The sequence below is a fragment of the Pagrus pagrus genome (genome assembly GCF_965226575.1).
Source record: "Pagrus pagrus genome assembly, chromosome: 12".
NCBI classification, from domain to species: Eukaryota; Metazoa; Chordata; class Actinopteri; order Spariformes; family Sparidae; genus Pagrus; species Pagrus pagrus.
The window spans coordinates 26556652-26763880 of record NC_140196.1 but is presented as its reverse complement, the minus strand read 5'-3'; the positions used below and the strand labels follow the sequence as shown (position 1 = coordinate 26763880).

At 40.2% G+C, this 207229-nt stretch overlaps 13 protein-coding genes, 1 long non-coding RNA gene and 1 pseudogene across 24 annotated transcripts in view; 10 read left to right on the top strand and 5 right to left on the bottom strand.

Moving 5' to 3' along the window:
* LOC311266765 (choline transporter-like protein 5-A) overlaps positions 1 to 11483 on the top strand; it is a gene marked incomplete at both ends in the record, with an annotated part of 24415 nt that extends 12932 nt beyond the window's left edge. The window contains 11 exons of the mRNA XM_084369297.1: positions 424 to 523; positions 2035 to 2127; positions 2360 to 2447; positions 3431 to 3699; positions 3806 to 3900; positions 3987 to 4090; positions 4696 to 4769; positions 8202 to 8272; positions 8414 to 8502; positions 9407 to 9491; positions 11386 to 11483. Of these exons, the coding sequence (XP_084225423.1) occupies positions 424 to 523; positions 2035 to 2127; positions 2360 to 2447; positions 3431 to 3699; positions 3806 to 3900; positions 3987 to 4090; positions 4696 to 4769; positions 8202 to 8272; positions 8414 to 8502; positions 9407 to 9491; positions 11386 to 11483 (1166 nt within the window). The remainder of the gene's footprint in view (positions 1 to 423; positions 524 to 2034; positions 2128 to 2359; positions 2448 to 3430; positions 3700 to 3805; positions 3901 to 3986; positions 4091 to 4695; positions 4770 to 8201; positions 8273 to 8413; positions 8503 to 9406; positions 9492 to 11385) is intronic.
* Positions 11484 to 23448: 11965 nt separating this feature from the next.
* LOC311267192 (uncharacterized protein) lies at positions 23449 to 24158 on the top strand. The gene is made up of 3 exons (XM_084370092.1): positions 23449 to 23660; positions 23753 to 23845; positions 24008 to 24158. Exons 1-3 carry the CDS (start codon positions 23484 to 23486, stop codon positions 24056 to 24058), a joined length of 321 nt encoding a protein of 106 aa, XP_084226218.1. The 5' UTR covers positions 23449 to 23483; the 3' UTR covers positions 24059 to 24158.
* Positions 24159 to 29043: 4885 nt separating this feature from the next.
* LOC311266783 (uncharacterized protein) lies at positions 29044 to 34367 on the bottom strand. The gene is made up of 2 exons (XM_084369320.1): positions 34285 to 34367; positions 29044 to 31420 (listed from the first exon to the last, which is right to left on the bottom strand). Exons 1-2 carry the CDS (start codon positions 34337 to 34339, stop codon positions 29058 to 29060), a joined length of 2418 nt encoding a protein of 805 aa, XP_084225446.1. The 5' UTR covers positions 34340 to 34367; the 3' UTR covers positions 29044 to 29057.
* Positions 34368 to 41470: 7103 nt separating this feature from the next.
* Positions 41471 to 46415, bottom strand: cryz (crystallin, zeta (quinone reductase)). Its single transcript, XM_084368992.1, has 8 exons — positions 46206 to 46415; positions 45120 to 45272; positions 44491 to 44654; positions 43498 to 43549; positions 43242 to 43391; positions 42971 to 43072; positions 42584 to 42679; positions 41471 to 42073 (listed from the first exon to the last, which is right to left on the bottom strand). The coding sequence occupies exons 1-8, from the start codon at positions 46311 to 46313 to the stop codon at positions 41912 to 41914; spliced, it is 987 nt and encodes a 328-aa protein (XP_084225118.1). The 5' UTR covers positions 46314 to 46415; the 3' UTR covers positions 41471 to 41911.
* A 1552-nt stretch (positions 46416 to 47967) lies between these two features.
* Positions 47968 to 57589, top strand: dars2 (aspartyl-tRNA synthetase 2, mitochondrial). The gene is made up of 17 exons (XM_084368694.1): positions 47968 to 48488; positions 49257 to 49356; positions 49736 to 49802; positions 50032 to 50133; positions 50529 to 50624; positions 50731 to 50854; positions 51118 to 51164; positions 51460 to 51566; positions 53325 to 53394; positions 53777 to 53956; positions 54135 to 54242; positions 54417 to 54479; positions 55420 to 55572; positions 55876 to 56094; positions 56213 to 56323; positions 56419 to 56494; positions 57100 to 57589. The coding sequence occupies exons 1-17, from the start codon at positions 48314 to 48316 to the stop codon at positions 57288 to 57290; spliced, it is 1989 nt and encodes a 662-aa protein (XP_084224820.1). The 5' UTR covers positions 47968 to 48313; the 3' UTR covers positions 57291 to 57589.
* Positions 57590 to 59005: 1416 nt separating this feature from the next.
* Positions 59006 to 69169, top strand: bpnt2 (3'(2'), 5'-bisphosphate nucleotidase 2). The gene is made up of 8 exons (XM_084369056.1): positions 59006 to 59692; positions 60328 to 60400; positions 61214 to 61360; positions 61600 to 61756; positions 62811 to 62906; positions 65674 to 65835; positions 66282 to 66416; positions 66688 to 69169. The coding sequence occupies exons 1-8, from the start codon at positions 59574 to 59576 to the stop codon at positions 66828 to 66830; spliced, it is 1032 nt and encodes a 343-aa protein (XP_084225182.1). The 5' UTR covers positions 59006 to 59573; the 3' UTR covers positions 66831 to 69169.
* A 2078-nt stretch (positions 69170 to 71247) lies between these two features.
* ankrd45 (ankyrin repeat domain 45) lies at positions 71248 to 74998 on the bottom strand. Of its 2 annotated transcripts, none has more exons than XM_084368935.1 (5): positions 74719 to 74998; positions 73619 to 73786; positions 73442 to 73527; positions 72134 to 72272; positions 71248 to 71898 (listed from the first exon to the last, which is right to left on the bottom strand). In XM_084368935.1, the coding sequence occupies exons 1-5, from the start codon at positions 74951 to 74953 to the stop codon at positions 71870 to 71872; spliced, it is 657 nt and encodes a 218-aa protein (XP_084225061.1). In that variant the 5' UTR covers positions 74954 to 74998; the 3' UTR covers positions 71248 to 71869. The 2 variants fall into 2 exon arrangements, with proteins under 2 accessions (XP_084225061.1, XP_084225060.1); XM_084368934.1 differs by having other exon boundaries at positions 71248 to 71901; positions 74719 to 74997.
* A 5233-nt stretch (positions 74999 to 80231) lies between these two features.
* On the top strand, positions 80232 to 87202 carry trnau1apb (tRNA selenocysteine 1 associated protein 1b). Of its 2 annotated transcripts, none has more exons than XM_084368493.1 (9): positions 80232 to 80399; positions 81380 to 81477; positions 81821 to 81920; positions 82786 to 82838; positions 83904 to 84032; positions 84516 to 84632; positions 84972 to 85272; positions 85355 to 85397; positions 86081 to 87202. In XM_084368493.1, the coding sequence occupies exons 1-9, from the start codon at positions 80364 to 80366 to the stop codon at positions 86215 to 86217; spliced, it is 1014 nt and encodes a 337-aa protein (XP_084224619.1). In that variant the 5' UTR covers positions 80232 to 80363; the 3' UTR covers positions 86218 to 87202. The 2 variants fall into 2 exon arrangements, with proteins under 2 accessions (XP_084224619.1, XP_084224618.1); XM_084368492.1 differs by having other exon boundaries at positions 85352 to 85397.
* Positions 87203 to 87301: 99 nt separating this feature from the next.
* Positions 87302 to 91326, bottom strand: fitm1l (fat storage inducing transmembrane protein 1, like). Its single transcript, XM_084369449.1, has 2 exons — positions 90309 to 91326; positions 87302 to 89232 (listed from the first exon to the last, which is right to left on the bottom strand). Exons 1-2 carry the CDS (start codon positions 90485 to 90487, stop codon positions 88554 to 88556), a joined length of 858 nt encoding a protein of 285 aa, XP_084225575.1. The 5' UTR covers positions 90488 to 91326; the 3' UTR covers positions 87302 to 88553.
* Positions 91327 to 106118: 14792 nt separating this feature from the next.
* On the bottom strand, positions 106119 to 205464 carry LOC311266627. Of its 8 annotated transcripts, XR_014623746.1 has the most exons (19): positions 205178 to 205464; positions 202787 to 202882; positions 189850 to 189936; positions 189504 to 189580; positions 177767 to 177909; positions 167760 to 167846; positions 167412 to 167488; positions 163632 to 163718; positions 163284 to 163360; positions 152124 to 152231; positions 151861 to 152003; positions 145920 to 146027; positions 145491 to 145623; positions 142822 to 142996; positions 131848 to 131990; positions 127350 to 127491; positions 127026 to 127125; positions 111834 to 111976; positions 106267 to 106355 (listed from the first exon to the last, which is right to left on the bottom strand). It is a non-coding gene; the product is annotated as an uncharacterized lncRNA (long non-coding RNA). The 8 variants fall into 8 exon arrangements; XR_014623747.1 differs by lacking the exon at positions 202787 to 202882; XR_014623748.1 differs by lacking the exon at positions 202787 to 202882 and having other exon boundaries at positions 145491 to 145618.
* Positions 106160 to 119475, top strand: myh7l (myosin heavy chain 7-like; the record flags this gene model as incomplete). Its single annotated transcript, XM_084369054.1, has 37 exons — positions 106160 to 106378; positions 107116 to 107259; positions 107598 to 107754; positions 107861 to 107888; positions 107976 to 108081; positions 108388 to 108480; positions 108579 to 108642; positions 108760 to 108858; positions 109065 to 109168; positions 110252 to 110390; positions 110486 to 110604; positions 110727 to 110876; positions 110961 to 111131; positions 111218 to 111527; positions 111615 to 111694; positions 111792 to 111997; positions 112394 to 112517; positions 112591 to 112727; positions 112822 to 113077; positions 113156 to 113398; positions 113485 to 113661; positions 113760 to 113905; positions 114002 to 114092; positions 114180 to 114569; positions 114902 to 115028; positions 115120 to 115238; positions 115332 to 115528; positions 116637 to 116820; positions 117035 to 117200; positions 117297 to 117421; positions 117543 to 117851; positions 117942 to 118145; positions 118246 to 118542; positions 118641 to 118745; positions 118834 to 118929; positions 119007 to 119141; positions 119383 to 119475. The coding sequence occupies 37 exons, from the start codon at positions 106160 to 106162 to the stop codon at positions 119401 to 119403; spliced, it is 5838 nt and encodes a 1945-aa protein (XP_084225180.1). The 3' UTR covers positions 119404 to 119475.
* LOC311266626 (myosin-7-like) lies at positions 127305 to 142985 on the top strand (the record flags this gene model as incomplete). Its single annotated transcript, XM_084369057.1, has 37 exons — positions 127305 to 127505; positions 127765 to 127908; positions 128050 to 128206; positions 128296 to 128323; positions 128796 to 128901; positions 129008 to 129100; positions 129174 to 129237; positions 129315 to 129413; positions 129523 to 129626; positions 130103 to 130241; positions 130364 to 130482; positions 130600 to 130749; positions 130892 to 131062; positions 131149 to 131458; positions 131592 to 131662; positions 131806 to 132011; positions 132098 to 132221; positions 132873 to 133009; positions 133104 to 133359; positions 133480 to 133722; positions 133810 to 133986; positions 136555 to 136700; positions 136819 to 136909; positions 137011 to 137400; positions 137497 to 137623; positions 137738 to 137856; positions 137941 to 138137; positions 138368 to 138551; positions 138805 to 138970; positions 139055 to 139179; positions 139262 to 139570; positions 139660 to 139863; positions 140014 to 140310; positions 140872 to 140976; positions 141090 to 141185; positions 141620 to 141754; positions 142901 to 142985. The coding sequence occupies 37 exons, from the start codon at positions 127305 to 127307 to the stop codon at positions 142919 to 142921; spliced, it is 5811 nt and encodes a 1936-aa protein (XP_084225183.1). The 3' UTR covers positions 142922 to 142985.
* On the top strand, positions 148582 to 159843 carry LOC311266624 (myosin-7-like). Its single transcript, XM_084369055.1, has 36 exons — positions 148582 to 148674; positions 148804 to 148960; positions 149057 to 149084; positions 149168 to 149276; positions 149409 to 149501; positions 149586 to 149649; positions 149737 to 149835; positions 149950 to 150053; positions 150134 to 150272; positions 150401 to 150519; positions 150610 to 150759; positions 150854 to 151024; positions 151138 to 151447; positions 151578 to 151648; positions 151819 to 152024; positions 152519 to 152642; positions 152947 to 153083; positions 153256 to 153511; positions 153648 to 153890; positions 153978 to 154154; positions 154303 to 154448; positions 154532 to 154622; positions 154717 to 155106; positions 155218 to 155344; positions 155421 to 155539; positions 155626 to 155822; positions 156942 to 157125; positions 157213 to 157378; positions 157465 to 157589; positions 157675 to 157983; positions 158073 to 158276; positions 158370 to 158666; positions 158779 to 158883; positions 159083 to 159178; positions 159284 to 159418; positions 159710 to 159843. Exons 1-36 carry the CDS (start codon positions 148597 to 148599, stop codon positions 159728 to 159730), a joined length of 5547 nt encoding a protein of 1848 aa, XP_084225181.1. The 5' UTR covers positions 148582 to 148596; the 3' UTR covers positions 159731 to 159843.
* LOC311266622 (myosin-7-like) lies at positions 171525 to 185762 on the top strand. Its single transcript, XM_084369053.1, has 41 exons — positions 171525 to 171548; positions 171639 to 171675; positions 172513 to 172575; positions 172671 to 172702; positions 174142 to 174350; positions 174439 to 174582; positions 174712 to 174868; positions 174965 to 174992; positions 175076 to 175184; positions 175317 to 175409; positions 175494 to 175557; positions 175645 to 175743; positions 175858 to 175961; positions 176042 to 176180; positions 176307 to 176425; positions 176516 to 176665; positions 176760 to 176930; positions 177044 to 177353; positions 177484 to 177554; positions 177725 to 177930; positions 178424 to 178547; positions 178850 to 178986; positions 179164 to 179419; positions 179558 to 179800; positions 179888 to 180064; positions 180223 to 180368; positions 180452 to 180542; positions 180637 to 181026; positions 181138 to 181264; positions 181341 to 181459; positions 181546 to 181742; positions 182862 to 183045; positions 183133 to 183298; positions 183385 to 183509; positions 183595 to 183903; positions 183992 to 184195; positions 184289 to 184585; positions 184698 to 184802; positions 185002 to 185097; positions 185203 to 185337; positions 185629 to 185762. Exons 5-41 carry the CDS (start codon positions 174150 to 174152, stop codon positions 185647 to 185649), a joined length of 5814 nt encoding a protein of 1937 aa, XP_084225179.1. The 5' UTR covers positions 171525 to 171548; positions 171639 to 171675; positions 172513 to 172575; positions 172671 to 172702; positions 174142 to 174149; the 3' UTR covers positions 185650 to 185762.
* Positions 191730 to 196052, top strand: LOC311266009 (myosin-6-like; annotated as a pseudogene). Its single transcript has 9 exons — positions 191730 to 191733; positions 193379 to 193574; positions 193663 to 193806; positions 193893 to 194049; positions 194150 to 194177; positions 194717 to 194879; positions 194992 to 195177; positions 195401 to 195496; positions 195993 to 196052. The product of its transcript is annotated as a myosin-6-like (transcript).
* Positions 205465 to 207229: the final 1765 nt, after the last annotated feature.

The window sequence follows — 207229 nt, the reverse complement described above, 5'->3', positions numbered from 1 at the left end:
TGGAAATTCTCACAGGAAATCATGAGAATCCAGATTGTTACTTTTAGATGTTTAGTGCCGTGTTCTTCAGTTCAGATCTCTGTAACATTTAAAAAGTTAAGACCAACATCATATCACACAGTTACTGTTTCTAAGAAGATCAGTCTTGTTTTAATGAAGTCAATTTATCATTTCAGTCATCTGATTATTTTACATCAGCTTCAGACTGTTCAGAAGATGTGCTAGTTATGAATCCTTTACGAAGCAGCACTTGTCAGACTATTGTTTAACAGTCTGCTTTATTCATACATCATGCCGCAGTTGTCATTTTCAGTTCCAGTGCGAGAAGTCAATCAGATAATGTTTTTGAGAGTATGCTTAATGTACGCAACAATCTTGGCCGTGAAAATATATATGACATAAAGTCTTGTTTGTGTTTGTCAGTGGTGTCTCTGGCAGTGACAGAAGTTTCCATCCTGTTGATGCTGATCTTCTTGAGGAGAAGAGTCCGAGTGGCTATCGCTCTGCTCAGAGAGGCCAGCAAGTATGAAATTGCAAGAATTAGATATGTGAATGTCTTTCAAATGATGGGATTTTAAAAACAAACAAACACTTTACTGTACAGTAGACCATATTCACACGGCGGCCATTTTACTCTGATGTTGCGCTCAGGGTGGGAAGCTCAAATGCTTTTATCGAATGATGTTGTTGTACTGCTGCGCTCCGGGGTGCAAGAAGTATAGAGAATCTAATAAATCATCATCAATTCATCGCTTTACGATTGATCAGCAGCTGAAAAGATGCTGGATAGAGAAATTGGGAGGAACAGGCCACATTTCAAGGTATTTCAACTCATTTTCAAGAAAACTCCATGGCTCTCTCTTTTAAATGATTAGCAGGGCTTTACTCAGGCTGTGTACAAGTCCTTAAAAAGTTTTAAAATTATTTATTTTATTTTGTTATCAATGTTAGGCCTTCAAAGTCATTAACTGATAGTGATAGTGTTAAATTTGAATTTGTGAGGTCTTAATTGCATTCATTCATCTATTTTTTAAATAGAAAAATATTTTTGTCAGTTTTTTGACAGTTTAACATCTGTATGTGTAGAATATGTCAGACATGAAGAGAATACCTTCTCTCCCTCGCTCCCTCTTGTTCCCCCTCCGGCTTTCTTGCTCTTTCAGCGGGGTAAAGGAAAATCACCTCATCATATTTATGGATAATTATCAAAGTCAAACTCCATGTAAACAGAGAGGGCAGACAGCTGGCACGCGGCCTGTGTGAACACAAACACATGGGTGGATCTTTGGGGCAGATCACTGATCATCGATCAGTTGGGTGTTTGGTGGGTGTTTGGTGGAAGATAACTATGACCAGTTTGTCTTGTATGGTATGGCATTTCTGAAAACAGATTAATGTTGGTTTAGGGAAGATTATGCCATCACACTCAATAATATAGTACAACATTATTCTCTTGATGAACAGCATTTGAGCTGAGCGTAACATCACAGGAAAATAAAAACAATAAAAGAATCCATCCGGATTACCTCTATAGCCTGTAACTCTACTGTACATAGTGATAGTAATATATATGTATCACTGTCATACATATGTATCACTATGATGTAGTACTATATTTGTCACATATGTCTGTATCATTATGTCAATGATATTTATTTCTGGCCTAAATAATTCAAGTGTAATAATTCAATTGTTTTACACATTCATAGTGTTTTTTTTGTTGTTGTTGTTGTTGGCAGTTGTATCAGCTAACACCTGTATTACACTGAAAGTGCTTTACAACACTTCACACACACATTCATACACTGATGAAAGAGGCTGTCATGCGAGGTGCCGCCCTGCTTGTCAGGAGCAATTGTGCGCTTCAGTTTCTTGCTCAAGGACACTTCGACATGCGATTATCCAGCGATTCGATAAGCAGCCGACCTGCTCTACCTTCTGAGCTACAGCTGCCACTTCACTGATTGAACTACCCACAATGCAACACAGCCCAAGAGTTGTTTTCCAGGCCTGATGATTTCTCTGTTGTTGCAGAGCCATCGGTCACATGATGTCCACGCTATTCTTTCCAGTCATCACATTTCTCTTGTTGACTGTTTGCATCTCCTACTGGCTGATGACTGCTATGTATCCTTCAGAGTGGTCACAGGCAGCAACAGGAAGAACAGAAAGACACTTCAGTGTTTTATGTTGACTTTTTGTAGTTCAGAGCTGAGAGATTCATTGAAGAGGTCACACTGATGTCAAAATTATTATTTCTAAAACTCTTCAGTGTCCACAGTAGAGCAGATTGATTTTCTATTTCATTAGCTCTCAAAGCAGCTTGTAAGATGTGTCTTTAACCAGCACTGTGAATCAGTCACCTAGCATCCTCAGGTAATCCCATCTACAAAGTCGTGTCGCCTGATGTGAGCTGCCCCTATGCAAACAGTACTTGCAAACCTGAGGTACAGTACATTATCTTCAATCTGATTTCTTTTTCTGTATTGGAGGTTTTAAAACTAAAAAGCCAAACTGCATTTGTTCCAAAATCCCACCTGACCACTGTGACAGACTAGTTTCTTTGCACATGAAACATGTTGAAGCTGTGTTACTTTACAGTTGGAGCTAGAACATTGGAATAGTTAATATCAATGTCTGGTTTCTCCAAAGGGAAAAAAATACCGTTGCAAACAACATATAGTGTATGTCCATGTATGTCTCACACATACATGCTTATTGTGCTTATAGATGTGATGTACATGTAAGTCACAATGTATACTGTGTGGCGTAGTCAGCAAATGTGAGCGCTAACTAGGCTAACTAGATAACAGCAGCTAGGTACAGACGGCAGCAGTTAGCAATTACCTTGTTTAGCAACAAGTGAACTTTTTATTTTTTCTTGAGATACTAAATCACTTTGGTACTTATTTCCTATCATCAAAATGGCCTTATAATATTTAACGCCTTCTTTAAGGGGCAATCTAAAATATGGCAAGACTCTTAGTTCAAATGTATGCAAGCGGCAAGTTTGCTATTTACGTCAGTACATAAAGAGAATATACACACAGGATGTCACGAAAGGAAATATTTTCTGTACTGTACTGTACACCTGCTAAAATAAAATCTCTCCTTTTTTACACAGCTAAGACGAGCTTAACTCTGTTAACTCATTATGAGTCACACTTCATCAGACTGAACAGAAATATAATAAAACTCAACAAAACAGTCTGACTCTGTTTCCACAATCAAACAGGTTTGGTCCAAATAAATAATAAATTATGACGGTGTCATGCCAGTCTTATGCGGATCTCTTCAAATAAAGTGTTGGACATAACCAATTTATATAAAAATGTAAACATACTGTATTCAAACATTGCATATATTGTACAAACCTACTTCAGGACAGAGTAAATAACTCTCCTTTGTTCTCCCCCTCAATGTCTGTCAGACCTTTAACAGAACCAACATCTCCAAATTAGCGCTGTGTCAGGGTTCTCAGTGTCTCTTTGCCTTCTACGGTGGGGAGACATCTTTCCACCGCTACCTCTTCCTGCTACAGCTGTCCAACCTCCTGGTCTTCCTCTGGCTGGTCAACTTCAGCTTAGCCCTGGAGCAGTGCACCCTGGCTGGGACATTTGCTAGCTACTATTGGGCCAAGAGGAAGCCTCAGGATATCCCATCATGTCCACTCTTTTCATCATTCAGCAGGGCTATCAGGTTAGGACATGCTCAGAACTCATGTTTCAAAGTGTGCGCACACATGTACAGTTGGTCCTGTTTGATCCTTCTTCCAAAGTTAATAATGTAATTCATCTGTCCTCAGGTATCACACAGGGTCTTTGGCATTTGGAGCTCTAATTCTTTCAGTTGTTCAACTGGTCCGGATCATACTGGAATACCTGGAACAGAAACTAAAAGGTTTACACACACACACACACTTCCTCAATACTATTACAATTGCTACCATTATCACTATACTGATCTTGTATGTGTTTATCATGTAGGTGTTGACAACAGCCTGTCCAGGTTCATCATGCACTGTCTGAAATGCTGTTTCTGGTGTTTGGAGAAATTACTACGCTACATGAACCATAATGCTTACATCATGGTGAGTTGATTAAAGTGGTGCTTCTTAGTATGAGCATAATTACAATAAGTACATTTGTCACAAGAAAGAAACAACAACATATTGCTAAGATATGAAAAAATATAAACAATTGTCAAGCCCTCATATGAGCATAGTAGCTGCTATTTATCAAGGATACTGTAAGTACATAGGCTGAGTGCTATGATTTAAGTGCTAAGGGTAAGAACATAGAGGGGGAGGGAGTCATGCTATGCAGGGTCGAGGTGAAGTCTGAACAAGTGATGCTTGAGTCTTTTGTGGAAGATGGCGAGTGACTCTGCTGTCCTGACATTGGTCGGGAGTTCGTTCCACCACACAGGCGCCAGAACAGAGAAGAGTCGCGGCTTCGCTGAGCGACCTTTGTTTGCTCTCAACCGGCCAACTGATGTAGTGGAGCGAAGTGCTCGTGCTGGGTTGTGTGGTCTGACCAGTGTTTGGAGGTAGATGGGTGCAGTACCATCGTCTTGAACCCAAGGAAGTTTTACATTAGGGAGGGCTCAGAAACAAACAGTAGCTTTCCACTGTTCATCGTATCAGCAACAAGCTTCTGTTGTTGTGAGAGCTGTGTTGTTTCTCTTCTCCACCAGGTGGCGATCTACGGTAAAAACTTCTGTACCTCAGCCAGAGAAGCCTTCTTCCTTGTGATGAGGAATGTAGTCAGGTAAGGAGACTCTGTTCAGGTGTCCACTAATTCTCTCTGAGAAAAAGGCTCTGTTTTCCCAGTTTATTATCATTATTATCATTATTTTTGTTTGATTATGATAATTACAGTAATCACCTGTGAACACACATCCCCTGTTTGAATGACAGAGATTAATAAGCTAGTCAAGGCAAGTTACCCTGTGTTAACTAACACAGAATAAACTGAAATGTGCTTCATTTGGAAGCAATTCGTGATGTGATTGACTTTAGCCTACTGATTGCATTAGTTGTGCACTATTAGATAATAATTTCTCATTTTGGTTTGCACTAACTGGGCAATTTTCATACTTATAATAACAATACACTGCCCACACTGTTTATAATTACACTGTTTATATTCGTACATATTATGTTTAAACAATTCTATTTCTATTTCTGCTCTAGCTCTTTTTCTTACCTTTTTATTATATTGTTTATTTTTTACTATTATTATTGCTTATTGTTATATTCAACTGTCCTTTGGCTGCGGTGACACACACATTTCCCTGTTTGCGGCACTAATAAAGGAAATTCTGATTCTGAATCCCCTGCTTCACCGCTCCCCCGCATCTGAAGTGAACCTATCCCCCGCCCCCTCCCTCTTCCCCTTCCTTCACAACCTCTGTATATGAGACTTTCTCAGCAGCAGCAGACACACCTTTACAAAACAGAGAGCGCACAGGCGCCCACTCCCCACATGGCAACAAGACATCATTGACTTGATGTGTAAATGAGCAATACAAAAACCAGAGGAAATGAATGCAAACAAATTTAAGGATGCCGGTACGGTACGGCACTGGGGGCGATCAGAGCCCAGAGGCGGCTGCTACTGAGCCGGTTACTGTGGGCGACTGTCCGTCCTTTTTTTTTTTTGCGGGTGCTCAAGCTGCCCCTCCACAAATGCTGCCCTGGTTGGCTGCCCATATGAGGAACCAGGTTTGGTCAGGATGTCGTGCTGGACGAGGCTGGTGCGGCCTAGGTCGGTGGGCCCAGTGGAGAAAACGTCACTGTACGACTCTAGTAGTTCAGCTGGCCTCCAGTGGTCCTCTTAGGGCAGGTTTGCATAGCTCTCGGCATACAGCGCCTGCAGGTGGTTGGGGACAGGAACATAGGCTACATGAACATGATCAGGTGCTGCTGTGACTTTGGTGGGGTGGGACTCCACCTTTGCTGTTTTGGAGGACGCTGGCCACAGCCCCCTCTCTCAGTGTGACCGGCGTGGCACCGGGGTTGAACACTCTGATGGGGATGCCAGACTGCCGTGCCTGCACAACGACACAGGACGTGGTGTCTTTTAATGAAGCTCTTGGCGGGGCTTAGCATAAGTTCTCCAGCAGCAGTGGAATGGAGGTGGCCAGGCACTATGTACTCACGTCCCAGCTCCAACGCCATCCTGCGTGCCGCCTTGACAAAGTGCATCTCAGGTTCTGAGCTGGCAATGAAGCGGGGCATCACCTCTCCGAAAAGGGTTATTTTCCGACGGCCATAATCCAAACAGTCCTGTGCCTGCAGCAGGAAAGGGTGCCCCAGGATAATGTCTGTACTTTCGGCTGTATCGGCCATGATAAAGTTAACATTGGTAACATAGTTTCCGATGACTACTGGGACAGTTAATTCTCCCAAGACCACCAGGTCTTCTGGCCCGACGCCCTGCAGGACCTCTGCCAGCGACAGCTGAATGGAGGGTCTGGTCTTGGAAGCAAAAGTCTTATAACGATGGAGGGAGAGCACATTTCTCCGTGCCCCAGAGTCTACATAAATTGTCACTTGAACACACATTTCCTCCTCCTCTTAACTTCTAGCACTCACAACCACTGTATCTGGGGCCTGTGCTGGGGCTAGTGCGACATTCACTGCAGATTGTTTGGGCCAACGGGGGGAGGGGCAATTTCTCTGAAAATGTCCAATGCCTGCACAGTTGTGGCAAACAACCTGTCCCAAGTCTCTTTTCTTAGGGCTGTCGGTTTACTCGGGTCGCCACTGATGGAGAGGTTTTGGCGCCCCCTCTGGTGTGTCAGTATGCCTCATGGCCACTCTCTCTGGCTCCCCATAACATAGCAGGTTATCATTTTCATGTACCGTAGCTGCTCTGGTTCTCCGTTCAGTAGCACTGGCTGCCCCTGACCGCATCAGCTGTGTGACTGTCTGTGCGACCTTTCTGGGGGTTTCATACCTGCTGGCTATGTTGTAGGCTCTGGCCAGGGTATGTGGCTTTTCCTCCAGTGCATGCAGGCTTTCACCTGGCTTTCTGGTTCTTTGTCTCAGTTCAATGCCGATGGCTGCAGCATGCTCCAAGCACGGCCCGTAGGCGGCCTCTTTCTCCTCCACAAAGCGCTGATAATAATAGATGAGGTGAGGGGCTAGCTAGCAGAGGAACGCAGTCATAACTCAGGGCCTGTACTCCATGATTTGGGGTTATGTGCTGGGGCATAAATGGGGTGAATAGTGACACAGTGTGTGGGGCAAAGGAGGAAAAATAGTTACTGTTCATTTGGGTGAAGGGATTAATTAATTGGCCAGTGGTGGAGAGAGCAGCTGCCGTAGGTAATGGCATGGCGGACGTATAATTGACCCGTGGGGACGTTGCAAACTCAACACAGGACTCCTTTTGCTGCACTGTCGGCGGAGTGAAGGGGTTAGTAGATCCTGAGGGCGGCGGGGTGAGTGGCCATCCTGTGTCCAGCGGCGGTGGTAATGTGGAGACCGCTGCTCCACTAGCTGCCTGTGTCAGCTCCATGCTAACCACTAAGGGGTTGATGCTGTATCTGTTCACGTCAGCCATGAAAGTCTCTGTTGTGTCTGTCACAAATGGATTTGTGCTGATATTTGGGTTAATTACTTCCCTTTTCTTTTGCCTTTTCCGAGCACGGCGCCATCTTCTCTCGCGCCCCCTGCGGCTGCCAAGCGCCATCATTTTCTCTGCAGATTTCTTTTTTTCTTCGCTGAATAATGAATGTCTCTTGCTCGCAAAAGAATCCCGGATGAGCCGCCAGTGTTAACTAACCAGCTTGCAGAGCCCGAACCGTAGTAAGGGGTCTCTGGTTTGATGCAGCAAAACACAAAACAAAACCCGGGACCTCGTCTGAACGAGGGAACAGCGCTCTATTTTCAACTCTGCAGGATCTCATGACACGGCACAGTACATGTGGATGCAGCTCCTCACAACACAACGTGTACGCACTCAACTCGCAGTCACTCTATTGCACCACACAGAGAGACACACATACACACAGCGCACTAACGTCACATACCCCCTATGTCACAAGCACACACACACAAACACACGCACACACAGCTCCACATACACAACAAGTCATACACTTAAGGCTCAGCCTGTAACACGCCAGCTGTGACTTCTCGCAGCTCACTGGAACTCTGTTCTGAACCTACCTGTGTTACTGACTGTCTGCAGGGTTGCAGTTCTGGACAGGGTGACCGACTTTCTGTTGTTTCTGGGAAAAGTGCTAATAGCAGGAGGAGTTGGTAAGTGACAATGTCAGGTAGACATCTTCCGCTGGTCGAGCCACTGTGAATGTGTCAATGTTATAGTGAGTATAGAGACCAGCGAACACATAGACACCGGCACAGTGTGTCAACGTGTGTGTGTGCATGTTTGTGTTTCAGGTGTGGTTGCATTCTTCTTCTTTACCAGCAAGATCCCCTTTATCCAGGAGGAAGTGCCCAATCTCAACTACTACTGGGTCCCCCTACTGGTCAGAGACACAAACACACACATAAACACTGTAAACGCATGCATATACATTATGGAAAACTTTTGGCCCCACTGTGCAGTTTTCCCATTAAACAATAATCATTTGAGCAATGCAACCACAATTGCTCAGACATTGTTTAATTGCAGAACCTACAGGATCTGACAACACAAACCCAGATCTAAAGATTGAATGGGGATAACACACTCCTCAGTCTTCATATTATCCATCTTTGGCCAGGGGTCATAAATAATATATTAAGAAGCTGAAGAAGGCATAAAAATACAGAAATGTAAATGATATCTTTAACTCAACGACAAGTCATTCTCTTTGCTCCCCTCCATATCAGGACTCGCACGCCAGAATTTTGCCGTTTTATTTGACTCAGATGCACACATAAAAAAGGATGTCATTTTTGTCATTCTGTGATCTGGAGAAGGTTGTCCATGCATTTATTTCATCTCACCTTGACTACTGTACAGTTACTCCCTGTATACATGTCTCAAAAATCCCTCCATTCCCTCCAACAAAATGCTGCAGCTTGACTTTTTAGTAGAGACCCACGTAGCTTGCCCTGCATGTGCTTGTGGAGCTTCTAAACTGTGAGCATGTACTCCAATATTCATAATCTGCAGTTCATTTCTCACCTCAAAAGTTCTCAGAAGTGAATTTCATGATGAAATGTCATACATAAGTAAAGTAATAATATTAAAAAAAAGAAAAAAAAACTTCCTGTTGATGGCCTCTTTCTATGCTGCATTCTGCTTCTCGCTTGAATTGAAAATAATTCGGGGATATTTGTAAATACAGATGAATTCCTTGTTGAGAAAAGTACGTCTTAGGTTTCTATCTGTAAAGTTTTGCAGTCCTGCTTTAGTTTTTCCAACCTGTGTGTTTTTCACATTAGACGGTGGTGATAGGTGCCTACCTGATCGCTCATGGCTTCTTCAACGTCTATGCCATATGTGTTGATACACTCTTCCTCTGCTTCTGTAAGTACGACCGGATTGATTGTGCAATGGGGGGCACTACTCTGTACTGACAACATACTAATTAAACTAAACAAATTTAAATTACCAGCGTCCACTTGTTATAATGGCAACAGTCCATTATTATGTTTGTATTTTAAAAATTTAATTTGTTTGTAAGTAAAAATACATTAGACTACGGATGCCTTCACGTCAAAGAATTGAGGGAGAAAAGCTTGTACTGAGTAAGAATGACAGTTATTCTTAACATACAGCATACGTGAGGTTCTGTACATTAAGTCTTTGAATCTGGTTGATGCAATGTCTGTCAGATATCAGCCCCTCTCAAGGCAAGGCAAGTTTATTTGTGTAGCACAATTCAGACACAAGGCAACTCAAAGTGCTCTCACAGTCATAACTGTCGGATACTCTATCTAGTATAAGGGTCATTCCATATCAACTTACCTCGGGCCTCCCAGTTCATGTCATGTTTTTTCTTGAAAAATGTCATGTTGAAACCTCAATTAACTTCATGAGACCTTGCAAAATCCTATAGCTGTACTGTTAATTATGAGTGTTTGGCCCAAGAATGATTATTTAATTATTTTTTTTATGTAAAAGTGTTAATATTAATTGCATATATATATATACACCGATCAGGCATAACATTATGACCACCTGCCTAATATTGAGAAGGTTCCCCTTGTGCAGCCAAAACAGCTCTGACCTGTCAAGACATGGACTTAAGACCTCTGAGGGTGTCCTGTGGTGTCTGGCACCAGGGCGTTTTATAGTGGATCCTCTGGGTCCTGTATGTTGGGGGGTGGGGCCTCCATGGATCAGACCTGCTCCAGCACGTCTTACAGATGCTCGATCAGATTGGGATCTGGGGAATTTGGAGGCCGGTCAACACCTTGGACCCTTTATTGTGTTCCTCGAGCTGTTCCTGAGCAGTGTTTGCGGTGTGTCAGGGCACATTGTCCTGCTGGGGGGCCACTGCCATCGGGTAGTGTTGTTGTGATGAGGGGGTGTACTTGGTCCACAACAGTGTTTGGATGGGTGGTGGGTGTCAAGTGGCATGAATGCCAGCATCCAAGGTTTCCCAGCAGAACATCGCATTGTGATGAGATGGTCAATGTTATTCACGTCACCTGGCTGATCTGTGTATATATATATATATATATATATATATATATATATATATATATATATACACATATAGAGTTGGCATGGAATGACCCAAAATCTTCAGAATGCAAAGTGATCCAGTGATGATTTTAGGCACTTCCAGAGAGAACATTACTCAGAGTACCATCAACATGATTGTTAAGTCCTTGGAACACTCACACTCCCCTCTCTCCATTCATATACTCATTTACCATGTAGAAACTGGGGACATACAGCCAATAAAAGACAGTTTCAACCTGTTAAAATGTTCATTAATACCGTTTAGCACCACCGAGTACAGATTAGCATTTGTCTTTATTAATCCTGAAAATGACAATTGGTTTAAACGGGTTAACTCAAGGTACAATTGTTACAGCTTTGGATAAATTCATCCATCCAATAGCATGTACTGATTTTTCTTTTCTATATATTACTGATTTTGTTTCAGACAGGTCAAAACTCTGTTACAGCAAGTCTCAAATTACAGAAAAAACTGATAGTGGCTCACTATCAGATCTCTTTTGCATGTGGATGTTTAACATCACTAACTAACCTCTTTTGTCTTTTTGTCTCTACTTTATTCAAAACCACCCTGCTTCCCATCCTCTCATCGTTATTTGACCTTTGTGCTCAAACGCGACTCCCTCCACCTCTGTCATACCTATTTATTCACCCATTTTTCATTCGTCCACACCTGCTTCTCCTCCCATACTTCCCCTTTATCCATCCATCCATTCAATGGTCCAACTAGGTGACGACTTGGAGAGGAATGATGGTAGTTCAGAAAAACCTTTCCTCATGTCCCCAGAGCTGCACAGAATTCTGGGAAAATCCAGTCAGGTGCATTGATATCCTGTTATCCAGTCCACCGCATCAGCCATTCCTTTCAGTCCTTTTCTTCTCCTCCTGGATCCCTCTGAAGTGGCAACCCACCACACCAATGCAGAAACTTACTGAAATGATGGATTAAGTTTTTGACATGGAGCCAATGTCGGTCTGACGGGGTCCTTTAAAATTGAAATAAGAAGCAGCCTGAAGCTCAAAGTGAGGACACAAGAAGATTCACTGTGTGAAAAAAACCTCCTTTGTACTATTAATGATACCTTTTAATGTGTCGCATGTTTTGGTTGAATGATCAGAAAAATTAAAGTGTGTCAAAAACCAGGTGAGCTGTAACGGACACACAGGAGGTGAAGGCTCTGATAGGTTTCTTTTGTTGCCAATGTTAAGCAATTGAGCTATTAAGAAAGAAATAGCTTCGTGATCATCTCACGATCTGCAGGGAGAGTTTGAATGAGGGAATCTAGCAGAAAAAAAAACGCACTGATCATCTATTATAAAGAATATAAATGATATATGATAGGGGTGTTATGGTACTGTATTTGTCCCATATTGTGAAAGCATATGTACGTGTACTCCACACTCTAATCCAGGAAATGTCAGTAATGCACCTAAAAGCTGTTCTCCAAATGAGAACAGCTTCTCAATGCCAAAGCAGCTGAGGACAAAGAAGAAGACACAATAAATGAAGACAAAGAAGAAGATACTGTCATGTGCTACGCACACAGGCGACAGCTGTGGTAGAGGCCCCGCCCACCACCTGCTTTCAAATCAGCTGTGAAGGACAGTTATAGGGTGTGTGCTGGATCGGGCAGACATGCAGGTCACTGGAGTGAGGAAAAAATAAATAAGTAAATAAAACAGTCCTACAACGTGTTCCTGCTGTTTTTAATCAGCCTCAGCCCTGCATAGACATGGTGTTCACTGTTGCACTAACAAACAAAAATGAAGCAGCTTTTAGTTTTCATGCTCTGGTCTGCTGAAGCCGTCAGCTCATTTACATCATTACTGCTAACTGTGGCTTTCCAATTAAGTTAGATACATAACTTCTACAATCTGTAATTATGTATTTGCTTGTTTTTTAAATATGATTTTGAACATTTCTAATGTCTAAACTCGTTAACAGTTAACAAACTGTAACTGCACTACTGTCTGTTTAAAATAAATGAGAAGAAACCTCGCCTTATGCATTCGGGGTCTTTTGTTACTTCTTCCCCACAAACCCTGACCTCTGTGTTCTGTTAAACCCCTAATATATTATCTAAATCATCTGATTCTGATAAATGATAAAATATGCATCACATGCTTCCCAGGCCTTTACAATTTTCTGTTTCCCCCAATTTTGTTCCATGAAAAAGGTGAAATATCAAAATTTTCCACTTTGTTGATTAGAAATATCACTACAGTCAGTTATTTGTTATTTGTGTTTTTTAAATTACATACTTAAATAACATACATACATGCTACAAGGAAGGTGAGTAGTCTCACACACACACACACACACACACACACACACTTTTGACAACTATGTTTTTCTACAACATAAAATACATCATTACATTTCCCACAATTTCATCATAAAGCACATACGACTTAAAAAAACAACGGTTGCAAACAAGTGGCTAAATGAGACTACAGAAATTGTCACGCACAAAAACATCATCACACCGAACACAGAGACTCATCTACTCACCAGTCCATGTTTACAGGCGGACTTCAATTACAAAATATTCCAACTTGCAGATTTATCAGAAAACGTAGTACAGCAGCAGGAGAGAGTGAATTTACTTTTTGCTCATTCAAATACACCACAATACAATCAGGCAAACGGTTACACCCTGCCTTTCCGAAACCCCGCTGTTCCAAAAATAGACTTCCATTCTTCGTAATGGCATGGTTTCCCATTTTTTCTAAAGACCCCGCTATTCCGAAAAGGAACCCCTGACCCTAACCCTAACCCTAACCCTATTGGGAAGTAATTGGAAGTTGAAAGTCGGATTCGGAACAGCGGTGTTTCGGAGTGGGGTTGTTTCGGAATGGAGGGGTTTCCCATTTTTTCTAAAGACCCCGCTATTCCGAAAAAGAACCCCTGACCCTAACCCTAACCCTATTGGGAAGTAATTGGAAGTTGAAAGTCAGATTCGGAACAGCGGTGTTTCGCAATGGAGGTGTTTCGGAATGAAAGGCCGTCCCCGAGGCAAACATTTCTTAACTCCTCCAACAGAATTAACTCTCGCAGAAAATTAAAGTCATGTCTAGTAATTTATTTACGCTGTGAAAATCACAAAAGTGGTGTTCATTTGTGAAGATTATCTTAACTGAACAAAATGTGCAAGTATCATAAACTTTGACAATGTTGAAAATCCGATTCAAAAATCTCATAGGCTTTTTGTTGAGGGAACCATGGCAATGCTAACTTCCGGGTTAGCCTTAAAAAATACATCATCGCTACACCACTCTATTGCAGGTAACAGGAGGAACCTGCTCTCTGCACGTTCACGAGCAGACGGGACCGCCTCTTTATGGAGTTCTCTGTCCTGATTGGATAAATCAAGGGAATCAACATAATTGCATTTTGGGTATTTCTGGGGCTAATCTGCTGTTATTGTTTTACAGCTGCTGGTTGTTTACATATGGAGCTAATTTTGGTGACACTGCAGATTTCTGACAGTAAATTATGTAAATAAGGAGGGTAGAAATCGCAGTGAACAAATAAAGGGTGAAAAGCATAGTATGGACTAACTATGTGTCGGCTATTCACTCATATGCTCAGTATCTCCAAAACACGTGTTTACACTCTTTATGTTATTAGGTGAGGCACATTTAGAAAATCTTTTTGTGGCTGTGTTGTGTGGCCGGGACTCATTAGGTTACCTGAGATGAGACGGACTTTTTCATCATTTGGGCAGCAGACCCTTACCACACAGAGTTACGCCAGGTTCAGACAGGACGCCGAAGCACTGCGATTAGCTGCGAAGCGCCGAGGAGCAGAGCCATATTCATTTCGGCAATTGTTAACCAATTGTGTCGTTCACATAGACCATACTCTTTATAATAAATGTGTAACATTATGAGTTAATAAATACCTGTCCAGCACTTTGTGCGTGCAGGCCTTCATGTCTCCCCCCGCCCACACTCTTGCCAGCTGACAAACCTATAATTGAAACAGACACGTAAACATATTAGGGGTGAAGAGGTGAGAACATGGCGTAGATAGAGAAAACCGAGTACAACTAGTGGGGTCCAGTGGTTTGCTGCCCTGAAGAACATTGTCAATTTTAACAATAAATGCATTAATCTGGAGTACTCTTGAGAAAATTGAAAGATTTGTTTAACTTAAATATTAATTATTTCCCCACACAGTGGCTCTCATTTATCAAATGAACATACGGCAGAAAACTGTGCGTATGACCATTTCCACGCAAGCTTCGGCATTTATCAATTTTAAATTACAATGTGCTATAATTAGTTTGTACTCTAAATTGATGTTTAACTCTACTCCTGCTGTCGTTTAGCCACCAGTATTTATTACACAGCTTTGTTGAAGACTCAATTCTGATTGGTCAATTACGGCATTCTATGGTCTGTTATTTCTGAATAACAGACCGTATGGACATACTCTGGAGTCCAATCATATAAATCCGGAGAAAGAATTCCTGTGGCAAAAAAACTGTTTTAAATCATTTTTAAATCAATTAAATCAATATTTGGTGTCAAATTATTGATTTCTTTTCTTTATCCTGCATCACCCTGTCAGGGTTAATTTCGCAATAATGACCGGCTCCCTGTATATTATTTATATTATTTATTATTTACTTAAAGGTATAGCTGGTAATCCTGTTCAGAAACACTTTTTGTTATACTGGGTGAAATGGTCTTCCCATCCTGAGAGTAGTCCATACATAATGTGTTCAGAAAAAGGAACAAAATAAATCAGACCTCTGTGGCAGCTGCAGGCCTGTAAAAACTCTGACCAATCCCTCCCTCTCGGTCCGAGTTGAAAGAACCAATCAGATGCCTTCATGTCTCGTCCTGCCTGCACCCCCCTCTGTCCCCCCCTCCTCCCTGCGTGCACTCATCACGTGTCACGTGTTGCCGGATATATTCAGCACACTGCATATGGAGTTAGCAGGAGAGCCACACTCCAGGTCAGAAGGTGGTGGTAATGCACACCTAACAGTTGTTTGCCAACAGCCATAAAACAGCAGAAGAAGAAGAGTTTGCACAGTTAGCAGGAGATAACAATGGCAGAGAAAATGCAGCCAAAAGTAGCACTTCCAGAAGTGATGCAGAGGTTGCTGTCTTTCTGTTGGACAGGTAATTATTTGTTTTGCTTCGGGGTGATTTGTTATTTTCATGAAATATGTAACATTAGCCACCTTAGCATTGGGCTAATACAAGCTATAAAAGTAGCTAGCGGCTCTCCTCTGCCCTGCTGACGGACTGTCTGATGCGCGTTCAAGTTTGTGGGGGCGGGGCTTTGGACGGAGCACTGACGGGAGGGGGAGAAGGGGGTGGAGCTAAGACGAGGTGCCACTTTCAAATCTTGCTTGCTCTCCAACATTACCAACTATACCTTTAAAGGATTAACCCCCCTCATTTTACCCAGCAACTCGGGACTGTCTTGGTCCTAAAGAGCTGCAGAGACGAACTTAAACTTAAACTGTACATTTACTACACAACTTAACTGTTGATTTCTTCTCTGCTCTGTCACCAACACCTGTATGCTCTGAGCTCAGCCACATCACTCTCTCGTTCCATCACACACTCTCTATGCTCTTAAAGGAGCCACTGCTCTTATAACGCCATGTTTCCATCCAAGCACTTTCATAAGACATTTCTAACAATGGACTAGAATTTCCTTGACTATGGAATCTAACGATTATGCAAAATTATCATGGTCAGCTCAAACAATTGCAATCAGGCTATCATTTTGACAGGCCTAATTTCAACTTTGTCCAGGTTTGTAACAGGAAAAAAAACATTTTCCTCTCTCTTGTACTTGGGTAACTTAGGAGAAGTACTTGGTGAAGCCGGAGTATAACAGGGCTTTTCAACAGAGGCTGACGGAAAAACAGCCTTGTGAGTCAGCACATACTGGTCAGCTAGTACAGCAGCAGGAGAGAGTGAATTTTGCTCATTGAAATACACCACAATACGATCAGGCAAACATTTCTTAAACTCCTTGTACTTATCAAATAAAAGTCCCTTTTCCCTGACAAACTCGACATAAGTCTGATTGTGGACTTTCTTATGATTCCTGAATTTCTGCCTGCATGCTTCAGGGACCAATTCATATGAGCGTAAGATTGCGGATTTAACAGCGTCATATTGTAGGCTGTCCTCCATGGGGAGAGCAGCTACAGCTTCTTGGGCTTTCCCATGAATATTGCAGTGCAATAACAGAGGCCAGACTTCAGGCGGCCGCTCAAATTCACCAAAATAGGAATCAACTTCAGTCTCACGAAATATTGGTACTAAAGCAAGGTGATTGCTAACGTCAAATGCACTACTTAGTAAATGGGTGGGAAGAAAAGATGTATCCGTGGCATCAGCGGATGTGCTCGGCGCACGATGAGCCTTCCTCTGGGACTCAAACTCCAGCTGATGCAGTCTTACGGCTTTGTCCGCCTCAATTTCCAGCCTTTTAATCTCCAGCTGTAACTGCTTGTCTGTTTTGTGCTTTTTCCTGGGCTTCCATTTGGAGACGAGCAAGGCACGCTTTTAGCCGAGCCCTGTCTCTGGACCCACTGCTGGCCGAGGAAAGGGGATCAAAGCGAATCAACGTAAACAGAGTTTTCATCCGCTCGCAGTGGCGGATCTAGGATTTTCCTAAGTAAGGGGCCATTAAGGGGCCGCATTTCTCATAGAGGGGCCAAGTATTTGTACACATACATCAGTCCCATTTATGATAAGATGTAAATATATCTCATCACAAACACAATTGTATGAAAAAAACTAACAGGAAAACTGAATATCAGACAAATATAATCTCTTTATTTTTTATTTTTTGCTTTAACATGCATAGTATACTATAAATCAAATCAAATCAAATTTTATTTGTATAGCCCAAATTCACAAATCACAGTTTGCCTCAGAGGGCTTTACAATCTGTACAGAGACGACACCCTCTGTCCTTCGACCCTCGATTCGAGTGAGGAAAAACTTGCCCCAAAAAAGGCCCTTTTAACAGGGAAAAAATGCGGAAGAAACCTCAGGGAGAGCCACAGAGGAGGGATCCCTCTCCCAGGACGGACAGACGTGCAATAGATGTCGCATGTACAGAGCAGATCAACGAGATCACAATGTATTCAATTATAAGCGATGGTTGACAGGAGTGAAAGTACACAAAGATGTATTACAGCAATAATGATGAAATGCACATGGAAATGTGATTACTAGTGATAACAGTAGTAATGATCAATGGCAAGGATGGTATGTAGCAATGCAGTACGATAATAGTAGTGGAACGTATGTAACAGAGATGTGACTAATATTAGCGACAGTAGTGGTGGGTGTCAGGCAGGGTCATGGCAGTAGGTGCATCCACGATCAGGCAGGGCCATAGCAGTAGGCGCATCCACGATCAGGCAGGGCCATAGCAGTGGGCGCATCCACGATCAGGCAGGGCCATAGCAGTGGGCGCATCCACGATCCACGACCCGGGCGCGGCCAGGATCCAAGGGAGCCTGTAGGACTAGAAAGCACAAGGACTCCGGGGAAGAAGCAAGTCAGTGACATGCAGAGATGGGGCATGTATGCAGGCATAATGTATACAGATGGAGAGGAGAGGAGAGGGGAGGAGAGAGAAGCTCAGTGTGTCATTGTCCCCCGGACTAGGCCTATAGCAGCATAACTAAGAGCTCGTCCAGGACAGGCCTGGGCCTGTCCTGGACCAGCCCTAACTATAAGCTCTATCGAAGAGGAAGGTCTTAAGTCTACTCTTAAAGGTAGAGAGGGTGTCCGCCTCCCGGACCAAAACAGGAAGATGGTTCCACAGAAGAGGAGCTTGATAACTGAAGGCTCTGGCTCCCATTCTACTTTTGGAGACTTTAGGAACTACAAGTAATCCTGCGTTCTGGGAGCGTAATGCTCTAGTTGGGTGATAGGGTAATATGAGCTCCTGGAGATATGATGGTGCCTGACCATTAACAGCTTTGTAAGTGAGGAGAAGGATTTTAAACTCTATTCTTGATTTTACAGGGAGCCAGTGCAGAGAGGCCAGTACAGGAGTAATATGATCTCTTTTCTTAGTTCCTGTCAGTACACGTGCTGCAGCATTCTGGACCAGCTGGAGACTCTTTAGAGACTTGTTAGGGCAGCCTGATAATAGAGAATTACAATAGTCCAGTCTGGAAGTAACAAATGCATGGACTAGCTTTTCTGCGTCTTTTTGAGACAGGATGGGCCTGATTTTTGCAATGTTACGTAGATGAAAAAATGCAGACCTTGAAATTTGTTTTATGTGGGAGTTGAAGGACATATCTTGATCAAAGATAACTCCCAGATTCCTGACGGTGGTGCTGGAGGCCAAGTTAATGCCATCCAAACTCGCTATATCATTAGATAATGCATCTCTAAGGTGTTTAGGACCAAGTACTATAACTTCGGTTTTATCTGAGTTTAACAGCAGAAAATTGCAGGTCATCCAGGTCTTAATGTCCTTGAGACATGTATGGAGTTTAGTAAGCTGATTAGTTTCATTTGGCTTTATTGATAGGTATAACTGTGTATCATCTGCATAACAATGAAAGTTTATGGAGTGTTTCCGAATTATATTTCCTAGAGGGAGCATATATAAGGTGAATAGTATGGGTCCAAGCACGGAGCCTTGAGGAACACCATGACTAACCTTGGTATACAGGGATGACTCATCATTAACATGTACAAACTGAAATCGATCCGATAAATAGGACTTAAACCAGTTTAATGCGGGTCCTTTAATGCCAATTAAGTGTTCCAGTCTCTGTAGTAGAATGTGATGATCAATGGTATCAAATGCAGCACTAAGATCTAGTAAGACCAGGACAGAGACAAGTCCTTTGTCAGAAGCGATTAGGAGGTCATTTGTAACTTTCACCAGTGCCGTCTCTGTGATATGATGTGCTCTAAAACCTGATTGAAAATCCTCATATAAACTATTTTTATGAAGAAAGTCACCTAGCTGGTTGGCGACTGCTTTCTCAAGGATCTTGGAGAGGAAAGGGAGGTTGGATATAGGTCTATAGTTGGCTAAAGTTTCTGGATCAAGATTAGGCTTTTTAAGGAGCGGTCTAATTACAGCTAGTTTAAAGGATTGTGGTACGTATCCTGTTAATAGAGACAGGTTGATCATTTCTAGTAAAGATGTGCAGCTTCAAACCTGAGAGTACTAAACCATGTAAAACTCATGTTCAAGCTTTGTGTGCTTTCGCTGTACCTGCTCCACCTGGATTTAACGATGCTTATTGGAAGTTCTTAAGTGTTGTGAATCAAGACAAGATTGCAGTTGCTATTAAAGAAGACCGCTGCATTCTTGAGTATGGTTACAGACTGTTCAAGAAGAACGAGAGGATAGTCAGTCAACACCAGTGTATTCGGCAAAAACTGAGAGAGCTTGGCAGGCTGGTATTGGAAGAAAGAAAAGTTACACATGTGAAGACCATCCAAGAGCTGATAAAACCTGCGTAGTACGGTCAGATTGTCAGTGCTACAAAGAGCCTATCTGGATTCAGTGAGCAAACTGGCAAATACCAATGTCGGTCTCTTGCTTGCAAGGTTGGACACAGCTTGCATTCTCTGGCCATGTTTATCAAGTCCGAAGGCCTGAAAAAGAAGGATAAACAAGCTACTTAAGATGCTGATGAGTTTGCGCAGCTTTATCAAGAAAGTTGGAGATTTGACATTGCAAGCCAAGCATTAACTCAACTTGACCAGACCATGCTCCTCAACTGTTACTGTTTCACACAAGATATCCAAAAGCTTCATTGTCATCTAGCTGAGAAATAGCAGCAACATTTGAATGATCTGCAAGAACACCCGTCACCATCAAACTGGAAGGAGCTTGCAAAAGTGACCCTGACACAAGTTGTACTGTTTAACTGCCGGAGAGGAGGGGAAGTGTCCAGGATGCTTCTGTCTGCGTACCTATCAAAGGACACATCAGACACACATGGTGACGTTAGCTTGGCCCTTACGCCGCTTGAACAGAAGCTGTGCAAACATTTTTTAAGGATTACAATCGTAGGAAAGAGAGGAAGAAAGGTTCCAGTTCTTTTAACCCCACTCATGAGAGAGTCACTTGATGCTCTAACCGAGGAGATAGAAGAATGTGGGGTGATCTGTGAAAATGGATATCTCTTTGCATTACCACACTCTGTCCATTACATAAGGGCTTCTGAATGCATAAGGCAGTTTGTGAAAGAATGTGATCACGTCAAAAATCCTAAAGCATTAACATCAACAAAACTGAGGAAACATATCGCCACAGAACTCGATCAGTTGGCAGACTTCCTCGGGCATAATATTGCTGTCCACCGAAAGCACTACCGCCTTCCGGAGGGTACCCTCCAGTTGGCCAAAATCAGCAAAGTGCTCCTGGCAATGGAACAGGGACGCCTATGAGAATACAAAGGAAAGAGTCTGGATGAAATTCAAGTTGACATGAATGGTACAAAGTCTTATTATATTTTAAAGGTGCAATATATGACAGTCTTCAGCGTTCAGTAAATGACTAAAACTGGATTTTTTAAAGTGATAGAATTGTATGCAGGTAATTTGTTTAAAATTTTAACCTTCTTTAAATTCAGTAAGACCATACATATGCAAAAAATAGTGTCACACACATACTGCACACACAAACAGACGAAGAGGGCAAGTTTTATAGTTTTGTATTGTATTTTGATTGTATCTACTCAGTTGTAGTTAAAACAATATGATCAGTCCAGCAGTTTTCTGCAGTATTTTTGTATACTCTTGATTGGCAGATTGCTCACAGTGTCAGCTTTCCAACTCAATAATATAACATCAATTAACATTTTAGAGACCATTGGCATGGAGGGGCCTTCAGAAGAGGGCATTGAAGGTATGTGATGATTGTTTTTAAATTGGTTATAAACTATCTGTCATTGGTCACAAAGATTTATGAGCTTTGCATTTGTATTTTGTTTGCACCATTAAAAGCCTGCAGATTTCCCTGATTCACTATTTCCTGACATTATGTGAAGACAAGGACACAAAATATAGTACATTGTCTCCAGGTGATGCACTACCATTGGGGGTGCAAGTCTGGTTCAGCAAGACAGGGGTCTGGGATTGTAATCTACTCTATGATACACTTTATTGTCAAAGTACAGTAACAATATTACATTTCTCTGGTGTGAGCTGGGTTTTACAGATGAATGACAGTTCAAAGATTCAGGACAGGACAAAATCATTTTAGAATATTGCAGGGAAAAGTTGCAGCAGTGTGAAAATGTCATTTGCAGAGCATCTGAAGCTGTTGCAAATTCTTTATAGATCTGTCTTGGCAAATCTCCAAGTGCAGCTTCAGAAATTATGAATGTCACCATGTTTCTTTTGCCAATTAAGAGAGACAGCACAGAACATGACAGGTGGTGATGTTAATTATGTTATGGATAAATAATAATAATGATAGGTAATCATTGTTGCGGCAATCCGCCTGGAGCGCGACAGCGGGTGCGCGCGCACACGCGACAGCGGACGCGCGCGCACGTGACGCCGGGTGCGCTGCTTCAACAGTTGAGAACGATTGGACTAATTAGCAGCGCACCCGATCTCAGAACAATAGGAGACACTCAGTCATTCAGTTGTGATGAAACGGAGCTGAGGCAGCAGACACATTCACAGCAGAGGAAGGTAAAAAGATCACAGCAACACCGCCAAACGCATGGGAAAAAGGGCTCAAAAAAAGGCTACCGGTAAGCTCACAGCTCATTGATATCTGTATTTGAGCAAATTTAAGTATAGTGCCTGTCAATGTTAAATTAAATTCAACATTGATTGTTTGGTATGTGTTTGAATGTTAATAATCATCATTGGCAAAATATTATTTTGACATTTAATTTGTGCTTATTTCAGTTCTTTATCATTTATTATGTAACATGAAATGGTCTACTTAATTTGTAAAGAAAATAAAGAGCCAATTAGTTTGTTTAAACCCTTATTTTGAAAACTGATAAATTAAAGGATAAATCGACTGGTATTTAAGTATAGAAAATTTTGCTTTATTAAATTACCATGTAAAAAGATTTAATTTATGTATTTAAAAATGAGTTCATTTAATTAGCAAATGTTCTAAAAAGTAGAACTAAGTTCTGTTTAAATTCACACTTACCTTACTTACCTGGAAATGTGTTAAAATGTTCTTACCTTGTTAAAGCCATGCTGAATTTATTCACATTTGTTATTCTTTTTGTGTTTAAAGGTTTTTCACCTTCTTCATTACCTTCTTCATTACCAACGTGCTTGTCACTGGCTAAATAAACCAGGGAGAGTGAAATCCTGTGTCAGAGTCCTTCCTTTTTCAAGTGTGGGAAGCCAGGCGTTAAAATACACTTGACAATCATTATATATGCTATGTTGGACTCTAGGCCAAATCTCACAAGACTGCGGCCACATATGGTAGGGCCAAGCTGGTCCTTACCAAAGCCTGAGTACACCTGGCTAACAGACTTTGCAAAGCTGCGGCCCTTACCGCCAGGCTACAGCCCTGAGGTTACCACACTTTTCTTTAACTCTGCTGGTGGGGAGCTGGAAAAACTGGGGGACATGGTGACAGACATCTGGCACAAGGCTGGTGTGCCGGATGTCACCATCACGCTGGTCAGATCAAGGCTGTCAACTCTGGTAAATTCACGTGACACCTTTTTTACTTTTTGTCGGATTGGGGTTGGGGTAGGTGCTGAGTTCTTCTTTCCCTGTCCTAGGCCCAGAGACGTCTGGAACCTTCTCAAAGGAGCCAAGTCACCAGGGCCATGTGCCACAGCACCTCGACCTCCGACAATTGTTATGTCAGAGAGGAGAGCGTGTCTGAGGCACATGCCTGCAGCTGAGCCCAAGGCAAAAAGAAAGTCAAAAAGGATGCGTATGGCGACCAGCAGTGACTCTGATGAGCCTCCACCTGCCACCGCACCTCATCCTGGACGTCCACCTGCCACCGTACCTGTGGAGAAAGTCCCAGATGTGGTAAGCACTCTAGACTTACAAATCCAGATTTATGAGGGACCCATTCATCATTTTTGCGTATTCCATTTAATTTTTCTCTTTTTTAACAATAGAAAAGCAGGACATCAATCTGGACACATGACCTAAAAAATGGCATCAGAAAAGCATTTGCCAATGTCTGGCAGGAGGTGATCACCAAGGACATGGTAAATATTGTGGTATTTACTATGAAAAACATGTTGTGGAAATTATTCATGTAATTAAGATGGATTCTGTTTAACCTTTAAATTGCTGCAATTCTGAGCCAGGATGATGAGCTTTTGAAGAAGTGTGCACTCCTTAATTTGAAAATGAAAAACGTCTCCAAGTTGATTGCAGAGCTCCAGACTGAAGACTCCAGGGAGACTGAAGACATCTGATGTTTTATATTTGTTATTTGTATTGTTATAAAAATAACTAAATTGTTCATTGTTCTAAAAAGCAATATATGTTGATAATGTTAAATGTATTGTTGCTTGTTTGAAAGGGTGTATTTCTTATCATATTTTTGCTAATAAATACTAAATAAATGTTCAAAAGGAAATCTGTTGTTTCATTTCATTTAGTAAAAAGTAAATACAGAATATATAGGGGGGAACATTTCTCTCTTAACATTACGGTTTTTCACAGGAGAAGTTCATGAGGCTTCTGCCCAACCTCCGAGTGTCAGCTTTCCTCCTTGTCAACACAACACCAGAGAACCAGTGGGAGAGGTCTGTGTCCTTTTTAAATACGGCTTTGAAACTTGTATCTACGGACTCCTCAGGTCCGAGTGGCGGGCAAGTTCCCCAGAGGGTTAAGCTTAGGGAGTCTGAGTGAAAGGCAGCCGCCCTAGAACATAGCATGGGACTGTATTGGTGGAGGCTGCTTGGGGGCTAAGTGACAGAAGCCAAAGTCCATAAATACAAGTTTCAAGGCCGTAATTATAAGGACTTTTCTGTCCTTCTTGAGTAGCAGGTCTGACAAACAGCGTGGGGCCCCAGAGCACAGCCTGGGCATGGGGACCTTGCAAGAGACTGCTTGGGAGCTGTGGACTAAAGTTCATAAATACAAGTGTCAAAGCCGTAATTATAAGGACCGCTATATCCTTTGTGAGTAGCGGTTGTGAGTGATGTGTACATGGAGTTACCCGGGAATGCAGCACTCTCTGTGGAATAAATGTCTCCACATCCACCCCCTCAATCCCTGGAAGTTTAGCCCGGGAGTGGAGCACTCTCTGTGAGATAAATGTCTCCACATCCACCCCCTCAATCCCTGGAAGTTTAGCCCGGGAATGGAGCACTCTATGTGGGATAAATGTCTCCACATCCACCCCCTCAATCCCTGGAAGTTTAGCCCGGGAATGGAGCACTCTCTGTGAGATAAATGTCTCCACATCCACCCCCTCAATCCCTGGAAGTTTAGCCCGGGAATGGAGCACTCTCTGTGAGATAAATGTCTCCACATCCACCCCCTCAATCCCTGGAAGTTTAGCCCGGGAATGGAGCACTCTATGTGGGATAAATGTCTCCACATCCACCCCCTCAATCCCTGGAAGTTTAGCCCGGGAATGAAGCACTCTCTGTGGGATAAATGTCTCCACATCCACCCTCTCAATCCCTGGAAGTTTAGCCTGGGAATGGAGAACTCTTTGTGGGATAAATGTCTCCACATCCACCCCCTCAATCCCTGGAAGTTTAGCCCAGTTGTAACGGTGAGCTCAGGGGCAGGCAGTTGGCCTACTATACCTGTCCCCTCTAGTTTCCCTGCAAGTACGGGCAATCATGTCTGAGGTGCCTGCTACACCCACATTCCCAACAGCCCCCTCCTGCTCCTCTGAAACCACGATGGTTGCCCAGCTAGGTGCCACACTACCCCTGAGGCCCCCATCTGGGTTTTCAGTGGGCCTGGGGGGATTTTGTCCTTTTGGAGCTGATTGCATGGTTTTAACCAGGGATTGAAGAGACCGCACCTCCTGTCTCAACTCCTCAACCATCCCCACCAACAATCCCATCTGCTCATCACTGCTAGACTTTGCCACCGACACGCCCATCACTTTGGCCTCCGGAATCACCTGAGTCTGCTCCGGGTTTCTCAGCAACTCCATTTCAGAGGAAATTTCAATGGCCTCCTCAAGTGTTTTGGGTTTAGCACCCCGCAAGCTGACCTGAAAATCTCCTGAAGCAAAGTGTAGGATAAACTGATCCCTTGCCAACATATCACGGGTGCAGTCATCAGCTGTGGGGTACGCTCTAGTGGCCAACCTCCTCAAAGCATTCCCAAACTCCCTAGCAGTCTCATTGGGCTGCCGGCAACGGGCAGTAAAGCTAGCCCTGCTCCAGTCATTGCTATCACACGGCTCAAAACATCGTGTCATGGCTGATTTCAATAATGCATAGTTGTTCTTAGCCTCCCTGGGCAACCCACTGTACATGTCCCTAGCCAGACCTGCGAGCAAAAGAGACATGAACCTAAGTTTAAGTGCCTCATCCCAATGATTCACCTCAGCTGCCAAATCAAACTGTTCCGACCAATCTGACCACTCAAGACCCACTCCCGTAAACGTATCCGGCATGAAGACTGGACGGGGCTTTGGGCCAACAACTGAATGCATATGGTGGGTCACATGGTGCCCGCCACTAGTAGATGGGCCATCCTCAGTATTGTTCCCATTACTCCACACCTGTGGCAACTGATTACTTTCTGTCTGACATCTTAAAGGGCTACACTCTATCAAGTTTTAATTTTGGAAGATACAAGATCCCACCGCTGCCACCAGTGTAAACCTTGTTTCTGACTTGAGAAATGTAGAAAGCCCGTACACAGAATATTTCTACTGTGTACACATTTAAGGAGGAGGATACCCAAAAGGTACAGATAGTAGTAATCTTTATTAACACCAATTTATAAATTACAGCAAATAGCTTAGCATGCAAGTATGGGACACAGTGTGAGTCATATAGCCTACTCCACTGGTGCCACTCATGGGCCGGAAACAGGTGTATGGCCACTGCCAACATAGACCACACCACATGGGAAATACACCCTCTCAGGGCACTGCAAATACTGCACGGCAAAACCCACTGGAAACCCCACAGGGCACAACACACAAAACTGCACTTCAACCAAACTTACTCCCCACTTCACACACGTGATAGGGACACACATGCTGTGGCACCTCTGAGAATCTGTCTACCTTCCCCCAGCTGCCCTTCCCACCTCGGTACTGAGGCTACGCTGCTTTATTAAAATGTCTAACATTTAACATAAATCACACACAGACAAAACAACTCCAAATGGATAAATCTAATTTAAAACCACTTAACTTTCCTGGGGTCCGAGACCCTCTCCCGGGGTCTGAGCCTTAGCGCCGGCCGGCTTCAGTCGGAGTCTGTTGTGGGGCGACCGCCGGTCCAGCGCAGTGAGGCGTCTCCACGTGCAGCAGAAGAGCCTCGCCACCAAGCTGGAGAGCGGACAAAGGCACTCCTAAATTTCCCCGCTGACACTGCCTCAGCCCTGCCTCACGCTGGAACCTCGCCCTAAACCCGCTGCCTATCTTCGCCGCCGGCAGCCCTAAACGGCATGCGAACGGCCACCACCCCCCGATACTGAGTGCACAACCCCGTGCTTCCACCTCGTAACGCTCACCAAGCTCCGCTCCCCAGAGATGCCAGCACCCACTCACTCTCTTCCTTTTCAATCCTCCTATTCCTCCAAAACACTCCCCTCCACAGGTGCACTCACTCCCTCAATCTCCCCAGCCCACAGGGTCATTCACTGCAGTACATATGCACATATAAAATACAATTTATTTTGATGTAATGATGGTTAAACCATGTTTGACAACTGATATTTTAATTTCTCATGATTATATTGGAGCTTAGCTGAAAAGGCCATCATGCAGTTTACTTTCTGTCTTATTCTGTTGACTTTAATGCAGTTGCCCACAATGGCTAAATACATCACAGACCTTGCTGTGTCCCTTAATGGAGCGGAGGAGGAAGAGTTCCCAAAATGCTTCAAGAAAATCAATGTTATTCAAATGCAGGGCCAGGAGGAGATTCCATCCACCTTTGATACAAATGTGTTATCAAAAACACAATCACCAGGTTTCAGACTACATTCAACCATGACATGGCTCTTGGATTGGCCAAGGCAGATTACACAATGGTTGATAAAAACCTCAGTGCTGGAGGAGGAATGCCACTAATGAAGATGAGTTTGACATCGTTCAGGACCAGGAGTACAAGTAAGTGAGTGTTTTCAAGAGTGACATTCTTGGACAAAGATTTTCTAAAAATGTTCTTTTCCAAGTTGGATATAAGTGAATACTAGATGTATCCAGTACAATAATACAGGTGAAAAAAAGGGGAAAATTGAGAAAAGTACCTGGTACCAAAAGTTCTTCAAGTCAAGTGAAGTCGAGCTCCGTCAATCGTGCAGACATGCTATTAGTGGAACATTTAGCAGTTTAAGACACAGCTATTTCTGTCAGGAGTTGGTAAAGACCGGAAGAGAGCTAAACAAGAGTGAATATTTGACTTACATTTACTGAGTAACCAAAAACTTCAAATGATTTTTCCAAAAATGTTTTCCCTTATTTTTATTTAACCTTTACTTAACCAGGAAATCGACTCAGTGAGATTAAAAATCTCCTTTTCAAGAGAGTATTGTAAAGTAGGCCACTTTGTGTAATATGGATTTGTATTAGAAACCTGCTGGATTGCTTATGGCCAAAACAACATTCATCCTGTTTTTAAGTTTGCTCTGCAACAAGAAATAACAAGACTTCTGAGCAATGTGCTCTCAACTCTTAGTTAGCGGAACTACAGATATCATGACATGAAATACTTTCTCTGTTATCTCATTAAATGAAAGTAAGGAGACAAAACTGATTTGACAACGGTTCATTGATGTTTAAAATACTACATATAGCCCTTTATACAGTAAGGATGAGTCATTGTCTAATAGATCATAGATAACCAAACTGCCTGTAGGCAGTATTTAGAGGCCAGCATTGTGACCAGTGAAACCCAACACACTGCTAACAGTCTACCTGGTGCCAAAACCAAAACTCAATCCAGCAGTGACATATAGAAGCCCCAACTACTTGCTACAAACAACAAAGAGGTCCAAGTCACTGATGTTTTACATCAGCTAACAATTACAGAATAAATTGTCCTTTTGGCTGGTTTCCAGATTTTTTGTCAACTGCTGTTAGGTCAACGATGAACTTTAAAACAGAAAAGCAAACAAACAAAGAAAAGCAGCAGCGTTTTTTTTTTCAGTGTTTTTAATTATAAAAATAAAACACGCACACAAAAGAAAGAAAAGGAAGTGCTTCTTTTAACCACCAGTCCATAACATTCATGTACCTTCTAAAAACTACAATATTAACAGTTAGCGTATTTTGCGCTCCAGCGCGGTGGGTGGCCGGCTGGATGTCTTCTCAGGAAGCACCAGCCTCAGCTTCCTCCTTGGGGAAGATCCTCCTTGCTCTGACAGGGACTCTTGCTGCAGCAGCGCAGCAGTTGCAACTGCGTCACCTGCGGAGGATACACTTTGTATAGACATACTGGGTGCACCTGATACAGACACATCTGCTGCCTGCATGCTGTCTCCTGATACCCCTGTTGCAAGTCCTTCAGTCAGAGCCACAACCTCAGCTGATACATTGACTGTCGAGCCAGCAGGTACATGTACAGTTTCTGTCTGACTGTTACTGTTTGACAGATTCTCCACAGTGGGCTCTGGTGTGGGAGCCTGAGGTGTAACCCCATTGAAACCATCTGCATTTGGAGGTGCTTGAGAAGGGAGAGAAAGGCTCTCCTTGGTCTGGGGTGTTTGAGATTCAGGAGGCAGCTGATGTACTCCTTGAGGGCCTGGTCCCTGGGTTGGATCAGACTGTAGTCTTGCTATCAGAGGAGGGTTGTATTGAGGCTGCTTGCTCTGTGAGAGGGGCTGCCCAGGTGCAAGATTAACAGCTGGGTTTTCTGTTAAGCTCGAGGCTAGTCCTGGAGGCTGGGAGGTATGTAGAGCAGAGGTAATTAAATTTGAAGGGATAGCATGTACAGTGCTAGCTAGAATAGAGGTAGAAGGAGAAATTATGCCCATCCCAGGTTGCCTGCTGGGGTTGTCTGGAGCACCACTTGGAGCCATGTTGGGCCCACTGAATGCTATGCTAGGAGGCACGGAATTAGCTGGATAGTTGGGGAACAGTGCATTAGATTCTGGGGCCATGGTGTTGAGCAAAAAGTTCCTTCCTTGAAGAGAGAGGTTGCTGCCAGTCAGTTTTGAGCCTGCTAAACCATGCAGGGGGAGGTTGGGAGGCTGCAAGGATAGCTTAGCACTCCCCAGAACCAATCCAGCTCCCTGATACTGAATAGGCCCACCTTGCAAGTTTTGTCCCTGTCCGGTGGCAATAGCAGAGGCTGACTGGTCAACAGTATTGGTGGTATTACCAAGTCCGGCGTTCTCTGGGTGTTTAGTCTCACCCTTGTCACCTTCTGTGCCTTTCTTACCGCCTTTTCCTTTTTTGGAAGTCCTTGTACTTTCCTGACTTTCTTCTTCTCTGTCTTCTTCATTTTCTTCCTCACTATCCTCAGCTGATATTTTAGTCTTGGTGGATTTCCTCATTTTCTCTCTGCTACCCTTTGTTTTCTTAACAGACTTCCCTTTCCTCTCTCCCCTTTCTTTTCCATCCTGCCTTTTATCTTTACTCTTCTTTGAGCTGCTTTTCTCTGAGTAGCCCTGCTCAGTTTTCCTCTTAGGATGGACTTTGCTTTTTCTTAGCGGGTTCAAGTTAAGTTTAACTTTCAGTAATCGGCTTGACTGGTCTTTAGCTTTGTGTGTTCTCACTCTCTCTTTCTCCATGTCTCTGCCTCTGCCTTGATCTTTTCCTTGCTCCAGGGTTCTCGTACTCTCCAGATCAAATGTTACATTTCTTGTTTCTCTTCTCAAGTCTGTGTTCCTCACCATGTTATATTGGTTGTGGTTAACATTCCTATCCATGTCAACCTGTCTGAACTGAGGAGGGAGTCCATCAAACAGGGATGAGTCTCTCATGCTGGTGTTAATCCTACCTTGTCTCATTTTCTGCTCTGGTGCTCTGTATGTCCTGTGGCAGCTCTCGCAGTGTAAAGTCTCACGTCCATTGCTCTTAACTTCCAAGTCAGTCCTGTAGCTCTCTTCAATCTCTCCATAAGCAGCCAACGTTTCTGGTCTTTGACTGATGGTTTCTTTCCGTGGATGAGAGAAAGAGTTGTTGTTGCTATGAGAGAGAAGCTTGTTGGGAAAGTCCCTGCCAAAGAATTCCTGCTGAGTCCCAAGCCTCCTCCTTTCTTCCTCTGTCATCATCCTCACTCCCCTCATCCCTATTTCCTCCTCTTCCTCCATCCCTCCACTTATCCTGTTGTTCCACCTCATTGGGTTTGGCCCCATCCTTCTCTGTCCATTGGTGCTACAGTCCGGACACCAGACATGGATGCCATTTTCATCAGCTCTGGACCTAAACTGTCGACCATGGCCATCTGTCCTTACATCCAACGTCATGTATTCCTTGTTCCAAGGCTGGCTGCTATTTGCTTGCAAGAAGAGGTCCTTTCTGTTGTCACTAACATCTATGTGATTGTGATGGTGATTTGCCATTGTGCTGCTTCCCTCTTCTTCCTCTTCCTTTTTCTGTCTTTTACTTTCTTTCAGTTTCTTCCTAAGAGACACTTGATAGATGATCAGGACGACCAGAAGGGTCAAGCAAATCCCACCTGAAGCACAGAAGGAGGGGTAGGATTTGAACAAGTGATGTATTAATGGGTATTCACACTGACCTTAAAATTCTACCTTTAAGTGCTGTGTAGTATTTTTCACATTACAAATAAATTAAGATCATCCAGTTCAATGAATCTGGAATATTTCTCTCATGGCAAACAAAACATTCTGTGGTCAAACTCACACAAGTACTGTGAGTTTGACCACAGTACTTGTGGTGTGAACACAGCACCAATGTCAAATCAGCATTTTTGTTAAGGTCATTTTGCTTCAATTCATTTCATTATTAATGTAATTGTAGCAATTAGAAGATTTGTCCATAACAGCTAAGTAAATCCCCAGAAATACTGCAACATTGATATTGTGTCCCAACATCTAAATCCACAGCATTACCCTACAAGACTAAGCAACCAATATGTCTACATGTATACTTCACTTTCTGACTAGGCTACTTCTGATCTGACCATGCTCTAATGTCAACCTGTTGCCTTACAATATATTCTTGTTTTATTGGTGCAATGTGAAATAACACAACATGTTACATAAATTAGACAATAACATAGCAAAATATAGGCTTCAGACAACAAGAGAAAATAACATGTATATCATGACAGTCTTGAGTTCCAATGATTTCCACAATTCTCATTTTTCTGTGATGGAATGAGAGGAACACATACTACTTTGTAACCACAAAACATTCATTTATTTGTTATAGGTCTTCTGAAAATGTGACCAAATCTGCTGCTTCCTCAAAAATATAGTAACTTAGTAACAGTAACTTGAACGATCAATTTTGGTGATTGTAGAGTTGTAAGTTGTGTGACTCAAATTTTCTTTGTATCATGGCCTCTTAACTTCATCTGAGTGATTCTGATTGACAACATCCATTAGACTCAGCGACAAACCCTACAATGGGTAAGTCTAAGGAGCTCAGCATTGATCTGAAAGATCACATTATTGATTTGAACAAGTCAGGAAAGTCACTTGGAGCCATTTCAAAGCAGTTACAGGTCCCAAGATCAACTGTACAAACAATTGTTTGAAAGTATAAAGTGCATGGCACAGTTGTGTCACTGCCACGATCAGAAAACACAAACTATCACCTGCTGCTGAGAGAAAACTGTTCAGGATGGTCAAGAGTCAACTAAAAACCACCAAAAAGCAGGTCTGCAATGAATTAGAAGCTGCTGGAAGACAGGTGTCAGAGTCCACAGTCAGGTGTGTTTTACATCAACATGAGCTGAGAGGCTGCTGTGTTAGAAAGAAGCCCTTGATCCAGACGCAGCACCTTAAAGCTCCACTGAACTTTGCTGCTGATCACATGGACAAAGAAAAAACCTTCTGGAGGAAAACTCTGTGGTCAGATGAAACAAAAAAATAGTTGTTTTGCCACAATGAGCAGCAATATGTTTGGAGGAGAGAAGGTGAGGCCTTTAACCCCAAGAACACTAAACCTACTGTCGAGCATGGTGCTGGTAGTATTATGCTATGAGGCTGTTTTGCTGCCAGTGGATCTGCTGCTCTAAAGAAAGTAGATGGAATAATGAAGAAGGAGGATTATCTTAAAATCATCAGCAGAAGATTGGCTCTTGGGTGCAGTTGGGTGTTCCAACAGGACAATGATCCAAAACACGCTTCAAAGTGGTAAAGGAATGGGTCAATCAGGCTTGAATTGAGGTTTCGAGAACATGTGGACTGTGCTGAAGAAACAAGTCTGTGCCAGGAAGCCAACAAATTTAGTTGAACTTACTGTATGTATATTTTTGATCCAGCAGATTTGGTCACATTTTCAGAAGACCTAGGATAAATTCATTATTGAACCAAACTTCATGTTTTTGTATATATATATACAGTATATATATATATATATATATATATATATATATATATATATATATATATATATGTATATATATATATATATATATATATATATATATGTATATATATATATACTTTTGGTTTTTGGTTCAAACTTTGTGTTTGTATTGTCTATTCTTCCTTTCTACACTTGAAGCTGGGGAAGTTTACTGCTGTAGGCCTATGGGTGTACAGTTAAATGTTTGTTGGTTTGAAAGACTGATGTTAATGATGAGATAATTGTTATGGCTCCAGCCATATTTTGCACTGTGTTGTGCTTTTAAATTGTGTGTTCAGGTTCCAAGCTGAGTGAGAGCTCCTATCTCCCTCCAAAGATGATATCCACGCATCAGATCCCGCACCGCATTGGCCAAGAACAAGTGACGTGGCAGCTGGGGATTGGCTGGTACTGGAGAGCGGAGATATGTAAACTGCCGAGGATCGCTACCAGCGAACAGCATCCTCCTCACTCGTACCTCGTAACTTTTGTGCTTGATAAATTAGTATCTTTTGAGAACTAGAGAGTGTTAAGCTAAGTGCTAGAGTGCTCTGTGTTTGTTTCCAGAGCAAGCCTGTTTAAAATTAGACAAGAAGCAGTAGGGGTGAGCTGCCTTTTCTTTACTCCCTGTTTTTCTCCTGTTTTTGGTTAGGTTAGGGAGCTAGGTTTACTAAATGTCTTTTTGTTCCTTTTCATTCATAGGGTTTAGTTAGATTACAGGTCAGAAGTTTAGACTGGGTTTTTGTTTTTTATTTTGGCCTGAGCTCACCCTGAACAGAGACTTCACCACTGTATACATGTTGCCACTCACACTCTGTATAGTTGCAAATACACTCTTCAGTCATTCGTTTTATGTCGCGCTTTGGCAACCCTAGGCCGAGCGTAACAACAATATTGCTTTAAGTGTTTTAAATCTTATTGTGTTCAACTTTGTCTGAATAATCCACTAGTGACACCCTGGCACAGCACAACATAAACCATTTTGTTGTGTACCACTCTCACCAATAAAGCAGGTGACTGCTGTGATGGCCAGATCTCGGGCATACAGTTGCGGCATCACGCTGCCTCTTGCCTCTATCTGCACTGTAATGTTCTGATTCGATGGGACACAGTTGGCCTCAGTCAGCTCCAGCACTGTGGTTACCGCCGGGTTGTCAGCGCTCGCACACACCATCCTACGACCATTATAGATGGTCTGAGAACAGCAGGGGGAAAGATGTTAGTCTTAATTCAACCAGTCTTGTGCTATTTATTTTTGTCCTTAAAACAACTAAAGAATATCTGTTCTGTAATTCACCCATGGTTTTCCAAATGTTTTAAGTGCGGTTCTACTAACTTTTGTGTAACTTTTAATAAAACAAATGACAGACTCTTGGAACAAGCTGGACTAGTAAACTGTTATGAAGACATTATCATTTAATTCAAAGTCTACCTTGAGTATAATTACCTCAAATTACTTATTGTATCCATATCATCAAACAGAATGCAAGTGAAGCTGCTCTGGAAATGTGAACAGGTTGAAGAAGAAATCCTTCACCTTGTCCGGTTGTTGCATGAAGGTGGACAGGAAGGCAGCCAGCTCCAGCAGCTGACAGGAACAGTTCCATAAGTTGCGGTCCAGGTTGAGGTTTGTCAGCCAGTTGAGATAGGAAAAAGCCTCAGCAGGAGCAGAACTCAGATGGTTTCTGGACAGATCTAGACTCTGCAGGCTCATCAACCCACTGAAGCTAAGATCATAAGACAAGGACATACTGTACACATGACATCAGAGATTACTGAAACTCTTTTCAGAAAGAAATAGAAATATAAAGGTCATAAGAAAGAAATATATAATATTCTACAAATGCAAAAATATTATAAGAAAAATGTATTGACCTGTTTCTATCGAGATGGTCTATCAAGTTATCTGACAGATCCAGACTCTCCAGATGTTTGAGATCATTCAGAGAGAAGGAATCCAAACTGGTGAGCAGGTTTCCCTCCAGTTTCAGGCTCCGCAGGGCCCTGCTACCTTTAAGCCAGCTACCTCGGATCTACACATCAACAAAGAGAATCATGTCGGAGGAAAAAGTTCGGACTTCATGCACGTCTACAGAGTACTCGAAGCTATAATACACATGTAGTTTTTCACAATACAAAATAAGATCTGTGAAAAAAGTCCAAAATGGAAAATCTACTGTTTTGTTTTTCAATCACTGTAACTGTTAATAAATAATCTCTCAAAGAATTGTGTCTATTTCAAATATTTTCCCAGATATATTTCTTATATGGTAGGATGCCCACCATGCAGATGAGGTTGTGGCCTAGGGCGAGGACTTTTAGCTGGGTTAGATTGGTCAGAGCTCCCCCTTGTAGGGCTTGGCTGGTCAGGAGGTTGTGGTCCAGCAGTAAGGTGTGGAGGAAGGGCAGGGTTCTGAAGGACTGTTCACTCAGCACTGAGATATGGTTGTGACTCAGACCTTTAAGACAGATAGACATATGTATATATCATTGTTGCAACATTTTAAATGCAAAATGTGTCATTTCTGCCACTAGGGGTGTATGGCACACCGGGCGGAGCGGTGGGCTGAGCTGCTGCTTAGCTGCTCCGAGCCAGCCAGCACTTGAGGAGAGAGTCTGGTGCAGAGCCAGACCTTCTGGAGGAATAAATACCCAGAGTCACATTACATTCTGCTGTGATCCAGAGCTCTTCACTAACGGGAGGTGATCCTTAAGATTACTTTTACATTTTTGGGATTAAAAGATGGACTTATCTTCTATCCTGTTTATCAACGTAACTGCAGCAATGATCTGTGGAGGTGATTGTGTTAATGTACTGTAATGTTGACTGCTAACGGGAGCTGGAGGGGAAATGTTACCTCATGATTATTACTTTACAGAGAGGAGAGGGGAAGAGAAGAGAGAGAACCAGAGTCTCTGTTGAGTGCTGAAATCTAAATTTTGACCTGAATTTAAACACACTGACACACACACAATGTTTGTGCTGCTGCTTGCTAGCTTACAGCTAATGTATAGCAAAGTAATCTAGCTTTTGGGGCCAATAAGCATTCGAGCGAGTAACGTGAACAAACACAAATGATCCACCAAAACTTCCTCTGTTCATGACGAACACGCAATTTAACAACCGCCATCGCTGATGAATCTATCTGACGTCACTCAGGTAAAAATGTTCATGTTATGTTTAGTCCCGCTCGCTGACTTCATTCCTCTGATTCTATCCTGGAAGTTACAGCCACGGGTGACCTAATGAAACGCATTGTTAGCCTGAGTAAACTTGTGGATATCTCTTGGTTTGAACAGTGTTGGAAACATTTAAGATAATTTAAGTACACAACTCAACAAAATAAATAACAAAAGTCTATTTGTTCTTAGACATTTTACTAAATCCAAATCAGCCTTGGTGTAGAATTCAACCCCTTAGTGGGTGTATCGAAAAAGACGGTGTGGCAAACAGATACCTTTTTGCTATTGGCCTCTTCTTAAAGAGAATAACACGCAACAATCACGCATGTACAAACACACATACAAACAAAGGTACTGACTGACCTATAACTGTAATGTTGCTGAGATCAGAGAGTGAGGCAGGCTGGACTGCGGAGATGGAGCCCTCTGTTAGCAGCAAAGCCTGGGTGGTGCCTGGAGCATCTGGTCTCACACACACACACACACACACACACACACACACACACGCACGCACACACACACACAGTACAGTCCTCTGAGCACATGAGGTCTACTAACTGTTACCTTTACCTCTACTTTTCTCAGTAGATAATGCAGTAACTTAAGAAGTTACTTTTTAATGGCAGTTATATTGTAACATGCGTGTGCACGTGTGTGTGTGTGTGTGTGTGTGTGTGTGTGTGTGTGTGTGTGAGTGTGTTACCAATAATGTGAGCCAGTCTGTTACAGATGACAGCCTCTTCAGAACAAACCACACAGGAAGCAGGGCATGATGGGACAGGGGACATACGCTGGGCTCTGATGACTGACAGCACCAAAATCAGCAAGATACCTGCAGACAGATAGACATTTTATATTGGAAAAATATTGATGCCTGATGTATTATTTTATTAACCTACAGTCTCTCTCTATGGTTCTAACATCCAGTAACTGAAGAAAGACTACAATTAATTTCAATGATGGTCTTATTTGTTTATGCTAGATATCCATTGTGTATAGTACTTACTGGTCATGTTGTGTTACAGCAGAGGAAACATGGCGATGAGGGAGTATCTCTTCAACAGGGCTGTAACCCGATACAGCTGCGTCACTGTCGTGATCATCATCTGTTTGTCCAATTAAAACATATATTATATCTTTGAAAATACACTCTAATTATCTGTCTCATCTCTTCAGTTCCAAACTGAACTCTTCTTCACCTCTTGAGCCCCATCAAAGACCTGTGTTCTTGGACCAAAGTTTGTGAACCTCTCGATAAACATCAGTCAGCAAGTTATGTTATGATTGTTCACTGTTTGTTCTGAGTTTAGAACAGTGATAAATGTGTTGGCAATGAACTGTGTCTGTCTGTCTGTCTGTGTGTGTGTGTGTGTGTGTGTGTGTGTGTGTGTGTGTGTGTGTGTGTGTGTGTGTGTGTGTGGTATCATTAGGGGAGGTGGAGGTCCCCAGAGGATGCTGACTGATGGACGACAGCAAGACACTGTAGCGGGGTCAAGCCTATCATGTTTCTGCAGAAGCTCTTCTCCTAGTGGACTTTCATGAGCAGTTTATATTCTTTTGTGTATTTTGGTCATTTACATTGCTTTGAGATCATTTTGAGCCTTGTTGCTTCTCTTTTTCTTTCTCTCATTTCTTTCCATGAGATTTTGCCTTGGCCTGTGCCTGGCAGGCCCTTCAGCAATCATAATATATGTTTCTCATAATACATGCTTACAATGTATTTTGTTTTTTGATTGTCCATACTAGGGGTGTCACAATATTGCAATATGCACAATAACGCGATCTTAAAAATGAAATATTGACATTGTGTTAATAATACACACTGTATGATAATATAGTGTGAATAATCCAGCAAAGATGTTTGGCCTTGTGCATCTTTTGTTAATGAGTTCATCTGTTTGTATTTTCAGTAACTGAGCAGTTGATAGTAATTGTTCTTTTTGCACACATTTTTTTTTTTTTTTTTACAGTTTGTGTTACCTAGTTAGGGTTAGACTCTCTCTCCACCTCCCACTTTGAGGGTACTTTATTTACCAAAAAAAAGAGACAAAAAGATAGATTTGATTGCTAGCATCCATCCTTCCATCCAGGATCGGGCCACGGTGGCAGCAGGCTCGATAGGGTGTTCCAAACATCCCTTTCCCCAGCAACACTTTCCAGCTCAACACTTTCCAGCTCCTTCCAGCTGGGGGATCCCAGGCATTCCCAGGCCAGATGAGATATGGAATCTCTCCAGCAAGTTCTGGGTCTGCCCTGGGGTCTCCTCCCAGTTGGATGTGCCCAGAAAGCCTCCAAAGGGAGGCGCTCAGGAGGCATCCTGTTTAGATGCCCAAACCACCTCAACTGGCTTCTTTCGTCACAAAGGAGCAGTGGCTCTACTCTGAGCTCCCGCCAAAAAGCAGAGCTCATCACCCCATCTCTGAAGCTGAGCCTAGCCACCCTATGGAGGGAACTCATTTCGGCCACTTGTATCCATGATTTTGTTCTTTCGATCACTACACACAGCTTTTGACCATAGGTGAGGGTTGGAACAGAGGTGGACTGGTGGATCCAAAGCTTTGCCTTTTGGCTCGGCTCCTTCTTCACCATGATGGATGCAGTACTGCTGACGCCACACCGCAATCACATTGCCCAAACGTATCGATTGTTGGTACTGCTCCACCTCCTGCACAGGTCCCCGCCCTCGCTTGATAGACATTGCTAACTTTTTTTTTTTTTTCAAATTTCTATGGATAACGTGATAATATCATGATTGTGAATGTGTTTGGCTGTTACAATTGTCAGGAAGACAGGAACACAACTTCATTGCTTGGTTACAAGTTAGCCAAAAGCACTTGATAAACCTATAGTATGTCAGTGTCTGTATTTTAGTTTTTCTGCCTCATAGGAGTCAACAATACTGCAGTGACAGATTTGGTAGTGTTGACTGCCATCCTTGGTTTATTTATTTATTTCACATTTCTTCATCACTTTCAAGATTTGAGAGGGGGTTTTTGTCTTATTCTTCTCCATATTTCTCGTCTTTGGCCCAATCCAAAAGTATTCCCTCACCCTATGAATCTGGTTCATTGCAGCCTACTGCTGTCCCCAGCATCACCTCATTTTCTTGCTTCATCCTGCAAGTTTGTGACTGGACAGTTATTTTTTGTAATAGAGGAGAAAATATACCCACAGCTGATTGGCATTCACCATAGAGAGCACTAAACTTGTTTTTTCCCTGCAATGTCACTGATTTGCTTAATGCTTTCTGCCTGGCTTTAGTTTTCTGAACATCCTTACACCTCTACCCGAACAAAACAAATAGCTTTTAGAGATAATTAAAGAACCCATTACAAACTGCTTACCTCTTGAACAGAACCCAAAGACCCACCCCTGCAGACGATTGGTACGCTCAGATATTAATCCACAAGAATGATCTGTAGTTTACTGCTTACTGTTGGTCGGAGCTGCATCATTTACTGGTTGCTATAGGGCTGTAGCAGGTACTGTGTAAATGTTTGTCTAGCTTATGTTACCTGGCCCTCCATGGAGCATGCTCAGTAGAGCTGGCTGTCACCTGAGAGGCACAGATGTCGTTTCTGACTCAGTTTCCTGAGTCAGAAACAAGCCATTCACTATATTCCTTCACTTTAACTCTTTATCCCCAAATGTCATTATAGTTTAACAGGACTGCCACGGAAAAAAACAAACATCAAAACACATATTTTATATGAATCTGTTTCATTTTCATTCATAATTTACAGCTAGTAAAAATGTATTCAATTATTTTGCTTTCTTGGTTTTTAATGGGCACAAATCACATTTAGGAGTCTCAAAATATAAAGCATATTTAGTAGTAATAATTACTTACTAAAAGGCATGATGGTATTTTTATTGGTAATCCTTTATAATATTAAGGGTGAGTGTCTTACAGTGTAATACATTTTTGGAATTTACTTTAGGAATATCAGGAATTTAATTCCATGCAAACAGCCCCACTGCGAATGCTACCAGCACCATGCTTGACAGTAGGTTTGGTATTATTTGGGTTAAAGGCCTCACCTTCTCCGCTCCAAACACATTGCTGCTCATTGTGGCAAATCAACTCCATTTTTGTTTCATCTGACCAGAGTTTTCCTCCAGAAGGTTGTGTCTGGATCAAGGGCTTCTTTCGAACACAGCAGCCTCTCAGCTGACGTTGATGTAAAACACACCTGACTGTGGACTCTGTCACCTGTCTTCCAGCAGCTTCTAATTCATTGCAGACCTGCTTTTTGGTGGTTTTTAGTGGACTCTTGAACATCCTGACCTGTTTTCTCTCAGCAGCAGTTGATAGTTTGTGTTTTCTGATCGTGGCAGTGACACAACTGTGCCATGCACTTTATACTTACAGTTACGTACAGTTGATCTTGGGACCTGTAACTGCTTTGAAATGGCTCCAAGTGACTGTCCTGACTTGTTCAAATCAATAATGAGCTCTTTCAGATCAATGCTGAGCTCCTTAGACTTTCCCACTGTAGTGTTTGTGGCTGGGTCTAATGGCTGTATCAAACAAGTCCTGTTAAAATGGGCCCAGAAAAGTCACCAGCTGTTATCAACCAGAATCACTCAGAAGAAGTTTAGATGCTACAAAGAACATTTGATTCACACAACTGTCTATATCACCAAAATTGGTCATTCAGTTTATTGCATGTATAGGCCTACTTTTAACCCAGCAGATTTGGTCGCATTTTTAGAAGACTCATAATAAATTAATATTTGAAATAAATGCTTTACATATGTTTTTGTGACAAAGTAGTTTGTGTTCCACTCATTCAATCACAGAAAAATGAGTTGTAGAAATCATTGGAACTCAAGCCTGCCTTATGTTCTACAAGTGTATGTAACATTTTCACCATGACTGTACCTGCTCAGCACCAAACGGCAGAAAGACATAACCAGATACAATTTTTTGCTTGTCTAGATTACAAACAATGCAAAGACTAAACTTTGCATTTATAACAAACAGATGCAAATCCACCCCAAGGCAAGGCAAGGCAAGTTTATTTGTATCACACAATTCAGACACAAGGCAACTCAAAGTGCTTTAGTCATGCCGGGCGATACAAATTCATGTTATTCGTGTTGGAAACTTTCAACTTTAAGCCACTGCTTCGCTGCTCCGAGCTGACCAGGAGAGAGTTGGCTGCAGAGCCAGACCTTCTGTAAGAATAAACACCCAGAGTCACATCGGATTCTGCTCTGACCCGCAGCCGTTTACTAACAGTAGGAAAGTTATTTCGTTTATTTAAATTTCTGGAATTAAAAAGAGTGAGTTTTATGTTTTTTATGCCTTCATTTACTACAGCGAAAATATTCAAGATCATTTTCAGTAATCATTTCAGCTTAATGTGTCCATGTTAACCATTGTTTGATTGTTGCAAAAAGTCCTACATGATGACCTTTGACCTGTGATATGATCACATCTTCACATGGTCAGAACCATCTTCCCAGCTGCTCCAGGACACTCAATGATGTCATGGTGGGCCTGGGCAGCCTTGTCAAGTGGGAACTGGGAACCGACGACTGGATTCAGCCAACCAGATTCCATCCCTGCGTAGAGCAGCGCTGCACACTCCTTCTGCTCCTCCTGAGAGAATACAGCAAGAGATGTGCATTTATTTTAAATAACTGGAACATTGTATCATGATTTGTTTTTCTTGGCTCCATGTCAGAGGTTTTTTGCTCCTAATTATTTTTGTTTATGATGTGATTACTGTGAGCATTGGCAGGGTCTTTCTTCAGGCGATATATGGAACAACCAACACAACCCTTATTCTTCTCAGTCACATAGAGCTTTGGTGCATGAAGTGGTCGCATGTGTATCATCAAGACTGTGAAGGCTTTTAAAAATAAGAATAGGAAATAGGAATTGTTTTTCATAATACATTGTATTGTTTGTTTTTGATGTCTCTGGGCCCCCGTTCATAAGCTACAGATAGCTTCTGGGGTTATCCTTTTTACAAGATCATGTCTACTGTATATTATGAATTGAAATTGTGTTTTGGATTTTAAAATGATTTGTAAAATAAAACTAACCTTGAACCTTGAAGAAAAATCTAAACACTGTGTGAATGTAAAACATGGCTTATGTTTGTACCGGTGCACTGAAGAAGAGGATCACTCCCACGACGCTGCTCTCTTTAGCCATGATGTCTCTGGGGTTGATCTCTATAGGGCCTCTACTGCCAACGATCTACAAAGAAAGACAGATGAAGGAGGAGTATATTAAAGTCTCCAGGTATTAGCTACACTGGGATACAACTACTGCATGGAACTATAAGATTTAAAGCAACAATTTAAGAGACAAAGTGTAATATTGTTAGTTAGTAGTACAGCACAGTGATTGGTTACTGCACTGCAGAGCAATAGAAATCTGGGGCCATATTCACATTATATTCAGAAGTTAAAAATAGCTGTTTATTGTCTGAGTTAGACTCCTAAGAAGTAATTCACAAAGCATTTGAATGTTAAAGGTCTTACTGACCGCAACACGTCCTCCATAAGCCAACATCTGGAGGTCTTTACTGAGGTTGACATTTGACAGCATCTCCACTATCACATCTATGCCCTTGCCCTCTGTGGCTTCCTGGAAAAACACATACACACATTGACACAGTCCATGTCTTTATAACCACATCTAAAACCAGAAATAAGAACGAAGGAATAAAGATGTTTAAATTCTTGGTGAGTGTCATCCAGAACTTCCTCTCCACCTGCTGCTCCTGTGGCATGTGTGTGGGATCGTGTGTGTATACCATGATTTTGTCTGTGTAGTCCTTTTCTCTGTGATTAAAAGCCAGGTGAGCTCCACTTTGGAGAACCAGCTTCATTCCCTCTGGTGTCCCTGCCGTCCCCAACACTTTGAGACCCAGAGCACGGGATAACTGGCACGCTGCCACACCAACCTAAACACACACAGACACATGAGATGCAGATGTGGGTGCCATTACATTTTTAATGTAATTACAAATAAAGAAGAAAGACAGAAAAAGGGGAAAAAAAGAAGTCTACCCCTCCACTGGCTCCATGGATGAGGACGGTCTCTCCAGCCTTGATGTGGGCTCTGCAACACACAACACATCAGTTAAAACACGATTTAGTCATAAGATCTATGATTATCTGTGTGTTGTGTTGTTTTATATTATTCCTTATTCTAAACAAAATCTCATGAAAACATTGAAACCAAAAATGTGTTAGTCGGTCTCTTATTACTTCAAGACTTCCCTTCTAAGCCCAGAGACCTTTTACATTTATTTATTTTTTTTTTCACAAAAAGGTTCAGTTATTCCCTAAATACCCATAGTACTTTGAAAAAGTTTATTTTTTTCTGTGATTGTCCCTGCTGTCTATACCGCGCTTAAAGAAATCCCTTCCCAAAGTGATTTTGATGTAAGTGATGGAGGATAATTTTCCCCAGTCCTCCTGGAAATGCATTCTTAAGTTGAGCTGAAAATAATAAGAGGCTTCAGCAGTCTGATTTAAACAAACTGAGTCGGGATCTTCCAATGTTTACATATTTTTAGTAGAAAATTGTCACTTGCTACTATTAAGTTTCAAGAACAATTGTATGTCTGCCTCTAAGAGCTAGCTGAATGGATTCTGCTTGTTCTTGTCACTTTGCTTTTTTACACTAAATCTATGATCACCAAACTGATTGTTCAAGTTACTGTATGTATATTTTTGAGATGACACTTTCAGAGGACCTATACTAAATTCAGATTTGAACCAAACTTTATGAATGTTTTTTGTGACAATGTTGTAGGTGTTCCTCTCATTCCATCACACAAAAATAAGAGCTGTTGAAATCATTGGAAGTGAAGACTGCAACGATATACATCTTCTTTACAAGAGTATGTAAACTTTTGACCGCGACTGTACATCTAAAAAAAAGTGCAAATAAAAGAATGCAGTCTCTGACCCAGATTCAGACCTGTGACACCTTCTCCACCACCATGGTGGTTCCTGAATCAAGTTAACCAAATGGTGGCAGTGTTGGGATCTTACTTGTGAACCAAAGCTCTGAAGGCGGTGAAGTAGGGGATCCCTAATGCTGCACCCTGGGTGTAGTCTAAGGCATCGGGTAGTTTGTGGACACAGTCATCAGCTGCTACAGTGTACTCTGCATAACCGCCACTGACTGTGGCTGTGGTGAACACACGGTCACCTGCCTGGAAAACACACACAGAATTACTTACACATTGAATCAATTACTAACATACAGCAGTCTCCACTAGTTTACTTGACAAGGCAGTTTCTACCATTGTTCCCTTGGGTTAGGGTTATCATATTTTTAAGTTCTTTTGTATCAAATTAATCCAGTAATAGTTGTCAGTACATCCGTGGGAACAGTGCAAACAGGAACTGATAATACCTAATTCAACATACTTTTAATTGTGCCTAATTACCAAAATGTAAAGTAAACATAGGCTTAAAAAGCAAATCTCATAGCCCATAGCATAACTCACTATTGGGTCTCTCAAACGCAACATTACATCCCCAGAAGCATTACTGGAGCTGTAGTTTCAAAACTTAAGTAAGACCATTCATCTGATCCAAGAGTAATTGATTACAATCAACTGTAAATATGTGTTTGGTCTCTCAGCAGCATGAAATCCAATGTTTATCAGTCTGACCTTTACTACAGTGACTCCCTCTCCAATAGTTTCCACCACTCCAGCTACGTCTGTGCCTGGTGTGTACGGCAGGGTGGGCTTACGGGCATATGTACCAGCCCGGATGTAGGTTTCCACAGGGTTCACTCCACAGGCATGGACACGTATCAACACCTACAACAGAGAGAGACGTAGACACAGCTTTGAAAGCTATCATAATAACTTACAGACGCATACATATGCAAAAGATCTTATGGGGATATGAGATGGAGATACTCTGGATGACATTACTCTGGCCTCCACAGTAAGGAACCTGGGAGTTATCTTTGATAGGATTTGTCATTCATATCTCAATTATTAAAGCTGTTATCACTGTTTTGGTTTCTGCACCTGTCCCACTGTTTCTTCTCTCTCCCTCTCCCTCTCTTAGCCTGAGGTGACTGCCCACCATTGAGTACAGTTCTGCTCGAGGTCTCTGCCTGTTAAAAGGCAGTTTTTTCTCGCCACTGTCAACAAGTGCTTGCTCATGGGGGAAATGTTGGGTCTTTGTAAATACATCCATCAAGGAGTATGGTCTAGACCTGCTCAATTTGGGAAGTGTCAGGAGATTAATTTTGTTATGAATTGGCGCTATACAAATAAAGATTGATTGATAAGAGATTAAACAAACAAAAAAAAAAATACCACAGCCTGAGGCTGAGCACAACTGAAAACATTTTTATTAAGTTCAATTGCTCATTTTTATAATCCTTATAAATGATATGTTGTATTTGTTGCTTATTCGTGTTCCTGACATGCACTCATCTGGCTGCGTTGTCACTTTGTGGGCTATGCATCCGAAGACAAGTGTAAACTTCTGACTTTAAAGTGTATTCATACAGGTGCACATGGCTGATTGTCAAGGTTAACAAGTGACGCACTGTTCATGTGGCCTAAAGCACGTGACCACTGACACCCGGAAGTTCTGCAGCAAACTTGCTCAGCTTTAAAGTGAAGCATGATTGTACATGTAAAGTGACAGCTGTTGGTGTTCAGTGTGCGATCAACTTCATCAACTTTAAATGACGTCCCACTCTCTTGTGCATTAGTGTGGACTGTCTGTCTCACCTGTCTGTGTCCAGGCTGCGGGACAGGCACATCTGAGCACAGTCTGAGCACTGACGGTCCTCCAAACTCACCTACTCTGACGGCTCTCATCAGCCTGCTGCCCGACATGTCTGCACACACGGGCCGATAAAGTCTCACGACCTGTCTCAGATACAGAGCCACAACAATCAACACTGCTGCTCTCTCTGCTTTTTCGCGCTTCACAGGCGGTTGGCAAACAACGAACTGGTGCATTACCGCCACCTACTGGGTTGGAGTGTGAATCAGAAGGTCTGGTATGTGTAATGTTAGAAAGAAAGAAAGAAAGAAAGAAAGAAAGAAAGAAAGAAAGAAAGAAAGAAAGAAAGAAAAGGAAACCTATATTCTCTCAGTTCTGTTGGTGACTCTGAGGCACTGAAGGATCTGATAACACTCACTTCTTGAGTTCTGTTGCAGAGTAGAGTCTATGAGGTCAAAGTGTACTTTTATTTTCCGGAGGTTTTGAGTCGTTTGCCTTCTCTCTTCCTCATATGTCAGAAAGTGCACCACTACATGCTCTACTGTTTCTCCTTGGCCACAGTAATCACTATTCTCACTATCTATTTTGTATATTGAACTGTTCAGTCCAGTGTGTCCCAGTCTAAGTCTGAATATGACGGGCTCATCTTTCCTGTTCCTTCCTGTACACCTCATTACTCCTACTACTTCCTTCCCACTGTGTTACTAATAACATCAACAATGGTTGTCACAGGAAGTCCTGACTTTTACTTCTAAAAGTTTTATAAAGTGTGATGGAGTGAAACTAAAGCTGTCTGATAAGGTTGAAATCATTATGACACTAGATTAAAACAGTGTTTTTTCATCTCCATATATATCGAGATATAACAAATGTAGGTAGAGTCACGTGAAATATTCAAACCTATGTTTAAAGAAATGATTTGTGTTACATTTAAAACTCTTTGTATGTGTTACACAAAACTTCAGCAGCTAACTTTGTTATTTTATAACTTGCCGGTATCTCAGCTTGCTTAGTATAATTCATTTGGACAATGGAGATTTGTAGGGGATAACACTTTAGAGCTGCAACAATTAGTCTATCAATCAATTAGTCGGCTGAAAGAAAATTATTATTATTACCAGTAACAATGTTGATAATCCCTTTTCAGTCATTTGTCGAGCAAAAATGTCAAACATTTCATTCCAGCCTCTGAAATGTGAAGATCAGCTGCTTTGCTTTCTCATTTATGACAGTAAATGAAGAGTCTTTGAATTTGGACTGTTGTTTGGACAAAAGAAGTCATTTAAAACGTAACTTTGAGCTCTGGGTTATTGTGATGAGCATTTTACACTTTTTTTTTTTACTCTATAGACCAAACAATTAAGTCATCAAATTAATAGATAATAAAAATAATAGTTAGTTGCAGCCCTAAACGCACAATTACTACAATTCCAGTTATCATCTGGCCATGTCTTAATTGTGTATCTTCTGCAGGTCCCGGCAGTCTGCACCTTTCCTCCCATCTCTGTTTGATAATGCTCTTTATTTCTGTCTTGTTGAAGCTAACTGTTAAATCACTGTTATGTCTTTTTGTAGCATTCTTTGCAATCTTATCTGTCATCTCATGTCAGCTGGGATCCATAAAGATATTACTGCACTGCACTGTCCATCTACTGCTCCTTAACGGTTAAAGCGAATCAGCGCCACCTGCTGGAACAGAAACCTACTGTCAACTGATTGTCGATTTAAATCGATTGTGTTGCAGATCGAGTACTTTGGCCTGAAGACAACCTGACGTAACATCCGTATCGTCGTCCTCTGCCCGACGTAATGGACTTGTGCACGTCTGGGTCAGCGTTGACTTTAAGTGTAATGTAACATCCACATGAGCAGAGAGTCGTGTAGCCGCTCAGGACGACCGACAAGGCGGAAGTAAGAAGAGAGGACGGTCTGTCATCCAACAGTGTGTCAGTCCTCTGATGGTGATAATGGTGTCACCTACACACTGTTTATGTTAGTCTTCTCCGTGTCAGAGGAGCTCCCATGTGCTTCATTCAAACAGCGACAGACAGAGAGTGCACATGAAGACATAAGGTTACATCAGCCCGGTGTCTCACTGTGTTGACAGAAAATGGCATCGAGAAGCAGATATGTGCTGCAGAGAGTGTTGGGTGGACTCAGAGCTCCCACTGTGCGCTACCAGAGCTCAGTGCTGAGCTCCTGTCAGAGACGCCTCCTGTGGAAGCCTCAGGTCAGACCCCTGAGCTGCTCACACACACTCTGCCATCCTGACTCTACCACCACAGGTACTGTAAAGGTCACCAGCTCTCTGATTGATCATGTGACTGAATGTTAGCTTAGAATTCACTGATTGTGCCTTTGGACAGTGACTCCCATCAGGGTCCAGGGTGTGCACAAGTAAAAATGAATGTATTTCCTTGAAGTTTGCCCAAGAAGTCCTGGAAGAGAATCATTATTCATTTGTTTTAACCTTTGTTCAGTAGTGTATTCACAGTACATTTACAACCATCAGCTCCATGTATCACAGTTTGATTTGCAGTAATGATAAGGGCTCATTATGAACAACATAACTGTTTCACTGTGTTACTAATAACATTAACAATGGTTGTCACAGGAAGTCCTGACTTTTATTTCTCATAGTTTTATAAAGTGTGATGTAGTGAAACTAAAGCTGTCTGATGAGGTTGAAATCATTATGACACTAGATTAGAACAGTGTTTTTTCATCTCCATGCATATCGAGATATAACAAATGTATCATGAAATATTCAAACCTATGTTTAAAGAAATGATTTTTGTTACACAAAACTTTAACAGCTAACTTTGATATTTTATAACTTGCCGGTATCTCAGCTTGCTTAGAATAATTCATTTGGACAATGGACATTTGTAGGGGATAACACTTTAGAGCTGCAACAATCAATCATTTTTCAGTCAAAAATGTCAAACATTTCATTCCAGCCTCTGAAATGTGAAGATCAGCTGCTTTTCTTTGTCAATTACTACAATTCCAGTTATCATCTGGCCATAATCCTTATTCTGTATGTTTTCCAGGTCCCAGCAGTCTGTCATTCAGGAGTCACACCTGTGGTGAACTGACGTTACATCATTTGGGAGAGAAAGTCACCTTGTGTGGCTGGGTCCAATACCTCAGGTATGATACTCTTACTGCTGTGTACACACTGAGAACAATAATTACATTTGACATATCAAAGTAAGTATCTAAAGCTATGTTACATATTGACCTCCACAGCTGTTGTCTCCTGATAGCAATGAGAGGTCACAGTTACCAGACTAGAGTCTACAGCCCTGCAGCTGTGTTAGGCTGGATGTAGACACAGCAGTTTAATTTACACATCATGTGAACTCTTTTATTTCTCTCTTCAATGACACGATTCAACAAGTGATGAGACGAGAAATGTGGAGTTACATTTACTGTGTCTGGTTTTTCGGGAAGCGGAGCTCCAGAACTACCACAGTTGGTTGTTTTGCTCCCATTGGGCCTCTTATAGAACTGTCTCTGTCTGCAACAGGCAGGACCTGTTTGTCATCCTGCGAGATTTCAGCGGCTTGACACAAATTCTAATTCCTCAGGAAGAGGTAAGAATGAAGACATATCAAATACTATAATAACCATTACAACGAATAGTAAAGACAGTAATGATGATAGTGATATGTCTTAATGATGATGAGAGGGAATTTACTAAAGTAAACATGAGGAAAACAAGGACTGAAGGCTGTGCCTCAGTTCTATTTGTTAAGATACAGTAGATGGTAAATTCAGCAGCTGTGTTTTATTTTAATTTAACAGATTTCTTTCTGTTTTAAGTCTGCCAGTAATCTGAAAGCAGGGCTGTGTAATCTCACAGTCGAGTCCGTCATCAAGGTAACAGGAACAGTCGTACGACGACCAGCGGGACAGGAGAACAAGGTTTGTGTGTAATATTAGATTGTGACTGCCTGTCAAAAGCCATTTAAAAGTGCTGTAGATCAAATACAACATATCATTGATTCCTTGGAAGAAAAAGTGCTGTACACACACCAGGAGTCAAACCTGGGCCACCTGGGTGAAAAGCAGGCATCCTAACCACTAGACCATATGGGAATAAACAGAGGAACAAGTTTCAGCAATTTCTCCAGCAAACATCTGTAATTATTTGAAAGCTCTAATCGTTGAATTCTTATGATAATTTCAAAGTTTCCCCAGTTTCAAATCACCGTCTGCAGCAATGTAAAGCTGAAGTTAAAGGGTATCTTGAGAGACCTTTCTTGCAGTAGTCATTTCGAGTGCTCCATGTTCTCATTCTGCTGTGTCCATACCAACAGGCGATTGCAACAGGAGAAATAGAAATCCTGGCCGAGGGTGTGGAGGTTTTCAACCTGTGCCAGAAGTTGCCTTTTGAAATTAAAGACTTTGTCAGAGTAAGAAGAAATGTAATGTTACATGCATGCGCACTATTGTACAAATGCTCAAGCAAATAATATTGTTGTTAATAATTCTGAATCATTTTGTTGTTTGATTGTACAGAAATCTGAAACTTTGCGGATGCAGTATCGCTACCTGGACCTGAGGTCAACTCAGATGCAGAAGAACCTCAGACTGAGGTCTCAGCTGGTGATGAAGATGAGAGAATACCTATGCAATGTGCACGGTACGGATCAATTCCTCTGTTCAGTTAATCTTTTGCAGGAGTGGCTGACTGGTGATCGTCCAGAGCTGAGAAACACTTCAGCTATCACACACAGACTGTCATATTCACACTTCCATGCATACTGACCCTGTTGAGTCAGAGGAAATTAAGGAAAACAATGCAAACACGACACAAACGGTACAGAAAACATTTTGAATAAAGGTCTGTATTGATGAAGCGTGACTTAACTCACCTGTTTCTGTTTTGTTCTTTCATCTTTGTAGGATTTGTCGATGTGGAAACTCCTACCTTGTTTAAAAGAACACCAGGGGTAAGAAGGTCATTTATCTGTGAATGTTTTCATCTTTCAAAGAATTTATCTCCAAGGTGCTGAATTACCAGTTTGAGAAAGATATTGTCAAATATACCAAATCAACCACACTAGATGTAGTCTCTGTCTCACTCTGAAGGTCACACTGTAAGAGTTGATGTCATTCTTGTAAAATGGTGGTGACCTAAATTGGGCACAACACATATGATATCTAATATTATCCAAGAAAGATTCTAATGTAGTAGTCAGGACAGACATGTATAGTGCCATGACTTTGTTCATTCTTGTGTTTCAGGGAGCTCAAGAGTTTGTGGTTCCGACCAGAGAGCCGGGCAGGTTTTACTCTCTGCCTCAGAGTCCACAGCAATTTAAACAGCTCCTGATGGTGGCTGGTATAGACAGGTGGGGATAAGCTGGAGCAGAGGAATAGTATGTTTTTACATCAGTGCTCTGACATGACAATTACACTGTTATAGGAAGACCAGTGCCTGATTCTGTGTGTATTGTGTGTGTATTTGATGATTGAACATTCATATAACTCATCACACATTAATAAATGTGTGTCTTTGTTGTAAGTGAAAGGAGTTTAAGGAGTTGGTGTTAAATCTGCACACACTAATATACAGTGCAAACCTCTGGGACTCCATCTAACTAGTCTTAAAAAAACGTATCAAATGACAATGTGAAAACAATGTGACAGTGTAGTGATTATCATCTTATCAGTTTCATCTTCAGTGTTTAGCTGTCTGTTCCTCAACGTTACTGTTTTGGTTCACTTTGATTGCTCTTAGTGTGGTGTTCAGCCACAGCAGGCAGCTGTGTTCAGAGAACACTGCACACTACCTGCTCAGCACCGAACACCAGACAGACACAGTTAGAGATTAGCTTGTAAACATAGTGGAGCATTTGGTGACTAACGAGCCAGGTATTTTTACTTCAGGAGGAAATCGGAGCTGAAAGAGATTGAATATTGGACTTCTACTCAATAAGTGGACATAAACATGAGACATCTCGCTTCTTTTTCATCTGTTAGGGGGGTGCACATGCACAGCACCAGTCAGGCAGCTGACTATGTTAAGACCCCACTGAAGCCACAAACAGCCATACGTTCTTTATTATCTTAAGTTCAGTCTCTCCTTTACACTCAGGGTCGACTGTGTTTTATTGCTTCTAAATTCAACTTTTTATTTTGAAGAGGAAAAAATGGTAAATTGCATAAATAATGTCACTTTAAGTAAAAGTGTTACGACCACAGTGTAAAAATACTCAAACTAAAAGTCCTTACTTACAGAAGTACTATCAGCAAAATGTGCTTTATATCAAAATAGTATAAAAAGTAAAAGTATTCATGGTACAGAATGACTCCTTTATACATGTTATATTGATATAATATGGTCTGTAAGAGTTCTTTTCATTAAAGATGAATCTGTAGATTAGTTTAGTGATTAATCATTCAGACTCTTAAATTATCACAAAACTGAACAATGAAAGATTTTCCACTACAAAGACACTGAATGTATAAGAGGTTGGAACCAGAGGTTTCTGTTGATCCATTAATGTTATTATTGATGCTTGAATGTGTAAGCAGCATTTTAATGTGAGCATTTTAGTGTCTTGTTGTGTTTAACCTACATTTAGCATGTGAATTCTTACTCTGAAATGTAGTAAAGTATAAAGTAGCATAAATGGAAATACTCAGGTACAAGAACAAATACGTCAAATTTGCACTATAGTACTCGAGTAAATGTAATTAAATAACTTTAAGCCACTGACGATACAATTAATAGTCTTTGTCAGTGCCCAGTCAGTACCAGAAACCTGATCTGTTCTAACCCTAACCAATCCCCAACCCCCTCACACATGCATAGAACGGATAGGGTTTCCAATAGATATGGCACTGGCAGTCAGTAACCAGGAGCTACTGTAACTACCATCATGCATAAAAATTCAGAAGAAAGAATAGATGTAGACGACTGGCAGATTAGAGTGAGGAGTTATTTTGGACGTAGCCTTTATCTTTGGATATGTTCACACTGCAGCTGACCCCTACCTGAGACAGGTCCAATGTTATGTTGATTATTCACCACACTTCAGCCAGTAGCCAAGAAGCATGTCATGGTCATGAGCCTTTGTCTTTGTCCATTGTTGTCATTGATGCAGGTACTTCCAGATGGCCCGATGCTACCGAGATGAAGGCTCCAAACCAGACCGGCAGCCCGAGTTCACCCAGGTAAGACAGAGGTTGGATAGGACAAAAATGCACTAATGCACAGCATTTTATTTACCACACAGTCTGCCCTAAAGACTGTCATACTTTTCCCTTTGTTATCAGTGGTGAATTAATCAAATCTGCTCAAAGAATTGAACCACTTTTCTGACAGTAGGTAAATATTTGTTCCCATAGTCCCATTCACCTACAGACAGCAGAACTTGTCTGGACACCATTTTTCAATATAAAGTAATTTGATGATTTTATATTCTGTTCCTTTGGCCTAGGTGCTGATTTATTTGATTTGTCTTGTTTTAACCAGTTCACCTTTGTCCTGGTGTTTACATAGATTTAACTAGTTGGTCTACAGCCCTGATCTTTGTCCTCTCATCATCTCCTCCAGGTAGACATAGAAATGTCTTTTGTGGACGCGGCAGGTATCATGTCCTTGGTGGAGGGTTTGTTACAGTACTCCTGGCCGGCAGAGAAAGGTCCCATCGAGGTTCCTTTCCGAACCATGACATATGAAGAGGCCATGAGGGACTACGGTGTGGACAAGCCTGATACCAGGTTCAGTATGAAGGTGGGTGATTGTGGGTTACTGGAAGAAAACCTGGAGCAGCACAATGATTATGACCCAAACTGTTGACTCAAAACTACAAAATCAGTACTGTTAGAGGCAAAACATGTTATCGTCTTGTTATCATCTCTGTCCTTCTTCTTATCTGTCTGTCTGTCTGTCTGTCTGTCTGTCTGTCCAGCTTATCGACCTCAGTGAGCTATTCCTATCCACAGACATTGACTTCCTCAGATCAGCTCTCAGTCAACCAGAAGGCTCCATTCAAGCCATCAATGTCACCAGTGCAGCAGTAAGAACAAAGAAATCCATCATAACAGACTGACCATACATGAACATGTACAACTTAATATTAATTCAAACAAAACTGTGGTTGATAAGTGACATTTGACATCCTCAATTGTTGTTAACCCCTCCAGAGCTGTTTGCCTGTCTCAAATAAGATTCTCTGTCTGTTTAACTACAGAAAGTATTCACTGGGAAAGATTTGGAAAAACTGAAACAAACAGCTAAGACTTGTTTTGGCCAGGTGGGTTTGTCTTTGCTCTTTATCTTTATCCTAACTTTCACGTCTTGTATTGTCTTGTAACTGTAAAATGAAGTTGACATTTCATGATATGTCAGTTTCTTGTTGTTTTGTACTATATATTTGTATTGGAATTGGTACGTGTAATGCAATCCAATGTAGTAGTCCTTCACAAGAAGACATTCCGAAGCTTTCAAAGTCAAATTGCCTGAACATATGGCTTTAAACCATACATATTTCTCCATAATAATGAATATTCATGACTTAATAAGCATCTGTCAAAGTCACTAAACATCTTCAGGTGTCATTTATTAAGACTTCAACACCCAAAAACTATTTTTATCTGCTTGATTGTGTATGTGTAGAATTTATTGGCAGTGACCAAACAAAACAACAGCTCCAAATGCCGAAAACCAAATGCAATGATGGTGGTGGTGGTAGTGATGGTGGCACTAAATGAAGTGAGAGGATCACCAAACATTGTTACATTCATTATGGGGAGAGCAAGGGCCAAATTTCATAGCAGTCCATCCAGTAGTTTAGCCCAGAATACAAATGTAAACCTCATGGTGGCACAAGATATTACAAGGAACATCTACAGGGAAAAAGGAATGTCTATGCAAATCCATCCTGTAGTTACTGAAGTCTTTCTGTCTGGACCAAAGTGGACAGAACTGATATTGCTGTCCTTAGAGCCATGTGTTCATCTTCAGTCATCTTGTACATGAAGGTGATATGCAAAATTTCAACAGTCAGATACCACAACCACAAGCTACCATGTCAAAACCTCTATAGAGAGGAACCAACACCTCTCTGACACAGCAGAAACAAACACTTTAGAAGCATCACTGAGGTTGACTGCAAGAGTGAATTTTATGCAGAATTGTTTTGCAGTATTTTTTTCATTGTGCCTTTTGTCTTCGTGTGGATGCTTTGACTCCAGGAGGTCAGCACGGTGTTGGTCAAACAAGACGGGACACTGAAGTCTCCTCTGAAGAAGCTGCTCTCTGTCTCAGCCACAGAGGAGCTGCTGCAGAGGACTGGAGCCAAACCAGGAGACCTGCTGCTGGTGGCAGCCGGTTCCCTCCACACTGTGGTAAGAGACTCACTCACACAAAGCTTTGATTAGGTTAGACTGATGAAGGGAAAAGTAACACAATATAGCAAGCAAAGCAAACATCATCTCATTGACACTTTTACCTGTGTATTTGTGTAATTATACAGTGAGTTTAGCAGTTTTCACTGACTTGTTAAGTGTACCGAGACTTTCTGGATCACATGCATGTTAAATAAACCGAAATTGAAGTTGAAAGTGAAAATATTATGTGGATATACTGTATGTAAACTCTCTTCTGTCTCTCCACCCTACCCTTTTACTACACCCATGCTTTGCTCTCAGCGCCCATTGCTGGGTCATCTTCGCCTACAGTGTGCAGAGCTCCTGGAGTTTCATGGCATTTCAGTCCGCAACCCTTCAGCATTTCACTTCCTGTGGGTTGTGGACTTCCCTCTGTTCTTGCCCAGTGAACAGGAGCCGGGGCAGCTGGAGTCTGCCCATCATCCGTTTACTGCTCCTCTGCCAGAGGACACACAGTTGTTATACACAGAGCCACACAAGGTAGTTGCATACATTTGCTCAAAATCAGTTCTATTCTGTCCTTTTTTTAATTCATTTTTTGGATATTTAGAAATAATCATACATCATGTGAGATCCTTAAGTGTTGCATCATTCCCAGGTACGTGGTCAGCACTATGACCTGGTGTTGAATGGTTGTGAGATTGGAGGAGGCTCCATCCGCATCCACAAGGCCTCAGAACAGCTTCATGTTTTAAAGAATATCCTCAAGGTCAGTCATTGTTTATTTTGCCAGTGTGCAGCCTACCTTTGGAAATGGATTGAATCAATTACCAGTCATAACTGTTCTTGATACGTGTTCTGCAGGAGGATCCCAATCTTCTCTCTCACCTGCTGGAGGCGCTAGACTCAGGTGCACCACCACATGGAGGCATTGCTCTCGGTGAGGTTAACTCTGCACAGTATGCTTTAGCTATCAATAAAGCAACATACAGCAGTTTTTACACATTTATACAAAGCTGTAACAGTTTGCAGTCAGGAACCAGACCGCTCCTCCACTCAGCTGCACGTGGACTGTCACTGCTGCTTCAGCAGGTTTCAGCTCCCAGTTTTACAGATCATTATTATTCAGCATCAAAATGAAGCACCAGTGTTGGCAGTGTAAGCTAGCTCCCTGCAGGGACCTCAGAGAAAGACTTTTTTGTTTTATCTCAACAGAGTTGTGAGCAGCTAGATGGTTGATTCAGAGTGACTTTGACATTGTTGTCACACAAGCCAACATTTGCTAACTGGCTAAATATGGTAGTAGTTGAGGAGCTTGCTAGCTTAACACACAGAGGTTGTGTGACATCCCATATGAGTGTACTGCAACTTACATGGAAAACTGGAATTTGATATCAGGTTTAAAGTGGGAGTGTTGCATTAAACAAAGCATACAAAAAACTACATGATATGTGTAACACTCACTACTAAAACAAAAAACAATTCATGATCTAAAAGGTGAAAATGGTGATAAAGTCATCTAATAACTCCTCCATCCTCTTCTAGGTTTGGACCGGCTGGTCTCCATCATGGTTGGAGCTCCCAGCATCCGTGACGTCATTGCCTTCCCCAAGTCCTCCCGGGGCAACGACCTCATGAGCTGTGCCCCCAGCCTGGTGTCTGAGGAGGAGCTGAAGTCTTACCATATCTCTGTTAAATGGCCAGCAGAGTGTGGAGGACATGAAGAGGGGAAGTAAAGAGGCAAAGGCATCAGAGGAAGGAGTGAAGTTTTCCCAGGTCTCTGTAACCCACACAACAGAGGGAAGAGTGTGAGGACGAGGAGACGGAGATGAGCAGACGATCAACGGGCGGTGTAGAGACTGAAGCCTATAAAGATGTCTGCCAGCTGGCAGCAGATATGAGGAGGAGGAGAGAAAATGTGGAGGAGGCGATGTTGTGGCTGCATCTTAGAACGGGAACGTTGAATGAAAGAGAAAAAGGAAGATGCCTTTAGTATGGAAATCTTAAGCACTGGCTGTTTCAACAGAGAAGAAAAGACTCACTGATGACAAACAACACTTCAGGTTTATAGATACTGAATCTCTGTTATGATTCTGGTTCCTCCCAGAGCAGTCCTTCAAATAATCCTCTTATAGAAACGTATCTGCAAATGATTGATGATGAACAATTTTCTCAATTCAGAATGAAACTCATTTTCCGGACTCTACTGACTCTAAAGAGCTGCTTATCTTGTACTGGTGTGTGTTATATAATGTTCTGAATGTTGGTTTAGACTGTGTTCAACCTTGATATAAAACAGTTTTAAAAAAAGCTTGCGTGTGTTCCAAATATGTTCCATTTTAAACAACTTAAACCACACTGGAGGGTACGGTCACAAATACAACCACTGGGAGCTGTATTCTGATGTCTGATGTCCATGACTCACCTGTACTGTTGTACTGTTGTAGTGTTGTAGTCATGCAGCTACAGACTGGTGACAGACAAAATACCAATATAAAGTGACTCGATAACAGTTTCAAAAACAGCTTCATTAACAAACCAAATCTTTTGCTTCTCCACTTATTTATTCAGGGGAAAATTAACTCAGTACATTTATTCACTGAATTACACATTTGAGGTACTTGTACTCAAATTCAATGTACTTGAACTTTACTACATCTCAGAGGCAAATACTGAACCTTTTACTCCACGACATTTCTGTGTTCCTTAATGGGTTGAGGGTTAAAACTAAACAAACTATTTGAAAACATCTGGAAGAGACATCGTCACAAAGATGAAAACAGCTGTTTTTCTGACGCCATGAAAACTTGAAACAAGGTTCTCACTGGACATGATGTTACAAACATATGATGCCATCTTAGAATATGATGCATTGCTGTAGATGGAACTACCCAACAGTATAAAGTAGTTGTAATGAGCTCAACCTTAAACATCTACAGCAATAACATGCAGCACACATTAATGCAGCAGTAATATCCATCTGAAACGTCAGATACAACAGTAAAACACTGACAGGGACAATTTTACTGCACACTAAGTAGTTGCTAATAATACTTAAATACTTGAGTAATGCTTCTTCCACTACTGCATGTATTTAACTTGGCTATGTGAAATGAGGAATGCTTTTTGGTACAGCGTGGGGAAAACATTCTGTCCCAAACACTGCTGCATTTATTGAACAGACACAAAAAGCTGAAGTTGCAGTGTGTGTGTCATTTCTTTATGCATAACAGATCATGTTAACAGAGACTGATGTGTATTCCACTGATCTGCTCAGGGTCTTGCCCCCTGATCTGTGGGAGCGCCCCTGTCTCTGAACAGGAAGTAAACACAGCGCTGATGGCGGTCGGGGAGGCTGCAGACGGGAAAGAACGACATTAAAGTGCAATAAATATAGACTTGTGTATATCACCCAAAAATTTTTTATCAGAAACAAAAAATATAGCAATTACGCTATTACAAAGAGCTTCCGTGGAAAACTATGCGTCTTTACAGTGATGACGACGCCGGTGATAACCCGGAAGAGAAGTGGCCACCCTGTGACCTCTGCTATGTACGTAAGGAAAGATGACTGAACAGAGGTGCGATTGTTCGACGCCAGTGAACACTTGGCTCGCTTCGACGAGTTAACAGCGACAATAAGGAACATGCTCGAGCTGTCCGACTGACGGACTGTCGGTAGAAACGGGAACGACGGACGGTCACTCGCTGAATTTCATCAGACAGACGTCGGGACGATGCTAAACGTCTTGACTACCGATCGAAATTAGCCAGTGTGTTCCTGCTCCGACAGCTTCAGGTTGTCCTCCTCTCCGTCGCTCTTCACTACATGACAGTCGACGTATCGGAGAAGTGAACACCAGGTGTAGAGCAGCTGCTGAGCTGGAACCCTTCGGCGGCTGACAGCCACGTCAGCTAACGCTAGCTCATATCTTCTGACCCATATCTCTCCACAGTACACCGTTCTCTGCGTTTGGTTTGTGTACCAACTAAAACCTAAAGCATATTTGTCTGCGACGATGGCCCCGATGGGTATCCGGCTGTCACCGCTCGGTGTGGCGGTGTTCTGCCTCCTTGGTGTCGGTGTCATCTACCACCTGTATGCAGGGGTCATCTCCAGCCGCCTGGCTGCTTTCAGGTGATGATGATGTGATCTGTGACATGATGTACATGATGTATGGTGACATTATCACAGTGCGCACAGTCAGTGTATGTGCAGGTGCAGGGCTGGTTACCTTTAACAAGTCCAGCTCAGTGTTAATGACGCTGAAGATAGTGATTATAATGGCCTGATAGAAGGCTCGATTATTCCTGTTACCTCTGGCATGAGTGACGTAAACACAGTACATGCTGATACTGTAGGTAATGATCTGTGTAGGTGTTGCAGGTGAGGATGTTGCTATAGGCTCATATTACATTATATGCATTCAGATGTAAATGAGCCTACCTTTGGTGTTTGGTCGACTGTTTACTGTATATCTGTGTGCAGTGACATGTAGCTGGCTCTGAGGGCTCCTTATTGAACCTCAGTGTTTTCTTTTTTAAATGAAGTGATGCAGCACAAACCAAAATGGAGTAATTATAGGAACGACATTATGGATGACAAAAAGACGGTGTAAACAATGGAGACGACAAGACAAATAAACACACAAGCAGAGATAAATGGCACATTGCTTTGTATGTTGAGGGTGTTTTTATGGCAGTGTGTTTCATCAGGGAGTCGGTGAAGTTCTCACACTAACACGTTCTTGTTGTGTCTCTTCTTCTCTGCAGACAGAGAAGAACAGTGGATCTGAGGGACCTGCTGGCTGTCTCAGTGGAGGCTGCAGTACTGGGTGGTCGTGAGGTAAAAACATTTCTTTTTTCACAACAAATGTTAAGTAGGCTTTTGTAGTGTAGACATTTACCTAAGAAACACTATCAAGTAATCCACTGTTAACAGCCTGTAATAGCTTGCTGAGTTTGTTTTCCCTTGTTTGATGAGGGTTTAAAAATGGAAGTATATTACAATAATGAAGTAAAGTACAATTTTCCTGCAGCTCCAGTCAGCAGTCAACATTACAGTACATAAACACCTGACAATAGAGGGGTTGATAAACAGGAGTGAAAATAACTTGGCACCCGACTCTCTAAATCAACAAAGTTTGGTTTCATAATTAATCAATTGTTTAGTCTACAAATTGTGAAAAAAATCTATAAATGCTCACAATTTCCCAGAGCCCAAAGTGAAGTCCTCAAATTGCTTCTGTTCTCCAGCCAACAGTCAAAAACCCTAATTAAGTCCCATAAATGACAAAGAAAATCAGCAAATCCTTACTTTTCAGAAGCTGGAACCATAATGTTTGATTTTTTCACCTGATAACATGACTGAAAGGATTAATGCAGCATCAAAATAGCTGTAAATTCATTTTCTTTTGATCGACTAATCAATTCAACAATTTATCATTTCTGCTCTAGCCTGTAACAAAGATATAATTTGACTCCATACTTTTAAAGTTATTAACCAGTGTTGTGTTGTGGAGTTTACTTAAAGTGAGCTATCACTTAGCTATGCTAACTATGACTTTATAGTCTCTAAAGAAACCACATGTGTAGCTCTCACCTGGAGCCCTTAAACTCTCTCAGCATGTGAGATGTGAGCTGTGTTGTTTCTCCCTAGGTGAAGGCAGTGCGTGATGGAAATAACCTGAAGGAGAAGTCGAAGGGCAAGACAAAGGAGGGAGCCAGTGAGCCTCTGACTATGGGCGACCTGCAGTCTCATAGAAAGATGTTTAACCTCATCAAGAACACCTTCCCTGATGTCACGGTGAGCACGACCACAGTAACTGTTGTATAAGCTTCTAATATTTTCAACAGCGCATCTTTCTTGCAGTGTTCTTGCTCTTTGTCTGGTAGAGGAAGAATGGAGGAACTCAATCATGCCCAGTCCCACTAATCTCAGACAGTTAAATCACTAGAAAGGAAAGACAGAAAGCAGGTTTGCAATATGCTTTCACGTACCGTTGAAACTTAAAATAAACCTGAGGTACATGTGTTGGTTTTCAGGTGCACAGTGAGGAACATGACAACATGGTCGACAACATAGCCTGGACCCGGAACATTCCTGCTGACATACTGGATAAGATTGAGGGGGGCAAGGATGTTCCTGCTGAGAGCATCACTGTGTGGATTGATCCTCTGGATGCTACACAGGAATATACAGGTGTGCACATTCATGAAGTCAGTCATTTTGGGCGACATAATGGTCAATAAAATGTCCACTCGTGGGACTCGAAGTGAAGTGTACGTTGTTAAGTCTAACATTACGTTTTAAAAGAAGCTTAAATGGATATAAAAGGTTTGGTGGCTAAACTTGTTTGCCTAAGTTAAGTTTGTGTATGTTTGTTCTTCCATTATCTATGTAAAGTTCACTGAACTTGCACAGCCCCTCGCAGCTACGCCCTCTTAACAGTCATCCAGTTAATCTAAAATAGCCGGGAGCTTTCTATTAGAGATCCTGTTTACTCTGTCAGCCACCGATAGGACGTCTATATTCAGCCAGTTAAATTTGTAAATGCAAATGTTTCCTGTTAGGCACAGCAACATCTGCAGCACATGCTTGGCACCACAGTTTAGAAAACATAAACGTTCATCAGTATGGATGCTCACATGCTTATCATTATTGTCATAGTTATAGTTATCTTGCTTGGTGTCCATGGTCCTTAACACTGCATATTCTTGCCAGACACTGAGCTTTTACTAAATGGTCGCCTGAGTTTATGAAATTCACTTTTGATGTTTATTACAGTAATGTATAAAAACTCAGTGTGTATGGGATAAACAGAGCTTTTGCCAAACAATTATAACCACGATTTGGTTGCTTTGAAACAACTCTCAATGTTTTTGTCTTCTACTTGTATTAAAAAGCTAGTTGAAACACAGAACACACATATTTTAACAAGAACAAGACTGATTTCTTTGTTAATAGATGAGCCACGGTAGTTTAAGATGAAGGTAATTACAGCTCAAATAGTCCATGGTAACCTATACAGTTGTGTTATTAGTAGTATCCTTTTTTGGCTAATCATGCTGGTGCTGGTCTGTGGTCCTGTCCTGAAGTATTTACTGATCTCTGTATCTTCTGTTGTCTCCACTGCTCTCCTCTATTTATTCATTGTTACACCCTTTCCCGCCCATATCCTGTCACCTTTGTTTTTACCCTCCCTCCCTCCCTCCATCCTTATGTGCTTTATCTGCTCATCTTTCTCTATCCTTAGAGAATCTGGTGAAGTATGTGACCACAATGGTATGTGTGGCTATAGATGGTAAACCAGTCATCGGGGTGATCCACCAGCCATTTACTGGGTTTTCTGGTGAGTGTGTGCCTCCACATTTTTAACTTTACATGGTTAGACTCTTGATTGTGACTTACAAGATATGTTTGTTTGTTTTTAAATTAATAATGTGACCCTTTTCTCTTTTGTAAAAATCACGTAACATCAACTTAGTTCAAGAGTTTTGTATTTTGTAGAACACTTCATGAGAAGAGATTTGAAGTTTACAGTGATGTTGATAGGTACACGTCCTGCATCTCTGATGCATTAAAACCCAAAACGACACAGTAAACTCACTACTCATGCATCCAGGTGATGCTCCATATTTTTCCTCTGATAATACTACATTGTGAACAACAAATCTGTATTAATTATAAAAGGAAACTTGCAAGACAGAAAAAAAATCAGCTGGTCACCATTTCCTACCATTTGCGCACTGTGTGCGTATCTCAAACATCGTGACATGGTACTTTCTGCTGCAACAAAACCAATCCATGACTCACAGATTTCAACAATCAAAACTACATACGTGCTATTGGTGAGTAAACTAACAGGGCTACTGTCAAGAATAATCAGCTCTTATCGATTTTGTATTTTCTCGTGAAGATGATGATGGATGATGCTTTGCCGTTCAGGAGACGAGACAAGTGTATCAGGATGATGTGTATATAATAATAACATTGATCATCTCATCACAATGCGATGTTCTGCTGGGAAACCTTGGGTGCTGGCATTCATGTGAATGCCACTTGATATGCACCACCCATCGAAACACTGTAGTGGACCAAGTACAGCCCCTCATCACAACAACACTCTCCGATGGCAGTGGCCCCCCAGCAGGACAATGTGCCCTGACACACCGCAAACACTGCTCAGGAACAGCTCGAGGAACACAATAAAGGGTCCAAGGTGTTGACCGGGCCTCCAAATTCCCCAGATCCCAATCTGATCGAGCATCTGTAAGACGTGCTGGAGCAGGTCTGATCCATGGAGGCCCCACCCCCCAACATACAGGACCCAGAGGATCCACTATAAAACGCCCTGGTGCCAGACACCACAGGACACCCTCAGAGGTCTTAAGTCCATGTCTTGACAGGTCAGAGCTGTTTTGGCTGCACAAGGGGAACCTTCACAATATTAGGCAGGTGGTCATAATGTTATGCCTGATCGGTGTATTGCTATGTATGTATATACAGTCCCCTCCAAAACTATTGGAACAGCAAGGCCAGTTCCTTTATTTTTGCTGTACACTGAAAACATTTTTGTTTGACACCAAAAGATGAATACGAGACAAGAGATCAGTATGTCAGCATCCATTTCCAGGTATTTACATCTAGATCTGTTAGAAGATAGCACCCTTTGTTTGGACCGGACAGGTGTTTTTTCCTGTCCAGATGTGTCCTATTACATTGATAATTCAAACAATAAATAGCGCTGAATGTCTACTATCATTGCAGCCTTTGCAGACTGCATTTATAGTTAAAAGGTGTAACCAACATGAAGACCAGAGAGCTGTCTATGAGAGAAGAGCAAGCAATTTTGAAGCTGAGAGAAAATGGAAAATCCATCAGAGTTGTTGCACAAACATTGGCCATAACCAGTCCAACCATTTGGACTGTCCTGAAGAAGAAAGAAACCACCGGCGTACTGAGCAACAGATGTCGAATTGGTAGATGAAGGAAAACATCAGCAGTTGATGACAAAACATTGTGAGAGCTGTAAAGAAAAACCCTAAAACAACTGTCAGTGACATCAACAACCTCCAGAGGGCAGGAGCGAAGGTGTCACAATCCACCATTCGCAGGACACTTCGGGAACAAAAGTACAGAGGCTACACCAGAAGATGCAAACCACTCATTAGCAATAAGAAGAGGAAGGCCAGATTGGAATTAGTCAAAAAGTACAGAGACGAGGCTCAAAAGTTCTGGGACAAAGTTTTATGGACTGATGAGACAAAGATGAACCTTTACCAAAGTGATGGAGAGAGACTGTGGAGAAAGAAAGGATCTGCTCATGATCCCAAACACACAAGCTCATCTGTGAAACAAGGTGGAGGTAATATCATGGCTTCTTCTGGGACAGGCTCATTGATCTTCATTGATGATGCAACACACGATGGCAGCAGAAGTCTACAGAAACATGCACGTTATGACCCTCAGTCCGCCCCGTAGCTTGTGAAATCAGGAAGCGATGCAGCAGTCATGTTGTGGATGGCAGCAGAAACAAACCTCCTTGAGCAGAAATGGATAAAGAAAAGGGTCTTTTGAATGGCAAGTTCAGCTTCTAAGCCCAGCCAGATGTTCTCTGACGAGAGCAAAGTTATTTGCATTTACTGTCGATGTCGAGTTATTACCGGAGTACACAGAGTCTCAAATACCACTCGCTGGCCAAGCACAGGGTTGATGCAGAGAGCCCTCTTTCCCCTCGCTAATCGGTGGCTACAGCTTGCAGGCCGGTTAACGTTGTTAATTGACCTTTACAAGTGTAAAGTTGGACACTACATTGTTTAAGTATTACTATAGAATGTTATATTCAGGCCAGTATGCCCATCTGTTGTTGCTCGTTGGGCTTGAGTTTGCCTTGAGCAAGCTGTACATTTAAGGTTACTCAGGAGAATATTTTGGACAGTATTTGTCATTGTCTTGGAACGTTGCAATAATAATAAACATACACTGTGTGATAACAGTGCAAGATCCATGTCTCTCTTGTTATTTTGCAATATAGGATGACAAGTCCCAGGGGGAAGAAACTGTAACATGTGCTTTCTTCTCTTTGTCTCTCTGTCTCCCTTTCATCTCTCCCCCAGCCTGGGCATTTGTAGGTCAGGGGTCAAATATGCACCGTCGCTCGTCCTACAGTGTCAACCCTCCAAAGGTGATTGTGTCACGTTCTCACTCTGGAAAAGTGAAAAGTTACATACAGGATGCCTTTGGAAACAGCACCACAGTAATAGAGGCAGGAGGAGCAGGTGAGTGGAGAATTCTTTGACATCTGTATGTTACATATAAAAGTATAGCATGGTGCAGATGAAGCTCAAAGCAAACTGTTAGCTATTGTAACTGTGAATTTGATTGATTGTCAGCCTTTGATTTTTTTGCCAGATGAATGAATGTTCATACATTCGTATAATGAACTTCCCACACAGTTCTCCACTGTGGATCACTAAGGCTGGATTACACCAACTAGGATTATCTGTTAAACCTGATTAAATCATGGTTACAGTTTAAACTGTCTTACACCGAACTGAAATCTGACAATTAAGAAAGATTCAATTTAAACCTCACTTAAACCTCAGTTTAGTTTTTACTCTTAACCTAGTTTACCTTTAAGTTCCAATTGTGATCCAGTGTTAACTTTAAACTTACACTTGTGGAGGTGTAACTCTCTCTCTCTCTCTCTCTCTCTCTCTCTCAGGATATAAGGTCATGGCACTTTTGGAGATGCCTTCAACTGAAGCAGGTTCTGTAGACCAGGCTGATGTTTACATCCACATCACCTTTATTAAGAAATGGGACATCTGCGCTGGTGCGGCTATACTGACTGCACTGGGTAATGTAACAACTATTATTCTTCTGTCTGGTTTCCTCTTCAGTTTCAAAATCTATTCAGATTTTCCTGTTGGTCAGGTTTTAAATCAGGTTTTAAATCAGGTTTTAAACCTGGTTGTGGATAAGACACATGAACTGATAGGCAGGTTAGCAATCATACCATACTAAGGTTTGTTTTGACATTTTAATGAATGTGTCATTATAATCTCTGAAATGAATATTTAATGGCTGTTGTGGACTACACAAATGACATGTAATCACAATGATTGTAGGAGGCCAAATGACAACCCTGAAAGGAGAGGACATAGACTACAGTGGAGAAGCACTCAACAAAGGAGGTCTGGTGGCCAGCATTGGTGTGGAGCATAAGGCCCTTCTGGAGAGACTACCAAACTGGGACCCCGACAAGCACTGAGAAACACAAAAACAGAGCCATTGATTTGGTCAGGTTGTGGTAAAGGCATAACGTGGTGGCTATTTTCTGTGGTGGCTATTTTCTATAACTAAGAGTGGGCTGCAAATGTAACCAGGCCTGTACGGTTTAGTCATGGTGGGACACCAAACATCTACCAATCAGATGGATATGAACCAACATAGCTGCCGATGGAATCTGCAATGGTTGACACGATGGCTCTGAACACACACTCCCTGACATGCACACATACATGCAGCTGGGAGAAACAATGCATCATGCATACACACAAACACATGCTCGCAGTGAACACTGGACAACAGTTGCCCTGCCAGAGTCCCATCACCTTCAGAGGACAACAGGATGACTCTAATGTGAAATGTTAAACCGAGGAGCACAATGCTGAGTGACTCACATAAATGTCTTTTCATCATGTTACGTCCCGTCTTCATCACATGATATTCCAGCGATAACACAACAGTAAAGAACAACTGTATTCCAGACATGTACGGTACCAATGTTCAATTCAACATCACTTAGGTGGCGGTTTCACTAACTGAGCAAATCATTATTAGGGACTGGAGAGTAACAATGAGCCACAGTGACCTAAAAAATTAGTGTAATGTGGGTCTACTGATAACTGGATTCATCAGCCAGCACCATCATACCACAACAGTTCACTGTCTTAGAATGAGCTGCTGCTTCAAAGTTGTCATCTGAGGTGACGCAAAGACCATGAAAACTATCACCTATTCTAGATCATTACAGTGAAAGAAAGACGTTTTTTAATCCTCCACCACAAATTTCATGTTAGTTGACGTTTTAGACTAATTAACTTCTAAAGGTAAACTGCTAAATTTGTCCAAATTAGTACAACAAATTGTGTTTGTGTACTCGTTATTTCCCAAATCATGGCAAAGCCCTGAAGGGATCAGATTTACAAATTTTGCTAAACTGTGTTCCAGCCAAATAGACAGAAACTAATTTTTTATCAGTGAAATCAAAATGAAATGGTCATAAGGAAGAATGGGGGAAAGTCTTAAATCTTATCACCTTTTGTCTGAGACAGATTTTTGGCTGATTCAACCTACAATCAGGTATGGGTGTGTTTCAAGTGGTTATATGCAAACATAGCACAATGTGATAGCTGCAAGGTGTGTCAGTCAGGGTTTGCAATGGCTTCAAGTTGGTCTTTATCTTCCTCAACATTCTGTAAATAGATAAAAATGAGTTGAACTGAACTGAAGTCACACAATTCTCTCTCTATTACAAACTGTGTTGGTTAGACTGTTGCATTGTGAAACCAGACTTGAGACTAGACGGTGGTATGGTCTCTCCTCTGCTGAGAACAATGTACAAAAACAAGTCCCATCTGATGTGTGCAGTCTCATTCATGACTCTTAAAGTGATCATCCTGCCAAATGGGCATAACAGAAGAACAGCATTTGTGTTTCAGTAGTTTTGTGTCACCGAGAATTATATTGAAGTTTAAAAAACTAGACCATGGAAACCCACTCGAGCTGGACTGGTACATTTTTTCTTTTACAAACCATTTCTGCTATTGAATATTGTACTGTGCACTGTTCAAATTGATTGATGCAAACCCAGGTAGTAATCATGTTTCGTTGAAGACTGGACTGTACACTGTGTTTGAGTACACATGTTTTTGCATGGTTTTGTGTTTTGATCCTCCAACACATCTCGCCCTACTGAAAACCTCTGTTTCTGCAGACTACTGTCGGTCTTTCTGTACTGTCTGCTATAAGTGTGTCAGTCGCTTTAAACTGACACTTCTACATTCAACATTTGTATTGTGTGTTCAACAACAAACACTGATGTGAGTAACGTCAGACTTTTTGCTGTGAAACCATGTCAAATGATGAAAATAAAACCCACCAGCAAAATGAGACCTGAACACCTGTTAAATGTTCAGTTTTTCTCTGCAGCCTTTGTATAATCGATAACCTTGTATAGATGAAAATGTGTGCGGATGTTTTGGGGTAATTGTTCATCCAACATGTAATGATGTTTACAGACTGAAGATGCAGTTTGAAGGCCTGATCTGGATGGTGTGGTTATGACATTAAGCCAGTGCTCTTGGGTCTTAGGCCTCCATGTGGCAAACTTCAGTCATATGATTTGAGTGCCTTTGATCTTGACAAGATAACATTCTCCTAGGATGACGGTGCACACTCAGCATAATTTCTATAGATGTTGCTATGGGAACGATCGTTAATATGCAGGGGAAATGCTGAAATTTAAATGTTATAACAGTGATATGGAAATAACATGGGTACTCTTGTTTTGTTTAGGATGGACATATAAATACTGTACCCCCCTTACTCGTGGATTTTGCTCCTTGTGTACACTATGACGGAAAATTTAATGTGAGTTTGAGTATGAGGTAATGATTAAATTTAGATATTGTTTCATTTGGTTGCGATCCACTCCCTCCTCTCATGTCGCCACATGAACATGGAGTGGTGATCGCCAGACACAGCAGCCAACAGGAGGATCCAGATCTTTGCGGCAAGCCCTTTTAACATTTAATAGCTAGCCTGGATATGTATTGCAAATATCCGTAATTCAATTCTTCCTCGTCAATAAGAACATTTCAGATATTACATTACATTACAATTACATTCTTCCTATCCACAAATGTAATTTCAGATATCCATAATGTCATTCTTGCTCAGACTAATGTCACTTTTGCCATTTATGTGTATGTATGGCAAGCCTTTATAACATTTATTAACTAAATAATGAATGAATTATATATCAACAACAGAATTTGACTAGTCATTTAATACATAGTGACCAGTCAAAATGTGTAGCTATTAAATGTTAAAAGGGCTTGCCATAGTGTATGGGGTTTCTCATTGCAGATATCCACAATTCATTTGCAGATACATGCAATGTGAATTATGGATATTGGATTGGTCTAGGCAGTTAGTCACATGATCAGTGAGGAAGGTTGATCAGTAACATGATTGGTCTAGATAACCATAGGACAGACTATGCTGGTAGGTAAATTGTCACATGATCAGTATGAGCTGGTTGGTAGTCTCATAATTAGGCAGTTAAAATCTAAAAACTAAGCATGTTTAGCAGGAAGGAAAAAAAATCCCAAACTGTAAGCAAGATAATAGAAAAATATACATCTTCAAACTTCTGAATATTGCAATACATTCAGAAACGCATCACTTAGTCATTTCTCAAATGCCTAAAATAACTTCTTCAGGCAGTTGTGGTAGAAATGTGCTGTATATTGCAAATGTTTTGTCTCCCAACACACTTGAGGACCTGCGACAAAGCTTGGATGGTTTGAGGACACCAATCACTGGTTCTGGAGTAACGTTAACTGAAAATGTATGGTTTTAATTCTTTAGGTTCAGTTTTCACTAGTCAAAACTATATTACAGATATCTCTATTGTTTTAACTAGTCAAAATGACATCATAGATAGCTTGAATAAAAATGTTGACCTGTCAATGTATAAACAACTAAAGACCTTGTTGATATCTGTGATCTTAATTCAGGATATTCAGATTTAGTTAATAAATGTTAAAAAGACCTGCCATACAGACAGGACTGCCTCTTTATGGAGTTCTCTGTCCTGATTGGATTGGTGGGTAGAGATACCAGAGGGAGCCAGATATTGACAAGGAAGAATATTTATATATATACATATACAGAATTTTAAAAAATGATATTCCTGGTTTTGTGGAATCAATTCTTATCCTTTCTTTTATCAAACTGTCCATTTTGAGTCCAACGATGTTATAAGAATGCAATGTTAAATCAGTGGAGTACTCTTAATACATAGATGTGAATATATGTGGCAAACCTGGCAGGCATAACCACAGATTAGTCAGATTGTATAAGGTGGCACCATGTGTTCACACCTGAAAACTGTTTTTCAGAAAGTGTAATTAATACCAGCTTAAACCTCAAGCATGTATCAGCACAGTGGAGTCAAGATGCATCTCCTAACAGTGGCTGTAGCGAGCGAAACTTGATGACTTATGGTGACAACAAAACTAGATTTATAGCCCCTCATTGAGAGCATGAATTGTTACTTGAGAGAATCTTGCCAAATTTTATTTTAGCAGCTGTGTGATGTGTTGGAAATGATGTTGACCACATTCTTCAGTTTCAGATATGACTTGGTCCAGGACTCTGTAAGCATGTAACCAGTATCCACAAGACTGGCATGCTGTTGGAATTTGAAATCTGAAACCTGTTGGGGATTTTGTCCATCTTCTCACAATTCTGAGTTTTTTATATTGTTGTGTTGTCTGCATGCTTATGATACTTGATAAATTAACCCTTTTAGAGAAGCCAAAGTAGGCTTCAGTTATTTTCAGTTCTGTTCAGAAATGACAAAAGAAGTTGAATTGCAGTAAAGCAAATCAATGATACAACCTCCCCAAAATTCCTTTAAATTCCAGGTTGTAAGGCAACAAAATAGAAAGAATGCCAAGGGGGGTGAATACTTCCGCAAGCCACTATGTCTCCTTGAGTCTTCAGTTGAAATGACTTCATAAGGTACATTTTAAATCCAATGGGTGGAGCATGAAATGAAAATAGTGCCTTAATTAAGTACTGGTTGCATATGAACCTCATGACAGGAGAAGCACATGAAGGAAACTGTTTTTCAGTCCCAGTTATACTAACTGACTGTTTCCCACTATGACAACTCTTCAAACTCCCTCAGCAGATTCTCTATACAAATTCAGGCTGGCAACACAGTTTAGCTTCCAGCCTATGGTATATTTTGAATCCTTCATCCTCACCCCGCTTTTTAAGTATTTATGCTCCTTCAGATGCTGCTTCAAATAAATTAAGACTAGCAATTCAGTTTAGTGTCAGCTTTTCAACAAACCTTGACAAATTCTACATTTTTCATACACAACTGGTATTATTCAACCTTTGAAACTAGCAATAAAGTTTAGCATCAGCTTTTCAACATCCGGCATTCATACTGCAATTTCTTCAGAAGGTGCGTTCTTTGATTTCCAAATGAAGATCCATTTCCAAACATTAAACACAGGGTTCGACAGGTACCTCAGCTGCTGCAAACACAAATACAACAGTTAATCCATTAATGACAAAAAAACGATTATCAAAACATGCAATTACATACTTAATACATCATACTGAGATGGTAAAACATTAAGGATAGGCTTAATCCTATCCCCCATAATAACTATAATTTCAGATGGTTCCTACATTAGGGGGACATATGCTTGTGTTCAGAAAAGAACTCTAAAAATCTCACTGCTGAACAATCATATTAGTAATTACACTGAGCTGTCAGCTTGCTGAGAATGGGCTGAAGAGTTTCCTCCATGTCTTTCTGTTGAGCCGTGAAGTCTGAGGCTGTTGAGTTTTTGACACTCTGAATCCAGTCTGACTTGGCAGAACAAACACGTGTGTAGATGTTCTGTGCAGAAGAGACCAGAAACACATGGTAAAGAAATGCACTTGAGTCAATGTATCTTTATCTGCATCAATATAAGAGAACTGAGAGCTTGTCTAATAGTCCAGATGATATGCGACAATTTGAGGTTCACTTTTTCATAAAAGCATGAAACTTGGCACAGGTGTATAGTTTGGGGCCCTGAACATTTTCAGAGATGGAGCCATTGCAAAAACACCATCTGGTGGCCATGGCGGCCATTTTCCACCATAACTGTATTATTTATTTTGCCATATTTCGCCTGAACCAAACATGACAACATTGTGTGTGTGTGTGTGTGTGTGTGTGTGTGTGTGTGTGTGTGTGTGTGTGTGTGCTGTTTTGAGTACTTTGCCAGGTGATGTCTGTCTGTGAACATATTTTATCAATGTGATAGCACCATAACTGTGCAAGATGTAGTCATGAAACTTTACAGGTGTGTAGTTGAGATCAAAATGAAGGACGAGTTTGAAGATGGGTGTGGTTTGACCAATGATTACTGAGTAGTCATGTAATAATGTTGTAATGACTATTGAGTACTCATGGGTCAACATGTTAATGATGGTCTCTAGTTTCCTTCTCACAGTGTAACAAAATTCACTGTTACCTCTTCATCTGAACAATTTAGTATATAGTATCATTGTAATCATTGACCATTCAATCCTTCACCATCCTTCACCTTCTCTGTGTTATCATGTTCGGTTCAGGAGATATGATGTTATGATGTTATATATTTAGTTATGGCAGAAAGTTAAATGGCTGCCACATGACATTTTTACAATTGCTCCATATCTGAAAATGTTCAGGGCCCCAAACTGTACAACCGCACAAAGTTTAATGCTTCTACTGTTAACTGTTAATCTGAACAATTTATGATGTTGTATATGACATCGCTGTAATCTCTGACCACAAAACCTTTCCATCTGAACATTTTCAGCACCCCAAACTGTACAACTGTATCAAGTTTAATGCTTTTATGAAAAAGCTCTAGAAATGTTTTGTGGACTGCGAAACGTCACCTGACTCCATCAGCATGGCAGTGAGTAGATACCTGAAGACTGAATTTTCATTTTTGGGTGAACTGTTCCTTTTTTTAAATCATCTTTAACTTGTGGCAAAAAATTGTCGAATCCTGATGTAAAGAAATATGTTACCCTTTCCTCATTTGTGAAATTCCTCTCTGGGTCAGAAAGACATTCTTTTACAAAGGCAACATACGACATCAGGGACTGTTTGGCTTCTGCACAGAGATAAAACACACATACAGGTTAAAAAATCAGATACATTTTTACTTATCAAAGGTTGCCAAAGACAATGTCATAACATCACACCTGCCAGGAGGAAACAATCAGTGCAGTCTGTCTTGGAGTATCTCCTGGCCAGGTCTACAGGTCTCTCCCCTCTGAAGGTCTTGGTCTTTGGGTCAGCTCCCAGTTCAAGCAGAGTCTTCACGGTCTCCAGGTGGCCCCAACAAGCAGCAAGGTGCAGTGATGAATAACCTGCGGAATAACGAACATTAAACTGAGGCCAGGTACACATGGAAATTTGACATATATATACATTTGATATATATATATACATATATATATGTGTGTGTGTACACATACACATACATATAGACGTTAAAAACCCTTTCTAGTCCTACAACCTTTGTCTAAACTTATCTTTAGGCTTTACTATTGAAAAAGAGAACTCAACTACCCACCACCAGCGTCCATGAGACCCATCTCAGTAAATCAAAGAACAAAAACAAGAGTAAAACAAACAAAATAACTGCAAACATTGAAACAATCCAAGAGCAAAACTCTGCAAGTCCATCTCCTATCTTTACAATGTATTATTTTTAAAGAGCCTTTTACATTTGATAAGTGTCCCACATGTTTGCATTTCTTCAGTCTTCCATAATTTAACTTTAGTTGTGATGCATCAGTCCTTAGTGATTGTTTTTTGAACATACAGGTTCCCCTAAATTCATACTTACTTTTTTACAATGGAAACAACTCTTCGATACCGTGAAGCTATTGGTGATTTATTACTCTGTACGCTATTTGAACAGTTTTAAAGTCAACCATCTCTTTAAATGTGTGTAGGCCTATTAGTTGAGTAAATACAGGGTTGGCTGGTTCTCTGCAAGTGTTTTTATTTAGGATGGAGATTGGATCTGTGTTTGTTTAATGAGTTTTCCCACACTTCCACACAGTAATTCCTATATGAGAGTATTAAAGAACAAATAAATGTAGTGGAGTTAGGAGTACAATATTTGCCTTTGGAGTGGAAGTAGGCCACTAAGTCGCAGACACAACAATAACCTCAAAATAGTACTTAATTACATTGCTTCGTTACATTCCATAACTGATTACTGACCTAATGGCCATCGTCAAACGCATTTACGTGACAGTTTCAGTTCATTGAGCCCACACTGCTCACTCACCCCTGACTGTCTGCACGTCCACCTGGGCTCCGTGTCCGACCAGCTCTCGGAGGATGTCGCTCCTGTCCAACATGCAGGCAGTTAACAGGGCATTTCTCCCTGCCTCGTCCCTCAGTCCGAACACATCTTTGTCCTGCGACTCCTCTGCGAAACCTTCACGTTCAAAACGCGAAATAATGCCTTCCAAGTCCCCACTGAGCACACAATCAAAGATTTCTCTCTGTATTGATGTCATTTTGCGTCCTGTCCGACACTGGAATTTACCGTTGCCATGGTTACAAGACTACGCGACTCGCCTGTGGGGAGCAAGGCAGAAGTAATCGATCTATGCACCGTGAAGTCGATCAACCAATAGGCAAAAGGCTGACCCCATGACACACTTTAAATGACAGCCACCTCTTTTGCAATATCAAGTAGACATGCATGAAGGTGAAAATAAGTCAAGTGAAAAGTCACAAGTCAAAATTATGAAATAGTCAGAATGATGTGCTAAAAATCATCATGTCATAATTATGAGATAAAAAAGTCATACATATGAGATCAAAACTGGAATGATACAATTAAAAAATCCTTTATGTCATTTTATGACTTTTCATATTACATACTTTTGACTTTTATTCTCACAATTATGATTTTTAGCTCACATTTATGGCATTGTGTCCATAATTTCATCATTGTATGTCATAACTATGACTCTATTCTCATTATTTTTGACTTTTTATCTCATAATTCTGACGTACCTTGGAAATATATCCTATATATATTTTATCAAGGATAATTTTTCATCAAACTTTGACAGAAATGGCCTCCCATATTTATTCACTATGTGGCAAAAAAGAGATTGAACTGACTAAAAAAAAACAAAATAAAAAAAAAAAAACATCACAGTCCAAGCCACATTGTTTCTCAAAGCCAAAATCCAGAATAGAGAGGCTCAGTGAATGTGGTCTGGACCCTGTGGAGGTGAGTCGTGGTGCCAGAGAGGCTGTGAAAAGACAAAGCACCTGAACCATGATCCAGGTAAACACCTCACCTGGAGAAATAAGGACATCAACAACACAGCACATCCGGACAGATACCGGTAGTATATCTCATCACAGCAACAGAGTCAGTCATCAGAAACAACAAGCTGGCAGACACAGAGGCAGAACAGCTACGGGTGAAGTATCAGCTGCTCTTGCTAATGCAAAAGCACCCCCCTCCAACCTCACCGCTGAGGAAAGGAAGGCTCTGGCATCACTCACACAAGACACAAGAACATCACCATCTCACCAGCAGACAAAGGGAGATGCACTGCAGTGCTAAACAGTCACCAATGTGCTTGGTGATACTAACACCTATGAGACTCTGAGGCGAGATCCTACCAGTATCTACAAAAAGAAGGTTATAGAATATCTGCAAAAACTGGAAAAGGACAAAGCTATTAACAGGGCATTATATTGCCGACTGTACCCCAGGGAAGCCATCCCATGTATCTATGGACTCCCCAAGATACACAAGGAAGGAGCACCACTCAGACCCATCAGCAGCAGCATCAACTCAGTTACCTATAACATATCCAAGCGCCTAGCCAGTATCCTAGCTCCTTTGCGAGGTTACAGTCAATACTACATCAAAAACTCACTCCAGTACAGTGAAGGCTTCTACAGACAGAAGCACGGCTGTGCCATGGGCTCACCTGTGGCCCCAACAGTGGCCAACCTCTACATGGGAGAAGTTGAGAGTTGAGCCCTGATTACCTTGACAGGAACTGCTCCTAGCCACTGGTTCAGTAAGGTGGACGAAACCTGGGTCAAAATCAGAGCAAGGGAAGTGGAAGCCTTCACAGAATATATAAATGCTGTGGACAATAACATCAAGTTCACACAGGGAGATGTCAGAGGAGACAGTCTGCCCTTCTTGGACTGTGCAGTACACATTGAAGAAGACAGAAGCCTCTACATTGCGGTGAACAGAAAACCTACACACACAGATCAATACTTGCTGTTCGACTCTTATCACCACTGGAGCACAAGCTGGGGGTCATCAGAACCCTAAACCATCGGGCTGGGACCGTGCCACTAGGTCAGAGGGGAAGGAGAAGGAACAGAAGCACATCGGGGGAGCACTTAAAACCTGTGGCTACCCAAACTGGACCTTTGTCAAAACCTCTACAAGATCCAGAGCAGACAGAGAGGGGGAGACGAGAAAAAAGGAACAACATTGTCATTGTGGCTGGAACATCTGAGACATTCAGAAGGATCTTCAATAAACATCATATCCCAGTTCACTTCAGACCTACCAACACACTGAGGCAGAAACTTGTCCATCCTAAGGACAAAACACCCAGGCATAAACAGAGTGATGTAGTTTATGCTGTTAAATGCAGCCAGGAATGCACAGATTTGTACATGGGGAGACAAAACAACCTCTCCATAAACGAATGACGCAACACAGGAGGGCCAACTCCACAGACCAAGACTCTGCTGTCCACTTACATCTGAAGGAGAAAAATCATTCCTTTGAGGACGACAATGTAAACATCTTGTCCAGAGAAGACAGATGGTTTGAAAGAGGAGTAAAAGAATCCATCTATGTCAAACTGGAACAACCGTCTTTGAACAGAGGAGGTGGCTTAAGACATTACTTATCACCCACCTACAATGCAGTACTGAGTTCCCTCCCCAGACAGCTTAACAACCATTCACACCTGGGCTCACCTAGCCCTAGCAACCCACATGAAGGCCGGTTGGGTCAACGACCCACAAGTGGCCCTAACGACTCTGAAACTCAGAGCTCACACGTGTCCTTAACGACTGTAACGACACAGCATTAGAATGACCTGGATGACTGAGAACCTTCATCAACATCATATTCTAAAGGACTGAGGCTCTGAGATGGAAGTAGAAGTATAGTGATGTGAATGTATAATCAGTGCTGTTCCATTCTAATGCCAGTGACTTGTCATCAAAACCAAATCTGCATTCATGTATGGTCTACTCTGCTAAAAATCTTGTACGCAACAGCTATATGAATGCTCCTGCCCCGCGTCACCTCACAGTTGCAATTTCCAGTGCGATGTGATCTTCTGATTCACTTCTTTTCCCAATGAGACAGATCAACTCATTGAAAATCTCCTCACTGTACCTCACAGCTTCTTCAGCAGAAAGCTTGATAGCATCCACCCTCTGCTGAAGCACAATGACCCCTCTCTCTCTCTGTCCAGGATTCTCTATTGGCTTTTTTTGCTGACTGACCCCAAGGTCTGCCTGCCTCTCAACCTTTTCTTTTGCTGCAGAGACTGTGTCATGGCCTTTATGATTATCCATGGAGTAGAGATAGTGATGATCAGTGCTGGGACCTCACCACATGAAGGCCTAACAATAGAGTGGCCTGCCTGAAAAACCAAAGCCTAACATGCGGCCACCATGCACTGACAAAGCCTGAAATCAAAGGAATAGTGTGGCAAACCCCAGTGGTCCAGAAAGTCACACCTGAAGGCCTGCATGCCTGATACACTCTTGCAGACCTACGTAATGCATTGCTGGAAGCACTAATTTTCACCTATGAAACGCAGCACGTTTGAATTTTGCTTTCACCTAGACCACAGTCTTCAACCTTGCTGGACGAACCAAAGACTGCTTCATGTTCACCAAACATGTTTTGCATCCAGAGGAGACGCTGTGCAACCCAGCCTATCCAATCACTGTAAAACATTGTGATTGCTGTTTACCTTTTCTTTGTGCTCATCACAATCACTCAATCACATCAAGACATTACATTTTATGACACTGTGGTGGCATCAGCGCTCCTTTATGCAGTGGTCTGCTGGGGAGGTAGCAGCACGGACAGGGACAGGAAGAGAGTAAACAAACCGGTTAGGAGGGCAGCTCTGTCCTGGACTGTCCACTGGATTCCATAGAGGTGTTGGGTGAGAGGAGGATGTTAGCCAAGCTGACGTCAATCATGGACAACTCCTCTCACCCGCTGCACCAGACTGTGGAAGCCTTGAGCAGCTCTTTCAGCAGCAGACTTTTATACCCACTGTGTAAGAAGGAGCACTACTGCAGATCATTCATCAATTACCCTCAAGCACTACCTGAACAATCATTTTCCACTCACTTGTTTGTTTTTTGTAAATATTACATTATATTAATATTTATTTTCTATTTAACTTTATGTGTTTTTGTCTGACTCTTTCCTGAATTGTTGCATCTTGAGCTGTTGTAACAACTGAATTTCCACATTGTGGGATAAATAAAGTCTATGTAAGACTGAGGTTAAGTAAAAATGAATGAATATCTGCGTAGTACCTCCACTGCTGACGAATCAAATATAATTAGTCTGGAAAATCAACCAAACTCACCATCAATCAAGCTCACCAATTTTGAACAACCTTTTGTATCAATAAAACAGCATTAAACTTCACATCCCAGATGAATACAGGACTCACACATTTACATCATATTATTATAGCAATACATTTGCAACAGCTTATCCAACAGTTCAGTATTGGGAATGCATAGTTCCTGGAATACATGCACTTAAAATCAATCATTCAATCAAAATTTGAAAGAAATCTAACACAACCCAGTCCAATAGACAAAATTCTTAATTACTCAGAATCAAAGAAAATCTTCTCAAGAATATATATATTGGATGAGGGAGGAAGAACACAAGACCGCCTGCAGAGTGGGAGAGTATATTATTATTATCATTATTATTACTTATTATCACTTTAGTTTTCAATATATGATCATTTTACAGTTAATTTTACATATAGCATTATGAAATGAACTGTTAGTGATGGCGATGTAATGATAATAATATTATAGCAGTTAATGGTATAATTAAAGCTATTTAAAAATTAAAAATAGTATCATTGTTATTATTATTAAAATTATTACAGCTACTTTCTCTATTATTATTATTATTATTATTATTATTATTAGTAGTAGTAGTAGTAGTAGTATTATCATTATTATTATAGTAAAAGTATAGCAGTGGGAAGAAGAAAGAACAGGAAGATGTTTTTACAGAATTCAAAGGAAAGTAGGTGTGATGAGAAGAAGTTATATCAAGACTACATTTTGGTCATACTCAGTAGCACTTTATTTAAAGTTAAGAAACATAATTCAGGAAGATGTGAATTTTGTGACCAAGAGCAGACAATGGAACATGTTACACTCAACTGTACAAAATATGACGCTGAGAGAAGGGAATGTACACAGAACCTTAAAGCTATGAAGTTGAGTTTTGAATGAATGAGACATTTTACAAAGAAGTTCAGGTGAGAAATGTTATCAAGCCTTGCTACAGTATCTAAGGAGCGCGAACTTAATGAAGTGAATATAACCTAATTGTATTAATTAATTAATTTATTGAATTAATTATTGTTGTATTATTATTAATATTTTCTTTTCATTATCAGAATGACTAAATGTAAAGTAGATTCCCGATCCAGACGCCACCAGTAGGTGGCGGTAAATGCACAAAAATGTTGTTTGCCAGCCGCAATAACAAACCAAGAAGAAGAAGAACCCGGATTGCATGGACGTAGCTCGGACGTATGGAGAACTTTTAACGTCGCAAAATTAGGCTTTTTGCACCCCACATCAGACACCAGCGGATCCCTCCAAAGTTTAATCTCTGCGCCAAACGCCAAGATGTTTAACAGACAGACGAGCCTGTGGATGGGTGATGTAAGTTTGAAGTCTCTTTCTTTCAGTGTGGGAACGTTAGCTTAGCTTAGCTCAGCTACGCACGCTGGTTGCTAGCTCGGTTACGTAAAGTTAGCCCGGATAAGTGACCCCTATCATAAAAGGTTAGGCTGAACTCTGTTGTAAGGTACTTCGTTGGTACAGCTTGGCCTAACGCCTTTCATTAACACCAATACTATCCAAACCAGTTACTAGTCCTGCTTGAAAAGGAAGTCAACATGTCCCTGCAGTGTGGAGATGTTGATTTCATTTTCAGGTAGGACTTGGCACCTGCCCACAGTCCCAGAACTACTAGTAACTGACCATGGTGTTACTGTGCCAGCCAACTAGCCTGACCTGAACCCTATAGAGGATCTATGGGCTTTTGTCAAGAGGAAGATAAGAGACAGCAGATCCAACAATACAGAAGAGCTGGAGGCCGCTTCCATCACACCTCAGCAGTGAACAGGCTGACCGCCTCCATGCCACAGCGCACTGATGCAGTCATTCGTGCAAAAGAGTTCCGATCAAGTGTTGAGTGCATACATGAACGTACTTTTCAGAAAGTCGATATTTCTCTATTGGAAATCCTTTTTCTAATTGGTGTTAGGTGATATTCTAATATTTTGTGATACTGGATCTTTATGAGCTGTAATCATCAAGATTAAAACAAAAAGGCTTGAAATATTTCACTTTATTTGTAATGAATCTAGATTATATGAAGATTTGACTTTTTGAATTAAATTATGGGAAAAAAATGAATTTTTTGGTTGTGCACCAAGCACACCAAAAACACTGGAGCTTGTGGTGTAGCCGCCAGTGTTGGAAAGGACCCTGGACCACGCTCGTTTTGGCCTCATTTATACATATGTGACAGTTTTGACATTATAAAGTTGCACACAATCTTCTGTGCTGTTATGAAGTTTTGTTTTTGATTCAAATTGAACCTGATGCATTTAAAAATTCTTTTCACCTGTGTTTAGTTGGACCCATACATGGATGAGAACTTCATCAAGCAGGCCTTTAGTGCTATGGGAGAATCACCGTTTGGAGTCAAGATCATCACTCACAGAATAACAGGGTGGGTACAGAGCACCTCATGCCATACAGCAGTCTTTGTGCTAAATCCTTGAATACAACTGATAGAATAGAAGATGTGCTTGTAGGTTTTCTAGCATAAACACCTGTAGTAGAGGTGGACAGCTTTGACAAGTGTTGACTCACCTCCACTGGAAACAGCTGCAGGAAACCAGGAAAGTGGTTACGCCAAGTGTTGTTTGAAGACTAGGCTATTGCTTACCTTTGACCAAAATGTGACAGCAGGTTTGCTGGCTTTTATAATGTGAATGTAATTACTGTTACATTGCTCTTACAGAGTGCGTTCTCTCTCTATGTGTCCCTAACATTTGTCTCCTCTTGTGCAGCGGCTCAGCAGGATACTGCTTTGTGGAGCTGGCAGATGAAGCAAGTGTTGACCGCTGTGTCCAAAGACTCAACGGAAAACTAGTTCCTGGATCAAACCCGGTCAGTTCTATGGTGAAATTGCAAAATACTTCTTCATATATCTTTTATACAATCCTTTCTGCAATACATAACTATTGTTTCTCCATGAATATATTATTTATTATTGACAATTTAATACCGCCTTCCTTTTTTTCCCAGTATTAGAGTTATGCTGTCAAGCAGTTTTTAATTGTTGATTTCACTGTGGATAGTGGAGCTCAACTAGTCTTGGTCCTCCTTTGTAACCAAAAGTGTTGAGTGTTTATAAGTTAATATAATACCAGGTTATCCTTTCTCTCTGTTAACACACCACATTCTTGATACATAAGTTAAATGTGGCAAAAATGTTGGATTTGCTGTTTGTGTCACTTTGGCTGCCACTATACTGCTACATCAGTTTAATCAAGACGATTACAAAGAAACAATAACAAATAGCAGTTACAGATACGATTAAGGTACTCGATACTCTATATTCTATATTGGCTGTAGTGACAGCAAGTCTACTTGATGTGAAACAAAAAATCCAGCCAGCTTGAACATTTCCATAGTGTGTAAAGCTGTGAGCCCAAACTGCTTGCTGATGAATTTGAAATGCTGCTGGCCATGTGAGCTGGCCAAGCTGCTGGGCTCCCCTGTCCACCAGCCTGTACCTGCTGCTGGAGGCTGCTTGTACATGAGTGTACTTTGTTTGAAGCTGTTGAATAGAGTCTCTGGTAGGAACTAACTGAGGAATGGGCTAAAGGCTGGTCTGGGTGGTGGAGGTATGTAAACCCAAATAACAACCATAATTAACTCCACTCTTTATTTCCAGCAATATCAGTGCTATACTACACGTCTTTGCTTTTTGATGTTGGCTGAGTGTGTGTGTTTTCTCTCCCCTGTGCAGCCCCGGAAGTTTAAACTAAACTATGCCACCTATGGCAAACGGCCAGAGGCAGGGTAAGATATGAATCGCATTTCCATTTTGCATGTTATGGTTAGTCAGAATAAACCTTATGTCTTCAACCAGCAATGGGATTAAAGTAAATGAAATGAACCCTTACTCAAGTACTTTTCCCCTGAAATGTTGTTTCAATTTTTATTTAATTTTTGAAAATTAAAGATCAGGTGAGATTATTTTACAGTACAGATTTAGTTTGTTTCTAACATCAGTTTGACTTAGTCTTTGTGTGTAAACGTGGAATGGTGATGTGTGAATCAGCTCAGATGTGCTGCGAAACTACATATACGCAAATATTATCCACCTGCCATTCACCCAAACAAATAATTTTCACTGATTAAGATACCTAAATTTCACTCCACCTCAGCTGGTCCCTCTAGGCTATATTGCCTTTTAAATTATATTGAGCAGTGCAAGCTTTCCTGGTGATGTCTCAAGTGTGTGTTGTATTGATGTACGAGTGTCTTCTTTAATGATTAGAGAGGCTGCTTTCAGTAATTTCCACGGTCATAGAAATGAACCTGCACCAAATATCATGACACATTTCAGCAGCAAAACAAAAGGTGTAGTTATACAGGACAGAGGAAACAAAATGTAACTTTATAAATATTTTTAGATGGCTCTGGTTGAGCTCAGGATTTAACAGAAGGAAGGCTACTTAACTCATAACTGTACAAACCTGAAGTGTGTGTGTGTGTGTGTGTGTGTGTGTGTGTGTGTGTGTGTGTGTGTGTGTGTGTGTGTGTGTGTGTGTGTGTGTGTGTGTGTGTGTGTGTGTGTGTGTAAGTGAGTAACCTTTTGGATGTGTAGAAGAAAACAGAACATTAATTAACATTAACCTTAATCCTAACCATTGTGCAATTCTGTAAGGAGTTTTAAACAATCAGCGAATATAAGATAAACCTATCATTTCTGCCGGGGGTACTAAGAGTAAGATGTGAGAATGGTTGTATAAAGCCTTTTGTTCTCCAGGGAGCTGTGTGAAATCTGCATAAATGTCGTAGTGATGTAATTTTCTTACCACAGCTCCTTAGTTATTTGACCAGATGTTTTACTTGTCTTAGGCCAGAGTTCTCAGTGTTTGTGGGTGACTTGGCCTCTGAGGTGGACGACTTCCAACTGCACCAAGTTTTCAAGAAGTACCTCTCCTGCAAGGGAGCCAAAGTGGTCACTGACCAGTACGGATACTCCAGGTATGTCAGCTCTTAGAGGTGGACCGGACAGCCATTTGGATTCACAAATGTTAACATCAGGAGATTTCTTGAACTACATATTATTTGTTAATTTTCTTGGTGTATAATATACTAGCTTGAATATTATTGTAAGAAATATACAATAATATAAAGATGTGCCCTTGTTTCTGTGGTGTAATGATTGTTTAGATGGCAGTGCTGTGGACGTTGACCAGCAGTACAACTTCATCTATTTTCGAAAAAGGCTGAAGAAATGTTTTCTTAACGTCGTATGCTAAAACTATTGTTTTCCCCATATAGGCTAAGCAAGAGCAACTCACAATTCAAGTGATGCTACCTCATGTTAAAAGTAAAACAACAAGTTTCAGTTCTACCATAATAATACCCATTATATTCTGTTTCTCATTATAAGTGGCTATTAATTGCCAAGTATGGAGTGTTTGGTGGTGTGGAGAGGACGTCTAACTGCTGTTTGACTTGCAGAGGTTATGGCTTCGTCAAGTTTGGGGAGGAGAGTGAGCAGAAGAAGGCGATTGAGGAGTGCCAGGGCACGATGCTGGGAGGGAAGCCGCTCAGGCTCAGTATTGCTGTGGCAAAAAGGTAAGATGCTGACAAGGAAACATGATGGAAAAAGTATAAAATACTAAGTGAAAAGTACGTCAGAATTGTACTTGAGAATAGTGTATGGAGTCATTGAAGTCTCAGATACTGTAATACTGCATGGGGGATCTCCAGTGAAAAGCCATCTATAAGTAATTCTTTAATTCCATGTTATTCTATTGTGTTTATTTTTTTATGTTCTTATCCATCTTGCACATTTTAAATCTATTTACATTTAATTTTGGTACATAGTTTAAAACTTTAAAACTTGAAAGTTTGAAAAAAACAATTTGCTGGATTAGATGAGCTTCAAACATTGTTGGCTTACTTGTTTTGCAGCCAGAAGATGAGCAACTACCATGGGAGCCAGGGCCAGAATTACAGCAGCTATAACCAGTCCCAGTCCAACTACTACAGCAGCAATAGCAGCGGGGGTCAGGGGGGTTACTACTCTCAGTGGGGCGGCTATGACCAGTACAGCGGCTACAACAGCGGCTACAACAGCAGCTACAACAGTGGCTACAACAGTGGTTACAACTATAACTATGGGCCCTATGGATACCCCCCACCAGGCCATGTGATGCCACCTCCTCCCATGGGGATGCCACCCATGACCACAGACATGTCAGGAGCTGCCGAGGTAAAAGTTTTTCATACACGAGAAACAAGTATATTTTCCATTTAAGAAATTATTCACATTGTTTAATGTCTTTTCCCAGCAGAGCCATGAGGAGTCTGCGGGTTTGGAGGAGGACAATGCAGAAGGTAAGAACCCCCACCCACCCATTATTTTATTTTTTTTACCTTGAAAATATTCTTTTGTGTTCCATTATTAGCATTTTGTCATGATGTGCTGTTAGCCCGTCACTAGGCACATTCTTGTGTTGCCATTTTGGATCCTTTAAACCACATTTTTCACCTGTAAGGCTCTGACTTGGTTTGGAATCATACATTTACCATAACCGGTCTTTTATAAGGAGTGGTACCTCCATAGCTATGTAAAATGTAGGGCTTTTCCATTGGCACTTCTGGCCGCACCCAGTCAAACCATGCCGCGTTGAATTGTACTTCCATTACGCCGGTCTCACCCATAATGCTGCCTTTGAGTTGGGTCCAAGAGCAGCCAACTACCTCCAAGAGTGTTGCAGTGAGATCAGATGGGCTTTGTCATAATTCAGGGACGAACAGTAGCATCTTCTTTTTATTCTGTCCATAATGAAACAAACTGTTATAGGAGTGCAATGCTAGACCAGTGGACTGCTTTAGAAGGGCTACTTGAGATTTGTCTGGTGCCACAAAAGGGTCCTGGCCATTACTTTCCTACACTGTCCAGTCTTGTCCAGTATTGTTGATGTTTTTTTCTTAAGCCCTTGGCCTTTGTTTGAATTCACAGATAAATATCACATTGTGAATGTGTACATATAATTGCTTGGTGTTTTTTTTTACAGAAGCCATCCCTGAATGTGACGTGGATCAGTGGAACAAAGATTTTATGCAGCGCAGCGAGGAGCTGTATGACGCCATGATGAGCTGTAGCTGGGAACCCCTGAACTCTGTTAACTCCCCCATCCCCTTCCTCTCTTGATAATTCCTACTTTTCTGATCCCTCCCCAAACCTTAAATATTTCATTTTGTATGATTTTGTGCCCCTCACAAATCTGCCATGATCTAACACCACATTGACGCCTTCAAAGGGCCAGCTTCAGTTCACCTCTCACTGCTTATGTAACTGAAGGCTGAGAGTACATTATGATGTACTCTTTCTCAAATTCACACAAATATTCACTTAATATTAATGTTTACCATGTTGGTAATATTAAAAAACAATGTAATCAGTGAAGTTGCTGTTCAGTGCATACCATTGACTCCTCTATGAAGTTTAGGGGTGAAGTGCTGAAGCAGTCTTCTCTGCTGGTGACTGGCACATAGTAGCTATAGGAAAGTTAATGGCGTGGCAATATTTAAATATTAATGATGTCACTGAGTCCACTGTCATTTACATTTGTTGGTCCATATTGAAATGGTGACACCAGCAAAGCCAACGTGGTTCATTGAATATGGCCCTGACTTTTAAAGAAGATTGTCTTTGGAAGACAAAAGCTGAAACTATGCCTTAACTGTTACTGGCCATGTACTTCCTGTCAATCTTGGATAGTCATTAGAATAATTTTGTATATACAGGCTATCAGTCTTTGTGCTCTGGTTATTTTTTTTAAAGAATGGATTTTCCTCCATTTTTTCTTTTTTTGATAGATTTAATGAAATTTTCTGATTAGAGGTGAAAGTATGGAAGATGATACCGAGTTGACTGAGCTGCAATCTACCACAAATGTAATTGATTACTGCTTTCCAGACAGAAGCTTCATGTTTTTCTATGTAATAGATGAATGGTACAACCTCTGAATACCTTTTGAGCGCTGTGAAACTGCATGTAATAACTGTGAGGTTGACAGCTGATTTGCTGTATCAGATGATCAGACAACATTTATCCTCTATTGTATGATGGCTAATCTTTTGTAAATATTTTCTGTCTGGAGACGTTTTATCAATAAATTGAAATTTAGGAGGAATTGCTGTCCTCTGTCTTCTTTCTTCACAGGTAAGTGAAGTGTGAAAGTTTCTCGTGGGTTTGTTAGACACTGTCAGCATTTTAGTCATTAAATGTTGGCTCGGCACTTTTTTATTAAGACATATGTTAATTTGTTATGAATACAGCATGAGTCAGACACAAATACCTACACAACCTTTTCTCCATTATTTGCGCCTCAATGGCAAAACTAAAGGCACAATTTACATGCTTCTAAATGTGTCACAAAGTCAGATTTGTTGGGATGCTAATCATGAACTGCAACAGCCCTTGTTCACATCTGACCTGTTACATTCCGTCTTTCTTTGACCTAACTGTTTTCTGTCAACTGTCACTATCTTAAGAGACTAAGAAGATTTCTAACATCAGCAGGATAATCTATTGATTAGCAGGTGCCAGTATGTTTACCATGCTCACCATCTCAGGGTTCTAATTAACATAGTTAACATGCTAACATACTGTATGATAATTAGCACCAAGTACAACTGACAGGATTATGACCAAATACCTGCAAGTCTAATGGAATTCCCAAGTATTAAGTACTAATGAAATTTTAACATGCAAAGCTAACATTATCACTACCCACAGCTGTACTTTGTGTTAGTGCTAATATGTAAGTATGCTAAGAAGCTAAAGTAAAATGAACTTACATAAACGCAACCTTCTGTGTCTATGCACAGCCTCACAGCTGTTAGCATGGCTGTACAGTCTTGTTTACCTCTGTATACTCACACAGTGTAAAAGCTGACACAAGAAACAGATGGAGAATACGTAACCAGAAGATCAGTGCAATCTACAGAATCTTTTTTATGCAACAATTGGATGAAAATTGATGAGACATGCTATGAAAACCAGGATGCAATGAAAGTTAATTGAGTTTGAAGTTTGCAGTCTTAGAACACTAGTGACAAAGATACATCTGAACAACAGAGAAATTGTGTAACCAAATCATCGACCGATGTCTTTATATTTTCTCTGTTAAAAAGTCACATACGAATCAAATCATGTCGGTTACTTGTTTTTCTCTGTGCTGTAAACAAAATGGGAGCTATAGGTTCAGTTAAGTCTCTGAAACATTTCCAGCCTGAATCTTATTAGCAACCACTGGCCCTTTCCTGGATTCCTGGCTTGTGGAGACTCCCCCGTCAGCCACTGTGACAGTGATGATGTCACAGAAAACTACAGCATATGTTTGCTTTATTGGCACGCATTAGAAAAAGGCGTGTTTGATGCACAAGATTTCTTGCTGTTAGGACAAACATGGACAGAACAGAATCTTAAGCCAAACAACCACGAGCTATTGATTTAATGAATCTTTGTGTCTTCTTTCTCAGTTAATCGCAGTGATCGTGGTTGAGTTTTGCATCCTCTGCTTCATTACTGCTGGTCTTGGTGTTGAGCAGTCCCTGTCCAGGCCTCCCGGGGCAGCACCAGCTGGGCCCCAGGCGGTACCAGCCCTGGTACAGCCCCCTCCAGCTCAGACACCCCAGAGCGCCCCCTAGCAGCTGCGTGGGGAACTGAGGGAAGTAAGCTAAGAGACAGAGCAGCAGAAAGATCCAGAGTCCAAGCAGGAGGAAACAGAACAGGAAAAGGATCCTCAGAGGGGCATCTGATATCCCGCCCAGGCTCAGATAAGGGCCAAACACTGCTGTTTCCTCAGCCAACAGCAAGCAGCAGAGACAGAGGAGGAAGACATCTTCTGAGACTTCATACCCCCTCCACACCATCCCAGCTTTGAGGCACATGGACTTACTCTCTCCTTCTCGCAGCACCAACATAGGCTGCCCATTAGCAACATCTGGGCTGGCGAGTAAAGGCTCGTAGCAGCTTCCCGTGGTGTTCTCCAGAAGGTACAGGAGTTTACAGAAACCAAACCACAGCCCGCCAGCCACCCCGAGCCGGGAGAGGTGACGGACGGAGAGAGACAGGGATCGGCGGATGGAGAAAGAGAGGAGGAAGACGAAGGAGCCAGCAAAGATGCAGGTCCAGCCCCAACCAGAGCGCAGGAACATCCTGGAAGAAGGAGACGAGTCGTGTAAAGTGGAGGAAGTGATTCATTCATTGATTAGATCAATTCAGTGTTGTCATCTAGGTGTAGTAATTAAACAACAGGACATCACTGACCTATTACTGACAAATTAATGTCAGAATATAAAAGTCAAAGCTCTTGAGAAGACCCTCTACTGGCTCCTATCAGAACATATCAAACAACACCAGTAGACCAATGTTATGTTCACAACTTTGTAGTTTGTTTGATATCATCAGTGGAAGTCTTGAATAATTTCCTGAAAGTATGAAAGTAAGGTCTATTCATTTCTGGTTCATGTTACTAACTGCCAAAACAACATACTATGCAAATTAGTATGGAACTGGGACACAGCTAGAGGGTAAGGCACATCTGCACGCTGACGAGTTTCTCTACATAATAAGTAATGTATTCAGCTTGGTAAGTAGATATTTCTTTAAGGGACCTAAATCCATGTAAAATAATTATTAGCTTGATTTTAATGCTAGCTAACTAAAACTGCATAAAACATTCAAACATGACAAACGTCGTTCAGGGAGCAAGCACTGATTTGCCTTTGATTTGGGGTTTTTGCTGGGGATCTCTGAAAATATGTCTACGAGTGAAGTGTGTAGTGTGAACTCGGCATTATAAACACAGGAAGGGTCAACTGTTTCACTGGGATGGAACCGCATGCATTCAACAACATCAAGCGGCCAGACTGGTTACCAACACAAAGAACAGAGAGCTTGGATTACAACACTCCACTTGATCTTTACACAGCAAATAGTTTGCTGCTATATTCATTTTCAAAAGCTCATATGTAGACCCTTTAAACTTGTTCTTAAATGTATTTAGTAGGAGAAATATGCTGCCTCAGCTTTGAACAACTCAATCAAATCATCTTCTAATTTCCAAGTTCTTTTCTTTTGCTCAGTGTCATTTGAACAGTAACACAGTCAGGGTGCAAGCATGCATTGTAGGCCTGCTGTGTTAGATGGAGGCAAATGCATTATTGCACATTGGTACAATTCTACTACTTGGTCAAAGATATCAAATGAAAGTAAAGAGGAAGCAGACTCACCTGTAGAGGAAGTGGGTTCTCTTGGCAAAGACGCTGTGCTGGGAGACCCAGAAGCTCAGTGCAGGGCCAAACATCACCACTGCTGACAGCCACAGGTGGAAGTGCTGCCGGAACACTGTGTTACCCAGGAGCCGGGCGGCCAGGTCCGTCAGGACCACTAACAACGTGTTGAGGAACATCTGGCCCTGCAACCAAACCTCCTGACTGGATCTCACCTTGATGTTTCTCTATGAAAATGGAGTACTGCTGGCTCTGAATGCAGCAGTAAGTTTGTGTAGATTATGCACCTCAGACTAATCAGCTGTTCAATGTGACATGGCTGTAATCCTGTCTAGAATGCACTTAACACCCTAGCTGAATATTGTGAATCACCTTAGAATACACCAGTCTGTACAAACCAAACAATATTTTTCAAAGGTTGTTCGGATCCTTTGGTGTTCTGATGGAAGATTAATCCAGATCCAGAAATCTAAAGATGCTGTTTGCGTAGTCCAAAAAGTCCACTGATGTTAGCTGCTAGCATCCATTCATACTGTAGAGTGTACTCCGTAACATGAATGAAATGACAGCTGGCCCCTCGCAGGCCACAGATATGTGCACACTGAAATCCAACCGTGAAAATCTTCAGTCTTCAGGAACTTAACTTTTATGCCAGTAGCTACAGCGTTTTCCTTTTTTCACACTTTCAACTGAAGGCTTAAACAATGCAACCAGACCACATAACTGTTGCTTGGCTTGTTTTTCTTGCAGCTGCAGCAATGCAAGTTGAGTTTCAGCACTTTCAGACCTTGTAGAGCAGGTTTCCAATTTGTCTCCTTCCCGTTTTCCTTCTTTGTGCAGTGATTGTCAAATGGCTATCTCTTGATCACTTCTGCAGAAATGAATTCCACTCAGCAATAGCAACTGCTGTGTCACTCCGAGAGACGTCAAAGAGTTGTAGCTTCAGAATTTCTCCATTGATCGAACTATCACGACTGTAACTGTAGCCTCTCTGCTCTTCTCTGTCAGTGACACCCTCTCCAACACACACAGACACACACACACACGGACCCATAAAAATACAGAGAATGTTCTCCCCTGTCATATGCCTCCTGGGCCTTGAAGGTGTCACATTGCTCCTACTGAGATGACTGAAGGGTACAGAAAGGTTGAACCAGTGACACCAAACCCTTGGTGTTAACATGAACCATAAGGCTTCTGACTAATGTAGCCTTAATTGCCAACAGAGTAAGTTGTGCAGCGTCAACAGAACCAGTGTCACAGAAAAGTCATGAATAAAGTGTCAACAATGACGTGAGATTGGATCTAACGTATTGTAGTGTGTGTATGGAGGTTTGCGTTCATGTGTATTAATAGCAGTAACCTTTGTACTGTATCTGGGCTGAGACTCAGCTGCTGCAGCTGTCTGTCTCTGTCAATCAATACATGGTAATACGCACATACGCACACACACACACACACACACACACACACACACACACAGCCCATATCTACTGTCCTTTCTCTTCTCTTTCACATATCACCCAGTTTTATATAGTTTCTTGAACTGACTGTGACTGAGGCAATCCCAAAGATTAACCATGTGGTCAATTATACAAATGACCTTTCAACCCATATATTCATTTTTCATTATCTGAGCATGTCAAACCTTGACAATACAATACAGTAGGTGTTTCCTTTTCGCCACAGTTAAGTTTATGTTGTTGGGGGTTTAACGCAACAAAAAAACAAAATGGCTGATTGAAGAGAACTGCAACATGGCTCATCACATGTTTCTTTAGCCCCATTCTCACTGCCGTTTGCACGCAGGGATCCTGCGCCAATTCTCCGCCTCCTCCTCTGTGTGAAAGTCTCAGATGGGGCGAGGGGTGAAATTTCACTGCGCCTCTGATGCGCCTCTGGAGGTAGTATCAGAGGTAGTATCAGAGGGAGTATCAGAGGCGCAGTATTGGCGAACCGAACCAGTGTGAATGGATAAGCCAGCGGCGCGGAGCGGGGGCGTGTTGATCCAACAGTCTGATAACTAAACAGATCCTTCACTCAACAAAATAAAGAGAAATGTCCCACAAAGCTATGTTACAGGACCAAACAACAGTAATGTAGTAACTGGTAGTGTCTAGTGGAAAACAATACTGCAGTTATACGTGGAGAAGTGTCTGTCATCCTGTCTGTCCAACCAACTCTTCGTCCCCCAGAAAACAGCCTCCCTCCCCACGACTGAGAGAGTCAGACAGCGTCCTGTTGACTGATGGCGATTATGTAATTATGTATTTTAGAGCAAAAAAACTAAACTTTGTCACTTTCCAGGATGCATGGTGGGTCAGGATCTCAATCACAACGCATTATAACTGCATCCATATGATTATAAACAGTCAGCTGGTACACACATTACACACTGGTTCGTCTTTACGCCGGAGCTGCTTGGCACTGTGCGAACAACCAACGGCGGAGAATTAGCCAACCACCGCTGTGGCGATAATGCGGCGACTCTGTGTGAAAAGGGCTTTTGATAGAAACATGTGGCCATGAGAGAAACAAAGAAACAATGCTCACACCAAGTGCTCACTGATATCACACATAGGTGTGATATGGTCCAGGTTAGGGTGACCAGATCCCAATAAGCCAATGTGGGACAAAGGGTATGTCTGTGTGGGACAATGTGGGACACATCACCAATGTATGAACGTAGTCTGAAATTTTTATATATTGTCTATCTACCTCTAAAAAATAAACATTTCTATTCTGCCTGGTAGCTCATAACATCTATGCTTTACCTTCTGGTTGATTCAGTAGCACACAATAGACTATACAGGTTACAGTTAAGACCTGTATTTACCATGTGAAGGACTTAACAATAAGCAGCCCTGTTTATATTTTAGAAGCATCTGAAGCCACTGAAAAAATGGCATGTGTGTTTCTGTCACGTTGTGGGGGAACCACTGGTGTTTGTAATTGTCTCAAACAACTCGGAGGCAGGTGCAAGCACATCTGGAACTACAGCTGCTGATTTTGTTCGACCACATGACATTTTTTTTGCAATCTCCGAGTCTGGGAAAATGACGGGTGCTAGCTTACAACCACAGTTTGCTGAGCTGTATGATTGGGAGCATAACTGTATGGTAGAGCTAATTACTATATAATGTGATCCGTATACACAGAGATTACATTAACACTCAAACAGTGAATAGATCAAAGTACATCCAACACATGTGCTTACATTAACCAATGTTTAACAGTCCTGTGCTTGGACGTGCTATGCTTCACTGTCTGCTATCTAGGCCCACTTCAACGTTACTAGTCTTTAAAGAAAAGGTGCAGATGGCTCCTTGACTGCTGAGCCAAGCACGAGAACGTTGTACCCCGGCTGGGGTTGCTCGGGGTTGCTCGGGGTTACCAGACCAGCAAGCAGAGAGCCACACACACAGCTAAAGACTGCAGCTCCTGCCTTGGGCCCATTTGAGGCATAGCCAAAAGTGCAGTTAGAGTTCTTTTTTTCTGAAGTAATTAATCTGTTTTATTTCTTTTGTATTTTCATATTTTTGGGAAAATTGTTTTATTTAGTGTTGCTTGTTTGTTTTTCTTAATTTTGGCCTATTTTCACTGTAAATAACAGCACGGGACTCCACTGCTGTAAATAAAATACACTTCGACTGCTGAACCTTGCCTGTGACTCCATTCCCATGTGTCTGGCTACTCGGCCAACCCTTACAGTGCCACTATCCCTTCTTATATCTCTTATTATAACCTTCTTCTTTCCCTTGTTGTACTGTATTTCTGGAATGTCTGAGCTGAACTGTCCTGTCTGTCAGTTTCTGTTTTGAATCTGCCTGTCATCCCTCCTGAAATACAGGTTGACCTGGTTTAAAGTGTTAAGTGTCTCCCTTCTTACTTTCCAACTGCATTCAGAAAGGCTGAACAGCAAAAGACAACATATTATCCACTAACCACTACATTTGTTACATCACCTGTAATTAAAATGCCAGAGAAAATGAGGCAATCTTTCTACATTCTTTGGAAACATCTCACAATACATTCCAATTTCCAATACAATAATATATACAGGCTGGATGATCAACACTGGGTTTAATCACCTCCATTCTGTCACAGTGTCAACTGCAACTGTTCATTATAGTTCCATTATTGCAGTTGCCAGGGGGGTGTGTCGACAGTAGCTTAATTTCTTGGGAAAAAAGGGGGGGAAAAAAGAAACATTATTAATGTGATTGACAAATCAAATATTGAGTCAGCTTTAACACCCAAACCTTATGTGCTGGGATTCAGAATATGTGAAAAGTTAGCCAGCAAGCGCAGAAGTCTAAATAATTAGTTCGATAAAATGAGTAATTAGCAGCTTAAAGTAATGGTTAGGCATATGAAATGGAAATGCAGAAAATCAAAAGTAATGGATGAATGGTTGAGATACTTAGCTAACAGTAAAAGATAAATGTTTGAAACAGATAGCTAAAACTAATGGATAAACTGTTGAAAGTGTTAGCTAAAAGTAGGCTAATGGATTAACTGTTGAAATTGTTAGCCAAAAGTACACTAATGGATAAACTGTTGAATTTGTTAGCTAAAAGTAGGCTAAATCAATTGTTGAGATAGCTCAAATTAAAAAACATATTGTTGAAATAGCCAAGATAGCTAAGTAATAGATTAACTGTTGACATTGTTGGCTAAATAAAAAAGGTGAAAGGTTGAGTGGTAGTTATGAAGAAAGTATGAAAAGCTAAAAGTAAAGGATATATATATAGGCTATAGGGGAGAACGGGGTAACATGAACCTTTTACATTTGATTATTTTAATGAAAAATAAAAGTATATTAGCTTCAAATAGTAGTTATATACCTCATGTTGTTGTGTACCCATGGAAAGTAAACCTAGTTATCTAGTTATTATGGTATTAGAACAATAACCCATCAAAAAAAAAAAAATGTCCAATGGCTCAACTTGCCCCAAGGTAGGGGTAAAATGAGTCTAGGCATGGGGTAACTTGAGCCATGTAGGCATGAATAGTACTGTTTGATATAAAAATGAGACAAAATCAAACAATTCTGATACAACTTTAAACTTTATTAATGCCATAAATTAAACAAAAGCAAAAATTCTCTTACTTTAATGTAAAATCATGTTTGTGTCCCGTTATTCAATGTTAACCAAACATTTTTCAGTAACTGTGATCTTTGTGTTCGCTACAGAAAGACTACATATGCTTTTGGTATATGCATAACATGTTTGTGTGTGACTTAACTTGAACATTAGTCAGCAATTTGGCATTTATGACAACAACATGGTAACACATGTATCAGTGATTAAACATCAACATTAACTTGTAACAATGACAGGCAGAATATGTGTGTTTTTCGTGTGTGCATGCATGGGTGTCAGTCCATATGTATTTAAGTGTAAGTGTAGTGTCTGTATGCATTGAACGATTTCTGACCACTTTTTGGTGTGGCTCAGATTTAGGGTTACTGACTCAACTTGCCCCCCTCCCAGTGGCTCATTTTACCCCACAACATCCATTTTGTTAAAACTTGACATTGTTTTGTAGCTTATACTGACATAAATCAACATGTAATAATGTCCAGAACATATCTGTTTTGATTAAGATACAAGACTCATAACTTTAAAGACATGGTGAATTTACTTTGAATGACAACAATTCTTTTTTGCTTACTACTCTCTCCATGTGCTTGAATCCAACATTGCTTCACTAATGTGAACTACACTTCCTTAATTGGTGGTCACATGATGACTTTTTTTTTACGGTTACCTAGATACAGGAGGTGGCTCATCTTACCCAGTGGGTCGTCTTACCCTGTTCTCCCCTAATAGCTAAATTTGGGGAAGTAGTTAAACTAGCTACAATTAATTGTTAAATAAATTAAAATGAAGTAGCTTTATAGATAGATAGTCAAAATAGCTTCTGCTAGTTCAAGTCTTGGTAGTGCATATGCAGACTTGACCAAACCAACCTAAACACTGACAATTCATAATTTAATGAAAAATCTATGTAATATCCATCCATCAATTTGAATCTGATTCGGTTACAAACAAGTTATACCTATAACTTCTTCACAATAAAAGCCACTCGTTATTATGTCATTTTAAAGCTTTTATTATGAAGCAACAGTACAGGAAACGTGCTTTCACCAGCAGTAACTAAAGACTCCTGAAACAGCTAAAAGCGAACACAGCTTAACACTGACGTTAACATATGTATTTCTCTCAGGTTTCCTGCACAGACACGAGTTGAGTATCGATTTGCAACACACACTTGCCTGAGGGGGAGACGGATGCTTGTTATCTAGGCTGCCATGGTTCAATCTGATGGTAAACTAGTTTTCTGCCACACAGAAATTATGTTATCAACTTCATTTTTACAGATCTGAACAAAGATAAAATGAAGTGGTTCTCATATTGTATCCGTCTTTATTACAACATCTCCAAGAGCACAACTAATGTCTTAACTAACATACTGTGGCACTGCCTACCACCATTACATTTGTGTTGCTGACATCTACAGGAATTAGAGAGAAGTTCGGTTGGCTGCTACCAACCAAATGTAAAATGTCACCAAATCAGACACATGGCATTGGAAGCAATCTGTTTGCTGTTTATAATAAAGACACATTACAACCTTTCAAAATATGATAGAAAACTCAAGAGGAGAGACAGATGCTGAGTAGATTTGGAGGCAAGATAGAGACGAAGCCTTGATAAGCTTTAGGGGTCTAAAAATACTCACTTATACTTCATTAGTGGTGTTATCTGGGGTTACATGTGTAATGTGCATCCGAAGTGATTCATCATCTTTAAATCCACTCATAGACTTTAGATCAGTCAAACATAATGTGAAGACAGATTTATTTATTATATCTGCCCCCCCTCAGTTGAAACACTGAATAAGACAGATATAAGAATCGTTCTTCCTGCTAAATCCTTTCATGTATTTATGAATTAACACTGCCACTGTGTGGTTCATCTGTGACATTGAAATTTACTCTGAGATGGCCGATGGCTTACAGTCAACAAAAGTTTCATGTGATGTGTAATGGCGTATATGAAGTCATTTATTGCCACCTGGAAAAATTCCTGTGTGCTCACATGGTGATTGTTGTTTTGTAGTATTTACACAAGTTGCCAGTGTGATAATCGGTGCGTACACACACACACACACACACACACACACACACACACACACACACACACACACACACACACAGACAGAGCTAACTTTAGCATCAGTATTGCTGTCCAAACACCATGTAACCATGGTGTGCCCTGACAAGTGTGTGCTACTTTTAGCTTTGTATGTCAGTTTGGTCATCAAACACACCTTTAGTCACAACAAAGCATGCACAACCATGTTTAGTTTTGTCTTGTCTCCACATTGATTTAGGAAAATATTTTTGTACAAAAATCTGCTGGCTTTAATGCCCTCACCAGCATAGCCATAAGCTAATCATGACTCATTTATGGTGGCCAGTCAGTCTGCAGGGGTGACTTTTCCTTGCCAATCTAAACACAGACTTGCAAGTTGGTTATCATGGGCACTTTTTGTCTTCACAAGCTTGCCTGCTTCAATCATTGCCACCATATAATAGATTTCAATGCATGTTGTGATGCATGTTTTTTGGAATGAAATTGCAGGTACTGGTGAAACTAAGGTGTCAAATAATAATTTAATAATGGTGATAATGGTGTTTTAGGTGTTTATTCATACAATATTCAAATGTTTATTAAAAGGAACAACAATAACAAGGTCACATTGATTAACATTTATTCATGGAGTAATAACCATTAACTTGCAGTCAATTAATAGTTAACTAATGTGTCAAGTAAGTAAGTACGAATTAACACCTCAATTAACATAAACACATCATTTACTATCGTTTATGTTATGTTAAGGCTCCTGATGTGCAGTTGGCACCTTGCGAGGCAGCTTCTGCCATCAGAGGGCCCTGCGATGAGCTGGCGTCTCATCCAGGGGTGTACCCTGGCCTTCGCCCATTGAGAACTGGATTTGGCCCCAGTAGCCCCGCAACCCCCTGTAAGGGGAGATAAAGCGGCAACACCCCGCGACCCTAATCAGGAATGAAGCGGACAAGAAAATGAGATGAGATGAGATGAGATGAGATATTAATTAAGGTATTAAATAATATTAGTAGATGCTTGTTAAAGACGTTTGTTAAAATGTTTGTCACCAGATCCACAGTTACAGTCCCAACATTACTTAACTATAATTAACCACTGATGAATGCTGTTTGTGACCCTTATTGTAAAGTTGAAAACAGTCATCCCTAAGTATAAATGTATGAGTGGGCTGAATAAGCTTCCCTTATCTGTAATGAACTATTTATTAATGCTCATAGTGACCCTAACTGTAAAGTTGAAAACATGTATTCCTTAAATAACACTTCATAGATGCATGATAGTCCTGAATAAGCAATATTCAACCATAATTAATATTTTGTTAATGCTTTCTGAGAATTTATGCTACATGTTAAAAGTAAATACAATTATTTTATTTATCATTTCATTTGAAATAAAAAAACACAGTTACCTCTTGTACATATGTCATCACGTCATGTTTTGTGTGGCTTATTTTGTGTCATTTTGGTCATAGACAGCCCTCTCACATTCCTGGATTTCTTAATTATGCAAAGCGCCTTAATATCCATAATTATACTTCAATCCACGTTGCACACACGTGCTTGTGTTCGTGCATGAGCAACTGTACTGTGCCGAAGCACACGTCTTCCAACCATGCCAGGGCCAAGAAAGTGTATCGTGCTTGAGCACAGTACGGAGCACTCAACACTAGGTCAACATACTGGACTTTGGGGGTCAAACGTGCTTGTGCATGATACGGATTGCATAGTGTGAGTGCGCCCTAAGAAGTCTTCCTTTAGTGATGAATGTCTTCAACGCTACAATAAGGGTCACAAGGAGCATTAATAAATAGTTAATTATCGTTAAGGGTGCTTATTTGGCACTCTTACGCATTTAAGAAGTCTTACTTTATGGATGAAGGTTTTCAACTTGGTTAATGCTTGTGATTTTATTAACTAATGTTAAAATACTACATATAAATTAATAATATATAGTTAACACAAACACCGTTAATTATTGATTAACGGAGACATGAGTCAGTGAACTGCTAGTTAATGATGGTTACTAATTACTGGATTTAGTAATGCAATTTATTCATCAATTAACATTTCTATTTTATTATCTGTTAATAGAGGCTTTATAAACTATTATATAATGTTTGAATCAACAATTTAAATAAGATGGACAACATTAGTAAATGATTACTTGAAACATTAGTTGACTATTAATTGAATTTAAGTAAATGGTTATTACCCAATCAACTAATGTTAAGTAATGTATCGTTACTATTGTTATAACTGTAAATAAAATAAAGTAAAAGTAAATAAATAAATCTTCATAAACTACCAAATGATATATACATATTAATACAATTCATCAGTAAATGATTTCTTGACACATTAGTTCACTATTAATTGACTGCTAGTTAATGTTATTACGCCATGAATTAATGTTGATTAATGTGTCCTTGTTAATATTGTTACTATTAATAAACAATTAAATAATGTATGAATACCTTAAATAACATGAACACATTTGTAAATGATTACTTGACACATTACTTAACTATTAATTGACTATTAGTCAATGGTTATTACTACATTAACTAATGATAATAATGTACCCTTATTGTAAAGTGGGTTAGTGATGGAGCCATCATGCAGAACTACACCTGTACGTATTGATGCTGGAGTTTTCATGGTTTGATGGACAATCAACTGACATACATGGTGCAACAGCAGCCTGTCCTCATCAGAAAAACGACCATAAAGATCGACTATGAGAGCAGCTTATCACAATCCATATTTACGTTTCTTGTTAGGTGGTGACTTCTAGCAGCTTCAAAGGGGGAAGCAAGGAGAAGTGCAAGAGTGGTCTGGGATGGATGGTTGGTCAAGTCAATGGCGAGTTCTTTAAACTTACTAATGTAGTAGAGTTAGGTCATAGTCACAGTCAGTAACATCAGGTACTTATTTTAACCTAAACCACAATGTTTTGCTAAACCTAACCAAACTGCCAAACTGCGAGTGTACTGCACAGATCCAGTAGTGCTGCTGCCGAAGGGCAGGTCTTGTGAAAACATAAATGGGATCCATAATAACGCTATAATAAATATTATGATTATGTCTTATGCTATTATTTATATTAACTATCATAATTATAAACAGACTAATCGTCAACACCCAGGAAAAAACAATTTGCCCACATTTTATTTGATGGGGACCTGGATCATGGATAGTGGGGGGCGCTGGCCTTAAAAAGACAACCACTGCTCAAGACCCTCAATGTTAGACACAATATTTGTTTTGATTAAAGCATCACCATGAAATTATACCACTGTTTAAATTGCATCTTCGTCAGTGTCCGTCAATTTTTGTTTTTCTTCTTTAGCATTGTTAATATTATTTGTGATATCAGATAAATGAAGGAGGATGTAGCACATACTCACCCCTCCCTGTGCTACTCCTCCCAGTTCAGATCCATGAGGGGCCTGGTATCTGTGTGGCATCCAGGCAGCCAGTGGGGCTGTCAGCTGCAGGATCTCAACTCTAATCCTCCATAAAACACTGACTGAAAACACAAACAGCTGCCTGCCTGATCTGCTCTCCCCTGTCCTGTTGCTGAAAATGTTCCAAAGCAGAAAGCCAAAAAAGATGGACATGCATGAGGCCTCATGTTGTTTCCTTCCAAAAGACAAAAATATGTCGGAATGTTTCCTACTGACTGAATGCAGTTCTAATGACAGAACACAGTGAAGGATTAATTATGCCCTTGAATTGAGACACTCTATGTAAATGGGTGTCTGTTATGTATATACAGCTATACCCCTTGCAAGAGTTAGGGTTAGTTATTACATTTGGGTTAGGCAGTTTAATCCTAGGATGACTGCCAAAGAAAATCGGTGGTTCATGGGGAAACTTCTGTGGCTATATCTTTAATAATATTCATCAAAATGATGAATGAGATATTCAGTAATATAACAACATTTTAAACCCGTCAGTGTTTAAAATATACCAGCCAAATTATGGCTGAGTGAATAAATACTTTTATCAGTTCAAGCTTTGTTTAGCCTTGGTGGTTATTTTTTCCCCATGACTGTGTCTTCTCTGAATGGTTCAGTTCAGCTCTGGTTAAAGTGAGCTCTTATCTCCCCGGCTGCTATCAGGCTGGAAATGCCACTGATGGCGTGACCGGTAAACAGATTTACTGTCAGCAGCTGGAGGCGGTGGGGTCAGGCATGGTAGCAAACAAAAGGTTTATTAATATCCATCACACTCAGAGTATTAATAACCTGCACACATGATTGATGCCAACATGATGAAAGAATGATGGTGAGTGCTGCTCGTTATGGATAGAGCACTCACTGTTTAGGAGTAGATTTCACTTTTAATTTACCCCTTACATTTTTGTAAAAGTTGGTTAATGTATACCCCCAGTATTTATTTTTATTGGGGTATTTGAAGTAGCTTCTCATTGTTCTTTAAGTTCTATTTGCGATTTCCTGGAAGCACAGAAGTGACCACACACAACAGGACTTTTTCATTCATTTATTGTAAAGTATTAGGACAAAAATTGTGAATCTATGGTGTTAAATACAGTATATGGCATTAGACTTAATGACTTGATTCAGTCCCTAAGGCCAAATATTGAAAATGTTGCTGTTAAAATGTTTGTTGTAAATCAGCTGTTCAAAAACAGATTACAAAAAGCACATAATTGCAGATGGCAATTCAAAAAATTTGCAGTGTTCAACATTTGAGGTTGTACAAAATACTATACTGTATAGAAGCATATGCTGTTACAACATACTATCACAATAATATGAATATTATTACATTTGGCGAACAGCACATAATCACTTGTTTAGGAGTTAACGGCTGGAATTTAAGGGGTCAAGACTTGAGATATACAATGACAAAAGTGACTGTTGACCTCTAGTGATTTACTACAGCAAAAAAAAAAAGAAGCAAATTTAAACATGTTTCTTTACAATGATTCTAATACACATTTGCACTTTGCATCTTTGTTTTAATGAAAAAACAACACATTGAATACAAGTATAAGTAATGCACAATAGAGACATTGCATTTTTCAGTATATTTAATAATGTCTTTAGGGTTATTTGACCTTAAAGTGGTGATCACTTCATAGGTACTTTAGCCAAAACTGTGAAGCCAGGCCTTGTCCTAGAATGTTGATTTGAAACAAATGTTCTTGTAATAGAATCTGGCTCAGTATTCATTTCTTTGAAGTCTGTCCATCTGTGTCAGCTGTACTTCACCAGCCCATAGCACTACATGCAGGAAGTCATGAAAGAGCTGTCACTGAATTGTACATAGTGGTTGCTGACAGGATGCCAACCACATGTAGCTCAACCAGTCTTCAGTATATAAATAAGACCTAAAGCCTGGCTGTGCTAAGTATGTTGTAATGAAACAAGTGTTAATTTGCAGGTATCACCCAACCACTTCTGAAAAATAAATATCTGATAATAAATTAGCATAAGCAAGCAGAGGGAATTAACAGAGAAATAAAGATACACATTGCTTACAAACAGACAATGACTAATGCAGGTGAAGGGTGGGGTGGGGAGACTTTCGCATAGTGAATGCAACCATCGAAGCCTTAAAATAGACTGATTAATTAGTCCAAGGAAATGTGATTGATAAAGCGGTTTTACCAAGTGCAACAACTTACATTACTTCCTGCCTGAACTGATGATTTTTGTCCAGAATTGCTTTTGTATTAATTAATCCTTTCAGCAAATAGAAATATAGACAACACAGTTTGACTTGACAGGATGGCTCTGCTCTTGGGTACGCTCCATGTAGTTTTAGTGTAGTATGATAGCATGGAACACACCGTAGTGGACAAACTACACAACTCCATGACTTGAATCTGTATCAGTTGTCTACTGATGTAAATAGATACTCAAACTATTACCTAAGTACAGTACTCAAGTAAATGTACTTCATTACTGTTGGCCCCTGGGAATACACACATGAATTGCATAAATAAACTATGTATAATATGAGTAACTATTTTGAACACAATACATCCCTCAGCCTCTTCTTGATACATGGCACATCCCCCCTCGAGAGGGAAGCTCATTTAGCAGTCTTGTTCTTTTGTGTCAGTTTTGCCAACAGCATGGGCAAGTTGGAGATGAAGAACAGCTTGGGTAGCACAGTTACAAAGTGGCTAGCACTGGTGCCTCACAGCAAGGTTTCTAGATTCATTTGACAGATTATGGGTTCAAATCTGTCGGTCGGCCTGAGGGATTTTCTGGCCAGGTTTAGGAGATTGATTCCAAAGGATTTCTGTCCATAACCTGATCATCAGTCACAAGGCTTCACTCTGGCCACTCTGTTTATATGACCACAGGCGGGTTCAAAACGACCACAGGCGTGTTCAAAATGCAAAACAAATGGCACATTTAAGCAACAAAACTAAAAGCTTCAGTTGATAGGGCAGAGGAAATTCTCCAGATGAAACAAAATTAAACTTAAAACTTCTGAAATAAATACTTTCAGACAGCTCTGTCGAAGCTCTATTATACTGTATGAATCTGGACTGTGCGTGTGACATTTGATGTGTAGGTGAACTCAGAACATTTCTCAACATGAAATACTTACCAATCCTGTCTGCAAGTCAGGAGTGTCAAATAATCAATGTTAAGTTAATCTGCAGATCCTTGTGCACATATGTGCCTGTTAAGGGAGAGATACACATATCGTTTCTGCAGGTCGCTGCAAGTAATGTCATTTTTCAAATTAGAGATGTATTTTACCCATCAACATCCCATCCACTATTAATCAGAATTATGATTTTTATGACCTTTTCTGCAGGGACACACAGTAGCAGTCCCCCCCCCCCACCACCAGTCTGCAACTACTGGGCTGTGTAGTTGCAGACTGGTGCCCATGCTAACCACTGTCCGCTGCGGAAAGCGGCTACAATGGCCATTACAACTGGGCTAAGGAGCAATGGAAAAGGGTGGCTTGGTCTGATGAATCACGTTTTCTTTTAGATCATGTGGAGGGCTGGGTGCTTGTGCGTCGCTTACCTGGAAAAGAGATGGTACCAGAATGCACTATGGGAAGAAGGCAGTGTGATCCTTTAGGCAATGTTCTGCTGGGAAACCTTGGGTCCTGCCATTCATGTGGATGTTACTTTGACACGTACCACCTACCTAAACATTGTTGCAGACCAAGGAATTGTTCATGGAAATGGTATTCCCTAATGACAGTGGCCTCTTTCAGCAGGAATACGCACCCTGCCAAACTGCAAAAATGGTTCAGGAATGGTTTGAGAAACACAACAACATATTCAAGGTGTTGGCCTCCAAATTCCCCAGATCTCAATCCAATCGAGACAACCACACCTTCAGTGACATGGACGTGGACACCTTGTGAAGTCCATGTCTCAACAGGTCAACGCTGTTTTGGTGGCAAAAGGGGCATCTACACAATATGAGCAGGTGGTTGTAATGTTATGGCTGATCAGTGTATATCAATGTGCCAGGCCCTGGCGCACCTGGCTCTTAGAAAAGTAAAGACAACCTCTTCGCACTGCGTGCCTTACAAATTTTACAAAATTACCGCCACCTAATGTGTGATATAACTTCAAAATGTATTTTTAACTAGGTAGCATATCATACCTTTCCTGTTAAACTCTGCTCCGCTTTGTTTCTCCCCACAGGCAATAAATAGAATATGGTTTCAGTCCACAACCAGTCCTCAGTTGGAAAAGAATTTAAAAAGTGCAGTAGAATTACAGATAGAGAGGCTATGTTTGGGTGAGTCACACATGAGTTACGCTGGAGACAGTTCCTGGCGTTGCTCCCAAAAAATGACATTTTTTGGATGTGAGCAGAGAGGGCGGCCAGATATCATGAGAGCCACAGAGAGCCCTGCCATAAGTGATGAAAGTGATGGCGATTACCACATTGTGTGTGTGTGTGTTTGTGTGTGTGTGTGTGTTTGTGTGTGTTAGTTAGCCAGTCAGGCTAGTGCCCTTGGCCTTGTAAGGCAGGGTTATCTGGGGTTATATATTTGATCCCTGCCTTCCCTGCAGGTCTAGCAGCTGCTTCCTCTTCACCTGGCCTCTGTAAGTCTGCACAACTGGTTGTATTTTGTATTCATGCTGTTTTTTTAATAACGTATTTTCCATTTATTAACTAAAGATACATACATTTTAATCTGATCTCATTTAACAAAATAGTTAAGTTAAAACATGTTAGTCAGCTATATTTGAAGATTTTAACTAACCAGATTTTAACTAACCAAGTAATTATCCAAAATACTATTAAGAAATATAAGAACCAAATGTTAATGTGAGTTGACATATATATATATATATACATATATATATATATATACACACTGTAATTCTGATTTTTATGATAGCCTTGAAATATCCTACTTGCAGTTTTGTCTGCCCACTTCAGGTGGATCACTGACTTATACTCTGAAGTCTGAGCTCACCTGTCATCTGAGTTGAACCTACTGGTAAATTCTTTCCCTTCCTAATGCATACATAGATGTTCATATTATAGAAAGGTTGATTTAATATGTAGAGGACAAAGATGGATTTCTTCATAGATCACCTCCAAATACTACTGAAATAAGGATAAAAAGTCATTGGAACCAATAGTATATAAGCATCATAATACAGATGTTAAGATGAAGTATTCAATACAGAGTGCAACCTTTATCAATCACTGTTACCTGTATGAACATTAGTGCAGCCATGGGGGATGCAGAGATGTCTGTGTTTGGGGCGGCTGCCCCATACCTCAGGAAGTCGGACAAAGAGCGCATGGAGGCATCCACACGTATATTCGACATAAAGAGGGAATGCTTTGTCCCGGATCCGGTGGAAGAGTTTGTGAAGGCAACCATCAACAGTCGAGATGGAGACAAGGTCACTGTAGAAACGCAACATGGGAAGGTCAGTGGTTACATTTTACCAGTTTAAAATGTTTATGCTTATATTATTGACAACACATATGATGTTCTTATTATTGCAATGGCAACATTACTATGAATCTAAAGCCTAAGATTAAAAAATCAACATGTACAAAAATAAGTGTAAGCAAAATGCTGAAATACAAAAATTGAAATAGTCTGGGGATAACCAGAAGTATAGGGCAGGCTGCTGTTGTGTTATGTCAGACTCCCAAGTGCACTCATTCTTCAGTGCACTTGAAGAAGTCAACCTGTTCCAGCAATGTAATTAAATCCATTTAGTCACTTTGATTAAGTGGACCACTCCAGTCACCCGGGTCAGTTAAAGCAGCACAGGACACACTTTAGATGTGAGTCTGTGTGTGAGTTTATGTGGGAGTCCTTGTCTAGGAGCAAGTGTTAATCTCAGTGTAAATCTATGTGTGAATTAAAGCATCTATCCTTGAGTGAGTGTAAATACTAGTTCAATTGAGAGCCTGGCTACTATGTGTCTCCAGTCACGACAATAAACAGCTGAGTGATGAAACGAGGCAGTTCTGCCATCTGGCAATAACAATGAAGGCATATTTTGTAATGTTACACGAGCACTGTTGGTGATAATATGGTAGCACATGCAGGTCACAGAAACAACAAAAGAAAATATACTCAGAAAATATCATTTTCAGGTGAAATTTATGTGACCATTACATATTAATTAAAAAACTGCATTATTTTCCTTAGACTGTAACTGTCAAAGACTCCCAGATTCTGCAACAGAATCCTCCTAAGTTTGACAAGATCGAGGACATGGCCATGCTGACCTTCCTCCATGAACCAGCTGTGCTGTTTAACCTCAAAGAACGTTATGCAGCATGGATGATCTATGTGAGTAGCCTACAATCCAAAAAATAAGATTTGTTAAAATATTCTACTGTGCACCACTCAAACTACAGTTCATTAAAGTATGGTTTCACTAAGCCAAACACCGCGTACGGAAACCTATCAAGATACGATAAAATGGTTAATTATTTCTGTTTGTTTGTTTTCAAATATTGTTCTATTGGCATTAGTTATCTCTTTAACATGGGAAAAAAAACAAAAAAAATAATGGATGGAAGCACATGGAATCTCTAAAATTTGAACTCATCAATATATAAATTATTGTAATTTCTAAATGGCCAATGGTTGATGTTAAAAATGAATGATTTATCTGTAAATTTCAGACCTACTCGGGGCTGTTCTGTGTGACTGTCAACCCCTACAAGGGGCTGCCAGTCTACAACCAGGAAGTGGTTGTTGCCTATAGAGGAAAAAAGAGGAGTGAAGCTCCTCCTCATATCTTCTCCATCTCTGACAATGCTTACCAGTACATGCTGGCAGGTAAAAACTAATAACACAGATAATGTTTCGGGTATGTTTTGTAACATATAATAATGCTTAATCCAAAAATAATGAAACTGTACTATCCACAAATTTGTTTTTGTAGACCGTGAAAACCAGTCTATTCTGATCACGTATGTAACGCCTAATACTTTAAAAGCACGACACGACATGCTCTGATATACGATATTATTCATCATTGATCATCTTTACAATTACAGTGGAGAATCTGGTGCAGGAAAGACTGTCAACACAAAGCGAGTCATCCAGTATTTTGCAAGTATTGCAGCTGGAAGCATAAAGAAAGACCAACATGCCAAAGACAAGGTAAGTAATAAGCTCTGTCAAATGTTGAGTTCTGAAGGGATTATGGGTAATCTTAAACTGGCCAAAATATAATAGATTATCCTTACTTGGCCAGTTATTCCTAGTGTAAAGTGTAACATTTAATGAAAAATGTCTCAACTCTGTAAATGATTTTCATTTCAATGGTTACTGTGTGACATTATTTGTAGGCAAGGAAGTTTGAAAAACTGCAAATATTACTTGATGCCACCAGAGGCTGCTAAAATGTCTTTGTGTAGCTTTAAATATTAATTACACATTGAGCACACACACTGTTCTCTTTGACAGGGTACCCTGGAGGATCAAATTATTCAGGCTAACCCTGCTCTGGAGGCCTTTGGTAATGCCAAGACCATCAGGAATGACAACTCCTCCAGATTTGTGAGTGTGTAATTAGTAAAAAATTTATTTATTTCCCATGCAAACAAAATCAGTAGCAGCAGCAGGTTTCTTCATATGGACAACCTTTATCCTTTCAGGGTAAATTCATCCGAATTCATTTTGATACCAGGGGGAAGTTAGCCTCTGCTGATATTGAAACATGTAAGAATAAACTCCCTTATCATACATGCACTAAAATTGTAAATATAATTTATGTTTTAAAACGTAGTTAATTTTACACATGGGAGTATTTTCACTCTTGCATTTGTCACTTGTAAGACCTTCTGGAGAAGTCTCGTGTGACCTTCCAGCTCAAGGCTGAGAGAGATTACCACATTTTCTACCAGATTCTGTCCAACAAGAAGCCTGAACTCCTGGGTTAGTACATTGCTGTGGTACCATCCCACATCTCTCACTGGAGACACGCACGCACGCACGCACGCACGCGCGCACACACACACACACACACACACACACACACACACACACACACACACACACACAAAACAATGTCACTGGCTTTTCATTGCAATTGTGTTGTCACTTCGTCTGACCCTGTTTGACCCTCTCTCTGTGCCCTCCAGAGATGCTGTTGATCACTAATAATCCCTATGACTACGCCTTCATCTCTCAAGGGGAAACCCAAGTGGCCTCCATTGATGATGCAGAAGAACTGATGGCAACAGATGTCAGGCTCTTACGCTTTCCTTTTTTTTTTTTTTTTTTTTTTTTTTACAATTTTAACATACCTTACCTTTTACTTAATGGACTTGCATTTGTCACATTCGCTCATTCATACACAAATTAATACACTAATGGCAGAGGTTGCCATGCAAGGTGCCAACCTGCTCATCAGGATCAATTTGAGGTTCAGTATCCTGCTCAAGGATACTTCGAGTAACTTCCAGTTACTGGATTACCCGCTCCACCTCCTGAGCTACAGCCTAGTGTACTTGCACTGAAAGTTGCACCAAAATTTGAAACTGGTTCAGCTGGGCACAGCAGATTGTGCTGAACTCAACGGCTGAAAGGGGATTAGACCAGATTTAGACTGAAAACAGCCCTGTGCAAAAGTCCAGTTGCAGTAACAGATTAACGAGTTAAAGAGTTATCATACTGTATGCTGCAACACTGAAAAAAAGTTTATAATACTAATAGAACTTTGGAAAGTCATCACGGCTGCAACTATGTTCATTACAGTGATATTGAAAAACAGTTTATATACAGCATTCAGGTCACAAAGTGGGTTTGCATGTATTTAATTGAACGATGAAGCACCTTGCTGGACGGTGTCCAGTTGCAGCAAAAGTAAGCAGCAGCCCAGCACTGTTTTGCTGGCGCCCTCTGTTTTGGCATCCCCACTATGTCAACAGACTTGCTCCATTTAAATGAATGAGAGGACTGTGTTTTTTCATAGAAAAAATCTGAATGACGCTGCACGCTGTTTTCCACATACAGGAACAAAATAGTAAGCAACATTGGCTTCTCATGAAGCTCTGTGTGTCTGTGTTGCATTGAGCATGTAATCTACACACTCTGCTCTAAAGTTATGTTTATATGTAGCTGCTGAACTAAACACATGTTTATTTGAGTACAACAGAGCTCTTTCTGCAGTATCTGTTATGCCAGCTTAGGTTTTTATTGTTGTATTAAAACAGAAACTGCTTGACAATGATGCCTAAGCTGGCAAGATTGATCAGCATCAGGGTTACTGCATGTACCTATGCTGCATATATGACCAATCATGAAGTTATCATGTTCTCCTCCACAGAATGCCTACGATGTGTTAGGTTTTATCCAAGAGGAAAAAAACTCTGTTTACAAGCTGACTGGTGCCATCATGCATCATGGTAACATGAAGTTCAAGCAGAAGCAGCGAGAGGAGCAAGCAGAGGCAGATGGCACTGAAGGTAAGAGAAGCTCTGTATGTCAGGTTGGCTCAGAACTGACAAAGAGAACCATGGCCTAAGTAGGCAGTTTAACAGTATTCACATTCCCTCTTCAGTTGCTGACAAAGTAGCGTACCTGATGGGCCTTAACTCTGCTGACCTCATCAAAGGGCTCTGTCACCCAAGAGTCAAAGTAGGAAATGAGTGGGTCACCAAGGGACAAAATGTTGCTCAAGTAAGAAACAAAAGAAGTCAACTGAAATCTTTCTTAAAAACAAAGGTTATATACCTGACATGTGCAAAAAAAATCATTTGTATGTTTTGAATAAAAAACTGTATATAATGTCTGTTCCACAGGTGACCTATGCTGTCGGAGCTCTATCCAAGGCTGTTTATGAAAAGATGTTTCTGTGGATGGTTATGAGAATCAACCAGTCACTGGAGACCAAGCAACCCCGCCAGTACTTCATTGGTGTTCTGGATATCGCAGGATTTGAGATCTTTGATGTGAGTAGTCTTATTAAAACACAATAAAACCTGCACCTTCAATATTAAATGGATGGACATTCAGACTTTTTTTTCTCTTTGCAGTTCAACACCTTTGAGCAGCTTTGCATCAACTTCACCAATGAAAAACTGCAACAGTTTTTCAACCACCACATGTTTGTGCTGGAGCAGGAAGAGTACAAGAAAGAGGGCATTGAATGGACTTTTATTGATTTTGGTATGGACTTGCAGGCCTGTATTGACCTGATTGAGAAGGTGAGATACTGCGCCCTCTACATGTTAAAGAATACAAATAAATAAAAAAGTGTTTCTTTAAATAACTTTTATTTTTGTCACCTCAGCCCATGGGTATCATGTCGATCCTTGAAGAGGAGTGCATGTTCCCCAAAGCCAGTGATACCACCTTTAAAGCTAAACTCTATGACAACCATCTGGGGAAATCTGCCAACTTCCAGAAGCCCAGAATTGTCAAAGGGAAACCAGAGGCCCATTTTGCCCTGATGCACTACGCTGGAACTGTTGATTACAATATCAACAACTGGCTGGTGAAGAACAAGGATCCTCTGAATGAGACTGTTGTTGCACTCTACCAGAAGTCTAATCTCAAGCTCTTGGGTATCCTTTTTGCAAATTATGCTGGAGCTGACTCAGGTACCCTGCCATGAATATCTTTTTGATTTTACTATAAAGTTTTTATTTTTTGTCTAGCTCCACGGTTACACATGTTTTTTTAAACAGCTCTGGCGGAAGCTACTGAAGGCAAAAAAGAGAAGAAGAAGAAGGGATCATCGTTTCAGACTGTGTCCGCTCTTCACAGGGTACTGGTTATGATTGTGTATTGTTTTTATCCTAAAATATGGTATTTCACTGAATGCTTTAACAGCCAATAATTATGAATCCATGCTTGCCTTGTAGGAGAACCTGAACAAGCTGATGACCAACTTGAGGTCTACTCACCCTCACTTTGTACGCTGCATCATCCCCAATGAGACCAAGACTCCTGGGGCCATGGAGAATCCTCTGGTGATGCACCAGCTGCGCTGTAACGGTGTGCTGGAAGGCATCAGGATCTGCAGGAAGGGCTTCCCCAACAGGATCCTCTATGGAGATTTTAAACAAAGGTATTATTTAATTTAAGTCCGTTACTATATATCAAATCAAATCAAATCAAATTTTATTTGTATAGCCCAAATTCACAAATCACAGTTTGCCTCAGAGGGCTTTACAATCTGTACAGAGACGACACCCTCTGTCCTTCGACCCTCGATTCGAGTGAGGAAAAACTTGCCCCCAAAAAAGCCCTTTTAACAGGGAAAAAAAATGCGGAAGAAACCTCAGGAAGAGCCACAGAGGAGGGATCCCTCTCCCAGGACGGACAGACGTGCAACAGATGTTGCATGTACAGAGCAGATCAACGAGATCACAATGTATACAATAATTACTATATACTATATAGTACTGTATAATCATAGATAGAAGTCAAACTTGATTCTCCGAGATATGTTTTTGTCTTTCAGATATCGCATTCTGAATCCTGCTGCCATCCCTGAAGGTCAGTTCATTGACAGCAGGAAGGGAGCTGAGAAACTTCTTGGGTCTCTTGATATTGATCACAACCAGTACAAATTTGGACATACCAAGGTATTAGCTGAAGTTGTTCTGATAATGGGAAAAGTGAAACATGCAACAAAGTAAATACCCATTTGTGTTGTAGGTGTTCTTCAAGGCTGGATTGCTGGGTCTCCTTGAGGAGATGAGAGACGAGCGTCTCTCCAAAATCATCACTGCTATTCAAGCCAGATCTCGTGGGCTTTTGTCTCGTATTGAGTATCAGAAGATGGTGGAGCGAAGGTATCATTTGTGTCCACCTGATATTTGTCATTAAAGATTACTGGTTTGTATTTGTATATTTAACTGACGCCTTCTATTTTCAAAAATATTTTAGAGATGCATTATTAGTGATCCAATGGAATGTCCGTTCTTTCATGGGGGTCAAGAATTGGCCCTGGATGAAGCTGTTCTTCAAGATCAAACCTCTGTTGAGATCTGCTGAGGCAGAAAAAGAGATGGCCAACATGAAGGAAGAATTCCTCAAGCTGAAAGAGGCTTATGCAAAATCTGAAGCTCGTAGAAAAGAACTAGAGGAGAAAATGGTCACTCTTCTACAAGAGAAGAATGACCTGCAGCTCCAAGTTCAAGCGGTGAGAATGGCACTACTTTAACATTTTCCTTTGAACATGTCATCATGGCATTTGCTAATGAGATAAAATGTTTGGCAGGAGCAAGATAATCTCTGTGACGCAGAGGAAAGATGTGAAGGGCTAATCAAAAACAAAATTCAGATGGAGGCAAAAGCCAAAGAGCTGACAGAAAGACTGGAGGACGAGGAGGAGATGAATGCTGAACTAACTGCTAAGAAGAGGAAGCTGGAGGATGAGTGCTCTGAGTTAAAGAAAGACATTGATGACTTAGAGTTAACTCTGGCTAAAGTGGAGAAAGAGAAGCATGCCACAGAGAACAAGGTATGACATCCAACTTAACTATTTGCTTCAACACAAATCCTCAACTTAATAAGGCATCCAGTAATTCATCCTTTTATGGTTCACAGGTAAAGAACATGACTGAGGAGATGGCGGCTCTTGATGAAATCATTGCCAAGTTGACCAAGGAAAAGAAGGCCTTACAAGAAGCTCATCAGCAAACACTGGATGATCTGCAGAGTGAAGAAGACAAAGTCAACTCTCTGACCAAGGCCAAGGCGAAGCTGGAGCAGCAAGTGGATGATGTAAAAATCCATATCAAAATTGCACTACTTAGATGAAATTGTAAGTGTGAATCATTAAACATTTTACAAATTACATAACTATATGTATTTGCATTAAGCTTGAAGGATCTCTTGAGCAAGAGAAGAAGGTTCGAATGGACCTTGAGAGAGCTAAGAGAAAGCTGGAGGGAGACTTAAAGTTGACCCAGGAGACTGTAATGGATTTAGAAAATGACAAGCAACAGCTGGAGGAGCGCCTGAAAAAGTACAAATTTATCATGATATTGTTCTTCTAGTATGATCATTAAATAATATTTACACAGTTTCAATCAGCCAACACTGATTAAACAAAATGTTGCAGGAAAGACTTTGAGATCAGCCAGCTGAATGGCAAAATTGAAGATGACCAGGCTATAATTGCTCAACTGCAAAAGAAGCTGAAAGAGCTGCAGGTAAAAATGTGCACTGGTGGGTCTCATTTATTTGCTAATGTTTTCCCAAAGTATTGCTACATTTAAAGTTGTTGTTTCAAAAACTAGGCTCGTGTAGAGGAGTTGGAGGAAGAGCTGGAAGCAGAGCGAGCTGCCCGAGCCAAGGTGGAGAAGCAGAGAGCAGACTTGGCCAGAGAGCTGGAGGAGATCAGTGAAAGGCTGGAGGAGGCTGGAGGAGCAACATCTGCTCAGATTGAGATGAACAAGAAGAGGGAGGCTGAGTTCCTGAAACTCCGCAGAGACCTTGAAGAGGCCACTCTGCAGCATGAAGCCACCTCTGCAACACTCAGGAAGAAACAAGCTGACAGTGTTGCTGACCTGGGAGAGCAGATTGACAACCTGCAGAGAGTTAAACAGAAACTGGAGAAGGAGAAGAGTGAGCTCAGACTGGAGCTGGATGATGTTGTCTCCAATATGGAACAAGTAGTTAAGTCTAAGGTATGTACTTATTGAGATGCCCACGGCAAATTTCCAGGCTGGTGAGAACCTGATAGTTATTTGGATAATGACAGCTTAATACCTAGAATCAGCCCATGAGCACCTCCAACTTGAATTTATTGTTCTTATTAGACAAGCTGAATGAGCCAAGCTAAATTAAACATAAATTCTTCTGTCCTTCTAAAATGGAATATATTACATAATATTGCACTATTATTGCAAAGAAGTAAATAAATGTTGAGAGAGGGGGGCATACTGTGTTACTCATATTGCCCATTGTATTAGAACAAAAGTAAATAATGCCTGTGAACTATGGAATGTTTCTTATGAAGACTAACTTGGAGAAGACCTGCAGAACTTTGGAGGATCAAATGAATGAATACAGGACGAAGTGTGATGAATATCAGAGATCCCTTCATGACTTCACCACCCAGAAATCCAAGCTTCAAGCTGAGAATGGTCAGTGTTATACTCCTTTTGATTCAAATAATATACTTATTTAATGTAAAGTAATGCAATTCTACAACGTGACCCAACTTTGCCCCTTTAGATGAGCTTTCAAGACGGATGGAGGAGAAAGAATCACTTGTTTCTCAGCTGACCAGAGGAAAGAATTCCTACAATCAACAACTGGAAGATCTTAAAAGACAACTAGAGGAGGAAATTAAGGTATGAAGATGGCAAAATGTATACATTTATCTTAACATCTAAAGAATAGCTGCATGTTCAAGAGAAATACCCACATTATCAATATTAATCCAGGCCAAGAATGCATTAGCCCATGCAGTGCAGTCTGCTCGTCATGACTGTGACCTGCTCAGGGAGCAGTATGAGGAGGAGCAGGAGGCAAAGACTGATCTGCAGCGCAGCATGTCCAAGGCCAACTCTGAGGTGGCTCAGTGGAGAACTAAGTATGAAACTGATGCCATCCAGAGAACCGAGGAACTGGAGGAGGCAAAGTGAGTCCAATATAGAGAACTTGAATCTAAAATATGAGGTAAGATAAAGACTTCAAAAAACAGTTAACAAAAGAAAATAAATGTGATTGCTGTTTGTGCAAACTGCACAAATCTCCTACAGCTTTTCAAATAAACATGGTTTTAACACCACCCTTTTGAAATACTTGTACATTCAGAAAGTAGCAGCCTAGAATGGCCATATGGGTAAACCGCCAAGGCATCTACAACAAATCTATTGGGGCAATGCTGGCAGGTCATAAAAAGGTAGCGGGTCAAAACAGCAGCAGCAGTAGCAGATATCAGGCAAAAAAACACAAAGACAAGAACAGGAACAGGTATAGGTGGCTCAAATGCAAATGCCCAACATGACAAACTGACCAGGTGAATGGGCTGGTCTGCTGGTTACATAAACTGAAAGAATGATGAGATGAGCCAGATGTGTCATCAGGTTGGGATATTGGGAATGAGAGCAAATAAGCAGGTGGATGTGGGAGTCAGATGACCAGAATTGGCAGAAAAGTCAGAGGGCACTTGGTGGACAGGTCGTGAAAGGCAGGTCTGAAAGCTCCTTAGAAATGCATGAGCCTGAGGGAAGTGATAAGTGGTTGGAGGCTGGAACAAAGGGTCAGATTGAGTAAAAAAAACTACAACAAAAAGGCAGCTTTTGTGACAGGGAGAAGAAGTACCACAGGAACACCACCAGCTTCCTGACTTATGTTGTCTTTCCTTTCCATTTGATGTAGCTCATTGTCAGTGCACATTCATTCAAATAAATACTGTGAATACAGCCCATTTAAGCTAAATAAGCACCCATAATAGTCCCCAGAATAATCAGCCATGCACTAGGCTTTTTGCATGTCATTAGAAGACAGTATAACTGCAGTGAAAGTCAGACCTTCACTATTCTTCTAGCGTATTTGGAAAAATATAGCAGCTGCCAACTGGACCTGAATGTACATAAATCCTTCTGTAGTTAGCCACAATTTCTGTTTATATGAATTCCACTGCCTTTGTCACATGTTGCTCCCGACCACCTTAATTCCCTTGCATAAAATGCCCCAAAAATAAAAGCATCAGTGTACAAGACTTGTTTTTCATTTATTTCCAGAAAGAAGCTGGCTCAGCGTCTGCAGGATGCTGAGGAGGCTGTTGAAGCTGTGAACGCTAAATGTTCCTCTCTGGAAAAGACCAAACACAGGCTGCAGAATGAGATTGAAGATCTCATGGTGGATGTGGAGAGGTCTAATGCTGCTGCTGCTGCTCTGGACAAGAAGCAAAGAAACTTTGACAAAGTAAACCTGTATTTTCTTATCATCAAAACCCATAAACACATTAGAATCACAGTATAGAATAGTAAATCAAACAGTATATTCATATGCAACCTAGGGTTTCAAAGGGTTCTTAAAATGCAAGTATAATTTCCTCAAATAATCCACATTTTTGCCAAACTGTAAAGAGCTCTATGTTGGGATTTAAACTTTGTACCACTTGAATCTCAATGTTTAGGTCCTGTCTGAGTGGAAACAGAAATTTGAGGAGTGTCAGTGTGAGTTGGAGAGTTCTCAGAAGGAAGCGAGGTCTTTGAGCACTGAGCTTTTCAAATTGAAAAACTCCTATGAAGAATCTCTAGACCAACTGGAGACGTTGAAGCGAGAGAACAAGAATCTTCAGGGTAAAATATCAGTGATTACTGTATGTCATAGCAGGCAAAACACACATATTGCAAGTGCCAAAAAGGTGAATTAAATACAACTACTTTCATACACAGAGGAGATTTCTGACCTCACTGAGCAACTTGGTGAGGGAGGAAAAACTATTCATGAGTTGGAGAAGGTCCGTAAGCAGCTGGAGCAGGAGAAGAGTGAGATTCAATCTGCCCTTGAAGAAGCAGAGGTAAAACTAAAACCTCAAATCCTCTTATGTTGCTTCTATGTATAGATCCAAATGTAAGCTGTAATTTGGAGAAAAGTTTGAAATATATATAGTTTGACAAAAATGCTGATGTCTATCTTAGGCATCTCTTGAGCATGAGGAGGGCAAGATTCTGAGAGCCCAGCTTGAGTTCACCCAGATTAAAGCAGAAATGGAGCGCAAATTAGCTGAGAAAGATGAAGAGATGGAACAGAACAAAAGGAACCTGCAGAGGATGGTTGACACTCTTCAGAGCTCTCTTGAGGCAGAGTGTCGCAGCAGGAATGAGGCCCTGCGTCTGAAGAAGAAGATGGAGGGAGACCTCAATGAGATGGAGGTCCAGCTCAGCCAGGCCAACAGGCAGGCAGCTGAGGCCCAGAAGCAACTTAAGGCTATTCATGCACATCTGAAGGTAAAAAAGGGGGACTTACTTTCATTATTTGTTGCTAGCATCATTATTACTACGGTATCTTTGTAACTGGTGGTATTAAAAATTATGCAGGATGCTCAGCTCCAGCTTGATGACTCTCTGCGAGCCAATGATGATTTGAAGGAAAACATTGCCATTGTTGAAAGGCGCAACAACCTGCTTCAGGCTGAAGTGGAGGAGCTCAGGACAGCTGTGGAACAAACTGAGAGAAGTCGCAAACTTGCTGAGCAAGAGCTGATGGATGTTAGTGAGAGGGTGCAGCTACTGCACTCACAGGTATGAAAGATGAAAGACCAAACATTTGTTTTTATTCTTTTTAAAAATGTTGCTCTATAGGACATTGTATAATGTTATTGCCTTGATTGTACAATAAAAGAACACCAGCCTGATAAATCACAAGAAAAAGCTGGAGGCAGATGCATCCCAGCTTCAGACTGAAGTGGAGGAAGCAGTGCAGGAATGCAGAAATGCTGAGGAAAAGGCCAAGAAGGCCATTACTGATGCTGCCATGATGGCAGAGGAGCTGAAGAAAGAGCAGGACACCAGCGCTCACCTGGAGCGTATGAAGAAGAACATGGAGCAAACCATCAAAGACCTGCAGCACCGCCTGGATGAAGCTGAACAGATCGCCATGAAGGGAGGCAAGAAGCAGCTGCAGAAGCTCGAGGCCAGGGTGAGTATTTCTTTTACATTTGTGATTTGTATACTTTTAGACAGCAGGAATGTTGAAGTTATTTGGAAAGTTAGCTATAAAACATTGTCCTTGACCAGGTCAAGGAGCTGGAAAATGAGTTGGAAATGGAGCAGAAGAAAAGCAGTGAAGCTGTGAAGGGCATCCGTAAATATGAGAGACGTATCAAGGAACTTACCTATCAGGTTTGTTGGATGTAGCTATAGCTTTATTATTTTGCATGTGTGGTTTAAGTTCTTAAGGAAATTAAGTAACATTTCTGTTATTTCTCAGACTGAGGAGGACCACAAGAATATGGCAAGACTCCAAGATCTGGTAGATAAGCTGCAGCTGAAAGTTAAAGCTTACAAGAGATCTGCTGAGGAAGCTGTAAGTGTGGAAAGGTCGTAATTTGGCTCCTTGCCTTGTCACTGTGTAACTATATTCATTTTATTTAACCTAAACAGGAGGAACATGCTAATGTTCATCTTGGCAAGTTCCGCAAGTTGCAGCATGAGCTGGACGAGGCTGAAGAGCGAGCTGACATCGCCGAGTCTCAGGTCAACAAGCTGCGTGTCAAGAGCCGTGAGGCTGGCCCGAAGGTCTGAAGCATGCACTCTATAGCATCTGATGTTAACACATGCTGCCCTCTGTTGGCTGTCTTTGAACTTGTATGCTGCTCTGCTCTTCAAATATTAGCACAAATATGAGTCAATAGATGTGCTTTAGTTGAAATTAGTCTGCTAATGAATACATTGCTTTGTGGCACTAGAGCAATACTAATTTAAAAACGTAAATGCTTTTTCTCTTTTTCTTTCTTTTCAACCTCCCCGGCTACAACAGAAAGGGTTTGATGAGGAGTGACGCTTTGGAGCCTGCAGAAATCCTTTTGCCTGCTGTATGCCATAGATCCCCTCAACTATCACTATTCACAACCTGTAGTGCTTAATAAAATCTGATTTTGCTGTTGCACAACATTGCATTCTTTCATTTCTTTTTAAAATTATATAAGTGGGTTCATGGGACCAGGAAATATTGTGTTTAATATAACTGTAGTATAATTTATTACTCAAATTTTAAATCATAATTATGTATATAAACATGTAGGGATGTAACGATACCAAAAACTCATGATACGATATGTATCACAATATTGAAAAAAAGAAAGACAGAGATGACTTGAAAAATGTCCTTTAATAAAAAAAATGATGCGTACAGCATTTATTATTTGTATACAAGTCGTTTTACTTTTTACTTGAGGTACTTCTGCAATAAATAATTTTCGTCAATGTAAACATTTGACCAATTTAAATCGGCTTGTAAAATATTTAACAACACAAAAAGTTGTAAGTAGGAAGTAAGGATTCAGATAAGAAGCCCCGACAGTATAAATATCTGACAGATAAATAATGAAAACGAAGGACATGAATGTTAACCTGTAAGACTGAAGGCTGCTGGAAAACTGTCTCTCATTTGATTGCAGCTTTTCACCTCTGCCCCTCGCTGCTGCCACCTGTTCTCATCCCCTATCCAGCCGAGGCGCAATTCATCTCGAATGAGCCTATTAACGGAGCGACTGTGTGAGCTAACAGCTTGAGTCAAGCATTGAGCAGTATGATTGCGCCCTCTGCTGTTCAAATAGAACAATACAATGACATGGAGAGAGAGTAGAATGGGTAGGTGTCGTTACAGTGAGACAACGGTATCTGAGCATTTTTTTATCGTGATATCGCGAAATTCAGTATATAGTTACATCCCTAATACTTACTGTACATGGAATTGAAACTTAGTTTACCTCTATAATTCCAGCATTAATTTTTGTATACTAAATAGAATACTTTCAATGTCAGCACCTTACTTTTCCATTAGGATAAGTGGAGTGAGTTTGATTAAAATGTTTTGAGGTAAATAATGATGAAAGCCAGGAGTCAGCAAGCCAGCAAGACCAGAGTTAGGCCTAAGCAGTAAAACTCTGGGGACCATAAAAGTGTGGTGGCAGAGGACCTAAAATTGCAAAGTTGAGGTAAGGTGACTACTAAAATGAGAGAGATAAAACAAATCTCTTGTTCTGAAAATAGAGTTAAAAACAGCCCAAAAGCCTGGGCCTCAAGGTCATCAATAAACCAGTGCTCATACTCAGGCCTACTGTAATACCATGCATAATCCCTTGCAGCTGCTCAGTAAATCCCTGGTCAAGTCTGCCTGTTCCCATGAAGGGCTGGGCAGGATTTCAAAGAATCAAACATTCATATACCAAAATAAGTCAACAAACAAAGAACAAGGGCAGATTATATCGGGATGTCTGTCCTACATTTTCATATAATATGGCATGTTGAACTGAGTTGAATTTTTACATGTAACTCATTTTTTTATATTGGGTTGTCCAAGGCTTATCAGCATTACAAATCAAAGAGGAGCTGTTCAGCAGTGTTAACTGGGCATGTTGAGTCATATTTTTAAGTAGTGTGCAGTGCTATTGAGAAATCTATGTTCTAATCTGGTGTTCTTTGATAACCTGAACTAAGAGAGTGCTAGCCTTACCTGGCTGTCTAGAGCTTTGTGTTGGAGCTGGTGTCAGGTCTTGGTCATTGTTGCTAATACTAGCGACTAAATAATGATTTAGGCCTGGAGGAGGGAGGAGCGGGAGGCCTCAGACTCCCTTTGTGTGAAATACAGGGAGCCCTGTGTCTTCTCTTATTACATGTCATGTCCTGAACTCCCTGAATGGAGAAGCAGGTATCTATTAGCTAATGAAAGCTCATTCACACCTCTGGTTAAAGAGGTGCACCACATACAGCACAGTATGTGCTGAGGATTATCAGCATGACTGACAGGATATCTGAGCCCATGCTCAAATGAATAAGAGGACTGACCAAAGATGGAACAATTCACTGCCACTATAATTAGACCACCTTTATCATAGTATATGATGGTTATGGTCTTATGCCAGAAGTTAAAAGCTGTCACCTTCACATTGTTATATAGTTTTAATAGAACCAATGCTTGCTACTCTCACTAACTGGTCTAACAACAACGGTCATTTAGTTTATAGCCAGTTAATCGAAGGTTTTACACATGCAGTTCTGACCCAGGTCTCTCCAGGACAGTCTCTCTCTGCTACGGACACAGTCATTTGCCTTTGCAGCAGCAGCAGCAAAAGAAGTTGTATGGAAAAAGTCAAAATGGTTACTTACCATGAAGAGCACTGATCACCACAAATAAAAAAAAGGGCACCACATACAGAAATTCAAACCTTATCAACAGAAAACCCAGGGCGGTTGATGTAATCTATCATGGTCATATTTGATGTAAAAGATGGAGTGACCTTTTAGCACAAAAGCGAGGAATAATGTTCAAGGGTCACTCCGTAGTAAATCATTATTCAAACAGTTAATTGCATAAATGAACAAAAGGACCATAAAAACTTATTTAAAACATTCAGTTGTAGCTACTAATTTAAAAAACATAATGTAAAACTAATATAGTGTATCAGTAACATAGTGACTAAAACAACAACAACAACAATAGTAATAATAATAATAATAATAATTAACTTTATTCCTATAACACTCTTATAATTGCTTTAAAGTTGACTGAAGAGTAAAGCAGAAAAAACAAAAGATAACAATAAATGAGCCAAAGTGACAGGTTAAATCAGAAAAATGTGATATTGATATTGATATTGATATTATGAGTAGGTCTCTATTATGGTGTCCTCCAGGACCATGGAGACAAGTAGCAAATTGCTCCCTCTAAATGTCTTCCCCAGTTTGTATTTCATTAAATGTTTATTTGTTGTGACATAAACAAAGTATTTAAATCATGTCCCCTTTAATGAACAGACCTGTAAGGTCAGTGTTATCTTCACTTGGTCTTTAGCGGGGGCATGGAATCTCTCACTTCCATTTGGCACCCTGACGCCAGCTGTCAGTAACAAGGCCGGGGAAGTTATCAGAATGGAAATAATCTCAGCACTTGTCAGCAGCTGTTGACCCTCCTTTTATCTCTTGACCTTTGAAGGGGTTGTGATTACTGGTGCTATTGACTGGCTTGGCATTATATTTGCTTTTCATATATATAATACATGCTATATAAGTTAGCATAGTTTCAAAAATTATTAAGTGTTGTAAAATAGTGGGTGAGGTCAATAACATCTAAATAAATAAATGTTCTTTTGGAGAAACAGATTTTGAACACATCTGTTGATGGGGTACATTTCAAAGATATTAGAAATATGAGTGGAACTTAAGCATCTCAGTAAACTCAGACTCCAAACACGAGCGGCATTTTAGAAACATTAAAACATTTTATGGGCTGTGGATGATACCTGTCACTCTCAGTATATTTATGTGAGACAGAGCCCAGTGTAAGGCCATTCATCTGCTCCAACTGATCCAAGATCCAGGCAAAGGCAGGATCCTGAAAGCCTCTATGGCTGCTCTCAGGAATCAGTGCTGGGTTCTCAGCAGGAATTTCACACAGTTATCTTTGTCCTCAAAGACACAATGCCATGTCTACAGGACTTTAACTGAGGGGACAGCTTTTGCTGGCTGCAGTCTGGTAATGGGAGAAGGCTGGTGCACGTCATGATGGCATAGCCCTCTATTGTGTGTCATCATTACTGCCTTTTAGTGAATCTCAAGCATGTCACCTGTGGCAGACCTCTGTCTGTGCCTCTTGTGTGCCTCACACTTGTCGCCTGGTTAATCGCACAGACTAATGTTCTTTATTTAGATCAACCCGCTAAGAATCTGACGGCTGTTTATGTTACTGCAAAGTCCATTCTATGATAACTAAACACAATATGTTATCAATGAATCACTGCAACTCCACTTAAGCCCTCTGGGTAATTGAAACTCATACATGACATGCTTCTCTAAAATACCTCCCCAGATAATTTCTGCATCTTTCTCTGTGTTTAGAAAACAATACCAGTGGTTGGCATCTACACAATCCTCATAATTATAAATCATGTAAAGAATGTAAATGATCCTTTTGATTTTTTTTGGTATTGTTTGCTGCTGTTTAAAAATGCATTGATAATGTCTTTTTGTTCCTTTCGCGATCTCCAACACATTTATTGTTTAACATTTACGCAAAAATATACTAACATAGACTGTTGGAATGTAATGTGATTATGTATGAAATAATTTGCAATTATTCAAGAAAAAACAGATATATAATGCATATGTGCTTCTATTTTTTGCTTTGATTTCAATTTAATCATTATTTCTAAGTTTTGCAGAAAGGACCAATAATGAAAATACAAGAGTCTCTAGGCTTGCTAGGTGGAGCAAACAGTCCAGCTGTCTGCTGTCGCTGCTCCGCCACCCCAATGTGTCTCCATCACCAGAGACACTGCAGCTGCAGTTTTTATGTATAGGTAGGTCATGGTCGGCACTTTTGTTTTGCTATAGAAGGAAAGCAAAAGTACCTCAAGTAGTAGGTAAAAACAAATAGTATATGAATAATAAATGCTGTACACATCACATTTATTGTTAAAGGACATTGTTCAAGTAAATATCATATCGTGGACTATTTATCTTGATGATATCATACCGTGACTTTTTGGTATTGTTACATCCCATATACCGTGCCTCATCGAGCCCTTGGATGTTTTCCTCTTTTACTGCTTTTGTAAATGGAATCTTGGTCAATAAAAAAAACCCTTTAATGACAGTGAAAACAGATTTCTACAAAGTAATGTCAATTAATAAAAAATATATAATGTAAAATAAATGATTGCAAAAATATGCACCTCCTTTAGAGTGACTGACCTAATTCAACAGAGGTGGAAGACAAAAGAACACTCCAAGCAACTCTGTGAAAAGGTAATTGAAAAGTATACGTCAGGGGATGGATACAAAAACATTTCCAAGTCACTGAACATCCCCTGGAGCTCAGTTAAATCCATCATTAAGAAATGGAAAGAATATGGAATGTGTAAATCTGCCTAGAGCAGGCTGTCCTCACAAACTTAGTGACTGTGCAAGAAGATGACTAGTGAGGGAGGCCACCAAGACACCTATGACTACTCAAGGAGTTACAACAACAACTGTTAAAAGCTTTACGGGAGAGTGGCAAAGAGAAAGCCACTGTTGAAGAAAGCTCATTAAATCTCGACTAGAGTTCACCCAAAAGCACATGGGAGACTCCAAGGTCAACTGAAAGAAGGTTCTTTGGTCGGATGAGACTAAAACCAAAGCTTTTTGGCCATCAGACTAGAAGCGTTGTTTGGTGGACACCAAACACTGCACATCACCACAAACACACCATCCCCACCGTAAAGCATGGTGGTTGCAGCATCATGCTGTGGGGATGCTTCTCGGCAGCAGGCCCTGAAAGGCTTGTAAAGGTAGAGGGTAAAATGAATGCAGCAAAATATATGAAAATGCTGGAGGACAACCTGATTCAATCTGCAAGAGAACTACGACTTTGGAGAAGATTTATTTTCAAGCAAGACAATGACCCAAAGTATACAGCCAAAGCTACACAGAAATGGTTTAAAAAACATCAAGTTGAATGTTCTGGAGTGGCCGAGTCAAAGCCCAGACCTCAATCCAATAGAGAATTTGTGGCTGGACTTGAAAAGGCCTGTGCAACCTGACAGAGTTTGAGCAGTTTTGCAAAGAAGAATGGAGTAAAATTGCAGTTTCCAGATGTGCAAGCCTGATTGAGACCTATCCACACAGACTCTGTGCTGTGATTGCAGCCAAAGGTGCATCTACTAAATACTGACTTGAAGGGGGTGAATACTTATGCAATTACTAATTTTATATTACATATATATTTTAACAAATTGACATTACTTTGAGAAATCTATTTTCACTTTTACATAAAAGAGTTTTTTTGTAAATTCTTGTCGAAGGAACTGTCTGCAGAGCTCAGAGACAGGATTGCGTCGAGGCACAGATCTGGGGGAGGCTACAAAAAATTTCTGCCTGCATTCAAAGTCCCCAAGAGCACAGTGGCCTCCAGAAGGACAATCATCACTGAAACACCGATCTGGGCTTTATGGCAGAGTGGCTTGATGGAAGCCTCTCCTCAGTGAATGTTTGCAAAAAAGGCACCTAAAGGACACTCAGACTCAGACTGTGAGAAACAAGATTCTCTGGTCTGATGAAACTAAGATTTAACTGTTTGGCCTCAATTCTAAGCGTCATTTTTGGAGGAAACCAAGCACGGCTCATCACCTTCCCAATACCATCCCAACAGTGAAGCATGGTGGTGGCAGCATCATGCTTTGGGGGTGTTTTTCAGCGGCAGGGAATGGGTGACTGGTGAGAGTTGAGGGAAAGTGGAACGGAGCAAAGTACAGAGATATCCTTAATGAAAACCTGGTCCAGAGCACTCAGGATCTCAGACTGGGCTGAAGGTTCACCTTCCAACAGGACAATGACCCTAAGCACACAGCCCAGACAACGCAGGAGTGGTTTAGGGACTCTGTGAATGTCCTTGAGTGGCCCAGCCAGAGCCCTGACTTGAACCCAATTGAACAACTTTGGAGAAACATGAAAATGGCTGTCCACCGACCGTCCCCATCCAACCTGACAGAGCTTAAGAGGATCTGCAGAGAAGAAATGCAGAAATCCCTAAATCCAGGCGTGCGAAGCTTGTCGCGTCATACGCAAGACAACCCGATTCTGTAATCGCTGCCAAAAGTGCTGAGTGAATTTGCAAGATTCTCTAAAATTCTGTTTCTGCTTTGTCATTATGATGTATTGAGTGTAGATTGATGATTTACATTTACGTTTACTTTTAGGGCATTTAGCAGACGCTTTTGTCCAAAGCGGCTTACAGTAATTCATACATACATTCATACACTGATGGCTGTGGCTGTGTATATATATATATATACACACACACACACACACACACATATAAACACACACCCATATGTTTATACAGTATATATATACTAACAGCTGACATTGTCATTTTGTCATCAATTATTGTCAATCATACAAATAAAAAAATAAGTTGGATTGAGCATATCACTAGATTTACATCTATTTAACTGATAAACCATTTAAATTAGATTTAAATATTTTTTTTAATCAGTATAATTATTGTCCATGTAACAAAGAGACTGTAAGGGATGATGAGAAAGGAATTCCTCCGTGTCTATTTAAAGATTGAGTTGTGGTCCCCTGGCTGCTTGAGGATACCTATGATAAATCACCACACTGCATGGAGCTCCTAATATGGCCTCGTCAGGAGACGCCATCACTGATAAGACTCTGACCCGCTGATTTCTATATTGCTCTCCACCACTCATTAACCCCCTCCCTTCATGTAACCTCAACACAACTCAGACACAATAGCATTCCAGGACCCTGAAACGCTCCTCCATATTTGGCAGAGAGGCTTTGTTTAAAAAGAGAACTCATGGTGAAACCCCCAACTGGTCACCATTCTATCTCAAGGTAAGGTGCAGGAACAATGGCTTACAGATCAACAACTGCCCTTAGATATAACAGCATTACCTGTGTTGCTGTGAGCTGCAGACTTGTCTCATCCATTCTTTCTTTCCTCAGGACCATTACACCTCAGTCTCCTCAGCAGGGATTGGTAAGGTAAGTGCATCTGAAAAATGAAAATGTGTTTGATTTAAAAACATTTTAGGGCAAGGGAAAGGAAAAACAATATATTACCAATGTAATGTGTATGTAATTGCATTCTTTATCCTGCAGTTGCCTTAAGATAAACAGGCAACATAAGCGAATTTCAATTGAGATCCCTTTTTTCTGTAGACAAGGTGAAAAATGGGTGACGCCGCCATGAGAGAGTTTGGGGCAGCAGCCACGTACCTGAGAAAGTCAGACAGGGAGCGTCTGGAAGCCCAGACCCGTCCATTCGACATGAAGAAGGAGTGCTTTGTTCCAGACGCTGACGAGGAGTATGTGAAGGCTTCCGTCGTCAGCCGTGAGGGGGACAAAGTCACTGCTGAGACTGCGAAAGGGAAGGTCAGTGAGCTGGCAGGCACAGCTGCCTTGGATGCAACTGGTTTCCTAACTAAGACACAGTGGTAATGCAAGGGATTATTCAGGTCCATTTGTCCTTTGGTCATACGTTGCAGGGAAAGAAAAAAAAAGCCACAGACTCAGAGGCACGACGAGCCTGTGCTTCTTCTTACAGTACATTCATAGAATAAGCACTTTTAAAGTAGTTAAAATTATGAATGATTAATAATTGTGTATTAATTCTGACTATTTCCATTTTCAGACTGTCACAGTGAAGGACTGTGATGTACACCCTCAGAACCCACCAAAGTTTGATAAAATTGAAGACATGGCGATGTTCACCTTCCTCCATGAGCCCGCTGTGCTGTTTAACCTCAAAGAGCGTTATGCAGCATGGATGATCTATGTGAGTTGGAAGCTTAAAAAAAAACATGATAAGGCAAAAAAATATATACCCTTCATCTATAAACTGCATACTACATGCATATACCAGAGGCTAATACAATGTTTCCTTAAACAGTTTACCTAATCTTTCTCATTATCATAGACCTACTCGGGGCTGTTCTGTGTGACTGTCAACCCCTACAAGTGGCTACCAGTCTACAATCAAGAAGTGGTTGTTGCCTATAGAGGAAAGAAGAGGAGTGAAGCTCCTCCTCATATCTTCTCCATCTCTGACAATGCTTACCAGTACATGCTAACTGGTAATTTACCTTTAATTAACGTATAATCATAGAAATGCAAAGCTGAATTTTGAAAGAATCCTCCAATATCTACTTTTTCTCTCTCCCAGACAGAGAAAATCAGTCAATTCTCATCACGTAAGTTATGTTCATTTGACTTTTTTTATACTTCGACTTGGAATTATATCATGCTGTGAGAACTTCAGAAGATGTTGTTTTTGCTTATATTATATGTTAAGGTCACATTGGACTAAAAGACCTGAGCACGAACAATAACTTTGATCATGGTTTTAATAACAAAAAACAAAATAATTAAACAACAGTAGGTAGATATTCTTTTCTGCAGTTTTAAACACAATTTGATTAAGTTACAAGCAGGAAATTTATACCATCACTACTGTAGTAATTTGCGACTGTTTTTGTAGTTGCAACAGGCCAAACACAGAATAACGAACATTACAAAGGATAAATATTATAGTGAGTAGGACCACAGTCATCGTGGTGGCTATGTAACTTATTTTTTGTTGATTGATCGAAAGCCTGAAAAGGTGTGTGAACTGCATGTTGCCCATTTGTCTACTTATCAAAACAATTAATTTTGTGTCATCAGTGGAGAATCTGGTGCTGGGAAAACTGTCAACACCAAGAGAGTCATCCAGTACTTTGCCAGTATTGCAGCTGCTGGCGGGAAGAAGGACGCAGGCTCTGAGAAAAAGGTTAGAATGCATATAAAATTGCTAAATAGACCCTTTAATGGCACATTGCATCATTTTCTTTAGTGCTTACAAGTTTCCATGAATGTTGCACTCCTGTATATTTTAGGGTACTCTAGAAGATCAAATCATCCAGGCTAACCCAGCTTTAGAGGCCTTTGGTAATGCCAAAACCATCAGGAATGACAACTCCTCTAGATTTGTGAGTATTTGTCTGTAATGAGATAGCCCTTTGTGCCATTTCTATTTTAATGTTTTGTTGTCATACATTTTAGGGCAAATTCATCCGAATTCACTTTGCAGCCAGTGGAAAGCTGGCCTCAGCTGATATCGAGACATGTAAGCAGTCTTTTCTCTAAACTTTTCATCTGCACGCTGATCACCTTTCCACTTACATGATGCAAATGTCTTTACAGATCTGCTGGAAAAGTCCCGTGTCACCTATCAGCTTAAGGCTGAGAGAGATTATCACATCTTCTATCAGATTCTGTCTCAGAAGAAACCTGAGCTGCTTGGTAAATGAAATTAATTGATCTTTGGACCACTAACAACTAGCAGTTGTAATGTTGCTGAATCACTAGCATACAAAATCATTATCAAAAACATTTCTGTTTTGCTTTCCAGAGATGATGCTTATCACCAACAACCCCTACGACTACACCTTCATCTCCCAAGGAGAGACGACAGTAGCCTCCATCAATGATGCTGAAGAGCTGATTGCCACTGATGTGAGTAGGGATACAGAGTGTATTCATATAATAATTTCAATGACAACTTAAAGTAAAATGTGTTAATGTGTGGAAAATTAAAATCCATCTGATTTAAAGATTCTAGATTTAGACCTTGTACAGTTTGCTGAAAAATAAGTGTTAATTAATGCAGTTGTTGAAATAGCCAGATCTATTGCTATTGTTCTAGCTTTCCACATGTTATTTTGTATCTAGCTGTATAGCATTATGAATCTTGATGACATTGATGTCACTTTATATAACCCAGTATTGCTGTGTCCCTAGATGAGAGTGAAAACTATTTGCTTGGATTGGATTAAATGTCTGATGTCAGATGTCATTTATGGTTTGATGTGGAATCCTGGTGGCTCAGAGAGCACATACATCTTATCTCTCAGATCTCTCCTGTTACTCTACTGTGTAGCCTGATATGATACAAAAAGTTGATTACATAATATGATACCCCCCCCATTCAGGATGCCTTTGATGTTCTTGGCTTCACTCAAGAGGAGAAGAACGGCATTTACAAGCTGACTGGTGCCATCATGCATCATGGTAACATGAAGTTTAAGCAGAAGCAGCGAGAGGAGCAAGCAGAGGCAGATGGCACTGAAGGTGAAAGAAACTCTCTGAAGCCCTGGAATATGTTAAATTGGATATAAAACATCAGGATGTAAGGCATTTACCATGATATTAAGCTTTTTTGAGAGATTTCACATGTACATGTATTTTCTCAGATGCTGACAAAGTCGCATATCTGATGGGGCTGAATTCTGCTGACCTCATCAAAGGGCTCTGTCACCCAAGAGTCAAAGTAGGAAATGAGTGGGTCACCAAGGGACAAAATGTCCAGCAGGTAGGATTAGAACTTGAGAGTTGAATTCATTGCAGGGTGTCACTTAAAGTTAAATTGTTGAAGTGGCACAACAAGGGGTATTTACTATAACTTTTACATTTTTATATTTTTCGTTAGGTGTACTATGCTATCGGTGCACTGTCTAAGTCGGTGTATGAGAAGATGTTTCTGTGGATGGTGGTGAGAATCAACCAGTCACTGGACACCAAGCAGCCCCGGCAGTACTTCATCGGTGTGCTGGACATTGCTGGATTTGAGATCTTTGATGTGCGTTTCTTATACTTATGTTTATATAATCTATACATTCTATAGGCAAAGATATTTATTCAGCTCCATTGTTTTCAATAATGCAGGTAAACAAAGTTTTGACTTTGAAAATGACTTTAACTTGTGTTAATTTACATTACAGTTCAACACCTTTGAGCAGCTTTGCATCAACTTCACCAATGAAAAACTGCAACAGTTTTTCAACCACCACATGTTTGTGCTGGAGCAGGAAGAGTACAAGAAAGAGGGCATTGAATGGACTTTTATTGATTTTGGTATGGACTTGCAGGCCTGTATTGACCTGATTGAAAAGGTGAGAGAGTATGTCATATTCTGCCATACATAAAGATTGATTTAAAATGCTATGATTTAAAAAAAAATATATTTTTGTCACCTCAGCCCATGGGTATCATGTCCATCCTTGAGGAGGAGTGCATGTTCCCCAAAGCCTCTGATGCCACCTTCAAAGCTAAGCTCTATGACAACCATCTGGGGAAATCAAATAACTTCCAGAAGCCCAGAATTGTCAAAGGGAAACCAGAGGCCCATTTTGCCCTGATGCACTACGCTGGAACTGTTGATTACAATATCAACAACTGGCTGGTGAAGAACAAGGATCCTCTGAATGAGACTGTTGTAGGACTATACCAGAAGTCTAATCTCAAGCTATTATCTTTCCTTTTTGTAAATTACGCTGGAGCAGAATCAGGTAAGAATAAACTGAATGTACTGCATTAACCTCCACTGAGAATTTCAACATTTTAGAAAATTTGTCATGACACTGAGTTATTTCTTCCTGTGTCTGTAAATGCAATCTAATAAATTATACACTGGTTTATTAGCTGATGGTGGAAAGGGCAAAGGAAGCAAGAAGAAGGGTTCATCCTTCCAAACTGTGTCTGCTTTGCACAGGGTTAGTAAAAACACGTAATTATGTGTGAATCGCTACCTCATAGGGAAACTATAGATTGTGATGTAGACTTAATTTTACATTGATATGCATCATAATAATCACCTAAACTGGGTATTAAACACAGAACTGAATAACCTCCACAGGAGAACCTGAACAAGCTGATGACCAACTTGAGGTCTACTCACCCTCACTTTGTACGCTGCATCATCCCCAATGAGACCAAGACTCCTGGGGCCATGGAGAATCCTCTGGTGATGCACCAGCTGCGCTGTAACGGTGTGCTGGAAGGCATCAGGATCTGCAGGAAGGGCTTCCCCAACAGGATCCTCTATGGAGATTTCAAACAAAGGTACTGTCTCATAAGACACATTTTTAGTCACATTTACAATGTTAAATGTTGTTCTCTAAGATATTGTTTCTTTTTTTATTTTCCAGATATCGAATCCTAAATCCCGCTGCCATCCCCGAGGGCCAATTCATTGACAGTAAGAAAGGAGCTGAGAAACTTCTTGGTTCTCTGGATATTGACCACAACCAGTACAAGTTTGGACACACGAAGGTTAGTAATACAAGAGAAATTTCTAAAGCACATGTATTATGAATTTCAAATCTATATCCAGTATAAAATGGTAAAACAGTAGCACAAGAGTCATCAAGTCAGTAAAGCTAACTGACTTAAGAATAATGCCAGTTATACAGCAATATTTATCATAGATTTGCATAATAATTAGCTAATATTTACCATTATATAAAGTGACTACTTAAACTAGACCAAATAGGCCAGTAGCAACAATTGCACTGAGCAAGGGTACCTGAGGAATTCAACTTTGAATGGATTTTATCATTCCTTTTATGTAGATTGAAGCCAATACCTGCTTTTAATAGTCTTTTCTTTTAAAACTGAATTGCGAAACACCCTGTAAAGTTTCAATATGAGCTTTAGAGATTAATCACTGAGCATCCATCTGACATTCAATAATGATGATGAGATGTTACTGTGATAATGGTTTACAGGTATATTGTCATGAATTAGTGGTACTGTGACAGGTCTAAAAAATGGTGGAGCAGGCACGAGTTTCCATAAGCAATCAGATGTTTAAGGGTGTTTTTACAACCATTAATGCAAAATTAGTTTCCATAATGACTGAGAGAGAGTTTTATGCATCTGGCACTTGGTGGATATTTACAAAGGCCTGCCATGCTCCTAAAGGTGTTCTTTAAGGCTGGTCTTCTTGGACAACTGGAGGAGATGAGGGATGACCGTTTGTCACTCATCATTACTGGAATCCAATCTAGAGCAAGAGGTCTGCTGGCAAGAGTGGAATTCCAGAAGATTGTGGAAAGGAGGTCAGATTAATTTAAAATAAAATAATACCAAGTAAATGATAATGATTGTTTGATATTGTTTTGTGTTAAGTGTTAGTAACAACTTCTCCGACAGAGATGCATTGTTGGTGATCCAGTGGAACATCCGTGCCTTCATGGGGGTCAAGAATTGGCCCTGGATGAAGCTGTTCTTCAAGATAAAACCTCTGTTGAGATCTGCTGAGGCAGAAAAGGAGATGGCCAACATGAAGGAAGAATTCCTGAAGCTTAAAGAGGCTTACGCAAAATCTGAAGCTCGTAGAAAGGAGCTAGAGGAGAAAATGGTCACTCTTCTCCAAGAGAAGAATGACCTGCAGCTCCAAGTCCAGGCTGTAAGTCCAATTCTTCATTTTTTGATGTTATTATTTTACCATACAGTATATGACATAGACATTAATCATGTATATTGCAATATATCATACCTTATCAAATTAATGACCATTTCCATTTAGGAGCAAGATAATCTTGCAGATGCTGAGGAAAGATGTGAGGGGCTGATCAAACACAAAATTCAGATGGAGGCAAAAGCCAAAGAGCTGACAGAAAGACTGGAGGACGAGGAGGAGATGAATGCTGAACTAACTGCTAAGAAGAGGAAGCTGGAGGATGAGTGCTCTGAGTTAAAGAAAGACATTGATGACTTAGAGTTAACTCTGGCTAAAGTGGAGAAAGAGAAGCATGCCACTGAGAATAAGGTACGACAACAACTTAGCTATTTATATATTGCATGTTTCTAACCTTTACACTTAAAGAATTTTTAATACTTATTACTCATTTCACAGGTAAAGAACATGACTGAGGAGATGGCCGCTCTTGATGAAATCATTGCCAAGTTGACCAAGGAAAAGAAGGCCTTACAAGAAGCTCATCAGCAAACACTGGATGATCTGCAGAGTGAAGAAGACAAAGTCAACTCTCTGACCAAGGCCAAGGCGAAGCTGGAGCAGCAAGTGGATGATGTAAGAAATCTTCTACTTGTTGTCTCCACCTTAGTTTAATATGTCTAGTAAGATCATATGTTCCTAGCATATTGGGGAAAATAGTTTGACTTTATGTAATGGTATTGTTAACAGCCATCGCCAGTGCAATCAATAATTTAACAGACTTACTTGCACAGTACAACAATTCAGAGATGATAATACTAGGTGACCTTAATCTCAACTGGTTGACATCTGATTCAGACTGTTTAAAAGAAATGTGTAATAATCTGAATATGACACAGATAATTAATGAGCCAACAAGACCTAACTTGAAGGATCCCTCAAAATCAACTTTAATAGACTTAATTATGTGCAACAGGAGTGAAAAAACAACTGCTTCTGGTGTTTTCAGCCTCAGTATCAGTGACCACTGTCCTTTAGCCTGTGTCAGAAATGCTAGAATGAAAAAAATCTCACTCTAAAATTATTATCAAAAGGAATTTCAAACAGTTCAACCTGGACCTGGCTATGCACCCTTTAAAAAGCTTAGGGTTAAAAACAGATCAAGCCCCTGGTTCTCCACTGAGTTATCATTGATACTGAAGGCAAAAGACAAAGCCTGAGCCCAAGCAAGGTTTACTGGTGAAGCAGCTCATTGGTCAACATTTAGACAACTTAGAAATAAATGCACTTCCGCATTAAGACTAAGATTAAAACTGATTTCTAGTTCCCTTACAAATCCATCTAAATTTTGGAAAGCAGTTAATGTAAATAAAAACAAGTCCTGTGGATCTTTCCCTCCCTCCATCACACTCAATGACCACCTAAGGTCATAAACCCTCAGAAATTTGTGATGCATTTAATGCTCTGCTGCTGCTGAAAACCAGTTCGATTTGGTATATCCTGGAGTTGCTCATAACAGCCACCCATGACATCACTTGTCCTCAAGCCATTCCTCTCTGTTTTCACTGCAGCCTCCTCCACCATTAAAGAGGCTGTTTAGAACATAGACTGCAGGAAATCAACTGGTGAGGATGAAATAGATCCCTATTTCTTAAAACTTTGTGCTCCTTACATTGCAGACCAAATTACACATCTGTTTAATCTCTCAATTTACTCTGGAGTCATACCCATAGTCTGGAAAAGTGCACATATAGTCCCTCTTCATAAGAATGGTGATAAATCAAATCTTAATAAATATCAACCAATTTCCAAATTACCCGGCCTTGCAAAGGTCCTAGAATCTCTAGTCAATAATCGTCTCAAATCATTCCTTTCACATAATGATGTGTTGAGTCAACCAAATATAGCACTACTACTGCAATTACATCAGTTACAAATGACATCATATGTGCTATGGACAAGGGCAAATACTGTGTAGCCCTATTTGTCGACCTAACTAAAGCATTTGATGCAGTTGACCATGCTCTGCTCCTACAAAGACCGAAATATATCAGATTCAAATCCAATTCCCCGAAATGGTTTCAAAACTATCTATCTTACCGATAGCATTGTGTAACCCTCGAAAACTATCAATCTGCTTTTTTACCATTAACAAAGGGGGTTCCACAAGGCTCAATACTGGGTCCTGTCCTGTTCACCATTTATATCAATAACATAACATCCTACATAACAGATTGTAACGCCCCTCTCTACGCAGATGACACAGTTCTGTACTGCACTTCCAACACTCCACACTCAGCAATTAAGATCCTCCAGCGAGCCTTTGACACTTTACAACGGTCACTTCTCAACCTGAAATCACTCCAGATAAGACCAAATAAATGGTATTTTCAAGAGCAAGAAACTTCACAGATGATGGTTTACATATCACCACACGATCAGGACACAATATTGACAGAGTTACAGAGTACAAATATCTAGGCATCTGCTTGGATCAAAAACTCACATTTAAATTTCACATTGATACACTGACAGGTAAATTAAAACAAACATTGGGATACCTATACTGGAACAAAACCAATTTCCCCTTGCCCTGCAGGAAACAGCTTATCCAAGCAGTCTTTTAATCAGTTCTAGATAATGGTGACATCATCTATAGACATGCCTCTGTCTCCACTCTAAAACCACTGGACTCAGTTTATCACTCTGCAATCAGATTCATTACTGGCGACAGCTACTCCACCCATCATTGCACTTATATGAAAAGGTTGGACGGGCACCTTTAGGCACGAGACGAGAAATGCACTGGTTCACTCACTTTTTCATTTATAAAGTCTTGAAAGGCAACACGCCATCATACATCAGCACTTTATTAAATTGGTCTCATAGTAACTTTTCAACATGCACAACGTTCCCCGGATTAACACTTAATTTGGTAAAACTGCTTTCATTTACTCTGCTGCATCATCCTGGATTACTTTACAACAGACATTCAAACTCAACACAATCGTTTCCATGGACCAATTTAAAAATATGATTTCCAGCTAGTCTGCTTTTGAATGTAACTGTTTTTAGCAATATTTGTTTTTGTTGTTGTTTGTCTCTTGTTCCTCTGTGCTCTCGACATCATTAAAAATGAGGGCTTGCCCTCAATGATCCCCTCTTGATTTAAATAAAGGTTAAATAAAAAATAAAATTTCCCAGCTTGAAGGTTCACTGGAGCAAGAGAAGAAGGTGCGTATGGATCTTGAGAGAGCTAAGAGGAAGCTGGAGGGAGACCTGAAATTAACTCAGGAGAGCGTAATGGACCTGGAGAATGACAAGCAACAACTTGAAGAGCATCTGAAAAAGTAAGAACATTATTCTACTATATACCCAATATCTGTCTCTCATACATGACACAGCTGTACAGATACAAGACGAAGAGATGACCAGCTATTCTAATTCTAACTGCTGTTTTCATCACAGGAAAGATTTTGAACTCAGTCAGCTCAACAGTAAAATAGAAGATGAGCAGGCCATAACCATTCAGCTTCAAAAGAAACTGAAAGAGCTCCAGGTAATTGCCATTTAAGTTTAATAATGTTTCAAAAATTGAAACAACAACAACAAAACAAAAACTCCATTGTAAGTGGCAACTAAATAATTCTGCCTTTAAAGGCCCGCATTGAGGAGCTGGAGGAAGAGCTGGAAGCAGAGCGAGCTGCCCGAGCCAAGGTGGAGAAGCAGAGAGCAGACTTGTCCAGAGAACTGGAGGAGATCAGTGAGAGGCTGGAGGAGGCTGGTGGAGCAACAGCTGCTCAGATTGAAATGAACAAGAAGAGGGAGGCTGAGTTCCTGAAACTCCGCAGAGACCTTGAAGAGGCCACTCTGCAGCATGAAGCCACCGCTGCAACACTCAGAAAGAAACAAGCTGACAGTGTTGCTGACCTGGGAGAGCAGATTGACAACCTGCAGAGAGTTAAACAGAAACTGGAGAAGGAGAAGAGTGAGCTCAGACTGGAGCTGGATGATGTTGTCTCCAATATGGAACATATTGTGAAGATAAAGGTTGGCTAAACTGACAAACTATTTCTTTCTAAGTAGTTAGAAGTACACAGATGTCGGTATTTTGGGTAAAATGGGTGTATTTTATTTTAAATCTAGACAAATCTAGAGAAGACATGCAGGACTGTGGAAGATCAGATGAATGAATACAAGACCAAATTTGAAGAGGCTCAACGCTGCATCAATGACTATAATATGCAAAAAGCAAAACTCCAAACGGAAAATGGTATATTTTTTCCTTTAATACAAACTGATAACTACTTCTGTGTGTGATAGCTGAAAGTTTTCATGTATAAAATGTATTTTAAAAAGTAAAAAACACCTTTTGCCTAAATACTAGGTGAGCTCTCAAGGCAGCTGGAGGAGAAAGATTCTCTGGTTTCTCAACTGACAAGAGGAAAACTGTCATACACTCAACAGATTGAAGACCTAAAGCGACAACTGGAAGAGGAGACCAAGGTGAAATTAATTTTCAGTGCACAGTTACAGCACTGGATGGTAAATTTGTAATAAAAACTTATTCATATAATTTTATTTTGACAGGCAAAGAGTGCCCTGGCTCATGCAGTGCAGTCTTCTCGACATGACTGTGACCTGCTCAGGGAGCAGTATGAGGAGGAGCAGGAGGCTAAGGCTGAACTGCAGCGTAGCATGTCCAAGGCCAACTCTGAGGTGGCTCAGTGGAGAACTAAGTACGAAACTGATGCCATCCAGAGAACCGAAGAACTGGAGGAGGCAAAGTAAGATAGTTTGAGGTCCAAATTCATGATTTGATATGTAAAGAGACATTTTACTTCGTCTAGCAGATCAGCTTTTTGTTTGTGTTATGTTCCTACTTAAATGTAAGACGAACAAAAAGTTTGTCTGTTAGATGATCAAGCAGCCGGTCATATTAGTTGAATTTATAATAATTTATAAAGCAAGTACAACTGCAGGGGAATTAAATCATTTAAATGACTACTTTCTAAAGGAAAAAGCTGGCTCAGCGTCTGCAGGAGGCTGAGGAGGCTGTTGAAGCTGTGAATGCTAAATGTTCCTCACTGGAAAAGACCAAACACAGGCTGCAGAATGAGATTGAAGATCTCATGGTGGATGTGGAGAGGTCTAATGCTGCTGCTGCTGCTCTGGACAAGAAGCAAAGAAACTTTGACAAGGTGAAGTACTACATTTTAAGTAGTATTTAAGTAGCAAGGGTTACAGATACACATGGCAGTATAACTCTCCATTACGCAAAATATGTCTATTTAACACCCTGGCTCAGTGTAAACTTTTTATGTTCTCCACCTCAGAGCACTGTTTTCAATAATGGGAGAAACTCATATAAGGACAACTCCCCCAAGCCTGTAGTACTTTTTTCATTCAGCTGGCACATGTACACTTATTGCTGGCCTTTTCTATTCACTACAGGTCCTGTCTGAGTGGAAGCAGAAGTATGAGGAGTCTCAGTGTGAGCTGGAGAGCTCCCAGAAAGAGGCCAGGGCTCTGAGCACTGAGCTCTTCAAACTGAAGAACTCTTATGAGGAGTCTCTGGATCATCTGGAGACAATGAAGAGAGAGAATAAGAACTTACAGGGTAAGGTGTACTGCCAGTTTCTGCAGACACACTTTACAAATTAAATTGTAACCCATCTTAATCACAGTGCTTGACCTTCCACAGAGGAGATTTCTGACCTCACTGAGCAACTTGGTGAGGGTGGAAAGAGCATCCATGAACTGGAGAAATTACGGAAACAATTGGAACAGGAGAAGAATGAGATCCAGTCTGCCCTTGAGGAAGCTGAGGTGCAGGCTTGCTTTGATGAATGAAACATTTTTTAACAAAACTGTCTGCTGTTATCTATAACTGCACCATCCTGTCCACCAGGCCTCCCTGGAGCATGAAGAGGGTAAGATTCTAAGAGCCCAGCTAGAGTTTAATCAAGTTAAAGCTGACATTGAACGCAAACTAGCTGAGAAAGATGAGGAGATGGAGCAGTGCAAGAGGAACCTGCAGAGGACAATTGACACCCTGCAGAGCTCTCTTGAGGCAGAGTGTCGCAGCAGGAATGAGGCCCTGCGTCTGAAGAAGAAGATGGAGGGAGACCTCAATGAGATGGAGATCCAGCTCAGCCAGGCCAACAGGCAGGCAGCTGAGGCCCAGAAACAACTTAAATCTGTTCATGCACATCTGAAGGTAAACTAGAAAAAAATAGCTTTCTTTGTAAGATGTTTCTAATTCAAACTCATTATCAATATAAATATGGTTGTGGTCATCCAATTAAGGATTGCCAAATTCAGCTGGATGAGTCTGTTCGGTCCAATGATGATATGAAGGAAAACATTGCCATTGTTGAGAGACGCAACAACCTGCTTCAGGCTGAACTGGAGGAGCTCAGGACAGCTCTGGAACAAACTGAGAGAGGTCGTAAACTTGCTGAGCAAGAGCTGCTGGATGTCAGTGAGAGAGTGCAGCTACTGCACTCACAGGTGAGACCTAATCATGTATTGCATCCACCACAGATGACTGACTGGTTTTCTTGGACATTACAAAGAACTCAAAAGCATGACTATTTCTACGTGTAGTAACAGTTAAACACATTCTAATTTTCTCAAATCTCACGTTTCAAAAATATGTAGAACACTGGCCTGATAAACCAGAAGAAGAAACTTGAGGCTGATGCTTCCCAGCTTCAGACTGAAGTGGAGGAAGCAGTGCAGGAATGCAGAAATGCTGAGGAAAAGGCCAAGAAGGCCATTACTGATGCTGCCATGATGGCAGAGGAGCTGAAGAAAGAGCAGGACACCAGCGCTCACCTGGAGCGTATGAAGAAGAACATGGAGCAAACCATCAAAGACCTGCAGCACCGCCTGGATGAAGCTGAACAGATCGCCATGAAGGGAGGCAAGAAGCAGGTGCAGAAGCTCGAGGCCAGGGTAAGAGAAATTTTCCAATATACAAATATCACATGTAAAAATGGTGGTGACCAGCATTACTTTTGTATTTTTAAAGCTGCACTTCTTGTACTCCAAAGCAAGCTGATAACCCTGATACATTACTGCCTTATACATTTGTTAAAGGTTATAACAACCTTCTTGTACATCCCGCAGACACCGAACAACATTATTATCCAATCAAAGTTTTATTTCAAAACACCAAACAAATACAGTATGTTCATCAATCCTTGGCTTTTTAAATCTGGTTTGGGCTCCACCAAATCCTGAGCAAAAATAAATGTGTCATTAATTTGCTAGATGATCCAATTTATTCACCAAGTAGTCATTGACTTTGTGTTGATTGCTATAAAACCAAAACAGTGAACAAAAAAGCTCAGCAGAACTGCAGAGTTGATTGATAATTTTCTTGGAGTTTGCCACCTTTCACATCTTACAGTTATTTCAATAAATGTTACAATATATTGAACTGAGTGAGAGGTTTGAGCTTAGCTCATTATGGATTGGTGAATTTCCAAAAAAATGATCTTTTGATGTTTTCAGGTGAGGGAGCTGGAGAATGAGGTGGAGTTGGAGCAGAAGAAGAGCAGTGAAGCAGTAAAAGGAATCCGTAAATATGAGAGACGCATCAAGGAGCTCACATACCAGGTTTATACCAGTATACAGTATACACAGAAATATATAAGTGTCATAAAAATGCAAATTGAAATAACGCTTAATTAAACTTGAGAGTCTCTTTCCTATTCCTCTGATTTATTCAGACTGAGGAAGACCGCAAGAATAGCGTTCGTCTGCAGGATCTGGTTGACAAGCTCCAGCTGAAAGTTAAAGCCTACAAGAGAGCTGCTGAGGAGGCTGTAAGTGTGGGCTAAAAAAGTTGTCTCTGGTCTGTTATGGGTGTACAGCCTTCATTCATAATTTACCTCCCTTTGAAGAATGTTAATTGTGGCTTAAAAGTACTTTTTAATCCGTGATAGTTCATAGTAACAGTTCATAGTATTAACATTATACAGTCATACTTTGTCTATGCTATAATACAACCTTAAATTAGCGGATTTGAGTTTTACCCAGGAAACATGTCAGCCTCCCCTTTGACTTGTTTTAGACCTAGCTGGTAAACTACAAACCACTGTAGAATTTTTTAAATAATGCAAAGAGACTGGTTCTACTGTAGCTCTTTCTGCCCTTTCAATTGCAGACCATGTGGCCTGAAGTCAAATTTCCTTGGTGGGTGGTCTCCTAATGTAAAGTTATATCATATTTTGGTCTGTGTTTTTGTTGAATTCTGTAGGAAGAGCAGGCCAATACTCATCTGTCCAAGTTTCGTAAACTGCAGCATGAGCTGGATGAGGCTGAAGAGCGAGCTGACATAGCTGAGTCTCAGGTCAACAAGCTGCGTGCCAAGAGCCGTGATGTGGGCTCAAAGGTAAGAGGCTCCTTTAGATTTCAACACAACAGTTGATATACACTCCTATTGCCTTTATAAGCATTGCACACTATTTTATAAATCCTCATAATTTTCATAGAATTTCAATGTAATTCATTTTAAGCATGTTTTATTCGTAATGCATAACCAGTAATTACAGAACTGCTCATCATTTTATTGGGAATAAATGAAACAGACCAGTCATTGTATAGATCATTTTATTATAATTTTTTATTTTGTTTTGTTTTTTAAATGGATTTGGTAAGTTGTATTAGAGTAATTTAATAGGTTAGTAGTAATGCAATCTTTTTCACTCAGAAGACACCTTGATAATTTAAGTAAGTTAATCTCCAAAAAAGATTTAAATTTTAATGATTTTTAGTATTTTTATTTTTTGAGTTGGCAGTACTTATGAAAGAAAATGAGGACAGAGAGAGATGGAGAACAACATGCAACAAAGGTCCCCTCCTTGATCAGACTCAAACCAAGAATGGCTCATGATTAATGCTCAACCTCTTGCAATTCAGAGACATCAATAAATGCTGTCAACCAGTCCAATTTAGTTTATCTAAGCAAAATAATATTCATTGTTCCAATTATAAAGACACAAAAAATGCCTTGATTCAGTTTCTTAGATCTTATTAGAGCATTTACTTTGTGTTAGTATATGTACCCGCTTGTGGACAGTTTGTACTGTATTATTAGCCTTTATGCAGTGACTGGAGCATGCTACTGTAATGTTGTGTCTGTATACTGTCTATTTTAAAAGATAAATGATTTCATATGATTTTGAAGAATAGTAGCTATCCTTAAAAGAAAAATAACGCTACATTGTTTGGATTCAACCAATCCTAGAAAAAAATATGAATTTCAAACATTTCAAGTTATTTGTTATAAGCTTATGTACTGTACAGTAAATTAATGCTGATGATAAAATGAAGCTTATTCATGTACAATTACTGTCACTATCATTTACTTGTCCCATCTTGAATGTGAAATGTAAGTGATTTGTAACAAATTAATCATTTGCCACTCAATTCAGTACAAAATGTAGTTTCCATGTATACCTTGTGTGGCACTAGTGGAGTCTTGAAGGTCCTCTGTCACTGATTTGTCTCTCTTCGTCTTTATCATTCTTCATCGCAGAAAGGACTAGAGGAGGAGTGAAACTCACAGACAGCCACCTAAGACCTTTGGGACCCCCTGTGCTGTAGTCCCCTTTGTCTTCAAAGTACTCTAACTCTGTAGAATAAAGCAAAGTGCATTCAAATTAATGTGTAGATAAGTCTTTTTTGGGGGGCAAAGGGGAGACCTGTCATATGTTTATGTCAATATGTTAAATTCAAAAGCTTTCACTTTATTACCAATGAAAAATATCACCCAGTTGACAGATGCATTTATCACCAGTATATCAAATGTATGTCTGATGAAGACATGAGAAGGGTTAGCTAAAACACACACACACACACACACACACACACACACACACACACACACACACACACACACACACACACACACACACACACACACACACACACACACACACGCGCATTTCAACAAAAACTTACTATAATAACAATGTGTGCAGCCAATCAATACCTGACATAGAACTTATTTAACTAGCTTTCTATGGGTCACAAATGGAGAAGGGTTATTAATGTAAGTCTGCCACCTTGTGCTGACTTTCTTTTGTTGCAGGGCTGTTTTTATTTTTTACTGTCAAGACACCCATGAATCTTGATAGTGTCATTACTTGCTAGTTAGATTGTATTATTTTGTAAGTATTTTTCTTTTTTTCCACAGTACATTAACATAAATCCAACATATTAGCATGGATCAATAAAATAAAAAGAACACGTAATTAACACAACAATAACTAAATCATTATAATTAAAATAAATCATTCATAATATTCTACCCATTATTTCTTGTGCAATCAAGTGAGCAAGGTAACATAACCATCTTAATCACTGTGTGGCACATATCCATTATGGAAAACTTTGACCAGTTATTTGTATTATAAAGTGGACAGACATTCTTATGAACCACAATGGATCATAACATAACTTATTATGCAAGAGACCCTGACACCACCAGAGAAATTGCAGAAGGTGAACAAACATTAGCATTTACCCTATACATCAGTGTAGGTTTAATCTAATTATGGGATATATATGTATGTATATATATATATATATATATATATATATATATGTGTGTGTGTGTGTGTGTGTGTGTACACACCTATAAAATGCAATTTTAAAGACACTGCCATTGTGATGCCTTTAAAAACAAACAGTTGATGAATGCAGTCCAAAGTGACTGTCAAAACTGTGGAATAGATTTTAAATGAAAAACATCTTTCCTTTATGGTGTTGTATTAGATACTGCCATTAACAGAAATTATATTTATAGGTTTTTGCCAAATGTTCTGGGGTGTCATGATAGTCTGCGCAACATGAACAGGCCTGAAAGTGTAGTAATAACACAAACACTGCTTTTGCAACTGCAAGTTGTACAGTTCTAAAAATATTTTTAAAGCTTCTGATATTGCCAGTATTATTGTATACCTGTTTTTTAGTCAATTGTCGTTTTCTTGCGTCCATCTTACTTTATTCTGTCTTGTGTCACCGTCACCATACTGACACAAAAAACTCAGATTGTTCATATCCAATTCACGAACAAATGTCAAAAAGGCTTAGAAACAACAAAGTATGACATTTCTGAAAGAAGAGCCTATCTCTGTTTTAAAGGTTTGAAAAATAGCAACTTTTTAGATGTAGCTGTAGTTGATGTCGTGGTAAGTAATATGAAACTAATGTGACTAAAATGTCTTAAGATACTTGGTCTGTGTCATCATCCATTCATTCAATAATTCAATTGGATCTGGCAAATGAAAAATGGGTGAGAATTTCATGTTTTCATCTTTCTTTATCCACCAAAGATTAAAAATTCATTTGAATCGTCTTAAGGACCCCACTATAGTACAGGTGAGACATTCTATCTCTACCTGTGTGTTCGGTTACATATTGGAATATAAGATTAGACACATACTTTAAAGGTGCAAAGAGTGATTCTGAAGAAAGATAGGTAATTGTTTAGTCGCATTCCCAGGTCGTCAAATACTTGGTACTTGGTAGGTTGGGCCGGCTAACCTAATCTATCATATGCCCTTTAATAGTGATACAGCTGAGGAGAGGTTTTGATATAACTCATCGTATTGTTCACCAATATCATTGCTCCAGCCACTTCCAGGTGTTGATAATTCAATATTATTGATAATTAAATTTCAGCAGAATTTTATCAGAATGATGTAATCTTCCCATGTCATTGTTCTACAAAATTCTGTCAGCCAAATTGTTGATTCAGAGCAGTGGAAAATAGTTCACTGATTTCAACAGTAGCTTACTAACCATTTCCCATACTGTATTCATATACATATATCAATTTTGTAAAAAATATACATTTGAATAATGACAAAATAATAAACCATGCTGCCCAGCCGCATTATGTAACATGCAGTACACTTGCGCATGCAATCTTTATAAACTATAAACTGTTTTTTATAGCGAAACAGATGGGATGAATTGAAAAATTAAACAAAATCCAATTCAAAGGAATAAAAGGCTGATTTAAAATGTGGCTTTTAATGAAAATACATGTAATTTAATCAGCATTGTTTCACACTAAATATGCCTGCTAGGTGAATATAGCTGATTTCGGCTTACCCTACCTCATTCTTCCGCAGCAGCAGGAGGGACTGAGGCTTCAGTTGTGCTACTGGCAAAGGGAGCCTGGTGATGGGTGGATATCAACTTGACACTCATCTCACACTGCATGTTGACCTTGATCTCACATGGTCTGTCCTTAAAGGGTTACAGTAATTTACACAGAGATTTTAAGATTATAAATACTTTGCAAAGTGATATTTTTGAAAAAACTACACAAGTTTTATTCTCTTCCTGCTGACCCTTTGAGACTTAAAAACCTTTTATCATTATTACCTTTGTGCTATAGTCTCCTGTGTGTCAACTACTTAAAATTAAGAACTGTGATGTTTAGAAATACTTTAGGATTAACAGACACCACCAACAATAGCATATCAAGGTGACACCATTTGTTCTTTCCATCAAAGATTTTAGCCACCAACAAATGGCCTCACCTTAGAGGAGTCTGGTTACAACTCTGTGCCCATACACCAAAAAGGGGATGAAATCCAGGAAGGGAACTCAAGGCAGATGGCAGAAGATTCCTGCAGCGATTTAGACAGCTGAAAATGAAAATGAGTCCAGCAATGTGAAAGCAAATTCTGATCAACTCACGCAAGGTCCATTGTAAAATTGGTCAGCAATCCTTCTCATTTTACAAACAAAATTTGAAATGATGGCCTCATTTGCTAAGGGATGACAGTGGATAGCTGGCTATTAAAAAAAGGACAAACCCAAATCCATTTTCTTTGTTTTCTCCTCAAAGCACTTATATGTATTTTCGATTGATGTCTCATTAATTAGATTGAGTAAAGGCTATGGTCTCCCTACCACAGCCTTTTCAGATGGAAATCTATTTTTAAATCTGCATGGATTCAGACCACAAACAAATTACTATGAATTATCATATAACCCAATGGAATAAAAATGAAATTAAAAAAATCTATGAAACTTGTCCTCTAGAATAAAGGGGGGTTTCTTGGTAAATGTGCACCTGTTACCCCTCATCCATCATGACATTGGCGACTCTGCTCTTCAGCTATATTGCTGCCCTTCTCATTCAGAGAGAAAGAATTTCACAGGGTTATCTTTGTCCTCAAGGCCAAAAGAAAGGGAACAATGCCATGACGACACCATGAGACAAAGGGTGTAGACCTTGCTTGGCAGAACAGTGATGAGTGATAATTTAAAGTCCCTGACCTTAGCTCTCACTCAACAACAGCTGCAACACTTTATAGTCTGAGCAGAGGCTACAGAAACGCTTTCATCACCCTTCACATGACTGACCTTCCCTGAACTTTATCTTTTTGATTAGGAATCAAGAGCTGTTCTCAAAGTAAAACAAATTAGTGTTATTAAGTCATTAATCTTTCTGTTCTATCATGGCTCTGACTGGGATTTAGAACAGACACTGAGTTGAATAGAGCTGTAGAGAGAAAATAAATAATAATGGAAAAGAAAGTAGATCCTGTTGATTTTCAGTAATGCTTTAACATTTTGTTTTCACATGTAAATATGAATTTAAATCGATAGTTATAACCTCTTCCATGGTCAAATTTTTCCAGCTTTTCAGTAGTGGTTATCAAAAAATGCAGATGCTAGAAAACTAAAACAGATTATTTGCCTAGGATCATCCTTCTTAAGTTGAAATATACAGTTTAACCATAATAGGAAATTAATTTGCCAGTTCATTAAATCCATCATAAACACAAGACATTGGTTTAAAGGGTATACAGTTTAAGGTAAACATATAAATGCCCTTTAAAATGTTGAAATATTTAATGTTGAAAATTAAAGTATTTATTTTGGTAAAAGTAATCAAACTATAAACAAAGCTAAATATTGAAACTAAGAAATCACAGTCAACAGATCTAATTGAATCAAGTCAATAGGTAGTAAGACATAAACATAACATATATATTATAACCTGTTATGATTTGTATAAAAATAAAATAAAAGTCACTTGATATCAAGCCTGTCCCTGATCCCCACCTCTTGCCCTCCCCTTTCTTTGTACCATGTATTGTCCTAGCCTTGTTTGTCACAAGGTGAAAGCAACAAATAGCAGCAGGACATTCTACCCAATTAGAAGAACGCCTTTTTAATGTACCACCTTTCTCTAAAAATTCATCCCATATTTGGTGCATAAACAACCTTTATTAATGGATGGATGGCTGCTGTCAGCTATGGAGTTCATCACTTCACTTGATTAAAGGTTGAGACTGAAAGGTAAGCAAGACATTTATATCAGTGGTACGTAATAGAAATGTGACAGACATTTGCTGCCTTGGCTGTAACATGTTTTGGGGTAAAGTTTATTGATATACTTCACATGTATATCATATTAATTGCAATGAAATAATGCTTTGCTTTGTTATTGGGTTTTGATAGCAAGACCCCGGTCACGTTTGGACTCCAAACCCAAGGTAAAAGCTGAAAGTCTTTAATCTTGACTATAGCACCTGCTACATCAGAAGAGACTTACACTAAATTGTTGCTTTTTTATGTACAGTTTTTTTATGTACAGCTTTTTGTACGTAAGGGATCAAGGTCATTTGCATACAATAGAGAGTTTGCATAGATGATATTGTGAAAGTACTAGCTACCTTTTTATTATTGCAGGTGTTAACCTAACACTGCTAATGCTAATGTAATGCATGAAAAGTGGTGACAAAAGTGTATTCAAAATAATTCTGATATCTATATCTGATCATCATTAATAGCTCACCGTTTGTAAAACCATAACAGGTTGAAAAATGGGCGATGCTGCCATGGCAGAGTTTGGGGGTGCTGCTTCTTTTCTGAGAAAGTCGGATAGGGAGCGTTTAGAAGCCCAAACCCGTCCCTTCGACATGAAGAAGGAGTGCTTTGTTCCTGACCCGGAGGTTGAGTATGTCAAAGCTACCATTACCAGTCGTGATGGTGACAAAGTCACAGCTGACACTGAATTTGGAAAGGTAAATTAATTGTAGGACTTGCAGGAGAGCACCAATGTACATGTTTCTACTGGGGCATTTGGTTAAATTGGTCAAGTGTGACTGTAAAATGTGTAATTTTTTTCCGTAGTCTGTCACAGTGAAGGAGTGTGATGTACATCCTCAAAATCCACCAAAGTTTGATAAAATTGAAGACATGGCGATGTTCACCTTCCTCCATGAGCCCGCTGTGCTGTTTAATCTCAAAGAGCGTTATGCAGCATGGATGATCTATGTAAGGCAATAAAATGTGTGCATAAAACCCTATCGACATTGATAAAGCACATGTTAATAAGCAACATGCTTATGACTAAGAAACACATGATGTTATCATCCTATTATCTGTACTCCTCTTACCATGCAGACCTACTCGGGGCTGTTCTGTGTGACTGTCAACCCCTACAAGGGGCTGCCAGTCTACAACCAGGAAGTGGTTGTTGCCTATAGAGGAAAGAAGAGGAGTGAAGCTCCTCCTCATATCTTCTCCATCTCTGACAATGCCTACCAGTACATGCTGTCAGGTAAATAATCTATTTTAACCTTCATCTCGTTTAAATATTTAATTCTGATATTCCATATTTTTTACTGATAATTTGAAAAATCACTCTCCATGACAGATAGAGAAAACCAGTCAATCCTTATCACGTAAGTCACAGCCAACAAAAACTTCTTCAGTATCTACGGGTTATAGGTCTTGGCCTACAAATCTCTGTCTTTCTTCTGCTCAGTGGAGAATCCGGTGCTGGAAAGACTGTCAACACCAAGCGTGTCATTCAGTACTTTGCCAGTATCGCAGCTGCCCCAACCGGAAAGAAAGATCCAGCTGCTGAGAAGAAGGTCTGTATTACAGAATATATTTCTGAATATTTTACAAAGCGCAATTACACTGCTTTACTTCTTCACTACGCAGTTTTAATCGTATATACTCGGCACTGAACCTGCAGTTGTGTCTGTATTTAACAAAATCAGGGTACCCTGGAGGATCAAATCATTCAGGCTAACCCTGCTCTGGAGGCCTTTGGCAATGCCAAGACCATCAGGAATGACAACTCCTCCAGATTTGTGAGTGTCTGTGGAATTGCAAATGGTAATTTCTAAAGTGAAGTGAATCAACTGAACTAACATGAGCAGCTCTCTTCCTCTTAGGGTAAATTTATCCGCATTCATTTTGATAACCGAGGAAAGCTGGCCTCTGCTGATATTGAAACTTGTAAGTAACAAGGTTTATGTAACACATTTAAAGGTATCACCTGTCAACTTATCAGTTTACCACAATAACAGCCCATTTCTCTTACAGACCTTTTGGAAAAGTCTCGTGTGACTTACCAGCTCAAAGCTGAGAGGGACTACCACATTTTTTACCAGATCTTGTCTCAGCAAAAGCCTGAGCTTCTGGGTATATATCTGTCATAAATGCTTTATTTCTCAAGAGCCATCAACACCGAGAGTTATTACTGTATTTGAACACAGTGGGTTATTTTGAAACACATTTTTTTCACTCCTTCCTTAGAAATGTTGCTTATCACCAACAACCCCTATGACTACGGCTTCATCTCCCAAGGACAGACAACGGTAGCCTCCATCAATGATTCTGAAGAGCTGATGGCCACTGATGTGAGCTGAATCTTCAAATCCCAGTCAGTATAAATCAATTTTCATAATACCAAAAATGCATTTTGAGCTTTTTTTCCCAGGATGCCTTTGATGTTCTTGGCTTCACTCAAGAGGAGAAGAACGGCATTTACAAGCTGACTGGTGCCATCATGCATCATGGTAACATGAAGTTTAAGCAGAAGCAGCGAGAGGAGCAAGCAGAGGCAGATGGCACTGAAGGTGAGAGATGGTTTTTGATTACAAAAAAAAAAAAGGAAAATACAGCTAAAGGAATCAGGGATATAGGAATGACACTGACATTGAAAGGTAGTGATGACACTGATGAATAAATACCACAATGTCAACAGATGCTGACAAAGTTGCATATCTGATGGGGCTGAATTCTGCTGACCTCATCAAAGGGCTCTGTCACCCAAGAGTCAAAGTAGGAAATGAGTGGGTCACCAAGGGACAAAACGTCGCTCAGGTAAGAGATAGAGATTTTTTGTATTGATGTTCAAGTTTAAAATAAGTGTAGTAAGATTTACTAAGATGTTTATTTGGATTTTCTTGTTAGGTGAACTATGCTATTGGTGCACTGTCTAAGTCAGTGTATGAGAGGATGTTTCTATGGATGGTGGTGAGAATTAACCAATCCCTCGACACCAAGCAGCCCCGGCAGTACTTCATCGGTGTACTAGACATTGCTGGATTTGAGATCTTTGAAGTGAGTTTAAAAATAACACACAATCTCAATGAAGTAGTCTTTGTTTAAGGTGAAATTATTAAGCCTGGTTGTACTGTCCACCATTTTATTACAGTTCAACACATTTGAGCAGCTTTGCATCAACTTCACCAATGAAAAACTGCAACAGTTTTTCAACCACCACATGTTTGTGCTGGAGCAGGAAGAGTACAAGAAAGAGGGCATTGAATGGACTTTTATAGATTTTGGTATGGACTTGCAGGCCTGTATTGACTTGATTGAAAAGGTAAAGTACTTAAAACTACTGTATTACTGTCATTTAATTATGTTACTGCATTGTTCATTTAATTTTTAAAACAGTGCCATGACATTTGTCTTTATACTATGATGACCTTACAGCCCATGGGTATCATGTCCATCCTTGAGGAGGAGTGCATGTTCCCAAAAGCCTCTGATGCCACCTTTAAAGCTAAACTCTATGACAACCATCTGGGAAAATCTGCCAACTTCCAGAAGCCCAGAATTGTCAAAGGGAAACCAGAGGCCCATTTTGCCCTGATGCACTACGCTGGAACTGTTGATTACAATATCAACAACTGGCTGGTGAAGAACAAGGATCCTCTGAATGAGACTGTTGTAGGACTATACCAGAAGTCTAATCTCAAGCTCTTGGGTATCCTTTTTGCAAATTATGCTGGAGCTGATTCAGGTTTGTATTTAGAAAGGGGCTAGAATCTTAGTTTGAAAGGATTATCAATGTAACATGTAGAATTGTTTTTTAAAAAACGGTACACGGTTTCTTTTGAAAGTCTAATGATTCATATTTTATTTAGTTCAAGAGTCTGGTGGGAAGGGCAAAGAAAAAAAGAAGAAAGGCTCATCATTCCAAACTGTATCAGCCTTACATAGGGTGAGATCAATATAATTTAAAGTGTGTGACACATAGCGAATTGAAAGGTTCTTCTCAGACTTAAGACAATGTCCTCAACCATATGTCATCATGCTGTTTATACTGATAATGGTACACTCAATGACAATGGCAAATGGCAACCAATTCTGTTATCTGGGGTGCACTCACAGGAGAACCTGAACAAGCTGATGACCAACTTGAGGTCTACTCACCCTCACTTTGTACGCTGCATCATCCCCAATGAGACCAAGACTCCTGGGGCCATGGAGAACCCTCTGGTGATGCACCAGCTGCGCTGTAACGGTGTGCTGGAAGGCATCAGGATCTGCAGGAAGGGCTTCCCCAACAGGATCCTCTATGGAGATTTTAAACAAAGGTTTGCATTTGATGAAAAAAACACACATTTGAAACTAACAATGGGAACAAACGATTGACTCTGTCAGATACAGATGGGTGACAAATTAGAGGAAAATACATCAAGTCTCCAAGACTGGGGCAACCATAGCTGGCCAAAGCAGGTTCAAGTTGGCTTGTCTTAGATTGTCCAAGTTCCGGCCACTGTGCTGATGGGATGGACACCATTCTGCAACAAGACATGCCCTCATTTAGAGTTTGACAATGAAGACCACCGTCTAACATGTTGTTCCAAAATCTCCAAGGTGTTAAATTGGGTCTAGATCTGATAACTTTGAAGGCCATAGCATATGATTCACATCATTTTGATATTGACCACACCATTCAGTAAGTCTTCATGCCCTGCATACATTTGATATGTTTGTCCACTGATTTTTATTTATTTATTTTAAATTTTTTGAGTTTGCTTTTTTATGTAACATGAAACTAAAATCATTTCTTATCTTTTTTACAAAGATACCGAATTTTGAACCCAAGTGCTATCCCTGAGGGACAGTTCATTGATAACAAAAAAGCTGCAGAGAAGCTTTTGGGCTCCTTGGATTTAGACCATAACCAGTACAGACTGGGGCACACCAAGGTAAGTATTGGTGAAATACATGTAATGTATACAGTATAAAGCAAATACATTTCTGCCTCAGTGTGATAAGGAACTGCACAGGGTGAAAGTGTACTTTTGGTTGTTGTGGTTTTCTATTGACAACAATTCTTTAAGTACAGAAAAAATGCTGGATATCAATTTGCTCATCTAATCCTGCTTTCATTCACAATATCTTTGTGACAGTTCACACAAATGTGTGTCTTTAACATACACAATCACACCTGCCTTCAGCCTGTGTGTGTTGTGCTTGCAAATGTTGATCTAAACTGTTGTCGAAAATCAGGTATTCTTTAAAGCTGGGCTGCTTGGTCTCCTGGAGGAGATGCGAGATGACCGTTTGGCTCTAATCATGACTAGGATCCAGGCGAGGTCAAGAGGTGTTTTGGCAAGAATTGAATTCCAGAAGATTGTTGAACGCAGGTACATGCATTAACTAATGCCTGAGGCATACAGTAGGAGATAAAGATTCAACATGTGCATTAAATAACAAGCAGAGTACATGAATGAAATGGACTCAAAATACAGACTTAGTGTCTAGGAAATACATACTTGTATTACTTGAGTCAATATCTTTATCAATCAATACCCACAGGGATGCACTACTAGTGATCCAGTGGAACATCCGTGCCTTCATGGGGGTCAAGAATTGGCCCTGGATGAAGATGTATTTCAAGATTAAACCTCTATTAAAGTCAGCTGAAACTGAGAAGGAGATGGCCAACATGAAGGAAGAATTCCTGAAGCTTAAAGAGGCTTATGCAAAATCTGAAGCCCGCAGGAAGGAACTAGAAGAAAAAATGGTCACTCTGCTCCAAGAGAAGAATGATCTACAGCTCCAAGTCCAGGCTGCAAGTCTAAGCATTGTTATTTTAATGTCGTAAAATTAAAGTACATTCTGTATGAATATATATAAATAACAGAGACATGAATCCTGTATATTGCTGATGATGATATGTTATCAAATTATTGACCATTTCAATTTAGGAGCAAGATAATCTTGCAGATGCTGAAGAAAGATGTGAAGGGCTGATCAAAAACAAAATTCAGATGGAGGCAAAATCCAAAGAGCTGACAGAAAGACTGGAGGACGAGGAGGAGATGAATGCTGAACTAACTGCTAAGAAGAGGAAGCTGGAGGATGAGTGCTCTGAGTTAAAGAAAGACATTGATGACTTAGAGTTAACTCTGGCTAAAGTGGAGAAAGAGAAGCATGCCACAGAGAACAAGGTAACAAAACACAAAATACTGTGCAATCACTCCATGTGTCCCAATGACCCTTTGTCCTTAATAAAAAAAAACCTCTGCTGGCCATAGGTTAAGAACCTGACTGAAGAGTTGGCAGCTTTGGAAGAAATCATTGCCAAGTTGACCAAGGAAAAGAAGGCCTTACAGGAAGCTCATCAGCAAACACTGGATGATCTGCAGAGTGAAGAAGACAAAGTCAACTCTCTGACCAAGGCCAAGGCGAAGCTGGAGCAGCAAGTGGATGATGTAAGAACATAGCAAATGAGAGTGTGTTTGCATGTTTTAAAAATAATTGAGAAATTCAATATTCAATATAAATACAACATATATTTAATATTATATTTAACGTATATAATAAAGTCAACTGAAATGCTGTTAATCACACCCACTACAGCTTGAAGGATCTCTCGAGCAAGAGAAGAAAGTGCGTATGGACCTTGAGCGAGCAAAGCGGAAGCTTGAGGGAGACCTAAAGTTAGCTCAAGAGAGTATCATGGACCTGGAAAATGACAAGCAGCAACTTGAAGAGAGGCTGAAAAAGTAAAATTATACCTGCTCCGGTAAAAGCACATGTTTTCAAAACTTTGTGTCAGTTGGTACATTTCACATCTTTCTATCCACAGAAAAGATTTTGAAATCAGCCAACTCAATGGCAAAATAGAAGATGAACAAGCAATGAGTGCCCAGCTCCAGAAAAAACTGAAGGAGTTGCAGGTAATAAAAATAAAATGAAGAAGTAGGGATGTGATATTTAGTTAATACAACAACCTGTAGGTATTTAATGCAAAAATTCACTTTTATTTCATAGGCCCGCATTGAAGAGCTGGAGGAAGAGCTGGAAGCAGAGCGAGCTGCTCGAGCCAAGGTGGAGAAGCAGAGAGCAGACTTGGCCAGAGAGCTGGAGGAGATCAGTGAAAGGCTGGAGGAGGCTGGTGGAGCAACATCTGCTCAGATTGAGATGAACAAGAAGAGGGAGGCTGAGTTCCAGAAACTTCGCAGAGACCTTGAAGAGGCCACTCTGCAGCATGAAGCCACCTCTGCAACACTCAGGAAGAAACAAGCTGACAGTGTTGCTGACCTGGGAGAGCAGATTGACAACCTGCAGAGAGTTAAACAGAAACTGGAGAAGGAGAAGAGTGAGCTCAGACTGGAGCTGGATGATGTTGTCTCCAATATGGAACATATTGTGAAAGCTAAGGTAAAATACTTCAACTAAAAAATAACTTAAAAGTTACTTAAATAAACTGTATAAGCATGTTTTTCTATTAGTAAAGTAGTTTATGTGCTATTGTTGATGATTTGTTTTCAGAATAATTTGGAGAAAATGTGCAGGTCTCTGGAAGACCACATGAATGAATATAAAACAAAGTCGGAGGAGGGACAGCGTACCATCAATGACTTCACCATGCAGAAAGCAAAGCTTCAAACTGAGAATGGTATGCATTTGATTTGAAAAGTATTCTTTTTTTGGGACATACATACATTTTATTTTTATTCTTTTATCAAAACTAGGTGAACTTACAAGACAGCTTGAGGAAAAGGATTCTCTGGTGTCTCAACTCACCAGAGGAAAACAATCCTACACTCAACAAATTGAGGACCTTAAGAGACAACTGGAGGAGGAAGTCAAGGTAGCAAACACATTCCAATGAGATGCTCATTAAGTGCAGATGAAATGTTGACACATGAGAGGCATTGAGATATGCTTTCATTTCAGGCCAAGAATGCATTAGCCCATGCAGTGCAGTCTGCTCGTCATGACTGTGACCTGCTCAGGGAGCAGTATGAGGAGGAGCAGGAGGCAAAGACTGATCTGCAGCGCAGCATGTCCAAGGCCAACTCTGAGGTGGCTCAGTGGAGAACTAAGTATGAAACTGATGCCATCCAGAGAACCGAGGAACTGGAGGAGGCAAAGTGAGTCCAATATAGAGAACTTGAATCTAAAATATGAGGTAAGATAAAGTCTTCAAAAAACAGTTAACAAAAGAAAATAAATGTGATTGCTGTTTGTGCAAGCTGCACAAATCTCCTACAGCTTTTCAAATAAACATGGTTTTAACACCACCCTTTTGAAATACTTGTACATTTAGACAGTAGCAGCCTAGAATGGCCATATGGGTAAACTGCCAAGGGATCTACAACAAATCTATTGGGGCAATGCTGGCAGGTCATAAAAAGGTAGCGGGTCAAAACAGCAGCAGCAGTAGCAGATATCAGGCAAAAAAACACAAAGACAAGAACAGGAACAGGTATAGGTGGCTCAAATGCAAATGCCCAACATGACAAACTGGCCAGGTGAATGGGCTGGTCTGCTGGTTACATAAACTGAAGGAATGATGAGATGAGCCAGATGTGTCATCAGGTGGGGATATTGGGAATGAGAGCAAGTAAGCAGGTGGATGTGGGAGTCAGATGACCAGAATTGGCAGAAAAGTCAGAGGGCACTTGGTGGACAGGTCGTGAAAGGCAGGTCTGAAAGCTCCTTAGAAATGCATGAGCCTGAGGGAAGTGATAAGTGGTTGGGGGCTGGAACAAAGGGTCAGATTGAGTAAAAAAAACTACAACAAAAAGGCAGCTTTTGTGACAGGGAGAAGAAGTACCACAGGAACATCACCAGCTTCCTGACATATGTTGTCTTTCCTTTCCATTTGATGTAGCTCATTGTCAGTGCACATTCATTCAAATAAATACTGTGAATACAGCCCATTTAAGCTAAATAAGCACCCATAATAGTCCCCAGGATAATCAGCCATGCACTAGGCTTTTTGCATGTCATTAGAAGACAGTATAACTGCAGTGAAAGTCAGACCTTCACTATTCTTCTAGCGTATTTGGAAAAATATAGCAGCTGCCAACTGGACCTGAATGTACATAAATCCTTCTGTAGTTAGCCACAATTTCAAGGCAAAGTGAGTAAAATATGTTTTGGTTCAAACAACACTGCATAGTTTAAAAGCAATAAACCCTCATAAATTCACTGTAAATCATAACAATAAAATAACAAAAGTATAATAATTCTTACTCAAAATCCAGAAAGAAGCTGGCTCAGCGTCTGCAGGATGCTGAGGAGGCTGTTGAAGCTGTGAACGCTAAATGTTCCTCTCTGGAAAAGACCAAACACAGGCTGCAGAATGAGATTGAAGATCTCATGGTGGATGTGGAGAGGTCTAATGCTGCTGCTGCTGCTCTGGACAAGAGGCAAAGAAACTTTGACAAGGTTGGATTTAAAATGCAGACTGTAAGGTGATTTTCATCTCTTAGATATAGATCAGATACTTGATATAAAATGTAAACTGTTTCTTAGATTCTGTCAGAATGGAAACAGAAGTATGAGGAGTCTCAAACAGAGCTGGAAAGTTCTCAGAAAGAAGCCAGGTCTCTGGGCACTGAGCTCTTCAAACTGAAGAATTCCTATGAAGAATCTCTGGAACATCTGGAGACCATGAAGAGAGAGAATAAGAATCTGCAGGGTAAGGGTAACACCAGCTTTACAGTATACTGCAGAATTTGCTCTACTGACTAAACCATTGATAATGTTGCCCTTTTTGTTCCTCAGAGGAAATTTCTGACCTCACTGAGCAAATTGGTGAGGGTGGAAAGAGCATTCATGAGCTTGAGAAGATTCGAAAACAGTTGGAGCAGGAGAAGTCTGAGATACAACAAGCCCTGGAGGAAGCAGAGGTATGTTGAATGTTCGGATGCTGGACTCTGCTTTTGTTATGTGGAAATAACTAGCTATCTATTTGATTTCCAATCTTCATGATAGGCCTCACTGGAACATGAGGAAGGGAAGATTCTCAGAGTTCAGCTTGAGTTCAACCAGGTTAAGGCTGAAATTGAGCGCAAGCTGGCTGAGAAAGATGAAGAGATGGAGCAAACGAAGAGAAACCAACAGCGAATTGTGGACACTCTTCAGAGCTCTCTTGAAGCTGAGACTCGCAGCAGGAATGAGGCTCTGCGTCTGAAAAAGAAGATGGAGGGAGACCTCAATGAGATGGAGATCCAGCTCAGCCAGGCCAACAGGCAGGCAGCTGAGGCCCAGAAACAACTTAAATCTGTTCATGCACATCTGAAGGTATGTACTTTATCAAAAAAGGACACCTTTGATGTATATCATCAATTGATTTAACCTGATTTACAAAAAAATATCGCACTCTTCCTCAGGATGCTCAGCTCCAGCTTGATGACTCTCTGCGAGCCAATGATGATTTGAAGGAAAACATTGCCATCGTTGAAAGGCGCAACAACCTGCTTCAGGCTGAAGTGGAGGAGCTCAGGACAGCTGTGGAACAAACTGAGAGAAGTCGCAAACTTGCTGAGCAAGAGCTGATGGATGTTAGTGAGAGGGTGCAGCTACTGCACTCACAGGTAAGATGCAGTAATTATCGATAAATTCTGGCATGTTTGTTTTGGATTAACATTTTTTACAATTACAGTTCTTCTCTATTTATGTCAAACTAGAATACTAGCCTGTTAAACCAAAAGAAGAAGCTGGAAGCTGATACATCCCAGCTCCAGACTGAAGTGGAGGAAGCAGTGCAGGAATGCAGAAATGCCGAGGAAAAGGCCAAGAAGGCCATTACTGATGCTGCCATGATGGCAGAGGAGCTGAAGAAAGAGCAGGACACCAGCGCTCACCTGGAGCGTATGAAGAAGAACATGGAGCAAACCATCAAAGACCTGCAGCACCGCCTGGATGAAGCTGAACAGATCGCCATGAAGGGAGGCAAGAAGCAGGTGCAGAAGCTGGAGGCCAGGGTGAGTATAAGTTGGCTCTTTGGCTCTTTGCATGATTTAAATATGGAAAATAAATAGCTGTTCGATGTCAAGTTGGCTCAATTTTGTTGTCACTGCATCCTTCATCCTGCAGGTCAGGGAACTTGAAAATGAGGTGGAAGGCGAACAGAAAAAGGCCAGTGATGCTGTAAAGGGAGTAAGAAAGTATGAAAGACGTATCAAGGAGCTTACCTATCAGGTAACTACTATCACATCACAAATCTGGCAAAATAGGCCAGATTCACAACAAATGTGACACTCTTTCAGGATGATCACCTCAAGGTTGTTGAGATAAAGTTATCAATTATCTGTAGATTACCTTTGGCTAGAGTTAAAGGTCAGAGTATTACATTCAGAATCAAGACACATGCATTTTTTATTGTTTTTGCACGATTTAGACTGAAGAAGACCGTAAAAACCTAGCACGTCTTCAAGATTTGGTGGACAAGCTGCAGCTAAAGGTCAAGTCCTATAAGAGGACTGCTGAGGAGGCTGTAAGTACTGCTCAATTCAAATGCCAATCTTGCACCTCACCAGTGAAAATAAGCATTTTCTGAGCAGATATAATGTGTAATACATATGGTGTGTCTGTTCTACAGGAAGAACAGGCTAACGGCAATCTTACAAAGTTCCGTAAGCTTCAACACGAGCTTGATGAAGCTGAAGAGAGAGCTGATATTGCAGAGTCTCAGGTCAACAAGCTACGTGCCAAGAGCCGTGATGTGGGGTCAAAGGTCAGCATACACATACTGCACATACATTTAAAAAAGAGAGATCATCTGATTCTTTGCTGTGTCCACGCAGAAAAAACTGTTGCCTAGCAGTGCCAATCACCTTGGTTCTATACTGTTCAACAATGTGGCACTAGTTTTCCACTGATATCTCTGTTGTCTTCTCGCATCTGTTATTACCACATTTAGAAAACTCCTATTGAGGGGCCCAAAGGGTGAAATATGACACAAGGGCTCAAATAATACACATGATAAAACATTTATTATTGTATTTTCTGTCTGTTTTTGTTTCAGAAAGGACTTGATGAAGAGTGACGCTCCTTCAAAAATGATCTGAGAATCTGAAAATTTCTGAGGCACCGTTGCCTGTGTAATGGTGTCTCCCTAAACATGTTTTTTTTTGTTCATTAGAATAAATGTATGTGCATCTGAAACCGTTTCTAGACTTTTTATTGATTTTTTACTCTCTGTATTGACAATTACACAGAAATAACTTCAGTAAATTACTTTCTGAAAAAAAGAGAAATAAAATGAATGTCACACTAGTATAATGATAAGTCTAAAAATGTATGTATCTTTTAGTATTATCTAAAAATTGTTCTTTAAGTAGGGCTGTCAAGCGATTCAAAAAAATAATCTAATTAATTACATTTCAATGGAAATGGATTTTGGTAAATGAGTGAATCAATGAATAAAAGGACATTCTAAAGTTTAAAAGGAGAAGATATTTTAAGTTCTTCGATGGTTAGAAGGTTCCTTGCTGCATAAGTTGCACAAACCGGTGCTCCTGTCAACAGTTCAATCTCGGCTTTTTTTGAAGCCCCACTCCAGTGTGTTTTGGTATTATGGTCTTTCCTGACAATGTTTTATAATTTTTGACAAACAGCTTTATTTTTTGCTTAAAATTAAGCTGTCTATAAAATGGAATGGACTACAGTAGAATCCAGGACTTTAAAGTCATCCACCAAGCTTGGCTTCTGGTGTCTTAAGAGTGACGTAGCTCCTTTAAGAACAGGGCAGTTTGTAGAAACATTGGCTGGCTGGAGTGGGACTTTTCCATTCAGTCAGCTCAGCAGCATTGAGTTATCTGCCTCCATCATGTTTACAAAGCTGCTGTGGAACTGGTTCAGTGATGTAAGGTCAATGTCTGGTCTGTGTTACCTGCAAATTTTTCCCAAGGGGGATCAATAAAGGAACATCTTAATCTTAATCTTAATAAATCTGCATTATTTTATCTGTAATTAATTAATGGAAATTAACGCGCTTTTTGACAGCCCTAATTTCAAGAAATGTTTTCTTATATAGTTTCTTCTTCCAATATGCAAAATATAGGTAACGGCACTCATACTCCTATTCACCTTATTTTTAACAGAAATTCAAAGTCTGAGACAAGCACAGCCAGCTTCTGCTTTTCTGTACGTCACTTCCTGTCAAGCACTTCTGCCCACTGGCTAGCTAGTAGCTAACTGACTTTTCATCGCTGCAGTTGCTCGAATCACATACTGACATGCCTACTACAGACTCAATCAGTGTGTACTGCACACTGCCTACTAAATGAACAATAAATATGTTGTTACCAGCAGACTGTTCACACTTAAGTATAATGAAGCATATGTCTTCTCTGCATCACAGGACTGCTTTCACAAATATAAATCAACATTATGTCACCCACTCAATGTAATATTTCCAAGTATTATTTTAAGGCAAACTAGAGAAAAAAGGGGGGACCCCGTGAAGGCTTTTGTTATTGGTTCACGTTTGATTTAAAGCATTAAGATGGACAGAGCAATGTTAGCAGCTACTGTCTGTATGCTTTAACGAGAAGCAAAAGAGCAGGCTGCTGAGCTAGGGAGGCAACTGCAAGTGAAAAGAGCCAGGCAGAGGAGGAGTCCTGCCTGTCTGCCCTTGTACTACAATTATCTTATTAAGTTTACCTAAAGCAGTGATTGACTTTAATAATAGAAATTAAACAGAATAAATGGGATACGGTATAGTCTGTGTGACTGGTGGATAGAGGGGTCTGTAAGCTGACCAGTGAGGCAGTTAGCCGGCTGTCTAGCCAGCTATCCCCGTAGGCACTTGGGGAGCCACTCAACTACAAAAACAGTGGAGCATACTTTTCCATTTGCCATCAATTTTCATAAAACTGACCTGCCATCGGACAATCTGAGGAGACACAATGCATGTTTGAGGCACATGAGTATGTGCAGTAAGCTGTCTCAGAAATTATTCTCACATACAGAAAATCCAGGTACTTGCAGTTGAAAGGCACTACATACAAAATTTGACATCATCGTTAGTACAAGTAGTACGTTAGTATGCAATTTCAAGCACATGTTAAATAAGCTATAGGCCAACTTTTCACTTCACTAACCCGCATTCAAAAATAAGGTGAATAGGTCGCTTGGCATTCGAAATTAACAAATCAGTGTATCATAGTCATCAGTGTATAATTGAACTGCTTACCAATGTGTTTAATAATTCTAACAATGTGTGTGGTAGTTTTATGAATAAAACAGAAAAAATAAACTATTATTATTATAAATTCTGCTAAATAATTAATCCTGATCCTAAAATCTAAAAAAGGGGTCTACATGTACACAGCTAATTAATTAATATAGTCATTCATGTATTTTTGCTTATTCATTTCCAAAAACATAATGTGTGGTAAAACCTTGTCAAATATGCTGAACTGCTTCAAACGCTAGATTTCAAAACAATAGGAGATGGGGAAAGACATTTTTTCAAATGTATTATTTGTATATCTAATTCTGTATGTTTGCCAGGGACTGACTACTGAGTAAAACTGCTGGTGCTTTTAAAAAAAATAGTCTGCCTGAAGACAATGCGGCAATGTAATACCATGTTCAATCAGGCTGTTTTCATTATATGAGTCTCTAAAAACTATTTGTCTCTTTGGAATGTATTTAAACCATGTTCACTTACTTCATCAACTGCATCATAGCCAAGTGAAATCTCATGTATGTAATGCTTGTCTTGTTAAAGTACAACACTTAACCCCTATTGGAAACACCTTTATGTTCTTTTAATACTGATAATACTACACAGCTGTTAAATAATAAGTAGGGCATATATAGTTTCATTACAACTTATCTTTCCTTGCCACATGCCAATTTAAATAAACGCAAATACAGTATTTCTCTAAATTAGTTTCAATAAAGTTTTAGGAAGGGACGTTCTCAATCCCTCCCTGAAAAAGCTGACTGAACGCAGAGTAGCACAGCAGAGTCTGCTTGCTCGTACAGCTGAGAACAAAATCAACATTTTCAGTATCAAACCCACAAACCAAGAAACTTGAATGTATTTTTTTCTAGTTGACTATTTACCCAATTACATAGACTTTTTTTTAGTTCACATTGGCTCTATAACTCAAAGGTAAAACATCTGGGATTATTCGAGGAGGATCTTGGGTAGCTAGCATGAGCAACATGGCTGCCTACAGAACAGTACTGGACACACTGTTTGTGTATGAGAAGAATTATCAGAAGTTTGTACGGAAAAACCACAGCAAAAGGCCTGACCACATACACGAGATACATAACAATAGAATAACAATCTTACCAATTACCTCTTTAAAATGTATAAAATAGAGCTGTAAAAATACACTGTTGTGTGAACTAATGATAAACAAAATGTTTAATGTTGGATAACAGTTATGCAAGGAAGTTGCAACAGAAACATAACCATCTACATATTTTTATATTTTTATTCTTATTGTGGACATACACAACTGGACATTATCCTGGTGTGAGCCAACCTGTGCTCTTAATATAAATGTATCTGATAATGATACCATTAAAGACTAAAACATCTAGAAATCTATACAAGTAAAGTTGAAACTACAAACCTTCATATTAGTAGTGGAGGTCAGTCTTACTCTAGTAACAAGCATCTTCTTTTCAAAGCCAGCCGAGGGAGGGCCATCTGGAACGCAGAAAAGAGGCAGACTTGGCGAAGATGCCTTATTGACAGCAGATAATCTGGATTTGGTGTATTCAGGGGTAAAGTCCACCAAGATATAGCTAGACTTAAAGAAACACAATTTCTTATCAAAATGGGACACTGAGTGAGTACGTTTGTATTGTAAGTGAATTAAATCTTCATCATTTTTCAAAATAAGCAGATTTTTATCAATAGATCTGAAGTTTTGTATCCAAAAAAGTAGACAATAAAAGCTTGAAATTGTCAACTTTACCTTTCCATCATTTTGCCATGTCCTGGTCATATCCTCATCAGAAGACAAGCAGTACTCAGTACGAGTGTCCTGATAGAGGTCCACAGTCTGAATAAAAGGGGAGAAGACAATGCAAGAGAACAATCAACTCCAAGCCTCCACCATAGATCAACACCTGCTTAGATGTGACCTTTCACAAAGGCAAAGAACAAATACTAACTATAGCTATGTTGGCTCTAGTGTCAAACTTAAATGAGGCAAGGTGTCTCAAACCTTCCCTTGTGTGTTCATGTGATTGTAAAAGACAGAGACACAAGCGCTGTGGACAGCTGGGAATGAGACCTATGATGAATGGCTGAGTGCCCTGCTAGAGCAATTGTAGTACAAGGGCAAGCAGGGACAAGACCCTATAAGATGGGATCTTATAGAAAAGACAACAGCTGAAGTTATGGTTGTATCACTGATGAGCATGTTTTGTAAGGATTCATTTGTACCATAGAATTTCATCGTACCTGGGTTAAAATTCTGTGTCACGCCAAAAAAGAATGTATGCTAGTTTCTGGTTGGTTTGCCTCATTTTGGACAGAGTATGACACACCTGAGTTGTTTTAAAATTTGCTCTGAATACAGATTAATTTACCCTATTCTTGTATATAGATGATTGAGTACCAACATTACACTACATAGAGTTCATAGAGTACTTAATTGGGTTCTCGTGGGCTTTTTCACCTGTTGCTGTGGGTCAAAGAAAAAATAAAAACCTGTCCTGACTACCTGCGTCACAAGCTGTCCCCAAGCTGTCATCTGAACCATCAAGCCCCCAAAGGCAGCCAGCAGGAATTTCACAAGTTATCTTTGTGCTCAAGGATAAAGAGAAGAAAACAATGCCATGCCAATAGAAGCAGGCCAAGGGCACCCACAGCAGTGACATTTGTATAGAAGCCAAGAGTTTAGGTTACAACATCCTGAATTTGTTTCAGGGCAGAAACATGTGCAAGAAGTTTTTTCTATTTTTCTAAAAACAAAATTATGTGGAGGTCGGCACCTTTCATGGCTGTCTCTGCCATCAGTGTATGAATGTGTGTGTGAATGGGTGAATGTGACATGTGTTGTAAAGTGCTTTGATTGGTCAGTAGACTGGAAAAGCGCTATAGAAATGCAAGTCTATTTACCATTTTGCCATTTTCACACACACACACACACACACACACACACACACACACACACACACACACACACACACACACACACACACACACACACACAAAATGTGTCCCAATAGCATTAACTGTTGTGGGCTTCCGTGATGTCCTATTATTTCTGTACTCATGTTCAGTTCAGGGGCCATCATATTGTTGATAACATTGGGACAGGCTTGGTTAAGTTTTATAAATGACAGCATATGCTGATGTATAAATACAACATCTAAACCTCCATCAATGACACATCACATACTGTCCAATTACAAAAGGCAATATGATTTTTCAGATTCAGATCCAACCCAACATGGATTAAGAACCAAAATAATACATGTGTGAATAAATACACAGGTACAACAAAACCTGTGCAGTTATACTTACTTGATACATCAAAGCTAACAACTCATCCCAATGCAGAATACTAGGAGAAATAAAATACTTCATGGCTTTTTACTACTAAACAGTGGTAACCATTAGTACCGACCTTTTATCAATTCTCAGGACTAAGGATGTTTTTAGTTTTACCCCAGGTTTATTATCTATTGAAATTTTCTACCTTTTTTTGTTGTTTTATGCACTATTTGCCAATTATATGTAATACAAAAGGCCTTAACCACAATGCTATAGTGTACCTTAACAAGACAGAGAGGGCAATTGTACTCTATTCCTTGCTACATTATCAGTGAAAGGTCCTACAGATTTATGGTTTTTAATTATTTGAACTGTCTCATTACCAATCTGTATTGGGTATTGAGCATTTGGGCTTTTTACTTGAAAATTAAAGAAAATAGTTAAAGCTATTTATTATTCAGGTGAAGACAGATTTTGCCTATTTCCAGCTAATTAAAAAGTGAAATCTAAATGGGTGAGCTTAGGTAAATATGAACATAAGTTAGATTGCATAGTCTCTGAACATTTTTATCGTCAGCAAAGAAAAAACAATGGCAGGTGACTGGGGTTAGACCAAGGGCATGTACTGTATCTGTGAAAAGTGGTGAGTGATAATAAAGGGATCTCACAGCTATAACTTTGGCCTTGTCCTGCTTCTCTGTAGACAACAGCTGCAGCTCTTTTTGCTCCCTCTTGAAATGTATTTCACACCCTATCACTTTTGGCAGGCTATTGTTGAACTTTAGACACGAGATAGTTGATGTCCCATAAATCTGGCTTGCCTTCTATCCTACTTTATTTAGTTTCAGTAGAGAGACAGTCCATGGTATAGTGTGTCCACCTTGAATATGACAGACATCATCATAAAGCACAGTAGATCTATCTTCTTAGCAAAAAAAGATCATTATTTATTCGGATTAATGTGTTTCCTCTTGAGATTTTCAGTGCCAAGAAAATAAAGAATACATGCCTATAAGTGTTGTTATACAGCATACAATATAGTAGGTCAATCCTATCATATGTTGATATAGATGACTAATTAATTGAATCAGGTTTGATTTAAGCTTATCACCAAGTGTTAGTAGTTGGAATGAATACTCTCTTTTCTATAATCACGCCGAACAAGGTTTGTCCTTCATGGACTTATGTAGTACACTCAACAGACAAATAAACTTAAGATAATTAGATTTCCAGCATTAAGTTAGCCAGTGCTACACTGAGAGTTCATTGTTATCTAAAAACTACTTCATATAACTTGGACCAAAGAGAATTACTTGATAGACTGTGGCCTAGGAGAAATAAAATACTTAATGGCTTTTTTACTACTAAACAGTGGTAACCATTAGTACCCGCCTTTTATGAATTCTCAGGAATAAGGATGTTTTTAGTTTTACCCCAGGATTTATATCTATTGAAATTTTCTACCTTTTGGTGCTTCATGCACTATTTGCCAATTTTATGTGATACAAAAGGCCTTAACCACAATGCTACAGTCTACCTAAACAAGACAGAGAGGGTAATTGTACTCTATTCCTTGCCACATCCAATTACCTTAATTAATGCGTGGGCTGTAGGTACCTTGAGCATTGCAGATGGCATCTGTATTGACATTCTAGGAGTACATTATCACTGAAAGGTCCTACAGATACACAAACCAAGAAACTTGAATGTGATTTATTCTAGTTGACTATTTACCCAATTACATAGACTTTTTTTTTAGTTCACATTGACTCTTTAACTCAAAGGTAAAACATCTGGGATTATTCGAGGAGGATCTTGGGTAGCTAGCATGAGCAACATGGCTGCCTACAGAACAGTACTGGACACACTGTTTGTGTATGAGAAGAATTATCAGAATTTTGTACAGAAAAACCACAGCAAAAGGCCTGACCACATACACAAGATACATAACACAATAGAATAACAATCTTACCAATTACCTCTTTAAAATGTATGAAATAGAGCTGTAAAAAACGCTGTTGTGTGAACTAATGATAAACAAAATGTTTAATGTTGGATAACAGTTATGCAAGGAAGTTGCAACGGAAACATAACCATCTACATATTTTTTTATTCTTATTGTGGACATATACAACTGGACATTATCCTGGTGTGAGCCAACCTATGCTTTTAATATAAATGTATCCGATAATGACACCATTAAAGACTAAAACATCTAGAAATCTATACAAGTAAAGTTGAAACTACAAACCTTCATATTAGTAGTGGAGGTCAGTCTTACTCTAGTAACAAGCATCTTCTTTTCAAAGCCAGCCGAGGGAGGGCCATCTGGAACGCAGAAAAGAGGCAGACTTGGCGAAGATGCCTTATTGACAGCAGATAATCTGGATTTGGTGTATTCAGGGGTAAAGTCCACCAAGATATAGCTAGACTTAAAGAAACACAATTTCTTATCAAAATGGGACACTGAGTGAGTACGTTTGTATTGTAAGTGAATTAAATCTTCATCATTTTTCAAAATAAGCAGATTTTTATCAATAGATCTGAAGTTTTGCATCCAAAAAAGTAGACAATAAAAGCTTGAAATTGTCAACTTTACCTTTCCATCATTTTGCCATGTCCTGGTCATATCCTCATCAGAAGACAAGCAGTACTCAGTACGAGTGTCCTGATAGAGGTCCACAGTCTGAATAAAAGGGGAGAAGACAATGCATGAGAACAATCAACTCCAAGCCTGCACCATAGATCAACACCTGCTTAGATGTGACCTTTCACAAAGGCAAAGAACAAATACTAACTATAGCTATGTTGGCCCTAGTGTCAAACTTAAATGAGGCAAGGTGTCTCAAACCTTCCCTTGTGTGTTCATGTGATTGTAAAAGACAGAGACACAAGTGCTGTGGACAGCTGGGAATGAGACCTATGATGAATGGCTGAGTGCCCTGCTAGAGCAATTGTAGTACAAGGGCAAGCAGGGACAAGACCCTATAAGATGGGATCTTATAGAAAAGACAACAGCTGAAGTTATGGTTGTATCACTGATGAGCATGTTTTGTAAGGATTCATTTGTACCATAGAATTTCATCGTACCTGGGTTAAAATTCTGTGTCACGCCAAAAAAGAATGTATGCTAGTTTCTGGTTGGTTTGCCTCATTTTGGACAGAGTATGACACACCTGAGTTGTTTTAAAATTTGCTCTGAATACAGATTAATTTACCCTATTCTTGTATATAGATGATTGAGTACCAACATTACACTACATAGAGTTCATAGAGTACTTAATTGGGTTCTCGTGGGCTTTTTCACCTGTTGCTGTGGGTCAAAGAAAAAATAAAAACCTGTCCTGACTACCTGCGTCACAAGCTGTCCCCAAGCTGTCATCTGAACCATCAAGCCCCCAAAGGCAGCCAGCAGGAATTTCACAAGTTATCTTTGTGCTCAAGGATAAAGAGAAGAAAACAATGCCATGCCAATAGAAGCAGGCCAAGGGCACCCGCAGCAGGTGACATTTGTATAGAAGCCAAGAGTATAGGTTACAACATCCTGAATTTGTTTCAGGGCAGAAACATGTGTAAGTAGGTTTTCTCTATTTTTCTAAAAAATAAATTATGTGCAGGTCGACACCTTTCATGGCTGTCTCTGCCATCAGTGTATGAATGTGTGTGTGAATGGGTGAATGTGACAAGTGTTGTAAAGTGCTTTGAGTGGTCAGTAGACTGGAAAAGCGCTATAGAAATGCAAGTCTATTTACCATTTTTCCATTTTGACACACACGCGCGCACGCACGCACACGCGCACACACACACACACACACACACACACACACACACACACCTATGCTGAGGTATAAATACAACATCTAAACCTCCATCAATGACACATCACATACTGTCCAATTACAAAAGGCAATATGATTTTTCAGATTCAGATCCAACCCAACATGGATTAAGAACCAAAATAATACATGTGTGAATAAATACACAGGTACAACAAAACCTGTGCAGTTATACTTACTTGATACATCAAAGCTAACAACTCATCCCAATGCAGAATACTAGGAGAAATTAGAGATGGTGCCGATCGATCGATAACTGATCGGATCGGGCCGATATGGTAAAAAAACGATCGATCGGAAATCCGATAAAAGGTTAAAATCACCGATCCGATCGCATTATATATATATATATATATATATATATTATACATGTGCTTGTGTTTGTTACATTCCGGATCCAAAGGGGGCGGTAGTGCGCCAAACCGCTGCCGCTTCAAAACAAAGAAGAAGTGTTGTGTTGCGGTCACACTGCCTGCATGTACTGCTAACATGTCAGCTAAATGGAAGTTCTTTGAAATATGTAAGACAGATGTCACACACGCCAGCTGTAACGCATGCAAACGTTTAGTGCCTCGTGGGGGAAACAAACCAAGTAGTTTTAATACTACAAATTTAATTCGGCACTCGTTTCACAGCAAAGAACATAACGATTTCCTGCAACTAACTAGCGAAAAGAAAAAGACAACGCCGACCCCACAGGCACTGCTGCAAACAACATTGGAGAGCACGCAGCCGTACAACCCTCGCGGTGAGAAGGCCATGGGAATCACAAGAACAGTGATGGAATAATAATAATATCAATAAATGATTGAACTTTCAACTTTCAGCTCTTCTTGACTGCCCTCTAGAGGCCATTATGGCATATTATTTTCCACAGTGCCACTGCTGCTATGCAGGAATATTGAAGTTACTGTTATGCAATAAATAAAGGTAATCTAGTAGTATAAATAAATAATTACAAGGTTAACATAAATGAAAGACTATAGGCCTTTGCATGAGTGGATGAATTAATGGGGAAAAAAGAGTAAAATAATATAAATATTAATAATATCGTTCCACGTGATCGATCGGTTCTGATCGGTAATCGGATCGGTGAGGATTTAGGTGATCGGTGATCGGTATCGGTCCCAAAAAACCTGATCGGACCATCTCTAGGAGAAATAAAATACTTCATGGCTTTTTTACTACTAAATAGTAGTAACCATTAGTACCGACCTTTTATCAATTCTCAGGACTAAGGATGTTTTTAGTTTTACCCCAGGTTTTTTATCTGTTGTCCATTATCAGTGAAAGGTCCTACAGATTTATGGTTTTTAATTATTTGAACTGTCTCATTACCAATCTGTATTGGGTATCGAGCATTTGGGCTTTTTACTTGAAAATTAAAGAAAATAGTTAAAGCTATTTATTATTCAGGTGAAGGAAGAATTTGCCTATTTCCAGCTAATTAAAAAGTTAAATCTCAATGGGTGAGCTTAGGTAAATATGAACAGAAGTTAGATTGCATAGTCTCTGAACATTTTTATCGTCGGCAAAGAAAAAACAATGGCAGGTGACTAGGGTTAGACCAAGGGCATATACTGTATCTGTGAAAAGTGGTGAGTGATAATAAAGGGAGCTCACAGCTGTAACTTTGGCCTTGTCCTGCTTCTCTGTAGACAACAGCTGCAGCTCTTTTTGCTCCCTCTTGAAATGTATTTCACACCCTATCACTTTTGGCAGGCTATTGTTGAACTTTAGACATGAGATAGTTGATGTCCCATAAATCTGGCTTGCCTTCTATCCTACTTTATTTAGTTTGAGTAGAGAGACAGTCCATGGTATAGTGTGTCCACCTTGAATATGACAGACATCATCATAAAGCACAGTAGATCTATCTTCTTAGCAAAAAAAGATCATTATTTATTCGGATTAATGTGTTTCCTCTTGAGATTTTCAGTGCCAAGAAAATAAAGAATACATGCCTATAAGTGTTGTTATACAGCATACAATATAGTAGGTCAATCCTATCATATGTTGATATAGATGACTAATTAATTGAATCAGGTTTGATTTAAGCTTATCACCAAGTGTTAGTAGTTGGAATGAATACTCTCTTTTCTATAATCACGCCGAACAAGGTTTGTCCTTTATGGACTTATGTAGTACACTCAACAGACAAATAAACTTAAGATAATTAGATTTCCAGCATTAAGTTAGCTAGTGCTATACTGAGAGTTCATTGTTATCTAAAAACTACTTCATATAACTTGGACCAAAGAGAATTACTTGATAGACTGTCGCCTGTCCCTGCTCCCCCACCTCTTGCCTTCCCCTTTCTTTGTCCTGTCCTGTCTGGCGTATTAGTCTGTTGTTCACAAGGTGAGAGCAACAAATAGCAGCACTAGGCTCTACCCAATTTGGAGAATGCTTTTTATGATAGGCAACATGCATGCCATTTCTCTGATATTCATCCCCATATTTGGTTGACTTACAACCTTTATTAATCGCGAGGCAGCCTGGCGTTGGCCACTGGATCCATCATCTCACTTGACAAAGGTTGACTGTCAAAGGTAAGAAAAACATCTACCTTGCAAACTTTGTTCATTAAATAATGACGTAATACGATATTTGGTTTACTTCTGTCCACTTAAAATAAATAGCACAGATTCCAATTTCCTGTGGAGTGAAACATCTCAGGTAAAATTCTTAGCTAATTTAAGTGACAGTGATTTCTTTTCATTTTTTTTTTATTAAGTTGAGCTATTTATTATTGACAGCATCTTGCTTTTTGGTTGTTACATGCATATGTGTGCTACTAATGAATGCCTTTTTGACTCTGTCATTTTGGGGTTTTTTATGGTCATGCTCATGCAAATAACCTCTGCATGTCTCTAGAACTCTAGATAATTAACACAATTTTAAATAATACAGGCAAAAAAGGGCATTATTTATTCAGATTAATGTGTTTCCTCTTGAGATCTTCAGTTCCAAGAAAATAAAGAATACATGCCTATAAGTGTTGTTATACAGCATACAATATAGTAGGTCAATCCTATCATATGTTGATATAGATGACTAATTAATTGAATCAGGTTTGATTTAAGCTCATCACCAAGTGTTAGTAGTTGGAATGAATACTCTCTTTTCTATAATCACGCCGAACAAGGTTTGTCCTTCATGGACTTATGTAGTACACTCAACAGACAAATAAACTTAAGATAATTAGATTTCCAGCATTAAGTTAGCCAGTGCTACACTGATAGTTCATTGTTATCTAAAAACTACTTCATATAACTTGGACCAAAGAGAATTACTTGATAGACTGTAGCCTGTCCCTGCTCCCCCACCTCTTGCCTTCCCCTTCCTTTTCATGTCCTGTCTGGCGTATTAGTCTGTTGTTCACAAGGTGAGAGCAACAAATAGCAGCACTAGGCTCTACCCAATTTGGAGAATGCTTTTTATGATAGGCAACATGCATGCCATTTCTCTGATATTCATCCCCTCATTTGGTTGACTTAAAACCTTTATTAATAGCGAGGCAGCCTGGTGTTGGCCACTGGATCCATCATCTCACTTGACAAAGGTTGACAGTCAAAGGTAAGAAAAACATCTACTTTCCAAACTTTGTTCATTAAATAATGACATAATATGATATTTGGTTTACTTCTGTCCACTTAAAATAAATGGCACAGATTCCAATTTCCTGTGGAGTGAAACATCTCAGGTAAAATTCTTAGCTAATCTAAGTGACAGTGATTTCTTTTCTTATTTTTTTTATTAGTTAAGTTAAGTTTAAGTTTAGCTAAGTTAGTTTTTTATTATTGACAGCATCTTGCTTTTTGGTTGTTACATGCATATGTGTGCTACTAATGAATGCCTTTTTGACTCTGTCATTTTGGGGTTTTTTATGGTCATGCTCATGCAAATAACCTCTGCATGTCTCTATAATTAACAACATTTTAAATAATACAGGCAAGTTAATCAATCAAACAATCAATCAATCAATCTGTATTTGTATAGCGCCAATTCACAGAAAAAGGCATCGCATGACACTTTCCAAATTGAGCAGGTCTGGGCCATACTCGTGTATAATGTATTTACAGAGACCCAACATTCCCCCCATGAGCAAGCACTTGGTGACAGTGGCAAGAAAAATATGCCTTTTAACAAGCAGAAACCTCGAGTAGAACCAGACTCAATGGTGCGCAGTCATCTGCCCCGACTGGTTGGGTTGAGAGAGAGAGAAGGAGAGGGAGAGAGAGAGAGGGAGAGGGAGAGAGAGGGGGGGAAGGAGAGGGGGAGAGAGGGGGGGGGGGGGGAGAAACTATGGGAGAGATGGTAGGAGGGGGGATATAGCAGCCACATTAGTAATAACAGCTTTACTAATTGATATATGAATATAAAAAATATTAAAAGCATAATAATAATAATAATAATAATAATAATGATAGCAGGACTCAAGCAGGACCACCATCCATGGGAAACTGCGAGACGAGTTTATAGAAACATGTATTAGTAAGACATGAATGTGTACAGATAGAGAGAAAAAGAGAGGAGCTCAATGCATCATATAAAATCCCCTGGCAGTCTATAGATCAGTTTAAGTAAACATAACTACTGTATAGGCTTTACATTTAGGGCATTTAGCAGATGCTTTTGTCCAAAGCTTACAGCAATTTATACACTGATGGCAGTGGCTGCCATGCAAGGTGCCAACCAGCACATCAGGAGCAGTTTGGGGTTCAGTATCTTGCCTAAGGACACTTCGACATGCAGACCAGGGGAATCGAACCAGCGACCTTCCAATAACAAGACGCTGGCTCTACCCCTGAGCCACAGCGGGTGTCTGCCTCCTGAACCTACATTAGAAGATGGTTCCACAGGAGAAGAGTTTGATGGCTGAAGGCTCTGCCTCCCATTCTACTTTTGGAGACTCTAGGAACCACAAGTAACCCTGCATCCTGCGAGTGCAGCGTTCTAGCAGGGTAAAAGGGTACTATTAGGTCTTTAAGAAATGTTGGTGCAAGGTCATTGAGGACTTTGTATGTGAGGAGGACTTTGTCTTGTGTGTGTTTTGCTTCAATCCTAATTGAATGATCAGTGGGTCAAATGTATGTGTGCAAAGACGGCTACAGGCTATAAAAGATGTTCTATTCTTAAAAGGTTAAAAAATGGGTGATGCCGCCATGGCAGAGTTTGGGCCCGCTGCTCCTTATCTTAGAAAGTCAGATAAGGAGCGTCTAGAAGCCCAAACCCGTCCCTTCGACATGAAGAAGGAGTGCTTTGTTCCTGACCCGGAGGTTGAGTATGTCAAAGCTACCGTTACCAGTCGTGATGGTGACAAAGTCACAGCTGACACTGAATTTGGAAAGGTACGTGGATCATATCAGTTAAGTTCAGTTCAAATGAATTCTTTTACAATTCTTGACCTGTTTTTAAGAGTGTTATCTCTTTCTGCAGACTGTCACAGTGAAGGAGTGTGATGTACATCCTCAGAACCCGCCAAAGTTTGATAAAATTGAAGACATGGCGATGTTCACCTTCCTCCATGAGCCCGCTGTGCTGTTTAATCTCAAAGAGCGTTATGCAGCATGGATGATCTATGTAAGGCAATAAAATGTGTGCAGAAAACCCTATCGACATTGATAAAGCACATGTTAATAAGCAACATGCTTATGACTAAGTAACACATGATGTTATCATCCTATTATCTGTACTCCTCTTACCATGCAGACCTACTCTGGGCTGTTCTGTGTGACTGTCAACCCCTACAAGGGGCTGCCAGTCTACAACCAGGACGTGGTTGTTGCCTATAGAGGTAAGAAGAGGAGTGAAGCTCCTCCTCATATCTTCTCCATCTCTGACAATGCCTACCAGTACATGCTGTCAGGTAAATAATCTATTTTAACCTTCATCTCGTTTAAATATTAAATTCTGATATTCCATATTTTTTACTGATAATTTGAAAAATCACTCTCGCTGACAGATAGAGAAAACCAGTCAATCCTTATCACGTAAGTCACAGCCAACAAAAACTTCTTCAGTATCTACGGGTTATAGGTCTTGGCCTAAATATCTCCGTCTTTCTTCTGCTCAGTGGAGAATCCGGTGCTGGAAAGACTGTCAACACCAAGCGTGTCATTCAGTACTTTGCCAGTATCGCAGCTGCCCCAACCGGAAAGAAAGATCCAGCTGCTGAGAAGAAGGTCTGTATTACAGAATATATTTCTGAATATTTTACAAAGCGCAATTACACTGCTTTACTTCTTCACTACGCAGTTTTAACCTTTTATACTCGGCACTGAACCTGCAGTTGTGTCTGTATTTAACAAAATCAGGGTACCCTGGAGGATCAAATCATTCAGGCTAACCCTGCTCTGGAGGCCTTTGGCAATGCCAAGACCATCAGGAATGACAACTCCTCCAGATTTGTGAGTGTCTGTGGAATTGCAAATGGTAATTTCAAAAGTGAAGTGAATCAACTGAACTAACATGAGCAGCTCTCTTCCTCTTAGGGTAAATTTATCCGCATTCATTTTGATAACCGAGGAAAGCTGGCCTCTGCTGATATTGAAACTTGTAAGTAACAAGGTTTATGTAACACATTTAAAGGTATCACCTGTCAACTTATCAGTTTACCACAATAACAGCCCATTTCTCTTACAGACCTTTTGGAAAAGTCTCGTGTGACTTACCAGCTCAAAGCTGAGAGGGACTACCACATTTTTTACCAGATCTTGTCTCAGCAAAAGCCTGAGCTTCTGGGTATATATCTGTCATAAATGCTTTATTTCTCAAGAGCCATCAACACCGAGGGTTATTACTGTATTTGAACACAGTGGGTTATTTTGTAACACATTTTTTTCACTCCTTCCTTAGAAATGTTGCTTATCACCAACAACCCCTATGACTACGGCTTCATCTCCCAAGGACAGACAACAGTAGCCTCCATCAATGATTCTGAAGAGCTGATGGCCACTGATGTGAGCTGAATCTTCAAATCCCAGTCAGTATAAATCAATTTTCATAATACCTAAAATGCATTTTGAGCTTTTTTTCCCAGGATGCCTTTGATGTTCTTGGCTTCACTCAAGAGGAGAAGAACGGCATTTACAAGCTGACTGGTGCCATCATGCATCATGGTAACATGAAGTTTAAGCAGAAGCAGCGAGAGGAGCAAGCAGAGGCAGATGGCACTGAAGGTGAGAGATGGTTTTTGATTACAAAAAAAAAAGGAAAATACAGCTAAAGGAATCAGGGATATAGGAATGACACTGACATTGAAAGGTAGTGATGACACTGATGAATAAATACCACAATGTCAACAGATGCTGACAAAGTTGCATATCTGATGGGGCTGAATTCTGCTGACCTCATCAAAGGGCTCTGTCACCCAAGAGTCAAAGTAGGAAATGAGTGGGTCACCAAGGGACAAAATGTTGCTCAGGTAAGAGAAAGAGATTTTTTGTATTGATGTTCAAGTTTAAAATAAGTGTAGTAAGATTTACTAAGATGTTTATTTGGATTTTCTTGTTAGGTGAACTATGCTATTGGTGCACTGTCTAAGTCAGTGTATGAGAAGATGTTTCTATGGATGGTGGTGAGAATTAACCAATCCCTCGACACCAAGCAGCCCCGGCAGTACTTCATCGGTGTACTGGACATTGCTGGATTTGAGATCTTTGATGTGAGTTTAAAAATAACACACAATCTCAATGAAGTAGTCTTTGTTTAAGGTGAAATTATTAAGGCTGGTTGTACTGTTCACCATTTTATTACAGTTCAACACATTTGAGCAGCTTTGCATCAACTTCACCAATGAAAAACTGCAACAGTTTTTCAACCACCACATGTTTGTGCTGGAGCAGGAAGAGTACAAGAAAGAGGGCATTGAATGGACTTTTATAGATTTTGGTATGGACTTGCAGGCCTGTATTGACTTGATTGAAAAGGTAAAGTACTTAAAACTACTGTATTACTGTCATTTAAGTATGTTACTGCATTGTTCATTTAATTTTTAAAACAGTGCCATGACATTTGTCTTTATACTATGATGACCTTACAGCCCATGGGTATCATGTCCATCCTTGAGGAGGAGTGCATGTTCCCAAAAGCCTCTGATGCCACCTTTAAAGCTAAGCTCTATGACAACCATCTGGGGAAATCAAACAACTTCCAGAAGCCCAGAATTGTCAAAGGGAAACCAGAGGCCCATTTTGCCCTGATGCACTACGCTGGAACTGTTGATTACAATATCAACAACTGGCTGGTGAAGAACAAGGATCCTCTGAATGAGACTGTTGTAGGACTATACCAGAAGTCTAATCTCAAGCTCTTGGGTATCCTTTTTGCAAATTATGCTGGAGCTGATTCAGGTTTGTATTTAGAAAGGGGCTAGAATCTTAGTTTGAAAGGATTATCAATGTAACATGTAGAATTGTCTTTAAAAAAATGGTACACGGTTTCTTTTGAAAGTCTAATGATTCATATTTTATTTATCTCAAGAGTCTGGTGGGAAGGGCAAAGAAAAAAAGAAGAAAGGCTCATCATTCCAAACTGTATCAGCCTTACATAGGGTGAGATCAATATAATTTAAAGTGTGTGACACATAGCGAATTGACAGGTTCTTCTCAGACTTAAGACAATGTCCTCAACCATATGTCATCATGCTGTTTATATTGATAATGGTACACTTAATGACAATGGCAAATGGCAACCAATTCTGTTATCTGGGGTGCACTCACAGGAGAACCTGAACAAGCTGATGACCAACTTGAGGTCTACTCACCCTCACTTTGTACGCTGCATCATCCCCAATGAGACCAAGACTCCTGGGGCCATGGAGAACCCTCTGGTGATGCACCAGCTGCGCTGTAACGGTGTGCTGGAAGGCATCAGGATCTGCAGGAAGGGCTTCCCCAACAGGATCCTCTATGGAGATTTTAAACAAAGGTTTGCATTTGATGAAAAAAACACATTTGAAACTAACAATGGGAACAAACGATTGACTCTGTCAGATACAGATGGGTGACAAATTAGAGGAAAATACATCAAGTCTCCAAGACTGGGGGCAACCATAACTGGCCAAAGCAGGTTCAAGCTGACTTGTCATAGATTGTCCGAGGTTCGGGCATTGTGCTGATGGGACGGACACCATTCTGCAACGAAACATGCTCTCATTTAGAGTTTGACAATTAAGACCACTGTCTAACATGTTGTTCCAAAATCTCCAAGGTGTTAAATTGGGTCTAGATCTGATAACTTTGAAGGCCATAGCATATGATTCACATCATTTTGATGTTGACCACACCATTCAGTAAGTCTTCATGCCCTGCATGCATTTGATATGTTTGTCCACTGATTTTAATTTATTTATTTTTCATTTTTTGAGTTTGCTATTTTATATAACATGAAACTAAAATCATTTCTTATCTGTGTTACAAAGATACCGAATTCTGAACCCAAGTGCTATCCCTGAGGGACAGTTCATTGATAACAAAAAAGCTGCAGAGAAGCTTTTGGGCTCCTTGGATTTAGACCATAGCCAGTACAGACTGGGGCACACCAAGGTAAGTATTGGTGAAATACATGTAATGTATACAGTATAAAGTAAATACATTTCTGCCTCAGTGTGATAAGGAACTGCACAGGGTGAAAGTGTACTTTTGGTTGTTGTGGTTTTCTATTGACAACAATTCTTTAAGTACAGAAAAAATGCTGGATATCAATTTGCTCATCTAATCCTGCTTTCATTCACAATATCTTTGTGATAGTTCTAACAAATGTGTGTCTTCAACATACACAATCACACCTGCCTTCAGCCCGTGTGTTGTGCTTGCAAATGTTGATCTAAACTGTTGTCAAAAATCAGGTATTCTTTAAAGCTGGGCTGCTTGGTCTCTTGGAGGAGATGCGAGATGACCGTTTGGCTCTAATCATGACCAGGATCCAGGCGAGGTCAAGAGGTATTTTGGCAAGAATTGAATTCCAGAAGATTGTTGAACGCAGGTACATGCATTAACTAATGCCTGAGGCATACAGTAGGAGATAAAGATTCAACATGTGCATTAAATAACAAGCAGAGTACTGTACATGAATGAAATGGACTCAAAATACAGACTTAGTGTCTAGGAAATACATACTTGTATTACCTGAGTCAATATCTTTATCAATCAATACCCACAGGGATGCACTACTAGTGATCCAGTGGAACATCCGTGCCTTCATGGGGGTCAAGAATTGGCCCTGGATGAAGATGTATTTCAAGATTAAACCTCTATTAAAGTCAGCTGAAACTGAGAAGGAGATGGCCAACATGAAGGAAGAATTCCTGAAGCTTAAAGAGGCTTATGCAAAATCTGAAGCCCGCAGGAAGGAACTAGAAGAAAAAATGGTCACTCTGCTCCAAGAGAAGAATGATCTACAGCTCCAAGTCCAGGCTGCAAGTCTAAGCATTGTTATTTTAATGTCGCAATATTAAAGTACATACTGTATGAATATAATTAAAAATAACAGAGACATGAATCCTGTATATTGCTGATGATTATATGTTATCAAATTATTGACCATTTCAATTTAGGAGCAAGATAATCTTGCAGATGCTGAAGAAAGATGTGAAGGGCTGATCAAAAACAAAATTCAGATGGAGGCAAAATCCAAAGAGCTGACAGAAAGACTGGAGGACGAGGAGGAGATGAATGCTGAACTAACTGCTAAGAAGAGGAAGCTGGAGGATGAGTGCTCTGAGTTAAAGAAAGACATTGATGACTTAGAGTTAACTCTGGCTAAAGTGGAGAAAGAGAAGCATGCCACAGAGAACAAGGTAACAAAACACAAAATACTGTGCAATCACTCCATGTGTCCCAATGACCCTTTGTCCTTAATAAAAAAAAACCTCTGCTGGCCATAGGTTAAGAACCTGACTGAAGAGTTGGCAGCTTTGGAAGAAATCATTGCCAAGTTGACCAAGGAAAAGAAGGCCTTACAGGAAGCTCATCAGCAAACACTGGATGATCTGCAGAGTGAAGAAGACAAAGTCAACTCTCTGACCAAGGCCAAGGCGAAGCTGGAGCAGCAAGTGGATGATGTAAGAACATAGCAAATGAGAGTGTGTTTGCATGTTTTAAAAATAATTGAAAAATGTAATATTCAATATATATATATATAAATACAATATATATTTAATATCATATCTAATGTATATAGTAAAGTCAACTGAAATGCTGTTAATCACACCCACCACAGCTTGAAGGATCTCTCGAGCAAGAGAAGAAAGTGCGTATGGACCTTGAGCGAGCAAAGCGGAAGCTTGAGGGAGACCTAAAGTTAGCTCAAGAGAGTATCATGGACCTGGAAAATGACAAGCAGCAACTTGAAGAGAGGCTGAAAAAGTAAAATTAAACCTGCTCCGGTAAAAGCACATGTTTTCAAAACTTTGTGTCAGTTGGTACATTTCACATCTTTCTATCCACAGAAAAGATTTTGAAATCAGCCAACTCAATGGCAAAATAGAAGATGAACAAGCAATGAGTGCCCAGCTCCAGAAAAAACTGAAGGAGTTGCAGGTAATGAAAATAAGATGAAGAAGTAGGGATGTGATATTTAGTTAATACAACAACCTGTAGGTATTTAATGCAAAAATTCACTTTTATTTCATAGGCCCGCATTGAGGAGCTGGAGGAAGAGCTGGAAGCAGAGCGAGCTGCTCGAGCCAAGGTGGAGAAGCAGAGAGCAGACTTAGCCAGAGAGCTGGAGGAGATCAGTGAAAGGCTGGAGGAGGCTGGTGGAGCAACATCTGCTCAGATTGAGATGAACAAGAAGAGGGAGGCTGAGTTCCAAAAACTTCGCAGAGACCTTGAAGAGGCCACTCTGCAGCATGAAGCCACCTCTGCAACACTCAGGAAGAAACAAGCTGACAGTGTTGCTGACCTGGGAGAGCAGATTGACAACCTGCAGAGAGTTAAACAGAAACTGGAGAAGGAGAAGAGTGAGCTCAGACTGGAGCTGGATGATGTTGTCTCCAATATGGAACATATTGTGAAAGCTAAGGTAAAATACTTCAACTAAAAAATAACTTAAAAGTTACTTAAATAAACTGTATAAGCATGTTTTTCTATTAGTAAAGTAGTTTATGTGCTATTGTTGATGATTTGTTTTCAGAATAATTTGGAGAAAATGTGCAGGTCTCTGGAAGACCACATGAATGAATATAAAACAAAGTCGGAGGAGGGACAGCGTACCATCAATGACTTCACCATGCAGAAAGCAAAGCTTCAAACTGAGAATGGTATGCATTTGATTTGAAAAGTATTCTTTTTTTGGGACATACATACATTTTATTTTTATTCTTTTATCAAAACTAGGTGAACTTACAAGACAGCTTGAGGAAAAGGATTCTCTGGTGTCTCAACTCACCAGAGGAAAACAATCCTACACTCAACAAATTGAGGACCTTAAGAGACAACTGGAGGAGGAAGTCAAGGTAGCAAACACATTCCAATGAGATGCTCATTAAGTGCAGATGAAATGTTGACACATGAGAGGCATTGAGATATGCTTTCATTTCAGGCCAAGAATGCATTAGCCCATGCAGTGCAGTCTGCTCGTCATGACTGTGACCTGCTCAGGGAGCAGTATGAGGAGGAGCAGGAGGCAAAGACTGATCTGCAGCGCAGCATGTCCAAGGCCAACTCTGAGGTGGCTCAGTGGAGAACTAAGTATGAAACTGATGCCATCCAGAGAACCGAGGAACTGGAGGAGGCAAAGTGAGTCCAATATAGAGAACTTGAATCTAAAATATGAGGTAAGATAAAGACTTCAAAAAACAGTTAACAAAAGAAAATAAATGTGATTGCTGTTTGTGCAAGCTGCACAAATCTCCTACAGCTTTTCAAATAAACATGGTTTTAACACCACCCTTTTGAAATACTTGTACATTCAGAAAGTAGCAGCCTAGAATGGCCATATGGGTAAACCGCCAAGGCATCTACAACAAATCTATTGGGGCAATGCTGGCAGGTCATAAAAAGGTAGCGGGTCAAAACAGCAGCAGCAGTAGCAGATATCAGGCAAAAAAACACAAAGACAAGAACAGGAACAGGTATAGGTGGCTCAAATGCAAATGCCCAACATGACAAACTGGCCAGGTGAATGGGCTGGTCTGCTGGTTACATAAACTGAAGGAATGATGAGATGAGCCAGATGTGTCATCAGGTTGGGATATTGGGAATGAGAGCAAATAAGCAGGTGGATGTGGGAGTCAGATGACCAGAATTGGCAGAAAAGTCAGAGGGCACTTGGTGGACAGGTCGTGAAAGGCAGGTCTGAAAGCTCCTCAGAAATGCATGAGCCTGAGGGAAGTGATAAGTGGTTGGAGGCTGGAACAAAGGGTCAGATTGAGTAAAAAAAACTACAACAAAAAGGCAGCTTTTGTGACAGGGAGAAGAAGTACCACAGGAACACCACCAGCTTCCTGACATATGTTGTCTTTCCTTTCCATTTGATGTAGCTCATTGTCAGTGCACATTCATTCAAATAAATACTGTGAATACAGCCCATTTAAGCTAAATAAGCACCCATAATAGTCCCCAGAATAATCAGCCATGCACTAGGCTTTTTGCATGTCATTAGAAGACAGTATAACTGCAGTGAAAGTCAGACCTTCACTATTCTTCTAGCGTATTTGGAAAAATATAGCAGCTGCCAACTGGACCTGAATGTACATAAATCCTTCTGTAGTTAGCCACAATTTCAAGGCAAAGTGAGTAAAATATGTTTTGGTTCAAACAACACTGCATAGTTTAAAAGCAATAAACCCTCATAAATTCACTGTAAATCATAACAATAAAATAACAAAAGTATAATAATTCTTACTCAAAATCCAGAAAGAAGCTGGCTCAGCGTCTGCAGGATGCTGAGGAGGCTGTTGAAGCTGTGAACGCTAAATGTTCCTCTCTGGAAAAGACCAAACACAGGCTGCAGAATGAGATTGAAGATCTCATGGTGGATGTGGAGAGGTCTAATGCTGCTGCTGCTGCTCTGGACAAGAGGCAAAGAAACTTTGACAAGGTTGGATTTAAAATGCAGACTGTAAGGTGATTTTCATCTCTTAGATATAGATCAGATACTTGATATAAAATGTAAACTGTTTCTTAGATTCTGTCAGAATGGAAACAGAAGTATGAGGAGTCTCAAACAGAGCTGGAAAGTTCTCAGAAAGAAGCCAGGTCTCTGGGCACTGAGCTCTTCAAACTGAAGAATTCCTATGAAGAATCTCTGGAACATCTGGAGACCATGAAGAGAGAGAATAAGAATCTGCAGGGTAAGGGTAACACCAGCTTTACAGTATACTGCAGAATTTGCTCTACTGACTAAACCATTGATAATGTTGCCCTTTTTGTTCCTCAGAGGAAATTTCTGACCTCACTGAGCAAATTGGTGAGGGTGGAAAGAGCATTCATGAGCTTGAGAAGATTCGAAAACAGTTGGAGCAGGAGAAGTCTGAGATACAACAAGCCCTGGAGGAAGCAGAGGTATGTTGAATGTTCGGATGCTGGACTCTGCTTTTGTTATGTGGAAATAACTAGCTATCTATTTGATTTCCAATCTTCATGATAGGCCTCACTGGAACATGAGGAAGGGAAGATTCTCAGAGTTCAGCTTGAGTTCAACCAGGTTAAGGCTGAAATTGAGCGCAAGCTGGCTGAGAAAGATGAAGAGATGGAGCAAACGAAGAGAAACCAACAGCGAATTGTGGACACTCTTCAGAGCTCTCTTGAAGCTGAGACTCGCAGCAGGAATGAGGCTCTGCGTCTGAAAAAGAAGATGGAGGGAGACCTCAATGAGATGGAGATCCAGCTCAGCCAGGCCAACAGGCAGGCAGCTGAGGCCCAGAAACAACTTAAATCTGTTCATGCACATCTGAAGGTATGTACTTTATCAAAAAAGGACACCTTTGATGTATATCATCAATTGATTTAACCTGATTTACAATAAATATCGCACTCTTCCTCAGGATGCTCAGCTCCAGCTTGATGACTCTCTGCGAGCCAATGATGATTTGAAGGAAAACATTGCCATCGTTGAAAGGCGCAACAACCTGCTTCAGGCTGAAGTGGAGGAGCTCAGGACAGCTGTGGAACAAACTGAGAGAAGTCGCAAACTTGCTGAGCAAGAGCTGATGGATGTTAGTGAGAGGGTGCAGCTACTGCACTCACAGGTAAGATGCAGTAATTATCGATAAATTCTGGCATGTTTGTTTTGGATTAACATTTTTTACAATTACAGTTCTTCTCTATTTATGTCAAACTAGAATACTAGCCTGTTAAACCAAAAGAAGAAGCTGGAAGCTGATACATCCCAGCTCCAGACTGAAGTGGAGGAAGCAGTGCAGGAATGCAGAAATGCCGAGGAAAAGGCCAAGAAGGCCATTACTGATGCTGCCATGATGGCAGAGGAGCTGAAGAAAGAGCAGGACACCAGCGCTCACCTGGAGCGTATGAAGAAGAACATGGAGCAAACCATCAAAGACCTGCAGCACCGCCTGGATGAAGCTGAACAGATCGCCATGAAGGGAGGCAAGAAGCAGGTGCAGAAGCTGGAGGCCAGGGTGAGTATAAGTTGGCTCTTTGGCTCTTTGCATGATTTAAATATGGAAAATAAATAGCTGTTCGATGTCAAGTTGGCTCAATTTTGTTGTCACTGCATCCTTCATCCTGCAGGTCAGGGAACTTGAAAATGAGGTGGAAGGCGAACAGAAAAAGGCCAGTGATGCTGTAAAGGGAGTAAGAAAGTATGAAAGACGTATCAAGGAGCTTACCTATCAGGTAACTACTATCACATCACAAATCTGGCAAAATAGGCCAGATTCACAACAAATGTGACACTCTTTCAGGATGATCACCTCAAGGTTGTTGAGATAAAGTTATCAATTATCTGTAGATTACCTTTGGCTAGAGTTAAAGGTCAGAGTATTACATTCAGAATCAAGACACATGCATTTTTTATTGTTTTTGCACGATTTAGACTGAAGAAGACCGTAAAAACCTAGCACGTCTTCAAGATTTGGTGGACAAGCTGCAGCTAAAGGTCAAGTCCTATAAGAGGACTGCTGAGGAGGCTGTAAGTACTGCTCAATTCAAATGCCAATCTTGCACCTCACCAGTGAAAATAAGCATTTTCTGAGCAGATATAATGTGTAATACATATGGTGTGTCTGTTCTACAGGAAGAGCAGGCTAACGGCAATCTTACAAAGTTCCGTAAGCTTCAACACGAGCTTGATGAAGCTGAAGAGAGAGCTGATATTGCAGAGTCTCAGGTCAACAAGCTACGTGCCAAGAGCCGTGATGTGGGGTCAAAGGTCAGCATACACATACTGCACATACATTTAAAAAAGAGAGATCATCTGATTCTTTGCTGTGTCCACGCAGAAAAAACTGTTGCCTAGCAGTGCCAATCATCTTGGTTCTATACTGTTCAACAATGTGGCACTAGTTTTCCACTGATATCTCTGTTGTCTTCTCGCATCTGTTATTACCACATTTAGAAAACTCCTATTGAGGGGCCCAAAGGGTGAAATATGACACAAGGGCTCAAATAATACACATGATAAAACATTTATTATTGTATTTTCTGTCTGTTTTTGTTTCAGAAAGGACTTGATGAAGAGTGACGCTCCTTCAAAAATGATCTGAGAATCTGAAAATTTCTGAGGCACCGTTGCCTGTGTAATGGTGTCTCCCTAAACATGTTTTTTTTTGTTCATTAGAATAAATGTATGTGCATCTGAAACCGTTTCTAGACTTTTTATTGATTTTTTACTCTCTGTATTGACAGTTTCACAGAAATAACTTCAGTAAATTACTTTCTGAAAAAAAGAGAAATAAAATAAATGTAACACTTGTATAATGATAAGTCTAAATATGTATGTATCTTTTAATATTATCTAAAAATTGTTTTTTAAGTAGGGCTGTCAAGCGATTAAAAAAACTAATCTAATTAATTACAAGCTTTATGATTGATTAATTGAAATTAACTGCATATGCTAATATTTGCGGTAAGCATTTTAAAACCATTTCAATGGAAATGGGTTTTGGTAAATGAGTGAATCAATGAATAAAAGGACATTCTAAACTTTAAAAGGAGAAGATATTTTAAGTTCTTCGATGGTTAGAAGGTTCCTTGCTGCATAAGTTGCACAAACCGGTTCTCCTGTCAACAGTTCCATCTGGGCGTTTTTTGAAGCCCCACTCCAGTGTGTTTTGGTGTTTTTATGGTCTTTCCTGACAATGTTTTATAATTCTTTGCATGAACTTAAGAAAAATTAAGCTGTCTATAAAATGGAATGGACTACAGTAGAATCCAGGACTTTAAAGTCATCCACCAAGCTTGGCTTCTGGTGTCTTAAGAGTGACGTAGCTCCTTTAAGAACAGGGCAGTTTGTAGAAACATTGGCTGGCTGGAGTGGGACTTTTCCATTCAGTCAGCTCAGCAGCATTGAGTTATCTGCCTCCATCATGTTTACAAAGCTGCTGTGGAACTGGTTCAGTGATGTAAGGTCAATGGGTGTCATAAAGCGTGATCCCTCTGTACAGCTGTGTTACCTGCAAATTTTCCCCAAGGGGGATCAATAAAGGAACATCTCAATCTTAATAAATCTGCATTATTTTATCTGAATTTTAGGAATTATAAATTCTGCTAAATAATTAATACTGATCCTAAAATCTAAAAAAGGGGTCTACATGTACACAGCTAATGAATTAATATAGTCATTCATGTATTTTTGCTTATTCATTTCCAATAACATAATGTGTGGGACTGGACAAACCATAACCTACAGTAATAGTAAAACCTTGTCAAATATGCTGAACTGCTTCAAACGCTAGATTTCGAAACAATACATGTTGGGGAAAGACATCTTTTCAAATGTATTATTTGTATATTTATTATTTAATTCTGTATGTTTGCCAGGGACTGACTACTGAGTAAAACTGCTGGTGCTTTTAAATGAAATAGTCTACCTGAAGACAATGGCGGCAGGAACATGTGCATGATTATAGAGGGGCAGGGGCTCAAAGTCAGAAAAGGGCAGTATGCGAAAAAAATTTTCAGGCCCTAATAGCACAATATGTAGATTAATGTAAAATTAATAAACAAAGTACTTCTAGAAAGCTAACTACTTAGCTGTGTATCCTGTGTAGCTGTGAGTGATATGCAATTGCCATTTCTTTTGTGTTAACAAATTATTGTCAACATGAGTTTATTCACATTATCATAATACTGAGGTTTGGACGACATGCAATTCAGCTGCAATTCTAAAAAGCAATAAAACACTGGTTTATTATTAGGCTATTTATTGTTGAAGATAAAGACTTAACATTGAACAGTGAAACATTGAAAAAAAATACAAAAATAAAAAATAATGGAAAAAACGTGAATGCATGCAACTACAACTACTACTAGTACTAGCCTACTACTACTACTAAAGCAACCCTACAGTAAGCCAGCATATAAAATGGTACAGTATCATTACTGCTTGGTCACACACACACACACACACACACACACACACATAGCTAACGTAGCCTGAGACCTATATTAGCTAGACAATAAGCTAGACGAATTTCCCAACTTCCCGAAACCAAGTCATGACTTCCGAACTGCTAGGCTAAGACTAATGGTCTTGATGATATTTTTTCCAAGGTTTCACATTAACACAGCTTGCATAACAAAAAGAAAATCATGGGAGGGCAAGTGCAAACTGGAAATACAGGCTACACATCTAAAAATGTGACAAAACCAAGGAATTACTACTGTGACTGCTACTGTGACTGTTAGTAGTGCAACAGCAAAGTCACAATAAGCTCAATATCTGGAAGAAGTTTAAGATTTGTGGCAAGATAAACAGCCTACACAGACAGCTGTCATATTAGGTTATTCTTAACTCTCATTAACAAGCAGTTAGCTTAACAAGCACAAATGGGCGCTTTTCTGAAATATGACTAATATTTAAGCACGTTGAATAAGTGGAAGGCGACTTGTTAGCCCCCACAAGGAAGTTATGTTAATGGATTTATAACTCACAAAGGTTCAAGTCACTCCACTGTCACGTCTCATCTATGTGCGTGGTGGAGTTCTCGATGAGGCCGCGGCTTCTCTCTCTCTCCCCCTCTCTCTCTCTCTCTCTCTCTCTCTCCTCAGTGAGAGTCAGAGCAGAGTCACAGTGGACAGAGAGGTGGCTTTAGGCTCAACACACACACAACACCGTATTACAAGGAAATGCGTATGGTAGATAACCGTGCCGTTTTTATACCGCCGTTTTTTTTACATCCCTATGCACAACAGGAATTTATATTTATTCATTAAAAAAACACATAAAAAGGGCACTTATTGATACGAGTCAAAAAGGGCAGGGGCTCAAGAACCCCTTGGGCCCTATGTGTGCACGTGCCTGAGTGGCGGCAATGTAATACCATGTTCACTCAGGATGTTTTCATTATATGAGTCTCTAAAAAGAAAACTACTTTCTAAATAATGCACTGTGGTTGTAAACTTTTTGTCTCTTTGGAATGTATTTAAACCATGTTCACTTACTTCATCAACTGCATCATAAGCCAAGTGAAATCTCATGTATGTAATGCTTGTCTTGTTAAAGTACAACAGTTAACCCCTATTGAAAACACCTTTATGTTCTTTTAATACTAATAATACTACACAGCTGTTAAATAATAAGTAGGGCATATATAGTTTCATTACAACTTATCTTTCCTTGCCACATGCCAATTTAAATAAACGCAAATACAGTATTTCTCTAAATTAGTTTCAATAAAGTTTTAGGAAGGGACGTTCGCAATCCCTCCCTGAAAAAGCTGACTGAACGCAGAGTAGCACAGCAGAGTCTGCTTGCTCGTACAGCTGAGAACAAAATCAACATTTTCAGTATCAAACCCACAAACCAAGAAACTTGAATGTGATTTATTCTAGTTGACTATTTACCCAATTACATAGACTTTTTTTTTTAGTTCACATTGACTCTTTAACTCAAAGGTAAAACATCTGGGATTATTCGAGGAGGATCTTGGGTAGCTAGCATGAGCAACATGGCTGCCTACAGAACAGTACTGGACACACTGTTTGTGCATGAGAAGAATTATCAGAAGTTTGTACAGAAAAACCAAAGCAAAAGGCCTGACCACATACACGAGATACATAACAATAGAATAACAATCTTGCCAATTACCTCTTTAAAATGTATAAAATAGAGCTGTAAAAAACGCTGTTGTGTGAACTAATGATAAACAAAATGTTTAATGTTGGATAACAGTTATGCAAGGAAGTTGCAACAGAAACATAACCATCTACATATTTTTAAATTCTTATTGTGGACATATACAACTGGACATTATCCTGGTGTGAGCCAACCTATGCTTTTAATATAAATGTATCTGATAATGTTTCCCTCCATTTTGATACCATTAAAGACTAAAACATCTAGAAATCTATACAAGTAAAGTTGAAACTACTAACCTTCATATTAGTAGTGGAGGTCAGTCTTACTCTAGTAACAAGCATCTCCTTTTCAAAGCCAGCCGAGGGAGGGCCATCTGGAACGCAGAAAAGAGGCAGACTTGGCGAAGATGCCTTATTGACAGCAGATAATCTGGATTTGGTGTATTCAGGGGTAAAGTCCTCCAAGATATAGCTAGACTTAAAGAAACACAACTTCTTATCAAAATGGGTCACTGAGTGAGTACTTTTGTATTGTAACTGAATTAAATCTTCATCATTTTTCAAAATAAGCAGATTTTTCAATAGATCTGAAGTTTTGTATCCAAAAAAGTAGACAATAAAAGCTTGAAATTGTCAACTGTACCTTTCCATCATTTTGCCATGTCCTGGTCATATCCTCATCAGAAGACAAGCAGTACTCAGTACGAGTGTCCTGATAGAGGTCCACAGTCTGAATAAAAGGGGAGAAGACAATGCAAGAGAACAATCAACTCCAAGCCTCCACCATAGATCAACACCTGCTTAGATGTGACCTTTCACAAAGGCAAAGAACAAATACTAACTATAGCTATGTTGGCTCTAGTGTCAAACTTAAATGAGGCAAGGTGTCTCAAACCTTCCCTTGTGTGTTCATGTGATTGTAAAAGACAGAGACACAAGTGCTGTGGACAGCTGGGAATGAGACCTTCGATGAACGGCTGAGTGCCCTGCTAGAGCAATTGTAGTACAAGGGCAAGCAGGGACAAGACCCTATAAGATGGGATCTTATAGAAAAGACAGCTGAAGTTATGGTTGTATCACTGATGAGCATGTTTTGTAAGGATTCATTTGTACCATAGAATTTCATCATACCAGGATTAAAATTCTGTGTCATGCCAAAAAAGAATGTATGCTAGTTTCTGGTTGGTTTGCCTCATGTTGGACAGAGTATGACACACCTGAGTTGTTTTGCAATTTGCTCTGAATACAGATTCATTTACCCTATTCTTGTATATACATGATTGAGTACCAACATTACACTACATAGAGTACATAGAGTACTTAATTGGGTTCTCGTGGGCTTTTTCACCTGTTGCTGTTGGTCAAAGAAAAAATAAAAACCTGTCCTGACTACCTGCGTCACAAGCTGTCCCCAAGCTGTCATCTGAACCATCAAGCCCCCAAAGGCAGCCAGCAGGAATTTCACAAGTTATCTTTGTGCTCAAGGATAAAGAGAAGAAAACAATGCCATGCCAATAGAAGCAGGCCAAGGGCACCCGCAGCAGGTGACATTTGTATAGAAGCCAAGAGTTTAGGTTACAACATCCTGAATTTGTTTCAGGGCAGAAACATGTGCAAGTAGGTTTTCTCTACTTTTCTAAAAACGAAATTACGTGCAGGTCGACACCTTTCATGGCTGTCTCTGCCATCAGTGTATGAATGTGTGTGAATGGGTGAATGTGACAAGTGTTTTAAAGTGCTTTGAGTGGTCAGTAGACTGGAAAAGCGCTATAGAAATGCAAGTCCATTTACCATTTTGACATAAACACATACGCGCACACACACACACACACACACACACACACACACACACACACACACACACACACACACACACACACACACACACACACACACACACACACACACACACAAAATGTGTCCCAATAGCATTTACTGTTCTGGGCTTCCGTGATGTCCTATTATTTCTGTACTTATGTTCAGTTCAGGGGCCATCATATTGTTGATAACATTGGGACAGGCTTGGTTAAGTTTTATAAATGACAGCATATGCTGATGTATAAATACAACATCTAAACCTCCATCAATGACACATCACATACTGTCCAATTACAACAGGAAATATGATTTTTCAGATTCAGATCCAACCCAACATGGATTAAGAACCAAAATAATACATGTGTGAATAAATACACAGGTACAACAAAACCTGTGCAGTTACACTTACTTGATACATCAACGCTACTAACTCATCCCAATGCAGAATACTAGGAGAAATAAAATACTTCATGGCTTTTTACTACTAAACGGTGGTAACCATTAGTACCCGCCTTTTATCAATTCTCAGGACTAAGGATGTTTTTAGTTTTACCCCAGGTTTATTATCTATTGAAATGTTCTACCTAAGCATACCCGAGCATTGGGCTTTTTACTTAAAAAATTAAAGCAAATAGTTAAAGCTATTTTTTATTCAGGTGAAGAAAGATTTTGCCTATTTCCAGCTAATTAAAAAGTGAAATCTCAATGGGTGAGCTTAGGTAAATATGAGCATAAGTTAGATTGCATAGTCTCTGAACATTTTTATCGTCAGTAAAGAAAAAACAATGGCAGGTGACTAGGGTTAGACCAAGGGCATATACTGTATCTGTGAAAAGTGGTGAGTGATAATAAAGGGATCTCACAGCTATAACTTTGGCCTTGTCCTGCTTCTCTGTAGACAACAGCTGCAGCTCTTTTTGCTCCCTCTTGAAATGTATTTCACACCCTATCACTTTTGGCAGGCTATTGTTGAACTTTAGACATGAGATAGTTGATGTCCCATAAATCTGGCTTGCCTTCTATCCTACTTTATTTAGTTTGAGTAGAGAGACAGTCCATGGTATAGTGTGTCCACCTTGAATATGACAGACATCATCATAAAGCAAAATTCTTAGCTAATTTAAGTGACAGTGATTTCTTTGGATTTTTTTAAATTAAGTTAAGCTATTTATTATTGACAGCATCTTGCTTTTTGGTTGTTACATCATGCATATGTGTGCTACTAATGAATGCCTTTTTGATTCTGCCAATTTGGGTTTTTTTTATGTTCATGCTCATGCAAATAACCTCTGCATGTCTCTAGAACTCTAGATAATTAACAATAATTTAAATAATACAGGCAAGCTAATCAATCACACAATCAACCAATCAATCTGTATTTGTATAGCACCAATTCACAGAAAAAGGCATCACATGACACTTTCCAAATTGAGCAGGTCTAGACCATACTCCTGTGTATAATGTATTGACAGAGACCCAACATTCCCCCCATGAGCAAGCACTTGGCGACGTTGGCAAGAAAAAAACTGCCTTTTAACAAGCAGAAACCTCGAGTAGAACCAGACTCAATGGTGGGCAGTCATTTGCCCCGACTGGTTGGGTTGAGAGAGAGAGAAGGAGAGGGAGAGAGAGAGAGAGGGAGAGGGAGAGAGAGGGGGGGAAGGAGAGGGGGAGAGAGAGGGAGGGAGGGCAAGAGAAACAGTGGGAGGGATGGGAGGAGGGGGGATATAGCAGCCACATTAGTAATAACAGCTTTACTAATTGATATATGAATATTAAAAATACTAAAAGTATAATTATAATAATAATAATAATAATAATAATAATGATAATAACGATAGCAGGACTCAAGCAGGACCACCATCCATGGGATGTATACAGAAACATGTATTAGTAAGACATGAATGTGTACAGAGAGAAAGAGAGAGGAGCTCAATGCATCATAGGAAGTCCCCTGGCAGGCTATAACTATGGCAGCATAGCTAAGAGCCTGTGCAAGCCCTAACTACTGTATAGGCTTTACATTTATGGCATTTAGCAGATGCTTTTGTCCAAAGCAACAACAGTAATTCATACACTCATTCATACACGAGTGCCGACCAGCACATCAGGAGCAGTTTGGGGTTCAGTATCTTGCCCAAGGACACTTCAACATGCAGACCAGGGAAATTGAACCAGCGACCTTCCACTAACAAAACACTGGCTCTACCCCTGAGCCACAGCCGCCTCCTTTATCTTTGTCTTGTGTGTGTTTTGCTTCAATCCTAATTGAATGATCAGTGGGTCAAATGTATGTGTGCAAAGACGGCTACAGGCTATAAAAGATGTTCTATTTTTAAAAGGTTAAAAAATAGGTGATGCCGCCATGGCAGAGTTTGGGCCCGCTGCTCCTTATCTTAGAAAGTCAGATAAGGAGCGTCTAGAAGCACAAACTCGTACATTTGACATGAAGAAGGAGTGCTTTGTTCCTGATCCGGAGGTTGAGTACGTCAAGGCATCTATCACTGGTCATGATGGCGCCAAGTCACTGCTCAGACTGAATTTGGAAAGGTACGTGGATCATATCAGTTAAGTTCAGTTCAAATGAATTCTTTTACAATTCTTGACCTGTTTTTAAGAGTGTTATCTCTTTCTGCAGACTGTCACAGTGAAGGAGTGTGATGTACATCCTCAGAACCCACCAAAGTTTGATAAAATTGAAGACATGGCGATGTTCACCTTCCTCCATGAGCCCGCTGTGCTGTTTAACCTCAAAGAGCGTTATGCAGCATGGATGATTTACGTAAGACAATTCACTGAATAAATTACCTTGAATCATAAGACATTTCAGCATCTGAAGCCACTATCCTCTATTCCTCAATATGGCAGACCTACTCGGGGCTGTTCTGTGTGACTGTCAAACCCTACAAGTGGCTGCCAGTCTACAACTAGGAAGTGGTTGTTGCCTATAGAGGAAAGAAGAGGAGTGAAGCTCCTCCTCATATTTCCTCCATCTCTGAGAATGTCTACCAGTACATGCTGTCAGGTAAATAATCTATTTTAACCTTCATCTTGTTTAAATATTCAATTCTGATATCATTCCATTTTTTTTTACTGATAATTTGAAAAATCACTCTTGCTGACAGATAGAGAAAACCAGTCAATCCTTATCATGTAAGTCACAGCCAACAACCCTGCTCTTGAGGCCTTTGGAAATGCCAAGACCATCAGGAATGACAACTCCTCCAAATTTGTGAGTGTCTCTGACTGCAGTGAGGCTACTTGATTTTTATTCCTTTTTTTATACATTAGACACCCAAATTAATTCTACTTTTTCTTAGGGCAAATTCATCTGAATTCATTTTGACAACAGAGGAAAGCTGGCCTCTACTGACATTGAAACTTGTAAGTAATCCATACATCGATTTCCTAAGGCATGTCTTTTATACTCAGAGAGAAAAACAGACTTCACACAGAAAAGCCCTTGCAAATTTGAACCCAGGGATTACTGCTGTAACGTACCACCTATGTATAAAAAAATGTTAAAAAAAAAAAAAAAAAAAAAAAATGGCTAAGCATTTTCATTTAGAAAATGTGTTATTCTTGTATAAAAATCAAAGAGTGATAGTGTACCAAAAATTATAGCTAAACCTACATCGTCAATTCACCATAATTCATTATAAAAAAATAACAAAATTATCATTAATTCATAGTCAAAATCCAGAAAGAAGCTGGCTCAGCGTCTGCAGGATGTGTTCCTCTCTGGAAAAGGCCAAACACAGGCTGCAGAATGAGATTGAAGATCTCATGGTGGATGTGGAGAGGTCTAATGATGCTGCTGCTGCTCTGGACAAGAAGCAAAGAAACTTTGACAAGGTTGAATTTAAAATACAGATTATACAGTAATTTTGCTCTTTTAGATGAATAATTAAAGTATAATGACCTTTAAGCAGACAGATTATCCTTTATCTAAATCTGAACAATTGAGCGCAAGCTGGCTGAGAAAGATGAAGAGATGGAGCAAATGAAGAGAAACCAACAGCGAATTGTGGACACTCTTCGGAGCTCTCTTGAAGCTGAGACTCGCAGCAGGAATGAGCCCCTGCGTCTGAAGAAGAAGATGGAGGGAGACCTCAATGAGATGGAGATCCAGCTCAGCCAGGCCAACAGGCAGGTAAATCTATATTTTACATCATTCTCTCAACAGATCAGAGAACTGGAAAGTGAAGTAGAAGCTGAACAAAGAAGGTCCAGCGAGTCCATCAAGAGAATACGGAAATATGAAAGACGAATCAAAGAGCTGACCTATCAGGCAAACTTCAATTAATTTACAAAATTGTAGGACACAGAGTGTAATTTTTACTCAAAATTACAATAATCTTGTTCTTTGTTTTCAGACAGAGGAGGATCGTAAAAATCTTGCTCGTCTGCAAGATCTGGCAGACAAACTGCAGCTAAAGGTCAAATCCTACAAGAAAGCTGCAGAAGAGGCAGTAAGTACTTTTGAGAAACTAATATTACAACAACGTATAAAACCTGTCCAAGACTGCAGCACATGTGTGCACATTCAATACCATGGCTCTTCTCAACGCAGTAAAAGCTATGCAGTAGAGCCTGGAAATATGGGCAAAAGTAACATCATGCCTTAACGACATTATGACAACCTGGATGACTGAGACCCTTCATCAACACCTTAATGACATTACTTTACAAACAGATTTTTCTTCAGCGCAACAATTTAGAGTCGACCAACCAGCCATTGAGAAATTGTATTTGATTTGCACCCCAGTGGTGGTATTGAATCAATTAACATTATTGAACTATTTTACACCAAAATGTTAAATTTCAGATTAAATGTAAGTGAAAAATATATTACCAGTCCTGTGAGCTGGCTCCACGCTTTTGAATATGTTTCATTACATAAGCTGCCATATAAATACAAAAATACAAGTCAGGCCCGGATGAGGATACTGTATTTCTGTTCTACAGGAAGAACAGGCCAACAGTAATCTTACCAAGTCCCGTAAGCTTCAACATGAGCTTGATTAGGGTGAAGAGAGAGCTGACATCACTGAATTTCAGGTCAACAAGCTACGAGCCAAAAGTCGTGATGTGGGGTCAACGGTAATTTATTAAATGTTTTCCTTTTTTTGTGTAGGGCACACTACATGTCTATTTCCAGGCAATTTGTATTATAGTAAATATAGCATAATGCTGCTGCAATGCAGATTATGTTTTACAATTAAAATATTTTACAAAAATTACAATGTATAATGCTCCTTTCTCTTGTCTGATCAGAAGAATACAATTACATAGAAAACACTAAAGAACTGTTTATTAGCATGCTGGTATATTGCAACCAGAACCCATTAATGTCACCACTTAGTGCACAAAACTTTTATAACTAATATGTAGGAGAGTAAAACTACAGAATATTAAGGTTTTGATCACAAATGATAATGCATTTAAGAAACAATATTTTGAAGAACAATGAAATTTGTTTGATTACTTGCTTTTCTCAATTCAGAAAAGACATGACGAGGAGTGAAGCTTAAGGATAGAATTTCTGTTTGTCTGAGCCACTTGAATAGTGTCTGCCTATGCATGTCAGTTCAGTAGAATAAAATTAATCTGCATCTCAAACTGTCTTGGTGTTCCTTTGTCATATCCCCATATATTAGTAAAAATGGAATAAAATCTCAAGATACTGATGACACTTACGTTAATCATTACTATTTCATAATTAAAATTTCCCAATTCAAATTGTAGGTTTAATACCACAATTATAACCTGTAGATAAAACATAAGAATGTAGCTACATATACCTGTACATATCATCGCATCATCGCACATTTCAAGCACTTTTTAAGACAAACTGGATTTTTGCGGAGGTCAGTTTGTTAATGACTGCCACACCCAACACTACATATAATTTGCAATACATTATTTTGCTAAATTTATTAAAATATAATTCAAACCCTACCTTTTTGCCCTGTAATGCGCAATGTTCAGTCCTCATCAACAGAGCCTAGCCTAATACATAGGAGTCTTCCATTTCTCAGGGCAAACACAACCACTAACTTCACTGTCTGAATGGAGTCTAGGAGAAAGGGCAAGACAAGAGAAGGACACATGGAGGAGGGTCTAATACTCAACACCTCCTCAAGTGACACTCAGAAAATAACAAGCATTCTATCAATAGCAGCCTCAACTCAAACTGCTGTTGGATCAGATTTCAAACTTAAGAGACACAAGGTGCTTCACACCTTCCCTTGTGTGTACACATGATTGCAGAAGTCAGAGGTACAAGGACTGTGGACAGCTGGGAATGGGACCTTTGATGGAGGAATAACTGCTCCTCTAATGCCAGGAATAGATTAGAGCTAAGTAAGGGAGTTCAGAATTCTGGTATGAAGGAAAACACCTTGCCAACATTATGTAGGTTCACTGTATAGAGGACAAACTGTTACCCAGGCTAAACAAGGTTCGCTGATAAGGTAGTGGTATATCATGGCTTGCTTAGAGTATGACGTCCTTCTGAACGTCCATGGTTTACCAAGGAAAATGTTTGCTAATGGAAAGTACTAGTAATACTTAAAGAGGTCATATTGTGCCTTTGGGGTTTTTGCCTTTCCTTTATTGTGTTATGTAGCATTTTTGTGTATGTAAATGGTCTGCAAAGTGAAAAAGCTAAAAGTACAAACCAAAGGGAGTTACTCTCAGAAAACACTGCTCCTGCACTGCCAGAAAAGCCTGGTTTGGAGTCAAGCCTTTACTTCCGTAAATTATGTGCGTCACTATGTAACAGGCGTTATATGAATATATATTTTCATATATATAGTCTAAAATACATACGGCTGTACCACATGGTTACCAGCTGCAGCAGCGGGATTTTAGATCACACTTCTAAGTGCTGTATCGTAGGCAACTGGACATGTTTCAGTTTCTTGAAGACGTTTCACCTCTCATCCAAGAGGCTTCTTCGGTTCTAACTAACTGGAGGGGAGTTGCAGGCTTTTAAACTCTGTGTGGGAGTGTCACACAGTCATTAAGGACACGTGTTAGCTCTGAGTTTCAGAGTCGTTAGGGCCACTTGTGGGTCGTTGACCCAACCGGCCTTCATGTGGGTTGCTAGGGCTAGGTGAGCCCAGGAGTGAATGGTTGTTAAGCTGTCTGGGGAGGGAACTCAGTACTGCATTGTAGGTAGGTGATAAGCAATGTCTTAGGCCACCTCCTCTGTTCAAAGACGGTCATTCCAGTTTGACATAGATGGATTCTTTTACTCCTCTTTCAAACCATCTGTCTTCTCTGGACAAGATGTTTAAATTGTCGTCCTCAAAGGAATGATTTTTCTCCTTCAGATGTAAGTGGACAGCAGAGTCTTGGTCTGTGGAGTTGGCCCTCCTGTGTTGCGTCATTCGTTTATGGAGAGGTTGTTTTGTCTCCCCATGTACAAATCTGTGCATTCCTGGCTGCATTTAACAGCATAAACTACATTACTCTGTTTATGCCTGGGTGTTTTGTCCTTAAAATGCACAAGATTCTGCCTCAGTGTCTTGGTAGGTCTGAAGTGAACTGGGATATGATGTTTATTGAAGATCCTTCTGAGTTTCTCAGACTTTCCAGCGACAATGACGATGTTGTTCCTTTTTTCCCTCTCCTCCTCTCTGTCTGCTCTGGATCTTTTAGAGGTTTCGACACAGGTCTGGGTAGCCACAGGTTTTAAGTGCTCCCCTGATGTGGTTCTGTTCCTTCTCCTTGAGTTCCCTCCCCAGACAGCTTAACAACTATTCACACCTGGGCTCACCTAGCCCTAGCAACCCACATGAAGGCCAGTTGGGTCAATGACCCACAAGTGGCCCTAATGACTCTGAAACTTAGAGCTCACACGCGTCCTTAATGACTCTGTGAGGCCCCCCCCCCCACAGAGTTTAAAAGCCTGCAACTCCCCTCCAGTTATTTAGAACTGAAGAAGCCTTTAGATGAGAGGTGAAACATCTTCAACAAACTGATACAAGTCCAGTTGCCTATGATAAAAGACTTAGAGTCTTGCCATGCCTCACGATTAACCTTTCTACAGAGGTTCCTCTTTCTCCTTATGTTATGCACATCTTACCACTGCTTTAACCAAAACGGTAGCAGAGGAGAATGAGCAATTTAACAGGGGTAGCCTACCTGGGTGGCTTACATTAAAACTGTATTGTATCCTATAATAGTGGCTCACTGATAATATTAATGTGAAAACAACAACAAACCCATGTAAAATAAAGCAGCTCGGCTGGTAGCAACAGTATAGTTTATAGAACTGAAAGCGCACCAAAAATGTAAAGAGAAATGAAAAACTCAAACAGTGGCGGTGTTGAAAAATCATTGTTTGAGCATGCCTATGTAGCCATTGCAGTAAGAACATAGCACAGAGGACAAAGCAAGAGAGGAGGAGAGAGTTTTTAGGTCGCCTGTACAAGTGTTCAGCATGCAAGTTTAATTCACATGTTTGGGGGTTGAAAGTGCACTGTGTGGGATGTGAATTTCTTTCCTGTTGTAAGCAGGTCAAAATTACCCTACATTGTAATAAAAATGATGTTGAGATAAAGGTAGCTCACTTTGATAAAAAAAAAAAAAAAAACATACAGGAAAGGTTAAATGTTACATCAGGATAAAAATGTTAAAAAGGTATAAAGGTACATTATAAAAATGCTTACAAAGCTATTTCATGGATGATTAAAAGGGTACGATGTAATAACTACGTTTAAAAAGATGCAGAGGCATTGTTATGAATATTGTGTTTATTTTGAAGAGTTCATGGTTGTAAAAGGAAGTGGTATTTCTGAATAAGACTCATTCTGATCATTCATTGGTTGAGATGGTTGATGGACAGGTGGGCAGTAACAGGAAGTAAGGATCTGAGCTAAGTTTTTGTGGCTTGTCATATAACAAAATCACAACAGAGAAAAAGACTGTGGCTGTGTCAGAAATCACTCACTACTCCCTACAAAGTGCACTACATAGCGAGTACACCGTTTTGTAGTGCTGTCCGAATGTCTAGTGGGAATTATTATAACCTATATAGTGGACTCAAAGTATCCCACAATGAATCGCAAAAAGTAGTGTACAACCGATGGTCACTAGATAGATAACTTTATTTATCCCCAAGGGGAAATTAGGTCATCATAGCAGCGGTACAAGTACAAATACAATCAAAATGTAACGGCAAATATAGATATAAAAAAGTTCTATACACAAAGTACTATATACAGTAAAATGCTTAAGCAGTTACAAGAATAAGATAGAATACTGAGGTAAATAAAATAAAATGCTGAGCAAAGTGGAACTTAGTGGAACTCAAAGTGCAAGAGAAATAAGGTGCAGTTTTATTTACAGTGATAATAATTTAAGCGCAATAAATTATGTGTGTGTTTTTGCGTGGGCATTGTACAGTCTGATGGCACCAAGTAGGAATGATTTCCTGTGCCGTTCCTTAAAGGATAAGTACCGTTTTTTACAACCTGGACCTTATTTCTGGCAAAAGATATGGTCATTTACTCACCCAGATAACTTTGGTGTCATTCGGCGTCGTTCGGACGAAATTAGATCCAGTGTAGCGGCGATATATCCATATAATGGGAGAGACGGGGCAGCGACACACAGCCTCTATATAACGCATTATCTGCCACGAAACTAGTTAAATTCATCAATATTTTGTTACGATATGCTAGCGCTATTAGCCTCTGAGTCCGGGCTCGTCCGTTATCAACATCCGGGGTCAAACTAGCAGCAGCAGCTACAGGTAAACAAGGCGCGCTGTCGCGGGTGCGTGCGCAGCTCAGAGACGACATCTTCCAGGTCAGAGGTAGTAGATCAGCCTACAGACCCCGGATGTTGACAACAGACGAGCCCGGACTCAGAGGCTAATAGCGCTAGCATTTCATAACAAAATATTGATGAAATGAACTAGTTTCGTGGCAGATAATGTGTTATATAGAGGCTGTGTGTCGATGCCCCGTTACTCCCATTATATGGATATATCGCCGCTACACTGGATCTAATTTCGTCCGAACGACGCCGAATGACACCAAAGTTATCTGGGTGAGTAAATGACCATATCTTTTGCCAGAAATAAGGTCCAGGTTGTAAAAAACGGTACTTATCCTTTAAGGCAGCGGGGTTGAATGAGTCTGTTGCTGAAGCTGCTTTTTAGCTTGTCCAGAGTTTTGTGGAGGGGGTGAGAGACATTGTCCATGATTGCCAGCCGTTTTGCCAGCATCCTGTCCTCCGCCACCTCCTCCAGGGTGACAAGCTTAAGGCCAACAACAGACCCTGCCTTTTTAATGAGTTTATTTAGACTGTTTGCGTCCTTCGCCTTGATGCCCGCACCCCAGGACACCACAGCGATGAAGATGGTGCTCGCATGAACAGACTGATAGAACATCTGGAGCATACGGTTGCAGACATTAAAGGACCTGAGCCTCCTCAGGAAGTAAAGCCGGCTCAGGCCCTGCTTGTAGACTGCCTCCATGTTTGTAGACCACTCCAGTTTATTGTCCAGCACCACACCAAGGTATTTGTATGTATCCACAATGTCAACATCTGTCCCACCAATGCAGACTGGAGAGGGCAGGGGCTTGTTTCTCCTGAAGTCCACCACCATCTCTTTCGTCTTCGCCACCTTCAGCTGCAGGTGGTTCTCCTCACACCACTTAACAAAATTGCCAACCAGGTCCCTGTTCTCATCCTCCCTCCCGCCCTCTACACGCCCCACAATGGCCGTGTCATCAGAGAATCTCTGCAGATGACACGACTCAGTGCGGTACTTAAAGTCTGTAGTCTAGGTGGTGAAGAGGAAGGGAGACAGCACAGTTCCCTGAGGGGCGCCGATGTTGCCGATCAGACGGTTTGACACACAGTTTTGTAATCTCACATACTGCGGTCTGCCCGTCAGATAGTCATCGACCCATGTGACGAGGGGAGAGTCCACCTGCATGTTCTCCAGTTTGGCCTTCAGCAGCCTGGGCTGGATGGTGTTGAAGGCGCTGGAGAAGTCGAAGAACATGACTCAGACGGTGGTGTTAGGTCTATCCAGGGAGGAGTAGGCTTCCTGCAGCAGGTAGATGATTGCATCATCGACCCCAACATGGAGCTGATATGCAAACTGTAGGGGGTCCTGTGATGGGCACACTAGGGGTCTGCGGTGTGCTAGAACCAGCCTCTCCATGACCTTCATGTTGTGAGAGGTCAGTGCAATAGGCCTGTAGTCATCCAGTGCAACAGGATGTCCTTTTTTGGGCACTGGAACAAGGCAGGATGTTTTCCAAAGAACTGGCACACTCTGAAGGTGGAAGCTCAGGTTGAAGAGGTGCTGAAGAACTCCACAGAGCTGGCCGGCACAGGCCTTTAGCACGCGAGGGCTGATGTGGTCCGGTCCAGCAGCTTTTCTCAGCTTAAGCCTCTCCAGCTAACCAAGCAATATTTACCATCATGCATTGCGCTGAGAGAAAAATGGCAGACGAACGGATTATTCGTTTATGTTTTTATGAGCTATTTTTAACTTATTTATTCATGGATGTTTTCATGAGCTACTGGACACCTGAATTTCCCCTAAGGGATGAATAAAGTATCTATCTATTTATCCATCCATCTAATCTGATTTAAGAACAAAGTTGTGCCATGTCTGTTTCCGTAGGAGGGGGTGTAGTCTGACAATATGAGTGAATTATTGACACTGACAGTACATTAATGATTTATATGTCTTGTATAAATGTAAAATCCTTCATCTTTATACTTACAATCTGACGACGTCTTGATAGATTAGCAAGAGCCGCAAATCTCACTCTTCTTCGTCTTGTTTGTTGTATTCTTATTCTCCTTCTGATCAAAATCATCTGGATGATGGTGAAGAACACAGATACATTTATGTTTGGTGGCATTTTGGGGAGCTCTGAGACTCGTATGCAATTGCGAGATAAATAAATGGGGTCTAACAAGATAAAAGACAAAAGATGTGGCGCAAAAATGGTGTGTATATATACACATACATGTATATAGTATATATAATTTATATATATATAATCGGGATGTACATTAAAATGCTTGTGTTTTGACTCAATATTAACGGTATACTTTTTAAATACTCATTTTAATATATATTTAAGTATTTATCATGGATAGTCCACAACCGGCGTTGATGTATGACGTTTCAACTGTGCGACAGCAGTGACGTAATTAAGGGCGCTTGAGTAGTGTCTGAAAGTGCTTTTTTCTTTCTGCTGATGAGCTCCCTATATAGTCCACTATGTTGGCCTCCCTATGTAGTGACTAGGGAGTAGGGAATGAGTGATTGATTTCGGACACAGCCTGTGAAAAGTTTATGCAACAAGTGTGTAGTTGATGTCTCAGACTTTCTACTTGTGAGTCCATGTCAAGATACTCATGCTACATGATTCTGTGAGCAGCTAAAGGTATCTCTACTTGAAGTGTGTCGCACAGTTGTTCACGTGTGTGCATTAGCTTCATGTGTTTGTTAGCTCATTAGCAAAATGAGTGTATGTTGTTAGCATTCATTAGCAAAGTTAATAGACTCTTAGCCACTGTTTAGCTAACCCAGCTAACGACATAGGCTTAGTTTATCGTTTCTGGCATGGACCTCTGAAGATTGATCAGAGACTGCTATTTTAATTCAATTTAATTAGCACTAGGAGAAACGGAACCGGAGAGAATTTGATTCTTAATAAGATGTTATTGAGAAAATATGTCAATTTTCACTGGATAAAAACTGGTTTAAAAGATGTAAGTAACCAACATGCAAATACAAAAACAAAATAGTTTTGCGATACAAGATGTATTGCCCTTCAAGGATGCCAAATAAAAGTCACATAATAATAATATTTATATAAAAATGTTCTCAATAATACTTCACTTTTGAGTCTTTATCTTGCATTTGTTTATATTACATTCAACTATACTGTTGTTCCCTGTTTCAGACAGTTATACCATCAATGATTGTCTGTCTGCTGCTTAATCACCTGTTGCTGCTTCCCTCCATGTAAAAACACTTCACTCCTCTGCCTTGCGTCATACGCTGTCAACTGAATCATCTCTGCCATGAAGGCAGCCAACAGGAATTTCACAAGTTATCTTTGTGCTCAAGGATACAACACCATGCCAGAAGGCAAGGACAAAGGGAGAAGCAAGGATACGACCAGCTTCTGCAACTTTATTAAGCCAACATGCGGTGGTGTAATCCTGATATCACATCTGCTACTCAGTGTGACTAATAACATAAATATGTTTGCAAAATGATACTGCCTTCTTGTTTACATTCCCATTCATATTCACACAGCAAATGTTGTCCAAATTTATTTAATTTGTATGGTGAACAAAGAAAATGTCTTTTTTATACCTTGCTTTCACAGGAAACACACAACCGATCTAGTAACACTGTTCCTTTTTTTAGTTTGTTTTTGAGAATAATGGTAAAAATGGACTAAATCCTTTTAGACATACATTTAATCCCTTTATTTGACAAACACAGGTTAGTTGAGCTACCGTGGTCGTTCCCTACTGGAGAATGGCTTCCACCATATGCGTGTGAAGGACACTTTTTTGTGTTCATCATTCACTCACTCACAAATTCTTTTGAAAATCATTCAGTATGTAGGGATACCTTAGCTAAACAGTGCTCAAGTTGCGATTAACCTTACCCTCACTTTTTTTAACCACTGTAATTTAACTTAACACGGTCCTTTTTCTTCTCCTATATTCTGACTAGAAATGACCCTATAAAAAGTATGAAACAAATATATTGCAATAAAGTTGAACATTATTGTTAATGTATCTTACTGGCTGTCTTTATCACAATGCATAGTGTCCATGTGAAATACAAGCAAACGGCTGCCTCTGTGTAATTTACTCAAAATATTATCTTTGAATAAAAATGGCAACTACAGCAAACTGTATGGTAATACAGTATATCCAATATCTTCCTATTTAGCCGGTTAACAACTAGCTTACTAGTTTGCTAGCTACCTTCCTGGCTAAAAACAAGTTAGCGTTAACACAACTAGTTAGCTAGCTAGCATTTCATTTAAAGTTGCCTACTAACGTTATACACCATTTAGACTGTACATACAGTTTAGTACATTTTTGAGGTAACATAAGGATGTGTACTTGTTGCTCACCTCTCCTTTTCAAACCTGCAGTGGACCCTGTCATCAACGCGTTTCCGCCTCAACACCGCTCGCCGCATATTATGCAGAGCGGGCTTGGTACGTGGGAATCAACTGTCGCGATAAATCCATATTTTAAGTAGGACTCCTGGTATTGTCTGTTAAATGCAGCTTTTTTTTTTTCCTTGGAAGTCGTAGGCTCTTCTTCTGTCTCCTCACTGGGCCTTTTCCCCTTCGCAAAGGAGTTTTCCAAAGACGTTTGTTTTTTATTCATTTTGCTAGCTTGTTGGTTTAATTTTAGCGGTGACGTATCACGTGACCTAGTCAAGCGTCAAGAGTAGTAAGTAGTAAGTCATAGACGAATGTAACGGAGAGAATCCGGTCATTTTTCAAAATAAAACATCGTTCAGACTCCGATAATAAATAAAACGGAAATAATGTATGTTATTTATTCTTTCTGTGGGCCCGGTACCAAATGACCCCCGGACCGGTACCGGTCCGCGGCCCGGGGGTTGGGGACCACTGATATAAGGCATCACTGATTGAATACTGAATAAAATAATTTTGATATGAATAGTAACATAGCAAAAAACCTATTCTGAATAAGATGGCTATTTTTACCTTTAGTCTATTCTTCTGATATCCTAGTTACTCTGTAAGAAGAACTTTGAATGCATTTTTACATTAATCTCCACTTTTTACTCAAGTAAATTATTTGAAATCTTCTTAAGCCTGTTATCTATCTATATCCAAGAGCTGAAACATCAGCAGAAAGGCCAGCTGAAACGCAAGTATTGTATCTAAGTACCATTTTTGAGGTCCATTTTCTGCTACTTCATGCATTCCATTTGACAGGGCAATATTGTACTTTCAACACCACTGCATTCAATAATAACAGAATTAATAATAATAAGAATCATCACCATCATAACATAACATAAGACCTAATTGATCCCCGGGGAGATATTGGCAAACTATCCAGCAGGTGGCTATATAAAGTAATTAGGGCTGTCAAGCGATTAAAATATTTCAATGCAAATGGATTTTGGTACATGAGTGAATCAATGAATAAATGGACATTCTAAACTTTAACAGCAGAGATTGTGGGTCTCTGATGGTTAGAAAATTCCTTGCTGCATAAGTTGCACAAACCTGTCAACAGTTCCATCTGGGTGTTTTTTGAAGCCCCACTCCAGTGTGTTTTGTTATTATTATAATCTTTCCTGAAAATGTTTTATAATTTTTGACCAATAACTTAATTTTGTGCTGTTATGTCATCCACCAAGCTTGGCTTCTGGTGTCTTAAGAGTTGTGGGGTGTGGGTCCTTTAAGAACAGGGCAGTTTGTAGTGAGTGAGTGGACAGCGATGGTCGGTGCAGACTGCTGCTGGGACTTTTCCATTCAGTCTGTTCAGCAGCATTATCGGCCTCCATCCAAGCTACTGTGGAACAGGTTCAGCGATGTAAGGTCAAGGGGTGTCATTAATCCAAATCAACACGTTATTTTGACAGCCCTAAAAATAATTAAAGTTAGCCGCACCTTAACTAGCTGCAACATTAGTGATTTACACATTAATGCATTGATAATTAAAATCCAATAATACTGTTACTATACTATACTATACTATACTGAAATACACATTCCTTGGTACTTTCAGTACATTTAGATGCAAATGCTTTTATAACCATGTCTACCATCATGAATATGTTGCTCACTATTTTGCACTAAATGCTTGAGCACTAACCCAGGTTAAACACTCACTGATTAACACAGCACAAATAAAATGTATTCAATAAATGATATCAATTCATGCCTTAGAACCACTTAACAGCATGCACCTCAAAGGTTTGGTCAGTCTGCATAGAAAATATCCAAATGAGACACTGAATAGCTCATGCATGAACATAAAAAGAAAAGCTGCAAATTCCTGAACAGATTTATCATATTTATACATATAGAGGTGCAATTTGATAACAATGATGGAATGAAAAAGGAAGTTGAGATATCTTTTTGTGGCCATAAGTAATTAATCCCCAACGAATGCATCATCATCACTGGGGCACA

What these genes read in the sequence shown, in the direction of transcription:
- LOC311267192 (XM_084370092.1), top strand. Translation starts at nt 23,484, where the DNA reads ATGTCAGAGAGGAGAGCGTGTCTGAGGCACATGCCTGCAGCTGAGCCC. An exon ending in TGGAGAAAGTCCCAGATGTG is followed by an intron (nt 23,661 to 23,752) that starts GTAAGCACTCTA and finishes TTTTAACAATAG; the next exon opens with AAAAGCAGGACATCAATCTG. An exon ending in AGGTGATCACCAAGGACATG is followed by an intron (nt 23,846 to 24,007) that starts GTAAATATTGTG and finishes AACGTCTCCAAG; the next exon opens with TTGATTGCAGAGCTCCAGAC.
- LOC311266783 (XM_084369320.1), bottom strand. Translation starts at nt 34,339, where the DNA reads ATGCCGCAACTGTATGCCCGAGATCTGGCCATCACAGCAGTCACCTGC. An exon ending in AGCAGTCACCTGCTTTATTG is followed by an intron (nt 31,421 to 34,284) that starts GTGAGAGTGGTA and finishes TCTGTGCTTCAG; the next exon opens with GTGGGATTTGCTTGACCCTT.
- cryz (XM_084368992.1), bottom strand. Translation starts at nt 46,313, where the DNA reads ATGTCGGGCAGCAGGCTGATGAGAGCCGTCAGAGTAGGTGAGTTTGGA. An exon ending in AGGGAGTCACTGTAGTAAAG is followed by an intron (nt 44,655 to 45,119) that starts GTCAGACTGATA and finishes TGTGTTTTCCAG; the next exon opens with GCAGGTGACCGTGTGTTCAC. An exon ending in TCCTCTTCTTCAGTGCACCG is followed by an intron (nt 42,074 to 42,583) that starts GTACAAACATAA and finishes GTATTCTCTCAG; the next exon opens with GAGGAGCAGAAGGAGTGTGC.
- dars2 (XM_084368694.1), top strand. Translation starts at nt 48,314, where the DNA reads ATGGCATCGAGAAGCAGATATGTGCTGCAGAGAGTGTTGGGTGGACTC. An exon ending in TGTTTAAAAGAACACCAGGG is followed by an intron (nt 51,165 to 51,459) that starts GTAAGAAGGTCA and finishes CTTGTGTTTCAG; the next exon opens with GGAGCTCAAGAGTTTGTGGT. An exon ending in ATGGTGGCTGGTATAGACAG is followed by an intron (nt 51,567 to 53,324) that starts GTGGGGATAAGC and finishes TCATTGATGCAG; the next exon opens with GTACTTCCAGATGGCCCGAT.
- bpnt2 (XM_084369056.1), top strand. Translation starts at nt 59,574, where the DNA reads ATGGCCCCGATGGGTATCCGGCTGTCACCGCTCGGTGTGGCGGTGTTC. An exon ending in ACACCTTCCCTGATGTCACG is followed by an intron (nt 61,361 to 61,599) that starts GTGAGCACGACC and finishes GTTGGTTTTCAG; the next exon opens with GTGCACAGTGAGGAACATGA. An exon ending in AATAGAGGCAGGAGGAGCAG is followed by an intron (nt 65,836 to 66,281) that starts GTGAGTGGAGAA and finishes TCTCTCTCTCAG; the next exon opens with GATATAAGGTCATGGCACTT.
- ankrd45 (XM_084368934.1), bottom strand. Translation starts at nt 74,953, where the DNA reads ATGACATCAATACAGAGAGAAATCTTTGATTGTGTGCTCAGTGGGGAC. An exon ending in TGATTGTTTCCTCCTGGCAG is followed by an intron (nt 73,528 to 73,618) that starts GTGTGATGTTAT and finishes ATCTCTGTGCAG; the next exon opens with AAGCCAAACAGTCCCTGATG. An exon ending in CAGCAAGCTGACAGCTCAGT is followed by an intron (nt 71,902 to 72,133) that starts GTAATTACTAAT and finishes TTGTGTTTGCAG; the next exon opens with CAGCTGAGGTACCTGTCGAA.
- trnau1apb (XM_084368492.1), top strand. Translation starts at nt 80,364, where the DNA reads ATGTTTAACAGACAGACGAGCCTGTGGATGGGTGAT. An exon ending in TAGTTCCTGGATCAAACCCG is followed by an intron (nt 81,921 to 82,785) that starts GTCAGTTCTATG and finishes TCCCCTGTGCAG; the next exon opens with CCCCGGAAGTTTAAACTAAA. An exon ending in AGTATTGCTGTGGCAAAAAG is followed by an intron (nt 84,633 to 84,971) that starts GTAAGATGCTGA and finishes CTTGTTTTGCAG; the next exon opens with CCAGAAGATGAGCAACTACC.
- fitm1l (XM_084369449.1), bottom strand. Translation starts at nt 90,487, where the DNA reads ATGTTCCTCAACACGTTGTTAGTGGTCCTGACGGACCTGGCCGCCCGG. An exon ending in AGAACCCACTTCCTCTACAG is followed by an intron (nt 89,233 to 90,308) that starts GTGAGTCTGCTT and finishes TCCTTCTTCCAG; the next exon opens with GATGTTCCTGCGCTCTGGTT.
- LOC311266624 (XM_084369055.1), top strand. Translation starts at nt 148,597, where the DNA reads ATGGCGATGTTCACCTTCCTCCATGAGCCCGCTGTGCTGTTTAATCTC. An exon ending in GCAAAAGCCTGAGCTTCTGG is followed by an intron (nt 149,836 to 149,949) that starts GTATATATCTGT and finishes CTCCTTCCTTAG; the next exon opens with AAATGTTGCTTATCACCAAC. An exon ending in AGAGGACTGCTGAGGAGGCT is followed by an intron (nt 159,179 to 159,283) that starts GTAAGTACTGCT and finishes TCTGTTCTACAG; the next exon opens with GAAGAACAGGCTAACGGCAA.
- LOC311266622 (XM_084369053.1), top strand. Translation starts at nt 174,150, where the DNA reads ATGGGTGATGCCGCCATGGCAGAGTTTGGGCCCGCTGCTCCTTATCTT. An exon ending in ATGCAGCATGGATGATCTAT is followed by an intron (nt 174,583 to 174,711) that starts GTAAGGCAATAA and finishes CTTACCATGCAG; the next exon opens with ACCTACTCTGGGCTGTTCTG. An exon ending in AACTGGAGGAGGAAGTCAAG is followed by an intron (nt 181,460 to 181,545) that starts GTAGCAAACACA and finishes CTTTCATTTCAG; the next exon opens with GCCAAGAATGCATTAGCCCA.